This window comes from Diorhabda carinulata, chromosome 9, assembly GCF_026250575.1.
Source record: "Diorhabda carinulata isolate Delta chromosome 9, icDioCari1.1, whole genome shotgun sequence".
Taxonomy (NCBI): domain Eukaryota; kingdom Metazoa; phylum Arthropoda; class Insecta; order Coleoptera; family Chrysomelidae; genus Diorhabda; species Diorhabda carinulata.
The window spans coordinates 11026907-11244684 of NC_079468.1; the positions used below are offsets into that span (position 1 = coordinate 11026907).

The 217778-nt window shown below is 30.7% G+C and overlaps 6 protein-coding genes across 11 annotated transcripts; 3 read left to right on the forward strand and 3 right to left on the reverse strand.

Moving 5' to 3' along the window:
• Window positions 1-61665: 61665 nt before the first annotated feature.
• Window positions 61666-70792, reverse strand: LOC130898260 (UPF0764 protein C16orf89). The gene is made up of 5 exons (XM_057807421.1): window positions 70282-70792; window positions 66731-66868; window positions 64381-64654; window positions 63013-63173; window positions 61666-61939 (listed from the first exon to the last, which is right to left on the reverse strand). Exons 1-5 carry the CDS (start codon window positions 70454-70456, stop codon window positions 61713-61715), a joined length of 975 nt encoding a protein of 324 aa, XP_057663404.1. The 5' UTR covers window positions 70457-70792; the 3' UTR covers window positions 61666-61712.
• A 6381-nt stretch (window positions 70793-77173) lies between these two features.
• LOC130898262 (double-stranded RNA-specific editase Adar) lies at window positions 77174-99508 on the forward strand. Its single transcript, XM_057807424.1, has 8 exons — window positions 77174-77345; window positions 77466-77548; window positions 82010-82117; window positions 83009-83282; window positions 84797-84997; window positions 87655-87893; window positions 95430-95646; window positions 99152-99508. The coding sequence occupies exons 1-8, from the start codon at window positions 77312-77314 to the stop codon at window positions 99250-99252; spliced, it is 1257 nt and encodes a 418-aa protein (XP_057663407.1). The 5' UTR covers window positions 77174-77311; the 3' UTR covers window positions 99253-99508.
• LOC130898261 (uncharacterized) lies at window positions 99504-183707 on the reverse strand. Of its 2 annotated transcripts, none has more exons than XM_057807423.1 (12): window positions 183593-183707; window positions 179018-179254; window positions 177033-177406; window positions 173432-173555; window positions 168779-169015; window positions 156130-156371; window positions 152850-153099; window positions 133893-133990; window positions 132803-132985; window positions 103842-104042; window positions 103043-103192; window positions 99504-99652 (listed from the first exon to the last, which is right to left on the reverse strand). In XM_057807423.1, exons 2-12 carry the CDS (start codon window positions 179192-179194, stop codon window positions 99547-99549), a joined length of 2142 nt encoding a protein of 713 aa, XP_057663406.1. In that variant the 5' UTR covers window positions 179195-179254; window positions 183593-183707; the 3' UTR covers window positions 99504-99546. The 2 variants fall into 2 exon arrangements, with proteins under 2 accessions (XP_057663406.1, XP_057663405.1); XM_057807422.1 differs by lacking the exon at window positions 183593-183707 and adding an exon at window positions 180187-180330.
• On the forward strand, window positions 107070-148191 carry LOC130898263 (paxillin-B). Of its 4 annotated transcripts, XM_057807426.1 has the most exons (6): window positions 107070-107406; window positions 109473-109502; window positions 136732-136791; window positions 138315-138488; window positions 146836-147066; window positions 147902-148191. In XM_057807426.1, exons 1-6 carry the CDS (start codon window positions 107404-107406, stop codon window positions 147974-147976), a joined length of 573 nt encoding a protein of 190 aa, XP_057663409.1. In that variant the 5' UTR covers window positions 107070-107403; the 3' UTR covers window positions 147977-148191. The 4 variants fall into 4 exon arrangements, with proteins under 4 accessions (XP_057663409.1, XP_057663411.1, XP_057663412.1 ...); XM_057807428.1 differs by lacking the exons at window positions 107070-107406; window positions 109473-109502 and adding an exon at window positions 116682-116774; XM_057807429.1 differs by lacking the exons at window positions 107070-107406; window positions 109473-109502 and adding an exon at window positions 124382-124649.
• A 1767-nt stretch (window positions 183708-185474) lies between the features above and the next one.
• Window positions 185475-208598, forward strand: LOC130898265 (uncharacterized). Of its 2 annotated transcripts, none has more exons than XM_057807433.1 (6): window positions 185475-185690; window positions 195653-195860; window positions 199449-199531; window positions 203142-203284; window positions 203962-204293; window positions 204352-208598. In XM_057807433.1, exons 1-6 carry the CDS (start codon window positions 185559-185561, stop codon window positions 204519-204521), a joined length of 1068 nt encoding a protein of 355 aa, XP_057663416.1. In that variant the 5' UTR covers window positions 185475-185558; the 3' UTR covers window positions 204522-208598. The 2 variants fall into 2 exon arrangements, with proteins under 2 accessions (XP_057663416.1, XP_057663417.1); XM_057807434.1 differs by lacking the exon at window positions 185475-185690 and adding an exon at window positions 193000-193425.
• Window positions 208599-213640: 5042 nt separating this feature from the next.
• Window positions 213641-215175, reverse strand: LOC130898105 (uncharacterized). Its single transcript, XM_057807150.1, has 3 exons — window positions 215157-215175; window positions 214148-214414; window positions 213641-214089 (listed from the first exon to the last, which is right to left on the reverse strand). The coding sequence occupies exons 1-3, from the start codon at window positions 215173-215175 to the stop codon at window positions 213677-213679; spliced, it is 699 nt and encodes a 232-aa protein (XP_057663133.1). The 3' UTR covers window positions 213641-213676.
• Window positions 215176-217778: the final 2603 nt, after the last annotated feature.

Here is a 217778-nt window from a genome sequence, read left to right on the forward strand (position 1 = left end):
GAAATTAATGGGAGCAAAACAAAATGGCTCGACAAACCAAGCATCTTTTGGAGAGTATGGTGTTTTCGTGCAAGGGCGGGTATAGTTACAGCTGTATTCTCCCTATAATCGGCCATTTGGCAGTTGATCGGGTTTACCAAGTTATTTAGAAACCTTAGAAAATCTGTAACAGTGAGGAGTGGCACAGCATCGATGCGGATGCTTTTTTAAAAAGTACTTTTATTTACAATAAACGACTTATAATTTCTACAGAAAATAACTTTACAGACAAATCAATATTTTAACAAATGAACAGTAACAAAACAATGAATGAACTCTAATTTTTAATGCATTGAACTTATATTTATTTGATACGTGTTTTGGAATCCGCTGGTCGTGTGGCAGTGTCGGGGACCTTTCACATTTCTATATATATATATATATATATATATATATATATATATATATATATATATATATATATATATATATATATATATATGCGGCAATGTAGCCGATAGACGAATTCTGGAATTGAGTTAAATATAAGAAAAAATTGAAGAAGAGCAACTGAGATCGCTTAGCCACGATAAGGAATGGTTGGAGAAAAAATGGTAAAACAAGTTTGAGACTAAAACGTCCTAGAAGACCAAGAAGAGTATGGTTGTAAGTGAAGTATTAATCCTTTCCAAGCTTCATTGCGTTGGATACGCATTTCAAAGACATATTATTCATGTTATGAACTGCTTAAGACACTGGGTAGTATTTATGAAGATTTTATACTTTCTGAGAGCTCTCGTTAATATATGTATATCGAGAAACAAATTAACACAATTTAATTATCTTAAAGAAATGGCACTGTTACATGAATGAAACGTATGTACCATCTTTATTAATTACGATTTTAATTATAATTTTTAACAGTTCAGTGAATTTGCACTACTTTTTCTCTTTTAATATTCAATATTCCACTGTAAATTGTGGAAGGAAATCAACGAAAGACAACTGAAGCTTACCTTGAAATTATTCGAAATACAACCCAAAAAAATAAAAGCGAAATCCTTTAATTTACGATGTTGATTAAATAGAATAACTAGGAGCTTTGCCACACAAAATTTATAAATTAATATATATTTTATGAATTCGGAGCACAGATTTTGATGTAAAAAATATATTTACATCTTCTTTTCAGTTATATAATAAATAAATATATTGAATGTGTATATAACTGAATGTATAAGCTTAGAAATTGAGTCAATAACTTCATTTTTTCGATGCTCCATTCACTTATGTTGTGACTAACAATTAATTTGGTAGTACTTAGTAGTAATTATTTAAAAAGATCTACGTGATGCGATTGTTTAAAATGTGAATATTGAATTTGAATTGAAGTTTGAAAGTTTGAAAGTTTGAAAGTTTGAAAGTTTGAAAGTTTGAAAGTTTGAAAGTTTGAAAGTTTGAAAGTTTGAAAGTTTGAAAGTTTGAAAGTTTGAAAGTTTGAAAGTTTGAAAGTTTGAAAGTTTGAAAGTTTGAAAGTTTGAAAGTTTGAAAGTTTGAAAGTTTGAAAGTTTGAAAGTTTGAAAGTTTGAAAGTTTGAAAGTTTGAAAGTTTGAAAGTTTGAAAGTTTGAAAGTTTGAAAGTTTGAAAGTTTGAAAGTTTGAAAGTTTGAAAGTTTGAAAGTTTGAAAGTTTGAAAGTTTGAAAGTTTGAAAGTTTGAAAGTTTGAAAGTTTGAAAGTTTGAAAGTTTGAAAGTTTGAAAGTTTGAAAGTTTGAAAGTTTGAAAGTTTGAAAGTTTGAAAGTTTGAAAGTTTGAAAGTTTGAAAGTTTGAAAGTTTGAAAGTTTGAAAGTTTGAAAGTTTGAAAGTTTGAAAGTTTGAAAGTTTGAAAGTTTGAAAGTTTGAAAGTTTGAAAGTTTGAAAGTTTGAAAGTTTGAAAGTTTGAAAGTTTGAAAGTTTGAAAGTTTGAAAGTTTGAAAGTTTGAAAGTTTGAAAGTTTGAAAGTTTGAAAGTTTGAAAGTTTGAAAGTTTGAAAGTTTGAAAGTTTGAAAGTTTGAAAGTTTGAAAGTTTGAAAGTTTGAAAGTTTGAAAGTTTGAAAGTTTGAAAGTTTGAAAGTTTGAAAGTTTGAAAGTTTGAAAGTTTGAAAGTTTGAAAGTTTGAAAGTTTGAAAGTTTGAAAGTTTGAAAGTTTGAAAGTTTGAAAGTTTGAAAGTTTGAAAGTTTGAAAGTTTGAAAGTTTGAAAGTTTGAAAGTTTGAAAGTTTGAAAGTTTGAAAGTTTGAAAGTTTGAAAGTTTGAAAGTTTGAAAGTTTGAAAGTTTGAAAGTTTGAAAGTTTGAAAGTTTGAAAGTTTGAAAGTTTGAAAGTTTGAAAGTTTGAAAGTTTGAAAGTTTGAAAGTTTGAAAGTTTGAAAGTTTGAAAGTTTGAAAGTTTGAAAGTTTGAAAGTTTGAAAGTTTGAAAGTTTGAAAGTTTGAAAGTTTGAAAGTTTGAAAGTTTGAAAGTTTGAAAGTTTGAAAGTTTGAAAGTTTGAAAGTTTGAAAGAATGATAAATCTGAGTGTTGGAAGTGTATAAGAAGAGATCTAAAATTCGCCTTCGAGGGAAATCTTGTTCTATCGTCAAATTCATAGACATGACATCATCTAGCATAACCTGTTGAGATCTATCTGAAAGTTAACACTTAAAAAAGGCAATAGCCGTATTACTAAATCCAATAAAATGAAGAATTGCTATTAATATTTTCTTATTTATAATATCAAATGCAATAGAATAATCAATGAATACTTTGCTTTTATCAATGAATATATCACCAATGTTGTTGAGCAACTATAGCCAGATCTAAATACTGACTGATTTGGAGGAAATATTTTATTATGATAAACATGAAATCTTATTTGCCTTTCTAGAATTTTCTTAAGTGAGAATAATCAGTACGTCTAGAAATTTTAGGTAATGCAACTACTAAGGCATGTTTTCAGATATTTGGAACATAATGTCGATAAATACATTCATTAAATATGTATGCCAAATAGAGCAGAGCTCCATTTGGTCCAGTTAATGTATCTTGTGAAAAAGAATCTTTGCTGAACTTTAAAGCAACAATGATTATGACTAACAGCTACTATAGTTCAGCTACTCTTTCGTGAAACTCTTGTTTTAATTCATCAATGTGTTCAAAAGAGATCTTTATTAATTGTTGAGTTTGGAGCTCATTAGCTTTGTTTATTAACTTTAGTAATTTTTCTCCATCAACCATTTTTCAATTTTACTCCCTCGCCTATAACCAACAGAAAAATCGCATACAAACGAAGAAACTGAGCAAAAACTTGAACTATTCTCAACAGACTACTGGTGTTGATAGATTTTGTTAGGTTACATACGTTGTATTCCAAAATTCTTTTTATTCCTTCCACTATAATAGATGTACGATAGGATTGTTTTCAATGTGATATGAAAATTATAAATTTTGCTCACCACAATCATCTATAAATGCAGGATATTGCTTCTGATACTCTTCACTACTGTTTAATGCTTCATATATAATGGAAAAGAATAGCGTTAACAGGTAAAATTATCTACGGTCAATCGTAAGACCAGATAGAAGATTGATTAACAAGTAGCTAATAGGATAAATAAGATCTACATATGTAGCCCTATACAGAGTATTCTCCAACAAAAAAAGAGATAGCAAATAGTATCTACGAATCAGTACAACTATCAATGCTGATCTAGGATTGCGAATCCTGGGTGCTAACCATCAAATTAAGGTACAAAATAACAACATTTCAAATGAAGATACTGAGAAAAATAGTGGCGAGTGCAGTGCAAAAAATCGAAGAACAATTGAGATGGTATGGAAAGCAATAAAATGTAGCAATGGCAAAAAATCTGAACAAAAGAGAACTGAACTGGAGACGAGCTAAACAGGAAGCAAAAGATATCTAAGTGGCGAAGAAATATCACTTCTATACCTATGGTAGAAGAGGTTGTAGATAAGTAATTGAGTAAAATAAATTTAAATGATAATCTAAATTAAATGCAATATATTGATTAGATTTCAGAAAATTATTGGGAAAAGACTCATCATTTTATTTAAATACAATATAATTTAAGTTTCAGCATTTGTTAATTCACTGATTGAAATTACTTTAAATATTGCATTGAGCTTTTCCACTATACGAACTCTATCCTTAATAACCGTAGCTCATTTTCTGAGCTACGGGTCAGTACACTAATTCTAGGTAAAAATCTACCTGTATACAGAATTATCAGTGAGTAAGCACGATAAAAAAGGTTCTGACAATGTCTACTTCTGAATTAAGACCTAAGGTTAAGTTATTCTCTAGTAACTACGAATAAAATATAACCTTGAACATGGTAGTTGTGATGACATGCATACTGATTTAATAATCGAGTGACCACACATAAGGCACACGTCCTCGCAATGTCTAGTTTACAAGTTAACATTATGATATATTAGGCAGTATCTGAACGTGTATAGAACGTCATTTAACGTACATGAATGAAAAATATATTATGTTAACCAACACATTCATTTTTTTTCTGATTTTCTGATTTCTGAATATTCTGATGCTGTAATTGATAGTAATGAAAAGACAACTCTAATTTAACAAATTTGCAGTACCTATTTACCAATAATGCCTCTTTATTATTAAAACAATAAAACATTAAGTCGGATTAAGGTTTGGGCCACTTTGAACTAAACGTTCTTTTGAATGAATATTTTTCAAACTTTATTGATGCGTCTGCAAAATGAGTCGGATTTTTTGCATAAATTCGAAACTGTAGAGGAAACCTGGATTCATCACTACACTCCCTCCTGAAACGAGAAAACCTGCCCCCTCAAACGGCAAAGACGGTTTCATGGGCGGAAAAATTATGGCGGAATACTTTTCCATCAGAACAACACCCCTTCTCACATTTCGGTAATCGTCATAGTTAAAATTCAAGAATTGCATTTAGAATTTATTAACCATCCACCGTATTCACCAGATCTGTCTCTCAGGAACTTTTTCTTAACCTTAAAGTGTTATTTGCAGGAGACGAAAAATATTATATGGAAGGGATAAAAAACTAGAACACTTTTAAACTAAGCGTATAGACTTAAAAGGAGAAAAATTGAGATGATTTTATGGAAAATATTGTTTCATTGTTAGGTCGAAAAATTTGCAGAGAACCCTCGTATTACAAATTTTGAAATGCTGTTATTCCCTAGGTTATTAACCAAAATGATAGTGATTCTGAAATAATTATGAAATATACATTATTATACATTATCTTTTGAAACTCACTACAATTATTAATTTTATTTTTAAATTGATATATGAATTTTTATGTAAATTATTTCATGATAAGCACTGTTTACTATTCTATTTGCAATTTACGGCATACAGAGATCATTGGCAGTTTGTAGTTAGTGAGACAAGGCGAAAGATACTGTTTTACAAACTTTTTTATAACTCCCAACTTAATGGAAATATTGTTCACGAAAATGTAAGGTTTTAAAGAATTGATTCAATTTTTATTTTGCGTAGTTTGTTTCTCCAAAATGTTTTGTTCATCAAATAAAAAATTTATGCTACTTTTTTTTATTTTAAATATAAATATTATTGTTTGTACATCGGCAGGTGACACCCAAGCCAAAAGGCAGTTGATATGAAGAATGAGGTAAACTCGAGTGCACATGGAGCTTTTCAATTGTAGTACGAGCCTTATATTTACGGCGACTAAGCTAAGTTACACGAGCTCTTCACTGTACAATAAATAAAATTGTAATTAAGTTATAACATTGATTAGAAACATAGAATAGAAATTATTTGGGGGCTTGAATTCTTTGACTTAGGCTTGGGACTTTGGTTGCTTTACTTTTGACACGTTTTTTAGAATCTATAGGGAAGCAGTTGCTCCTTCGCATCCACCTTGGCAACGTCACTAATTTTTACATTAAGAACTCTAATTAACAAAAATACAAAATAGAATTAAAAAAATGAATATCAACAATATATGAACAAAATTATTGTCGAAATACAAAATCGGAAATTTTAGAAGCGCTATTTGCAATCCCAATAATTCTGTTTTTCAAAAATAAAAGATACATAAATGAAATATTAACTCAAACAATTCTACATTAAATTCTAGTAGTTTACAATGTGAGCACTATTCATCAACACACGTCACAACGAGTTATATCCAAATGTTTATCAGTGTCTCTTGAATCATTATTCCTTCAATCCTGTTTCTTTATTCAAAAAGTACTTGAAGTAGGTGCACATATATGAGATCCTTTATCCCTCATAGGTAGCAATAGATTGGGTGACTTTGGAGGCTATGGAAAAAAGCCCTTTCATTAGGCGGTCAACAGCCAATTGGTTAACACTTTTCACGTATACTCACAGAAGACAACAAATGAATTTTAGTGATTTCATAATTAATTATAAATTGAAACATCCAGGTATTCAGTTCTAGAAGTTATTTTAAATTACTTTCATTTCCATATTTCTAAGTACGATTCTGATTGATGCCTTAATATTGTTTGCATAGATATGAAAAGAGTAGATCATTTTCATATTTTAATGAATTTTCGATAGAATATTGGTTTTTAAGAAATAATTTGTTGAACTTGATTTCTTCATAGTTTAAGATAAAAAGGAAACATAAATTGTAGTTAAAATTTTATACACGATAAAACCATTTCCAGTCACGTGCTGTGAGCCATTTTTAAACACTAGACAGGATGTTATTGGTGGGCATTATCATTTAATTAATTTCTTATGATAAAGTATTCAACTTACAAGGAGTACAAACACCATGTCATTGTACGACTCTATAATGTGGATCGAATTACTTTTTGTATACGTATATTAACAATAGAAGACTATTGAGAACCTGATAAATTCAATGTTTACATTTAAAAAAGTTTTAATATACTTTTAACTGCATGTCCAAGAACAATAATAGGCAGATCAGTACTTAGAGATGTTTAACTGGTTTTCAATATGAGAAAATGAAGATGTTATTTTCAATTTTAGCTTTTTATTATTTACACTGTCGCTCATTATTAATCTACACACGTTTCATTAATTTTACAATCTAACTTATTTCTGAAGAAATTGGCAAGTTAGTATAGGTCAGTACTTCCCAACCTTATTAAAGCACCACATGTCAGTGATTTTAAGAATGACTCATTTTATTTTTGTTTAAACCTAATTATCGATTGAAAACCCAAGGGAGAGAAATAAAAAGTATCAAAAACTGGCTTTAATATTATTGCCAACCACCAATCTTTACCTACAACAGTTTTTTAATGTAGTGTAGGACCTATAAAATTTGCATTTTCCTTTTACCCGCAAGGGTCTACGACACCTTGTGTCATATAATAACTTTTGTTGTATAATTTTTAATAAATCATACATCTAAACACAATGAGGGTATTTGAATATATTCTTTATTGGGTATAATTATAACTATAGTTCAAACAGTTCAAAAATTGATGGGACTATGAGTAGGGGATTATGAAGAGGAAAACAAAATCACCAATAGTTAGACCGGGTAGGTTTTGGTCTTGCACAGATCTTCTCTGGTAAATGCCGATAGTTTGTACACAGCAAAATCTGTTGCTGGTTTGTGAATTATATTTTCCCAGTAACGAAAAAAGTTTATCTGATATTAATATCTTTAGATTTTCCATGACAAACTTTAATTTCTATTATCCTATTTATGAAGACTATTCTGGAAGCATAATTACTAAGCTAAAGGAAACTCTCCATACCACTAGAAAAACCCCTCACTACTTTTCAGACAGTTTCTAGCAATAAACCTATGTGCTCAGAAGTTTTTGGATTAAAACTTTATTAGAGAGTAAACTTATATTTTCTCCGAGGGTCAAGCAGTCTTGACAACCTTGAAGACTATTGAATGCGCACCTAAACTAATGTGGGAGTGTAAGTAAATGCTGAAAGTACTAGCTAACAGAAATAAAGTAACCCTAATGTGGCTACCAGGCCACCAGGGTATACCAGGCAATGAGGAAGCAGTAAGCTTTGCCAAAAAAGTGATGTAGCCTCATGGGATGTCACATCAACAACGAATTTAACGAATGGCTAGAGAATCAGATGGTGTCTTATTGGAGATCTACTCTTCGAATGTTGAGGATTTGGAAAGGGAGACAAAAAACTCCCTGAAAAATAGTCTCCTTTGGAAGGAGTTTATGTATTTAGGAGGCAGAAAAGATATTTTTGAGTATAGATGGAAAGCCTAAACGACTCTCAAGTAATCTAACCAAAACTGAATATTTTAAAAATTTTTCTTACTAAAACTTGTCTTTCGTTATGCCCTTCAGTAATTGTCTATTATTTTCACTTATTCAAAATAGTGAATTTATGATGAACGAGTTATTTACAGTGACTGTTCAGGTATTTTGGTATATTTATACACAATTACCGTGAATATTCGCAACCAATATGCTTAGTATTAGAAGATGAGCAATTATTGGTATGAGGTATTATTACATAATAAAATATGAATAGAAAAACTTAACTAGCAAATACTAAGCAAAAAAGGCTAGATTGAATTGCATATAAATTATAAATATAAATTATAAATTATTGTGTCATTGTTTGAAGTATTTGATTCCAGCAGTTATCTGCAAACGTCTCCTTCTTCTTGGTCTTTGTCGAAATAAAATTTTCCACGGTAATGAGATCAATATCGCAGAGAAATAATATATCAATAATTTCAGCTTATATTTTCTTATCACTAATCCAGAAATAATATTTTTTCCTTTTGGTTGATACTAATTAATTAGTGATACCCTTCTATCCTTCATCGATATTTTCCTATTTTATATCATCCTTATTACTTGACTGCATGGAATATTTAGGTGGTCAGCGACTCCCGGATGCCGGTTTCGCATACATATTGTTTGTGGACAGCTATATTTAGAATTTTATTAATCCGTTAAAAATAACGAACTTTCAAGATTCCTAGCCGATTGGTATATTATCTACATGTGCACATAGCACATGTTGTGAATAGCCGTTAGTGAAACTGGTTTTAGAGAATTTATACAGAATTTATGGTATACACGTATTGAAATTAAATCATCAATATAGTCTTATGATGAACAGCTAACAATAACTTGTGACTATAGGAATCATTCCTAGTAAACGCGTATAGGTGTCAAATCAACTAATTGTTTTGTTAATTTTTCCAACAGTTTAACGTCGATAAGTAGTTGATGTTCAATTTAAACATGTATACTATTTATTTGATGAAATGTTTTGAGCTCGTAGGTTGATATATATTTTATTTCAATTTTATTTTATTTTATCTTTTTGCAATTTCGCTCCCCACTAGGAATATGGTTAAAACTGCAGAAAATATTGATCAAAAGTTGTAGTTAACATTATTTTGAAAACTGCCAAAAAATAATAGCTCTGTTACAGCAGTATGGTCTAAACTAAATCAAACACATGAGTTCAATTATATTGAATACCAAGTTAACCAAATCGAACTTTTTTTTATCATCACTCAACTTGCAACTGAAAATAAAATTTATTGTCTTGAAAATAAATATTAATTTTGTGATTTATGAGGTTTCATTATTAATCAGTCATTACATACATTACAATAATTTTCTGTTTTATCGTTTTATCCGCTCTGACATAGTTTATTTCAACTGATTAGTCAATCGCAATGATTCTCCATCACTGTATTGCTAAACTGTTTCCTGAATATAATTTACACTTTTAGGTCTTTATTTGTCCCTCAAATATTTTTAGTAATAATTCGCTTGCACTTTCATCTCCACTACTGAGTACTCTATCTACATGTTAAAAATATTTTATAAATTGATGAAGCAGAATACACGATTTAAAATATGTGTTGACAGGCGTGTATCTATATGTTCCAAAATTGATTCAAAACATGTTTACTCGTCTTGAACTCGTTTTGAACAAGTTAAATTTGTTACTGGAACGTAAAATTTTTGTTCATTACTTGTATTTGATACTGTTGGAACGCAAATTTCATATCGCTGATAATCAAGTAATTACAGAACGTTTGCTGGAACAAACCTAACTCACATAAAATGTAACCTTAGGAATAAGAATATCTAGCCTAGAAATGACCATACCAATTTACAAGGTATGGTCATATGGTCATTATTTATCTTCAACTGATATTCTGTTTCATATAAATAACTACCTTGATTGTTAATTTGTGGTTACTTTTATTTTGAGGTAATATTTTTTTTAAACCACTTCCTTAACCAATCATCGGGGTTAAAAAATAATATAATAAATCAAGAAACAAAACAGATCTCAATCATCAAACTATACAATTTTCAAATTATTTTAATAAATATTATAGTAGAACAAATATAAAATATATTATCAAAGTATTTGGCCGAATTAAAATATACACACCCTACAAAAAATACAAGAAATATGAGTAATAATTTTTAACGCAATGTATAGAAAATAGATGAAAAACGTAAAAATGCATTATGCAATTATGAAAATTCCAAAAATTTTCCAAACTCAGTCAAAAAGATTTAAAAATCAAGTAAAACTTATAATTCTATTCTATAAATTTCAATTTTACTGTACCGGGTGTCCCAATAAGAATAGCTCTCGGCCATATCTCGGGAACCGTTTATAGTACAGCTTCGGGAAAAAAAATGTATGACAAAAGTGACCTCGAAAAAAAACCTGGAAATTATTTACAGAGTTGTAGGTCCACCGCCAGAGGGCATAATTAAATACCAAAAATTATAAAATGAATAATTTACAAATTTTGCCTAATTAAGATGCATTTAAACTATGATGATCGTATTCTTCAAGAAATTCAGTGTATATTAGATTCACAAGTGATAGTCTATCTCTTCAAATAAGCGGGAACTTTATTATGAAAAATCGCCTGAAAGTCCAGTTCTTCTTAACCTATCTATGCAAACTTAGTTTTGAAGAGAGCTTGTTTCTACCAATGTAAGAGTTATAATTTCGAAACAACCTAATGAGTAACGTATATGCTAGAGGGCGCTATTTATTTATTTTTTTGAATCTAGCTATCCTTGAAAAATGTTGAATGGAAACATGCAGCTTTAATTAAGGAATATAAAAGTAGACCAAATTAGCAACAGAATAGAAAAAACCGCATGTCTATATATTTTTCGTATTACGAGATATCCTAAGAAATGTGTAAATTTTAAGCATTTTCCTTTAAACATAAATTACTCCGGGTTGACTGAACAATTATTATGCTGTCACCGGGGAACTGCGTTATGGAAGTTACAATGAAAATATATAAAAACAAAACAAAAAGATATGTCTTGTGACAAATTAATAAACCTAGTAATTTGTTCATTTAAGTGTCATTGCGATTTGTGTGCATTAAATTCTATATAAAATTTACTTAAAAGTTATATCTAAGATGATTCATACAAACGAAGAAGTATTTGATATGATAGGCATTTACTTTGCGGCTAGGGTATATGCCATACAATATCCCCAAAGACGTCATCCCGGTAGCAGAGTTTTTAGTCGACTCATACACCGTTTAAGAACGACTGGAAATGTAGATCTTTCTGTATTTAGAAGACGCGGCAGAGGTCGTTCAGAGGAAAACACAATAAATCTTTTGGCATATGTGCAATTTAACCCGCATTTAAGTATTAGAGCAACAAGAAGAGACTTGAGAATAAGCAGAACCACCGTTCAACGTATTTTGACAGAATACATGTAAATTATGATGTAAAAAGATATGTTTCATGAACAAAATACACCCCCCATTATATTATTTGTGGGCATGGTTATATGTTAACATAATAATTTATTTATCATTCCGGAAAGATATTTAATAGGACATTATATTTCTTTCAGATTTCATCCATATCATATAGTACTGCATCAACAATTGGTTGATCGTGATTACTATAGAAGGTTGGATTATTGCAACTGGTTACTACATATGGTATATGACGACCCTCAATTACTGTTACGTATTTTGTCAGACGAAGCTATATTTAGTAGTGATGGTACGGTTAATCGTTAATATGCACTATTGGTCACAGAATAATCCACGCTGGATGGAAGAAGTTCAGTATCAGGGGCGATGGTTGGTGAATGTATGGTGGGGTATTGTGAATAGTCAGATAATTGGACCTTTTAGTTTGACAACGCAATTAACAGTGAACGCTACCTAAATTTTATAAGGGATGAATTACCACTTCTTCTTCACTAGCAACTGGTAGGTCTATGTTGTTTTAGCACGATGGGTGTCCAGCGAATTTCTCCAGTCAAGATAGAAAATTTTTAGATAATGCTTACCCTGATAGGTGGATAGGGCGTGGAGGCCTGTTTTTTGGCCAGCCAGGTCACCAGACTTAACCGTCTTAAATTTCTACCTCTGGGACCGGATTAAAGACCTTGTTTGTGCAATTAGACCCACTAATAGAGATAACATGATCGAGAGAATACGAAACTCCATTCAGAGTATTTCTAGAGCAAAATTTGAGATTACTGTTCAATGTACTTTTCAAAGAATAAACGCTTGTATCGTAAATGATGGGCGACAATTTGAACATTTAGGTCGTCACGCGAGGTACCCTAAATTATATTTCCATTTTAACTTCCATAACGCACTTTCCCGGTGACAGCATAAGTAATATTGACATAATTGGAACTATTATTAATAGAACAAGGATAGACAATTTTGAGGAGTCAAAAAATGTTCAAATCCGCTCAATCAAACCGGAGTAATTTATGTTTAAAGGAAAATGCTTAAAATTAACACATTGCTTAAGATATCTAGTAATACGAAAAAGATATCGACATGCGGTTTTCGTTATTCTGTTGCTAATTTGGTCTACTTTTATATTCCTTAAACTTCATGTTTCCACTTAAAATTTTTCAAGGATAGCTAGATTTAAAAAAATAAATAAATAGCGCCTTCTACCGTATACGTTACTCATTAGGTTGCTTCGAAATTATAACTCTTACATTGGTAGAAAGGAGCTCTCTTCAAAAAGACTAAGTTTGCATAGATGGGTTAAGTAGAACTGGACTTACAGGCGTTTTTTCATAATAAAGTTTCCGCTTCCCCCCTCTTATTTGAAGAGATAGACTGAAACTTGTAAAATCAAAAATACGCTGAATTTCCTGAAGAATACGATAATCATAGTTTAAATGCATCTTAATTAGGCAAAATTTGTAAATTATTCATTTTATAATTTTTGGTATTTAATTACGCTCTCTGGCGGTGGACCTACAACTCTGTAAATAATTTGCACGTTTTTCTCGAGGTCACTTTTGTCATACTTTTTTTTCCGAAGCTATACTATAAAAGGCTCCCGAGATATGGCCGAGATTCATTCTTATTGAGACACCCGGTACATATTGAAATTGAGGTTGCTTATTTTTTGTTATACGACAAGTGCAGATAAAAATTTGTATGTGGTTGAACCAATTTTAGTTTTGATGTTCATGTAGAATACATTGATTGATATAAGTTTCTAAGTTGTCAACACCTAATGATATTCTGATAAAGATCGAAATTAGGTCGAAACGGCAAAATAAATTTCTATTGAAAAAAGTCATCAATATTAAAAGACTTATATCACATACTAGTATTCAAGAAGTTGTTTTGTTAGAATGCCTTTCACATAAAATGGGAGAAATTTTATTTATTAGTGTTGGGGATATGACGGACACTCAATATTATGCACATTATCCTTGCTTGTGAACGAATCTATGTTATAAGCAAAATAGAAAGGAAATACAGAAAATTACAAAACTTGTTACAGTTGATAACTCTGAATATAGCTGTTATATTTACAACATAAATGCTGATCTTAATATTGTTAGTATTTATGGCTTAATATACTATATTAATGTTAATTAACATAATTTAATAAATTAATGTATGATTTATTATTATTTACTCTATTACATTTAAATCAAAAATATTTCGAACTCCGATGAACTTGTTTTTGATTATAGCAAAGCTCGAAAAATAACTATTTTTTAAATATCAAAATATGACTATTGTTTTATATAGTTTATTCGTAGTAAACCCGATCATGATCTGAATGTTTGGGACACGTCTCGTCCATTGTTGTTAGGGAACGGATCGAGTTATATAATAGCATTTCTACTCCTGTAGACCAGTGGGTAAATGCGATCAGCTTTCGGGTTGTTTCATTTGTCTATAGTTTTTTGAAGATTTAAAATTATTTATTCCTCTTATATAGTTGTCTACTATTAATTTACACGAGCAGCGTAATTTAAAGGTCACTGAGGATTGGGTGATCGGGTCGTTGATAACTGCTCAATAACAACACAATAACTATAACTAAACATCTAGAGTCTATTATATAACTAAATAAATAATATAGGAGAATTAGCGCTAAAAAAGTGATAGACATCAAAAGTTGTTGTAGATATTTTTAATTCTAAATTTCCACCGCAAATTGAAATGTGATCGGTCTGGGTTAGGATCCGCCAGCAGCTAATCTAACTAAATTCGGCTATATAGTTTCCGCAAATTCCTTTGATTAATAAATCGAAAAGTTTCTGCAGTTATAATTTTTAGCCATTCTGTATTCAAAACATAATATAATGAAAGCAAAACTGCTGCATCTGTCGTTCACTCTTAGAAACCTCTAACTGTATAGTTACCTACTTTCCAACTCTGTACCTGTTATGTTTAGAAGAGATTTGTGAACTATTCGTTTCACAGATGTGATTTACAGATTTAATTATCATAAAGTGGACATAGCTTAACAGCATAATAATTAGTTTTTAATTATTTTCAAGTTCTCAAGTAGATCATTAATACAAGAACGAAAGTCCTTTAAAAACTTAGCAATGGAAAAATATATTATTGTATCTGGTCCGGCAATATGAACCAAACAACAGAGTCGGACTGCAACAGGTATTTCTCACCATAAATATTAAATTTTAACCACTTAATACTCTTTCAATCTAACCCAAACCGTCTTTCATTTTCAATTCTCATTTATGAAGCATTCAAACTAGTGATTTATGTTCTATAAATGATGTGAAGCACCTGAGGAAATAAATTGTAACTACTATACTCAGAGAATATCCAGAGAACATTCTTAAAACATTGATTGACCTGAGAACAATTGGATAAAAATGAATTTTAGATGATATTTTAGTAGATATTTTTACAGTATCAGTGATTTATGTCAAAAATATCGAGGTAAGCTAAAAACCAACAAATTTTTCTTAATTGAGTGGTTTAAAAAATTGTACTTACATCAAATTACAACAGTTTCAAGCATTATTTATTCATCGGTAGAAAATGGATGAATATGCAAATAGATATGAAAATTGCTTTAGAGCCCTTATTGCTGTGCCACTTGATAATTCTATCTGATTTAATACAAGTTAATAATGAAATAAATCACGCAAGTAAGTGTATACATAGATTTAAAAGTTTTTTGACCGAAAAAGCTTATGAAGAGTCGCTTTTAGATGGGACTTATTCTATCAGAGGCCACATACAACTATTTTTATTACTACCAAAGTTCTTACCATATTTATATATGACCCCATTAGAACAATATTTCATACAACATAAGCCACCTCCTAAAAAGAGGAGATTTGCTAAAATATTATGTCGCGTTGTTTTTCCTTTTCATTTTCATTCGCCGATCTTATTATTGTTAGTTTCAGATACGCTCGCAAACTGGTGTTTTTCAAAATAATACTCTAATTTTAGATAATTTTCATTGAATTTATGATTTCAGTAGCACGAAAAAAAATCAATTGATCAAAATTTGTTTGGTAATATTGTAATTTGTGATCTCATCACCGAATATGATTCATTATTCATAACAATTAATTGATTCTTCATATTGATCTCTTATTTATTTATTTACATCATATTCGAGCAACAGATATGGACTACAGATGAAATTGACATGATTATATAACACTTTTCAAAAACACCACACACAACATTTCCAAATATTTATTCACGTGGGTCGAGTTCTATTTATAATTTCATCAATGAACACGCTTAAACAAATTAAATATTCAGTGGCATCCTAAACTCAGGATTATCACGATATTTTATATTATAAGTAAAAGCATACTAAACAGAAATTTTCTTTTAGCATCCGATAAACATTATTCTTCGAACAATAAAAGTATTAAACAAATGTTTAATTATATTACTTATATTATATTATTACTATATGTTTATGTACATATCTCAATTTCTAGAGAAATACGTTAGACCCAGTCACTTAAACATATTAGTGAAAACATTACTGTTCGTAATTGGTTTTAATTTTACCGTGTATTTTCCTAGATGTTTTTGTTGTCGATTTCAGTTGTTAGAAGTGATAGCTAAAACTATTGTCGATTTTTTGTCAACGTATTAAGAATTACTTCATGCAGTGACTTAAAACAACCACAAAATGAAGCCACATTAGCTAAGATAAAGTTTCAATAAAGTCCGAAATCTAAGCAGATTTGAAAGAAGGGCGTGAAGTTGTTTTGGATTAGCAAAAACTGTAGAACAAAGGCACCACTAACAATATTCTATATTCATATGTAACATCTGGTTCTAAACAATAAAGATGCATGTCACATTGATTCATTTGTGCCAAGCAAATTTGAATTTGAATTACATAGATCAAAATAGAAATTTGGTCATATAAACGTTTAATGTGTACTTGGTGAAGATCTTAAGAATTAAAAAAGTATTTAGAAAAGGAGAAAATCTACTACACTAAAATGTTATAAAACTCCATCATAACGTGTTACTAGATCGATGTGTAGCTATTAGATAAATATTTGAAGATAGTGGTCTCTTATATCATATGGTACATACCTTACTACCGAAATGAACATACAAAAATTGTCTGCACTGATGGTACCAAGTGTAATTACAAATGCACAAAAGCAAATTCGAAGAGATATTGGTGATAGCCTTTTAACGTAGTAAAGGCAATTTCCTTGTAAAATTAGTAAGAATAGATGAGTCATGGATGGACATATCAATAACATGTAGAGACCTTAAAACAAAATTTGTTATATTGTAATCGTCCTCCAGGTATACATGTCATATGTATCTAGTAGATTGTGGTGAGATTCACTTTTTTTATCCTTATAAAATTGTATAGATATAATCATGCAAACTTCAACCATTGTTTGAACTAACAGAGACTTTCTAAACAAAACCTAGACATCAAGTACATTTCCTGACATCTTTATTTCCTTTCTACTTCTATTTTTGTATGTTATTTAATAATGTACTGAATAGGCTTTATTAGTCAATATGGTGGACGCGATTGCTGTAAGTTGCGCTTGTTTCCTAATGTTTATCTTTAACAGCTGTTAATAGAAACTCCTCAAATGATGTTCTACTTTGGCCAACTATATAATTTGTACCTATAAAGACGAGCGCAACAATATTAGAAATGCTCTGATACTGTGACTAGCATACATGCCAAGTTATAGAAACGGGGAAACAATAGATCTTAGTTGGCAGTGCATGTACATACTCTTACATGTTAATCGAATATAAATCAAACAAATGCCAGCAGTTATGCTCAAGAACAAAGTTATACCGAATAATATTACGAATTCAGCTTTAGAAAATTCTATGCATTTCACACTCATATCCGTTTTGATTTTTGTTAACATTGCATCACTAATTGTCGTTATTTATGTAGAATTTAAACTAAGTAAATTAAATTAACCATTCCACCGAGAACTGCATAGTAATGTCTCACAGGATATATAATCTCATTTTAGCAGTTTCTATTTACAAACTACAGTCATTTCTAATGTCGGACACTATTCAATACTTTACTTCGAGTAAATAGAATGCCACAACTCGATTACTATGGTGAAATTCCTAAGTAGGGTCCTGCATCAAATCTTTTTTTCTATAGAACTTGGGGATTTAATGTTTTAATATTATTCCGTATAAGTTTCAAACCATATCTTTACCGCTAAAAATTTTGATGCACCGTTGGTAGAAAAAAAATAGACTATCATAATGATAAAATAATTTAAGGTCGATATTTTTTGTGCAAATTTATTTGTTCAAATAAAAATTCTGAGAAAATTATACTTGGTGGGATGATATTAGAATTATTTCTTGAGGAAAATATAAAATGATCGTTCAAAAGTTTGAGTAACAAGTAGGTATTTGGAATCAAGTACATTGAAATTCACGTTTCCTTCACACGCATCAGTGGAGTGATTCCCCAGTGCCGGAGTGGGAGGTTTTTTCGACATAAAAAGATCAAAGCTGAGGGATTCAAATTTTCAAAGTCAACTCTTTCTAACTCTTTCAAAATATGATTATGTAAAATGAGAAAATTTATATCTAGCTTAGCTAGCAGTAGCTGAAGTCTCTTACCTTTGTGCATGAAATGACTACCATCAATATACTTGGTTGTTGGTTGGTATTTCAAGCATCATATATCAAATAGCTTTTCTGCGAAATTAGTTTACTTTCAATTAATCAAATACTTCAAGGATTGATTGTATTTTGTTTTACTTTGAATAAAATGAATTTTTTCCCATGCTGTACTTGATAGGAAATGTTTAATTGAAAATGAGGTCCCGGATGACATGGCTTTATAGGTCTATTTTATAATAAAGAAATTGATCAATTTTTATATTTTAAACCATTACTGAATATTCTCTTTATATTAGATTACGATCTTTTAATTTTTATAATTAACTGTATATTTTTGCTATTCTATGTTTTTGTGAACATAAAGACTTTTAATCACCTGTTCTTCTTGAATTAATTTTTAGAACTAAATATATTATTGATATTAAAGTAGTATACCTATTTATATATCTGCTAAAACTTTGAAAATGAATATGAACTTTTCTGTAGCAATTACTAAATTCGCTTTATAGTCGGTAATTGGTAACCCTTTCATCTAATATTCAATCATATAATTTTGCTGCAAAATTTAAACCTCTATTACTTGCAGTCTTTGTTATAATTCAATTTAAAAATAAATCTCTTATTTCACAGAATTTGTAAGTAAAAATTATGTAATGCACCCTTTTTAAATCACTATTTAATACTTTTATTTACTTTCAGGTCCGTTTGCAGGAAAAATTCGATTCAATTGTTGATATTTCTAAGCATATACCAGCTCTTGGGTTATTTTTTTTTCTTTTCCCTACTATCTTTTCAGTTTTACCAGGAATCTTTGTTACAACATATAGCTTCATATTTTGCGTTTGTTGGATCGCTTTGGGTACGTACAATCCACTTTTTACTCTCCACTAGATAGATAACAAGTTATTTATAGTTCACTTTTTTACTACATCCTAAAATAATTTGAATCAGTTGTAGTTGATGTTTAAGTACTTAATAACTAATAAAGTTTTATTTTCATTGAGATTTTCATTTATTGATACTTGCAAGTATTTTTCGTATAGTTAGATATTTTATTCTACTTAACCCTATCCCATTTACATAGAACTAAACATTCTTTCCAGCATCTATCGTTTAAATCCGTTCAGCAATTTGTCATTTGTTGTGCTGGGTATCCAAATTTCTTATACCAACCATACATTGATTATATTATCATAATACGATGGTGACGGTTTGGCATATCTCTGTCTTTTATAATATTTAATACCTATTGAATTTTTTTTCAAGTTATCCATAACAATCCAAGGTTTCCACCAGACAAACCCAGAGTAGCAGAACTAAGATGAGCAACAGTTTTTTACCTCATAGTGAAAAAAAAAAACGTTTTAAAATTACCATGTGTAATGATGCAATAAAAAAGTTTTATATTTATCAAATAAGAAATGTCATATCTTTGAGATTATTTTCTTAGAAAATACAAATAAATGGAAAAGAAGAAACAATCTTGACCTTTACGGACAGTCAGGAACGTCGATAGAGTATACAGATGTTGAAGAGGTCTTTGGGTCGGACACCTTCTTCGGTAGTGAGATAAAACTTGATCTCTGGCCGGTTGATGTCACTGGAGTAGATTAAAAGTAAACGAGTCAGATTGAGTCACACGGTCAGATCGAACAGATATAGAATATGTCATAACTACGTAAGACAACTTATAGGAGAAATCAGGATAACCTAACAAAAAAATTATAATTTCCGGAACAAATATTCTTATGGTAATTTCAGTGAATGAAGTGTTGTCTTCTAGAAAAATTATTTCTTTGTTTCGGCTAAAAAATTTGATAAATATTTTACGTACACTAAAATATGAATATTTTTACTTTCTACATATAACTATTGACATCGAAAAATTGTATATAAACTATGCAAAACTATTTTTTCTCAAACCATACAAGTACCCTATTGTTCGCAGGTAAAAAATAGATGAAAGTAAAATATAAACGTCATATCCATATTTTCACCAGATCCAATAGGAAGTTATACAAGTCTTGAAAATTAATTAACAATAACGAATACATCTATAACAATATAATATAAAAAAGCTGAATTAATGTTTGGAGCACCACCCAATCATAATGATAAATATTTTAGTATTTATTGATATACGGAGCTATATCGCTGAGGCTTATAAGAAAGAACAAAGCGGGAATGTTGAAATAAAACTTAAAAATGGCTGTGTTTCAAAGACCGAAAAAGATGAGTGTGTTCTCCAGAGAAAGGAAAAAAAATACAGCGGTTTTCATGAGCAAACGAAACCAAAACTGAGTTTAACGTAATTGGTTATATGGAGTGATAAATCTATGTTTGAGTAATGTGTTGGCGATGAAGAATGTAGTTATTAGAATGCATCGACAAGAATATTACAAAGATTACCTTGAAAGAAACGTTAAGTTCCTAGTTTTTAGGTTTTTCATAAACTCTGATTGCATGTTTTCAAATGGGGCTGGATATCTACATTCTATTAATTGTACTGTCAAAGGTACAAGAGAATTTTTACCCTAGCGATATAGCCAAATCAGTATTATTATGGTGATATGGAATAAATATTCCTGTTTAAAATTGAAAATCTAGTAGCCCTGATCTGTCACCTATCAGATTCTTTGGCAGAAAGAAGAAAAAAGCACTTGGAACTACGCCAGTTCACCCAAGTCCTGAATTTCAAACAAACCTGCCAAACATTGGTATCAAGAACTTTTCTACGATATGACAGATTTTTCCAGACTGTTCTTGAGTATTAATTAGTAGTAATTCTATTTAACATTATTATTACATTATTATATGCATCTGGACTACCATTAAGCCAATAGTAGGCTTTCTTTTATATTCCTGTATATTTTTCTATTCCTTGGTTTAAGAGCTTCGTACTGAGTTTGAATCTGTCCTCATATATATATATATATATATATATATATATATATATATATATATATATATATATTTGATAATACTGAATATTTTTTGTTTATTATATAAGGCTAACCAAATATTAAACTTAAACTTAAACTTCTAAAGAAGTGTTTTATAAATGTTACTATTTTGGATGTCAATTTTATTATTTTTTAATTAATTAATTTAATTTTTTCTCTTTTAATCTCATTAATAAATGTAATTGACGGCCAGCATAAATTTAATTAAGTGTTTAGTTTTCCAGCTGGTTTCTCCGTATTTCTCTTTCGCATATGAAGATCCATTGGATCCTCATATACATTTTTACTATTGTAGATTTTTGTAACAATTAAAACAACAAATCAACTTTCTTTGCAATAAATCACGAAATTTACCAACCGTAATTTGTTCAGTATTATTTAAAGAGTACATCGAAGTGTTACGGGAAGACACACAGATATATCGTTTTCATTTCAAAATATAAATAATTATAATTTATCAATATAAATGTTGGTTTCTTCATTAAATAGTTTACGAAATAGTTTTTTAATTACTCGCATGTTAGTTTTTTGAGATCAAGAGTTATTTAACCACCATTTTGTACTAAATAGCTGTTGCAGTGTGCACTTCTCTCGAAAATATATAGTTTCCGTTTTAAATGAAATGTAATATAATTTTCAACTCCAAATTATCAAGGAACAAAGCACAATCCTGATTGAAGTTTATTTCATTGTGAAGGGTTTGAATTGATGAGTGGTTTTATTTTGCAAGACGTTATTTAAATTTCCAAGATTTCGATGTTTTGATAGTACTAATGTATAACTAATATAAATATGTCCATGATTGTTCCACACCCTTTTTAGATATATTGTCAGAATATACAAAGATTCCTTTCACAACAATTGTAAAAGCACAATGAGAAATATTCGAAAGCTTCACAGACATATACATCAAAAAATTTATATATTATGGATCAAAGGCTCACTTCAATCTTCAATTTATATACTTGCTTGCATAGAAATCGGCCCACTGTAATCTTTTGACTTTAACTACATTTTTTTAAAATATTCATTAGACCAAAAAAAAAATATGCTGTTTGGAAGGCAATGTAATATGCTTTAATGTGAGTGTAAATTTGTGAAAAATTATTTCGACTTCCTATGTCTAGCATAGTGAAATTAATGCATTAAGGAAACTAAGCTTTTTTATATAAATAGAGTTATTGTCATGCATAAAGGTAAATTCCTCTCTAATGTAGTTGACGTACCACATGAATTGCTAAAATCTCTTTGATATATCTATCAGCTGTTTAACATCTTTTTATGTGAACACGGTCGGCTTTACGAATGAACACAGGTTCGATTCGTGCTTTTAAAGAAAATGCACCCCAGATAATATAGGAACCACCTTATAAGCACTCCGCAAATCGCTTTCTTGGTCTCGGCACACTAGTGCTCTGACGCTCTTTAGTGATTCACACTTCGGGAAAATGTGGATAGATGTTTTGTCCTTTGTGCAACAAAATCTGCAGTCCGCATTATATGCTAGGTTTAGCGTCTTCAGGTGTTTGTTGAGGCGACAGTGCCCCGATAGAACTCCTGTTAGTATTCGTAGATTGTTCTTACTTAGATCGATACATTTAGCAGATCCACTCTGGTTATAGGTTCCCAAAAGAGTCTTTGCCTGTCTCAGCCCTTGTAGGTTGTCCCAATAATTAGTTTTGCTCCTATCTACCTTCATTTCTTATATTTTGTTTATAAACGTCAACAAATACTAAAACTTTTTCCAATAAATGGTATTATTTAAATTTTACAAAATGGTAGGATGCAATACAATGAATTTGGAATAATTTCATTCATTCCAGTGAAACGCAGTCTTAAGGCCGATTCATAACATAGTTCAGATCACACTCCGCTCACGCTCCAATTAAGGCGCGATCAATGATTGTGACATGGTATTTAAATGGTAATATTCATATGTGGCGGTCCGCTCACGCTAAGCTCTCAGCTAAGCTCAGCATAATAAAATAAATGATCGTAATGTTATTTTATAGTACCTAATTACCAGTTTTCAACTCACCCTAGGCAAACGGTTAACTTTTCCAGTGGTGTAAGTGCCTCTCGAAATGTAGTGTTTTGCTTTGTCAAAACTGGTCAAATTTTACGCAATATGTATTGAAATGTGTATTTTGTCATACGAAAGTACTGGAAAAATTTTGTTTCATTGTCTACAAGGCCTTTATATAGAGTAAAGAATTCCCCTTCGGTTTTCCGCTTTTTCAAAATGTCATGAACGCATTTCTTCTTGCGTTTTTTGTTTTGTTGCTCTTCATCATCCAAACATATGGTAATTGCAGCTAAATCAATTATGGAAAATGTGTCCATGGTATGTGTTTACGCTTCATACTGACTAAAAATTGAGTGTCAGTTGATCATAATGTGAATACTATCTCAAATCTTTGATTGTGAGCGGAACGTGAGTGTAGAGTGACCTAAGCGTCTAGTGTGAATTCACCTTTAGTTGGCTAATAATGATGTCTAATACACCACACAGCAACAGCGCTGCGTTTAATTGTGGCGAGGAATTTATTACTAACCGCCTCTACCGGATACGTTCTAAAACTGACTGCGTGATACACACAGATCACCCATATTAAGATAGAATGTTATTTTTTCCAACCAAATTGACGTCAACTGGGGGTATGAAACTGAACTAATTTTATTAATAGCACGTAATTTAAAACATTTGAAGCTAATTCTTACTAATCAACTAATCAAATTTATGTTTTTGTTTATAGTATTTCTGAAAATGTTATATTTTCAAGATACAATATCACAAAAGATGAAATTGTGAGAACTAGTATGATAGAAAATTAATTTGAAAGTTTATTAGTTATAGCCTCTCCCATATCATAAAAATATTTAGTTATGATAAAGAAGAGCAAAGCAATTTGAGTGAAATTTAAAATTCTATTATATAAACTCAATGTGATTGTGAATAATTTTTTCTATATTCTAAAATTGAATTTTCATAAATGAGAATAGAAAATATTTGTATAGAAGACAGAACAAATATTATTTTCATATTCATGTGCTGGGTGTTGTCAATGTCAATGTCAGATAATATTTTCATAAAGATCGAATGTAGACATTTAGTCAATAACACACTATCATCATTATGACAAAGAATATGTGTGAGAAGTCTTATTCGTACATTATATGGTTTAAAATATCTACTTATTTGTTTACTCCTTGATTATTAAGTATTTACAAGAAAATATATTGAATTTTAAAATAAGATAAGATGTTTAACAATTACATTATCTGTACTCGAAATTATTGAATATACACAAATATATCGCAACATCTGTATGATTTCCAGAAAATTTGAATACTAGATAATATTATAAACTTGTCATTAGAGTCTTAGAAAAAGTTATAAGTATTTTATAATGAGTGGAAGCTGATGGGATCATAACAATTAAACAATTTAATTGAAATGTTCAGTTTTAAGAAATTATATTAAAATTTTAAATATAGATTAGAGAGTTTTTGATTTTCTAGGTTAATTTTGAAATATATCGAAGAATTTTTGGAGCTCCATCATATAAAACATATATAAGTTCAAGCATTCCCACAAAAGTAGATATGCTCTATATCAAGCCTTTATTGAGTTTATTGTAAATATATCCATCATTCTATTTCTTTTTATAGGTATATAATACTTTTCTTTGTACCTCAGATGATATAGAATGTTCAAGAATAGTGCATCGTGGTTGTCCTTTCTGCAAATCATGTCGCTTCATCGAAAAAAGATGAATGTATGTATTTTTCAGAAGTTTGAAGTTTCGTTATCGGACACATAGAGAGAGGGAGAAATGCTTTATTTTTTTTGTGTATTTTTTTGCATTGTAAAATATTGCGTTCCTAAGTGGATAGCTCTGCAACGACCTTTCTGAAATTGGAGAAGCGTGCTTACGAATTAGGCAAACGGAATCAAATATGAATAAGGAAAGAAGGGTCAGAATTTTTAATCTTCTAAAGAAGTCCCTGCTGTTTAGTCCGAGTAAATATCTAACAGCTCTCTTTTGAAGTTTTTGAAGATTCGCTCAAATTGAGTCGCACCATATGTACCCCAGAAGAGAAGGGCATATCAGAGATGCGACTTAATAAGGGCATAATAAACTGTTGAGGAGGTGAATAAGTTTTGTTCTTTGGAAACTGATCTCGGCGCAAAACAGGAGGAACTTAATTTTTTAGATCAGGTGGCAATATGTAACTCCCATTTCAAGGAATTATCCACAAGCCTGAAGAATTTTACAGATTCAACGACGTAAATGGTGGTGTTATTTATAAAAAAGGCGGGAATGTATTTTTATATGATGAAACTTTAGTTTTAGAAACGTTGAGACAGAGAAGATTAGAATCGTACCATGATTTAAGGATGATTAGGTCACTAGATATGGTCCTATGAAATGTGGTGAGATTAGGGTCGCTCCAAGAGCTAGTGTCATCTGTATATTTTATATATTTTACCACTGATGTTTAGATAGGCAATGTCGTTTATAAAGAAATAAAATCATAAAGTTAAAATTATAAAATTATAAAGAAACAACAACAAGAAAGGTGCATAGTACTGAGCCTTGGGGCACATCACATTCTATTGTCTTGCAAGAAGACATCGTTGTATCAACCCTTACAAGCTGACTTTGTTGGTTAGTTATAACTTAAACAATGCGAGATGTGCTCCCCTGAAACCGGAGTGATGCAATTTGTTCATTAAAATATGATGATTAACACAATCGAAAGAAAAATAACAAAAAGTTGTTGCATTGGAGTGGTATCCTGTATACTATTTGTGAAGGTTTTCATAACTGGTGATTAACATATTTATTGCTAGAACTTTGAAAACTTACAAAAAGTTGTTGCAGTAGAGTGATGGCTATTTAGGCAAGAGAACACATTATTTAGGAGAAAGAATATAGCGTTATTGGGCATTTAATGGGTTGTAAGTATTTTATATTTAAACAGAAATAGATTTATTGTTAATATATAACTTTAATGACATTATGTCGTCTTCAGTAACTACAGTGTGTGATTAGTAATTTTATTATACTGAGACTTTCAAATTCTTACGGGGTTGGTATAACTGAACTACCTTCCAAGTTTCAAACTTAGGGCTTACAACTTTATTTCCTCTTTTTCTAAATAATATTAGAGTAAGGTAGAAAATTGATTTCATTCAAATTCAACATTCTTAATGTGAAGAGCAGTGCAGTTAATTGTTGACCTTGTTAGATTTCATAGAAATAACTTATAGATTTCTTGGATGCTTACCAGAACTCAAAACAACGCGAAACTTGTATAAAAGTATTGTGGCTTTGAGTTACATTTGAGGAAGAATAATTGTAAGTTACTTGACATCAAACCAAATCTAATATCATTTAATCATGTGTAGCCGTGAATCCAATGAAGACATACATAGGATTTGAGTGTCGATAGAAAAGTTTACTGCAGTAAAATAGTGTTAGTGGGATTGGCTTTATCCATTTGTAACCAAATCATTTCGTTTTATTTTTAAGTTTGATTTTTTTATGTTATTCATAGAACGGAAGTGCCCATGGAGAGTAAAAAGTGAAAGAGCTATTAAAATGTTTATCGAAGAATTTAGAGAGCTTGATAAAGAAGAAAATGATATTATGGTGATAAAAGCATATGTTATGGAATTGACAAATGCTGAAATAAATAAGTTTAATTAGTAAAGTACCTAAAAAGTCTCGAATATTTTATTGAAGGTTTTCAAAAGAGGCGAAGAATGAAAAATATACAAGAAATAGAATATTTACAATAAACAGAACATTGGGAAAATTTCGCATTAGAAGAGTGATCAAAATGTATTCCAAGACTAACTTTATCACTTACTACTTTGCTAGAGCCTTTTTAAATAAAAATCTTATTTTATCTTGCCTTGTGTTCCGCTTTGTATATAAACAACTCTAAGGGTTTTGTTCTCTTGATTCTTGTGTTAAAATCCATATTGTCCAGAATCTGGATCATTGTCCAGAATCTGGATTGACTTGAATTTAGGGTGGTGTAGGAGTCGCTGGTCATTGTTATTGTTTCAGTAATATCAAAAGGCGGTGACTATATACCTCAAAGCTGCGTTCTAGAATCTCTGTATTGTGTTTGAATTATTATTTTGGCACAACCCCAGAGTTGTATACCATACGTTCATATTGATATGAACAATATGATAATACAATATTTTTTCACATTATAGTAACTACTTAATTGAAAAGTCCATCTTCCGTCAAACCCAGTTCGTATAATAAGCTGCATAATTGAATTGTAATAATGAAATCTCAGCCAATCGTTGAGCGCAGACAAAAGTGTAAAATAAATGGTTATCGTAAGATATTTATACCAAACTTAGCTTTTATAGGCATGATTTTGATTGGATTGGACTCAGAAAACCGTGCTTCTAAGTGAATATATGGCTTTGAACCTAAAATATTGTATATAGCAAAATTCCGTGGAATCGATACAAATAAAAAATAATTTGATGCTTTATCCTCGATTTGAGTACTTAGTTTCATTTGGTTGAAATGCAAAAGGTTTACACGATAGGCGATTCATGTTGAATAATTGTTAGCTTCGTATATTCGATTTGATTCAATGTCACTTTGTGACATTTTGGATTTATTAATGTATTGTAGTATTGCCTACAATATTGCTCGCCTCGCTTCAACGATCTTCAGACAATTTCTTATCAAATAAAAGGCGTGTGTGCCAACTCAACTCGTTCAACGAAGTTTGATAATGTACTATTCAATTTAATCATTGAATGTTTTGTTCCTAGTTTTTTATATGTTACCTATATTACCTATTACCTATATACAGATATCTTTCGTTGTGGTAATCAGTATCACTCCGATGAAATCATTATAGTACTAAATCTACTAGTGACTGCAGCTAAAAATGAAATGCATAAGAATTTCTTCAATATATGTAGGGATATAAATATTTATAATGATATTGCAATAATTTACCTAAGATAATCTAAGTATACTGTCCATAAATATTTTGAATAATTATTATGTATAACTCATTGACTATTTAAGTGATAAGAATGAACAGTTTATTTTTCACATCAACTACTCTCGACTTGTCAACGCTGCACAAGACTTGGAATCACAACACGCTATTTGTCACTGAATGCTTGTGGCAGTGTTAATTTAATTTTGTTGAATTGCGCCTAATTTCTTGATGAAGTGAATCGAGACATTAACTGTGACTGGAAAGAAGAATTTGTTTTTGTTCAAAGAAATGGTATATCGAATAATCTAATCACAGTTCAAGAACAGCAATATGAAATCATAGTAGAGTTACTGGAGTTTCCTGTCAATTTCACAGATAGCGCATGATTATGTCAATGATTACCAAAAAAAAAAAACGGATCTGAAAACCAAACTGGGTTGTCTTATCTAACCTGAGACCATATCGGGCTTTGATATGACAATTCATTTTCTGATTTTTTAATTGTCCATTGTATTATTCATAGAGACCATTGACCAACAAAATTGTTAGAATATCTATAAGTGTTGTAGGTGGTTTTAAAAATTGTCTAACAACATTGGTTCAAGTGCTAAAACAAACCGGCAGTTAAGTCATTCGTATATGAACTGGAAAGTACAAACTTTCTGATGATGTATCTTGGCATTATTTAGTAAGATGGTTATCGGTAAGCAATTTTCTTAGAAGCTTTTTCCAGCTGCTGAATTCAATTAAACTATTTTTGCTGGAAACAGATATCCTACACTCAACTTTATGACCACACTGCTTAATAGATTTTTCTACTTTGGCGGATAACGTTTATTAATTACAAACATTGAATATATCATTGCAAGAAAAAGGGAGATTTGTATATGATTTAGCGCAGAATGTGTTCAGCTTCTCTGTTTCAAAAAGATCTTGACACTGAATTATTCGCTCATTTCAAATGTATCAAGACAATATCAACTTTCCTGATGTTTAACTGAAGATAAAGAATACTGTGAAATTTCTAGCATTTCTCTGGAAATAAAATGAAAATACATCATCGACAGTAGAAGATACAGCAACTGTAGAGTAGGAGCTATTGGAAAAATATTTCAAAAACAAAAAGGGTTCCAAGACACTCATATCGGCTTCTGGAAACACTTATATATGTGATTCATTGTATGCAGCCCTCAAATTTTTACATTTAAATAACAAGTTGAACTAAATTTTAATAACAAATTTCTTGAATAGTTAAAATTTTCATGAAGCCTCAATGTCCATCTTTGCTTTAGTAGATACATATTATGTAGAATTTCGAGAAATTTATAATTTATATTCAAGAATTAGTCTGTTGATTGAATTAGATATCTTGAGCAAAGTTATCAAAACCATAAAAGATTGTTGAATTATCAATATAAGGGTCAGTTGCTGCGAGAGTATATTGACGTTCCCAAAAATTTTTCATAAAAATTAGAGGTATTTTATTTTCTTCTTGTCATTCTAGGATGAGAATCGAAGTTTTCACGAATTTATAATAGAGTGAAATTTTCACTGAAGACTATAGGTCGGTCATTGAAACGCGTGTCAGACAGTGTAAGTGTTGGTGTAGAGGTAGCGTAAACAGTGTGTTCAGTATAAATATAATCAACAGTTCCAGCAAATACAACTCATATACGATCATTTGTAAGAAAGGAGATTAAAAATGCACATTTTTCTTTACATTTGAAATATGAGGTAACCGACCAATCAGCATAATGAACAAACGTCTTTTTGACGTCCTCACGATCATAACCTACGCAATTTCACTTGCTAATGTCCTTATGGCTCCACTGCTAGAGGGATGGTTGTCTGTTCACGTCAATTAATGTGTATACCCCATATAATGACTATGCCATTTATTATCAAACCGACACGTTATTACACCCTGTGTATGCCCTTTGCCTTAATTTCTGTTTGGTATCGAAGTGCCACTTGAGTATCAATTGTTTGAGTATTCTCCAGAACTTACTTAAGTCCCCGTATAATGACCGAATGTTATTAAGTCTTTTCGACATAACCCTGTAGAATTACCGTTATAATGCCAAATGGCGTTACTGTTAGGGCTGGTGGGTTATATCTAAAATGAAATAAATATTTTTCATAGAGTGTGTTGTATTACAAGTTTAACACTGAAAAAACTCCGTCGGATATATTTTTGGGACTAAATTTAAGGTAATTTAATAAACGTTTTAGGGATTTGAGTTGCTGGACATTTGTCTTTATTTGAACAAACATTAATCAAACGTTAATATGAATAGAGAGAGAAATGCTTTATTGTCAAAATAATGTTACAATTTTTAGACAAAAGCTTGTGAAAACTAAATAACAAACATAAAAATAACTAAATAAAGATACAAATAAAATAAAATTTCAATATACAGAAGAATTCCACAATTAGTAGCAAAATTATAGGTAATAAATAGTATATGAGTCCATAGCAAAAATTAAGCCAGTATGCCCGGAATTAAATATTATTATTAGAATAGAAGTCGTTTACAAAGTGAAGGCACACCAGTAAATATGCCCTCAAATTATTGCGTAATGCGGGTAAAGATGATATCGTTATGATTTCAATTGGCAAGTGATTGTGCATTTTTTTTGCATTCTAAAATATTGAGCCGTCAACTAATTCTGAGAGTAGGTAGGTAAAGGTCGTGATCCGCGTTCCTAAGTGGATAGCCGTGCAACGACCTTTCTGAAACTAGTGTCGACTGCAAATAGACATATTTTACATATGTTTATTAACGACATGTCTAGATAGGCCATGTCTAGATAGGCCATGTCTAGATAGGCCATGTCGTTAATAAACAGAAGAAACACACTTATACCATGCGAGAGGTATTTCCCTGAATACTGCATTTGTTAATTAAGAAATCATGATTAATACAATCGAAAGTCTTAGAAACATCACAAAAAGTTTTTGTAGTGGTATGATGGCTGTTTAGGCTAGAGTACACATTATTAAGGAGGGAGAATATGGCATCATTTGTGCATTTGTTACTTAAAAACCCAAATTGGTGGGTGGTAAGTATTTCATATTTACAGCAAATGATAAAAGCCTCTTTTTAACTAATCTTTCTATTATCTAGTGTAATGTAAGTTCATCAGTTCCAGATGAGTATTAATTTTTGATGTCCTTAATTGTACTGCGAAGCTCTGGTAAAACTACGGGTATAAAGAAGAAACTATGTAAGTTAGCATTAGCATCAGGGAGATATTAAAGCGGATCATGAGAAGGAGAAGTGGAATTTTATAGTTTTTAGCTAGATTCACAAAGTAATTATTGAGGTTATTAGGTAATTAGAGATTATGTTCGATGAAGAAAGCTTATTTTTTAGATCCCAGAAGAATCTTTGCCTGTCTCAGCCCCTGTAGGTTGTCTTAGGAATTGATTTTTCTCCTATCTATCTTCTTTTCCAGTGCTCTTTCCATTGTTCAGGTCCCATGAAGGGCTTCTCTGCATCCGCTTTAGCGAGCTTATCAGCTATTTCATTTCCCTTCACTCCGGTGTGTCCTGAATTCCATCGTAGGATAACTTTATTTTTCTTGCCTAGCCCGCTCAATTTTCCTAAGCAATCCCAAACGAGTATGGATTTTATGATATTTGAGCTTAAAGCTCTAATGACTGCTTGGCTATCAGACAGGATGATGACCTACTGTTTGCGATAGTTCCTACCTAGATGGAATTGAACAAATATTTCAATTGCATAAAATTCTGCTTGGAAAATGATTGGTGTGTTGCTCACACTTTCAGAATGTTTGGTTCTGGACCCGTACACTCCTATTCCAGTTCTGTCTGCTGCTTTAGATCTGTCCGTATACCATTTAATGGGAATTCTGTTCATTACTTCTATGGTATTATGATCCCGCTTATTCTTTGAGGTAAATTTTTTCTCAAAGCTGAACTTTTTCGATGCATTATCTGTCCCAGATTTGATCATTATTTCGGGACGGTTTTTGGCTATTCCGTCTCTGAACATTCAAGTGATGTTTTCTCTGCCACGCTTTCCAGTACTATATGGAGAGGGGGGAGATTTAGAATCACTTTTAGTGCAATTGTTGAGCATGATTTCTTGGCCCCGGTTGCTCTTAAGAAAGCCAGTCTTTGTACCTTTGAGATATTGTTTCTCGTGATATTAAGACTAGGTCTAGTACCCCAAACCACTACCCCATATGTGATGATTGGTCTCACATTCGCTGTGTACATTCACAGTAGGATCTTTGGGTTACAATCCCAATTCCTCTCTACGAAGTTTCTGCACACCATCAGGGCTTTTGTGTCTTTAGGGATTAAATCTTTCTCATGTTTGTTCCGGAGAAGTTTACTATCTGGTGTGAATCGAAGATATTTCCCCTCTGTTTTTGAGGTTGAGTTTTTTTTTTATTCATGTTGACGTTTAGCCCCACAGATCGATATCATCTTTTTGTATAGTTGAGTCTTGAACTATATCACAGAGTGTATTCTCAAAGCGTCCTTTTGCGTAGATGACTATGTCGTCTGCATATCCTTGACAGGGTATGTCCAGTTCAATTAGCCCGCATAAGAGTTCGTCAATTACTTCATATAAGTGGAGATGCGACTCCCCTTTGTGGATATCCGTTTGCAGTAATTGAAATGGTGTGTTGCCCTACTTTCATTTCTGCTAGTAGATAGTAGTTGTACCATCCATCTGGAGGTTGTCCTATCTACTCATCTCGCGTCTAAAGCTCTTGTGTCAGCCTCGTGTGGAGTATTGTCAAAAGCTCCTTCTATGTTAAGAAAGGCATATACTACGTTTTCTTTGTTCGCCAGTGCGTTCTGAGTTCTAGTTGTCAATTGTATCTCCGTAGATTTGCCTGTTTTAAGTAGATACGAGGTGTGGTTGATTTATCTGAAGGATTTGGAATGTGAGGTTTCCTTCTTTTCTGCTTTTGCTATGAATTACTTTGGACCTTCTCCAAGGCTGGTATGTACCCCAGCTCTAGACTGCATCTACTGAGGCGAATCAAGTGTGGCAGGTTATCCTCCTATCCTCTTTGAAGGAGGGCTAGGAAGATTCCGTCCAATCCGGGTGACTTGAACGGTTGAAAGGTGTTATTCATTAACTGCTGCATACTTGTTTTGCAATTGCTGCAGTTTCTCTCATAATTTTGCTATGTTTAGTCCTTTTGTTTTTTGAGGCTAGATCGCCACTTTCCGGAAACAACTCTGCTCTGTCTTCCTCCTTCTCCGTGAAGCTGCCAAGGTTTCCTCAGCGCCATGGTTGAATTGACTTTGTCCTTCGTCAAGATCCGTCCTGAATTTTGTCGCATGAAGCTTAGAAACATCCTATGTATTAATCAATATTATGATATGTTTTATTGCTATGCCTAATTTTTTGTCAGTTGTGAAGGACCTTAAAGGTAATTGAAGATTCGAATATTATTAACGACTAAATGCTTACTAGACTGGTCAATAAAAAATGAGATAAATTCATTCGTTTTTCAGGAGGCTCACTATCTTAGGAGATATTGATCTACAGCTGAATGTTTCCAATAAAGGTGATCCCGTCTCTAGGATAGATAGAAAACTGAAAAATTTTTGAGGTTTGCTCAGTAAAAATTTTTTGTAATCCGTATTCAAGAAAAAGGAAGAAAAATTATACGTATTTTTAACGATTTTGCCGCAACTACGTGCAACATTGTATTGAAATTTTAAACGAATATGTTTATGTGTGACTCTCATGGAGGGCGCTAGTTACACATCATTACTTCATACCAGCATCAGTAATACTTCATAATTTTCAAATCAAAATATTCCGAAAACGGTACACAGTATCGAGTTTATCATGAGTACCTTTTTGGTGTAAAATTGAATAATGTTTAAGTTCAGATGAAATTTTATCTAATAAATCTAATATTGAAAAAGTTATGTTCAATACTACTTGGTACGAACCGTGTAACGGTTCATGAGCATAATAGAAAGGTTAGTTTATAATGGGTTAAAACAAAGGAAACGGTAATGTATGAATAAGTATATCAGCTTCTTTCTTAGAGAATGTGAAATCATGATTTTTTACAAATGAAAATTATATGGTCTTAAAGCTCATCTGCAGGTAGGATTATATACCAAATTGAAAAAATAAAAACAAATACGTTCCATCATTCGCTTTTATTCATTGCATTACCCAGTCTAGAAAAAATCGTCTACATATTTTCTATATTCCAAAACTCAAACATAAGACAAAAACATCATTTGAAATAATTATTCCAGCTTATCTTCACGATTACATTTTGTTAGCTGATAAGGTCGGTTTGATCCAATAACATTGAAATGCTTGGGGTATTCTTGTTAAAAATGGATAAATAAGTTTTTTATTAACCCATATTAACCAGTTTTCACATGAAATGTATACCAATGATTAAAAGGGACCATCTCTTTTGTATTTCGATAATTAGTGTTGTTCATTGAAGTCATTACTAGCCACTTTCACTTCTGACCATTTGTGGCATAATATTCTATGTGATCTTATTAGTCACATATGTACATTTTTAGTAAAAATCGTATTAAAATTGGATTTTCTATTTATAGAATGTCGATTTCTTGTATAACCAAACAAGTAAACTGTATATTAGCCGCTTAAAGTACAAAAAATGCCATTACCAACTGTGTTAGCAACAAAAGAATCTGACCAAATACATCTAACTGTGGCGTACACATTAGAACATAACGGATGACAGAACATTGGGCAATAATAATAAAAAAATAGTAATACGAAAAGAATTGGAACTATATAAATATTTTCATGAATCTTCTTAATGATATGATAAAATTTAATTTTATGGACTTAGCTGGCACAGTTGATAAAAACAAACAAACCTGTAAAGATTCTACAAATTATAAAAGTTTAACGTCCACCTCTTTTATAGACGGTCCACTATGGGATATAGGAATCAACTAAAATAAATCTAGGATTCTAGTTATTCAATAAAAATCATTGTGCTGCGTTCGTGTTAATGCAACAAATCACCCCTTCTTGGGTTGATTCCAAGGCCTTAATGGAAAGCTGGAACAGAAAAACATAAAATGATAGACATAAAAGGTCATATGTATACCATCGAGAGAACACAGTGGACACTAACACTATCACTGCTGGTCTTGAGCTAACTGTTAGCTGATAAAGACCGAAGCAAGTCGAAACATTAGATTTTTACCCATTATTTTCAACTGATTTTCTATGAAAACAGTTAGTTGATGAAGGTTTTGTAGATAAATTGTCTTGATTTTAGGTCTCCTTCTACAGAAACTTCGTTGCAAAACAGATAAAACATTGACGTTTCGACCTATTGCGGCCTTTCTCTAAATAAAATTAGATATTGACAGCTTTTATAATTATATCAATCAGTAGATCACCTTCAACATGAATATCAAAATAAAAATCTAATTTCAACCACACTACATAACTTTTTATTCTTTAGTTGTTATATCTTGAAAATAAGTAGCAACATTTAATTAAATTATTCATATTCACATTATTTTCATTGATGACTGTTTTGTTTCTATATATGTGGACAATTTCCAGAAATTCTCTTTTTTTGTATTTGACTCTTTGGTTGAATTATTTGTTATATTACATAATTTGCTATTGCAGATTTATTTTTCATCTGATAATTTCTTATTCTATTTTCCAAATATTGAGATGTCTGTTCTGTATAAATAAAGAATTCATTTCACCCTGTATTGTGACTGTTTACAAAGAACAGTCATCTCCTAATTTTTGGGAAATAGATTGAAAAATCATTAATACGATAAAAAACATTGCATTATCCAACCATGAATAATCAAAAAAATTTTCTAAAATTCAAGTTTTGTTTTCGTAACATGTTTTGATAAGGTTATTATTTGCATTAATTAAAAAATTGTTATATCACTGATGATAACTGATTTGTTCAAATTTCACTTTAATAAGAAAATAAAGTGCTATTGCACAACTATAACTCTAAATTTTATATATTTTATATTTTTACATCAAAATTTCATTGTTTTTGAGGAAACATACCTAAAAATTATGCAACTTTGAGACCTATTTTATGTAAAAAAGATAAAATTGAAGAATAGTATTTTTTCTGACTTATTGGAATGAAGGTAGACAAAATTATATTTCGCACTGTAAAAAAATTTGTCAGAATTCTGTGAAAGAAAACAAATTATTGGTTTACAGCATAAAAATTATATAATAAATGAAAACGAATGAAATGCGAGAAAATCCGTTTTATCTGAATATGACGGGTGTTGATTTTTGTATATAGAGATAATTTCACTTTTCTGTATAGAAAGTACAACTATGAGCACAATATAAATTGCATCCATAGAAAATGAATCCAGAAACAATAAGATTATTTATTATATACTGAATGTAACTATACATACTGCTACTGACATATCACAAATTATATTTGCTTAATATGAATAAACGACAAAAGCCGTTGCAAATAATTATTCCCATTCAAAATCTCCGCCACTGTAAGTAAATGCATCAGAACTTCTTGATCAATAACAACACCTTATATTATCGAATGCCACGTTCAGTTTAAGTATAAAAGTAGTGGAAATCATTATAGTTTAAAATGCATCTCCAAATTTGGTAAAAGTTTTTGGTATGGCCATGGCCCTGATAAGAGAATTATATAGTCCAATGATTCACGTTCACATACATTTTAATGGTATTATTCATTTCAAGTTCAATGTTATTTACAGCATTCTGGGTGCCACTCTTTTCTGTTTGTTTATTTTTGATTAGTTACAAAATTGAATACATATATTAGGTAATTAGGGTGCGGTGACAGTATGTAACGGGTTGTAAAGTTTTTAATGTTTATTTTTCTATCTATGTGCCCTACAAGGTGGATTAAATGACACAATTCTTTCCCTACATTTAAGGCTATTTGACCTTAAAATGAAATGCTGTTAATATGTTACAAGGTGTTGAGTTGTTTTTACAACAAACAAATTGTACATTACATGACAGATGTTCAAAATGTGGTTCCAGTTAAAATGCAAACATCTGGTCATAAATTGCTGAATATGTTCGAAAAGACCTGCATTGTTTGTTGTGAATAAATGTATAGTCTTATATGATATGGTTTTGAAGAACTATGTTTAAGGTAAGGGTTTTGTAAAGCATTTTAAATATCTCCACGTACCAACCCAAGATCATTGTGACATATGCAGAAGCACCATCATGCATGTACCACATATACAACTTTGATGAAATCGTATTTTAGTTGAAGCACGTGGATTTACATCAGCCCATACGTGATTTTCTGAAAATTTTCAATACCATGCTTGGATTCATTTGTAAACAAAATATAGGCAGCAAGATTGGGGTTTTTTGTGATTCTACCATTGGCGATACTGGTTCAATAAATTTTTTAGAGTATCAGTATCACACTAAGTAAAAGATTATTTGGACAACGCTGACCATGCATACGTTAATCTATAATATTTCTATAATATTTCCATTCGCAATTCATTAACCATTTCAGCTTTAGGAAACGCAAGGATCGTTGTTAACATGACGAAATAGTGTGATAAAATTTTTTGTTTGGTTTTTACATCGGTTTTTATGTTTAATAAATTTGAATAGAATAATTGAAGAAACTAATTAAGTATCTTTAGCTTGAATCTTTTGACATCTCTGGGCAAACTTTGTTGAATTCCGAACGTGTATACGGGTACTCATCGACACAGACACAGTATTGTATATAGCATGGACATGGCTTCTTAGACGTTAAAAACCAGTTATCAGTCGAATTTTGCGACTTTAAGTGGAATACTTGATTGGTAAGATAAGCAGAAGGCCCATTTAATCAGAGATGTAATAGCTACATTTTTAGCTAAACCATTAGCCCTAATAATGATTCTCTGATCACAATCTGAGATCAGCCTCCTCGTTGCTCAAGTGACCAGGCATCTAAATGAACTGAAACTTGCACCCATCGCTCACCAGTTCATGTAGGACTACACTCCAGCACAAGCTAACAAACAAAACTTTAAAGCACACCATTTCTTCCTTATTTCGTTCTTATGACTAGCAGCAATTTTAAATAATATTCTAGTGATTTGGATTCAGTTCAATTTTACATTATAAATAGCTTTTGGTTGTTCAGGTTTAACGCCGTATATACTTGTGTTATGACGAATTAGATTCCAAAAATTTTGTTTACTTGCTTTTGTTGTTTGTCGTTCAAATTACGCAGGATAATATTTTACTAATTTCCGACGTACCAGTTCTAGATATCTATTATTAAAACTGCTACATTCACTAATGACACGCACATAGTAGCAATAGTTTACAATCATATTTAAGAAATACTTTCTACATTGCTAGTTGGAATAGGAAGAGAGTGTAGACATCAAAGATAACACTTATCTGACTTATTATACATTTTGTGTACAAGTAACTATAATTAAATTATGTTTCTAAATCTTCTTGATTTTAGGTATCTTTTATTTCAAAGTTTTTTTAATAATTTTTGAAAGGTATAGAAACATATCAAAGGTCTAAGAAATAAGAAATTAAAGAAATTTAATTAAATTATTAGTTAAGAAATTGAGGTTGTGTTTTCAAACAACAATTTAGATAAAAAGAATGACATAGAAATATACATTTTTTAAATATATTATCATCAGCTGTTTTATTTCATGGGTTCCATTAGTAATATAGGGATATTAGATATATGGAAAAAATAAATACTACCTTGAAAGGTGCACATCAATACAAGTGGATCTACACTCACATTATAGTAGAAGCCATAAAGTTAATATTAACTTCACCAGTAAGAAAATAAATCAAATTTTAACAATGCGAAAAACTACGATTTACTTTAGTTAAATCTCAACCTTACATTTAATTTTTCTAGATCAAAATTACCTAGTAGTTAACACTTGAGAAATGTTTTACAACTCCAATAAATAAAAGACTGAGAATCACTTTGGAAAAATTGCTTTTTTACAAAATCCCATTGGAGAAAACTGTTGTAATTAATTGATTTATATACTGTTAGTAAGAGGTGTCTAATTAAACAATTCATAATCAAATTTGAATACTTGTATATGAAGTTATAAAACCCTTATTATTTTTACTGCATCTTTGAATTTCTCTCACGTCTCAAAATAATTTCGAATACATATCGAATTGAGACTTACTAAACGAGTAGATTTCATATTATATCCGTAATTACTCATCACTAGTAACCAACAATTATAGTAATTAATAATATAGAATAATTAAACAATTTAACAATACCAAAATTTCTACGTTTTGTAGCTTAAATCGTAATTAACATCCATAACGTATTTCTTATTCCACTAAATGCGTAATATAATATTCCAAAATCAATTAGTGATGCTATTCAAGGCAATGAACACCGAATTTGATAATTTATTTCTAAATGGGCATAATTGGTTCCGTTAATTACGGAAGTAACAGTAGTAAACCTCTCGCGAAAATGGTCGTAAATCTGAGGATCACTCGTCATAGACGTCCGTATTATGAGAAAAAGTTGAATAAATAATTTTATTTTAAAACCACACAGGAAATGAACATTGTAATACTGTGAGGTGTGGGCATTTCAAATTTTATTCTACTGATCCCTAATTCACTGTATACATTAATTGACTACACTTTATTGTATTAGTAGTTCGTTTTCTCTTTAACTATCATTTTTTTAATTAACTTCATCACATTGTATGTTAATATCCATGATCATGAATTTTATCTTTGCTCAATAGCAGATTTTTTAGCTGATTGTAAGAAAGTTCCTATTTGACTTTCCTTTACATTTCTATGCCTATATCCTGACAATTCACTTTTACAACAACTTCAATCACCATTTACAAAGTGTGACTTTTTAAATATTTTACATTTTTGATGCACAATGACTTTTTTATTCACGTCCTGATGAAATTCGAGCTATCAACCAAACGATTGTAAGCTGCTTTCACGAACCAACAACCGAAGTTATTTTACATTATAAAGTTTTTAAATCTGTAAAATCATGTTACAAAAATGAAGAACATAATATTTTTCTGTTTAAAATTAAAATTAAATGTATTCATGCGATATTAATAAATATTTCACCAATTTTTGTTGAATCACTTATTATCATTAAAAGTGAGAAAGTGGGAAATTTCAAGTCAATGGGTTGATTACAAGTGAAAAGTTCATTATAAAATTCCATCCACAAACAAACAGGAGGACAAACTAATAGAGTGAGTTAAGTATGTCAAAACAATACTTTAAGCAGTAGTGCATTTTTATAATTCTACCTATGTAGTAATAATTATTGTTAGGTGGAATTTATGCATGTCAAAGAGAAGAATTGACAAATTTAATAACTTCCCAAAGTGTACCTTTCATATTAGTATTGTTAATAATTGAATTCGTCTATTGTTTTGTTAATTTATTATAATCTTTTGAATTACCATTAAACATCTGAATTTTGATAAAATTTTCGCTAGTAGAAAAAATATTGTATACAATTCATGTGTAAGTGCCTTTTTTCGACTCATGTACTTTATGTATTTGTTACATACATAAGTAATGTGTGCTCACTATAATTTATAAAAAACATATTAAACTCAAATTGACATTCTTAAAGAAAAATTTGGTCACAAGAGCTCACTATAACTATATCTAATTATTTTGACATTCACAATATACTAATGTAATCGCATGCGCACTTTCAAAATTGTCGTTCATTGGTTGCTTAGCTCTCAACTTTTTGTAACAGTGCCATGTTCACAGGTTATATCGATATTGTTTATTTGCAAAACAGAATTATTATTCAAATCTGAACCTTTCATTTCAGGTTTTAGGTAAATAATGTCAGTTAAAGGAAACGACGTTTTCCAAAAAAAATATTTAAAGGGAATTTAAAGGGAAATAGTGCTAATCTTTAGTATTAGGAACAGTTGAACAGAAAAATTACAAGAGACACAGGTATGGGACAATTTATTGACTCTTGGAAAGCATAAGAACCATTTATATTCATTATTTATATTGCCAAAAATAGACTTTTGCTTATGGGCGCTCGGGCAGAAGGAGAAAACCAATAAAATCAAGTACATCAAGCACAAACATAGACAGAGAAATAACCAGCACTAACTTCTAGCTCGACCTCAACAATTATAATCAATCAAACAGGAGCCAATCTGTCATACATTGCTCCTTCCAATCCTGAACATTACACCCAATTCATAAGAAATAACAGACACAATGAATACAAAACGTACCCTATCAGACATCACCACTACGACTTCACCTACACTATAAGAAAGGAACATTTCTTAAATCAAATGAACAAATAATCAAAAAGCCAAAAAAGTAATAGATAACAAAACAGATACACAAAAAAGTACTTACAACAAATTATTTGAAAAAAAAGTCAATTTTTCAATATCGCAATAGGACCCATTAAGTATATCAAAAAACATGTTCTTTCAAACATATATCTTTATGATTGAAACCAGAAAATGGAGAGAATTAGTCCAAGGAATATAGAAAAAATCATGAGACAATTAAACTTACACCCATCATCTATCGCATAAGAAATTGAACAATACTCTGAAATATAAATCGAATAATTTCAGGAGTAATGTGAAGACTGAATCAATTGTGCAGTGGGATCTCAAAGAATTCTACGAAAGATTCGAAATGCTTACAAATCTACTGTTTGTATAAAAACAGAACATATAATGGAGAAGCAATTGGAGGCCTAGCAATATACGTCCACAATAAAAAACAGCACATAACAAATTAATTTAGCTGTAGATAATATCGAGTTAATAACCATAGCAGTAGTTATACCGCAAAGAATATTTATATCCTCCCTATAAATACCTCCAGACCAAAGTGTTGATATGTCAGAACTAGTTCTAAAAATTATTCCAAGTCCTCGTCTATTGTTATGTGACTTTGATGCTCACAATTCTCTATGGGGATCAAACCATACATACAGGAGCCAACCCAGTCATAAATATCATTTTGTGAGAACCAGTTCTAGCCGTCACATTAATTCGGGATATACCATATTTATTTGAAAGCGATCATTTTTCATAAAGATTTCATATTTTATGGTTTACCAAACCCAAAATAGAACTTAAACGGAATAACGCAACAGAAAATTTAATTGAATATAAAAAATAGAGAGTTGAAGCAATATATATATTATGGAAAAGAGTAGACAAGAACTATGAACTAAATTAGTATTTACAATAACATCCTAACACCATCATCCTTAGTCTGGCGGAACATTCAGAAAACGTTTGGAAATGTGAATAATACCCTAATAACAAAACTAACTGAAATAACAGAAACATTAGCCTTAAAATTTGAAAATAATGTAATAGCAAGAGGAAAAAGAAGGTGCTAAATGTTCTTATTATATAATAACATCAAAATATACACGCTTTTATTTATAAAATTGGGACTATGAAAAAAACGGGAACAATCAATAATTAAAGTGTAAAATTTTCTTGTTAAAAATGTATAATTATAAATTTATAAAGTGTTATATTTCATATTAGAGTTAGTTTATTTGTTACTTTCTAGTTCATTTTATCCATTTACAACTAATAAGCTTATTTTTAAAAAAGGTTTTTACTATTTTTGCAAATCATTGCCTCCTGTGGACATCGCTTCCATTAGCAATCTTATCCTGTCGTTTCAATTTCGCCTTCTCTAAACATCATTCCCTTTGTATAGCCGTTAGCGATATGAAATGTTTATACACCTTCATGCCATCCAGCCCTTGGCACATGCTCCCCTTGGCATTGGGTCTTCCATCTAATGAATCAGATATAATCCACATTCATAACAAACGGAACCAAATTTTTTTCCCGAATTTGTTGGAGTTGCATATTCACGCCAACCAAGATACTCGTCAAGTCGACTCAAACAAGCCCAAACTATGGCCATCTTCCCCACCATCAGAACCTGTTTACCATCTAGTAACAAAGAGACCAGGGAGTGGATCAAATTTACCTTGCAAGATTTCAATATACACAGCTAGACAGATAAAACTAAATAAAAGCTTATGAAATAAAACTCTTCATATGTACAAGTGAATGGGATATCTTTACTGCTCTTGCTGGTAGCAAAGCTGGATTAGTTGCAAAATTTGTAATTTTTTATCATCTATAAAAATAGTAGAAAACCGATAAAATATTGTATAAACACTTGTTGATATAATTTGAAATGAAATAGATATTAAATAAATAATTTCATTCATCAATAAAATGAATAAATAATAATATCATATAATAAATAAAACTTTTAAAATTTGGTACGAACTTCTCTGATGTCTATCTCTATTCACCCGTTTTTAGTTTGCATTGTTCTAAAGTGCTAATCTAGGATACTCGAGTTTATTTCATTAATGTCTCTATTATGTTGGATTTGACGTATAGATTTTCTAATTCGTACAATTCATTTTCAATTCTTATATAAATAACTGCAAAGAAATATAAATTTTTATATTGGAACACTACAAGGCTTTTCGGAAATTATAATCCTGGTTCCAGATCCAGAACGAGCTTTTATCACTTCGCGTTTAATTTTTAGTGGAAATTTCAAATTTAAAACTTTATTTATAAAATCCTATGATCTTCATTCTGGTCTACCAGAGAAGGAAAGATCCTAGCATATGACTCGGATCCAATTAACTCGATCAGTTTCCGAACAACAGTGAACGTGATCTGGATTAGTTTCCGAACTTTCAGATCATGACATTAATTTCCAATTTATCATCATAACTCAATGGAATATGAACCTTACTAGGCGCTGCATTCAATAATGATTAGTTTCGAGAACACAACAGTGAGAAATTAAGAGCATATTATAAGCAATCTACTAGTATATTTTTCCCAAAACTATCATTCTAAAATAATTCCAAATTTTATTGCTCAAAATGTCCACTTTTGTTAATATGCCCATGACTAAATAAAATATGTGCATTTAGCTTATTACCGTTACATACAATGATTCATTTCAACATTTTGATTTTAATACTTTTTGCAAATGTCGCCTTACAACAGCAAGGGTTTGCGATCACAGTGAGCCAAGAAAAATCTTCAAAAAGCTTTATTGGTCATTCTAAGTGGAGAGTCAGAAAACACCGCCTCGAGAAGATTTACCATATCTAGAACAACTTAATTCATTACATGAGTAAAAGTATAAATAAAAAGCAGCTGGAAGAAAAACGGTGCTAAGTTCCAAAAATGAAGCCGAATTGGTATCCCGAATTATGCGACTAGCGGAAGTAGGTTATCCTCTAACCAAACGAACTTAACGAAAATGTATTTTTAACTTCTGTGAGAAAAACTATAATCTTCACATCTTTCCGCACGACAAATGATTAGCTGGTCGATATTGACTGAAGGCGTTCTTAACTCATTATCCGGAAATGACTATTAGGCGGGAGCAAAATCGTAATCCGGCTATAACTCAAAAGTCGGAAGTATGGTAGAAGAATACTTTGACAAACTTACTGGAGCGTGATTTAATGGATAAACCAGAAAGGATAACGTAGATAAGAACGGATATAGATTAACTTTGCGCCATCAACAAAGTGTTCTGGATAAAAAAGGAGCAAAGCGAGTGTACTTAGCGGCCGTATAGTTCGAAGAAAATGAGACACTGGTTTCCTGCGGCAAAGTAGTAAGAATTCCCCCAGCCTTTTCAATCAAAAGGTAAAGGCTAAAGCCAGAACGGTGCGACTATCTACCACGTGGAACACTTACTCTCATGATGCAAAAAGGTAGCATGACGGTTGGAACCTTCAATAAATGGTTTCAACACCTAATTTTCGATGGTGCTTCATGCTATTTAGATACATCTATTGTAGATACAGCTGACATACACGACATTACATTGTTTTTTCTACCGAGTAACACAAAAGAAAGAAACATATTTAAACAGAGATTTAAGTGACATATTCTCGCTCTTCTGGGACTTTATGGGATTTAATCCCAAAACGATTTCCGATCTTGATTTTGCTTCAAGTACTTTATCAGAATTACAAATGAAAAAGAAAAAATCAGAATATGAACAGTTACAAAAAACTTTAGAACAAACAGGGTTTTTGAAAATGAATATCAGGAGAATAATTTTAAAAATATTTCACCACAATCAGGGCCCTCAGGATCATGTTAGCGAAGGAACTACCAAAAAGGTTTCAAAGAAAATATACCTTACATATCTTTGCGTAGTAACACGTTATCCGACACTTTTACATCAGGGGAAGAAAGGCAAGAAAGGAAGAAAATATTAACAACGAGGAAGAAATAGGTCGGTAATAAGATGAAGTTCAACAAGAAATCCTAGAACAAGTGGCACAGTCGGAAACAAACAAATCAAGGAAAATTTTTTAAAACAATAAGATGAGAATGAGAAATTACATGAAGAAAGTAGCAAAGGAAAGGTATAAGTATAAGATATAAGTTTTACAAAGATGTTAGAAACGACTTGTAAGGAGCAAGTGAAGAGAAAAATAGAAAAAGGGCCATCAATAGCTAACTATTGGTGGTTAAGAAAGACGTTTTCAGCAAGAAAAAAATAAAAAGTAAAACATACTTAGAGAGCTGGAAAGAGCCGTCATAGAAAAAAAATTAGTACAGGCCAAAGGAATGCGGAATATCAAAGACTCTTGGTACTGTAAACTTTGTGATTGATATGAACAAAAAGATATGAGCTGTGCACAGTTTGCTTCATCTACGTTTATGAAGAATGCGCAGGTCTTGCCAAAAATGATAAAATTAAATTTGTTTGTCCAGAATGTTTATTAATAAGATTAGGTTGTAGTTAAAAAGATTTCCTCCTTCCCTTAAAGTAAGCATAAAATGTTTAGTTTTGTTTTGAAAACTTTGTTGTTTTTAGAGTTATATAATTTTTGTTTTATTTGCGTTTGTATTGGTATAAAGACTGGAGAATAGTTTTTTTGTTAATAAAAATTAAAAAACGAAGAATACTTACTCTTTTTTACTTTCAACTATTAGTATTATCGATGAGTATATTACCAGCCTATACATAAACATAAAAATAGATTTTTTTACTTTTTGTCCAAGAAAATTATTCTATGTAACATTTAGAGTATTTCTTGCATCAAGCTTTTTTGTGTTTTATGGAGGGAACTTCGTAACTTAGACATATTCCCTACACCCATATCATAGTAGAAGGGTATTCCATTCTAAATGCATTAACTACTTCGTACTGAATACACACTACTTCGAATAGAAGAAAATGCTTTCTCTATAGATTGACTGTACAAGTTAAATAAGAATATTTGTTATGGATTTTTTATAATTTTCATATGTTTATCCAGCATCATGAATCAATAAACCATAATTATGGCGATTTCAGGAATTTAAAGAAGTTTATAAGTCACTAGTGTTTGAATCATAATTTAAAATTTAAAAACAATGGAAAATTAACATTTCATCCAGAGCACATTACAAAATAGATTAGATCTATAGCAAAATATCAGATACTCAATATCTCGAGCAGGAAACCCCAGAGTTGACAAAGGGGCTAAGCCTGGGCCAGTCCTGGGAAGCCTAGCTTCAGCGTACCTGTACTGGCCCATCCGTGGGCCAGGCTACTTAACTCAGCTTCGGCCATACCAATGATTACCCAAGCTCGGGCCAAGGCCGGGATACCCAGTCTTGGCTATTCATTGGCCACCCAGGTTTGGGTCAAGGTTGATTGACCCAGCCTTGGCCATACCAATGATTACCCTAGCTTAGGCCAAGCCTGGATATCCTAGCCTTGGACCAAGGTTAGGCCAATCCTGGTTAACCCAGCCTTGGCCATTCATTGGGGACCCAAGCTTCGACTGTTCGGTCACATACGACGTGGTTCGAGTATTTTCGCCCGTCGGCAGCCATACATTTTTTATTATGGGTCTGATCAATCCGATCGATCTCTAGTTTATTCAGTGTGTGTGTTTCTTATAACATTTTTTATTATTTATTACTACTAAAAGTAACCATGTCTGATGCGCATCTTCGAGTTCAAAGATGGCGTGCATTGAGAAAAAAAAGCTCAAGTGTGAACGCGTAAAGCTTAGGATATGTTTTAACGAAATATTGAAGGTGTTGAGATAAAGAAAATCAACATTTACCATCTTATATTATAAACTGTGTTTCAAGCATTGAATGCATCAAATACCTTACGGCTTACAGGATTTCTTATTAATTTTGGGTTTTTTAATATGGCGAAAATATAATTGACCTCGTTATCTTTAGGATTTTCGGAATATTTTTCATACAAAGTGACCTATAATTAATAGAATAATTTAACCGAAATTAAATTAATCAATAAGGACAGATGCAACATCAACTACTTTGACTTAAAACTGGGTTATACGAGGGCGATTTGGTGTTAGTTTCCCCCATGTTTCTGATGTAATCTGTTTTATTATCATAAGAAAACTTTACAATTTTATGAACAAAGCGACACAATTTTATATTAGATAATATAAAATAACACTTTGGCTTAATAATAATGATTATAATACATATATATAAAATCTTAATTCATACAAAATAAATTTGGCAGTCTTTTCAGTCTAAGTTAAATTATTGAACTGTGCCACAGAATAATAACGTCTTTCAAGCAGAAATGCCTTTGTCAATCTACGGATTTTATTAAATGTATTTGCCATTTTTAATTCCGAAGATAGCTGATTGAATAATTTTTGAGCACTGAATATGATGGAATTTTTTACCAGATCAGAATTGGGTATTATTAAGTAAATGTCCAATTTTTTTCTTCTAGTAGGGTAGCTATATGGAGAAAATAGAGCGTAGTGGTTTTCTGCGTGTAAGAGGGGCCAGAAAATGCTTATGACCAAGAAAGCAAAAATCTTTTTTTGCAATAATCTCATAACGACAGCATCTTGGAATTCCATATGAGTAATCTATGTTGATAAATTAAAGAAAAGAAAAAAATTAGCTGGCCAATATTATGATTTTTCATAAATATGTTTTGTGCTGATTTTAAGAAAAACCAACCGCATTTGTTGAAGAAAAGTATTTTGTTCCATCACTACCTATATCTGCTCATTCCCAAACTTAAAAAAATGGTATGATAGAAAGCGATTTTGAACAAATCACGAGAAGAATGGCAGACACAAATGCGTATTTTGAGTAATTTCCAAAGGATTATTTTTTGGATGATAATGTGTAGAGTTAAAAGGAGATTATGTTAAGAAATGAAATACTTGTTTACAGTTTAGTAACTTGTTTATTAAAAAGTAACTCTTTCCTCAAACCGCTCCCGTATAGGTGCATTTTACTTTTCCGTTTTCAGTTTTTACTTGCATGAAAATAATATTGAATTGTCGCAGACTGAGAAAGAGCATAATGTCTAAGGATATAGTTTATTAGGTCCACTCAAATTATGGGGGCTAGAGGTATGGATAGTGATCTGCCTATAAAAAAAAGTATCCGTCGTAATGTGTTAAAAATTTTGTACAGCGCAAATGGTTGAAATTTTTTATTAAAACTAGTTGACTCTAAAACGACATTAAATTTCTAGCTCGGCATATTTCATACTGTACTTGCGCCGTTCTGGAAGGTTTTTGAACTATTATTCATCGTATACAGCTGAATACTTTTTCAACTTTTCTTCAATATGAGATATTTCTTTTCCATAATTTAAATATAATGTACAAACAAATCCGACAATCCGATTTCTTTACTGATTTACTAACAGAAAACTTTCTTATGAGATTTTTGTGAGGATATGAATTATTATTCAAATTTAACTAGTCTATTCAATCATAGTAGGTGATATTAATGAACTATTTTAACTTAGTCAAAAATATTACAAACGTATCTAGAGTTTGGAACAGCCAAATGGAAGAACATTCCAACCACCCCCTGTCAATTCCGACAGGTCCACATCCTCTTTCACGTCGCAGTTTCGCGTGTAGAATCCCTCCTCTCCCCTTAGGTCTATGGGAGATTCCGGGATGTCTTATCTTTTTATTAAGAGATTAGCCTGCTGGCTATACACTCTTGGCTTCTTGTTCTGGACGTCTTCGTGTGTGTGTGTGTGTTTCGCGGCCTCGGGTAAACCTCTTCCTACCTCCTACCGTAGAAAAAGATTTAATCCGAGTGGTCCTTCGCCTTCTCTATAGCTGTCCCCGATGTATAACTCTACATTTCCTTGTGAAATGCAGAATTACCGTGTCGGGGGGTGTCCTCTTGTGGTTTATTGCTATGTGTTGCTATGAGTATCTGCATATTTTGCAACATACTCAGTAGCTCTAGTGTTTTTTCTTCTGTCTTTGTTGTTTTCTTCGCAACTTGTGCGTAAGTGCGTCCTGTATTCTTGGCTTGGTTGTTTTCCGTCTTTTTCGGGTGTTTCGGGCACCCCTTGTAGTTTGCGGGGTGTTCTCCTCCGCAGTTCCTGCAATTCGGTTTTTCAGTCTTGTTGAGCGTGCATTCCGCCGCTCTATGCGCTCCCGCGCATCTCACGCAGTGCACGTCCATGTTGCACGTGCTTTGTCCGTGATGGAATCCCTGACACCTGTAACATTGTACAGGTCCGTCGTGCCTTTTTTGTTCTACCACACTTATTTTTGTGTGGCAGAGGTATCTCAACTTTTTATAAGTTGGTTCTTCTGTAGGTTCTATTACTACCATGTATATAGGTAGTAGTTTTCGTGTGTTGTCCTGATTTCTTTGTGTACGGCTTGTCAACTGCCATACTTTCTTCGGTCTAAGTCCATTTTCCTTCAATTCCTCCTCTACCTCCGACACTGGGGTGTTGACAGCAAGTCCTTTTATGACGAGCTTCCTCTCCTTTTCTTCATTGAGTAGGTAGGTGTACCACTCAATCTCCTTGTGCTCGCTCAGGAGCATCTTCATCTTGTTAAAATCATCTTTAGTCGACGTCGTTATTTTGCTCGTGTGTATTCCCATTTTACACTGGGCATCGATTTTTCTTTGCACTAGCTGTTTGCGTAGTGCTGTCCACATCAGTGGGGATTTTAGAATAATCGGAGGTGGCCTTCTCTCCGGTTTTGTCTGTTTCCTTTGTTCATCACGTTTTATTTTTTTCAATTCTTCTTGGACTTGTTTGTCCGTTGATATTTCTTCTTCTTCATCTGAGGATTGTTTATCTGCTTTCTTTCTTTTTTTTTGTTCTTCACTTCCATGAAGTCTCCTTCCATGGGGCAGTCTTCGTTTTGTGTTCTTTCTTTTATTTTTTCTTGAGTTTTCATCTCTTCTTCTATGGTTAGCTTCTTTCTCAAATCTACTATTTGTTCTACCAATGTGTCGTTTTCGTCATCCAGTACTCTAACTTTGAGCTCTAAGGAATTAAGTAGCTTGTCTTTATCGATGATCGTTTCTTCGTACTTTCTCATTCTCTCTTCGAGGGATTTGATTTGCTGTCCCATCTTTTCAACTAGCGCTTCATAATCAGCTTTTTGCTGAATTATGATTTTGGATAACTCAATTTTTTCTTCGTCTTGTTTCTTTGTCGATTGTCCTCTGCCATAGGGTTTTTCCCTATTTTTGGAGTTTTCAGGCTCCATGCCTGTTGCTCTCTGTCCCGGTTTTCCTATTTTGATTTGGTATCTAGAAGTTACCTAAAAGAAAAGTTTACGCCTTACTGATAAGTACGGCTGTTTCGAAACGGATAAATTCCGCACAATCAAATTTGTGTTGATAAACACAATTCTTTCATGCAGAAGTGTTTTAATTCATTATAAATAAGGCTGTGTCAAAGCACAGCTACCTGCTGAAAAGAAAGGGAAAGTTTAATCAGGGTCTCACCTGACTACCTGAGTCCGCTTTCACTTCACTTCACTGTCACACCTGTGTACTCGTCAAAGTCTCGGAGTCAACTCTAGCGTGACTGATGTAATCGCAGGCGAGATTTATCTTTTCAAGTCATCTAATTTGAGGTGCGCTATCTTGCTGAAACTGTATCATATTCGCAGGAGATTGTAGGTTTGCTGGATCCAGTAAGGATTCTCATTAGACCAATAGGGGCGATTTTAACGATTAACATGACAGTGCAAATGGGCTCTCATCAAAACACAAAACATTTTCTAATTAGATCACATTGTTATCTAACTTTGCTATTATTTGTTCACAAAAATACGTTTTCCTATCGAAATAGTCGAACTCCTGAGTTGGTATAATTTTATAGGGATGCATTTTATTTTCTTTTAATATTCGATAATTTTTTTTCCTCAAGCTCAAGCATAATATCCAATTCCGTATTAACACTTACTGCATTGGCAGCTACTTTTTCATCTGTCTTACATGACTTTTATCATTTGCTAATTGTGCCTTGGGATATTTCTTGCAACTTCCATGTGTGTCCGTGTGTTTTCTCCATAATAATCATTAACATATTGGTTATTTCATGCATTTCTGCATTTATTACGTACAGTTAACGAAATTCAAATGTCACTGATCACTACAATCAATACGTAAACAATAAGTTTCTGAGACTATCAGTTTTAAACGAAAATAAACGAAAACTTTTTTTGTATTTCTTCACTTAATGTCTGTGAAAAGGAAAGATGGATAAGTTTAAGCTTACTTTCTCAATATCAAGAGTTAAATGGGAACTAATTATTTAGTGTAATACAATGAATTTGTGAAATAAAATAATTTTCTTTTTTTAATGTATATTTGTAGTGACTCTGAATTATAAAAAGGGGATTATATTTGAAATAAGAAAGAAATAAGTTGGTAATAGCCACTGTCACATGATTTTTCAGAAAAAATGTGCATTTAAAAATACAAATCGACGTGTGTAAGCGTTTTCCCAACACTTATTTATCAACGAATTTATTCCAATTGGCTGTTCCATATCGTAAAATTGAGATACAAGTATTGTGGCAATTAGGTATAAGATATATTAAATTTAAAATACTGGGCATTTATTTGGCTTTTCAAAAAAATAGGGTGAACCATTTGAAATGGAAAACTTCATTATATTAACAGAAAAATCAATGATCTCAAAATAATGGAAATACCACCATAATACCGATATTATTATAAACTGAAATATACAAGAAACTTGCAAAATATTAGCTTACTGGAAATACCACCATAATACCGATATTATTATAAACTGAAATATACAAGAAACTTGCAAAATATTAGCTTACGTTTTTAAATATCTAACTTCATTTTCGTAGGTAATCATATACATAGTTCCTTAATATTTACAACTCCATAATTAGGATTTTTATTGACTTTTTTTATTACAATTATAGAGCGTTAAAAATGGATTTACATTTACATTACATACATTAGATAATATCTTGATGATGTCAGTACATAATCAACCGATAACGGATAACAATGAAAGTATGATATTAAGAAAACGCACAACATAATTATTCTGTTATATTATGTTGCCAAATTGTTACAAATATTATTCTACTCTCAACATTTTTCAACTAACACAATCCTTGAAAAAATATATTCATTGAAACATAAATATAAGAAGGTCCAGGAAATAACAAATTATCTTTCTCAATTTAGGTGAACTGCTATATCACTTTCATTAATCATTAGTTTTATTAGTAATATCAAAAAATACTTTTTTATAGGAAAAATAAATTATTATGATACGTAAAAGAACATTATCATTTTTCTCATTTATTTTGGAGTAAAACTTAATGTAATCACAAATACTATTTTGCCTTTACGTTCTATGCCAGATATTGACATTATGCAGTAAATGCGATAAATCTTGAAGAAAACTAGCTAGCTCTATAAGTTGATGAAATAGCACATTTTTCAACAAATTTGATGCATTGAAATATATGAAACAGTATATTGTACAAGTTAGAAAAAATTATATTTCTTCCGAACCAAAGACAAGGTCCGCAAATCAGCCATTTTCTCTCGTGTACTGTTTCTAAGGATACGTTCTTCTTATTTGTAAAATTGTAATTAACAGATTTTAGAAAGTAATTACTGGTATATAGTTTGTATTCAATATATTTTCAGTTTAATAAGAAATATTAGATGAGGTCGATACTTTGATTGGGAAAGGTACTAAGCATTCACATCATTGTTGCATTACGGTGTAGTGGCGCTGGAGGTTGAATCGATTCTAATATACTTTCTGATTGAGTTAACAGATCTGGATTAATTAAAAATAGTCCCAGATTACCTTCGAAAGTATGTAATTCTAAATTCAGTATTTGCAAAATTTCGCTGTATCTTTTACCAACTTTATTTATTTTGTTTTGTACATTTATCGTTTTGGTAATAAAAATAAGCGGGACTCATTCGTGCTTCGTCGCAGCTTTGGATATTTTCTATAAATTTGGTATAATTTTCCTGTGACTGAGGAATTTTCTTTTTAGTATTGGATATTTTCATTAAAAAGGCCGAATGAAAATCTTCTCGAAGCTTATCACAGCGGCATGTTCCTGTCAGGCCAACAACGGCATGCCACTATCAGGCCAATAATTGAAGTATTCTAAATTTGAAACCATAAAATCCATATTCCAATAGTTATTTATGTATTAAAAACGTAAAGTAAGAGACTACCGCTTGAGATCGAATTTTGCGATCCTTTGAATGCGACAATTTTACTTTGCGCTCGAAAAATATACATACTTTTTTCTACAGCCGCACTTACTTATGATTTAAAATTACACTTCTACATTTTAGTTGTCATATTCCATTATATTAATGTTAAATGTAAAAGTACAATTGTTACAATTATTTATTGCAATTTTTGTCGAGTGAGGTATGCCAAACATATCAACAATAACAAAGGCTTTTGGAATTCATCTTTTAATTTCATTTAAATTTTTATATGAATTGCTGAATGATACTGAATGAATTTATGAAGCTGTTTCAAATGGTTACTAAAGTATATAGTATAGTTTTATCTGGTAACTTTCTTATTTTTCGTCGCCATGTTTAATTCCACCAACTTTGATAAAAATAGCGAGCGAAAAAGCTTCCTTATTTTGCTTTTCATTAGGTGTATTTTTTAAAACTTGGAATTTGGAGTGGAGGTATTGACTGTTTTAAACAATATTTTTTCGATCAAAGTATTTTCAGAAAAAGAAATGCCTTTGGCTAGCATTCTTTAGTCCATAATGTTACTGTGGTTACATATTTTTGATTTGATGTGCTTGGTAACAAATTAATACAAATATCGAATGCTTTTTAAACAATATCTGGAAATGTATTTTCAGATTCTAAATCTTCGTATTCCATTATAATCAATATCTATCAAATCTGAAATATTCTAACATTGAAAACAATAATAAAACTTCTCGTTTAGAAAGTTGCAGTAAAAATAATCTTAATAATAATTATAGTAGTATTTTGTTGGAGGTTGTTATGGAAACGCTGGTAAATGTTTTTCTGCTCAAATAATAGACTTTGCGTCCTAATCGTCGGCGTTGCGTCGCTAACAATGAAAACATAAATTTGACAAGTGATAATTCATGGTTGACTTAGGTTATTATATTAACAGTGAGAAAATATTTTTCACTATACTGAATTTCTCAATGTATCAGAAATTCTCCGTTTTTGAGGTCTGAAACATTTTATAGGATTCGTGGAAAATAATATAAATATAAATAATAACGAGTTTGGAAATACACTTTCCAACGAGTTGTGTAAACTATTTTTCCTATGACCACGTATAACATTCCTCAAAAAAACGTATTTTTCGAATAAGAAAGTCAATTAAACAATATCACATGTGTGTTGAAAGGTACTTCAACACATGTTTTGAAAAGTATATAAACACGTTAGCTGAAAAATTGAAAAATCCTACAAAATATTTTTTATTTTGTGATAGCAGAGATGACAAAAACGAAGAACGATTATGAAATATTTTATAACTAAAGAATATAAAAAAAAAACAATAGAACAATAAATTTTTTGAAACTATATTAGATACCTAACAAGAACTAAATAATTATTAATAATTTTGTTCTCCTTTTTTTCTGAGACGATATAAAAGTTAAATGTAAAATTGTTTTTATAACAATTACTAAATTGCAGTGGATTTTGTAATGTTGCATTATTGGTGGTATCCCTAACATATGTGTTTACTTCCTCCTGTTGCTGTATAGACGAAGTACACAAACTTTGTTTTTGAGCTGTGCAGTGTCAGTATGTTGTTCAGCATTTTGTTCAACACTATGTTCAGTGTTACTATCTGCAACTTATTTGTCTAATGTACTTGTGTTGCTAATGGCATTCATTATTTTATTACCAAAAATCACAACAAACTTTCAATTTATATTGTAAACACTAATATAACCTCAAAAAATCAAATTGTCTACTTCTTCAGTCTTCTTAAATTTGGTCTTTTGTCTTTCCGCACCCAGCTAGATTCATATTCGCTTATTCCCTCTATCGTTCGAGACCATGTATCACATAAGAAAAAGAAGCATTGCAATACATTTATGTTTTGTTATTTTTTAGAATATGTGTGAAATAAGCTATTTTCTTAGTTAAAAATGAGTATACAATCTATCATTTTCATAAGTGGTCGTAGGCAAAATAATTTTCCTATTTAAAATACTCTAATACAGGTATATAGTTTATTTCCAAATAAATTCTAACGGCTTCAACTTGAATACGTTAAATGCAATAAACTGTATGACGTGATTTCAGTTATATAAATTTATTTCGTATAACGTTGTATAATGTTAATTACATATATATATATATATATATATATATATATATATATATATATATATATATATATATTATATGTAGTCACCTTATTATTACATTTCCATAATCTTATCAAATTATGATGTGGAATTTACGCAGTTCCAAGGATTCCAACATTTTTATCTGATAACGTAACAATTGATAATTTACGCTTGAAACTTTTCAAATATTTTATTCAATTTAGAAAACTTTTCAAAATTGAGATTTTTGAGGTGACATGGCAGAAGCAAGCGTACCTAATTCCAAAACAATTTGACAAAATCGGGAAAAGTGAGGATTTTAAATTGATCTACAAAATCGAATAAATATGGCAAATTAATCAGTTTAGTCAAATTGTGGATCTAATTCGTTGGTAAATGTGCCTTCTATTTCATATTCTTCTTGCTACACGACCACAGATCAATTTGTTAAGAAAAATATTACATAAAATATTTCGAATAAATATTTGATTTACTTTAGAATCCTTAATAAATATGAATTAGTTTGATACAATATAAATTCCAAATAAATAGCTAACGTTCAAAATTGACTGAATTTTGATACATACTTTCTGTTTGTGGCAGAAAAGTAGTCTTTATCAGGTCCGAATAAAATAAATATATACTCATGGCTTCTTCAACATTTAGCACTTATATTGATTTTATCGATTTAATCTTGCTACAGAATACTATCCCAGTACGAGATTTTCGGTAGCATTCGATTTTCGATATTTAATAATTGTTATTGAACAATTATTAGAGATTAACCCACTTACACCAACTCAATATCAAAATTTAATGTCCAAAAATCTTTTTTATGTTTAAAAACCAAAAAGTACAAAACCCACAAGTCTTAAATTAGTAACTTGAAATTTCACAGCAACATCTATACTACTTCTTTTTAGGCTAAGCTACAAGTAATGGTTCATATTGACTAACCGGAAACCGACCACATCTTGACTAATAATTTAATGATGCATCGAGATACCGTTCCAGTCTGTTAGTCAGACAACCAAATTGTAAGAGTATTGTTCACAGATAACCAACAAAACTGCATTAAAAATTTGACGAACTAAATGAATTGTACTTATAATTATGAAAGTCGATGTCAAAGAACTAAAGAACTATGTTCAATATGAGAAAATTGAAAATAAGTTGGTAGATCATAAGGCCTCCATTACTCTATGCAGACTGCAACCAAAGACAGGTAGATACGTGTAAAAATTAATTCTAAATATTGTTCGGAATTAGAAGTGGAGATGAGTTGGCGTCTGCTGGTGCAATTCAAAATTAGAGACTACGAACGAAAAGTTGAAACACCTTCCTGTCGAGATCCAACTATATCGAAAACGAACGAAACCTTTTCTCTTTGCAACAGCGAACCACATATATGTCAATATCAATAGCGATTTGACAGGCGTCAAGTTTTCGAATGATATGTATTTAAATATTTGTCATGCCATATAGCCTGAAAAGTAGTTTTTCCTTTGAGTAACAGTCGGACTCTTATTTATAAATTAGAACTGAGATAAACACTAATATAAATTAAATATATTAGGCGCAACTCTAACTTCCACGAAATTTAATGTCTAGCACATGAACTAATTCTCTATATTTTATTGATATATTGATATACTATACATATAAATCTATCACACGAGCTGATTCTTTATGTTTTATTGATACATTGATATTCAGATTATTGAATAGCAATAAAATTATAAAATTCTGACCTTGAATAGAAAAATTGGAACAACTGAAGGGAACTGGATCAGATATAGACAATATAGAAACTACGTTGTCTATAGCTACATTATAGCTTATATTTATATAAAAATGAGACACATTTTTCTGGAAACTAAAGAAATGGTCAAACTTATCGTAAAAGGATAAATGGAGACTGAAACACGAGAAAGGATGCATTATAAAAATTGGGACAGAGCTTATTAATAAAAGTTGTAAGAGTTCATAACACAAAATTGTCAGCAAGAACAGGATGTCTAAGTTGAAAAACATTGTGAAGAAATGAGATTTAATGGCTGACATATTCGTTAACTGACTAATTAAGTGGCTTTTCATATTTTAAAATAGTCAACAATGGCAAGACACCAATTTCAAGAATGGCTTTCAATTTCCCAGAAATCCCAAACATTACAAGTATGAACTATCTTATGAGAATTACTATTAAAATATAACATGGGAAAAATATGACGGAAGCATCAAAATTAACTTTGATATCTTCAAGACAAACGGTAAGCTAAGTATACAGTATAACACAAAATAATGGAAACTACCTTACCCCAATTATCAATCAGTACAATATAAATTAAAAAACTAAAATTCCTATAACAAATCGAGAAATTTAAATACAAGAACTACACGATATCCTACAAGATATCCCGGCTGAACATACTGTTTACTTCTCACAGTACTCACAATTACACTGTCTGACGTTTTTATAACAATTTTATCGTCTTAAGAGACCGAAAATAAACTTTTTCTTCAAGCATATAATAATATCTATATTATTTTCAGCAAGACAGATAGTAGAAATAACCTATTCTTCTACTAGTAAAATAATGAGCACTCATTATTGTATTAAGGGCGTTGTAACCAGGTAAGCAGGAACTTTTATTAAATTTTTATTTAATATGATGTTTGTCAGTTTTGAAAAGTGTATTGTACAAATGTCTCAAGAACAAGAATTTCAATGTATTATTTTTACGCTTGACGAAAAAATAGTACTGTCACTCGGAGCAGAAGACCCATTATATGTTTCGCCCAGTTTGGTTAGGTTAGGTAAGAATCTGTGCTCAATAATAATGATAGCCTTCTACTCCTAGTAACATGATGTACTATTGTCTAATGTGTTGTCAAATAGCGCGTCAAACGTCAGTGTATTTGTGAGGGTTGGTGTAGTAGTAGACGTAAACATTGTGAGTATGAATCTCATCAATGGTTCTACAAATTCCATTTTTGTACTTAACTCGATTTTTTGGAAAAAAATATTGAGAAAGATACAAAAAATAAGAGTGATATTCTACAAAATGAGTGATTAGTAAAGCATCTCTTAAGAATTACCCACACCAAACCGAAAATAATCAAACATCGCACCCCTCTATTTAAATGGCGACTAGTAACGGTACACAGACTGAGGCCATTTCATGCCACAACCTCAGTTAGCCACTCACCGCGTTATAGTGCGATTTGCATTCAATTTGCTCCCTTTTTTCTCTGTTTCTTGATTATAATGTCAACTAAGGAATTGATAGAAGAAGTAAAAAATACACGATTTCATACGATTTATCCAACATCAATAACAAAAATAATAGGAAGAAAGGTAAGTTTGGATTTCATTGCCATCCATCTAGAAGGTGATATAAAAAATACTGTAACATAATATTGATTATTTAAATTAAGTTTTATTAGTTTCATTGAACCGAAAGAATAATGAGAGTAAAAGTCTATGACGATGGACAAACAGATTTTGTTTGTATTCTATGTTTATTTTTACTACGTTTTATCAATTCTTCACATTGAAAAACTTACCTAACCAAAATTGTTAAAAACCTTACAAAACAATGTACTGAATAATTTTAAATCAAAAATATAAAAACATGATTAACAATTGGAACAATTGGCAGTTTTCCCTATTAGAAACGTTAATGTGGTAGCACGCCTCCCATGAAGAGCAATATTTTGGAAAGCACTTATTCCATCTTTTGTGGCTCTAATAATCCCTAGAAAAGTATCACCATATTTTTTAAGCTTGTGTTATACACACGCAGTTATTACAACCACAATTGTCGTGGGTATATTAGTTTCTATTGGCCTGTAGAATACCTCACTTGTGTGCGAGCATGTCAAAGGTATTTTTAACGACCTTCTATTACGATCCAATACATCATCGACGATTGTAACGTTCTTTTTGAATGAGAAACATTCATTTCCTATCACTTTATTTGGGCAAATTGTGTTTTGTCTTAAAAGATTCTTATCTTCTAGTATGTTCGCCTTCTTTTCGAATCTTTATTCCATGTTTGAAACTTCAACAATTACACTATCACTTCTTTCCCCAATCTAATTTTGATTCGTTTCTATGACATTTCATAGTTACATGCTTTCCGTCTATTCGAGAATCTTCATACATTTTTGAAGCTTTCTGTACGTTAATCCAAATTTGTTATAGATTCTGGTTAATATATGGGCTCCAATTTCTCAGATTTACAAACGTCAGTGACACTTACTGTGGAGAATCCTACACTAAAACTGTGACCGATTAAAATAACAACGATTAAAATTAGTAAATAGCCATTTATCTTCAGGAAAAAAGGTAGAAAAATCTTCGAAATAATTATGCTAAATTTGTGAGGAATTCGAAGACCAGCTCGAAAAAAGTGGTTATAATCTTTTCGTTCCTTTCTCGCTTTCACCATAACCTTTTCAAATGTAGAAGCTCCAGAAAATATCCCGGACCCTGAAACTCAAGGATCAGAAGGTGCGAAGAACATTTTTATGCCTGAGCCACTATCTGTCCAACCATTCTACTAAGAAAAAAGTTCCAGCTTGGTGGGGGAACCCCTTTTATCCGTAAACTACGTCATGAATTATTGATGAATGAAGTTACAGATGAAATAGATTCGATATTTTGACGCTTGCAATAGAAAAGGATATTACAAAACTAAAAATGGAACATCTAAAAGAAGAACAAGAGCTGAATAATTTTGAAGAAATCTACACTATCGCTATCATGCATTTGACCTAACGATGATTTTTACAATGCCAGTAATAGTGTGATATATACTCATCAGTTTAATGTCATTGAAGGAAAGACTTCAGCGTCGTACATACCAACGTTTCAAGATTTGTGATGTTTACTAATTTTTCAAATGTATAATCAATGAAATGAAAAAAAATAAAAGTTAATTGTTCAAAATGTGTATGTATTTGTAAGAGAGGAGTGCGTACAACAGCGCAAAGGGTACGGTGGTGCAAAGTGGAACAAAGTACCTTATTAAAGATGTTGATTGCTTTTGATACTTATGTCATCTAATTAAAAAATGTTGCAGCCATATTAGTAACGCAATAAACTCCTTTTAGGATAGGTAGAAAGTTGAGGTCTGACTGAAACAGAAATGGCATTTCTTTTTTTGGCGCTTTTACTTTTTTTCAAGTCATGAACATATTAGTTATTTATTTTTAAATATTAATAAGGGCATAAGGACTCCAAGTAAGTCTTTGTTACGCACAATTTGCGTAAAGATTTGTTTTCATGAAAAAAATGAATGATTTTGCGCTATGGTATACCGCCGTCTCCTGAAGATTTCGTGATTCGTGGAGGATGGATGTTTGGACGAATAGGAAAACACAAAGAACTGCCAGCAATTGGTAGACAAAAGGATATGGCCCGTCCTTAGGAATGCGAAATATGAGCTTATCCAATAAATTATTATGGACAAAATAGATAGATGAAAAGCATAGTGAAATTTATTTTTAAGAAGTAGAAATATGGCAGTTTCGTACTCCCAACGTTTGAGTGCAGTATCGAACTTTGAAAAAATTGTAAAAACTATTTTCTCAATGATGTTATTATAACCATAATACAATCACAATTTCGTTAGACTGGAATAAATAAATATTTAAAGTATAGAGCTAGAGCAGCAGCGCCTAATCCTGTCGCATGATCTGAACATCCATAATTTATGGTATGGCTGGTTCTTTTATTTCTGATTTTGTATATAGGAATACTTTCATAGCAACCATGTGAATTTTGCCATTTTAGCATTACATCTAACCATTTTTCTTTAAAAAACTCTCCATATCCCTCAATACCACAAAGTACAACTGAAAGAGATTTATTTTATAGAAACTGAATATTTACAATCAAAAATTTTAGCTTTGGGAGTAATTATATTCGGTTTTTATTACTTTAATATTAGTATTCTTTAAATGGAAATACATAAAATATAACAATTATATAAAAGTCGAGTAATGCATTATTCTCCCGTTTCTATTGCATGTTTGGCTTGCCGACTTTCTAAATGTTTTGAAGTTTTCCATGTTTCAAAAAAATAATACGGTGACAATATTATGACTTATTTCTCTTATGATTACTTAAATTTTTCGACTGAAAAATTAAAGAATAGAAGAAATATCTACTAGTTATGAATGATTTCTACTGTTTCGCGAGATAATACTTTTCTGGATCAATACCACAGCTAGTGAACATCAGTAATATCAGTTAAAAATTTGAAAACATGTAATTAGTAATTGAGCATTCTTTTCTAAAAATATTAAAAAAATAAGTCTCTAGTAGAAAAAACAAAGGAACATTCGTTAAAACACAGTTATTTTGCTGGCAACAGCGTTGGTGTAGTGGTAGTGTAAACAGTATCGCAACAGCTTCATCTTGTTTGTCTGTCTAGGATAAATAAATAAACATATAACTGGAAAAATTAGACTTTGTTTCTCACTGGGTTATAACACTAACATTGCTTTATAAACGGTCACATGCAAGCATCTGGCACAAAGTAATCGTCAAAGTACATGTTTGATGGACAAAGAATCGTAATTTAGAAATTTGGAGAATTTATAAATCCAGGTAACAATTTGTCTGTTGAGAAATAATTCAAACAAGATCACACAATTCAATTATCTATTAAAATTTCGTGATAAGAAAACTGATATTATTGAGTTTCTTGTTTTAGTCTTGTGGTATAAATTTGAATTACTTGTACAGTTCATTACTTTTGAAAGTGGTATTTTTAACCGTATCTACGGGATTTGCGTGGAGATGTGGTGTTGCATTACAGTTAAATAGAATGAGTTTCTCATTACGATCGTAAAAGAAGATTTGATGCAAACTCTCTGTTTGTTAAATAATTATTTAATTGAGTATTAACATTTTTCATCTTTACCTTGCTCTAAAAATATGTCATGATAAGGAAACTTCAAATATTCATTGGTTTTGGCTTCCTTTAAAATATAAGAGCAGAATAACTTGATATAGTCCTTTGTTTTGATTAAATCTCCTGAGATTAGACATCCTTGTAATCTTTTGATTTGCATATACAACAATCTAGAATATAAAATTTCAAATAATAAATATGATATATTTGAAATCAAATTTATGATGAAGCAAATAATAGAATACTATTACATTATTTGTACCATTCATATAAAATTAATAAAATTAGTTGAAAAAGACTATTTACTCTTTCTTACGCAAACCTCAAACAATATGTATAATAAGTAGTAAATCTTTCTCTAATCTTTCATTTTATCGGATTTATTTATGTAGTAAATTTAAGTATAAATGACCTTTTATTTTCTTCATGTAATTGAAAACTAAAAAGAAAGAGTGAAAAATATCTATATACACAGAGGCGACTTTTCGGAAGAATAACTCCAATTAAAAAGTTACTGTACTGTGAAAAAGCTTTTACGCTTCAACCTAATCTTCTTTTAACTTAGCTCACTTTCAGAAAGTTTCCATTTTTTTACACCATCCAAATAAGTGATCTTCACAAAATACGCGTTTTTGGCTGCCATTCTCCTCTGGATTTTCCCAGAATTGCTTTTCACTAAGAATTTTTTTCAATTTGGGGAAGGTGATCGCATGGAACCAGGTCCGCTGTATATGGTGAATGAAGCAATAAATGCAAGCGAGTTTTTGAGTAAAATTCAGATTGCAGTTGGTTTTTTATATATAACCTTTTATGCAAATTATTGCATACCCGTTCGGATGAAATATTTACTTCTCACGAACTTCTCTTGGACGTTCGCTAAAAACAAGGATATTATAAAAATTATTGCTGGGGTAGTAATAGTGAATGATGTTTCCAGGTATTCAGCATTATCCATATTCATAAAAACTATTCCATCGAACGGAGCACTTTCAGAATAATATTTACGTAACATTTTCTCGGTTTCTTATGTGCAAATAACGCACAAAATTCTTTTTTCCCCATCTTTACCTAACAAAAAAACAGTTTTTATATTGAGTATTAAAACCATTTCTGGAGTTATTCATTCTCATCATTTCATACAACACATATATATGGAGACTATAGTCATTTCTGTCCCTGTCCAAAACAGTTGATTCTGTCCTAAAAAATACGGTTTATCTCCCACAACGAAATACAATCAGAAATTTCGGAAATTCCGATGAAAGATTATATAAATAATTTGTATAATGAATAACTAAAAAAGTAACAATATTGTGTTATAAACAAAAATGGGGTTGATAAAGATTGAAGTTGTATTTAAGAGTACTTAATATTTACCTATGTGTCAATAAATAACCTGTATCAATTCGGTAAGTATCTAGCATCATTTCTTTACAAATACTGCTAACATAACAATTTTGATCTGTCGATAGTTCTAGTAGTTCCCTTAGACATAAATTAGTTTCTACTCCTTTGTAAATAGCGCGCTTATTTTTCAGAATCTCCGTAGGTGACCAATTAACATATATCCCCAAATTAGGTAGTTCTCCAAAAGTAATGTTATTTGGCAACGTTTGGGACCATTTTTGGAAATCCAGTAGTTTATTAGCAACTGAAAAAGTTAAAAATTATTAGTCTCAATTATAATTGTGAAATAGCGTCATACCGCAGCCTTTATATTATATATATATATATATATATATATATATATATATTTATATATATATATATATATATATATAATTCGGTAAATATTAATTAGAAAAATCAAGCAAAATGCTCATTTATTAATAGTTATCTAGCATCATTACCATTGCCACAGATTTCTAGATTTACTAATTCCTCAATACGCTCTTGATCATCCATATTAACCTATTTCCCTTGATTTACTTCATGCATTGCTATTTTAAATTCTGAACTGCCCATTTCTTTTGATTGTAGCGCATGTAGACGTACTTCGGGAGTAGAGAGCAAATTGCTAGAGAAAATCTTTTAAAAATTTTGGATACTCCTACTGCAATTGTTATTAAAATTATCCGTTGCATAAAATCGTGGAGTCAAGTAAAAGTTAATAAAATAGTTATGTACTTCCTCCGCTGGAAAAAATATGTTTCCCTATTAAATCTGAAGCATTCAGAAAATTCACTTTTATTATATTTGTTAAGGGGTCTTCCCTGTGTCGATAGATCTTTAGTCTTCTAATAATAATTTCATCATCAGACGACGAACTTCAACTTGTATCTAATATTCTATTCATGTTTTAGGGACAATTACAACGATCAAATTATTTGGTTATTGTATAAACAATTGAGGTTATATTCAATATTCGGATATGTGCTTCTATGCTCAGGTAAAGTCGACTTTATGACATAAAAGTCAGGAAATCGGGATTCAAGATGTTCGATTATGGAACGCACTCATAGAATTTAAAGAGACTAAAGTCATTTTAATTTCATTATGTAACCGTTCGATAGGAATCGAATGAAACTTGCGATTAGATCGACCACCGAGATTTTAGTAGCCTTAGAAAAAAATGTTCTACAAGACTACGATGTTATTATTCAATTTATATTATCAAGGAATAAATTGTTTTGGAGTGTGTTGTATGGAATTTACAAATTTCTGATTGAATTTACGATGTACCAGTAGTAAGGTCCATATTTTTTACAAATAGAAAACATTGTTTAATGTCATTAATTGATCATTGAAAAACTTATACTGTTGTCTATTTTCATACATAGTCTCCATTTCTTTTGACACACTTTTGAAGACAGTGCTCTTGCTTTTGTATTCCTCGAAGAAATCTTTCGCCATTCTGTTGAGGAAGCGTTGAACTTCTGTTCGGACTTCATTGTCACTCTTGAAGTGTTTTCCACCTAATTATTCCTATATCTTGTGGAAGAGGTGAAAATCGCTAGGAATCAAGTCCAGGCTATAAGGGAAATAGGTTCTGTGTTTGTCTAGCGACGTGAAGTTGAGAGTTGTCCTGAAGAAGCACTACTCCCTCCTTCAGTCGTCATCTCCTGTCATTCTGGATTGTTATTGGTCAATATTTCACGATATTTGTTTGATTTCAGTGTCATCTTAGGTTACATGAAATCCAATTCTGATACCATAACATAATCGTCATAGCCTTTCCTGTCAACTGCATTTGTTTAAATTTATTTGTGACGTCACTGAGAAGATTTGAACTTTGAGGCACAGTCAACGCGTTACTACTTGCGTCCGTCAGACAGCATCCAGGGGCCCCAACGAGCTCTTGTCTTGTAATAACCCAACAATTTTATTAAAGTTCTTTCAGTTATGCAATGGGGAGCTTCAGGAATGCGCTCAATAAGTTCACGGACAGTGACCCTCTGATCGTTGAGCAGCTCACTGTTGATCACTGAACAATCACATCCGAAATCGACCGCCTTAAACTCCGTTCTTCATCACGAATTTATTGCTATCCTAACAGCTGTCAAACGAACACCAAGCGACGTAGGAGAGTCACTGCACACGGCACTGTTGTCGGATTTAGCTTAACACCTTCTGAATTATAAATATCTTATCTTTATTACGCAACACATATAAATAGAAAACGAATATATGTTATAGCGCCTTACAAATTAGTTTCATATGCATATCTAGTAGTACCAAAGCCAAAATAAAGCAACAAAAGAAGCAAACATATTTAAAACATTCTTACATGTTATCATATACGATGGATCATTTGGTAGCATCGGTTGAGCTTTAATAAGTATACGTTGACACTGTTCTATTAAATATTTTACATCATAATAAATATATCGACTAATAGGTAGATCCAATATTTTGGCTAATTGTGCTAGAAATAAAATAGTTGGAAAGCAAAATTATACATATATACATACAAACTAAAATTAAAGGATAAATGAAGTATGCTACTGTAGAAAGATTATTTGAGTAGAATCAACATTCAAGAAACATTATTTACTATATAAGTATTTCAAAATTTATAACCCGAGATCTTGTTCAATACTGGTACAATTAACCATCAAAGGTTTTTGAGAGAAACTCTTACAGCAACTAACCTCTGATATTAGAATACTACGCCAATGAATATAATGAGCTATCGCGGACATAACAATTGAGGTGAGTAGATACGTAACAAATTGCACATTATCGTCAACTTCCAAACATTCATAATTACTAAAGTTTTTGATCTAACGATCAGTGGTAGCAGCGTTATCGATTAAGTGAAAAGGTGTAGGGTTTCGAACGAACTCTCTATAGAGTATAAAATAAATTCAAAACAAAATAATCACCTAATTGATTCAGGTAAAAAACATAATGGAACAACAAATTAATAATCTCAGACTTCAATCCTTCTCGTCGAGAAGATTGAGAGGGTATCAGAGCAGTAATAATAATAAACTAGAATATGCTATTCACACCTTTAAATTTTACAAACCAGCAGATATAGACGGAACGTCATTGCACTTAGGAGAAAGGACACGAATATTTATAAGCCACATCACTCGAAGTGATCATCACACTTCATTTCTAGCAGCTTAGTGAGTTGATTTATCACCAAGGCAAAGCTCCGCCCAGTAATCCATATTTATCAAAAAGAATACTAATTATTTTCCTACTTATAGGTTCATATAACGTGACATAGCAGAAGTAAAGAAGCACTAGCAAAGGACCATAGCAATGGAATAGGCGAGCTCAAAAAGGATGATAGTACCTGGACTAGTACACACGGCGAAGCTTCCCAAATCAACAGAAAGTATCATTTGAAATTTAAATTCTTTTGAGCGGCACAAATCTTCATGAAAAGACAGCATCTATCAGAATCTACTCCAAAAAGAACTACCAATCCTTATAGTGCCTTTTCGTGCTATATTAGAACGAAACTGTTTGCTAAGGTGTTTCTACATAGATATCAATTTGCATTTGTGGTATGACGACTGTCTCTAGCCTGCATAATCTAAACAGGAAACTGGAAGAAGCTATAGACCTTAAAAAAATAATGCTATATGCTCAACAAACCAAAACATCCCATCCATCAAGCACTGGTAAGACGAGGAGTTGAACCAAGCATGGGGCTTCGATGATGGCAGTCCTGGATAGTCGCATTTGCAATATTATTATAATGGATAAAGCAATAACTTCAAAACCGGGAGACGATCAACGGCTTATAAATCTAACCAATGCAGGATATGAAGTCTGTGAATACGCCAATGACCTGGCGATACTTGTGTGGGGTACGCATGATGTTATCGTATGGGATCAAATGCAATCTATTCTGAGGTGGTGTGCCAATGAAAGTATGAACCTAAACCACTCCCTCACCCTTGTTCCATTCACTAGGAGGAACAAGTACACTCCAATACCCTCAGAATGAATGGGGTCGAACTAGCCCTTAAGTTAGACTGACATGGAGATAACACTTTAAAGCAGTAAGCCATAAGACACGAATTGCTTCATACAACTGCTGCAAAATGGTCGGAGGAATATATGGCTTGAAACCCAAAATAATAGATAAGCTGCAAAGGGCGGCTTGTTTTGTCGCAATAATAAGTGCAACAGAAGACAAAATCTTCATAGGGAATGAAGCAATAAAGTCGGCAATAAAGGCATACAAGGAACAGAACATGAAGCTCGATGACCTGATTATAGATCTCAGTATTCTAAAACAATGTAAGATTCCATGGATATGATCACGGATGCCATGTGTTGCAAATTATGCTTTATCAAAAGATCGATATCGTAATAGCGAGTCGACAGCAACGCATAAATTCATAGATTACGTTCCCTCGGTGCACATTGGTATTCTACACTGATGGATCGAAAATGGAAGTAGGTGCGGGATATATGGCCCAGAAACCAAGTTCATTATCACAATGGGCTCGGAACTTTCCATTTTTTAAGCTTAAACATATGCTATTCTAACATTTGCAACTCATAACAACCGCAATGCAAAGAAATTTATTTTATCAGATAGCAGAGCAACCCTTCATGCACTTGACTCATAAAATTGAGTCAAAACCAACTAGGGACTGCACCCGAAATTTGAACTGGGAGCAAACAACAAAGTTACTTTAATGTAGGTACCCGGCCACACTCCTGCACACCGACCACAACCTCTTATAGGCGCCCCAAAATCCATCGAGCCATGGACTTGAAAAAAGTGGGAAAACGAGAAGACTCCCGACAACTCGTTTCTGCAAGGAATCAAAAGAAACTGCCGGACATCTCCTCTGTGAATGCGAGGCTATGCATATGCAAAGGGCACAGTACTTACATTTAAGCTTTTCAAAGCCAGAACATGTAGGCCAGGCCGCATAGCTTCCAGACCGGTAAACAGTCTGGAGTACACAATAGATCAATGTGCCAAATATTAGCGAGGTAGATTCACAGCCTTTAAACACTAGCTCAATAAATCTAATCCAATCATACCAAAAATAGGTAAGTATGATTGATGAGAAGAGATATCGATATCCATGGAAAACTACAAGACACGATTTGCCAGTAAGACAAGCAAAGGTAGCTAGACAAAAAGATTAATTTCTAATATTAGTTTGCCTCAATATAAACTAAAATGTATGAATTAACATCTGACACAACTACTCACTGGGCAAGGATGTTTCATGACTTATTTTGACCGATTTAAAATTACACTCATCAACTTGTAAATATTAACTTATGGCAGTCAGTGTGATTAGAGCGGTATGAGTGGTTGCATTGTGATTCATATTGTGAATACGATTGATACAAGATTTAAACAACCAGTTAACTTGAATTCTGCGAGATAAGAGAGGATAATACCAATATGGTGTATAATGTAGTAAACAGACACAACTAAAATACTACTACTCACAACTTGGAGACGACATCCAACTTTTGGAGCACGAATTATGTCTTCAGCAAGATGGTAAACATTCAAGAATCACCCATAACGTTTATTGTTGATGTTCAGATGTTCACAGAAATATCCGCGAAGCATTTGAAAATTATACCATTGTATTGTCAACGGAGATCATTTTGAACAATAAATATGATAATTTAAATTTTATCCTTCGTGTTTTTATGTTTAAAATCCCAATTATAATCAGTCTTTTCCACAAATCCATTGACACATTCAAAACAATTATAAAAGATTGCGTTTATGGTAGAGGGTTACGAATAAATATGTAAATTATTTGTGTACGAATCACTTATATGGTTTGAACCCGGAGCTCTTTGAAATAATTTTGTTACAATTTGTATACTTACACTGAGCAAGTGTTAATCCAAAAAAACCGTCAAATCCGAACTGATATACATTCTCATTCATAAAATTTAAAACTTTTTCTAGTGATTTTTCCACTTCTATATAAGTGATAGGATCACTAAATGCCACTTTGAACAGAATTGTGATTAATATTAGCGAAATAACCATTAGAAGCATTTGATTATTCTTTAAAGCAAGTTTGACTCCAATTGGTACTTTTATAAAATAGATGTATAAATAATCATTGAGGTTACTTTTGTGTGTGTGTGTGGGGGGGGGGGGGAGAGTGGAGCGGATCCTACACTTATTGTATATGAAATTAGATACCGACAAAAAATATTTTCGTCTAGGCTTACATTTGATACACACATATTTGACTACATTTTAAAAATTGTGAATGCCACACAAGCATGCTCTTTTTTATTTGATGTATTTGATAGAATTTGGATTGGAAAAATATATTTGGCTTGTTGAAAAAAAGCTAATTTTGAATGGAACTTATAAAGCAATAGGAAGAACAACCTGGGTATTTTTTTATAGCCACGAAATCATATGCAGAATTAAGTTAGGTCACGGTAGAGATTAAAAACCCTCCACCATAGTCAAGTAAAACTTACATTGATATACCGGACTAAGTGTCGACAATTCTCCAAAAAAATTTAATATTATATTGGATAAAATAATTTATATTACAATGTTTAGAGAGTGTGCTGGACTTATATTATTCTGGAGAAGCTATTAGTGAACATCGACCGCCATTCATCATCTGGAAGAATAAGACAAAAACGTAGTTTGCTACGAAGATTACGGTAGAGGACATCACTTGGAAACATTAAAAATAATATGTCACTAAATACTCGGGCTAATAAAGGTTTTAAGCATGAGAAACAATTAATATTTTTTAGTGATTAGAAAATATGGTAGTAAATATAATAATTATCCATTGGATATTATTTTGCTACGCATGGAATAATGATGCGGAAAATATATATTTCAACCTCAACTGCAGGTGTATGAGTGTTGCTGCTTAAGTTTCGAGACAGACAAATAAAAATAAATATTTATAATTGGATATCGCTATATTGTTTTTCAAAATATTCTCCATTGAAATCAGTACACTTTGCATGCGTTTAAACCAATTGTCGAAGCATTTTTCCATTCCGATTGAGATACATTCAAAACATGTGATTTGAACCAATCAACCGCTTCTTCAGGTGTACAAAAACGTTGACCTCGCAATTTATTTTTGACCGATCTACGTTGCTCTATTGGAAAGGTGGCGACATGTCCAGTTATTCCAAAAAAACAAGCTAGCGTTTGCTTCAAGGTGCTTCATATGTATAGATTCGCCACCTGTCACGATATTAGAGACGTCGTTTGAAGCACATCAATTGTATTTTTTCAGCATTTCTTTGCTCCAATCGACACGAGCTTGTTTGGACGATTGTCAAATGCCGTATCCAACGCGAATAAATCCTTTTGACAGCTAGAGACAACAACCGATTTTGGACGACCATCACGAAAATTATCCTTTAGCGAAGTGCGACCACGATTGAATTCGGAAAACCATCGAAACACGGTGGCTGGAGATAGTGCTTTATCACAAAAAGTCGAAGCGAGTTCTTTTTTCATGATCGCTTCCAAGGGTTTATGATCAGTGTTGATTTTCGTATCAAATCCATAAATAGAATAATGAAACTGTTGAATAGCAAAAATAATCGCCAACATCTCTTTCTGTATATGCGTATACTTTTGCTCACAGGGGGTTAAGCTCCTAGATGCAAAAGCTATTGGGTGACCTTCTTGAGATAGACAAACACCTAGACCGTCCTTGGAAGCGTCAGTGTCTATTTCTATAGGTTTTGTTGAATCAAAAAATGACAAAATTGGGGCATTGGTTAATGTATTTTTAAGTCTGGTTGAAGATTCATCATGCAATTTAGTCTATTGCAAATCAATATCATTCCTTGTCAAAATTTTAAGTGGAGCTGTTATTTTCGACATGTTGGGCAAGAACATTCCTAAATACTTAGCCATGCCTAATATTCTTAATAGTTCAGTTTTATCTTTGGGTTTTGGCATCTCTAGAATCGGTTTCACATAATTTCTGTTCAGTTTGACACCTTCCTTTGAGTAAATTTGACCCATAAACTTAACACTTCTAGATTTAAATTGAATTTTGTCTCTACTAAATTGTATATTATATTTTTGTGCTCTTTCCAAAACTAACCATAAATTATTATCATGTTCCTTTTCATTACTGCCGGTTATAATCAAATCATCAAAGTAAAGACCTACACCTTCAATGTCATCAAATATTTCATAGTTTTGTTTTTGAAAGACTTCAGGGGCTGAGCAAATTCCAAAAGGTAGACGACAAAATGCATACTTTCCAAACGGTGTTTCAAAGACACAATATTCTTGACTTTGTTCATCAATTCGAATTTGCAAGTACCCGTTTTTCATATCTAAAACTGTGAAACTTAATTATTAAGTTTAACAGCTATTTCCTCAGCTAAAGGAATCAAAAATCTTTCTCGTTTTATTGATAAATTCAAATATTTTGGGTCAAGATACAAGCGTAAATCCTTATTTTTCTTTTTAACTATCACTGAAACTTTCAGTTTCTACTTTATGCACTTTTCTTCTGCCCGATCTTCTATAGCTCTTGTTTTTCTCCAATTTATTCTCAGACTGGTTTCAAAGAAATGCTTAGATTTTACAGAACTAACACTAGCTTCATTCTGCAAAGCCTTCAGCTTTTTTTGATTAACTTGTCTTGTTCTACAGATGTCTAATAACGTTGTTGGAGAAAAAAATTAAATTTCAATTACGCTACTAATTATTGCGTGGAATTAATGCGGAAATTTGAAAATCGAGGTGTGATGACGTAATAAAATTCGAATAGGTAAGAATTTAATGATCACTCTTCACATTATTGATTTGTTTATTCTTAATCTGGAGAAATCTTTTATATATTACATTAGGAAAGTAACACAATTCAAACAATTATTTTCGTAACGCAAATACATTTCAAACAATACAAAAAGTATTTGATGATAGAGCCCTTATACAAACCATTTGAAAATTTTAAAGGGGGTTACTAAATTGGGCTTCATTCATAAATAAAAAGATGTTATAGAGTGGATTATTTGTTCTCTTAGTTTACATTGAAGTTTTTAACTGAATGGTTCGGTGTAAGTAAGAAATTTCTTCAATGCGCCGTCAAGTTTTCTCATATTTATGTAACCAGTCAGACCATTTTCTATAAATTAGAAAAATGTATTTTGGTGTTGTAATCGGGGGCCAAGACAAACACTGTATGAAATGTATAAAAATTACGAAGTATATCTTTTGCAGTTCCAATGATATGGCGAGAGGCCTGACCTAAACAATTATTTTGACTATTTCCTTCGAAAAATTTAAGCCAACCAAAAAGCTGTAATATTTTATGTTTACCTAGCAAAGATCAAATTTCAGCGATAATACTGCACTAGTGCAAATTATCAATAATTTGCACTAGTGCCAAATTTTCATCTAGGATTAATAAACATCATTTGGTTTTAATTTTATATTTTAAGAAAAGGAACAATTATTGAAAATGCAATTAGAATATACAACTTTACTGGAGACAGACGATGGTGTTTCTATGCTGCTTCCACCACTTCTTATTTTAAATTAAATTTTTCTCAGGAAATAGTCTGCCAAAATGCCCTCTCGTGCATGTCAAATTGTCTCATAATTTCCTCTAGTGCGCATTCGCGCACTCGAGAAAATTAAATTATCGACAATTTGACATGCACTCGGGACATTAATATTGATAATTGATATTTTTAGATAACAAAGAAAAGCGAATATGCAGACTCATCATTACCTATGGCGCCTTTGGACTGGAAATAAATTTTAGGAAATAATGGATTCTAACGATTCTTCAAGATGCTCCGAGGAGTAGTGGTTCACGTCTGGTTCCAGTTTCAGCAAACTATATTTGATTGTTCAAAAACTTAACCAAGAAACGAAAATTTCAACTTTTAGAAAAATAAATGACGCGTCTTCCATATTTTATACTATGGAAAATTCGTTACGTGCCACAAGCATTCTCCTCGTGAATGGCGCTTGTTCGAATTAAATCGAATTAAACTTGGAAAAATACAAAACTTTGATAATGCTATGAATATAGAGGGATGATTCAAATACCTAAGACAAATCTTTCTCCGGTTAAGAATGCTAAGTTATAGGAAGGTATTTTTATAGAGTCACAAATAAGAAAGTTGCTTGGCGATATTATTTCATAGAAAAGCTTACCAAGCAAGAACTTCGAACTTGTAAGTGACGTGAAGGTAATAATATGGATACAAACACAGCCAGTTAATGAACTTTTAGATTCCTACAAATTACCTGGCTGCCAAATGTCATTAAAAATCATTTTCTCCATTCCTATTTATCATTTTTTCCTGAGAATTTGAAATTTGATAGAAACAAGCAAGGTGAAAATTCCACCAAGTTATTAGAACAATGGAAATTCGGTACCATGGCGATGAATTCCAGCCATCATGGGTGATTACTGTTGTTTTTGAAGAGGAAAGATATGACCCCCCGTAAAAGAAAAAAGTCGTGTACTATAAATAAATATTTTTGATTTGTAATATATTAATTAAATATTATTAAAAAACCTTTAAGTAATTTTTTCAAAAAAATATTAAACGTAACTGTTCTGTATGTGTTTTTTTCAATGTAACAAAAAATCTTACTTGTTTCAGCTTTTTTCTGATCATTTTCGTATTTAAATAGGTTCATTCTAGTTCAGTATTATGTTACAGCAAGAATTTTTTGTCTACCAGTGTAATTGATCACTATAATTTAAATGAAGTGGGGATATCAATTTCGAAGAAAAAAAAACAGAATCCTCTATAAACTACAGATTGATTATTTGGCGGGTAATAATTGTCCGGATTTGGAAACGCTAGTCAATCTTTGATTCAACAATGAATCTACTTATTACTGTTACAGCTAAGATCTTCAATATTTTAGTATTGTGAATCTAATTTTACGTTTTTACATATATAATACTTATAGAGTAAGAAAAAACCATAAGGTCCTAAAATTTGTAATTACTACATTTATAATAATTTTTGATAGTGAATGAAATGAACTCGAAAACTATTCTATTTATGACGCTAATTTCTGAACAAATCAACAGCATAGCCTCAATTCATGACATCAAACAGTATAGCCTCAATTCATAACATCATTCCCATTGGTGAGGATAATGATGTTTATATCGGAGCACAAGCTTTCAGTTTCCAACTGTCAAAAATGGGGTATCTGTTAATTAAAGAAAAATAGTAAATATCTTAAGTTAGCCAATAATCAATAAGTTCAACTTTATTACCAATCGCGCAATTTATAAGTACATTAATATTAGTTTTTCTAAGGAATGATATTGATAATGATTTTGATTCTAAGATCACTTATTGTAATAACAACTCATAAGAAAAAATTTCCTACATTTTACGATAATAAATTTTGGAGGTAATTATAGTTGATTATAATCAATAACGTTAATTTGATCACAACTTAAGTGCCTTTGATTATGTAAAGTGTCAACTATTAAATCACATTATATCGAAAATTTTCACTTGGCTAGCAGCTTTGGCATCAACTAAGTCACAAGCTAATCTAATACCTAGAATAATTATTCCTGGTTTTTGCTGCCATGCATAAATCTGCTGCTGCTGCCATAACTAATTTTGTTTCAGAACATTATCGAAAGTAGCAGTTGTTTTTACGAATTTAGTTCTGCGTCTACTATTCACATTTTAAAGAAGTTTAATTATCAACGTCTCATAAATTGAAATAGATGTACGTATTATAGAAACTGGAAAGAGCCGCTCCAGTCTTCCCTACATTTTCATACTAAAACGATCATTTTATTGATATAATAAGATTAATATTTGTTTTTGTATCTTTATTGATACCATATGTTTTGTTATGAAATGGGGTTGATCGAATAGAATTGTATTATCAGGTACAAATAAACATTACTGAATTCGAATGAAATAATTATTCAAAATCATTATCCTTGCTTGTTGTGTGTAGGCAACTGTGATACTGATACTTGTATTGAGAGTTGTCTGCATTAGTAGCCAAAAATTTATTCTTTGGTTCTATTTAAAAAGAGACTTGCCATTAGATAATAAAATATATTATGATTTATGTCTAAATTCAATTAAATCTCTCTTTTGTCGTAAATAAGTACGCTACAGTTATAAACTGAAAATATAATACAGCTCTATTTAACACAGAACACTCACGATCACACTTTGTTACTATTCCACGTCGGAAATCATTGATTTGTGTTCTATATGCTCCGTTTTTCGACGGTACGAATGTACGATTCTCAGTAGTTGATACTTTGGCACTAATATTAATCCCAATAATTTTAAGAAATCATACGACGCCTGATAATTTGGCTTTGTTCAACTTTGTTCTAATATCGTCCTGTTTTTCTTTCAACTCTTTATATTTTGTGATGTTTTGTTCTGGAATAATGGAATCATGAATCCTCTCCGTCTACAAATTAGTAGGCATAATGTGAGAAATATAAAGATGTACGAGAAATAAATACCAAAGATCATGTAGAAGGATTTTTGAAAATTGAAAATAACAATGATCATCCCGACCTCATTCAATAAGATCTGATCAAGAGAAATATTTTAATTATTTGAAAATGTCGAGTGTAACATTTAAAAAAATACTAGACTTGGTTCGTCCAAAATTACTAAAAATAGTCACAGACTACAAACCAAAACAGGTTTTACCGGTTGAAATGTTCGAATGCAGTATGGTGTACAAAACGAACACACGCTTTTAATTTTATTTCCGTTTCCTGCCATTATCGATTTGTCGTTGGTTGGAAAAACAACGTCACATCCTTTATCTGCCATTACTGCATTTTGTTGTGTAAAGTAATTATCAATTTAACTATTATTGATAGTCCAGAATTTTATTGATATTTTTCAAAAACTAAATATGTCATACAGTACACGAAGAAGCGGTGCATATTGTAAGTAATGTTATTTTTACTTTATATATTTGTACAAAATATTGTCACACTATTATGCTATTAAGTCATAATTGATTTCTGACAACCTTTGAAATTGCGCCAAACTTTTTTTTGTTGTAGCCCAACAAACGTCTCAGAAAAATATAGGAAACATTGGTCAACGTAGACCCGTAGTAACCAATAATTTTGTACATGGAGGACAGGTAAATACATTTTTTGGTTATTTTTCCAACATTCTCATCAAATACTTTTTAACATAATAAATAAAATTTAATTGTGATTTATAGAATGAAATAAATTTATAAGTATATAAAATTCGTGTCGTAAGGTATGAGTTAGTTGCACCACCGCGCCATTTTGTTTTTAGAAAAATCTATAGAGATAGATATTCAGTGAGAATTTGATTTTTTATATCAATACTTCACAAATTTTCTTTAAAGATTTAAACAGTATATTTTTAGGCTCAAGTTACCTGGGTATATACTGTTTAATGATTCATTTCTTTTATAATTAAAATATCTAGGTTTTGCATAACTCAAACACTTCTGCATAAAAGATCTGATTGCTCTACATTTATAATTATTCAATTGAAATTCATTTTAGTCTAATTTGCGAGCTTATTTCAAGAGATCAATGTTGATACTGAAAATTGTAAAAGGTTTTTTGTTCCATGAATTGGATTTATGAGACAATTATTTTTTGGTGTCATATTTTTGTTCTTAGCAAATATTAATTGCAACTAACTCATATTTATTAGAAAATAAGTTTGTGAACTAAAAAGTTCTTTTAAGAAGATAGTTTCCGTATTATTGTCTAACTACCCCAAATCTTTCATAGACTTTTTACAAAATTTGGAGAATTATTTTATAAAAAGCTGGATTCTAATTTTAAAAATATTTTTGAATAAATTGAGATTCAAGTGATTAATATCTCTGAAGATATTAATAACCAAAGGCTTTTAATATTTTTCTGCCTTAAGTATAGCTGTGATAATTTGTTACACATGGGGAAACAATTTCAATAATAATTTTCCAATAATAAAAAGTTCTTGAAACATTGCCGTGTGTAGATCAATTTTTTTTTGAAAATAAGATTAAACTTCAAATTAGTGGTTAGAAATATTCAAAGCATTTATATATTTGTAAGAGTGAAAACTATTGTAACCCTAAGAATGTTTTACTGAAAATCTCGTATATTCAATTGGGTATTGAAAAATATCTAAAACTTTGATCATGGCTGACGTGTACAGCAATTTTACTCGATTTTTAGAGCATAATCTCATTTTTCAAGCAATCCTTAAAAAGTTCAACCAATGTAAGTAACTCTGATGTAAACTATAATTAGTTCAGTATTTTATTTTTGCTAGCAGGTCCAATTGAGAATTTGCTAAATGCTGTGAGCATACTTTCTCAAAGATTTATCAAAGCACCGCAATAAAAATAATATGACATTTCCTAGACCCCTGTACTAGTAACAATTATGGTGTTACCATTGCAAAGTATATGTTACATGTTGAAATTACCACTAAACTCCAAATATATTTTTAATTTCAAGAACTACAAAAGACTAGAACAATGGTTCAAAATATGAGGCACACATTCAATTCACAATTCTATTATTCTCAAGTTTTTGTGTAACTCCTTTGTTTTAGTTAAATGTTATTGAAACTTGTGTTAAATATTTCATAGTTCAATTAATTAATCCTACCAGAATAAAATCCACCAATATTGGCTAAAGTCGAGAAAATTTACTGATAGATTACAGCATAATCAGCAGTGTTTTACAATAACAGTAAATTTATCAATAACCTTATTACTGTAAAATTAAGAGAAAATTCCTATCTCGATTTTCTTATCTTTAAAAATTACTAATATATTGGAAAATTGTCATATCCACTTGTTGATAAAACATGGGTAATTTGATAACATTTTAATTATTTGTATTGTCAAAGGTTTGGGGTAGTGTGAAATATGAATCTTATTTGATATATAAAGCCGTTGAGAATTAGAACATTTTGTTGATATTTTTATTTTTGATTTACATACAATAATGGTATTATCATTGTACATGATAATCTTACAAGGATCACTACCAATTAAGTGTCATTAGAAAATATTGATAAAATGTTTATCTTTATAAACAATACAGGATGTCCAATAGAAAATTCAATTTTCTTAAACAATGTAATATGCAATTGTAGTTGTTGAGTTTTTTTATGAATACATATAAATTTTATATTTATAGTTGAAAAATTGTAAACTACAACAAATATGTTCCCTGGTATTTAACAGGTGTGTTTTATCAATGCAAAAAACCCTTGTATATATAGCTGAAATTTCCTTGATAGATGTTTCTTTGTTATTTATTGATATTCTAGTGATGCATGCGGTAGAGTCTAATATAATACAACAGTAGTTTGATAACAACATGCATCATCACAATCACAAAAAGGATTATTGGTAAAATTGATTCTTTGCCTCCAAAAACTATTTACAAAGCTGCTTATATAATGTTAAAAATGGTAAAATACCCAAAAAACAATAATAGTTAACAATTTTTACTGCATGAAATGTCAGTCAGTTCAATGATGTACTGTAATAGTCACTCTTAATTTTTGCTTTTACAAATAGTCAATGAACAACCAATGTGTATAACAAAATATAGTTCCATTTGATACATTTTTCTATCTTTTATTCAGCGTGTAGTAGTCATTTACCGATCTAACAATCCTTTCTATTTTGTCTTAACAAACAACAAATTATTAATTAATTTTTTTATTGTTACATTGTGAATAAACGTGGCACATGTATCTTTCTATCTCTCAATTTACTTTGTGGTTTTCTTTTACAATGGTTACGACTTTTCTTATGATTCCTGGTGTACATATTGTACATCATTGATTGTTGAGCACCATCGTTTAATCAACTGGATACCAGTTAATGATGGTTGGTTTTTCTTAAAATGAAGCATTAAAATACTTTTCAAGTCTTTGCGTCAAATTTATTATGTGTCGTTATTACTAGTAGCAGAAACTTAGTAGTAGTCTTAAGCCATGTTACGAAAGTAAATAAATTATCTGGAAAATGAGTATATGTCAGTTGAAAGCATAGTAAGATCTCCAGGCATACCACTGAAGAGATGATACTAAAGTTTGACCTCAACATCACAGAAATGACGTTGAGCTGAAACTTCAATATAACTCCCAACAATAAATTGTTTACTTCAAAAAATTTCAACAATCAAAAGATAATAATTACAGCTGTCTTTGATGGATAGTACTTCAAGCGAAAATATAAAAATGTTTGAGTGACCTCTAGCTGTCAGACTGGGCACTATTGATCGATGTTTTAGATTCGTTAAGTTTTGTAGAATGGTAATCAAAGAAGTTAAAGGAAAGTGACTTGGGTTATTTAACGTTACATACATTATATAAGAGCAAACTTTTATTTGAAGTCCTGTAGGGTTTTAAACTTATAGTTTTTGAAAATAAGAGTATCAGTTTGTATAAAACTGTGAATTGATAGATATCAAATCAATTAATTAGAATATATTTACTTTAAAAAAACAAAAACTACAATTATGTTTTTTGGCAATTCTCAACTATTCAAGTTTTCAAACTGCTTGAATTTTCAATGGGATATTCTGTAAATATTTCAAGTTGTGCTCAAGTATTAACTTGATTTTTTTGTGGATGCATAGGTACTCTGGTATTGAACGCTATGCAGAGCCCTGGTAGTAGCACTCATATAGGCACTTGATTTTTTAGTGTTTTCTAAGCACAGATTATGAGATACATTGAGGCAGTGAAATTAGTGCATATTATTACTGTAGTTACCAAGTTTTGTTGTGGAAATGACTTTTAAATATGATATTAAATATTCCAAAGTCCATTTCCAGTCTCAAAATATTGGTTTGAAAAACTCAGTTGTTGGTATGCACAAATACATTTATTGGCTATACCAATGTTATATTCTCATAAACTTTGTTAAGAAAACAGTTATTGTGTATCTTGACTATTATTTTTGTGTTTTGTTTAATTTGTACTTAGACGTTTTTTATGCTTTTATATTTTATTTGCATAAAAAACTGCTGAGGCATGCATGCTAAATACAGTTTCTGTTGGGAATTGAAGATATGAAAAATATATTAAAAAGGCACTCCTGGAGACTTTTGAAATATCTTGCGTGATTAATTTTTCTGTCGGTAATAAGTACTTATTTAATTTATTACTAATATAACTATTAATGATGTTGGATATTCCTTAAATCTCCGCCATATTAATGAATGTATCTTCATCTACAACTAACTGATATTTATTTTAATGACCAAAGAGTCAAGATATAAAAAATGTGTTGATATCTCTAACCATATGATGTTGTAGAAAAACCTATGATAGAAAATTATGAAAAAATTTTTTGGAGATTTTGGAAATTCTATTATTTACTCATTTAGTAAAGTAGTAATTATTATATAGTCATCTCAATATTTGAGCTACAGTGCAAATTAAATTATTTTTAAAGAAAATACTAATGATCAACCAAAATACACCAAAGAATACCTAATTTTCTATTATGGGTTTTTACTATACAGCATCTGGGTTAGAAGATGCACCTATATTGGTGCTTCGCACCTCATAATGGTTTAAATTAAACCTGCTCAAATAGCTGTCATCACAAGTGAAGCCCACTGGTACTCCCACAACTCCTACAAGAACACAGCAAAACCAACAAGCTGCTGCCAGCACCCCCTTTAGAAATCAACCAGCACAACAGGTGAGTTCTGTGAACATGTAAACTTTTATTTTTTTTGGCAAATAAATGAATAGAAAATGATTAGTAGTTGAAGGGAAGTTTCTGTAGTGTACTTTTCCTCAATTTGAAATTGATTAGTTGCCATCAATTGGATATTCACATTGCTTCTATAACTTTTATCACCTGATCTTCTCAAGGTCTTTCTGTTCTCAGTTTTAATAATCTGTCTCCTTTTAACATTATCAGTATATATTCTCACGTGTCTACACCATTAATCATGTTATTTTCAAGATATCCCATAATTTTTTACTAAATTCCTAGTTAGTAAAATGATATAAATGTTTATTTAGCTCTAATTTTATGAGTCACCTTCATAACAGAATTCTTTTTTTCAATCTGTCATAAATTATTAGACATTCAATTAGGTTTACAGTGAAATTTTTAGTAATATTTGTTTTTTTACTTCAATAAAGGAATAAGTGGTTTTTCATTTCCAAATGTCAGCCAAAAAATTGGTCATACTTTTTGGATTTAGTTCATACATTGCATCTAAAAACGGGATATATCATCATATAAAAGTTTATGTACCTCTTTATTAACAAGTGTTTCACTTTTCATGCAAAAATTGGCTAAAGCTTTCAAACTACTCATTTGGGCAAAATAAATATTATTGATCAGTTAAAGTAGATTAACAAGTAATCAAAGTAACAAAGGAGTCGCAGATTTAATTTGACCTTGGAAAGGAATGCCAAAATACTCTAATATCTTCTCTATTTAGAGTACAGTATAAAAATATAATTAGAATATTTTACTCCCACTTGCTAAAGTAGTAACTGAAGTGTGTTGGCTCTAATATGATAATGATAACAAACTTGAAGTAAATATTCAATTGATCAAAATTACTTATTTTAGCATCAAACTACACCACAGCAAACAAATGTTGCAAAACAACAAGTGCAACAGCAATTACAAGCTCCACAGCAGGCATCTCAACAACAACCAACTCAGCAGCAGCAAGTTCAGCAGCAGCTGCAACTTAAGAAGGAGCAGGATGCAGAGCAGCAATTGCAACAAGAACAAAAGAAGGAGGCACAGGAAAATGAACAAAAACTTGCCACTGGTGGAACTAATGGCACTCCTATGGAAGTTGGAGAACCTAAAAAGAAGCCTTTCTGGCTTAGAACTGGTAGGCTTTCAGTCATTTGATTCCTAAAAATATTTAATTGATACAGTAAAGTGGAAAGTAATAAATTTTTAATGGAGGAGTGCTTGAAAATTAATAATAAAAATCAGTCAATTTTAACTAAATAGTGACTGATAGATTGTAATCAACAATTTAATTTTAGCAGAAGTCTCTTCATATAAAATAACAAGGTTAGACTGCAAGTATCTGATATGATTTTATGGGCAACTGCCCCCACCCCTGAAAGAAAAAATAGATTAAATAATTTTAATAAACAAAAAAAAATAAATCTAAAATATACATATTTTTCTCCTTTGCATATATTTTTGTTTTCTGTTTTATATATTTTGTTTGTTGTTGTGGTCGTTTGGTTGCTTTTATGAACATTTTAAAATCAATTAGTAAGCTCTGATAAATAATATTATTCGCGTGTCCTTTTGCTTTAACTTATCTTCATCCTTATGCATGCTCAGAATGGCTTCAAAAGATTCCAAAAATAATGCAGAATCTTTGATGGCATTTTATGAGTTGGGTGATGTCTTTGCAGAATTAGATTTGTGGTACAATATGTGGAAGAAAAAGAATTTAGCAGAAGACGAATTAAAGGACATTGAAATGGCTGCACTTTTGGAGGAAGCTAATGTTTTTTCCCAAAGGCAACAAGGCACGCACGCAATATTGAGTGCTTTCCCGTCCACTACTACTACTGGAAAGATCGTTCATTACCCTATGAAGAGTGAAAACCTGGCTCAAGGGTACAATGGGTGATGATAGACTCACTGGGTTGGTTTAGATGAGTGTAGATCGAAAATTTTTTAAGGAAAATCAGGACCGCATAGTGAAGAAAGTTTTGGATAAATTTAGTTTAAACCCAAGAAAAATTTATTACTTTACTTTAAGTATAATTAAAATCTCAAAGTTTTGTTTTCATTTGCCTTTTCTTCTTATCCTAAAATTTTACATTTTGAACGACCATGGACCATGACTATGGTTTGCCCCCCCTGTTATAAATCCTGGCTACGCCCATGTATGATTTCATGAACAGTTCATAGTTTATTTCAAATTAGTCAAAGCTCAATGATCTGAGATATCACTTGAAATTTTTAATATGACAACATAATATGTTAATCAGAAATAATTTAGAAATTATGATAGTCAAAATTATAAGAAGTGTGCTTTACAGTTTTAAAGATAGTTTACATATCTTGTATAAAATTAGTTTGACAATTTCACATTCCATATATGAAACAATGGAATTTCACCAATATCAACATTATTACCATTATAATTTTTATAGCTACTAACTTCTATAAGATTTTTTTCACTATTGTACTATTCACTACCATTTTATTTCAATATTCTAATCTATGATGACAAATCACTGCGCAAATTTGATAAAATCCATATTTATACAATTTGTTGAGCTTTATATGATAAGCAATTCTTCTGACTGAATTTTTTTAATTCCACTTCACCAAGTCTTTACACTGATTTGTTATCAGGTTTTCCTGTTCTAGGTGGAAAAATAACACGAAGAGAAAGAGTTCGTAGACGTAATGTAAGATTAAGCAAGATATTACAACCCAAGAATGCTGTCATGATCTTGAATGAATTAGTAAAAAATACATCTTATTTGATAGAGGAGTTGCCTATAAGATCAGAAGGAAATCAATTCAAAGCTACAGTTGTATATGAAGGGATTGAACATGTAGGCTATGGTAAGATATATGTTCATTTAGGCAACTTAAATACGCCTTGATATTAAATATACAGTGTAATGTATGTTTTAGACAATTCTAGTTGAAATTTTTCTGAAACAATATCACAACAGAAACTTATCTTTGTTTTGTAAAATAAATATCAAATTCTAATAATTTACAGTTTAATATTGAAAATTGCCATATGGAGTCAGCAAGGTAATTTTTTCAATAAATTTCCTAGCGTTACACCTGTGGCAGATTAATAATTTGGATAAAAGTACTTAATAATGGCCGTTCTGGTTATTTTATGTACATATTTTTCTAAATAGAGCTTTACAGAGAGTTGTTTTTATTAATTTGATTAATAAAATCGTAGTGAAGAAGCTTACATGTGGCAATAATTTCCCGTTTCAAAAGAATGATTGAATATAAAATGTATCCAAATAACTCGACTCTTTGAGACTACTAAAAAGTGTCCAAATTACATATGTTCTTCATTTAAGCCTCTAAAACTTATTTTTTCTGGACAGATATGGGGTCAGAGTCTAAAGAAAACTTACTTGTAGATACATTCTCAATATATAAGAAATTATGTGATTTATTGATTGCTGGTTAGGTTAGATCTATTGCATCTCAATTTGTGTTATAGTTTTTTGGGGCGAAAAATTATTTTAAGGTTTTTTTTTAATTTAGACTCAATTTTGTTAAAAACGGGATGATGGTCTGCCCATCCGGATTTTCTAGGAACTTTTAATTATCGTCCAGAATGTATGGATAATCCGAACACAAAGTTATCAGAATCTATTTGATTTATCACACACTTCGTGTAATGGCAATGCATTATTATCCGCCCAACGTAGACATGAATTAAATGACTGCATCTTTACTAGATATTTTCTGATTAGGTTCGTTTTCGTCATCGAAGTTTTGACTTCTATAATAATCACAATATCTTCTAAGTTCTCTGCATACAAATTTACTCATCATCACCTCTTGCCCATTTCTCAAACTCTGTTTTATACATAGGATTATGGGCATGATTTACTCTATATACTAGCTCCAATAGATCAAGTTCTCCATCAGGCTTTTCCTTTTCATTCAAAGGTATCAAATCGTCTGCATCTCATTCATCCATGTTATTGGCCGAAAGAAGTTGACACCATGACTTTTTAATCAATTCTTCAAGCATTTGCTTCCAATATTCGGCTAACGAAAACACAATCTTTTTTAACATCACGCAATTTTTTTTGTCATGAAACCACTTCTTGTAGCAATATTTTTTAATAAGTAACTTTTACATACATACAACACTAAAAGGGCTCTCTTTTTTTTGGTTTCGTTGATAGGCAGGTACCTGAATGTTTTTGAAGGGTGTAACTGCAATTTGTGACGGCCACTTGCACTTGCACAAGGTATGACTATATTTCGATCTTTAATGATTTTGCGAACCGGTGCACCCTTTTCGTCTGCGTGTACTAAAATGTCCTTTCTGTAAGGCAACGCCAGTACAAACCAGATTCATCTATGTTGTAGATTTGATCTGGAGAAAGACCGAATTGCCCAATTTTTTGTTTCATTTCAATAAGAAAAGGTTTCACAGCATTTTCGTCAATCTCACAGCTTCTCTCCTGTAACTTTCAACGAGTGGACTCCAAATCTGAATTTGATGTTTTCAAACTATCCTCGATTAGCTTCCAACAAAATCATGTATATTCTGTATCTTCAACATCAAAATATTCCATACTGCACATTGTGCTGTTCCTGGACCTTTTTAAGTTCGTGACACATAACCAAGAATTTTGGTCTATTTCTTGATTTTATATGTGGTTGACCCTCTAACATTAAAGCATACTGCTACTATAAATCTGTCGGTACTTGCTCCATTCAAATTATCTAAAATAGTATCTATTATATTAGAAATTTATACTTCACGTATACATTTTCAATGCCAAGTTATAGAATACTGGGACGTTTATAACATTTGCTGCAGATGACCATAGTACCAAACAAGCATTTCTTGAAAATATGGGTGTGGTGTGTATCCAGAGAGTATCCAATATCGCAACAACAATATGCTATCAAATTAGTTACTGACCTCAGAAAGTGCTATTCTGTAGACTTTTATATTGAAGTAATTGCTCTTATGGTAATCCTTCAGATGAATTAAATATTTTTTTTATTTCCTTTTAAAAAATTTCTCTTTGGTGAAGCTGAAGTGTTTTTATTATCTATTTTATTCTTAATAAAGTTGGAGGCATTGGATGATTTTTTGAAGTTAAGCATACTACCAAGAAGCTATGAGATGTACTTATTTTGATTAAAAATATCTTAAGACAATTTTAGATGTGCATATGTCTTTCTCCTAGGTGTATGTTGATATGTCCACACATTTTCTGCAGTTCTTACATGAAAGTTCATAGAATGCTTTTATTGTTCAATCAATTAAAATGACTCTTTATTATTCAAACTTTGTTATGTTTTATATGTGCAACCTAATTGCTGATTTTATCTAAACTTTTTATTTATTTTGCTCATTAGCCATTTCTATTTCTAAATGAACAAAAGCAATGGTTTGGTATATTTGATATGAAACAAGTTTGTAGATAAAATGCACTATTCACATACAGTCTACTTGAACAGAGTATATCATTTATTTTGATGTTATTTTTTGTTAGGACGCAACAAGATCAATGCAAAAAATGCAGCAGCTGAGGCAGCATTGAAACATTATGTAAAAACAAATAAATTGACAGAACTAAAGAAAGATGAAGAAGGAAATGAAAAAATGGATGTATCTGAAGACGATACAACACAATCTCCATTACCATGGCAGCATGTAGCTTCATTTGCGTTATATAAACTCTTCTGTTCATGGGGAGAAGATCCAAATCTTGTCAAGCCTGATTCTGCACAGGTATGTAGTTTCTTTTAACATAGCCTTCGTTAGTTCATTCAGGAAAATATCTGGGAATTACTGACTCCAATAGACTTTTGTTCGATTTGGTTTTTGTAATTAACCCATTAGCGCCTAGCGGCACCATACAGTCTCAGCAACCACTTAGCTTTTCATCACCCTTATATCACCTTGAGAACAATTTTTGGAGAGGGAATTGTGAGCTATTTATAGCTGACACTCGTATCCCTTTGTATACCTGAATGCATTTTACTTGGAATTAGTGGTAGTTCTCCATGGTTGTGTTAAGCTCGAGTGATTTTCTGTTTAGTGTAAAAAATGGACATCTGATTCGTGTAAGTTATACTGAATTATTGATATTTTATCATTTTTTTTATTCTGTCTAGTTTTTAATGAGCTTGAAAAAGTTTTACAATATTTGAAAATCTGAGTTCGCAATAATAAATTGAAAATGTATTGCCTATTACTACAACAGATTGCATTTGTTGCATACCACTCATTAAGAATGTTTTCTATTTTTCCAATAATTTTCTATTTCAAATTTAATATTATTTTATTATCTATTATTAAGTACTATCATGGTGAAATTTTTCAATAATGTTGGAGTTTTCAATGCACACTTATCATTTAAATCAGGTATGGGCAACCTTTGATATGCTGAGGGCCAAACTTTAGCGTGCAAAACGTTCGCGGGCCGCGTTTAAAAGTACTTAGTGCATTTTAAAGTAGTGATAATATTTTTTTGCGATAGATATTAGACATGAAATAATACGACAATGTTATTATTGTATTATGTATTTATTATTGACATGTATGTGTATATTGACAATGTGATTATTGTATTTATTAAAATAACAAAATGAAATTTTAAAAAATGGTACAACATTATAATTAAATAGTTACATTTGCAATTGTTACAAACTACAAAAGTTAAATACACTGAAATCAATGAGACACTTGAGTTTGAATTTTCGAAACTAATCCATCGATATTTGGATGAATTCCACTGATACAAAGACGTAAAGAATTTTCCAAATTATCGTCAGTCAGTCTTGTACGATGTGTTGATTTATTAACTTTCATCAATGAAAAGAACTGTTCGCATTTATAAGTACTGCCAAACGCAGAAATCAATCTTCTTGCGAATTTTCTAAGCTGCGGAAAATTGTCTTCTTCTAGGTATTTTTTGTAGAAATCGCACAACTCTACGTCTTCAAATTTGGATTTTAGGATTGAGTTTTCTTGAATCTCGATTAATTCCATTTGTAAGAGTATTGGAGCATTTTGTACATTACATTTTGTAGAATTGAAACAATCTTCCATGTTTTTGAAGTTGCTAAATCTGTTCGAAAATTGATCCGACAGTAACTTGAGTTCTTCAGCATATTGAGCATAAGCAATATTTTCATAAGCAGAGAGCGTGTTGAAATGGTAAAGGGGTTACCAGACTGCATCTGTGACTCCCACAAGCGTAGTTTGATCTGAAACGCTTTCAAATGGCTGTACAAATCATTTACTAACTGTCCTTGTTTTTGTTTCAAATTTAAATCATTCAAATAGCCTGTAAGATCGACCAGAAATGCTAAATCACATATCCATTTTGGGTCACTCAATTCAGATAGTGGCTTATCTTTTATTTTCATAAAGTCCGCTATCTCATTTCTAAGCTCGTAAAACTGTTTCAACATTTTTCCTTTGCTCATCCATCTGACTTCACAATAATATGTTACGTCGTTATATTCAGCTGATATTTCATCCAAAAACGTCTTGAACTGACGATGGTTAAGCCCTCGGGATCGAATAAAATTGATGGTTTTTACTACCACATTCATAACATTGTGGAGTCGAATGGACTTAGAACACAAGTTCTGTTGGTGGATAATGCAATGAAGGACTATCAAATCATCTTTTTGCACATTTAATTTTGTTGCTTTTTCATTCAAAATTCCGATGAAACCTTTTCGTAAGCCGACTATAGAAGGTGCACCATCAGTGCATACTCCAATTAATTTTGACCATGGCAGGCCAAAACTTGTGAATACCTTTTGAACTTCATTAAAAATATCCTCTCCTGTAGTGGTTGCTTTTAGCGGCTGTAAAGCTAGCAATTCCTCAGTAACAGTGAACTCCTTATCAATACCTCGAATAAATATAGCCAGTTGAGCTGTGTCAGACAAATCGGTGCTCTCGTCTAATGCTATGGAAAATGATTCAAAACCAGCCATACGGTCAGTCAATGTTGTTTTTATATCATTAGCCATCATTTCTATACGTCGAACAACAGTTTGTCTTGACAAACTAATTTTTTCAAATTCATTTTTCTTTTCAGGACACAAAACACCGCAAACTTCTAACATACACTCCTTGATAAATTCTCCTTCGGCAAATGGTTTTAATGCCTTTGCCAATTTTGAGCTAACTATAAAACTAGCTTTCACAACATTATCAAGTTGTGTTCTTTGTTTATGAAACATTTGTGGCTGTTTTTCAATATTTGCTCTAAGCTTCTGGATTTTGTCTGTTCTTAATTGTCCTGTCAGTGAGTGCTGTGTAGCATGCTTAGTTGAGTAATGCCTCTTTGTATTGAATTCTTTCATTACTGAAATGGATTCATTACAAAGCAAACAAATAGGGTTACCAGTGTGCAAGATAATAAAGAATTCTTCAGTCCATTTTTCTTGAAACTGGCGACCCTCTGTATCTACTTTTCGTTTCTTTCCACCAGACATCATTTTTTTTTACTTTTCGTTCAATAAACTTAAAAACAAACTATAGTTAGTAACCACTCAAGATGCACACAAATTCAAAAAGTAAGTTGACGGCTCTAGCCGTTCGCTAGGATATTGCTTGTCTGAGTTATCACCTCAGTAGCTCAAATAGAACTGAACTAACTTTCGGGCCATCCACCCGCTTATATAGACAAAATGAAGGAATAATCTGGAATAAACTAGTTTAGAATAATCGAGAAGCAATAAATAAAATCTTTTGATGTGTAGCCCGTGAGGCGGCAAACTTCAAAGAATTTGATCGAGCAAGCCGAGTGGCGGTGATTATCAAAGAGTGAGGCGGCAAACATCGAAGGTTTTGATGTTTGCCGCCTCACCGTCACTCCCGTGAGTAAACTAAGGAAACACAAGGAAACTTGTGTAGGCTATGGGATTCATTAGTCTATTGATGACTCCACATTTTTATAGTCTATTCATATCATATCCGGTGCCGGATAAGATAAAAAGCACAAACAAGTGTTTTCTTTTAAATATATGTACTAGTATAAGTATATGTACTAGTACTAAGTATAAGTACTTAGTTTAGTGTAATATTTTTTTAATTGGGTTTTTCCAAAATGTCTCGCGGGCCGGATCATATCTTACACGGGGCCGGATCCGGCCCGCGGCCCGGTGGTTGCCCATATGTGATTTAAATAATAATTCTTATAGAATATAAGAAGCTCTTGTCCACTGTTTATGTCATCAGAAAGCTTCTAAACTGACTTTACAGTCTTTGCAATTAAAGCGATCTAAACATTTTTTAATTAAATAACCCCCAAAATATACTACAGAACAATTTTCTAACGTTGCAATATCATTTGAATGTACCTCGGAAGAAATTGAATTGGTGGATGAATCCTTTTGTTCGGATGATGATTCTTCTTCAACATTTAATGAAGCGAGTGCTTCATTGCCATCTGTTAGTAAAAACAGTATATTATCATCATCATCATCATCATCCAGTTGACTGCCTGCATTAGCAGTTCTAGGTGGTCTCATTTTCTTCTTGTAATGACTGCTTGCTACCTCCAATTTTCATAGAACAAGATGGAAGTTTCTGTAACTCTTTCAACCACTCTTCAATGGTTATGGTAAAGTATTTTTGTATGTTCAAAAACTTGAATTTATTTCATTTCAATAACGGGCATAAATGGAATAACGACTAGTAGTACCCTTATTTGGAATTTCCCTAATTGTATCTTATATCTTCGTCGGAATGACAAAATTTTCCCGAATTGTGTTAAGATAATTCCATACCTGTGAAATTTCTTGGCATGCTCACAACAACGGTAAAAACCTCTCATACTTATCTTTAATAAGGGTGTTTAAAATCAAACAAAAATGGCCATTCAAAAGAATTGTAACAAAACCAGAAATAAAAAATATACAAATAAATATATAAGTACCAAAGATATTTAAATAATCTGATTTTAATATAAATATTATATTCATTGGCTTTGTATTGAAAGTTACGATCAATGCGAAAATTTGGATAAGACCAGTAAATAAAAAAATCTTTCTAACAAAGAAAAAAAAATTGTCCTATCAACTACTACTAAAATATGTACTTATAGTCGTTTTGTCAGTTTTAACATTGTGTAAAGATATTTATACAATGGCCTCATCCTTACCAATAAGTGTACCAACTAAACCAGGACCGGTCTTGGTTTCACATTGGAGAGCCAAAAGTTACAATAATCGAAAATATTATTTATTGTATTATATATTCATACTTTTTGGATTGACCACAAAATAATATAGAAATGTTAAAACTGACCTTATTGTTGAGTTATATATATATATATATATATATATATATATATATATATATATATATATATATATATATATATATATTTATATTACTACTGGTACTAATTTAACAAAATGATTTTATTCACAAATCTGTTATAGGTTAATCAAGCACGAGTCATATATTTTTGAAATTATAACCTATTAAAGTGCAATACAAAAAATATATTCCATTAAAAAATATATCTAAGGCGTCATATTTAATATAGTTATAACGTTACAAAAAAGTCACCAACTACTACAGTTGAAAATATAAATTACTCTTTTCCAGGATTTTTTATACATAACATTTTTTAAACATAATTAATTTGTTCTATAGTTTTAAATAGTCTGTTTCTATTATCACTGTAGGAAGTTATGGATAGGTAAATCGTGAAATAAATAAATAACATCAATATTTGTTGTGATGATAAATTCATTCATAATGTGCGACTGGAAAAATGTACTTGAGGAGCTTGTTGCTACATGCAACTTTCAGAAATTATATTTTACAATGAGACCATAAATGCTTACAAAACCATCTATATGTATAATATAATGATATAATAAAAGCAGGCAAAAGGTCTACTTATCTGAACCAAGTAAGCGGGTACTAGCAAATAAAATTATCTCTTGTTAAATGTGTTTTTTGTAATCTATATAATAAAATTGAAACTAAAATTCATTTTTATTGAAAGTATTCAAGAATCGTAAGATGGTATATGGGATTACTATATTCTTACCCTTAATAAATACGAGGACAAAAATGGTGATTATATTATGGAGGGACATCACATTTGTTAAAAAAGTACTTTTTTATATCCAAAACACGAGGTAATGTTTAAGTAAAGCTCTTAGAACATTTTTTGATAAAATCAAAACGAATATCTACGACAGAAACTTATTTAAGAATAATCATTAGTGATGTTAGTTATTCGTGATAAAAGTGTGCTATATCGCTTAAATTGACTAATAATTATAATAAATAAGCATATCCTCATTAAAAACGTATATGTTTGCCTCGTGAAGGCACGAAACGTCGTATCGAAGATTTTTTAGTACATGTCTATAGTAAATTTGTATTCAAATAAAACTAGTATTTGATATTATTTCATTTAAACATTCTATGCTAGATAAAACAAAAGCATAATTTCCATGTATAACTTGAGAATGGAGGAAATTATAATTTTCTCCCTAATTGTTACTATATTGTCAATCTGTTATGACATAGAATATAGTATTATAACCATATTATATGTGATAATAAAAACAGTTTTTATACAGTTGAACCAGTGAAATTTTTGCCTCATTGACAGGATAATTTCCAAATATAAACACACAGACACACTACTTTATTATGTGCTTAGTTCAACATAAAAAAATAACAAAAAATGTTGTGTTTATGTATAAGTTTGAAATATTTTCAAAAATGTTTTATTCTATTCTGTTTGTCTTTACTATAAAGGTGGCTTCTAAGTTTAAATTTAGGTATGATTCAAGTACTTTTGATAAGTTTATAAGATTGAATGGATTTGGAATTTGTAGTAAATCATTGTACTCGTATAATATGCAATGCGACCATAATACAAATAAACTCTATCAGAAAAAACTATTGGACGAATTATCTTTTATTTGACGATAATTAAATACCTACTTATGTTTAGTATTGAACAATTTTAAACAGTCATTTATTCACAATCACTATTTTTTATTTATTTTATGAAAAATAATTGTCTTAATATAATAACTCACCCGAGTATATGATCCATTTTTGACATCTGGTAGGGTCATTCACAGGAAATCGGTACATTTTAATTGTAGGATCTGATATCTTACTTAATCCACACTTAAAATAAAAACACTAATTTCCAGCCATTTCTAAAAAATTGAAAAGAAGAAGTGATTATTTGTTATATAAATACATTTTACTAAGTAGTTCGCTAAATATACAGTTTTTTTTTTTTCGAAATTGTAAGCTGTAGCATTTATACATCTAGCGCCTCTTACAATTTGAATATATTAACTAAGTGAATAGTGATGTATATTAATTGTAATAATATCCACTTACCTTAAAAATGAAATAAAATAAATACCAAGTTCAAAGATTCTCAAATAAAAAAATAATCCAAATGCACAACCAACGAAACTCAACAATAACACAACGAACACAATACAATAATGAACTCAAATTGCAACTTGGCTATATAAGCACCCAAAATAAGAAACTTTGCAACACAGCTTAAGGGTTGAATATATTATTTTAAATAATTTTGGCGCCATATGTTATTGGGGTAATTCGGCAACCAAAGCTAATAAAACACGTAATTCAAGCTACACATACAGTAAGAAAAGACGTGCTTGGCGCCAACTATTGGTAGCGTCCACCTCGTCAAATGATATCCTCATAAGGTTAACCTACTATCCTATTCTTTATACAATGCTATAATTATAGAAGTTTTATATCAAATAACTCCCTTCATTAGTGCTTGAGTTTTTTTTTCTCGCGCGATAATTCCTATATACCTTTGATTTAATTAGGGTGCAAGAAATCTTAACGTAACGGACACATTCAAGTTTTTAAGGAGTAATACTGTATTGATCAAAATAACTTTACAATTACCGAATTGACCATTGAATGGGTAGAGTAAATGAAGCCGTCACGATCTTTTTTTGAAGATCTTCTGTAAATGAGTATCCTACCATACATATATTATCTTAAAGAGATTAGGCGGTATCAATTTACACAAAACCTTGACAAATCATATACTCAAACCCTCTTCTTGAATAATTATCAATATATATCTAAACCACAGAAGTTATAAAGTATATAGCATTGTTATTAGTTATTATCGCTTTTAAAATATTTCTAAATTTCATTATCATAATTGTATTTATTTTATCATTTCAAGGAAATCATTCTAGAGTTGGTTGTGTAATTTTGTAACATAATTGATTCTAATTTATTTGTGGTTTTTAGAATCAATCTCCAAACGTTAATGTGAATGTTGATAAACCACATGAAAACAAACCCGCTAAAAAAATGCCTGAGAATCCTGAAACTATAAATCCACTGATGCTTATCAATCAAATGCTTCCACATGCACAGTTTGAGGAAATTGGTAAAAGTGGAAATCCACCTGATGTCGTATTCTCGTTTAGATGCAATGTTGATGGTCAATCATTTGTCGGAATGGGTAAGATATTTAGTAAAATTAAACTATCATTGAAATAAAATTTTTGTGTTTGGAAACTGTGAAGTAGACGTTCTAAGATTCATTAAGGAATATTATTATTTTATTAATAAATCGTGATATTTTACTGTAGAACTGTATTAAAATATTAATATCTGAGATAAAAATCGCCAAGAGGTATTTTATTTCAAAATTGTTCTGTGCAGTATTATAAAGCTTGACAGATTCTTATCATGCTTAGTGTGAAATGTAGGTAGTGAACACTAAAGAGGAATAAACGATTTTTGCTAGAATCTTCCTAGTTTCACGCAACTGGCGTTTTGCATTTTAGCACAACTATTCGATTCTTTAACACTTTCTCTGTAAATCATAAACAGGGTGTTGGGGGAGATATTGGATTATATTTTTTTTATTATTTGTTGGAAAATCATTTGTTTCTCTTTGGGTCATAAAAATACAACTGTTTCACTTGTGTGAGACTGCGATTTGCTTAACAAATATTGCTGTTTAACAATGAGAAATAAAAAAACTTTACTCTGATACAACTTGCTTATGATAGATACTCCATTTTTTTCTTGAATCATCTTGTATAGTTCAGATTACTGTATTTTGAGACAATTTCACATACATTATCCACTAAAGAATTTTTTCTTTGATCAGATTAATATGTTTTACCAATGAAAATTGCTAAATTTGTTGTTTGAACTAAATTGTATTTTAGTTTGTTGAAAAAGCAGAACTTAATAGGTACAATATCTGTTAAAATATAAATATAGAGGTTTGAAGTTTGTTTTTAACTAATTTAGGCACTGAACAATTTCTTTTATATATGCCATATGGAGTCAGCAAGGTAATTTTTTCAGTAAATTTCCTAGCGTTACACCTATGGCAGATGAAGAGTTTAAATAAAAGTACTTAATACCGACTGTTCTGGTTGGTTTTTGGTACATATTTATCTAAACATAGCTTTATAGAGAGTTGATTTTATTATGTTATTAATAAAATCTTAGTGAAGAAGCTTACATTACTTTTGTTTTAATGCTATTCTATTGTCAGATCAACCATCTAGAGTATTTGTTTACTATTGTTTGTATTCACAGAACCTATTGATAATTTAAATGTTATCTTTAAAATAATTAATAGCAATAATAAAGTAATACTTTTTTCTTCTGTCCCTTCTCTTCTTTACCATTTTTAGTCTCCAAATCTTTAGTATTAATATCAATCGCTCATCATGTTAATTGTTCATAACTAAACTCATTTGATCTTAACGTGTAAATTTGCCCAACTGTTGTTTTTTCAACAATTCAGAGTCGAAAAAAACTAAACAAAGAATTTTCATTGTAATAAATACCTGGCCCAACAAATACTTGTTATATCAGAAAGATCTAACAATTTTTTTTGCGAAACCTAAAATTTATAAAAAATCACTTATATAGTGCAAGAAACTTTCATTTTTATAGTGGACACTGTTATTTACAGATTAAAGTTTAGTATTTTTCAATACAACCTGCTACACATGTGTAACATAAATGATTTATATTAGTATGTTTTGTTTCTTTTTTTGAAATTCAGGGTGTTTCAAAAAAAGGTCATCCCGTCTAGAATAGATAGAAAACTGAAAAAATATGTGAAAAAATGGCACTTTACGTTATCCTTGTACTTTACAGTACTCTTAAATTCTCCCAATCCAACAATTCAATATGTCTGCCTTTGTTTACAATGTTACCTTAGTGACTTCTGTTAATTTTTATTTTTTTAAATAATAAGAGAATAATCAGAGGAGCTATTTTTCAGTAAAATTGTCAAAAATGATATTTAATATTTTAATATAATTTTGCTTTTTATTGAAAACCGAAAACCATATGAATAAAAACATATTAAAATATACATGATTAGATATTCCTGATTCGGCTCCTTCATCGCCTCGTCCATAAACATCTATCTCGTACGGTATTAAATCACTTCCGCACTTATAAACAACCATTTCAATATTAGATTTACTAAGCAAACATTTAATTTTGATTTTACAGCAAAAAGGTACTCTTGATAAAAATCTGTACTGTTTACCATTTTCGAAATGTTTTGATTTGAAAATTATGAAGAAATAACCTATGCTGGTTAAAGTATTGATAAAGTTATTAATTATTATTATTAATTAGTAAGCATTATGTGAATTGAAAATGGCTTTCGGTTTTAATAATGTTTTACAAAAATTCAGTCTAATCAGTCTAGGATTTCGTTTTTCAGTTTAATAAATATGGGAACTGAGTTATTGGAGGCCTTAGTATGAAAAAAAAATAGTTTGAGTCCCAGGACCGCAATACATGATCATCAAATTGTTTGTTTCATAGTAAGGCCTCCAATAGCTTAGGGCCTATACTTATTAAACTTAAAAAAAAGTCCTATACTGATTAGCCTGGATGTTTGTGACACGTTACAATAATAATAATTAACTTAATCTATACTTCATACCAGCATCGGCTATTACTTCATAATATTCAAATCAAAATATTCCGAAAACGGTAAACAGTATCGAGTTTGATGAATAGTACCTTTTTGGTGTGAAATTAAAATAATTGGATGTATCATCTTTCAATACTGTAGTTGAGGCAAAATCGTAAAAAATGTGTATACGAAAATTTTTTACTGAGCAAACCCCAAATATTTTTCAGTTTTCTATCTATCTTACAGACGGGATTACCTTTTTTGAAACACCCTGTATACCTGGATCCACTTCGGATCCCAACATAATAAGCTATACAATGATTTTTTTCTTACCATAAATGGTCCCGTAAAATTTTCCTTGTATACTTGTATAATTAGTAATCATGAACTGAACTTTGTCTCTTTCTCTTTCTGTCTAAATGTATCTATCCTAGAGAGAGCATTGTCAAAATTCCAATTCTAGTAACCTAGATTTATTGTGAAAATGGTATCTTAAGAACTGCCAGTACATCATGAGCAGTTTCAACTATTAGGTTTGAGTAGTCTGAAGTCCAATAAAATAGTCTCAAAATATGACTTTGATTAGTCACTTAATATAAATTCGTAAGGGTTTCAGATGTAAAGGATGTCAGACTTATTAGTCTAGATCTTAAAACAAGGGAGCTGTACATACATAGAAATTTTAAAACTAAAACAGTTTATATTTTGGGAGAGATTATAAAATATAATGATAGTTGAATTTTGTCCAACCACCTACAGTATCCTAATATCTTTTTGGGGATGTGTATTATTATGTCGATTTTTTACTGTAACAGACAATGTGACAATATTAATGTCATTCAACCTTCGGAATTTCCTATAGAATGGGATAGGTTGTAACATGAATTCCACGTAATCAGGACCTTTAGCGGAAAATATAAGGTTCTTAATTCATCCTATTAAAGGATTTCATATCCCCAATTATTTGATTTAATTTACTATCATATGTAAACATTAATTTCCATAATTAGGACCAACTGTTTTTAAGCATTATTAATTTGATATTCATTTTTGTTTTCAGGTCCTAACAAGAAGTCTGCAAAAAGAATGGCAGCGTTCGGAGCCTGTCATAAAATTTTGTCGATCTCTTATCCACCAGAAGTTTATGTACCCAGTTATTAAGATGTTAGTTTGAACACTTAATTTCTTTATTACATACTAAATTATTACACCTATTATTGTCATGAGTCTGCTAACAGGTGAATGTGAAAGTACTTTATTTATGAATGAATCTCTTGAATATTTGAATGTGTGTAGTAGATAATTAGATTAAATATCGTGTGCATTAATAAGTTAGGAAATAGTTCAACCTTTCACTTGCAATCTTTGTATAATTTACAAATTATTTGATTTTTAATTAAATAGACATTAACAAGTATCTATGCTTTTATTATGTATTCCATAGGAACACGAGTCCTAACAAAATTGGAGTTCAGATTGATACATTTTTTCTAGTACTTCACTTATTTCTACTTCCTTGGCAACCCGAAGAAGAGCTAGGTTGAGTATTTTGTCCGATAATCTGAAAATTAAACATAAAATTCACTTATCAGTAAAGCAAATAATTATTTTTAATATAAAATCTTTATGATTGAATTTGTAAAATTGTTGGTAATATCAACATTGGAATTTTAAAGGAGAGTATTTAATAAGTTTCTTTTGTTGCTTGGTGTGAACTAAAAATCGAAAAAATATATTACATAAATAAAATAGATTTATTATGAACCTTGCTAACGAAGTGATAACGAAAAAAATAATGACGCCTAGACTAGACAATGAACAATATTAACTCAATAAGAAATAAATCGATATAAGAGGAAATTATTCACTTCATTCAATTATTTCTTATACGTCACATTTGCATTAGCATAAGGCGGGGTAATGTAAATTTTCTGATGGACATCAAGAATATTTTCTTTTTCTGAAAATTCAGAAACAATCAAAATATCCTAAAATGAGTCAAAATATCAGATTTTAAGTTAAGCTAAAAGCTACAGAAAGTCAACTACCATAGCATAAAGAGGTGAAATAATTCAAATTTCTATCAAAAGTTCTGTGCTATAAAAGAATGCAAGTATGAACTTGGGAACTGCAAATTAAAACATTTTATATATGAGAGCAAAAAGGAAAAGTTAATGCCATTACAACCATGTCTAATACAACTCCCATCCACTCAAATACTACACCTATATCTTCGTTGGTAACAAATTACTGGCAAGAATTGGGAAATGGCAAATGAAAACTTAATTGAAAGTTCCAAAAGACGAAGATGAAACGTTTAATCAAAATCAAAGAAATAGATTTGACACACCAGAATAAGACTGAGAAAGATGGGAAACAATCCTGATCACAAACTGTACCAAAAAAAATAGTGTAATGGCATATAGGGAATACCTTTATGAGATGAGTTGGCAGTATATCGAAAACTTCTAGTAATATTTTTCTGAAAATAATGTTGAACTATTGTAACAAAGCTCATTTTGTAAACTTTATTGGCATTAAAACTAAGGGATACTATTAAAACTTAACTCAAGTATAGAAATTGTGAGGATTATACTGATAAATTATTTTGGCTGCTTAAGCAGAAAATCTTTTCTACACTCTAAAAAGTAACAAGTTACAACGTAAAGGTAAACATTTTTCATTAATATAAATAAAAATTAATGAAGTTTTCAGGGGTACAACAAAATTCACATTACTCTGTGAGACGATTAATTCTTAAGAGATTAATTAAAATAAATATTATGAATCTAACAAAAATAAGTGATTTGGATAAATGGTTGGACAATAACTGTATCATACTCTAGGGCATCTATGGAGTGCCAATGGTTTTTGTATCTGAATCTTTGAATGATTTATGCCTATCTTCAAATCGAAAAAGTTCCAGGGGAAAATTTATACAATAAAATAATTGAACTATTTTAAAGCGGTGTGAAACAAAAACGCCAACCCAAAAATCCTATGGTTCTGAACTAATAAGAGGAAATATAAAGAAGAATCTTCCAAATGATAGAATTTAGTCGCATTAACTCAATCATGTTGAAATCAATACTAGCAGAGTTTGCTGACAAGACCATAATATGTACTGATGGATCTAAGAATACAAAGCAATTTATACGAATCAAATTACTCGATATTTCTAGCATACAGCTCCGCAGTTTGCCATCTTACAGGGTCTTTCCTGGTTGAAGTCAAATAAAAAAGATAGGGGAGTGATTTTATCTCACTCTAGATCAGCACTGTGTGCCATAATAGAAACTTGTCTCAAAAGAACGGAATGTCCTATTTTATGTGACATCAAAACTATATTATTAAATTTGAGTATAATATTCATTTGGGTTAAAGGACATGCTGGAATACATGGTAATGAAACAGCTGATCGATTAGCAAAAGATTTAGTACTAAATGGAGCTTTCAATTTGTTGCAGTTACTTGTTAAACAAAACACCTCTAAACCTCATACATCTTTTAAGCATTGATAACCCACAAACTTTAGTTCTATTAGTAAATTTTATCAAGGATATTAAAATTAATATCTAAGTATTGAAAAATTCTATGACTCTTATAATATAAAGGATCAGAAAAGAGGTTTTCTGTCAGTTTTCCTTACATGACAAACTATAAGGTATGCACGACTATATATGAAGTTGTAAGTCTACCTGATTCAGTTAAATATGGTAAAAAGTAGGATTGAAGTTCATAACAATATCATACGACAGTTTTCATTCAAACCGAATAATATCTAGAAAAATGTGGTGAAAAAAAAATTTAATTTACTCCATCAAAACAAATTTATTGAAAATAGTATTTGAAAAACAAATCCAACAATGTTAATAATGGGGTAGACAAGTTCACTGAAATTGATATATCACTTTGAACATATCAAAAATTTATTGCTGTAAATTTTAAAGCTCAATTAAGGAAATTTTTAAAAATCTGTTCTATTTCTACGATTGCTCTATCATATCATGAACCATTCTTTATTAATGAATCAACTTACGGATTTTCTGGGTAATGCGGTTTTAATTACCCCATTGGATCGTTACTTAAACTCATTCTTTATGTTAAAATTCTTAAATTTGATAGATTCTGTTGCCTGTTATGAGTATTTGCTATACTCGTAAGCTTTGGGAAATTTCATTTTTTCTATTGGTTATAACTGCCACTCGTAAACAGTATAAGCACTGATGCATTTTTAGTAGTTTTCTGTACATATATCAAATCATTTTTCTTTATACCTTGTCAGGTTAAATCTAGTGACTGAAATGATTTTGTTAAATTCCAAATAATTATTTTTTGTTTAGTTTGATAATTTGGGGTTTTACGTAGGTATTATCCTTTATACTTTGATGTAAGATTAACATGTTATATATGAACAGGCCAACGACTTCACTCCTCTAGTTCAAAGGTGGCTTTTTTCACTAGTTTTGTGATTATGCAAACAAATCGAAATTGATGAAAATAATATAATTATAAAAGTACACGACTTTTTTATACAAAGGAAAATGAGAGTAATGGAATTATGGTAAGAAGTCCTTTAAAAAATTCAGACTGAGAAATAGTCTACTAAATAATTCTATTGAGAGGTGAAAGAGTATTTTCAGTTCCTTCCCAATCTCGTGCCAATTTCAATTTTATTGCTTACATATCTTTTTGATTGCTTAGTTTCCCTTTAATGATTTTGATGTGATTGTTCTATAGAATCGGTATGTAGCAATTTTAATTAATAAATTGAATCTATAAATTAATTGAAAATCAAATTTCATGAATAAATGTGAACAAGAGCCAAAACATGTGTATGTATAAATTTCAAATGTTTCTCACGTCAATTCAGGACACGTGGAATTAAATTTGAAAACTTTTTAGAATATTGAACAAAAGAACCTTTATTGTATTTGTTTTGTTTACTTACTGGTCCATTAATATCCATGGCGTCATCTTTGTATTTTTTCTGTACATGGGAGTACTCTTACAATGTTTATGAAAATCAATTTTATACTGAATTATATTGAGTGCGTAGTCCTTTGGCAGCATTTGTAAATATTTAGTAGATTTAGTGGACCTAAAATACACATTTGGAAAATATTTAATTTAATTTATTCCTTTATTTATCAGTAGTAGAAGTACCATTTATACATTTATAAGTGATAAGAAAATTGCCGAGTAAGGATTAACATCCAGTGAAATTTAGGAAACCTATAATTATGTTTAATGTGACTGATGGCTGGCAGTAGATTTATTTCTAGAGAAACTATATTTATACCATTTAAAAAATATATATAAAAACAGGAAAAAGATAATGAGAAAATTTACGCAAGTTATCAAATTCATTTCCATTCATTATTACTTATTTTCTCTTTTTCCGCTAAACTATTGCCAATTACAATCATCAATTCCTAATATACAATCCCTAATCACACAAAATTTCAAATATAGGAATAAAATACTCTTGTATTTTACTTGGGCTTTGAAAACTCAAAAATTAAAATTTGGCATAGTTTTGGTTCACAGCGCTAAAAAATTGTTAAGAAAAAGTACAAGTGTATCACAAAATCGGTAAATTAAATTTATGAAAGGGTGTTTTGTATTTTCCACTATTTGTTATGACTCTACTCTCCAAATTTAATTGAAGATGTACGAAGTAGAAATTGTACAATATGAAATGATCTGTGATTAGAAAATGTGTTACACCATATTATTATTCTATCTACCTCTTCATGCTTAGCATCGTATATGGTTTTTGACCATTTTTTATATTTTCTTTGCTTGAATCAGTCCGGATGTCAGAATTAAGTTTTAAACTTTTTTCTGTTTGGTCATCTTTACTATTATCATAGTCTGTTTCTATGGAATTGTCATCCTGAATACAAATTAATTTTGCATTTTTTACGCCGGTTACAGTAACTGTTGGTCTGAAACAAAAGTTGAAAGCATAAATAAAATAATTTCTGTGTGAAGTGAATAATAATAACTATTACTTTCAGCAAATATTTCATTATTTTACGAGTACAAATGACTTTCTACTGTCTTATTATGAGCGTCGTAATCGAGAAAGTAGGAAGTTTGGGAATCAAGAAAAAGATATAAGAAATCTAAAAAATATATTAGTTCTTACACTTATATTGCCAGACAAATATTGAGAAAAATAAAATTCTAGTGTTGATTGTTAAATTAAACATATTTTTACGAAGAAAGGGAAGGAATAAATCGAAAAATTACGTGAATACTATCCTGAACATGTTCCATCCGATGGATTAATTTGTATGTGGTTATCTGCTTTTAAAATTGGTCATAGAAGCGGTTAAATAGTAATAAAATTAAGATAGCAAATGCAGTAAATATTTCAAGCGAACGGGTATATAATATTTTGCATGGAAAGTGACAAATTAAAAAGCGATCAGTAATGTGGGTACCGCGATTGCTTAGTACTAATCAAAAGATGTTTGAACATCTTTAAACTTAATTCAAGTGAATTTTTCTGTCGATATGTCTCTCGGTTATACCATTATACTTTAGAAACATTTTTACAGTCTTAACAATCGACTTCATTTGAAGAGCGTGCTTCCATGAAAGTAAATTTCATTGCCACAGTGTTTCAGGATGCCAATGGTGCGATAACTACTGACCAATATTATGCTGGTTTTCTGATGAGTTTTGATACTTTCAATTCATATTATTTTCCAGGCTTTTAGAACTTATTCATTTTTATTATCATGGATAGCAAAACGAAATTGTTTACAATGTTGTACAAAATGGTTGCATACACACAAAATTATTTCAATTTGAACTTGTTGTTATCCCATAAGATCAATACTCCCCCGACTTGTTCACTTTTCTATCCCACTTGCTTAGGACCTCCAGGCTCGAATATTTGGTCTTTTGTTGCCGATATTATGAACATCCTCGATCCAACGCCAATTTAATTCCATATACATATGTCTATAACTTGGTATTCGATGTACCCTGCAGGACAATAGTTTTAGACCATCTAATTGAAGTAGTAACATTGAATAAAACTCCATGTCCATGCTAAAGAAGATTATAGTTAGGTAAACTAATTTTTCATCAAAAATCCTCCTTTACATTCTATGACTTTTTTTCACAAGTCTGGGTATACTGGCAATCAATTTGTTGATAGTGTCTTGTGATATATTGCTCTTACCACATAAGTTGAATGGGATTGAGATCCGGGCTCTGAGTTGGTCAACCATGTTTACTTGGATTCATCGGTCCAAAAAACTTTTGAAATCCTCTTCAGTCCAATCTCTATAAGCAAGAACTTCATTCGTTTTTTCTTGTTTTATGGCAAAGGTTTTCGAACGGCGACACGACCGTACAACTTCGCATCTCTCAGTAGCCGGTTTATTGTAGTCAATGAAAAAGGTTCAACTCGGGCTTTGTTTACTTCAACGCAGATTTCTGGTGCTGTCAAGCCTCTATTTAGCTTGTTGGTAACAATCGAATTATCTTCCATGGGCGTGGTAGATTTCGGTCTTCCCGAGCGTGGACGATATTGAAAACTGCCTATCTCCTTTTATCGAGTTTTGTGCCATGAACACAAGTCTTCGATAACTTCAATTGTAAAGCAAACTCCGTTCTAGTTTGCCTTTATTATGTGAAAAAACTATGGCGGAAAACATTTCACGTGCTTTTTTTTAAGACGTCTTCACTGCAGAAACAGAAGTTTAGACTAATTGAGATTATTTGTGGACAAACCCATGTTTTTAGAAGCTGAATAATCCTTATTATTGACCGATGAGAAACAAGAGCAAAGGAATTAGTTATTAGCACATCATAAAAATATAACAATTCAAACAATTCTACCACCTGGCTCTAACGCAGCGTTTGAAAACAACATCTGTTTATTGTCCAATAATAAGTGATAGTAAATAAAAGAATGACTTCTTTAGATATTCGATATTAACAATAGAATATGTAGGTGTACATTTCTTATATTTTTCTTATGGGGTTTCGCTACAATTGATAGATAATTATGTTGTTTTAATGTGGTCTTAAAGAATTGGCAGCAGTGTATATAAGGGAAGTTGCTAACCGTAATGTTTGGGTAAATTTTTAATGTCAGTCTCTATTACAATATTGACAGGCAATGAAAAGGCAGATTTTCTCCTCTTGGATGGCAACTAACAGGAATGACTATTATGATACTTGTATTATCTTTAAATTGACTTTGGAAAGTCTATAAAAACAGATAATCTTGTATTGTTCAGTTTATAAATGATATTTAGATTATTCTGCCATTCCTCGATTACAGCTACTTTCCTAGCGACGAATATTGAATTAGGTATCTTCAAAAAACGTTAAGTCAATCCACCTTTTTGTTAGAATCGGCATCTCTAATGACTCGCATTTGCTATGAGAGAGTTGTCCATATACGATGCAGTTTCATTTTATTAGAGCGGCCAACATTCACGTCCAGGAATTCTAATCTAAACACCAGCTAGTTTTGCTATTTGGTTCGTGAAATTAAACATGTGTAAGTATCTGACTTATAGTTCGCATTTGGAATTGAGGTTTTGGATAGATAATTTCAAGTGATATACTTTTTTCGTTTAATTTATCTAAACTTTGAATTGATAACTTTATTCAATCACAGTTTTAAGCAGTTTACTGCTATTGATTAAGTGATTCAATACCCAGATATAACGGATTTTGCCAATATGCAAATTTTTTCTGACCTCATATTTTCTGTAAATTATTTTATCATAATTACGGTTAACCATCCCTTCTAGAAACCATTTGTTTCTTCAATTAGCTCTAAATATTAAAGGAAAATATTTCTCTAAATACATTTCACAATCCCCTGGTAATTCTAATGTCACTACTTTTCTCTTGGTTCTGATAAGCATGGGAGGATAAATAATCTATTCAACATCATCCGAATAGTTAATTACTTTTTTAATTGGTAGTTCGCGTTTTGACATTAAGTTTAGTCACGTGCTACACCTTTTCATAACAAACATTCCTAGTCAAAAGAATTAAAAATGCAGTACAGATTCAGTGTTAAGCAACCATAGATATTAACATCATTATTGCAAAGTTACTATTTTTAAATCATGACATGATATACATTTAAGGAACAATTGCAAATTATTAGTAACTTACAGTACGATAATAAATGTGAACCACTATTATCCGAACAATCCATTTGTAAAATAGTGTTATTCAGAAAAGATACTGACGTTTTTACCGGATTTACACGTAGATTTGATTGTTAATCCATATTATTTGAGCCACGAAAAACGATTATCAACAATGGTAAGTCAGACAAATTTATAGCATTTGTAACATCATTATTCAATATTATCGAAATTTCGAAAATAAATCCAAACTCTATGAAATCAATATTTTTGTATATAATAATAATTGGTTCCATAACAACATACTAATGGTTATTATTAAATCAATTGAAATAACATCTACGTTAGCTGGGTATAATTTTTCAATTTCATTTTATTAGGGAACCAATCTATTTTCTACCGTTAAGTCAAATTCAAAAATTTATAGTCCCTATTGTTGAAACCAATTATTTGAAAAAAAAAAAACATTAGATCAAAGAATTTTCAGTTCCTCAACTCGGGAATAACTTGCGCTTAGAACATGTTGTAAAATTTGTTCACTTGTTGGTATGTAAGTAGTATTACAAAGAAATTATACATTTGGTCCCTGGTATGGTGTTTTGTAAATAAGTAATGCCCATAATTCTAATCAGATGAAAAAACGTTATGATGGATTGATCAATGCGTGAAGTGTTTGTTTTGGTATTTCTTATCAAGTAAACCATTTTGTTAAGTCCATTTAACGTCAACAATTTTACTATGATACTTTTGCATAAACTAAATAAGCTAAGTAATAATCTAAATATGATTATACAACCAAATAAAAACATAGTCAATAAAAACACTGTTTGAGTGGGATAATAAAATCAACCTTGACTGTAACATGATTCAACAAATTCCGGAAATTTATATTACATAGCATCCTTGCAACATTTTAAAAGTAAATGATAGAAAATATTCACGATATTTTTTAATTTATCAGACGCACAATGCATTAAGTGCATATAGGTTAAAATAATATTCACGGTTATTGTCAGGTCTGTTAGACTTTTGATTTTAAACACCACATAAAAGTTATAGAAAATATATAGAAATAAGTGCATATAAGTTAACAAATAAAACACTGCATTCTAGGACACACACACACACACACACACACACACACACACACACAAACATATTCAAGAAAAGGATAAACAGATACTACAATTAATTTAAAAATAAAACAGAAACGAAACATCAAAATATAAAACATTTTTCCTTACCATATGTACAAGACTTTCCCAGCAATTATCGAATTATTTCAATAAATATGATATTAGTATAAGTCATAAAGGACATAATACATTATCCAAATATTTCACTAAATTGAAATCTAAAACACCAAAAAACAAAAGAAGTAATTTTATATATATCAAGTGCCTTGTACTAATTGTGACGCTGTCTACATAGGGCAAACATCTCAGTATTTAAAAAATAGACTAAGAGGTCATCGATACGATAAAAAATATAGAACTGCATTAACGAACCATGAAATATCAAAAAAAAAAAAATTCAATCATAAAGATTCAAAAAATCTTGAAACGGAATCTATTACACGAAAAAGAGTTTTCAGAAATGGTTCACATTCATAAGAACGAAAAAGCTGTAAATGATAAAAAAAACCTAAATAATTTGAGTAAAATTTATAGCCCTATTTTGTTAATTCTAATAAAACTACAAATAATTTAATTGATTACTGCTATATATATCTTTTTTTTTAAATTATCAAAAAAAACTAATTTAAAAACAGAAGAGACCTAAAATCAAGAACATTTAGATGCATGTATTAATATATCAAAAGGTCTAAGAAATAAGAAATTAAAGAAAGATATATTTCTATCAACGTCAATTTGAATATTGAATTTTGAATCCTATGAGTTTATATTTATAGTAGCATTAATACTATCCAAAACTACCGAAAAAATTAATTATTTCCCAGACGATGAATATATAAGTATTCGAAAGCTCGGAAAATATATTAAAGTTAGTCCACTTTGGTGTTTCCTTGTTTGGTGTTTCTTTATTTTAGGTGTCTTAGGTTTTAAAATTAGTTTTTTTTAATAATTTTTGAAAGATTGATAAAAAATTGACGTTCCGACTTAACTTCAGTCTTTATCAAAATATAATATTGACACCGACAAAATAATCTAAAATATTGCTTAGAAGTGTTGAGAATTATCCTTTAGAAATCTATTATCGAGACTATCTATTTTTTGTTTTCAGGGAGCTTCATGTTGTAAAGGAGAGGATAAAGTAAGTGAATTTTTTGTTTTTCTACTATCTAATCATATTAGTTTTGGCTCTGCTTGCTTAAAACATTTGTTTAGCTTTTTTTAGATATATAAATAAAATAAAAACAAATCTTCATAATGAATTCAATTCGTTATGACAAAAAGTTCAAAATAAAAAACCTTAATGCTGCTCTTAAATTATGATAGTTAATACAAGCATACAATAATACAATATTAGAAACCTTGGAAAACTAAAAGTGGAAGATTAGTTTTATTTTATTGTAGTCCAGTTTATCAAATACTATTGTGAATCCATATCTCAAAACAAGAGTTTATTGGAGGAGCCATCTTTGAAAAAAAAAATATTTATAACATACTTTTGTAATATATCGATGTAGAATTAGGAGAAAGAACAAGTAAACAAATATTTGTTATATATTAATATTTCAGTACAAATCGTTGCACATAGAATATATGTGAGTTTATAGTCGAGCTAATATTGTGTGAGAGGCATAGTTTTAAAAATTATTTTTACACCCTAAACATAAAATATTGATCATGACTACTATCGTAACTTAGACGTTTATTTTAAGACGTTATTCAGAATAATACTATTGTTTATTATTAATTATCACACACTACTCAAAGGGATTCGGGATAACAAATTCTACGTAAAATCGTAAGTTTTGCACGATACCAACGAAACTATAATGAATTCACGTTATGATATTATATTTTAGTTTATACAAAGAGCACACATTTTTCGTATAAAATTATTTCGAATAATATTTGCTTTAGTGGCATTTAATTGACATGCTTTTCATTGTTGGATAGATACAAATACCTATTTCTGGAATGATATGAAATATGATTAATAGTTACAAAAAATTGGTATCAATTTATAGCTAGGCTCGTACCACCGAAAATCTGGTAATATTAGAAAAACGGGGTTGATGCGATATCCATATCACGTCAAGTGTGTCTAAAAATAGGTATTTTCCTTTTTCATGAATTTAACCTAACTCGACATTTTTTTATTGGAATAAGGTATTGGAGATATATCGTTTTCAAATGAATAAAAGGTTTTGAAAATCATACAGGGATTTTTTATTATTTGTTTTAGTTGTTATTTATAAACATTTCATCTTGTTATCAATTTAAATGTTTGTCAAAAAGTTATGAATTTTACTCAAGCTCAAGAGTACGTTTATATGTATTTTAAAAATATTGAAAATGGTTATAATAGAGTTGATCAGAACTTCGAAAATGTCTGCTAGACGCACAAAATTTTTTGCGTGAAATGGGGTGGTAAGGGTGGTAAGACAAATATGGATTTCAAAAATACGTAACATCTTCGCCTCATTGTAAAAAATCGGAATAAATTTCTTCTACGAGTTGTTAGCTCTATTTTACAAATTCTTTTGAAACTAATTCTTGCTATCATCTCCCTAGATGTCCAACATGTACACCATTTGGTTACATTGGAATTATCATGATCATATCTTCGTCAGCTGTGGGTCTGTACTGCAAAATAAGATGTTTCACTTCACTTCATCTTCTACTGGAAGCAGTGTATTTTTGAGGTGCTTGAAGAAGACGTTACCCGTTTGTGTCATTTGCTCTAATAATTGTACCGCCTATTATATCACACCAATAACACCCCACCGTCTTTCGAATTAGATTTACGGAGCATAGTTATGTAGCATGTTTTCAATTGATATCCCAGGCAAAAAAAAAAATAAAAATTACATTAATATTTTAAATTTGAAAGTTACTTATTGGAAACATGCGATTTATTCATTGCATTTCTGGTATACCTTTATTAGGAGCATTTTAGAAAAAACCTGTTGTTTATAATGTTGAATATTGATTGCTACACACCCTAGCGGATCTTAGAAACTCAATTTCCAGCAATTTCGCTTGGCCACTTTCATAGCAATAGTGCCTTCCGAGATTCTAGTGCTAACGTTGGTTATTTGGTACCCAGTACATAAGTAAGCATGAATATAAATATTCATTGGAATAATCACGTTGAGATCAGAACCAGTATCGAAAAAGCCAGATCAGCATTTAACAACTTGGAATCAAATTTAACATCCACGACAAACAGCTAACAAATACCTATATATTTATAGTAACCAATAGCTCTAAGAGGGATGAAAAAGGAAAATGAAATCCTGAATAGAGTTGAGATTTTGTAATGCAGGAGTTATTTACTTATTCCTCGATACTGTTGACAAAGTTCGAATAGCCAACAACTCGAACGGACAGGCACTACAAGAAGAAGACTAACTAAAAGCTACATTTAGATATGTAATTGAATCTATTTATATTAGAAAAATCTCTTTTCTTACAATAAAACAAGAGATAAATGTATATTCAGAACAGAAAACTTAAAGTAATAATTAAATTAAATTTAATTTTCAAATTAATAATAAGTGGTCCATATAATTTCAGTATAAGGGAACATTGTATACTCCACATAGAAACAATGAATAAAATCAAAAATATGTTTCTTCTATGTGAGAACGTAGTACGATAAATAATTTTCAATGTTCAAAATTAACGGTTACGCCAAAAATATTTTCGCTTTGGTATCGGGCGCAACCAATTTTATAGGTGTACTTAAATTTCAAAACATAGTTAAAATTGAAAACATATAAAAAGCCTACCGTAATAAAAATATATCTTATTGATTATTTAACACAAATTAGTTTTCAATGTTTATGTCATTGTTTAACATGTGACGAATTCAAGGATTATGGGTATTTGTTTGTTTAAATAGTATCTTGATAAACACCAAGTTAAGCAATATATAAAGTAATATGTGGGTATATTTCAGGAATACTTACTATTAAAATAATTTATAGTAATAAACAACTGTTATATTTCGTGGGTTTGGTACGTATTGTACAGCATAGTAATAATAGTAAAACTCACTCGGTAATGTTCTCATATTTAGGGTATTTTAAAAAAGGTGACTCCGCCTCAAGGATAGGTACAAAACTAAATAATTGCTAAAAGCTTTCGTAACGCCATACATATATTCAAGATAAAGGATATACACATTTTTAACAATTTTGCTGAAGTTACATGAAATATTTCAATTAAATTTTATACGTTGTGGAGGCTGATACATCCCATGAATGGAATATTTTTATTTCTGACTCTCATAGAGAAAGCTGCACGTTACACAGTTTGTATAAAGTATTATTGAACATAACTTTCTAAGGTTAGATTTATCAAATTATCAAATTTTTTTAAGTGAACTCAAACATTTTATGTAGAAACTTACCAAACGAAAATACATTTACGAGTAGAGTCATTGATGACGTTGTCGAGAAATTGGGAATGTGATTCAAATAGGCCAAGAACCATTAATAAAGAAAATATTATTTCAAATATAGTTTATTAATATCAAACAGTTAGTGTGAAGAATATGGTAAGACAAAAAATACATTTTCAAATAGTTTTGAAAATATATTTTTATATTTTAGACTCCCATAATGCACACTACTGGTGTAATGATAATCTACAAGTCAAAAGGATATCATATATGTTTGAGCAGCAACATTGAGTAAAAAATTAATAGGTTACCACATTCGACCTTGAAATTTAAATGGTGATATGTACCTGGATTTTGTAAGCAATCACTTGGGATTAACGCTAAATGAAATCTCCAATTTTTAAGTATGATGGTGTGCCACCGTACTTTGATAGGTTTAGTAATTGGTGTAGTAACCATTTTTCGAATCGATGGATTGGTAGAGGTGCAGAAATTCATTAGCCTTCTCGGTCATGCAATTTTAATCCTTTGGACTGTACCGATATATGTATGAAGAAAAGGTAAGTTCACGTCAACGCTTCGATGACAGAATTAAACGTCCTTTTAATGACCTCATAGCTGATCTCCAACCGTTTACTTACTTGATACTAGCATCGGTTCACACTTGATAATTTTCGAATCAAATTTGTATTACGAAAACGGTACATATTACCGAGTTTTACCAAGAGTATGTTTTTGTTGGGAACTTGAATACTATATAAGTTGGATAATTAAATCTTACCTTAAAAAAGTTATTTTCAATACTACAAGAACCGTATAACTAGCGTCATATATTAGTCAGATATGAAAACATGGGATGAGCTGCCATAACACATTTTTATAAAATTTCCTTACAATGCTGTGAATAGTTTCCGCAAAATCGTCAATTTTTCCCCAAAGCCATTTATCTTGATTATGGATGGCGTTCTGGATTTTTTTACTAAGCACATCTTAATTATTTTTCAGTTTTCTACCTTTCCTAGATTCGGGGTCACCTTTATTCGAAACAGCATATATATTAGGGAGTTAGAATTATGTAAATCATTGGAATTCCACATTTCTGCTTAACTAGTTGAAACCACACGAATTCTAATACATTTATTAATGCCTCTAGGCATTAGGAATGAGATTAACAATATAATCCTGGAATATCTCATTCCTTTCAACTCTAACTAATGCTGAAGAACCATAAAAATTAGAGGAGTGCGCTTAACCTTCTATAGATTACATCCCATACAAGTTGTATTGAATATAAATCCCAGGATCTTGGGGGACAATCTAGAAAATTGATTCTATGTTATCCTGATAACCGTGCGGTTCTTTGTGTTCTGCCAGTTAGCTACAAATACTTTTCATTTATTCGAACTCAATGCATGAATCGTGAATTTTTACGATAGAAATTAAAACGAATAAATTATGTATTTTGATAACGGAACCGGCCTTCTTGCTACTTACATAAAAAAATAATTGAATAAAAACTAGAGTGTTCAAATGAGAGCTCTCTAATACTAATCTTGTATAACGACTTTTATGAAAATACGAGAAATATATTTGATATTTCTACTAAAATTGTAACGTTTTGCTAAAATCCTTGTGTCAACTTTCTTCTACCTGTAGTGCACTACTTATATAGCCGATATGGGCCCTAGAAAGTTCTTTAGAATAGTTCCAAAACAGTTTGAAATATTCAGGTGCTCTCTAAAATGTACAGGGTGGGCCAGAAAGGCGTACGATTTTACAAACTCTCTTGCGTTTGAACGTCACCGCAGCGTAACGTGCATTCTGCATTAAACATTATTACAAAAAATGGCGATTCGGGCGTTATTTATTGTTCAGCGCTTGTTTCGACGTGAGTTTGGATTACATGACATAAATCAGTGTCCGAGGGAAAGTGTGATTCGATCTTGGGTCAGAAAGTTCAAATCTACTGGTTCGACTCTCAATAAGAAGCCTACGGGACGCCCAAGATCAACAAGAACAGAAGTCACAGTACAAGAAGTAGAAGCTTCAGTTCAACGTAAACCTGGTATCGACTCGCAAGCGATCAGCTGAACTTGTATCCAGAATATCTTTGCGTAAAATTTTGTCGAAAGATCTGAAATTACACCCGTATAAAATTCAACTTGTGCAGAAATTACAGCTAAATGATTTAATTTAAAGACGAGCTTTTGTTGGAATAATGTTGGAAAGCTTTCAGAGTTTCAACAATATTCTGTTCTCCAACGAAGCCCATTTTCACTTAAATGGGCATGTCAATAGACAGAATTGCCGTTACTGGGCTGCAAACAACCTACGTGCAAAACATCAAAAGCCTCTACATTCGCCGAAAGTAACCGTTTGGGCGGTCATATCATCGCACGGAATTATCGAATTATCTATTTCTTGTTATAGGATTTTTGCTTTCCGTAACTGCAACAATTTGAAGCCTATAATCGTACGACATGGTTTCAACAAGATTTCATACATACGACATTTTATACTTCTAATGCCTCTTTGGCAGTCGTAAACTAGATGTTTGCTAGGAAACTGATATCTCGCCGACGTGACATTGCATGACCGTCTAGAAGTCCGGACCCAACGCCACTGATTTTTTTTATGTGGGGATACCTGAAAAGTAAAGTCTATTCCAATAACTCAGCCACGCTTAATCAGTTGAAGACCAACAACCGTGAAGAAATAACTGCTATTACCCGCGCAATGTGCCAGTGAGTTTTTACCAATTTCAGATCTAGATTCGAGGAATGTTTGCAGCGCGATGGTGCACACCTGAATGATGTTGTTTCTAAAAAAATGAATTTCCCAGATGTATATTTCAAATAAAAAAAATGTATGTGGCTTGTATTTATTTTTTTAAATTCGCAAATTCTGGCCCACCCTGTACTATAGCTACTTAAGCATATAGGTATGGGAGAAAGAATAATAATCTATCTAGTTTCGACACAATATTATAATTCAAAAAGTTTTGTCTATAGATAAAAAATTTAATGCTTCCAAATTTATTTATTTTACTCTCGGATTTTTTGTGGAAGCGGCAAATTCGATTAATATAGTGAAACATTTCATATTATCTGTTACAACTTAAAATTTGAGAATACCATTAAGAATATTGTCAATGCTAATCTTTACTGTTGCTATGAGAGAACGCAGATGATGGATAAATAATCAATCAACAATTATTTTAAAGGCGATTTTGTTGAAGTAATTTCACTGTATATAAGTCGTTAGGCTATTGTTAATTTCTTATCTAAATAATTATAGTCCTACATAAGCTAATAATTGTTTTTTCAAGAAAAAATTGCATAATTAACATTCCCTGATGATTAATTTAGGATTCTGCTATTTCGCTTGTTGATAATTTATTTCCATTGTAACTCATTGATATAATCAATTATGTTGGAGAGATTTTCCATTTTTCACTTTTGTGATTTTATAAAGTACCGTATTTATTTCTGATCTTGAATCTTACTTCAATCCCGACAGTGCTTTTAGCTTAATTAATATATTTTTTAAAATCCATGGTTGGTTAGTTACGGCTGTTTAGATGTCCTATGCTTTGTTCTAGGTATACTAGTTTTTTCCTTCAGCCCCATTTATTAAGAAAAATACCGTCCAAAATTAATTTAACTTATCTCCTAAAGCTTATGAAATTAATTAGTGTTAGTCTCGTCTCCTTTCTTTTTAATTATTATTAAATACATGCAAAACCTTCTATTGTAATTTCGAACACGTATTATCAGCAATAAAAGAAATGCTAATAAAGAGTTGTACTCTATTTTCGTTATTCAATGTGAAGCGTTATTACACTGATATAATCTACTGATATAAGGATAGGGAAATTATGATGAGATCATTTCTTATATATTTATTGATTTCAACATAATATTTGTAATCATTTGAAAAATACTAGTGGCTTGTGCACGTACATGTTGCAAAGATTTTTAGTGCAACAAATAGTTTTGATACGATATGGTGAGTGAAATATATTTTCAGTATTTACTTATTACCGCAAAATGTGTAAAACAATCAATCCAAATAAACTTCCAGTTTCTATAATTCATAAATTGATGGTTGGAAACAATAAAAATTCGAATTATTTTCATAAACATCAAAATTAGGTAGAAACGTTTATTATCTGCAAAAAACGTCCTTTATTAATTACAATAGAGCTAAAATAAAGACCATTTACTATGAAAAGGTATGGAAAGGTCTAATATAGTTATCATTTGAGGTAAAAGTACTCTCTGAAAAAAAAAAATATTTATTAATGTGGAATTATATATTTCCAAAATTAGCTTCCCTGACTTAAAACAGAACGGCTTGCTTCGTTACCTTTCTTTGCAGTATGACAACTTTTGACTTTGTAGGGATAAATTCCGTTTGCTTGCCAATGTTCTGGATATGTGTTTTTTCAATGTACAATTCAATTTCTGAGTGATTATTTGAATTTGAAACAACTAAAGTACCCGCTTTAATAACAGTTTAAGTTTAATTTATTTTGCTCTCGATAAAATAAAAATTTAAATCGAAAATTTCTTATCTTTTCCAAGAGTCGTTTCGCCTATCAATAAACACAGTTTATATAATATATAATTAATGTAAGTAATTTTAGTATTGTAATCTTTTAATACATATTTTCACATTGTATTTTGATCATAAATTCAGCCTCCGATGATGAATACATAAGTATACTGGCGTTTGACTACCACATCCTACAACTAAAATATTTATATTTCACAATTATATTTTGTTGAAGACCTATTTTGAAGTGACTTTCTATGTATATAGAATATATATAAATTTCTTCAATTTCTTAGTTCTTAGACCTTTTGATATGTTTTTGTTTCTAAATGTACTTGATTTTAGGTCTCTTCTGTTTCAAAATTAGATTTTTTAATAATTTTTAACAGATAGATCAAATATGAAGTTTCGTCTTTTCTATAAGTGATTTATTGATCAATATAAATACGCAAACTGTCAGTATCAATATCATATTTTGATAAAGTATTAAAGAAACGTCGATTTAATCTATCTTTGAAAAATTATTAGAAAAACTAAATTTGAAACAGAAGAGACCTAAAATCAAGAAGATTTAGAACGCCCTTACAGTCTTATTCTTCATTGTGTACGTTGTTTATTGAGTGTTTAAGATGCCTCCGACAATCGTGAGACCCGCCGATTGTGAAATACGGGCGTTATACAATTTCTTAGTGCTAAAGACGTACAACCGATCGATATTCATCGTGAGATCTGTGAAGTTTACGGACAAAACATTATTAGTGATGGAATGGTAAGGAAATGGGTGAGAGCATTTAAAGATGGCCGGACAAATGTGCATGATGAAAAACGGAGTGGGCGTCCTTCGGTCGTTAATGAAGATTTGGCGCAGAATGTGGACGAAAAAGTGAGAGAAAACAGATGCTTTACAATTTCATCATTGTGCGACTACTTTCCTCAATACTCGCGTAGTGTTTTGTATCGCATTGTGACCGAGAACTTGAAATACCGGAAATTGTGTTCACGTTGGGTTCCAAAAATGTTGACGGATTTGCACAAAACCCAACGTTTAGGCAGTGCATTGACTTTCCTTGAGCGGTACACAATGAAAGTGAAGCTTTTTAGACCAAATTGTTACTGGTGACGAAAATGGATGGCCTACGTCACACCAGAATCGAAACAACAATCCATGGAATGGCGACATTCAGCATCACCCAAGAAAGTGAAGTTTAAGCAAACAATTTCTGCCCGAAAATCATGTGCACTGTTTTTTGGGATAGAAAAGGAGTATTGCTAGTGGGGTTTCGTAATGAGACAATCAATGCAGCGTCTTATTGTGAGACATTGAACAATCTGCGTTGTGCAATCCAGAAAAAAAGACGTGGCAACTTGAGTAAGGGCATCGTTTTGCTGCAGGACAATGCCCGTCCACATGTGGCTAATCGAACCAAAGATCTCATCAAATCTTTTCAATGGAAAACTCTAGATCATTCTCCCTACAGCCCTGATCTGGCGCCCAGCGACTACCATTTGTTCTTGCACTTGAAGAAACACCTGGGCGGTCAGCGTCTTCAAGACGATAATGAAGTCAAAACAGTCGTGATACAGTGGTTAACAAGTCAGGCGGCATAATTTTACGAGGGGGGTATTCAAAAACTGGTGCCACGTTATGAAAAGTGCCTCAATATTCACGGAAATTATGTAAAAAAGTAGATAAAGGTACAGGCTTTCATGTAAAAATAATATCTTTGCACTTCTTTTTTTAATTCCAAAACGGTACTTACTTAAAAAATATGCCTCCTATTAATGCTTTTAATGTTCTCTTTTGTTTAAAAATTAGTTTTTTTTTAATAATTTTTAGATTAATAAAGAATTGAAGAATTGACGTTTTGACTTAACTTCAAAATATGAAATTGACAATTTGCGTATTTATATTAATCAATAGATCACCTTCATCATACATGCCAAAATAAGAATAAAATCAAACTAGAATTTTGTTCTAATAAAAAAAATTAATTTTTCCTTAGTCCTTGTATCTCAAATATATAGTAGTAATCAGTTGAATTATTCTTAGTTTCTTTAGAATTCACAAAATAGAGCATTAATTTGACTTTAATTAAGCATCTAAATTCAGGATCTGATCGAGATATAATTTAATATATCACTTTCATGAGAGGTTATTTGATTGGTAAGTAACCTCTTAGACTGACCAATGTATGATGTATTGTAATTTAAACAGGAAATTTCATAAACTATTAGTCAATTTATTAGTTGGTGTCTAATCTTTTATTTTAGTAAAAATGGATTGAATATCAACGATTTGACTATCATTGGGTTAAAACTAAATTGCCTATTGATCCCATCATCAATCATAATAGAAAAAACCACTAATTGAGGATACTAACAATTCAGGATGTTTTTTATTACTTTGTAAAATGTACACACCTTATTTTAAGAATATGAAATAGTGAACCAGTTAGTACGACATACTGAATGCGTGCGAGGAGCCATTGGGTCTCAAAAGAAAGCACATTAGTGGTAATTAATGATAATATCGACTAAACTTCCTGACAAATTTTGCGCAACTCAAATAATTGCATTGTACACTTCCTTATCCATATTCACTGTTTTTTGAAAATAGTTTTTTGAATCATATGAATCAAGATACCACAATTTTCGGTTAATTAATTACCCGATTACGAATAAAAAGTTAATCGTAAGCTCAAAATACACATAACAACTGTTTAACATATTTATATATCATGGCCAAATGGAATTTTTATACTAAAATCGCGAAACAGCCCATTGTAGGTTATAAATAAATATAATGAACAAGGAAATTAATCGCTTTTATTCCATCAATTAAAAAAATTATATTTTTATATCCAAATTGTTTGATTTTAAAAATTAAATTGGAAATTGATACAATTCATGAATTCTCTAGTAATATCACATTATTTAATCTATGGAACTTTTGAATGGTCTAGTTTTTGAGATTAATTACTGGTATAAACGTTAAGATAATTGATTAAATTGTGTTTATATTCTTGATGCAATAAAGCCTAAGAAACTCACCTTCATAATAGGTGTTAAGAAAAATTCTTGGTCAATTGAGAATTTTATATCAAGTTAAAATATGAGTAATTTTATTGACAATCACTATCTGTGCCACTAGTAGCTTAATTAAATTAATAATAACATGATTCACATATTTATCAGTTAACTGTATTGACCATAAGTTTCTTTCCACCTTTTCAAAAGCGAATATCTGCAATAGATTTATGTTCCAATTTGGCCTTATTACTGTTCTATTGATATATGCTCAATCAACTTTACGATATTGCTTGTTTCTAACCATTTCATGGTGTGGAGAATCGAATTTGGACAAGAAATGGAAAAGGGATATAGCAATACTCTATGACAATTAAACAGCGATAAGAGTAATCAACTCATGAATAATCAAGCCGAAGATGGTAATGAAATGTCTAATGAGAGAAAACAGTGGTGATACACACAGGGGAATGAAGAAGCAAATAATCTGGCGTAAATAGGAGCTCAGTTCCTTCTTACCGTACCAGAAGTATTCTGTTTTCAGGGAGATCATTAAGAAGTAGTCTTAGACGTTTGAGGCTATTCCTCGAAAACTATGACTGAGAAAGGCTTAATAAATTATTCGACCTAAGAAGGAATAACCTAGGCATTTTAAAAAAACAAAAAGTTAAACAGGTTTTTTGAAGAAGAGGTTATAGTACTTGAATACATAACATACGCATGCAGTGAGATAGCAGTTACATGTGATGGGGTAACTGGGTTGATCGAGATCGAAAGTGGAAAATGAATAAATCCAACCCGTATCAAATTATAGTATTTATCAACGCCTTAGAACTGTACGAAAAGCTTTTTAGGCCATGGTGCATGTACAAGCCCCTCACATCTCAGCCTAAATCTAACATTTCCCAAAACAACCTTTAAGTCTGAAGACCAAATTTCACTAAATACTTCATAAGAAATTCTTATGTTCTCGTCTTGTCAAACTTTGGAGTAAGACCTTCATTCATTTAAGTTACATCAAAATAATATATATGCTTTTCTTTTGGTCTTAATTCCAGTATTATGAAATATATTTTCGCCGCCAGCAAATACATAATTTCGGATTTTTCTACCATCAAATTCTTTTATTCATATAGCCAAATAAAAATCTAAGGATATTAATTTTACTGAAATATTTATAAAAATTACCACAAATATCGATTTTCAAAAAATCAATTGGTGTTTCTCCCAAATTTTAAACACAAAAAAATAGCATCATACTCGTTTGTACAAAATACTTTCTAATGGCTAGAATTTATGCCCTTCAACTCAAACTTTGAAAATTATTTCTTTCCACGCTGAGGATCATTGACATCTCTTGAGGTTTGCTCCATGTTATTGTTTTCCTAGATCCACTAAGAAACAGAAAACTAGTTAATTTTTAATTAAATAATAATCAGAAAATATTTCTGCCAAAAGTAGAAATTCTGTATATATGGAGACTGCTTTAAGGGTAATTTTTCCAGAAGAACAATTTAGAGCTTCTAGCCCAACTACTTCAAGCTTACTCACTCAAAAGATATCGAGAAATCAAAGATGCCCTGCTGACAAGGGAGAAAGATCAGACATTACACGTACTGATAATATTATATACAGCGAGCAATATTTTTTGTTCAGATACAATCTATAACCTATATATTATAATGTTACGAACTCGTCTATGACATGGACCGTAGAGCCGGTCCTGTCCGATATAATGGAGCTCCAAAATTAAGTGAATGCGACGGCGTCTTTGATACTACCTTGATAATGTTCCTTATGAACAGCAGAGAGTTGCTTATGTTTTTTTTTGAACTAAGATATTTTTATTTATTTGTTTTGTGTTCACTTGATAGAATTCTAGAAATGTCTTTTTTGCAATATATTCCAGATAAAGAGTCAAGAGTTAGTTTATAATGAAAAGTTATAGAGAACGGAACGAAGTAGAAAAATAACCGTTAAAATTAAATAAATTATAAAAGTTAGTTTAGTATTAGTGAATAATTAATTATTGTATAAGTGAGTTAAGTCCAGGGTTAGTGTTTATAAATTCACCCCACCGATAGAAATATATAAATAATGTTCAATATACAAATATGTGTATTACATATATTAATGTCGTATAACGGCCAAAAGAACGATTAACAGCAGATATAATAAGAAATTTTTCAATTTAGAATTTATAGAACCGTGGTGATATTTATATAACACATTGTTTACTATATTTATACTAACACGCATAGTATAACTGTTTGTGAAGTATCATCTTCAAAGAGCGAAGGTAAACTTTTTATTGAATGATGAAGCGATCTTCTGTTACTGACTTAGTCACTTTGTATTTTAAAGGAGATAAATAGGAGGAAAAAATTATAATAATAAATGTATCAACCTGAGTAAGAATAATTTATTACTATTAACAGGATTCTTGTCAGGGCATAGCCGTCTTAATGGACCTATGAATATGCTGAGCTTAATAGAGAATGAAACGTGCAGATTCTGCTACATAAGTAACTTCTACTATCTATACTTTCTCAAAGTGCCAGGGACCCCCAGAGCATTTTAGTTGTACTTAACTCTTGCCACATCTGACAAAAGTGGAAGTAATAAATCAACTGTAAACATTAAGCATCCCCATGTTACAGAAAGTAAAAGGGACACAATATATCATTTGGGTCCCAGTTTATATGATATTCTAAACTCTACATAAATACATACGTCATATTTGACAATAATAATGAAAACAAATTAGTTTTAACATTTATGGGATATTTTTCTGGTAAATTTCTTTGTATTATAGCTTGCTTTTATATAAAATATTTAAAAGGATCTCGAAGAGTTACGATTTCAACTATCTCTTCTAATATGCACTTTGTTCGTTTGCATATAATTAACGTCGGGAAGTAAACTCTACTCACTTTTTCCGAAATTCAATGTATGTGTTATGTTGTCAAGCCAACCATACCAAGCAACCAATTGAGTTACATCAGTGAATGAAAAGGATTATATTCTGTGGTATTACATTTTTTATCGATTGTAACAATAAGAGAAGGAATAATTTATCAACCTTGATTTTTTGGCCTTATAACAAAAATGAAATGATAAAATCTCAAAAAAACATGTTCGAGATGGGATTTAATTATGGCGACCAGGTTAATTGCAGTTTACTTTAAAAACAGTTCCTTGGAAAAGCTCCGTAGTTTGATGTGCCAGATGTCACATTGTCTGTGCACATCTTTCAATAGCAAAACCAATATCACGTGTGTCGTCTTCGGTGTTTTACTCTTTTAAGGCCCTCATGCAAACCGAAGTAGAATCACAGTTCATGGCTGAATACGATATTACGCTATTCTATCTTCCAGTGCTGCACTAGCTCAGATGTTAACGATTGTGGACTACAGGAAAAAGAAGGTAACAAACGTGGACGGTATGTAAAGATACCAAAGGACCGAATGCACAAAGTGTAAGCATAGTAATAGATTTACCTTCTTTTCCAACCTATTGGTCAGTAATTTGACGCGTAGGAGTAAAATGGGCTTGCAGAGCTCGTTGTCTAAAAGGCCTATCTTGACTTTCGGCGCGATGGTACGGTTCACCAGTTGGTCTTCTTTTGTGCTCTATTCCTCTGCTTATACATGACATACACGTTGATCGTTATTGCAGTACAGTTAATATGACGGGTAATTTCCCTATTCTCCCTCTGTCAAAATTGTTAATATAGTGAGAATTTTCACGTCTTTGAGCTTGGGGCATTTTTTTTACTTTTATTAGACGATTTCGCAATTACTAACAATATATGTACTAATAAGTTTTCGTGACCAGGTTTCTTAGAAAACAATTTAAAGAAAAAAATGTCAAAGATAAAACCTGGATGTTGTCATTATAGCCTGCTATAAATATGATCCTGATATCGCCTAAAATAAACATTATGAAATGATTACTTCTGGGAGTAATACTTTACAAATTCTATAAAAAACCACTTAAAAATATTTAGCAGATAGTTTTTGTTAGATTATGGAATCATTTGTGAATGCTTCTAAAATTTCTTTATTTGAAGAATAGTGTACTCTAATTTGAATATGTTCCGCTTGTAGTATACTATAAATACAACTGGTGTTCAGTTTTGAAAAAAAAACATTTTTCCAACTTAGTTGATCTTTCTCCGTCTTTTATTGCTATCTCGTTTCATAGTGCTAATTTCAAGTCGATTAAATTTTGAGTTTCTGATTCAGTTGAAATACATTGTGCGGGAGAGTGACTAGTAGTAAAACATTTTCAAAAATGGTAGGTTGATTAGTATTTAAGGGATAAGTTAAATCAATCTATATAATTAAAAGTAAATAACAGCTTCACAATTCTATTTACTTTCTCTCATTTACTAAATTGAATAATTGATGAAATGTTGATTTTCAGAGTAACTAACGTCTGTTTTAGTGTATTAACACAAGAAATTGAAATAATTTGGATATATAAAGTATTTTCTAATTTCTCCATTTATAGAAATAGCGAATTTACTTTTTAAATTAAAGATTAAACTGCAAGTAAATATTATTTGGCCATATATAATTTTGTACGCATCTTTTTTACTAAAATATTGGAAAAAATATGATACAAATTACACCGAATCAGGCTAGAATTTTTTATCGATATCGAGATATGTAAAAATGAGAATAAACATTTCAATATAATTTTACTGAACTTTATTACAACTTTTTTACTTTGAATAGGTTATTTGGTTAGCAAAATCTCATCAGATCGTAATCAATGTTTTAAAAATATTTTTATTTTTGTAATTAAATGTACGTTATTCTTCTCTATTTCATGATTTGATATGGCTTTGTCAAATATAAACAGCGTATAATTATTACAAAGAAGTTCATATATAATATTTCTTTGATATGCTTTGATGTTACTAAAATATTTTCATAATGTACTTTATAATTTTAAATTACTAAAATTTTATAATAATAGTCTTTGTAGGTACGTAACATGCTATAGATAGGTGTTCTACAGTTGTAAGATTATAATATTTAATAAATTATTTTCAACAATAATTTTTTTCTTTGGGCAGTTTTTGCTAAATGGTTGCGTATTTAAATTCAACATCTAATAGTCGAATCATTTCATCAGGTTAACTTACTATATTTGCGTAATGTTTTCAAATTATTTTTTCTGGTACAGAAATAATGCAATCATATACGCGTTGTCAAGTTGACTTGATATGAGTTTCTCAAAGATCGTCAATTATTAGATATCATTTATCACTAGATATGGACAAATATCAAAAAATTTAGAGAATCTACTGAAAATTTCCAGTACTATAAAAGACAAGATCAACATTAAATATAAACAACGTGCATTTAATTATAATTATATTGGATCTCAATAAAGAAAAATCGATAATCAATAATCGATAAAATCGTTTGACCAAGAAAAAATAATCTAAGAATTAGTGATCGCGTCAATAAAACTTTTTTCTTTAAAAATTCAGAAACACCTCTGATCTGCAAGTTTTTCAAATGCTGTATTTTCTTGTTTTCAAATGAGAAATATTTGAAACAATATCTTTGATATTAATGTAGAAAAAAATTTATATTTTAATCACAGCCAATGAAAACGAGTGATAAAAGAAATAGTCATATGTTATTATCATACTGTTGAAAAGAAGTGAAAAATTTTTATATAATAAAGGATAGCTCATAATGAAAAAATGAAATAAAATTTTTCTCGCTATTTTCAAATCAAGCTGTCTCAGCAGTATACTATGGTACACAGCATGTCCAAATCACACATTACTGGACATAAGTCAACGGAATGGCAGATGTAAGTCAAAACTCTGGAGAAGGTACTTCTGTGTTTACAGCTCGATGCAGACAATTTCTAATGTCAACGATTTCTTTATCAATATCAAGTACATCACAATGGACATCTAAAAGTTTCCATTTCAATTGTGTGTTGGAACACAAGTTAACGATTAAAACCAGAGAAATTACAGGAAATTGATAAAAAACAGGAGCCAACAGAAAACTTTCACGAGCATCAATATATATATATATATATATATATATATATATATATATATATATATATATATATATATATATATATATAAATATTGAGGGTTTCAGCTCTTTGCAAGATACCAAAAAAAATAGTGAAACACCAAATTTCGTCCCAAACTCATAAGAGATAATCCAAACTTATGCTCGAGGAAGAATGAAATAATAGAGTAATTGCGAACAATTTGACAAAACGATTTAAACATCACACCAATTGAATTACCACCAAAAACAAGACTGTAAGATACCCAAGAATACAAAATGGAGGTACTTCATTTCATACCTATTGCTGAACCATCTAGAAGTATTTCAATAAAAGCAAAGCAGGTCACATCTTCCTGAGTAAGTTTATTTGAAGAATCAATATTTCCTCAAACAACTTAGATATGCTCTTGAAATCAATTTCATGGATTCCACAAATATCAGAATCACAACCACTAAGAGAAAACAAAGCAATTTTAGTATGCGTATACTCGTAATGCATGCACGGAAAATGGTATAATTCAACGTTATGCCGGAATAACTGAACATAACGTTTACAAGTAAAGCATACACCTTTTTATAATGTAAACATTCAATTACTCTCAAGAGTGTTTTTTTCAATAATAGTTCTTCATACTAAATTGAGAAAAATAATTATTTTTCGTAATAGAAGGAAGAAAATAATTTTTTTAACATTAATATAATAGATATTGTTTATAGAATCACTTTGTCTCCGCTCCGAAAGTTCATTAGTTGGACTAGGACTTCCAAAGTTTTATATTTTCGTTGACGTGACTATAATAACTAAAGAAATTAATATCTATATATACGTTTTATATTTCACAACAGCTGTAGTGGTTTAGATTTTGTTGTGTTTACTTGAAATCGATGAGTGTTCAAAATTTGGCACCGTTTCAGTTTATATGATAGATATTTTGTTTCACAAATTACGTGGGACTATAAGAACATCGTGTGCAAGGAAACTAAAATAAATTTGAAAAATTCACCGAAGGGATTCAAATGTCAATTTTAACTTAAGAATCACCTTTTACGGAAACATGAAAGAACAGGATGATAATATAATGAAAAATCACCTAATAGATATATACAAATTGTTATAGTTATTGTTAATGATATAGCGGAATACATGCAAGTCAAATTTAATGTTTAATTGGTGACTGAAGGCGATCAGCGCCCTTGGGGCTTCCAATACTAATCGCAGCTTTATCAAAAATAAAACAAAAGAGCCTTTGAGCTGAAACATTTTAGAATTTCTGGATCCTATCTATATCATCCCTCCAGTTACCACATATTAACTTACATAACAAAAAAATCAGGTTCGCAAACTACGGAGAATTAAAAAATTGAAATTATGTTATTACAGAGATGAACTTTTTTCCGTAAAAACTTGTAGTCTAGGAAAGTTGATAAGTATAATTTGTTGGGATTACTATTTTTCCTTTTTTAAATGTTTTCTGATCTTGATCTGCTCCAGAATCTTAATCAAATATTATAATTATCAAAATATATTTAAAAATGAAAACCACTGCAAACTACATTTATAATAACTCTTGATTAAATCAACCTTTATTTAAAAGAGAAATATGCTATACCTGAAAAACTTGATTTCTTTTGTTCCATTGAAAACAAAGTTCGAAACCAACAGAAATGCTTATAAAATTGTACTAACTTGTCGATTATTGAAATAGTGTGATACAATATTCCTATTAATTTCCTGGTAAATATAATGTTGTATGAGAAATACTCCTATATTTGTTTTATCGATAAAATACTTTCAAAAAACATCGTATCTACAGAGGTTGGCACAAATCAGGCAACGCACTCAAAAACTCGGCCGACAGTCTCGTGGGTCCGTACTTTTGTGAGAGTCACGTGACGGGCCAAAGTTATCTGGAAATGCAGGATGGATTTTCGACGCACTACGCGTTATGTGTGCGGGAATAGCTTAATGTTCATTTTGGAGAATGGATAGGCAGCCGAAGAATCGTTAAGTAGCCCGCACGGTCATGTGACCTGATGCCCAGTGATGCCCAGTGATTTCTTGCTGTAGGGCCTTCTCAAGGATCGCGTTTTTGCAAGAGGACCACGCACCCTTCCTGACATCCGAACTGCAATTGAAGAAAAATTTGAAACTCTTTGCACAAAGATTGACATGCTTCGCCTGATCTGCCTCTCCGCTGAGAAACGTTTTTCGTTAATACATTGTTCAAGATGGGCATCAATTTGAACATTTACAGTAACACTTTCTCGAATCTCTTTTGTAATTTCTTTTCATAAATTCTTTTTGAATATGCTTTATTTTCTCTTGATATAAATTGGTTGCCTGAATTATGCCTATCTGTATTGGTTCAAGGAAGAACTAGATAATAGTTTATGAATTCAAGTTACATTTTTATTGCACCGAATCCCCACAAAATAATATATTTTATTCATCATCATTTCCTTTCATGGACTTTAGTTTATGTAAACACTTTAAAAATAAGCAGTTGGATTATGAAATTAAAACAGAAAAATAATTATTGGTTAACCACCAACAAGATAATGAAGAGTTATACATTAGGGTGGGAACTGATAAATTTGCACAAGGAAAAAATGGATATCGATAAAATGAATAATATCCAAACAAAGTAATTTATGAGACACGAATTAAACGCAAAACCCAAAAATCAAAAACATGACTATGACTAGTGGAGTGATCTCGAATAATTATTAAAGTATTTAGGTATTAACAATTAGAATGAAATATCCAACAAATTTCAACCATATACCTGCAAGTAAGAAAGAAGTTATAAGGCATTGTAATTCATTAAAAATAATCTTTTGCAATACTGGTATTTTTAGTATTAATCAATCTAAAAATCTTCACCGCACTTCTACACTACAAAAATGCTTTTTAAGTGGATGGTCAGACTATTTCAATTTGGAGTACCTCCAGATAATTATTTTAAAAGTATTGTGTACGTTACTCTATGTTGCACTTTATTCGAAATAATATATTTTCAACTTTACAATGTGACAAATAGATTTTTGATTGAGTAACGAGGAGAATGTATGTTAAAATTACTATTTACAATATTTACGAAGACTATTGTTTGCTATCAAGATTATAATTAACATAATCGTTAGCATCCTGCATCATATTGATCCTCTTCTCTAATTATATTTTCTTTTGTTTATGTCCATTAGGGAACAATATTTTCAATTGAAGAGACATTTTGGATTTAAAATACATTAACATTGGTAGTTTGTTAAATACAGGCATCCGCTGTTCTTATATAATTATAATTTTTAATATTGGTTCCGTTTCATTTTATTTGGTGAAGTAATAATGATTCAAATTACCTCAATAAAATGATCTAATCCGCCGTATCCATTATATTTAACGTATGTAACAAAAGTTGTCGGAAAAAGAAGATAATGTTATCAATTCATTTATGCAGCACTTTTTTCTTAACATATAAATAATAAGAAACAAAATTTAAATTATACTTATAGGGCTTTTTCTTCCATTGCGCGTAATGTTTGCTTAACTCTGGACTTGTTTATTTCGCGAATTTTCTTAAATATTCTACGTGTTTGCTCATTTTCGGCTTCTCAACCTATATCATACATTTTTCTATTGAATTTTGCCCAAAACTCTTCAATAGGGCGAGTGTGGATAACATTTGGGGGATTATTTTCTTTCGGTACAAATGGTATATCGTAAGCCTCTAACAAATCTCTGGTAATTCTGGCGTAGTGACAAGAGGTTAGATCCGGCTAAATTATTACTTCGTCATTGAGACGATGTAAACTAATAGAATCAACCAATTTTGGAAGACATCTTCTTGTATAAATATGTGCATCCAACGCCTCACGTGACGTGAAATACCTGTTTCGAATAGTTATGGCACACCCGACCAAAGCTTTTTAACTTCAAAGCTTTATTTTTGGACCTATATTTCACGTTATTGGGACAATTTTCATCAATTTTATCTGTGTAAAATCCATGCTTGTCTTTAATATCTGACTGTGATAAGTTAAAGATATTTTTTCACATTCACTTATTGTTTTATAAATGGTCGAAACTGCTCACTAGTTACTACATATATCCACAATGTCAGTTTTTTACAACCTTCCAACTAAATTGTATATAATTTTCCGGATATCGAGCTTTACGCCATAACTAAGTTGAAAATTGACAAAAATTAAAATGACAATTGAAATATTATGTGTTTTCAATTGCAACTACATGCAGTTATTTAGAATTAAATTGAAAGCAACGAAATTTTTCCGAAAACTTTTGTTACATACGTTATAACGTTTTTCCATGCTAGTCGGGTAATATCATCTATAGCAGAATGGGCTAAACGGTTGTGGCACGGTTCATAAATCTTTATCTATTTTCAAATAAGTCCTAATATGCTTCCACCCGACAATTTTTATTTAAATATTCATTAATTTAACACACCGTCTGTTTGGATTAGAGTCTCAATTGTTCATCGCTATTTCAATTCATTCCTATCATCACTTTTTATATAGATTTACTGGGTAGGCACTGCGAAATACTTGTGATCAATACCTTTTAATCGTCGTCGTTTCAAGTATTTGCCTGTTTTTCCCAACGTCATTATAAAAAAATTAATTAGTGCCTTCTGTTTTACTAAAAAAATATGAACAAATATCAAAATATCAATTGATACTAAACATAACTAGTACATATCTTCCGTAGTTACATAAACTAATAACTACAATCTCTTCTTATGCTGTCTACCAGAAAAGTAAAATCTTCTTCTGACGAGTTACCAGAATTCATATTTGCATATATGTATATAAGGTGAATTCATGCATATTATTAATTTTCAAGCTCTATAAACCACTAGCATAGTCAGCATGTGAATACTTGAACTAGAATTGCAAATACTAAATAGTGTTTTGATATTCCTTATATTTCGATTTCTATTCACAAAAATAGGTTTTCTCAAATAAAATAGGCCGTGTACGTAAGTTCACTATAAAGAAACAAGGTTACTCCACTCCAAAATAATCAATTATTATATTTTTTAAATAGTACTTCCCGAGTTTTTCATAATCCATTTATTTGCAAATATATTTGTCAATACCGCATAATTCCAATGCTATTTATGCTGCAGTTACTGAAAAAAGTAATTTACTGGATCGTTTCCCTTTCAAATTTGATTGACAGAAAAAACAATCGAAACCCATTAGATTGTCAAATTGTCTTCCTCCTTATTTAAGTCTATTAAAAAAGCTTGTATAAAATAAGTTCAATCTGATTATCAGGTTTTGTTTTGAACACAATATTTCTTAGATCTCCCAGAAAAACGAATCTCAAGGAATTGGAAGATTTGTTGTCTTCCGATCCGTCTTTCTTGAAAAACTTCGGTTTAATAATTCCTAACGACAACACTAAAAAGTATCTTAATAATCCATGGGTAATGTCCAAGTTTCAAAGCCATTTTCAGTTGACTTGTTTGTTCAAAAAGTTTCCCAATCCTACTATCTTTTTGGTTTTGGTAATTTGGTTGCGATTTGGAAACGTATCATTCAATGAGTCAGCTAAGTCATCATATAAATCATTATTCTTCTAGGTGAATATGGTTAAATTTTAAAAGTACTTATATACAATAACCATCATTCACTAAGAACAATTAGAAATAGTTCATAACATTTGAACACAATCAATGACAGAAAATCTTACTACTTTTTTGACATAATTTTTTTTGATAATTTAAACTTCTTAAACTTTTGAACTTTTGAATTGAGTATGTTGCTGGCTGGTCATTAATACATTATAAAAGTGTAGAAATATATAGCGGGTACTGTTAATAAGTTCACTTGTTGTAATATACTTTTAATCGAGTTATGCAAATGATCCAGTTTATTTTAAAGCTTTTTTGTAGTCCATGAGATAAGGAGTTTATAAAAGAAATTTTTAATTGCGGAGATATATATATATATCTATTGAAAAATTAATTTTTGAAAATGTGTGTTCTCCAGCTTTATTTGAAGTAGGACGTAACTCAAGAATCCTATTATTTTTATTTTACAAATTTGACTAACTGGCTTTTTTAAAACAGTGTTTAGTTGAAACAGAGTTGGCAACACTATGGCAACCTGAGTTTTAAATGATTTAAAGAAAGGCTCCCTTACGGGAGGTCGCGTAGCTTTTTCATTAATATGTTTTCAATTTATAGTAGTAAGTACCGATTTTCACTCGACATAACCTTAAACTTATCTTCTAATTTAAAAATGGATTTTACATTGGTTTACAAATTGGAAATAAACTAAGATTAGGTATGTCTGAAATATAGAGGCCTGTGTGATGTTAAGTAAAAATCAACAAGTGGCTATAAGTTGAATAAAAAAACTCACTCTTTTTTAATTCGCGACGATTTCATGGGAAATGATTCTGCACTTTCGACTATTTTCAATTCAAGATTACCATTTTCCCATTTTTCATCTGACTCTAACTCATTTAAGGTTTTCTTTAACACTTCATAATCACAACTACTTTTAATTTTTTCGAGAATATCAGCTACCTTCCCATTGTTGAACCTACGGAAGATAAACTAGTAAATTATATGATGATACAACAAAAGATATTTAAGGCAGAACTAGGATTCATTTGCAAAATTAGAACTATTTAATTTTTCATTCTACAAAATGGAAAAATGGCAATGGGAAAGCTTTAGAAGATAAATCTCAACTTATTGTGTAGGTATCCAATTCTTAATAATATTAGCTAGATGTAGTAATCAAGCTATTTGTGGAAATGTCTATGGCATACGAAAGTCCAAATATAGTCGTATAAATAAATAGAAAAGTGACAGTTGTCCAGGTGCAATATTTCTGATATTTTCAATGCAACTACCTTAGAATTATATTTTAATGCAATTTTTATACTATTGCACTCAGCATTCAGTGATCTTTTTGTTTAAAGTTTCAGTTGAAGCTTTAATATAAGATATGATAGTTGTGTTTACATGTAGTATCACTAAATGTAATCGTTTGGGATAGTTTCCAGCAAATAATTAAATCCAAAAATGTCAACATTCATTAGTACAGTTCTAGGTTTAAAACTAGCTGGGTCTTATCATGAGTAAAAATGTTCTGAGTCCTTTGTTATCATCTAATAATAATAATAATTATAACTCAAAATATTAGTGCTAAATATCAATGAACTCCAGTACAACTCTCTCGTTAACATTCAACTGATTAGCAAAATGTAATCAGAGAAAAACTAGGAATGTAAGTGAGATACGCATATGCAGACGATGAGCTCAATTGAATTTCAATGGATATTGATATTATTGATGAGATATGCGAAATTTTTTGAAATACTAAATAGACAACGTTTGGGAAATTTGAAACTGATTTTGTATCTATTAAAATATTCGATAAATTATCGAAACTAATTTGTGAAAAACGTGTTACCGCGAGATTAAAAACTGAAATATCTCACCTCTGATCATTTCCACCGCAACTATCTTTCTTCTTTTTCTCCTTCATTTCTAGTACCAGCTGGAGCAATTTCACCACAATTTCCTCGTGATTCATGAGCTGAAAATAGAATCGAATCGATTATAAACAGGACTGTAATATAAAGTTGTTAGAGATTTTAATAGAGGTAGGAATAACGTTACTAATTAGAATTATTTATTCGGCACAATACATCAATTTTTATGGAAACAACTTATAATTATCACAACATAAGATATGGAAAAATAAATTGACTATCAAATAAAAGCTTAAGATTAATGGTTCAATTTTTCTTTGTTGAAATATCAAATAAATGCTTAAGATTGATGGTTCAGTTTATATTTTTTCCACTTTTTTGAATTGTAGAAAAATTAAAACGATTTGAATGAACATACAAAAAGTTCTATCAAAATGAGTCAATCAGCATCAGTCGATCATGAATCAAAATAAATATCTGGCTGTTTGTTCACATATTTCACCCTTCAGTAATTCTCAAAATATAACATCCGTACTCATGAAAGTGATTAATTAATAGATTGTCCTTCTGTTGTTATTACGTATTGTCTAGAACAGATTGTACGTGATTACACAATCGATTTCATACATTTTCGTAACTTATTTAAAATGTTGAAAAACATGATTCCTAAACTAAATTGATCACATATCTCTCTGTCCAAACATGAGAAAATTGGCAATGAAAATATGACTCAAGTATTGTCGCATTAGAATTTCCTCTATGTTAGAACGTAGAAGCTTTATTAAAAGCAAATAAAAAAGTCTGATAATAAATATTCTCTTAATGACCGAAAAGGGACCTAATATCAATATATGTTGTATGTTTTTGTATGTAAGAAAAATAAAATTGGCAAATTTAGCGTTTTTATATTTAGACAACAAGACGCTATTGCTATTTAAAACTGTATTATTAGCAAAGTTAGTCCCTTTACAAAAAACCTTCGATATGGTTTATTTACTTGAAATGCAGAAGATTTAAATTTTACAAATGATTGGATGTGGGGATGGAGTAAAATCATAATTGAAGCTAAGCAAATATTCAAAGAAGAATATACCAATTTACCACCTATATCGCAAAGTTTTGTAAGTAAAATAGAGGGAGACAATTTAAGAAAAACGGAAAAACAAGTCCTCATCAACAAACTCCTCTCAGTGAAGATATCAATGTATTACTATCACTCAAGAAAATATTACAATCTCTATCACACAGATAAGTAATGATGTTGTGATTAGCCAGACCAGAATAAAATCTTGGAACACTTAAAAGAAGATTATTTCAATCGTTTTTTAGAAATTACGGATTAAAGAGACACGAATAAAATTATAGTACCGAACATACTGTTTTCTGATAAATCTACGTTTATTTTATATATTTAGGTGAATCTACCAAACTGTCGACATTGGACATAATCAGAATCCACTTTGGATGAAGTACGGTCATAAAAATTTATTGTTTGGCAGGGATCGTTGGAAACCAAGTTAAAAAACCGATATTTTTTGACTGACAATGGATTAAAATATATGGAATTGTTGCAAGAAAGATTTAGTGTCGCAATTAGCTAATTTGTTTCTCAACCGTGTTCATGCTAATGTTTCCAATACTTCTAGATGTATCTCTACATTTGAGAATCGTTTGAATGACCATCGAGATCCCCTAAACTACATTTCATTACCAAATGTAGATTAATTTGGTTCCAAATGGTCAAAACGATCTCGTTTCGATAACTGCCAGTGAATGCACGGCATTATAAACATGTGCTTGATTGAAAAAATTGAATTGAATAAGTGTTGCCATTTGACATAATCAATGATCGCGTTATACCCTGCGTATATATAATTATGACTGGAAATATTAATCGAGGATCCGAGTATTTTATTAAAAAGATTTTGTATTTCCCTTATTGAATTTATTTCAAATGATACATTTTATACGCTCCGCATAAAAAGTAATTGAGTTATAGTTTCAAATAAAGTTAAACGTTTCTAAGAATAGTAGTTGCGTGTTTTGGATTAACCACACTCCTTACACCAGGCCTGGATATTACAGTAATAATGGTAATAGAGTATCATGGGCTCAGTTTCCTTGGTTAATTTCTAGTGAGTTGGTTTCTACTTTGACTGGCAACGAAACGTCAAACAATTGTCACTTAATTTCTAAAGTTTCATCACCCTAAATCTCTAAAGTGCGACAAATATTCAACAATATGGTATGTCATAAATTCTCAATTTAATTATTATGTGTATTTATGAAGTATTGTTAAATAGATACATATTTATTTCTCAATTTTATATGCTTAATACTTAATATTATTCTTCGTTATAACTGATAATTAGGAATAATTTAACAGCGGATAATGAATATTTTCCTGTCGATAATTTAAGATTTTTGTTAATAGAATCAATTCAACTAAATCTCAATATATGTGCTATCATAGTAATGTATGAAAAGCTAGCCGAATTCTGCATTGGTAGCAACGTTCCTTTTTGTTCAATTTTATTTATTTTTCAATTTGTCGGAGGAAAAAAATCAAAATATCCCCTGTTGGAGATTGTGTTTAGATAAAAAGAGTCAAAATTCTTTTTGAAAATTACACGGTTTCTTGTACCGATAATCGATAAGGTACTAAGAAGAGGTTGAATATTCATGTAGGAGAACAAATATTTTCTACTAATACTACTACTACTACTACTAAAGTCAAGAGTGAATTTTCTGTGATTAAAAGCTTAAGAGAGTTTTATAATATTGCACTTGTGATATTTGCCACCTTTTTATTACATTACATTAATGATAATTTTTTTTGTTATAGAGTTCCGCAAGCACTGAACCAAAAATCTGCAACAAATGTAAAGAACAAATCAAAGGAGGAGTGAGTACTTCTATTCATTATAATATTCAATTTTATTAGTTCCGTTTGCATTTATTTTAACGTTGGCATATTACATACGAGTGCGTAATTTCTCGAGTATATAATATACTTCCAATATGTACGTATGTATATCTAAGCCTGAACAAAAATAACCACTCTTTTAATATAAATTTCAAGCATGAATATTATAATAACAATTGACATTTCTAATAAAATTTTGTTTGGTAACATAATTCAAGTGAAAATGAATTATTTGTTGTCATTTCTCTTGGCTTAAATTGGCTAATACAATAGTCATTTGAAAATTAAGAGTTGAAAATTTCTCAATCAGAATATATGAGAAGAAAGTATCATTCCATAACAATGTGGGTATATTTCGAGTGTATGTTGCTTACGTATTTGACATTGACACAAGTAAAGGTGAAATAATTTACGTCAGGAGCTGCTATTTAAAAAAATTTATTGTAATTCTAATAACAAAAAAGCGTTTGAAGTGAAGCGTTTTTCTATGAAATGGACCTCATAGCTTTGGACTAATAGATTAGTTAATGAATTACAAGTAAAAACGATAAATCATTCAAATTCCTCATGAAGTGTTTATTTTTCATAACATCTACAATTATTGTCAATTATTGTATAACCATATTTACGAATTCAATGTATTAGCCAATGTTATAATACTACTAATTGTTTTAATTATATGTATATAAGAATTAGACAAACATTTTTACCCTACTCGACATGGCCAAACACCAAGAAAACGGATTTCCTTCAACTGTTTTGATATGATACATTAGCAAATATAAGAAGTGGTACAATAAATACTCAACTATTTCATATAACAGTGCTGGGTTAAGATAAAGAAATAAATCTTTCAGCTGCATCATAAGTATTGATGATACTAAGACGCCCCTTCCTGCTAATATCTTATAAAAGCATCATACGATGCATTATTAAATAGAGGGTTTATCAAAGTATACAGCCATAAATAGAATTTAATTACAACTATCCCTATATGCAAATAAAAGTTTGTGATCCAATTAATTGAGAATATGACTAGTGGTTATTGAAATTATTGGACGCTACATTATATACGATAAAGCCCAATGTTCCAATCTATGGAATTTCGGGTCTTTCTTTAGAAAAACATAACAAAAAAGCATAAACCACTAAATTGATGATACTTTTTATATAGTTGTAGAGTTCGAAATCAGTCAAATAATTCGATGATTTAATGTCAATGTCTAGCAAAGGAAGATTGACACATTGTTGTAATCAACTAGCTAAAAAAGGATTTAACGACAAATGAGAAATGAAAATGCGGGTAAAGAGTGTGCAAGATAGATTAACAATGGAGATACATACATAATGGCAATTATTCAATTTTTGGAGCAGTAGTCAAAATAATTCAATTTTTGTCAACAACCTTCATAAAGTTAAATCTTGTTTATAAGGAAACTCAATTTCTAGATGTGTTATGCTTTTATGATACTAATTTTTTGCAAAAACTAACATTCTTATAGGTACTAACAGCTTTAGAAAAGACATGGCATCCTGATCATTTTTGCTGTAATGAATGTAAAAATCCAATTACGGAAAACACATTCAAAACTAAAGAAGATTTGCCTTATTGTACGCCTTGCCATACTAAGCTTTTCGCGCCTATATGCAAAGCATGTGCCCAGCCCATTACAGATGTAAGTTGATTATTTATTTTTAAAGTACCTAAATGTAAAAAATAGTAGATATTTGAATTTTATTGGTTGGTATCCTTATATATTTTTTCAAATTAGATCATATACTCGTATATGTTACGGACAATCTGATTATTCAATTATTCATTATTCTTGGTCATTAGAATAATGATCATCAAAATGGGGCAATTGAAGAAATTTTTTCTTACTAGAATTTATCATATTATCAATACTGCTATTTCTTTTTCATTTTGATTTTCTGGTAACATTTAGATAACGTGATCTATCGCTTACATATTAATGAGTTCTCGTTGTTGTAAGTTTTTACTCTTGTGGCGTACATCTATAGTTTTCTTTGCTCATGCCATGAATATTCATTGTTTATCTCAATCTGAGTTTGTGTTTCCACCTTTTCATAGAATACAATTCTGGATAAATTATCAAAAAATGTAGTTGATAAGAAGCATCGTATCAATAAATAAGTGGATGTTCATCAAAAGGTCACACAAATTCTCACAAAGCTACAATACTTGGAGTTTATAGATTAGTTACTTTTTAAAACGTAAAAAGTAATAAATAACAAAGTCGAACTTTTCAGCGTTTACACAAGGAAAAATGGATATTTCCTGTAGAAGTTAGAAGGAATATTAGGTTCTAAGTACTTCGGGAAGAGATATTTAAATTATTACATGAGGCATATGTAGCTATTACGGACGGTGGCCGAAAACGTATGTAAAAAGGGATAAAATATATAAAAATCATATGTATGATCTGCAAAAAAGATTGTTGTTGTATGCCAAAAAATTTTCAATTGCTAGACAGATAATAAGCAATTTTTGGGCTCACAGTGTTTTACAAAACGATAATGGGCAGGAATTATTAAAGAGCTGTATAGCATGTAGACCGAGTTAAAGATGGCCTATGGGAAGTTAAGACTCTCTTAAAGTCTATATAAAAAAGGCGAATCAAGACGTGGAAAATATGCTTTGCTCATAGCTTCAAGATAATAATACTAGATCCAAAAGCTCAAGTTTTGTTCATCTATTGAAAAACAGAGCGTATCATAGAGGGATCAACTGTAATCTGTACGAAGTTTGGAACAAAGTTTAAACATTCACAAAGGTTTAGAGCAAAATTTATCATTTTGCTCTAAACCTATGTGAATGTTTAAAATTGCCAAGAAATTATAAATAACATTAGTTAAATTGCTCGTAACATATACATGACATGGAAAGTGAGCGAGATTGAATTAGAGTTAAATGATTATTTTTATTTACTTTATTTTGAAACTAATTCAATTTAATAACTTTTACAATGTACAAATGGTTCAAAACAATATACAGTGCTTTTCAGATAAAAGTATCCACCTTTAATAACTTTTGTAATACTGGTATTTAGAAAAAATCCAAAAACACGTCAATTTATGTTGGAAGGGGCAAGCATTATGGCTTATTTAAACTTACTGGAAAAGCCACCCCCTCACCCCTAGCAGCATCCCCTTTATTTTTTTAAATTACTTTTCATATTTTTTATGTAAAATTTGGATACTCCTCTTTGAGCTGATTTCAAAAATGTATAATACTTGTAGGTTAAAGTGGTTAGTTTATGAGATAAACAATTTTTCTTTTAAGAGCACAAATTTTACTTATTATTTACTTTCACCTTATTTGCCTGTACTAAAATGGGTTGTACAACAGTTCAAACTCTTTAATCTTTTTAACTGTGCTATTTATTCTACTTAAAAAATCCAAACAACAAAAAACTCTACTTTTTATTAAAGTTTGACATTGTCAACTAGAATTTGTAGTCACTATTGATAGTGTAATTTGATACATTATTTATTTTGTTTCTCTGAAATGGTTTACTCTTTGCAAGAAAGAATTGAAATTGTAGGTTTATACTACCAAAATAATAATTGTGCAAGAGCTGCTGCTAGAATATTTAACGAATTACATGACGGAAGACATGCAACTCATAAGTATGTAATTCAACTGATGGAGAAATTTACCACAACAGGGTCTGTTTGCAATAAAGTGCATAAGCGAGAGGGACTCGTAAATAACGAAGCAATCCAAGTGGCAATTTTAGGGCAAGTCAGCTTAGAGGCTCAACAACCCCAATCGTTGTCAACAATAAGTAGAGCGATCGGTGTTTCATCTTCTACAGTTTTCCGAGTTCTACATAAATTCAATTACCACCCATACAAAGTTAAGTTGGTGCACGAGTTGAATGAAGATGATTTTGATCGTCGTCTAGAGTTTTGCGAATCAATGACGCAAATTATCAATAACAATCCACAATTGTTAAACAATATTTGCTTTTCTGATGAATGCTCATGGTCATTAAATGGCTTAGTAAGTAGGCATAATTGTAGATATTGGGCTGAAAGTGATCCACATATTATGCGTGAATTCCATACACAACATCCCCAAAAGTTAAACGTTTGGTGACCACATTGTCGGACCTTTCTTCATCAACGGAAATTTAAATGGTGAATCATATCTTGAGTTACTCAGGGAAGGGGTTGACCCACGTATTACAACAATAATAGAAAATGATGATAACCTTTCCGAAGATTTACTGGTATTTCAACAAGACGGAGCTCCCCCACACTATGCTATGCCTGTCCGACAATTTTTAAACGAAACATTCCCCGCTCGTTGGATAGGTAGAAGGGGGCAGATGATGGAGTGGCCACCTAGGTCACCGGATTTAACACCCCTAGACTTCTTTTTATGGGGGTATTTAAAAACAAAAGTTTATGCTACCCAACCAGAATCTCTGGATGATTTACGAGAGAGGATAGAAAATGAATGTCGACAATTAAATCCAGCCGTATTAAGCAATGTCAGAGAGGCATTTCAAAATAGATTATACCATTGTATGGAAGTGAATGGTACTCATTTTGAACACTTATTGTAACTTCATAATAAATAACACAGTTAAAAAGATTAAAGAGTTTGAACTGTTGTACAACCCATTTTAGTACAGGCAAATAAGGTGAAAGTAAATAATAAGTAAAATTTGTGCTCTTAAAAGAAAAATTGTTTATCTCATAAACTAACCACTTTAACCTACAAGTATTATACATTTTTGAAATCAGCTCAAAGAGGAGTATCCAAATTTTACATAAAAAATATGAAAAGTAATTTAAAAAAATAAAGGGGATGCTGCTAGGGGTGAGGGGGTGGTAAGTTTAAATAAGCCATAATGCTTGCCCCTTCCAACATAAATTGACGTGTTTTTGGATTTTTTCTAAATACCAGTATTACAAAAGTTATTAAAGGTGGAGACTTTTATCTGAAAAGCACAGTATAAGCTATCTTGTATAAAAATTACCCAGTGGCAATTTCCCTTCACTTAAAAAAATAATAGTTTTATTGAGGGATAGCTACACAATACACCACTATGACACTAAAATCGGTCAGGCAGATCATACCGAAGATGCCTTTTAAGCCTTCTAAGTATTCACTGGGTGGGAGGTCTCATTAGATGTTGAGCCAATGCGTTGGGATAGGTTTCAATGAGGTGAGAATATTTTTGAGATAAGTGAGATATTTCTTCTTTAACTGATTTTATTTGAAGGTCATAAGTAATAAAGCTGTTGGGTACACTATTTATAATAATTCTGAGTACTTTTGTCTAGAATCTTTCTAGAATTGCTACATTTGAGTTCGATCAGTGCCCCATAGTTGAATACCATAACTCAAGATGGGTTTTAGTGTGACTTTGCATATTAGCAGCTTGTTGTTCATTGTTAGTTGGGATCTTCGACCTATTAACCAGTACAGTTTGCTAAGTTTTGGACCGACTTGCTTTCTCTTGGTTAATATATGTGTGCTCCAGGTTAGCCGTAGGTACAAATGAATTCCAAGGTATTTCACACTCTCTTTTTGCTGCAGAAGATGCCTGTTTAATATTACAGTTGGTCAGGTCCCTCTCCATTAGGTGAAGGTTTATAAATTTATAATCATGAATTATTTAAATTGATAATTGCTGTATTTTGATTTTCATGTTAACTGATCTACCACATTAAATTATAAAATGGATTTGAATATAAAATTTAGAAGATCATTGCAATAGAGTTGATTATAAAATATAATTATCGAATATTGAAATTTGAAATATAACAATAAGAAAATATATGTTTTTACAATATCAAAATTAAATCTTTTTTATTATAGGTCGACACTTAATTACATCAATCACCAACACAATCTGTATTTACTTATATGGAAACTTTGAAATTATTGATATCTCAACATAAAAAAACTTTATCAGTATCAATATTCTTAAATTACCCAAAACTAACAACTTCATACATAACATTTCCATGAAAACTATGTACCTATATAAATTTAAAGCGCAAATTTTGTAAGTAAATATGGTTGGTAGAAGTAAGGAGAGAGAAAAGTTGAAAAAGTATCCAGCAATATGCTGAATACAACAATTCAATACCATAGTCTTTTTTTGGCATTTCTCTCTACCATCTATAATAAAAATTGAAGAATACTTATTTTATAACCTTCCCCCCTTATTCATGTGGTCATCCCTCCCATTTAGATTCTTCTATAAGAGGAGTTTTTTGAAAGTCTCGGAACAACCATTAAAAATACATTTAATACTAGGACTAAAATGATATTTATAAGATTAGGATTTGTGTCCAAATGGTCTCTCACGAACAAATTTTAAGTTGTCACAGCCTCATATTCTCCTACCAAACATTCAGGGAAGATTTTGAAGCACATAATTCAATGTAGTGTTTATTTACAACATACTGTTGGCAAGTGAAAGATTGTTGGGAATATGGCAATTGGCTAATACACATTTGGTATAGTATTCTTAAAAATACCTGATTTCTCCCTATGCAATCTTCATCACTGAATTTTTCCTAACCAAACATGACAAGTCTCAAGAGTTTTTATAAAAAATACTTCTCTCTCCCTGTATCTCATCTAACATGATGTCTCGAATCATTCAACATAAGTTTCTCTTTACTTATTCTTACCATCCAAATATGCAAAAATCTCCACATTCTCCAATTGAATACTCATTATTTTCTGACGATCTTATAGTTTATGATTACGGCATCATCTGCATTACCTTACAATCTGCTTTAAATATAAAAACAGTGGTAAGTAACTTCTTTACGCAGTTTGTAAGTATTAATGAGCATAATATTGACTTCACAAAAATTACTCCATTCCTCTCTAAAAACACTTCATCATCAATTTCTACGTTTTTCTTCGTAAAATAAAGGAGAAGTTGTAAAGTCATAGACAAATTTTTCTATATTAGAAATCAATAAATTCCATATAGCTATTTTTACGTGTTAAATTTAATGTTCTGTAATTTATTCTAAGCCCTAATTCAAATCCAATGCAATCTTCTACAGTACTCTTACTAGCAAACTATACTATTGAACATATATCCACACTGCATAAATCACTTATAATAACTAACAACTTGCCGCTAAACATAGGAATATCAGGACTCCTTCCTACATTGTTATTATAAGTTACTACCAACGGAATATCTGATCGCATCGCTAAAGCGTCCCTTAATATTTTGAGAAAATTTTGTTTGCAAAAACCTTTAAGCCCAAACCCTATCTCTTATCACCAGTTTGAGAATGAACTATGAAAAGAATTACATTATACCACTGAGAAGAATTTCTATTGAAACTTATCTTGAGTATCGATCAAATACAAAAATAAAATATTGATTCAACTAAAAATATGTATAAAATATAGGTAAATTTCACAGTCTTAATCTGATAGTTAACCCATTAATCCCCAAAGCATGGTTATGAATTGGTCGAATAAATCGATTCCTCCGATATAAAGTAGAGTCATTTGAATTGATATTCATGGATTTTGGTGCCTTAGAAAAAAATTTAGCAGAACAGAACAGTAACGACATTATTGCCATTTCATATAATTTGACATTAACCCCAAGCAAATAAATGTGTATATCCTGTAGAAGTAGTTTTTTATAATTTACTTTTATTTCCACGTACTGTTCCTAATCCCTCATAATATAGTTTGTTGAAAGACAATGAGATTATTTCATAATGAACTCAAACAGTTAATTGACAAAAAAAGAGTAACCCAAAACAATTGCATCCTTGTTAATGTTCCTAGAAACTTTCGAATTGTCATACAACTTCAATTGCAGTTGGTCACTGATGCATTAATAGCATATCTACATTTATCACTTCATTTATTTTAACTTGTCTAGATGGCAGCTTTTACTATCATATTAAATAAATGCCTGTTTTGAACTCAAGCAATTTTCGATTATTTTCAATTTTGTTCTGACTAGTTCACTGAAAATTAGCAATAATATGAGCTTTATTATTTGTCCGGATTTCACTCGTAGCCATTGGTATTATGTAGTCCATTGGTTACTTATTATTTTAGGATTGTTGAAAATGTTAGGTTAGGACGGTTAGAATCACTGGACTGTTTCAAACTGAAAATTATTTTGTTTTGTAATCTCTGAATGGTATTTAGGGGACGTGAGTTTGACTGTATGAAATAATTACCTTTCATACAGAAATTTTGATTATCATAATTACAGTTGAGGTATTTGCCTGAGAAGGTTATTTCATTGTTTAGTTTGATTTAATTTATCTCAATGCCGTATTCAAAATTTTATGGTCTGTCCTTTTTTGTAATAGGTACGAATTATTTTTTGATGAGGAGTATTGTGATGAGATAAGATGTATGATCGATGTTAAGTAGAAAAATAGGAAGATATAAAAAGGATATACAGCTATTTTTGAATCTTGTTTAAGAAATAATGTGTTCTTATATAGAAGTTAATTTTTGACGTTTCGGTTTTCAACATAATCTTATCTTAACCCTGATATATAAATTGATCAACCATACAATGATTTTCTGCCGTGGATTTAATTTTCATTTTTTCAATATACGAAAAAACGCAATTAGCAATTGACATTAAGTATACATAGCAATATGAAAAATAACATTTTTATTAAATTGCTTATGTTATTATTATATTATTGACAGATTTCTCATTTTTATTTATGTATAACAATTCTTGAAACTTCTCTTTGCATTCCATTCCAGAGTTATTGTATTTTTCAATTAAATGTACGTTTTTCTATTATTTGTCTATGTTTTGCAAGATTTTATCGTACATGCTGACTTTTACATTTATTTTTCAAAAGAGATGTGGAAGCATAATAATACACATTCATTACAAGGAACTTCTTAAATGACAATAATATTTTTCAATTTTTAATGTATTCTAAATTTTAGATTAGTGAAATATTTTGATAATAGTTGTTGTATGCCATTCTAGTTATTGTTCATTTCCTATGATGTAACATCGCAAATATTGATATATTGTTCTGTTCAATCTCGGTTGTGAATTGAATATTTGGCTTATGTTATCAATTTCATTTTTTGGTATCTACAGTAGTAATAAAAAAAATAATGTGATATTCTTATTTTCATATTTATTCATTATTTTCTCAAGATCTTCCAGATCTTCCGTTACTAATTGAGATAACATCACTAGCTATTGATGTTTTCACATAGATATGAAAGTTTATTTGGTTTGAATGTCTTTGGTAAACCGTATGTTTTGTAAGGGTATGATAGTACAAATTTTTAGATCTTTTGTTATTAATAAGTAAATTGATATTTAACCATTTTCAACATTATTTTGGGAAAATATTGACCAATTTCGGTCCTTCTAAAAGTCATTATCATCTTTAATTCAATTTGAGTGCAGTATAATATTTATGGATTATTTCTGTCGAATTGTGGTATTTTTTCAAATATTTGTCTGGAGATAGTTCTTTTTAATTCTTCTGATGTTAAACCTTAATTTTAATTCTAGAATTGTATTGATCACAATGTTTAAAATATATTACGTGTTTTTTACTGTAAACTTATCTTCGCGTATATACTATTAAACTTCTCTATTATATTTTCTTTTGGAGACACCTGAGAAGTTAACTTTTTTACTTAGCACATAATATAAACACCGAGAAGGATACTCAACACACTGCTCACTACCACCACACCAACAATCACAATTACACGTTTCGAGAAACAAGTTATCTTCTTCAGAGAACGAACAAAGCTAAATTTTTATCGCTTCTCTATTTAAATTGGTTTTCGAAATAATTTTCTCATATTAATTTTATTGCTGTTTCTAATGGGTACGGAAAAAGTCAGACAAATATATAATGTTATCTTGGATAGATTATTTGATTCAATGACAAGGTGCTATCATTGATAACTAGATTTTTATTTTTCCAATCACATTTACATACGTGTACTACTGATTGCTTATGATCTTCAATAATTTTTAGAAATGCGTTCAAGCTATGGGAGTCAACTGGCACGAAGATCACTTCGTCTGCGAAGATTGTAAAACCAAGTTGATTGGCCAACAATTTATGGATGTAGCAGGTATTCCCCGTTGTCAGAAATGTTATGTTGCTAAACATGCAGACAGATGCAAAGGCTGCTCTAAACCCATTCCAGACAAGGCAATTGTGGCTTTAGACGCTAAATGGCATCAAATGTGCTTTAGATGTTCAGTAAGTTTGTTATCTTTATTTTACTGATGCAATATGACCAAAATTTGTAATTGAATTTTTTATATTGATGATTATTCACATTGCACAGCAGGAAATAAGAAGAGGTCTGATATTATCTTAAATCAGAAATTGTATTTTCCGTGTCACAAGTATTGTTTTTCATGTAGCATCAAAGATAATTTCAAAGTAAAGAGTAAATTTTATGGAATTGTGATAATTTGAAAATTTAGATGTTTAAATCAGCCTTATAAATTTTATTTCGTACAGAACCTTTTATTTCAAATATCATTCTGATAATTTTGGAAATATGACATTTTCCGAGAAATAGTAAATATAGTTGAATAATTTATGCTTCGTTTCCAAATCAATTTTTCTCAGAAATTTTGCTAAAGATAAAGTTGACAGATGTTTCGATAATAATGTTACGCTTTAAAAGTTACACTCGCTTTTGGGCATTTTTTTGGCATAATACAAAAAGCTATAAACGTCAGATATCATACTCATAACACAATGATATGGTAATCATGCCAAAAAGATTTTACCATAACTAATATGAAGGTTGTGCCAAGTTTCCTCACAGTATTAATAGAATAAGCACACAAACACTCTCAACTCTTAATATTTTATATTTAGTTGATGACCTCTTTATATAAATAACTTCAACTAATAATGTACATTTGGCTAATTAGAAGAAATTGTGAAAAAATATTTCTAATGAGTTTATAATGATATGGGCTTTTAAAAAATGTTTCATCTTATTAGCCAAATATAAAGATCAATAAATATTTTTTCTATATATTCTGTAACACAGATTAATTGTCACTTATTTTCACAGAAATGCTCGAAGCCGATCATGAAAGACCAGTCATTCCAAGTAGAAGCCGGAAAACCTCACTGTGTCAAATGTTGAACTTATCAGCTTAAATTGGAGGTCATGTTATTATTGTTAATTAATTAGTTAAATGTAGCATGATCCTTATTTTCCATTTAAACACACCCGCAAAACTTATATTTAACACAAAGAACTTCTTATATATAAATGTTCTTATTATTATATACTATTTTTATTTAATAAAATTTGACATGCTTTTTATGATGTTGAAATAAACTTTTTTCGCTATGGAAGATTTTTTCATTATTTATGAAATGTATATGTGACTTCATAATTCCCAATTTTTCATTTTTATTCTTACAAGGTCGATATTAACTTCTGACTTCACTATGTAATTTGCAAATGTAGTTAAAAATTGAATCAGTATTTTTCACATAACGTGAATTTACTTACACCGCATTTTTTAGCTACTTACGACCAATGACTTTTTTTGATTAGTCAATAGTATTCATATGTAGTTGAGCTTTGACATGTTTAAATACGGAAGTGACACGACACATTGTATCTATCCTCTGAATTACATTAACAATGTAGCTATTACGTTTGGATAAGCCCATAAAATTGTTTGGCGGGAAAGATAACCTATGTACTTAAACTATTTGAGAATGAGAATATAATGTAAACTAATGTTTCTTAATTGCCTTGATACTTTTTCTTAGAAGAGTTACTAGTCACAGTCTAACCATTTTCTCCATGAAACTTTCAAGAGAGTACACGAATTTCAGCCGTGATAAATCATAACTTAATCGGAATAAAAGTTATTATTTTCAAATCAAGCTTCCTGTCAGTGCCTTTAAAATCACTCTAAATCACTCTTCTCTTACCCCCGTAGTATAGTAGCAGAAATGGTTTTTGGAGATTAGAGACCATAAATGCTGAAAGGTGTCGTTTTTTTATTTTATTAATTCATTTAAGTCTCACAATTATATCGGCAATAGATTTCGTACTCACAGTAGTCACAATTAATTAGAGAATTAATTGTCAGAAGAATGTGCAGTCGGAAATAATGATTTGAATTTATTTTTTTTGCCTTGTTCATTATTCAAAAAATCATAAATTGGCGATAAAAATTTTTGAGAAAAAGTTGAATAAATGACTGTCACTGATTACAAAAAACTTTTCAAAGAAAAAATTAGGCAGGAAATCCGATGTTTTCCAATAAATCAAATAAACAAATAAAAATGGTATCCTTGTCCACCGGACACTAGTTTTTGATTAAAAAAAATCGATGAAAAGTAAATTAATAATAAGTAACTTAGAAATTCCCTGGAGAAGATATAATATAGGCTGAGGTTTAAAATACGAAAGAGAACGAATAAAAAAACAAATTCATCAACGCATCGAGGCAATCTGGAAACAAAACAAGTTCCCAGAGGAGTGGAATACTGGTATAAGTATACCACTATACAAGAGCGAAAAAGAATATTTTAATATAGAGCCATAAAACTTCTCAATATTATATATAAAATACTCGCCAACTTAATAAGTCATACGCAAAAAGCATACTGGAAAACTACCAAAATGGGTTTAGACCAACTCAATCCACAATTAACAGAATCCACACAAGGGAACAAATAGTCCAAAAAATATGGGAACAAAATAAAGAGCTACACATAATCTTTATAGATTTGTGCCTAAATAAATAGATAAAAAATGATAGAAAAATTAAAGATAATAATAAAAATTATATTACGAAAGCCTAAGTAAGATATCTGGGAACAATAATAGAAGAAATAAAAATTAACAAAGGAGTCAAACAAGGCGAATCCATCTTTTCCAACCCTGTTTAAATATGATTTCAGAAAACGTAATAAGAAAAACAAAATTAAATAATAAAAATATACGAATAAAATACTATAGTTTACGCAGACGATATAACAATATTGGCTAATAAAATAAAACTAATAAAGGCAATTAAGAAACTGGAAAAATAAGCAGGAAAAGTCAGTCTAGAAACATAAGATAAGTGATTGCGTATGCTATGGAAACAACAGTGATAAATAAGAAGGAAGATTTGAAGATAATCAAGAGAAAAATACTGAGAACTACACTCGGGCCAAATATTATAGAAAAAGGAGAGAGAATATTAAAGATAAATAAAGGAATAGAAGAAAAACCCGTAGGAGAAAATATAATGAGGTATATACGAGTAAAAGCACAAAGACTGAATGGGGCAGGACAAGGAAACCTACAGAAATGATGAGGAGAATAACACAATGGATACCTCTATGGCTAAGAGACAGGGATTTTTAGGTGCACAAAGCAGGAGCAATAATCCAAGAGATTGAACGGTATAATGATGAATGATGATAAACTCAGAAGCTCATTGAACGAACAATAATAAAAGCTATGTTTAGCCGCTGATATTTGATAACTAGGTATCAGCTGTTCATGAGAACTAGCTTGGAAACTATTAAAAATATACATCCGCAGTAAACTTGAAATCAAATCTGCCTTATGTTTGCCATTTACGTTACGGTTCACGTAACTCGTAAAGCGAGTGCAAACATTTCAATTAGAAGAGTACCAAGATTTTTCTGTGGAGATACTCAAGTTAAAAGGATGAAAAATGCATATAAAACTTACCTTGTTTTGGAAATTAATGGATGTCAAGAAAAGCCCACAACCTATTAAAAAGTTAGAAAACAGAATCAAAGATAATTTAAAATTATTTAAGTGGTTATAGCATCAGAATATCACATTATTTAAGATAATTATGAAAAATAAAGCCAAAATATTATAGAGAAAAACTACGGAAAAAGTATATTGTTTTATTAGATGTGAAATTGTTATTTGTGTAACGAATATGTACGTTAGTCACAACAGTATCTAACAGCTAACAATGAATCAACTTTAAATTTGACATTCAATAACAAAGGACAACTTGAGATGAATTGTCAGGGATTTTAAGGGTATGCACTTATGTCGATTAACATGATATGTATACCAGCACGGATATCAGTAGAAACAATAATATAAAAACATATGCCAGTACTAATTTCTTTAAGGTTAATTATCAACTATCCAAAATTTTCAAATACTCTCTCTACCAATTAATTGACTCGTCGTGAATGTGTAGCTTATAACGCAGCACCTCTCAACTCACGTTTAGACCACTTTTCGTGATTATTGGTCATGGTAGCAAAATCAAATTTTGGGTATATGTACTTCTTTGAAGTCTAAAGTTACGATACTGTTAATTTTAAAATCGGATCAAACTTAATGCCCCGTAACAAAGATTCATCTGGAACGCTTACCTTAACAGTTTTCACTAAAAAAAAAAACAAAGAAACGATAACATCAAGTAGCATCTTCTGATTTAGGATAATTCCTAAATTGTTGAATTGAATATGCAAACGTAATAACACTTTGTCTTCAATTATGTAGAACTCACTCACGGTAATAAACTGATTACAAGAGCTATCGTCTAATGAGCTTCTAATAGTCTTTAAAGGTTATGGAAACAGAAGATATGACCACTTTTCTTCTTCACAAAAATGTCATCTCAACAAAAAAACAGAACCTTGAAACTAGACCAGGGGTCGGCAAATATTATTGATTTTTTCAAAAAAAAAAAAAATATTTGAAACTCGTTCTGAATATATTAGCTAGGATTAGGCATCGGTTTTATGTCTCGGCGACTTGTATTCGCTTTTTTTCGCAACATCCTCCTCCTTGACACACGTCATCACGGTCGTTAGCAGGCAAAAAAGAGAAAAACTGGATATTACAGCGAAATTGAATGCAAGGAAAGAGACACCCGACCTATGTTTTGGTAGAATTGATTTGTTTTGAAGAAAAATTAATTCTTTTTATAGGAGCGATTCAGAGCGGTAAATTACTTACCAACAAAATCACTCTAGCATTCATAATAAGATCGACATTGAAGCAAGCGTTCTCTCACATGAATATAATTCAAAGTAGAGTAAGAAGCCAACTAAAGCTTGGTTTATGCAACTAAAATTAAAAATTACCATTGAACTAACAAATTAAATTATTATTAGTTGAAAGATACTGAAATGGTACCTTTAGTTCATGCAAAAAATGAACAGTCCATTTAAATTAAAATTAAAGTAAGACTTCGCCAACTTTTAGCTTCCTAGTTTAATTCCTTAATTTTTTGAGGTTATGAGCACAGAATACGTTATGTCAGTCTATATTGGTGGTGTTATTTTGTTTATAACATTCTTGTTCTATGGTTATGGAAACATTCCCGTTATTGCGCCGATTTCTGCCGTGGTGTTTTATTTTTAAAATTAATATAAAAAAATAGAAATAAGCATTGTCTGAATGTCCTTTAAGCGATGGAACACTGATAGTGTTAGGAGCTTTCCACATTTCTATGACAAAAAGGACCGTTCCCATTGAATACGTTTGCTCAATTGTATTGAGATACAAGTTAGGGTTGTTCAATTATTTTGATTTTTTCACTTAAATATCAGGCAATTATCTAATAATTCCATGAAAATATGTATGTTAATTGTTGCGAAAAATCTCACAAATAATAAATAGATATTTTTCCAATGAATGAAATATTAGTTTTTCTACCAAAAAACTTTATTTATGCCACTCCTATTTATTATTGTCAACAAAAATTTTGTGACTATTTGAAAACTTTGAAATTTGTAATTTTTGGCTCGATTGACTCAAAAGGCTGCCGACCCCTGAACTAGACCAATAGAATTTAGAGATTACTCAGTGAAAGTCACAATCACACACATCTAGCTCTTCTATAATTAATAAAAATATTATAAAAACCCAACAATCTTTATATTCATAAATCAACTTCGATGAACTTGCAAAATTTCATTTTGGTTCGTTTTAATTTTAGATAAGGAAATAAGCATCTAATAATGTGGTATGAATGGATGTAATTTATTTGAACATTTACCTCTTTGTTGGTTTCATCTTTTTCTTGATTACCTCTATCGTTAGCTTCATCATTCATTTGTATCATTGTTGAAATATTATCATCATTAATGGGATGAGAAATACAATCCTTTTTTAACTCCGATATAGATTTTTTGGTTGATATCTTACAGTTACTTTGTGCAATAGGAACTGTTACTTCAGTCTTGACTTGCTGCAATGGTGGCCGATGCTTAAATTGAGCCGTTTTATAACGGGACTTGATAGTTAATCTGAAAAAATTAAAATATTTAACAGTTACAAATGTAAAGGGGTTGAATTTTATTCTAAACTAAGAAAAATTATATTCTTTCACTATTAATAAGAATACAGATGCCTTGTCAGTCCTATTGGCCAGGATAATTCCTTTGCAGTCTCCATTTTTGTTTATGATGTCTTCGGCTGATCAAGAAAATGCCAATGAAACTCTTACACATATTTTAATCTATACTATACCTAACTTAACCTAACCTAACTCAAGTATCATTTGTATACCCACCCTTACCCTTTAACACATTTAATAGAAAAATTCGTAATCATTGACAAGTGCGACACGTGGTCAATTAACCCCGTGCAGTAACTATCCACAAGTGCGTCACGGGGTCAATCGGCCCCGTGTTCTTTCCTTAGTTTAAACCTATTCAACTTGCTGAAAAATTAATTGATTTAGGAAAAATCAATTGTTTTCCCACTTCATAGGTTTAGGTCAGTATATCACAGCAGCAGGACATTAATTGATTTATTCTAAAGTTCACTAACCTAATGGAAATTGTACTCGTAAATAGATTATTTTTGTTTTCAAATAAAGACACCTTTTAGCTTCTTGAAATTAAATTTTATGAGATTTTAGACACAGACACAGAAATGAGTTTGATTTTTTTGTGAGGTTCGGTACCCCCCCCCCCAAACATATCCTTTAACATATTATAGGAAAATAAAACTTTTAATAGAACTTACAATAACTTTTATTTTTATTTTGATATTTTTACATTTAATTTACCTATAACATTGCTTTAAAAAATTGTAGTTGAGGAAAGCAAAAAAATATAAATTGAATACAAAAACAATACAATAATTGAAACGATTAAACAATATGAAATATGTTTAATGCATTGATGCGTGTTTATCATTGAAGCATGAAAGACAAAGAGCTGGCTTCGTAGAGCACTCCTCACAATATGTGCGAACTTTTTTCACTTTTTTGAGGTCATCATTTTCCTCAGCTTCTCGTAGCACCCTGAACATTTTGTCCTCTTCCTCTCAACGTCGTGAGCTAGCGTGTGGATGCCTTTAGGTGCCCTGGGCCGTTCCAGCACATCTTGTTCTGTTTCCTGGGCTAATGCATTTGACAATACCTCCTTGAACTGCAGATATGTTACGGATTTCCCTATGCATTCGTTAAACATAAGCCATGTATTGGTGGTTGCTGATCCAAAAATTAGCTATGATGCAACTTTCCTCCACCACTACGCCTAGTACACATTGAGGCTTCTTAATTGGCGTACCCTTACGATTTTTTCCTGTTTCTACCAATTGAAGTTCATGACTTTCTACTGTACTCATCATAAGGACATTTTTCTTATTACACCATTTGATAACTCTCAGTCCGTTCTTCTGCTTCCCTATTATGGATCCTTTCTTAACTTTTTCGCTTGTTACATTTTTTGGTAAACCTCTTCGATTAGGTCTCAATGTTCCGTAATACCTAGTCTTATTTGCTTTCAAATGTTCAACCACATCCAAGATAGAATAAAAATTTTCTCCATACAGGGTGCGACCATATCCCAATAAACTTTCACGAGGCTCATTCCCAATAACTCTTTTATCACTGTTAATTTATGCCATTCGCCTTCAACGGTGTTCCCTTTCCCGCAGTTTAAAATTGTGAAAGTAACTGACATCTGTACAAAGCTTATAGAGTTTTACTCCATATTTGTGACGCTTGTTGGTGATATACTGGCGGAAAAACAAACGTCCCCGCCAAGGAACCATTGTTTCATCGATAACTATTTTTTCACTCACCTTCATATATTTCTGGAAATTGGGAAGAAGTTTATCACATAAGGGCCTCAATTTGGATGATCTATCATCCGAGACACTTGTCTGATTGTCACAAATGTGAAAACATCGGAGAATTAAAAAAACTTGTCCCTATGCATTATTTTTATAATCATAATAATAAAAATATTATGATAAAATGGGTCTTTGGACCATGGTCTTTTCAGATCAGGTACCGGATTTCCAAACCACAATACAATAGAAATTTTTTTTTAATTTCATCAGCTGTAACTGGTATTTATTTTAGTTTACCTTTTTCCAATAGCACAGATAGTTCTTGGCTGTGGTATCCATATGTGTTGATTACTATCATATCTATAATTTCATAAACTACGAGCAGCTTGAAAAATTCAAGAGGGTTCCTCACTTTTTCAGGAATACCGGAAAACTCATGGCGTTGATTACAAAGCAACGGAAACAATTCAGGATTAATATCTACCTCAATCCATTCATCACCAGCCATCGAAGATGTAGCATTGGGATCGTCAATATTTATTTGACAATCATCAATGTTGCCAGTTTCGCCTTTCGAAGAATGGCTGGAAATCTTCTGATGAACATAAACTAAATCATCTTCGTCGTCTGAACTTGACTCATCAGACTGGAATTCAAATTCATCTCCACTACCGTTATCAGAGCTTGAATCACTTTTACTGGAGGATGGATTTTTGAGCGATAAAGTCAAGTCAACCAACTTCCGACCACGAGAGAACATCGCGAAATGTTATTAACTCGAACGTTCGAAACTATACTGAAGACAGAAGAGACAAAAGGAGGGGGGAGAAGCACTACAAATGGCCGTCGCAACAAACAGGGGAAGGGAGCGAATTGAGTCATCATTTCCGAGAAAATTAGCATGAGGGGAAAGCACAATAAAGAGCCGTCTCAAAAGAGTGACTCGTCATTTTTCGAGAAAAGTAGCACGGGGTCTTTTGGCCCCGTACCGCACTACAGTGAGGCCTGGGGTCATTCAATTCTATTTTTTATCGGTTCGAACATTTTTGAAAGTTTACCTCTTACAGGCTCAGCACTAGTGGAAAGTTCCCCACGGGGTCAATTGACCCCGCAACGCACGGAACGTGTTAATGTTTGTCTAAAAGTAATAAAATTTTAAAGACTTAAAGGCTTAAAAATTTAAATAAAATCAAAAGTTTGCGTCCAATTATAATATTCTAAAACTGTACAAAATTATTTGGATAACTTACTTCTTCTTTCCTACAGCATCAGCTGCTTTTTTCCATAAGGAATCTTTTTTGGGTACTGTTGCAGATGAATACATATACAGCCGATCTTCTAGATTATTTTTAGGTTTTTTATTAGGCTTAGGGGTTTTATGTTCCGTTCTAAAATGAACAGAGTTCAATTGCAAAGAAGTTATAATATCGGGATGATTTGTTAATTGGTCTTCTGCTTTTTGTAGAGTTACTTCAGCGTTATGTTTGTAACTCTAAAATAAATAGAAATTAATTTGGTGATGGAATTTTTATTCATTGATTATGATGTGTTGCTTAATGTTTAAACTTTATAGTTTACTATATGTATTCTGTTTGGAACACCGTCTTGGGCAACGTCGAGAATTAATGACATGTGATTATTTGTATGAAACAAACACTTAAACTTTATTTCATCTAACTGCCACTAAACTGACACCGTGCTGGGCATTTTTTGTCTTTCCATTTTTTTTTAATAATTTAAGTTCCGTTTAAATCGGACATAAGCAGATCTCCTAGTATACCCAACAAACTACCTATTACAATCATTATAGCTATTTCGTATATACCACTATTTTCCAAATCTGGTATTTTTAATCAATCTTCATAAAATAATGAAAATAATTTTATGGATCATATAGATGTACTTTACAATTCTGATTGGCAGATAGAAGAGAAGTTGATTAATCTTTTCTCAAGAGTAAGTTCTTCACAATCAAAATGAAAACGAGAGAAATATATTCTAGTACTTTTCAATTCTATTATATGAAAAAATTAGAAAATATTTTCAATGGAGTAGATTTGAAATTAGTTTATGTAATGACTGTGATAGGTAGTATGCTAGGCAAACTAGGAGAACTTATCGGGTCTAAGGAGCACCATCAATATTTAAAGCATGGATAGCCAAAAAACTGTATTGCCGAGCTCGCAGTCAGTCATAATCATGCAATGAGTGTAAACGTGAAATTGTCGAAAAATATGCTAAAATCTATGTTTCCAAATGTGATCATGTGATCTTAAAGTAAACAATTGTATGCACAAATACAAGTAAATGTTTTTCGTTTTATTCATCTTGTCAATATTTCTGTCAGTCTATATTTACAACAATTTATTCAATTCTTTTTTTATTATTCCTATATTTATAATTAATGATTCTACGGTTACTGATCTCATTCCATACTCTTTGTTCTGGTTTATCATTTGTAACTTGATTCATTGTACCTATTTCAATTTTCATCGCCTGACTTCTTATCTTCATCTTGACTGGGGATGAGGCAAATAGTTATTTGGTATTCTATTAAAATGCATTTCTCCTCATATCTCTTGTTTTTTAACTCCATTAGTCTGTTCGATGGAATATTTTTCTGATATCAATTCTTACCTTTCTCTCATTCTTTTTTCGCTCTAATTTTAAGCTTCAATTTCTTCTTGTTTATCATTACTTTTTGCCAATCTTATTATATCTTTCTGTCTTGTTACTACTGGCTTACGTGTTTCTATAATTTTTTCCGTCTATGTCTATCTGGGTCTTATTCTGTGTCTCATCGATATCAAACTTCGCGCTAAGTTACCCTCGATAATTAATCATTGCTTAAAACTTTATACATTGATGAATATACTTGTAAATATCTTCAAAAACTACTCAGCAAAAATTATCCTGACATCCAAATCAATTATAAGTGTCGTGACAGTTTCAAATATATATCTATATTCTCTTCTTTGTTACAGAAAAAAGAAAGTAACAAAAGCACATGTTTAGACTCATAAAAGATATTTTTCTGGAAAGAATAGCTCCTAACCACAAGTTACTCCTATTTATATGTCGTTTATATCAGCAAGAAGGCTGAATTCATTGAATTGAATATTAAAACAATAGGTTTTCAGACTTTTTCTCGTAGATCACATTCAAAATACCATTAGTTATGGTGAACCTGCCACTGCTACATTTCTGCTATATTACTAAAACTATTCAATGGAATTTCAGTCTACTATATATACTCGTGCTCAGTCGCAGCATACGCTAAATGGCACACATTCCAAGTCAACTTTTCTTTAAGCCTTTATCAAAATAGAAATTTGGAAAATCGAAACGTCAAATTGTAACTTTCTTTCAAAAATTATTAAAAAAAACTAAGAACATTTAGAAGCATTAATTTTGGAGATATTTACAAAAGTAGGGGAGCGGCGGACACGTTGTTACAGTTTTTAGATCATTGTCAATATGACAATATCTATCAAACAATTTATACTTTTGATTACATCTATCGTTAGTATATCTATTCTTCTATTAAAATATGAATGAAAAGTCATTAAAATAATTGTAATTATTCACAATGAAAAATTTAAGCAAAAAATTCGATTGTAATAACTTATCCCCGATTTGGGGCTAGTTGTTACACCTTCGGGGCACGATGTTATGTTAAATTAATAGACAAAATCGTCCATGATTAATAATTTTTTTATTATTTGAAAACGTTATAAATAAAACAGTCTTCTTATAATTAATAATACTTCAAAACTAATTCGTTTAAAATTTTTATAACTTTGACAGGAACTTTTTTAAACCTTATATAAAAACACAGAAACTTCGTTTGCAAATAACAAATGGTAGTAAATTATTTATACTTATAATTATTTCAATAAACCTTTACCAAACTAAAATACTTTGGATTCTAATATTTTTAAGACACTTATAATATAAAAAAAATATATATTTATTTATAAAGAGGTACCAATATCACATACTGATATTAAATTAGTCTTCATGAGAATTGCAATTAATGCAAATGTATGAGTGAAAGTTTTAGTAACACATTTGGCATTGGTCCACATTTTACATTCTAAACATTCTACCCCATCTTCTATTTTAAAGGTTCTTTCGCTACACACCAAACAAAACCATTCATCGCTATCAGAATCTGATTTGGATACAAAAATTTTTCTTCACCTAATATTTTCCTTCATCGCTCATTTTCAAGGACTCTCATTCACCTTTGCCTTTTTCTTCAGTTTTGTTACATGTTTGTTTAGTCTTGGTTAATTTTTCTTCATATTCTTTATCAGGTGTGTCGGTTAACATAGCGGATTTGCGTTTAAGACGACTATGGATGGATTTTTTTCGAGATTTTTGACTAGTTGTAACTCTAACTTTTATAGTTCCTCATTCTGAAAATAAAAATAAAGTACATTTAGTAATTTTAAACTATGAAGAAGAACGTTAAAATACAAGGAGTGGTAATTTTTAGGGGTTATTATTATATCTAACAACTTACCCCGAAAACCTGCCTGCTCCATGGTATAAATTGAAGTCACCATTAATGGATATCGATAGTAGAAAAAAATAATATTGCAAGCTAAAGGTAGATATAAAGGTTGAAAATTTTGAGAAAATAAAAAACATAGACATCAGGATTCAAAAATGTTGTAAAGGATTTTTTTACTTACTTGGTTGAAATCGAGACACATGCGCACAGCTTGACGTTTTGCGACTCACTGATCGTTTTTATCTATTGCACGATGTTAGAAGAGAACAAATAAGTCTAATTCACCAAAAAGTTTAAAATACTGACAAAAAATACATGTAACTTCTTGCCTCCCACTCCTCTTAGTATTTAAATATATATGGAATAGTATTTACCCACCTCTTTTAGAGATGGTATTAATAATATAGATTTTTTATAGGTATTATTTTCAGAGTGAAGAAAGAAATAAAATGGGGACCCATTGTTACAGAAATCTTGCAGAAATTTATATAGTTCATCCAATATTAATTGCAGATTATCAAAACACTTGCCGACAATTTTGTTTGATCTACCATAGGCGTAGATACCTCATTTTAGAAATTTATTATTTTTATAAATATCTATATCTTAGGCGAGGAAGTATTCGTTCAAATGCAATCGAATCGTTATAAATTGGACTTAGAAAGAAATCATTATTATACCTTTCTAACTTACTACAACTGAATATTAAATTATAAAACGTAAATACACGAGTAAAATGTACCTGCTTGTAAGAGAGTTTGGTTTAAATAGGGTACCAGATGTAAACTGAGCCCTAAATAATAATAGTAGTCAAAATCGTCTGAACTAGAGTCATCATTTGATTGAATTATGAAGGGTTGTAATGAGGGTGATACTACATACTCATCTTCTTCTTTAATAACATGTTCAACGCAGTTTTTCCAAAGCTCTTGGCGGTCTACTGGTAGAACTTTCTTTAAGAGTTCTACAACCCGTTTACTCAGTTATGGAGACTGATAAATTTTCGTAATTCTGATTTTACATTTGCCCATATTAACTCTATAGGGATAAATATACAATAGTAAGGAGGTAGTCTGAGAAGACTTTGCGCAGCTTGCCAATATAATAAATTTTCTCTAACTTTAGATAGAATATAATAATAGTAGGCAATTCTTTGTTTGTTGTCTTTTTTAAGATCGCTGACAGGAATAGGAATTGTTTTCAGACATAAATGCTAAAATTTGAGCGTTGTTACTACTAGTATTTGGTATTTGCCAACAGGATACGTTGTCCATAACTATTTCTGACTGTGGTGGAATGTTAGGTAGAAGCTGTTCATGAAACCACGTCTCAAATAATTCTGCTGTCATATCTTCATGATAATCAGCTGCACAGTTTTTAATTTTTTTAGCAGATATTAATAAAGCATTAGGCATGAAACCGTCTTTGTGCCATGCTTATTTATAAAAAATTGATTGTTCCTCACATAATTGTCTTCTGCAATTGATATTAACTAATATTGCAATAGGAAGTTTGGATAAGTTTTTAAAGTGGGATATATTAAGTGGAAACAGTAATTTTAGGTATTTAGCTTATTGTATCAGCAACACTCAGCAAGTGTTCAATAATTTTTTAAAAACGCCAGTTTTATTTATTTATTTATTTATTTACCAGAGTAACAGTACATTACATTACAAAGTAATACAAAATCACAAAGTAATCCGACAGAGGAGAACGAGTTTCCTGTTCGCCAGTCTGGAGACGCGAGACAAGCATGGCAAGACCCTCCTGGTCATGTTTGTTCCCCTTACAACTAACTTAAAACTAATACAACCTGTTTTGTATAATGTAACAGTATATAAAAATTTTCAATACAATAATACTTATTTTAATCAACGTCGGTATAATTCCTGTTTAGTTTTATAGACCTAGATCATCTGTTAATATCTTTAACAGGATCAAGTCTTATCTTAATATAAATATAATACCCATAAGTTAAAACTAAAACCCAGTTCTTTAACTTTACCCATTTAATCTATCTTTTACAATCAATAATCTATATCTTTGAGATCGTTCTTCTTACTTTATTAGCTATTACATATATATATTTTCAATAATCCAATCTTTTAATTTTTTGTGAGAAGCTTTCATACTTAAATCTAGTTCTTTAAGTTCATTTGGCAACATATTAAATATATTTATTGCTTTAATTTTGTTATTTTTATTACTTACAGTTTTGTATGCTTTTGGAAGCTGTATTAATTTACGTCTTGTAGTACTGTTCGAGTTTAAGTATATATTTTTTAATACGTTATAATGATACTTGAGACTTTCTAGTGCAAACATTTGTGTAAGATTAATTGGTTTGTTTTGTGGAGAAGAATTTTTACTTATTATTTTAAGTATCCTATTTTGAAGATTTTGCAGTAGTTGCAAAATACTTTTATATGCACCACCCCATGCAATATTGCCATAACTTATTATACTATGAAAAAATGCGTAGTAAATCATCAATAGTGTATCAGTTGTCATAATTTTTGATAATTTATGGAAAACAAAAAGTAGATATCTTGTTCTTTTAATAGTATGCTCAATATGCTCATTCCATCTGAGATTAAAATCAAAAATGATGCCTAAATATTTACATTTATCGACTCTTTGTATCTTTTCATTATTTATAGTTATATTTAATTCTTTTGCAACACTAATATAATAGTTTCCAAAGGCAACATATACCGTTTTTTTATGTTTAATGTTAATTTATTCAATGCAAGCCATATTGCTACTTCTTCAAGATATATATTCATTGATGATTCCACATCTTCCTAATTCTTACCTATAGAAAAGATTGCGGTATCATCCGCATAAGATACTATATTATCAGGCATACTTATCAATAAATCGTTTACATATAGTATGAATAGCAAAGGACCCAAAATTGTACCTTGTGGTACTCCTGTGTCTATGTTTTCGAAATCGCTATTATCTTGACCTATTCTGACCTTTTGCTTTCTACCATTAAGATAGCTTTTTATTAAATTATTGGCTTTTCCTCTTAAACCGTATGCGTACAATTTGTCCAGCAGTATCTCATGATTGACAGTGTCAAAAGTTTTTGCTAGATCAATGAAAGTTATTGCTATCGGAGTACTTTTGTCTAGATTCTCATATATTTTATTTGTAATATAGTTTAGTGCGTCTTTCGTCCCTTTATTTTTGATGAAACCGAATTGTTTTGAACTGAAATTTTGGCAATATTGGATATTAAAGATATCGGTCTATAGTTTTCGATTGTTTGTTTACTACCAGATTTAAAAATAGGAATCATTTCAGCAAGTTTTAGTGCATCTGGCCAAATTGATTTATCTATGCAATGATTAAATATACTTGCTGGCGTATCACTTATTAGACTAGATATTATCTTGATAGATTTGGCACTTATTTTATCAATACCACCATTTTTGTTTTTCAAATTCTCAATTATTTTCAAAACTTCCGCTTTGTTTGTTGGTTTTATAAAGATTGAATTTGCATTCATTTGCGGTAAGGTTATTGTTTTGTTATTTAGAGTTTTTATACTTTTACTCATTTCTTTTCCCATACTGCAGTAGTGAGAATTGATTATGTCTGCAATTTTCTTTTTGTCCCTGACTATTTCATTGCTAGAAGTTTTAATTTCACTTATACTACTTTTATCATGAGATCTATTCTTCCCTATCTTAGAGTTAATTATTGTCCATAATTTCTTAGAGTTTTCAATATTTTGTTCAATATTTTTTCTTTCGTGATTGATTTTAGCATCTTTTATAATTCTATTCCGTATTTTGACGTAATTTTTGTATTTGCTTTTTAAATATTCATTGAAAGGATCTAATTTTAGCTGTTTGTATAATGCTTCCTTTTTTCCACATGATTTTACAATTGCTTTCGTAATCCAAGTTTTTTGAGGTAAATTTTCACTTTTTTTACATTTATTGGTCTTTACAATTACAGATTTTTTAAGACAGCTTTGTATTTCTTGTGTTACTAAGTTTATCGCTTCATTTGGATCATATTTCTTGTACTGTGACCAATCAATTGTACTTGCTATGTTTGCTAGTTTTTTGTAATTGTATACTTGTTTCTCATTTTTCTCCTTATTTACTTTTGTCAGAGATCTCCTGACGTCAACAAAAAGTGGAAAGTGGTCTGGCATTGGTATATTTAATTTAAAAGTTTTGGCATTAATCTTTTCATTTGTTTTAATAAAAATATTGTCAATGCACGTTCCACCTTCGCTATTCACATCAAAAAGTCTCGTTACGCATGTGAAGCCCGGGAGGAAACCATGATCTACAAAATTATTTAAAAATTCTTTGCTTATATTATCACATTTCAATATATTAATGTTAAAATCACCAATTATAAAATGATTTTTAACATTCTTTTTAATTCTTAAATAATTTTTCAGATTTAATATAAATTCTGTACAGCTAAGATCGTGAGATCTGTACAAAGATGATATTTCTAATATGCTGTTGCTACTTAGGTTAATTATTGTGTTCAGAATTTTTAATCTTCCTACTTCTATAATTTCAGTCGTTTGGCTTATATTCTTTTTAACGTAAATAACAACACCATCCGACCTGTTTATAGCACTGTTATTATAATATAAGTTATAACCATTTAGTTTATAATATTGACAATGTTCTAATTTCCATGATTCGGCACACACTATAATATACGGTTTGTCTCTGAGGCTCTCAATTAGAATTTGTAATTTTTCAAAATTTGCATTTAAACTTCTAATATTAACATACATACAAATGTTGTCTTTGGTATCTAAATTATTATTAAGAGCCTCTAAGTCATCGTATGCTACAGCCTGCTGTACAATTTCATTTTCAATATCATCTACAATATCATTAATCATGTCGGTTATGAATTGCTGGTCCATTATTTAAGTTATTCAGTGCACGTGGAGACAGATTGGCTTTGTTTACATACATCATCTTGTTGTAGTAGTTTCCTACTTTACCTACGGCAGTCATCACATCAGGTCTCACTCTGTAGTCGGTATTGTCAATATACTTTTCTATTCTTCTTTTGAATATTTTACATTTCTCGTGATCCGTTGCTTCATGGTCTGTTTGATAGTTTGTATTATATCTGTTGTTGCTATACTCACAGTTCAGGCACTTAACCTCTTCACTTCTGCACTCTTTGGTTATATGATTTTCAGCACATCTCAGACACGTGGCTTTGTTTTTGCACTTTTGTCCTTTATGAGTTAGCATACCACAGTTATAGCATGGTTTTACGTCTATATAATCATATGCTCTGCACTTTTGATTTCCAATGTATAATTTGTTTCCGTTATCTCTAATGCTCTTATATACTTCGGCAGGTGCCTCTATTAAAACTGTTTGTGTTCCTTTTTTGTCATTAGTATACATATGTAATACTGTACATCCATTCTCTACATTGAAATAATTTCTTTGATTGATGTCTTCTTGAATTTGCTCTTTGCTCATTTTATCAAAATCTTGAATTCCCACTATTTTTAACTTCGGTTTGTTGATCTCTTCAATTTTGATATCACATATATCAGCTAGTTTAGAGGATACAATTTCCACAGCTTTTTCCACACTATGATTATCTCGTACACTTACTATTATTTCATTTTTTTCTGTCTTTTCATAGACTTTATTTATTTGTATCATTTTTTGACTTATTAGGCATCTTGCTACTTTTTGTTTTAATTCTTTTAATGTTCCTTCCTCATTTGTTTTCTTTATCGTTATTTTGTGTGCTATTTTTGGTTTTAATATGTTTCCTGCAGTAACTTCCGCAAAAGTATTAGCATTGAGATTTCTATTTTCACTTTTTTTCTCTTTATTAAGTAATTCCTTTAATAGATTATTCTTGTCTTCTAATTCTTGGTTCAATTTTTTTAGTAGATCTACTTCCATTTTCAAAGTTTCTATTTCTGCCTTTTCAAAAACTGATTTATCGTGAAATGTGCCGTCTAGATCCATATCTTCATAATTGTCTTGTCTTAATTTACTATTTAAAGTTATTTGTTGTCCCAGCTGTGTTAACTGCTGTTGCTGTTTATTAATTTCTCTCTCACTTTCTTTAATTATATCTTCTTGTTCATTTATTTTCTTTTCTAGACTTTTTACCTTTTTTGTATATAGTTGTTCTCTTTTCAATGTTTCGGCTTGTGCATTACATTTTATTTGAGCTATTAGAATTCTCGCTTCTTGTGTTAACACGTGGTCACCAATTGAGGTTAGGTTTACCTCTTTATGTTCTTTGCAAACTACTAAACAATCACTTATTTGAGTTCCATATTTTCTTCTCACAAAATCATTATAATGATTCACAAATAACACAAACTACTGATTCAAACTTAGTGTCTTCATGGCATTTATATAATTTTATCCCTGGGCGATAGGGAGGCTTTTTCCCCGACGCGGCCATCTTGATATGTTTTACGACAATAGTTCTTCGTATGTCCGTATTTTATTTATTTTGATCACTGTGTAAATTAGTTTATTTCATCTCTTTATTTATTTATATATAAATTTGCTTACTTTTGGCTTGATAATGATAGCCATTTCTTATCTTCTTTTTTCGCACTTTTGACTTTCGAATATCACTGTTAGGCACGTCTTTAGACTTCGAAAGCAAAATACTAACTGTTGTCGTTTCCGAAAATATTCATCAACAAACTTCGAAAACGAAAAATAATCAACTATGTATATATATAGAAATCTTCGTATTTCGTCCGGTTCTTAGGTACTATAATATATCAAACCGTACCGAACAATGTTAATACTACAATACAAGTTAATACTATTTATTTCTTTTCTCTCAGTCTTAAGCGTGAAGAAAAATCATTTATTTTAAAATAATGAGGTTATGTTCTAGCATATATGTACATTTTTAATGTGATTTAATTACAATTTTGATTCATTTTTAGTTTTTCATTAAGCGTATACAGCTTAGGGAATAAATTGTTTAAGTTTTGTTCCTAATTTTAAATTTTTCCACAAGTAGGAGTAGCAACCACCCAAAATATTTTCATTTCTCATACCGCTCACTGTATAAATATTTCGGAAACCAGTCAAATTGAAAGTTCATTCATCTGTTTAAGTTTGGGTGGATCTGCCTAAAATAAGTACGACTTTCTGATTGGCCTAGAATGTTTGCCATTTAGCGTATGCTGTCAACCACATAACAAACTCACAACACTGAGCAACTCTATCAGATTACCTAAACAACACCAATATAGGGTAATTGATTAGTGTGATAAAGTTGACTGCCCCCTTTGTTCTTTGTGATATCAATATGAAAATTTGAGGAATTTTCACATTTCCAAAATATTTACAATCTTACAGATTTTTTAGTGAAGCACCCTAAATTTTATTGCATATTTGGAATCAGCTTGACTTCCATATTACAATAATATAGGGTTGTGATGTGTTCTACAAGGTATTTAAAAAGTTATAACGCATTTTTCAAGTTCAATACCCTTCACAATGAATGTGAGAAAAATTAATAAATGAAGATTTATTGCGACTTAAGCATTCAAATGGTAGAAAAAATTCTGGAGAATTATGAATTTTGTTAATAGTCATTGAATCCGATAAAGAGTGATTCAAAATAATAATTACATTATTTTTTCGGTTTTTTCAAATAAACCCTGTTATTTATGTGAGTATCGAAAAGTACTACCAACATACTTATTTTTTTACCACGCAGACCCTATACCTAACATTATTAATTCTGGAGATATTTTGATTTCTAAGTTGGCTATGATTTATTGGTCAAAATTGACATTTTGTCACTTCTGTGTGGTACTGTAGGGTTTGAATTGCAAATCTAAAGGAAAAACGAGTATATTAATAATAAATAAAACGAACTAAACAATAAAAAACTATTCTATATACTACAGTATATGTACACTTCTTGATTATCACAATAGGTGGTCGATATTACCTCCAAAGACATCTATCCATGATTGAAATTGATAATTGAAAGAGTTACTCACATTACGAAGCATTTCTATAGAAACATTTCGGAACTTATTCCGTATTCTCTCCATCATGTCATCCCTCGTTGTTGAAGGTTTATTGTACACTTCATCCTTAATGTACTGAACAATTTCTTCCGATTCATCTTCCAAGAAATATTTCATTCAGTTCACCATTAATTACCTAATTGATTGGCGTGAGCAGGCTCACCATCATGCAAAAATTAGATCCTACGACGTGAACGAAGTGGGACTTCTTCCAATAGAAGAAGTAATTAGTTTACTAAATACATCTTAGCGTTTGAATGTTTCTCAAAAAATATGTCCTACTACATATTCATCAACAATACCCCCACACATTCAACAACCATCTAGTTTGACTGTGTGTCTCTTTGTGATATGTATTATTTATTCATCAATAATACATATCACGTAGTGATACTTTTGCCCGTTAACACAACCATTTTATTTATCTTCTACAACTAGAACAAAGTCGAAAAAGTCTATGTATTGATCAACTTTTCGTAAAGCCCACCCACAACATTTTTCAAAATCCATTTCAATTAATTCCTGTAGCAAGTAAATGTGGTAGGGGTGAAATTTGTTTTTGTTAAGCATTCTTTACACACCGTCGTAGCTCTGTTCTTGTTCGTTGGAAATACTCTTATGTGTGGGTTTTCAATAACTGCCATCAAAACCTTAATTTCATTTTCTTCTGTCGCAGAAATTTTTAATCGTTCATGCTTTTCAAAATTAATTGAACCCGTACGATTGAATCGCTTCATAAATCTCTCCAAGCTTGTTTTTGTAGCCTGCCGCCTTTCAGGAAGACGTTCATAGTATACTCTTGATGATTGTAAGGCGTTTTTATTGCTACTATTGATTCCAAATATTCAATAAAATATAGGGTGTTTTACTTAAAAGAAATGTAACTTTGATATGGCACAGTATTCTGGAACGTACTGTAAATAATTTCAAAATGTGAAGACTAATGATGGCTATAATCCCTCAAATTTTCCAATTGATATCTGAAAGGTCAAAATAGGCACTTAACTTATCACACTAAATCCCCTGTATATATGCAGAGTATGGAAGCACGACTTTTTACTTTTGAACTATATTTTAAATAGCCTGACAATATCTTAATTAAAAGAAAAAAATGGTAATTAAAGGTTTGTCAGGTAGGAATCACATTTCGACGTTAACAAATGTCAATTTGTGATCTAAATTTTACGTATTCGGAGATTTTTCATAATTATGTTTAATAAAAAAGTAATTGAGTTACTGAAGCTTTCCACATATATCTCCATACCTAATTTTAACACTCCACTTTAAATACCAATACGAAATGATGTACTTATTTAAGCGTTTAAATACTAACCTGTATAAAGTCATTATATCCATTTTCATCACCATTGGGGACTAATTTGTAATGGATATCACAAAGATCCATTGAATGTTTCAATAACATTTTTAATTTGTCAAACGAACAGCTTCCAATGGACGTCGGGAGATGGTTTTGATAAGCAAGAAGTCCGTTATATATAACGTGATAAGCGGATAACATTTTCTGATTGCTACTGTTATGTGGTTGTTTAAATCTACTTAAATCGTCAATCTGAAATATAATTATATATTAGATATTCATTTTTCAATCAATTTAAAAATATTACACATACAGCCAAATTAGATGATAAAATTATTCATACAAAATAAGAAGATGAAAAAGTCAGCAAAAATAAGAGATATGCTAGACTGATGCAAATATAAAATAAAATTATGGTCTAAATGTAGCATACGCAATCTTATTTCTTTTTATTTCCTTTAATACAAACCAATATTCATTGTTGTTCAATTCTAGAATAGTGTTCCTCAAATGAAATAAGGACAAAAGTGAGTAAAAATACAGAAATCTGAATACAATGCAGAGAATGATGAATAAAGTTTGCGTGTGGAAGGAATAAATTACATCAGAGCAAAATCAGAGCAAGACTCTGCGTTAGAAGTATTTATAAAAATATGGTGAAAGCGAAATATAGAGTAACCTCAAAGAAAGATCATGTTTTCGGAATATTAAAACTTTGGTAAATGCGAGACATCCGAAACGTCAGTTTAGGTTAGTTACGAATTCCAACTAGTGTGTAAAACTAGATATCAATTCACAAAGCATATGAATCACTGGTTAGTGTATAGTGCATTTAAAATAAAAGAATATCAAACCCGTCAGCATAAACTGTGAATAAATGAAGAAAAGATCGCGATAACAATACATATGATATCTGAATTTAGTCCAAATTTCGAAGATTTATCTACAAATTACTTATTTGTGAATATTCTTCTAGAAGATGGTATTGGTGAAACGCCTTATATATATTCAAATTCCAAAATGGTGCTAATAATGTGAAATTAAAAAAAAAAGAAAAATAACGTAGTGTATAACTTTTTTTTCATATTTTTTCATTTATTCTTTTTACAATAGTTCTTTCCAATATAATCATAAACCATTGAAAACATTTTACCACTGGTTGTTTGAGAAGATAGTCCGTAAAGCACATAAATTCTTCTCAGATATATTACATAATAAACATAACTCCAAAATATGGCATTAATAGAGATAGTTGATCCATCTATTTGTATAGCACTTTTCTTTTGTGCAATTATATCATTGGACAGAAACAAGAGTTTTCATTTCGTCACTGATCATCCTTGCATTTCAAGATAATATATGTATCAATCTATAGTATACCGGAGGTTGACGGTGGATCGGCAAATATTTCTAGAGGACCGGTGGCGATTCGCGGACCAGTGGTTCAAAAACAATAATCTAGAAAGTCTTATGGACTTAATAAAACTGCTTGAACGACTTAAAACATGCTACGTCATAAAAATTCTTTGTCAATAAGTTTCAAAATAACAATTTTTCAGTAAATCTATATCAATTGTAGATACTGATTTGTTGAGAAAAGAGACAGAGACAGATAGTAGCTCTCGGATTCTGAAATTTGACGCAGTCGTACTCCTATAGCACCTTCAGTCTCTTTATAGAGTAAAATAAAATAACGTGATTTGCTGCTATTTCGATTCCATTACGAAAATGTCTATAGATGTTGAATTGAAGTTATTTGTATAATTCGGTTAGAAGTATACATAGTAAAACTGTATACTTTGGGTTCGTTTAAATTGCCCTCTACAAAGAACAATCTAATAACAGTTGTGCCAATAACATTTACTCAAACATGCCTATATTCCTGTATATATATGGTGTATCTACGAGGATGTATTGATATCTAGTTAGCCTAGACCAGTTCCATGCATAAACAAAATATTTCGTTACTATAGCGACGAACAATAACTTATTAGAAGTGTTAGTTTGAAGTTTGACGTCAAAAAAGGAAACCACAGTTACGCAATAAACTAAAAGAAAACAGATGTCCACCGAAATTGTGAAAATCGAATAATTGGAACATCGAGTCATCATCAAGTACCTGTATTTAAAAGGTTTAAGAGGTAAGCAGATTAACGAAGATGTGCTTAATACCCTTAGTGATCAATGTGCGACCGTGAAAAATTGGACTGCAAGCTTCAAAAGAGGTAAATTGAAGATGATGACCGATCGGGAAGGCCAGTTTCTGCATCATGACTTGATTTTATCAGACCGTTGAATTGGGCTAAAACGGATATTTGAAGCACTGAACGCGTTCATCATATAGTTCACGTCAATTTGAACATGAGAAAAATTGGTGCAAAAATGGATCTCCAAATGTTTGAATGTTGACCAAAAACGTACAAGGGTAGAAGCATCGCGTTCGATCTGTGCTCGATTTGAAAACGAAGTAGAATTGTTGCTATAGATGAGACTTGGGTACATTTCTACGATCCACAAACAAAGCAACAATCGATGGAATGGCGACACTCTGGTTCTCCAAGACCTAAGAAGTTTCGTGTCCAAAAATCTGTTGGAAAAGTTCTTGCTTCAGTTTTTTGAGATTGCCATGGAGTAATCATGATTGGTTTTTTGGGTAAGGGTAGAACAATAACTGGAAATTACTATTTGATATTACTAACCACTCTATGGGAAAAAATTAAAGAGAAAAGATGCGGAAAGCAATCCAAAGGTGTTTTGTTGTTGCATTACAACGCCCCTGCACACAAATCTCATGTTGCCCCCTTATTCTCCAGATTTGGCTCCGTCAGACTATCATCTCTTTTCTCAACTGAAAAAAAGTTTAGAAAGTCGTAAATTTTCTTCCAACGAGGAGGCAATAAAAGCTGTGTAGGTTTGGTTTGCAGAGCAAGAAGAAACATTTTTTTTAAAGGTCTAGAGACGTTGTAGGTTCGCTGTAATAAATGTATCCAATTAAGAGGATAATATGTTGAGTAATAAAATATTTTGACATTGAAATTTTGTTTAGTTCTATAGTAGGCTAAGAATTTTTTAATATATCCTCGTATATTCGACCGACATCCCTCTACCACAGAGAAATCTCAATAAATGATTAATTTTTATATAGGAATACGTGGCCTAGTTGGTGAGGTATTGGGTGATAGAAATTTTAAATCAAAATAAAAATTTTCCATAAATCAAGAACGCCTTGGAATTTTTTTTTCAAATTTGGTGACTAATATGCTTCTAAATAAAGTAATATTTTGACATGAACAAACTTTGCAACCATCTAGCCAGTGGCGCGCTGTCATGGTTAGTTGTCACTTTTATTCCCCTATTTTTACGCCACTGGAGCAAATTCTTTTTTTAATTTTTTTTTAAACTTTAAATTGCCTGATTATTTTTAGTTAAAAAACTAATAACCTTTTATGGAGCTAAAATGAAAGGTGTTATAAAAATTTACGTTTAAACAAAATCCAAGTATGACATTTGAATACAATTGATAGCAAAATTACGAAAGTGGAAATATTGACAGGGTATACTATTGAAGTTATTTTGGAGTAACCGTGTATCCTATACATGGGCTGAATTTAAAAAAAAATAGAAATTTTAGGAATTGTCATAACTTCATAAATACTCAGTAAACATTAAGTAGACACCATGAAGAAGGATTTTGTATTTCATCGAATTTCACGATCCAAAAAATATGTTAACACGTTCAGGGCGCACGTCATTCAGGAACGGTGCCAGTACATCGATGAGGCGGGCGCCTGTCGTTCCAGAACAAGTTATTGTCCCTTTCTACTTAAACCCCTCCCACTGAACTGAACATTTACACCTTTGGCTTTCGAGAAGTGCATTGCGTTCTTACTACCCCAATTGACCCAAACTTCCTCAACCCTCAACTGATCCTTCCCCATATCATTATTTGACGGAAACCGAATCGGGGGAAGGACATGGAGATAGAAAAGCCCAAATAAGGTGTCAGAATTGCTCCAGTAAACAAATTAAAAAACTGACCACATATTTTTGTGCTGTTTGCCCAGAACGGATAGTGCTATGTGTTTGGGTGCTTCAAAGAGTACCATGACCAGTACCATATAAATATAAGTACGTAATTTTAAATGTAAATAGTATTTTTACAAATGAAAAGTGTAAATAAAAAGTTTAAAACTAAATGGTCTGTTGTTCCTTCTAAACCTAATAAAAATTATAATAGTATTCTATTGATATATTTCTGTTGTTTCTTGCTAGCGGACGCCTGCCGTTCTGGAATGACAGTACTTTTTTTGCAGTAAATATTAAAAAAAATTTTAATCATTTTTCCCTTAATCTACATTAAAAATAGTGCAAATATTAGAAAGATACTTTATGAATTCATTGTATAAGCAAATAAAATCAATTATAAATCTAAAATAAATATTATTTGTTGAAAACAATTCAATCACACTAAAATCGATCACTACAACCATTGATTCCACCTTATAAACAATTTTGTCATTTTCAACTACCTAGATTATTAGCAATAGAAAAAAAAATAAAAGAAAACCAGCTACCCCTCCGAAGAGGTATATAAATGATGAAGCTACGTGTTTAGTATGTATTTGAGAAAATTGTGGAACTATTCTCTAGCCGATATGACTCTCTCACCTGTCTGATTATTGGGTACAAATAATTTCTAGAAAATCTGTTTGAAAACTCTTTAACACGCAACTTTCTCCTAGAAATGTCCTCATCTCCGTCTGGAGGTTCTATCCCTTTATCGAGAAGATTTCTGAAATATAAAGAAAATAATTAATATGTAAGTAAGTAATGTATGTAAGCAAACATGTCAAAATGTGTTAAAACCTGATTAATTCGAAATCGAAAAAGTCTTAGTCTATTTCATTCCATGTAATGAGAATAAAATAATGTGATTGTTCAAAAAATCAAGATTTTCGTGTTAAGGATTATATTTTTGTTTTGATTTTTTGATATTTGATTATATCTGCGTATGTTATTTTGTTTTCACACAATTGGTAGTAAATAACACGATACACATACGGCGGTATACTTAAATTTGACCCGCTTCGTGAATGACGTCACGCTGAAGAGAGAGAGAGAAATGCTTTATTGTCAAAAAATCGTAGACAAAAGCTTGTAAAAATTGAATAACAAACACAAAATTAACTAAAGATGCAAATACAATAAAATTTCAATATACAGAAGAAAACTACAATGAGTAACAAAATTATAGATAATAGTAATAGGTAATAATTAGTATATAAGTCCATAGCAAAATTAGACCAGTATGTAGCATGTCCGGAATTAAATATTATTATTAGAAAGTCGTTTACAGAGTAGAAGGTTTTTTAGTAAATATACCCTCAAATTATTGGGAAATGAGGGAAAAGATGATATCAATTTGATTTCAATTGGCAAGTGATTATGCATTTTTTTGCATTGTAAAATATTGAGGAGCCCTTAACTAATTCTGAACGTGAAGTAGGTAGGTAAAGGTCATTAAGAGTAGATTTCCGGATCTTTGGGTGGGATCAAATCGGGATGAAGTTTGATAAGAGGAATGAATTGCTGTAATTAAAAAAATAATTATTAATAAGTTGTAGATCATTCGAATATATTTCTACTAGAGATTTTACTCGTAGTTCTAATTCATCATTAAATTTTCAATGCATGGAATTTAAAATTTATTATTATTAGAGTTTTAAATTATAAAATAGAGTAAAAAATTAGTGTGTGGATTTAATAACATTAATTCATTAATTTAATTTAAATTTCCAAACAATTTTTGGAAAAAATGCAAATTTTACTATAGATCCCAAATTGCTTCTAAAATAAATGACGAAATTAGTAATGTTGAGGCGCCCCTAGGTGCTCGGGGCCTGCGGCTTCAGCCCCCGCTAGATCTCCCTAAATCCCACGCTGCTTAGCGGCTTAGCCAGTATTTAGAGTATTGTAGAGTTGACCTAACTGTTATTATTTTCTTTTAAATGATAGTACTTATACTCGTATTATAAGATCATAATGCCGGATTGTGTTGTGGCTACATACAAAAACACTAATCGAAATACCAAAGAAACAGGTATTAAATACTTTGTATTTCCAAAAAATGGAGCCTGTCATCGAAAGGATAAACTTAATTCAAAATATGATGAATAAATGTTGTAAATTACAAAATAATATACAGATTTTCGTAGTTAGATCATACAATCCTATTTTTGCCCAAAAATTATACTTATTTTATGTTGTTGTCGATTCATCAGTAGAATTATAAACAAAAACGGTTTCAGCCTGGTTGGGTACTGTAACTGTTCTGAAGTGTTTTAAAATATTTAGTTACGATACCCCTTATTTACGTGTTCTATTTGGAGATGTTCCAATTGGAGACATGTCTTTGTATGAAATAATACTTTTGATCAATATAAAACTTTAAAATATATTCACAGTAAATATTATATTTCACATTTTGATTCCAACGAGACGACACATTGCGCAAGAGAAATCGCATCTATCTGTGCATTGGCATACCGGTTTATGTGTATCGTGGTAATGAAGTTAATATTTCATATGGAGAAATTTGTAATTTCACAAATAGATGGCGCTAGTAACATTTATACTTTCTATATAGACTGCAATAGACGGCGTCCAATTACAAACAATCTTATGATTCCAATTCATAATATCATGTGAATTTGTAAGACCGCAACCAACGCTGACTGTTGGTGTATTCTAAGAGGGTTGCAAAAATATTCTTACTTTATTATGCATGGGCTTATTTTTTGCGTTATTTCTTACACGTCGATTTGTATTTTTAAATATATATTCAAAAAAAATTATACAGGGTGTGTTATGTAACAGTGGCCAATACCAACTTTCTTATTTTAAATGCAGCCTCCTGTATATCATTTATTTTTTGGATTCTTCAGAAACTTCTGGACATAATTCATATACAATGACCAATACCTATTTTTAACTGTTTATTAAGTATTTTCAGATTTTTTAATAAGTAATATTGATTATTTCTTAATAATATAAATGAAAAATATTGATGTGTATATGAAAGATATTCCAAATTCTAGCTGCGAACGTTTTGGAAACATACTAATCTGGTATCGTAATCTAACGTTATTCAACATCGCAAGCGTGATTTCTTCTTTTTAAGTCATCTAAGTTGATGGATTTAGTTTTGTATACTATACTTTTAACATATGGCCACAAATAGGAGTCTTCAAGTTACCATTAATGAAAAAAGGACCAAGACATGATTTCCAACAATTCTTTTCCAAATATTAGCGGATATTGCGACAATTTTGACGATTAAAAAAACCTTATCTAGCCTTGCCATCATTTCGTCTTCCATGAGCTCATGAGTTGGTATAATTTTATAAGTATTAATTTTTCTTCAATATCCAAAAAATTTATGTGTAGCTAACGATGAATAGTGGAGCTTTTATTATGTAGGTTTTCTTGAAATAGCATAATATCCAACTTCTTATCATTATTTACTGCATTGGCAGCCACTTTCCTTATCTGCATTATATGACCAAGCTCGCTTTTCTATTTTTCTAATTGTTCTTTCGGATTTAGGCGGCAAATTTGAAAACTGTTGTATTATCTCCACAAAAATCACAGAATGGTTATTCTGTGCATTTCTGTTAATTAAACCATTTTTCTGGTATTATTACTTACAGTTAATGGAATATTAACTTTTGTTGAACTTTTGAATCTTCAATGAAACAGTTAGGCATAAATTTTAAAAGAAAAATTCTGAGTCACAATATTATTATTTCAGTTTTCTATCGTTATCTATATTCTTACCACAATTTTTATCATTTTTTAAAAACTATTAACTGTAAACCGTTGACAGTTAAATATCATGTCCAACAGCAATAACAACGCCTCACTACTGTTGTTCTCAATAATTACGAACGACAATACCTATGTAACATTGGAGGAAAATTGATCTCTGTTCTCATTACGGTACACATCAAGCTCAAGGTTATACTTAAGCTTGTCAAATATTACTGACTGAACTATTCTGATTTAATTTATAAACTATTAGCAATTTCCTCCTCTTAAAGGTTGTGTAAAATTGATCAAGACATCTATCTAAATGACTTGTAATAATCCAAGAAGTTTAAAATATGGCAGTATTAACCTATTTTGCGGAGCACAAATTTTAGGTGAATGTTAAAAACAATGGGAACAAAAATCCATTATTCGACAAAAATAAAAATTATTGCTTACTCACCTAATTTCACTTAACACTTGTAAACTTTTCTCGATAAAAGTTTTAAACTTTTTCTCGAAAACGCTTTCAGGAATAATTTTAACTTGAGGATGTGTAAAAAACTTCGGTGAGAACTTATCTTCTTGTTGTTCAACTTTGCATTTCGGAGTTGGCGCGCTAGTTTTTCGTTTGCATAAGTACGGTTCTTTTATATCTGAGCTTCGTCTCGACATATTCCTGTGATATGCACCATTCCGCTCGAATATGTTACCAAAACTGTTAACGGAGGCGACATCACAGGAATCGCCGATATAAACGTCAAAAAGTTGGTCTTCACTCGGATACATATTACTAAGTTTTTCATGAAGTTTTTTCCTAGCGTTTTTTATTCGTTCCTTAAATTTAATATTTTTTGTTGAGTTCTTAAGCTTACTTGGTATATAAGAAGTAACAGGCACTGATTTTTTCTTGGCATTAACCGTTTTAAATCTGAATATATGCGAACTACGACAATAAATAATTCATGATTTATTATATGGTGGAAACTTAAAAAAAATTAACCATATAGTTTATCCATATGAAAAATATGAAATTAAAATTTTTTATTGCACTGGACGATAGCGATTTTATTTATTCTCATCTATAACATAATATTATAAGTTGAATCAAAAGAAATTAAAATCATTACAAGGTCTTCAACAATCACTTTAATTCTCAATGTATCTGAGTAGGTTCATTCACCCTGTATATATTTCCAGGTTTTCATAATATATTGAGCTTCAAATGCAACTGTCAAAACCGCATAGTTTTAATTTCATTATTAAAAAATTTAGAAGGTAAACATTAATCTAATTTGAATAGATGTTTGAATTTCTTCCTTTTTATATTTGATAATATCCAAGTCTATTAGAAGATATGTATCCACACAATTACTGATTTGTTATTCGACGGGCTGTTTTCAGTATTCTATTTCTTAGTTCATCCAACTGTCAGGTTTAGTCTTCTACACAATTTATGAAAAGCAATAGTCCAAACGAGATAATTAAAAAAATCTAGCTGACCATTCTATTGTGCATCCAATCGGATCTTGGAAAATTTCGAAATAATTTCGAACAGCAAAAATAAAGAGTAGTGATGTATCATATTTCTTGTATTAAAATCAATATCTGAAAATTTTTTGTGCCTTATGGTTTCACAAAATAATCTGTGGTCATGATTATTTTCAGATAAATATTATTGTACTAAAATTTTTTTGGAATGATGAAACTTCTTTTACATTGAGTTGTATTGGATGTATAGGAATTGTCTATAATTTTTAAACATTAATTACGATTTTTAGTAGGCTAATTTTGAGGCGATTTTTTGTTGAGCCCATTTCATTGATATTGATTGATTCACAATCGTCGAAACTGCAGTTTTGGTAATTTGGATGTTATTTGCATATCTGTCATTTAATGAGTGATCTACTTTATCAAAGGTTCTTTTTCGATCATCATAAGCTCCTATTATGAGACTCATCATAATTCGACGGGTGAATTTTAAAAGTTCCTAATGACAATAAACTTTCGCATTTATAAAATATATAAATCTTATTCAATTATATGACTGTAACTTTGGTAGTTTTTAGTGAATAACTTAACAGTTGCATTTGTCATTTAATTGATTATAAAAAATGACGTTTCGACTAATTTTAAGTCTTGATCAAAACATGTCAATTTTTCATCAATCTCTTAAAAATTATTAAAAAAACTAATTTTAAAACAGAAGAGTCCTAAAATCAAGAATTTGGTAGCATTACTATATTATATATATATATATATATATATATATATATATATATATATATATATATATATATATATATATATATAATTGATATTTGATTACTTATGACTAATTTGATACACTTATTTAGGTAAAACCAATATTTTCTGACTTGGCTGCTGTAAGATGTTATTCTCTAACCAATATGTATATTAGAAGAAGTTATTTATAAACAAATATACCTTATTTCTTTCCAAATTTTCTAATTCTAAATCAATTTTGGAACGATTTTGTCTTGGTGAAGCTGATACGTATGTATCCGATTCCGAACAATTTCTGGGATGAGCTCCAAATTTATTTTTGAGAGCAATCGATCCAGACTTACTCTTCTTTGGATATACCATGAAGGGTATATACATTTGTTTATCTCCTAAAGTTTCTGATAGTGTCGAATAGTTGAAATTATCGAACAGAGTCTCCTGGAATATAAATGTTTATATTAACTTCGTAAACTTTGTCTATGATAGAATCAATAATGTATGAATTCCGAATTCGAGATTTGTGAAAAAAGGTTGATGGTATAGACTTCTTACTTTTCCGAACATAATCGACAATTTATTTCATATCGACAATTTTCTACTTAGATGAAAATTAAATTGAAAATAAAATATAATAATGTAGGTTTATTCCACTTGAAGAAGAATGAAGATACTGTACAACTTACTACTTACTTAAACTACTTACTTAATAATGTTATATATATATATATATATATATATATATATATATATATATATATATATATATATATATATATATATATATATATATATATATATTGATAATGGCATAGAATTTGGGATCTAGAAGGTGCCGTATCGAGAAGGATGCGTCAGATTGTTTTAAATCACTAGACAATCGATAATTTTGCAATCGATAATTCAGTATAGTGCCACATTTCATTTTAAGGCATCAAATTATATCTAAATAATTTGAGCGATAGGTGAAATATTTCCAATTATTAATGAAACATCCATAGTACATGTTAAAATTATCGTTATGTGTACGAAACCTAATTTACTTATATAGGCTAAAGGTACCGCAAACAAGATTAATTTTTATCTGTTATTTATTGCTTTGTTTGTCATTTTATTTGGTGTATAAATCCAACAACGATACTATCAGATTGCTTAAACTTTGATCAATTTAGGTGGAAACTGATTTCCTCCACACTTTTTTCATAGTGTTTTCAACAATACTTCCACCTTAATTAAGAATTATGGTCTCCTTATGCCAAATTCCTGTACAGATTCATAGAGAAGCATTTTAGGATTTTTAGAATGTGGTTTTAAATAAACAACAAAATACGCCTAGCTCAAATATGGGAATATGTGAATATATATCTACTTACCCCATATTCATAAGATTTATTCATCTCAAACTATATCACCTCGTTGGCTTATTAATGTCTCATGAAAGTATATTAGAATAAAATGTGTAAAATTGACACAAAAAATCATTGACATAAAACTATGAGTGACAGTGATCGTTACACCTTTCAAAATTATATTATTCATCAACGTTTCTTTGCAATCAACGAATTAGTGTCATGACAAAAATATCTTTTTATTCTTCATTATTCTAATTATCTACTTGACAGAAGTGAAATAAAATAGTTATTCGGCGTTGAAAAAAGTTGATTTGAAACTTGTATCATTAGTATTGAGTAAAACTGTTGTTAGATGGTGTAGATGAAATTATGTCAAGTAAAAGATGTGAATACTATAATTTCTAATCCAGACAAAATTTAAAATTATATCAACCTGCATTCTGAACTAAATCGATCTAATTTTGGAAATACCGGTAGAATTCTGGGAGAATGTAGAAAGACTTTTGAATGCTAAAGGTGTTTCTGATCTCAACAATAAGAAGACGGAATGATAATGTAAGATCCAGGCAAGAAATATTAGCTTGCACAATGGAACATTGGCCTAATGAATGCAGAAGGAACACGATCTTCATAGATGGGTCTTGTTAGGATTGTTTTGAGATAGTAGACGAGAACGCATATGGATAAATATATTGACGCTCTTGCAATGAGTCTAAGAAATTCAACTGTAAATGTAGAGAACTATATTATGTGTACAAAAAATACATTTTTCTTGTGAAATAGCGAAGGCTTTAGCCTTTTTATCTTTTTTAAAATATATTATATCTTTTATTGATTTTATTTATTTAAGTCAAAATATTCTTTCCGTAGCTTTCATTGTTATAGTTTAGCACTTTTTTTCGTTTTAGTAAATGTATCAATTATAATTAGAAAAACAGAAATATTAGTAGCTTTAGAACACTGTTGATTATTTTCTCCCTTCTGCTATAATCTGTTCATTCATAAAAGATGCTTCTATGTTCAGTACGAGGAACATATCCATATCTAAACAACTATATAGAAGGATTATATATAAACAGGGATCGTATATTGTATTGCACTGCTTATCTTTTCGCAAGATACTTAAAGTACTACGAGCAATTCCTTTGTTTAAAGAAAACACAAGTGCTGAATTGGACAAATAAGCAGGCTAGATCTTACACCGTGTTTATTTTTCTTGTGTTTTTGAATTGCGAATGATTTTCGGCAAAATGTTAGTGAAGTATTTAGTAGATGATAAAGATAAGTTTGTTCAGAGTCTCGTAAATTGTCCAATAATCGATAGAAAAACGGATGCTTAGAGAACGAAGAAGATGACTTGGCAGAAAATTGTTGCTAAATATAATGTGACCACGAAACAGATAGGTTGGATTAATAATTATTATATATCGTACAACATATTCCTTTATCTAGTTTTCATGATAATATGTATTATTTACAATTTTATAAACTTTTGAAGAGAGCAATGCTCCAATTAAAGAGATTGTGAGATAAAATGAAATTAAATCGGAAAAGTGTGCCAGCAGATTGAAGGAGTGGGTAATGGGAACTGTTTGCATTATATATATTTCATAGATGTGGCAGAACTTCAAATTGTCCACAACAATAAGTCACGAAAATTAGCAAAAGATCTTGGTGGCCATCTTCGGTCGCCACCCTTTCGACATAACAAAGCTAGTTATAAGTAAGGAAACTCAAAATAGGAATGAAAAACGCAAAATATGAGCATAAATATATAATTGCTGATTAATGCAGTATCCAAATCAATAGATTCAGTAAATTTTCCATCTAAAATATTAGCTATGTAGCTAAGAAATTGAAATTGACAATTTTTTTCAATCACATTTTTGAATTTTTGAAAACTTATGCTTCCCGTTCTGCCTGTGACAATGGCAAATTTGATTCCTCGTTGTTTTATTTCTGTGTTTCGGAATTATCGCTTAACTAAAATTGAATATTTTAGTCGACATAAATTCTGGCATTAAAAAAAGTAGCTTCCAACTAAATGCCCCATCTTGAAATAATAGGTTGAGGTGGAAATGAACCCTTATGGGTGCTTCAAGAAAGATTTTTTAATGCCTGAAATCTGAATTTACAAGAGGCAGTTGTTTCCTAATATCTCAGCAACCCTTTTTGAAGCAAGGACAACACATATTACACAAGCAGACCCGGCCACGCGTTGCTGTGCCTGAGTGATTTAAAAAGGATTTGAAAGACAAAGTCAAAGTCTTCTTGCTACGGGCATTGAGGTTGGATTTTTTGGGTGGCATTTTACTAAAAATAAAAATAATAATTGAATGAATGAATTTCGCTGTTCTCTGAGTTTGTAGATTAAATGTTTTGCTGTATTTATATAACTGTAAGTTAGAAGTAAAAAAAAAATATTGTAAAGTAATGTACGCAACGAAGACAAAATGAAGAATGATTTGAAATTACGTGGTATAGACAAAATAAGACATGTATAGTGTGTAGTCTAAGAAAATATATCACATTAAAGTGTGGCGCCATCTATGAAGTGCAAAGGAAAAAAGTTTACAGTTCTCTGTAAAGAAATTCGCTTAAGCTTCCATCTGTTCCAGACTTTGTTCCAGAAATTACGATTAATAACAACAATCAACGTTGATGACTAGTTTATTATTAATTATTAATTATTGAGACTATTAATTTAAATAATAACTGTCCTATCATTTGAGTGGGACCAAATTACATAGCGAACTTTCATGAATATCAGTTGACTCGTTTTTGAGTTCATTCGGAACATATACACGGACACTGAATTTTTATATATTAAGATGTATTAAATTGGTGTGAAAGATTTTCAGTCTTTTTATGTAAGGTACTGCATCTCACAAAATTCTACAAAAATTATCTTCAGGAGCACGCCTAGAAAAACAATGTTCTATTGTACAAATCTGGACACTGTCAGTGCAATTGTTTTTCTAACTATTCAGAAGTAATGAGGTGATATTTTGGCAGAATGTCGTCGCTAAAAACGCCTATAAATAAATGAGGAATATAACATCCTCTAGAATCGGTGGCTTCATCAATACATGTATGATGTATGAAAATGTTTTATATTCTGAATTCTAGCTTAATTTTCCGTAATTATCTCCAAATATAAAAAACTAACGTCGCGTCGTTTCTTCAAAGTGTTGATTCACCTGATACATTGAAATTGAAATGGCTCGATATCTGTTATTCTTCGCAATTAAAAATATAGGTAGAAAAAGACATCAAAGCTGAAACGCTTTGATCGTTTCTCTGTCTTTTCTTTGGGTATGTTACTAAAAAAACTTGCTTCTCACTTGTTTTTATAAGTCTCACAAAAATAACACATATCGACTGATTTCGTACCACCTTTGTATGGATATACAAAAATTATACTTACTATTTAACGCTGAACAGTACACTTCTTCCATATCCATACGTTGTTCTTTGCATGGCTTAATCCATACTGTCGCAAACTGACTTTATGCATTTTACTAATAAACACTAATAAAATACTTCAACACTACAAAGCACAAATCGATGTTATCTTTTCAAAAACACAAGATAAAAAAGAGACGACACAAATTAGTCTATACCCTATGCAAACAGCTCAATAGAACTCGTGGATTAAAACCACTTATTTTTATTTTCAGACTAAGAACACTCATACTTTTTTTTTGAACCGGTTGACTACCAGTTTTAGGATTAGTTTCTTGAGAACTTGAATAAAAGTAATTGCTTCAGAATGGTAGATTTATGAAATTGTTCTTGGGGTAAAAAGCCTGCCAAAGCTATACATCTCTCAAAATTTGTTCAATTATGCACATTATTTACTAAGGACATATGCAAATATTTAAAAAATGCATACAATATACAAAATATGTAAAATATGCGTTTTGCATATTTGGGTTACCTTAGTTATATTATTTTTGTTAGTCGAGAAATTCAATCTGTCAGAATAACTACATAAATACGGCTGGCTAAATTAATTAGCAATTTACATCATTGTGTGTGCAGGTGTTAAGTTTTGGTACATATTAATTATACAGTTTTGGCAAATTTGATATGCTGCAAAAGTATAAGCATAAAAAGTAGCAAAATTAATTTTTGGGGCAAAAGCAAAATGTTGACATTATTTGAATTACATATTAATCGATTTTGAGTTGATGTATTTAGGTATGTATTCTTGTGATACAGCAATGAATTTTTTTTAAATCTTATATAATATAATTATGACAAAATGAAAATTATAGAACTATTGTAGGAGAATATTTATTTCACTAAGTTATCGAATGTCTTTTTTACTCATCTCTGACATTTCAATATCACTAAGTACTCAAAGAAGCTCTTGTACCGACATCGCGGTGAATCCACTTAAAAGTGGTTGTAAGTATAATGTATGCAAAATATGCATATAATGTATGTCAGTTAAATAAATTCAATTCTTTTACATTGTAAGGAAATATATTGATGATTCTGTATTACAAACAGAATTAATGTTCAAGGAATTAATCTTCTATCCAATCTAAATTATCGGGTAATACGTATTCAATTATATATAATTCAATTAAGCATTTTATCTGTCTGCTTTTTTATTTACGTCTCATGGTATGCTATTAGGGTTTATTGTGTAATGTTGTTTTCGTAGTCAAAATAAAATAAATAAATTTAATAAAAAAAAGTATGTAAGAAAAAATAAATCCTAAACAAATGATATATATTACGATTCAAATCTAAAAGGCTTGATATCAAATCTTAAAAGTATTTATGTATTTGTTCAAAAATATTAATTTTCACGTGGAAATTGTGGTTCCAATTTAATTGATTAGTATCCTCACTTTTAGACTAATGTACAAATTCAATATTGACGAATAATAATTAAGATGCATCCTTAATATAATTATTATATATTAACAATTCTTGTGCAGTTTTATCGAAAATTATGAAACAATATTATACTCACCCCATGTTTCGTTTTGTATTTATGGATATTATCATCAACAAACTGTAGGTAACTACACGTACATTCTCGTTATTATCCTCCTCTTTTGGATAGCAACCCTCATGTTTGAAATGTGAATCAGCACACCTGGTATCCGTCTCTAGGCAACTATATATTTCTAATTTATTTGCCTTGACATCATTGCTGAGCATAGGATATTTCTTAAGAGAAATAAAGATAGAGAAACACTCTTTTGGGTAAAATATTTTTTAAAAATATAACAAATATTGACAATAATGTAATACGTATATGTTTCATATATTGCACTGTATTTTTATTAAATTTCATATTATAAATATTGTTGTTCGAGTACAATTGAGTATTTTCAAGTTTGTAACTTGCGACAATCATTCAGTTGTAGAAAATGAAACATATGGGATACGCTAGAAGACATTTAATGTTAATTGAACAAAAAAAAGTTCCTTTGAACAGTATTATACTGCCACCTTTATCTCCACCTCTTCCTGAGGATTATCAGCACCCTGGAAAATTAATGGTAAGTCAAAGATTTTCATTTGATTAAATATATTCTTCAAAAATTAGTAAAGGGAAATTTTGAAATTTTGCATCAAAACATCTAAAATCCGAATTTAACTTCTACTAATCAAAATATCGATTATCTATTCAATTTATATTTCAAACATCAAATTCACTTCTTACACTATATTCGAATAATTCAGCTGGTATTGTTATGTTTTCATTATTTCCTAATTTATTTAAAATGCTTTTCAGCGGTGGGGTGAATTTATCCACAATGTCTTTTACTTACTTAATTTATCAAAATAATTACACTAGACTTAACAAGTTGTAGTTATAAAATCAGAAAATTCTAGGAAGTAAACAAACAAACGAAACTAACGTTTTTCCTTCCTAGAAATCATATAAAAAGCAATATAAACAAATCGCCGCTATGATCAAAAACATATTTAAAAACAAACATTAAACGAACCGGCCTATTCGCCAAATTTTAGACTTCCATTATAACCGGTCCATGTCGTGGACAAGTTCGTAGCAGTATAAAATCTGTCTAATATACAATGTTTAATCAGACCAGTATCAAGTTCGAAATTCAATTCTTTAATAATAACATTATAGTTTATTTGATAAATCTAATAACATAAGTTCATCAAATCTAGATACAAAATGAATAAACTCAAGAGCTCAACCAGAATTGACTGATCATGGGCAACTTTATAAACACAATATAAAAGAATTTAAATTAGCACTCCAGGAAATTATGAATGGTTTATCTCTCAAAATTAAGTGGAAATGCTTCAATTATCGCATGTATCAAATTGATAGCGTTTATTGTCACTAAATACTTTTTATACAACTTAGGCAAAAGCTATGAATTTTGCCTATTAAGATTTACAAGGCTCGGGGCTAAAATAATGACGGGGCTCCTTTAAGGAATTCGGAAACCCGGAAAAATTCACAAAATAATATCAATACGTTAGATTTGTGGTATCAACACATCAAAAAATACAGATTGATTTCCAAATGATGGGCCCCTCTTAGACCTGGGGCCTGGGGCTATAGCCCCCCAAGCCCCTACCTTAATCCGGCCCTGCCTATCATGTGTGATTGACAATGATAAGCAAAAAGAAAGCCGAACCAAAACCAAGCTCAGATATAATTGCCTGTTAATTATTATTAATTCTGATTTTCTCCACTTCTTGGAGATGCGCGTTTTTATTAGTTCCCAATTTGTTGAGGAAATCTCAAACTATTGTTGATATTTTCAATAATATTGCTTTTTGTATGTTTTGTGGTCAAATGTTTAATATAATAATGTATTTTGATAAACAAAAATTACGATTTTTATGTATCAACTCATTCTGTCAATTGCATTAGTTTTGACGAAATAATTTGATACAAGAAAACTTTTTTGCCGCCCTTCATGAAGTAAATTTATATTTGCTGCATGGCGTTCAAACTGGGTGCAATTGGTGCAACTTGTTGGTGAAGTAGAAGTGATTGCACCGTAAAAATATTTGGCAAACAACTGTCCCTTTCCAATCTAAATATATCTTCTGTGAACTAACTGCAACCTTACAAAATATTTCTTTATCAGTTCAACTCTACATCTAGGAACAATGCTACAGAACTTTACAAAATTCCTAGACTTTGAGACATTAGTAATTGCAATGACTTCTCTACAGATATTCAAAGTAATCACACCGTTATCAAACTATCTCTAAGACTATTTCTAAACGTGCCTGGTGACTAATAGTAAGTCAGCAATAGTAAGACTGAAAGACCGTCGAGACAGATTCAATGAAACTCTAGAAGCAGCAAATACGTTCGTTGCTAACTTTGGCTGTCTTGGACGCTAGAATATTTGATCAAATGAAGGCAAAATTGCCAGAAAATGCCTTGGACAAAGTAAGTGCATGGATTGGATCTGTAGACAAAGTTTGACCAAGTATAAGAAGAAAGTCAAATGAGTACGATATTGTACCGATAAGACTGAAAGATGTGATAGTTCTGAAAACATTCAGGGAATTAAAAGTATGTATGACGATTTGCCGACATGAAGATGGAGAAGTTAAATAAACCATAGTTAAGGATGATGAAAACTTCTCAGCTAGTAAAAGGTAAATATAAGTCGTGTATCAAGTGTTCATTTGAAGTGATAGTGCATTATAACATATACTCTCTACAATATACGGAAAATAGTTACTAACGATTCCACTAACATAGGTTGTGTGCAAACGAGTTTTTAGTTATTAAAGATCAGATTGAGAGCACCAATGACAATTTAGAAGCATTTGTCCTTATGCATACGGAGAGAAACTTTTTAACATAAACTCAAGTTTGATTATTGATAAACTGTGTGAATAAAGTTTTAAAACTCGAACGTCTAAATGAGATTATTTCGTTAAATCGAGGTTTTACGATTGTGCTCTGGCTTTATTAAGAATTTTTTATATTTTTCAACAATTTAGTAGTTCCTATAATTATTTTAACAGTATCCCTTGAATGATAAATTAGATAAAAATGTTGTTTCACATTGTTAGCGTTTAAATTCTTGAAAAATTTTAGGTGTATGTTTAGAAGTACATGAACAAATTCTATGATACTAAATTCTCGACATGTTTTGGATTTTTTTTGGATGTCTTTGTAAGTGGTAAACATAAATATTTAGTAAGATATCATCGTCTATATTTACTTTAAATCCCCCACTCTTTCTGTGGTAAAAGGGAAAATCCAGACACGAAATTCACCGTGCATCACAAGCTTCAAAAAACGAACTTTGAGTTGTGAGATTTTTGAGTTCTAATATGTTCGAGAACGTCTTATGTTGGTGTTAAACGAAAACGAGTAATAATCTACAATAAAAATGTTCCTCAAGCTTAATTTTTTGATATTCATGAACTCTTATGCGTGGGTAAAAGGCACTCAAAGCTGGAAATAAAGAGCAAGCAATATGCCTAATGTCTATCTCTTTCTGGGCGAGTGCACGGCACGCGGTGATTGACTGTATGACTAGCATCCCCGTCTCCTCTTTCCCCGCCCTTTCAAAGTAGCCAGCACGTGTCTGAGAGTATTCCTAGTAAGGTACAGTTTTCTGATTCTCCTGTTATATGTTTGATTATTTGAGTTTGTCATTATTATTTCTCATACAGTTGCTCAGATTTACCATATCAAATTTACTTTTGACTAATGGACACCGTGCATACTTAGTAATAAAACGCGTTATTTTGACCAGGTTTTTTATTTCATTTCTTTTAATTTTAATACCATTTTTAGTCATTCTAAAGTCATTCTCATGAACTATGATAGTAACACATTTATTGCATTCTTTAAATATCACTAAATGTTTTGATAACTTGTCTCATTTAAACCTCATGCTAAATAATTTCGTCTTCCTCAATACTGCTGACCACTTTATACGTCAGTACGCAGAATTGAATTTTTCCTTTAGTAGACTTACAGCTCTCTCCTGTTCGCTTTAAATGCGTCTCTGACATCCCCAGAAACTATGTGTTTAAATGGGTCTATTTTATGATTAAAATGTTGAAAATACTTTCTAAGCTGAAGCTTCAGATAAATACTTCATATTTTCACTTTTCACCCAATGCCGAAAACTGCTTGTAAACGCATTTCTACATTTTCAATGTTTTGAGGATCAAATTGTTTCGCTTATTCCTGTTCCGAATCGCAATATATATTGTTGAACCCACTAAAGTGATTAAACCATGCAGTGCCTATAATCCTTTAATTATACGCCGAAACCATAACCAATTCTAATAATATTGATTTCGATTGGTTTATTTTATCACGAATTAGAAAAAAATTGACAAACAAAAGCTGCAACATTAGTCAAGTAGATTTTGATGCCCTTAAATGTCAGCAACACAACATACAATTTCTCAATCAAAGTCGGAATTTACAATAATTACAACCGGTTCTACTGGTACCCGCTTCTCACTATAAATTTTGTATAGCTTTTTTAGGAATAAAGGCAAATAAAAATATATACTGAGATTTCATAAAAACAAAAAAAGTTGAAAATGGAGTATATACAACACATTCAAAAAACATTTTTCTCAGCCGCTTTTTTCATAATATCTAACATGTATACATATGTCGGCGTATTCTTATTTTGAAAAAAACAGTATTTTTAAATAATAATAGCAGCAACAACATGTAAAATTACTCAAAAAATTTCTTTATTCGGACAATATTATAATAACACTTTTTGTATAAATATTCCTTAACAATCACAAGTAAAAATAACGGCAAAAAATAAATTTTAGCCCAAGACAAATACACGCATTTTTTAAACTGTCTGCATTTCGGAATAAAACTACTAGGAAATTATAACGATTGATACTGAGCACCCCTCGTTTTAGAATTAACAATTTTTCTCGTCGGTCATTTTATTCTTATTTGAGGGTTGTCTGCAAACTTTCCGATCTCATTCTGAATATATCAATATAAGTTGGTAAATATATTTGTTCATGCGTTGAAGATTTTACACAGTATACGGATTCTCTGTGCCATCATTAAAATTCTGAGCAGCTGAATTTAAACAAAACCGGCTGACGACAAACGTTTAGGACAGTCAAGAACTACAACATCCAGTAACATCATAGAAAAAGTTCAACAAATAGTGCTGGGTGACCTTCGGATTAAGTTTAGAGAGATAGAAGAGGCTATCGGCATATCAGAAGAGCGCATTGGCTATATACTGATTGAAGAATTATGCATTGGTAAGCTAGCAGCGCATTGAGTGTCGCTTTTGTTTGCTTTGTATCAAAGGCGTATTCGAATGAACAATTCCCAGGCTTCATTGAAGCGGTTTGAGCGAAATTTGGGATTTTTCTTGCGATCGGATAGTCATGAAATCGACCATCTTCAAAAAGTTGAAATAATAGAAGGGAAGTGTTACGCATCATTGTTTTCCAACGTAAAGGAAGAAATTGCACAATCGCGTCCGCATTTGAAGAAAAAGTGCTTTTTCATCAATAAAACGCACATTTTGATAATTTGGTAATACAATTCATTAAATTGTAACGTCCTAACACTTTTTCTTCCTAACCAGAGAGAGATTTTTATCAGAATAGGACATTATCGCGTTTAGAAACGCCTATTATAAAGATAAAGACGCAACGATTATTTGGAAAGGATAAAAAGGTTTGACCATCGTTGTACTAATTTTATACATTTCAGAGGAATCTATGTTCAATAAGAAAAAGAAGGTTTCGTTCCTTTCGTATACTTTTCAGACAATTCTCGTATTAAGAGTTCTTTTTCACTTTCTAGTTTTATCGCGTCTCAAAACATATTATTCAATGCTTCTAGTTATAATACATTGATGTCTAATCTAATACTGTACCGATACATGGGACTCCTTCGATGAATTTGTAAGAAATCAAGTATTATTAGTATACCGTTTAAGAACCATGTTTGGCTAAATCCTATTACAGAAGTAAGTTCTTAAATTGGCTCCTCCACTACCAGACTCTCCCAGAGATGTTTAGCGAGCTGTTTTAACAGCTCATTTTATTGCAATATTTTTCTTAATTATTTATAATATATCTATCGGTGGTGTGAATTAATACACTGTCTTGTCTTCGGTTCTGCTTGTTATTTATCGGACCAATTATTCCCTCCAGCAGCTGCCTCAAATTGATTAACGTAATTGGTCCAAGACGTTTTGCCTTCAAACGCTGTCCTTGAATTTGGAATCTTTCTATCTAACTCCTTGATGTTCTTGTCTTGACAATCGTTGTCATTTTATTTTCCATATCAGATTGTATCTTCTCATCCCTCATTGTCATCTTGTTTTCGTTATCAGATTTATGGGATGAAATTCTATTTTCCACGTCAGCGACTATGTCAGTTTTCAGTGACAAAATATCAACAAAAATATTGTTCCTAGGATTAGACGTACTGTCATGGTCAAAATATTGTAGAAAACTTCTCGTTAATATTAGCCAAAATATCGTTCTTCATGGTCGAAATATTTTCTTCTATATTGACAGAAATATCGTTTTTCAATTTCGAAATCTCATTCATTATAGGAAAAATTGAGGAGATCAAGGTGGAAGACTCTTTTTTGAATAGATATTATTCTGGGCCAAAACCGTCACTTACCAATGCCGCTTTGAGTCTTTCTACTAATTCACTTACTCTTACCGGATGTTTCCAGCTCGCGATTCTCCAGTTCCGGCTTTCATTTCCGTCACTTTCAGGTCACCAAGTTTCTTAGCCATGTTTATGTCACTATATATTCACAATCTATTTATATAATTTCTATCGGTGGGGTGAATTTTTCTTTCACTCACTTAATTTATTTAAACACTTCCAATAGACTTAACCAACAAACTCGTCTATACACCCAAATCGAATTTCTCAAAATAATAAACAAACAAATAAAGAAAAGATCTTCCTAGAAATACAAAATTTTAGAATTCCATTGTAACTGGACAGGACCGGCTTCACGGCATATGTCGCGGACGAGTTCATAATATTATAATGGTATTATTATGGTGGAGTTGTGAAAGTACCCGGATGTGTCCAGAAAGGCAGACATAACATACTTATTATTTACAGTTCTTTGATTGACTTCGGTCAGCAAATACATAACAATCTCTGCAGATCGCTTACTTGGTAGATCCAATGGTGAGCTAAAGCTAAAGGCAATATAGAAATAGTATATACGACGAATTTCAACTTCAAATAACCCTCATCAGTCTCAGTTCCAATTTCTAATATGAAGGGAATCGACAGTGCATATCAACTGTTCAAGTTAAATGAGGGCTTGATTGAATTTAACACACTACGGTTCAAATGGCCATTGATCAGCATATTTCTGCTGCAATCAAATTAGATACGAATTCGGTGCTCTTAAACGCATGCTGCTCCGGTATATTTAGACCACAAAATACTCTTCTACTGTGACTATAAACCGGCACGTTCATACATATTAACTAAGTTCGAGCTACCTCAGGCACCCACCTTATTTACTAAATTGAGAACCGAGTGATTTTTTACACCTAGAGAGATGATCACAACGAGAATAACAATAATTGATAAAACTTGGGTATTTTCAAAAATTACCTATATTTTCTTGAGAAGTGCTGACACTGCTTACCCGCGCCATCTTTTTTTGGTAATGGAATTATTATCATTTGGGAATTATCATTATATGCTGAATTTAATAGCTAAGTTCTCAAAAAATATATCATATAACCTATGAGTAATAGAAATTTCTCCCTTCGATTTGACTTGCAACTTCCCTTTTTACATATTTGTAGGGTTATTTCATTACTGGCGTTTCGTATCTACGAATCAGTACGATTTGAGCATGTCAGGGAATGAAAACAATCAATATCGAAGCTTTTCCTAGATGAATATCGCCGGAAAACATTTATGCTGTGGATTTCATTTTTTAATGAACCAAGTAGTGAAAGGTGTTTATTAAATTTTGAATAATACTGTGTGTTACAGTAATTTCATAAAACAGGTTCGGAAAACGTTAATACAAAAAGTGTTATTTTCACCGCTATACGTATAAAAATATTTTGCGTCATTCGTAATAATAGTAATGTGTCAGTAAAGTGTGAGTAAAAAAATTATTTTTACCGTGGTGATTCAAGAGTGTTTTGTTTACTGGCACTTTGTCGAATGTAGCTAGGAAAACAAAGGAAGAAATAGGAAAAGTTGTTGAAATGGCATCTAAAGTTATGGTGAAAATACCTGTCGCGCCTTTCGGCAAGGTGAGTGCTGAGAGAAATGAGACTTTTGAAGTTTATTTAAAATTATATAGAAATTGTTGAGAAAATGTTTGAGAATGTCTTTTATGTACTTAATAACTATATTATTTCCGAATCATATTTCATAGGACTCGAAGTAAATTATACAAAACTTCTTATTCCAAAAACATAAGATGCTATACAATCTTAATTTGTATATTTTGTGATGGAATTGACTTAGATTACGACTAAATTGATAGAGGAATTAATTTCTATCGTTATAATTAATGCCGAATAAAACCCTCCAACTGTATGTCAATATTTTTTTGTATTTCATTTCTAAGGAAACATATTCTACAGGGTTATACTCAAAGGCTTTGACAGAATTAAGTGGTTTTGCAAAATACTTTTTCACATTAATAATATTAATTCATAAATACGGTTACTTGATTAAAATAAGATTTGCAATTTTTTTAACTGCAACTTTTTCTTCCTAATCCTTGGAATTTCTGATTAAATTTGGAGTAAATCACGAAGATATGAGAAATTAAGGAGTTAAATTATTATATGAAATAAAATTAAATGCTTTGATCCAATCGCTTTTATCATTATTAATCGTTTCCTTATTTTTACGTTTGTAGTTATAATTATATGTATATTTTTTTTGTTTTTCCATTGTTTGTGGAACAGCATTACTATTCCATTTTTAGACCTATTGATTTATTGATCTATTGATAAACTTCTTATTTAGATTTTTTCATTAATGTTTCATATTTTGTATCTATATTTACAATTATATCCTTCACTGTTATTTCTTATTCATTAGAATAATTTAATAATTTCTGAGAAAGTTGGTGGACCTTTATAATCTTTTATTACCGTTATATTTCTTATCAACCTTAAATATATTATTGAATGTTACATATTCAGTTATTTATCAGAATTATTCAACCTAGTTATCAATTATATTACCATATATAATTCGTTTATAAAATAATATCGTGCCAGCTCTACTTTGTCTTCACAATAAAATTTGTAATCATTACCAATTAATAACTGGGATGAATATACAGCGAAATAATAGAAATATGTATTCGGATTGACAGAGAGAAATATGAAGATTCAATAGAAAGACTTTTATTATTCAAGACGTGTTTGATTCCTTCTCCATGATTCATGTAAATGCATTTAGTTATACCCATCAGATGGCGATCCTACCATAAGATTAAATATTAAGAAGATAGCTGGAAGACATTAGATAGCGATTCTACCATATTATTAATTGATAATAAAAAATATAACAGTAATGAAATATTATGAAGGTGTGTTGCATTACAGATAAAGGACTTCCTCCTAGGCAGTAATAAGGTTCATTCGAACATAAAGGTTTACTGCACAACAGTGGTAAAAGGTACATTATGAAATCTGGTTAATTAAATTCAATAAGGTTTATGAATTTGTCAAATTTATTGATAAATAGGCATCTGATAGTTGGATAGTTCCATCATCCAAACTAAATTATTACTTTAATGAGTTGGTTTTGCACCGTATTCTTTTTTTATTTTTTTGTTAATATCATTTAAATTTAGGTGCTATTGAAAAAGCAATCATTGCTTTGAAAGAAAATAATAACAAAATACATACAAAACAAATATTCAATGTCATAAAGTAAAATAACTTATTACAAAACGTACAAAGACTCTCAACAATTATCATTTTTTTTTAGAATGAAATTAGAATAGGGCATAAAAAGCTTCATACAATTTCCGATCATTTCATTATTATTATATTCAAAACATTAAGGATTTACATAACACAATGTTTGAAAAATAAAAGAAAAAATCATACATACTAACTAAAACTATATTAACAAACCATAAAACAGCATTTAATTACAAAAATCAATAGAATCTATTACAAAATTTGTAAAACTACTTTGCAAAATTTTATGAATCTATAAACTTAAAATCAACATTTAAGGTCGGAAGACTTTTTATTCATAAGGATATTCATGTGGTAATTGATATATGGTAATATTTTTTATTTGGAAAGGTTTCTGCGGTGGGAATTATGATAACAAGCAAATTTGTACATTTTGGCTTTCACTTTGATGCCACTATCAAGATACCACAGATTCACATCACTTCCTAAATTAAACACCACTGTACTCTTGATAATGGATTCAGAATAGAAGTCGAAGCATCTAAATACATTTTGAACTGAACAATTCAAATATATGTTTATATTTCAGATGAATAAAAAGTCTGGTAACGTAAATAGTGAACTAGTCGTTTCTCGAACCACTGATGTTCCAAGTCGACCCATTGAAGGTTCCAGAGGAACAGAACAGACTAGAATATCTCAACTGGAGCAGAACATTAGGTTTTTACAAGAGCAGCATCAACTAATGTTGACTGGATTACATAATGAAATTGAAAATTTGAAAACTAGGAACAGAGGTATACTCACAAATAGTTTTGATATTTGTTATTTTAGTTCATTATTTTGTATATGGAATTTATTTTGTTGCCTATTTTTAATTATTCATCTACAAAATACAATTATTCCTTTCTCATGTATCTGCGCAATTACGAAAGCTGATCCCTTTGCTTCCTTTCTGACAATTTCATTTGTTGACATCCATGTAGTGCTAAAGTTGCCTCATTGGGAAAATAATATTTTTGAGGAATATCGGATTGTGTTGGCTTTTATTTATAAGTACGAGAGCTGATCATTGTGCTCTGCCATGACCGAAAACAAAAAATTTATAATCACCTCACATTGTATTCTATTATGAATAGACTCATTGCTTGAAACTGACAAAGTCTGTACTGTTAGAGCAGGTCTAATGTATAACCCCAGTGACATATCAGTGAAACATATGTCGAGGAACTGGTGATGGATACACTAAAAGAATCTACAGTATCATATGACATAGTTTAGCATTCAAGTTAAACACCCTCAACGACTATTGAATACGAAACTGTTTTAAAAAAAGCCCATGTTCTCGTGTTGTAAGATTGTTGTAGTATTAGACAAACATTTCAAGATGGTGGTCTCTCATACCTTGTAGTACATAATTACTATCAAGCTGAACTTGAAACTCGCACAATGGATATCAGGAACGGTAAGAGATGCACACAAATCGCAGCTATCAAGATCTTGAAATAATTTTGACTATGTTAAAACATATTTCTTGTTCAACATATTAAGACACTGTTTATGCAAAATTAGTGTTTCTAATTAGATGTATGGTTTTAGCCATATTTTGTTAATTAGTATAAATACTCGATAAATATTCGATATATTATTGTTCAGTTTGGTGAAAAGCTTTATAATTTCAATTTAATAAATAGTATAATCAATTCAATCGTTCCCTTTCCTCGCGGCGAATACATTTGCAATCGACCTTCAACTCACTATAGAGAAGAGAAAGAAAATGAACAATTAGTATGAGTAGTATGAGAGAGTCATAGAGCCATCGCTATTACATGAAGAGCAAAAATGGAAATATCGATATTAACCGCTACCGAAAAAATTCAAGATGCAACCTACAGCAGAAAAGATCATGCTACGAAGGCGCGATAAAAAAGCCCGGTATGTTGCGCATAGTTAAGCAAAGGATAACGAACCCAGTCACAAGTCTACCATTACAATAGCCGCTGCTTACAGGTTGTTTCCTAAACTTAAAACTCTTGCGTTTTAACGATTTTCTTAGAATAATGAAGTCATGTGTATGGGATATCAATGATTTGCTAAGTTTGAACTATCTTTCCACTTATTTTGGTTTTTATCACAATAAAAACCGAAATAGGTGGAAATGTCAATTTTTACCTATTATTTTAAACTAATTCTTGATGAAAATATTGTTAAAAATTTGAATGAATATAAAAAATTGAACTGTAATTATTGTGTAATCTGTAGCGATCTATTGCCTTAACAGCTAAGCTCAGTACCGCAGCATTTGTACCGCTCACCTTTGCGTCATATAAGAATTTATATTATTCCAAATAATATCAGGCAGTGAAATTTTCTTCTGAAATAAAGAACTTTAATGTATAACGATGTCGTACTGAGAAGCCATTAAAATTTCAATTGTAGATATTTTACTATAATCTGTCAAAATTTTGTTTGATAGCTTTTTCAAAATTATTTTTCAATTTAAAGTACCGTAAAGCTTTATTGTGAAAAAAGTTGTTGTTGAAATCAACATTTAAAATATTTGTTTTGAGGGATGATTTTTAGGTACGACTACTTTCAATAAATATGTTTTTATAAATTTTCCATTATCAAGTGATAAAGGGGGCCCACTTGAAGTGATCTAACTCTTCTAACATATAACTCGAAAACGAAGTAACGGATACTGGAATGTTCTGAGATTTTTTGAACTTTTACACTTGTTAAATAAAAGTAAGATTGGTCTACGTGATTTTTTGGATTCACTCCACTGGTTTGATTCAATACAACAAAAAGCATCTGTTTACCTTTGTACCAACCCGTCAAATACTTTAATCACTCATGATACGAATTGGTTTTAAAGATCAATTTTAAAATAAGCTTCGTCACACTTATTAAACAATGGCGACATTGGTTTTTTTCACTTTTAAGATTTCACGATTTGTGAATACCTAATCTAAATGTTTTGATGTACACATCATATATATCTTTATACCTACCCGAACCAAATATTATGGAAACTGAACATAGTAAAATTTCCATTATTTATGTTTTGAGACGTGATAATCCAGTTTTTGTTACTAAACTGAAAATTGGAAATAACACTTGCTAAACGTTTGCAAAGAAGCATTGCGCCTCACTATTTTAAAGACAATTATATATCGTTTTTCGTAGCACAGGTGGCAACACAAATATAGTGTTAAGCGCTAGCGCCAGTTTGATAATATTTGTGGGCTTGAGTTTTCCTTAGCTATTTGTCTCCATAATAATAAACGATTAAATAATCCAATTATGTATCAAAACCTTTTAGTGCTGAGTATAGAAAGTAAAAGAAAGAAATATAAAAGAAAAAAACACCAAAAAATAATTTTATTTTTCAAAATCTGATGAAGCTTATGAAAGTGAAAATGAAAAAGAAACGTTTCAACTTTCAATGATTAATCGTGCAAATTTTTCCATTGATTTGGTTTGAATACCGTTTCTAAATACATTTATTATTTTCTAAATATTCTTAAAGGGTTCCCTAATTGAGTTTCAAGTTAAATTCATCTTAATCATAATAATCTCACGAGCTGGCCCACTGATTTAGATAGTAAAGCCGGTCCTGTTCTATTAAGTTGATTTAGACTAAAGTTTGGCAGATGCGCTGGGTACTTTTGGTTATATCTGTTTATTTATTTTTTATTACATATTTATATTATGTGATGACTCTTTTTATAGAGACGTGCTATAAGAGGGCATTTTGATTTGTTTGAGTCAAACTAGAGATTTCCAGTAAATCAAATTTGGAATGGAATAATACTATTTAAATGAGGTTCAAGCAGCTGTAGCAGTCAGTGAATCATTTTAAATCATATTGAACACATCGGTATAGTAAATACTAAACCAAACGGTGTATTTAAATACATTAGATAAGTGTTTAGTAATAATTGTTATTGGATAGTGAATAGTTTAGTGTATTCATGGTAAATACACTAAACCCCAGACGTTGCATTGTTATTTTCATAAGACCGGAAAGTGTAGAAATGGGTTAAGATGCTGATTCAAACTTCCAGTCCCGGCTATACAGAGGTTCCAGGTGAACTTACTTGTAAGAAGGGGGTAATGTTACGAACTAGCCTGCTGATATAGACCGTGAAACCGGCCCTGCTCTATAATATTGATCTATATTTGGCGGATTCACTGATTAAATAAATAAAAACAATATTACAATAATATGAACGTCTTTCTCATACAATTAATTCTGACTCTCTGACGGGCGTCTTTCATTTAATATTTTAATTTAAGATATTTTTTCTATGTTAGGCGTACCATTTTTTGATTTTTATATTATAAATTACTTGATACTCATTTGTTCAATTATATTTCAGAGTTGCAATTTCAATTGGTTTTTGTTAAGGGAGCAGGAACACCTAGTTCTCCATCTTCGCCTGAAGATGATACGAAACACAAGGTGAACACATTCTATTCTTTTATTAAAGAGACCATCTATGTGAATAGATTAACTAAATATTGAATATTTTTCTTTTCATCTATAATAAATTTCGTTAGTTTTTGTTCATATATATCTTGTTAGATAATTTTATTCTTGATAAAAGTTTGTACATTTTGGGACTGACAGGAATTTTAACCAATAGTAAAATACTTCAATTTTCAACAATATCAAAAAAAATTATTCATAAAAGTTTTTTTGAATATAAACAATATTTAGCCTACCAACGTAACAATTTTTTATGGTTCTAATCAAAATAAAGAATACTAGTATCTTATGTCCATTTCGGGGAATTTACATATTAATGCAATAATATTTCAAGGGACAGTTTTATCTAATTAATTATTTATACTAGGTATGATATCAACGTTTATTGAACGTATGTAAGTATGAGTAGTTAACTCTTGATCAAAATACTGATGTTTTTCATAAAATGTCTAAGAAATAAAATACCTATTTCGTATTTTCCTTTTTATACTGTTTTTTTTTATTAAGAATTCAGTTAATAGTGAACAGTGATTCATAAAAAAATTTCCATGCTCCATATCTTCTTGAAACTTAAATATTCTCTCTCACTCTCTCTCTCTCTCTCTCTTAAAAATGCCTACGTTAGTCATATATATAATACTTCTATATGGACAATCTCTATAAGTGGAAGCTTTTCTCTAACTATATCTCTATCCTCTGCAGTCTTTTCTACATTTATTTTCATGCCAAATTGCTTGAGTGTGTTGTTCCAAATACAAAAGTTTGTCTGTAGATCTTTGTTGTTTTCTGCAATAAGGACGATCTCATCAACATATGCTCCTTCAGATATTTTCACTAATTGCAGGTTTCTCTATTCAAGGCACATTTTCTTTGAATTAGATGTGCACCCTCAGTTCTCTCAATATCAATAAATCCAATTTCAATGGTAAATACGTGATCTTGTACACTTCTACCTTTACTGAATCCACTTTGTGCATCATTTAGTGTATTTTCAACGTTTGTTGTCAGTTTGTTATCTAGAATTTTTTCGTAAACTTTCTTCGAAGTACTTAGTAATGTTATTCCTCTATAGTTGTTACATTGTTTGTTATTTCCTGACTTTAAAATGGGTAGTAACATTGCTATCTCCCAGTCTTTTAGGTCTTTTAGTATCTGTGACGTGTCCCAAGCTATGTTACATATTTTTGTAAATACGTCTATACCACTAGTTCATTATTATCTTTTGTTCCTATAAGTATTTGCATAAACTATGAATTCCACCTTTCTATTATTTTTGCTTCTTGTGTTAAAATTATGCCATTTTCATACTCTATGTAAATTTCACCTTGTTTCTTATCATTTCTTAACGATTCAATTGATTTGTAAAACAGTTTCTGGTTTCCTTAGCTGTTTCTTTCCAGTTTGTTACCGACGTTTGACCAACTCTCTTTATTTGCTTGCAAGATATTGCTTCCAAGTGCTTTTTTCCTTTCTTATTTCTTCCTTTATTTGGTTCGTCCACCATGGAGTCAATTCTTTATTGTTAATTGTTATTTCACATACATGTCCTACTGTTTAACTTATCCCCACTTTGAAAACACTCCAAGTTTCTTCCAAGTCTTATGAAACGCTTTTCAATTACTTAATGCATTTATTTTCTGTTACTTTATGAAGGTATCTTTCTGCTAATTCTTCCTCTTTCAATTTATATTTTCCTTTATTTATTTTACTATTTTATCATGTTCCCTCACCGTAGTTACTAGGAGAAAGTGATCACTACCGATGTTATTATTATTATTATTCTGTTTATTTTCTCCACTATAACGTGGTCAATAATAGATCTTTCCTCTTTGCTTTTCACTTCCCTTGTGTTCTTGTGTATATCTTTGTGTTGGAACCATGTATTTGTTATTATCAGGTTATGTAAAAAGCAAAAGTCAAGCAATTGTTGTTTCTTATTTCCTCTCCATATTTACCTATATTTACCATATTTACCAATTCCTCTATATATTTCATCTTGCTTCGCTACTCTACTCTTAAAATGTCGTACTAGATATATTTTTCCTTTTGCATTTGATAATGTTTATGTCAAATTATGTCAAAATTTATCTTTGTAATTTTTATGCCACAATAATACTAGATGTTTTTTCCTTATCTAATCACACTATCATTATCCTTTCTGATTGAGGCTCCCATTTGTGAATACATTGATCAAGGTTTCTATGTACTAAACAACCCACGCCTGCTGCTGTCCTTTTTATTGGGCTACGCTACTATAAAGTATTATATGTCCGTTCTTAAGTATTATTTTTCTTACCCCTTTTTCTTTGTTTTGGCTAGACCCAAAATATGCACTTTCGATCTTTCAAACTCTCTATCCATTTCCCATTGATACTTTTAGTGTTCGAAGCAGCTATTTTATATTTGTATTCTCTTTTTCCTTTGTCCATTATTCTCTTTCGCCTAGCGATTGCTTTGGTTTTTGCTCCATTTTTACATATTCCACGTTCGTTGCATGCGTCATTTCCAGGTTTGCCTTGTTTATCTGTGTTGTTTACCTTCCGTGTTACCTTTTTCAGCTGCTGTTCTAACGATTTCTCTTCGGGCGATCTATTACTGAGTTTTCTTTTACCATTTGTGAATTTTCTTTCTTCATCTTCATAGTCTGTTTCCATATACAAACATTCTTTTTCTTTTAGTGTTTGACAAACTTTATCGTTGATTATTAGTTTATTATATTTAATAAATAATTGTCTTTTTAGTAGTTGCCTCTTTTCTTCTCTTATTTAGAATAATTCCCCTCAACCCAAATATCAGTCCCGTTTAAATTTTTTGTATTTCGCGGAATTTCAATTTTTTTTGTAAATTTTAGCAAATTCGCCAGAATTGGTTTGGCTTCTTTCCCATTATATTTTCCAATTCTCCTTCATCTTCCAATTCATTTTTATTTAAGTTAACGCGCATCAGTTCTAATATTCTAATTACTTTATCTTGAGTGATAATCTCGTTTTCAGTGTTTGTATCCGCCAAACCTTTCAGGTTGAGATTTTTCTTTCTTACTTCTTTCTCCAGCATTTCAATCCTTTTTTCTTGTTTTATGAATTTATCCAGTAGAGTATTATTTTCTTTTTCTTTCTGCTTCACCTTTTGTACAAAGTTTTCTAATTTATCATTCATAACTTTCAATTTGATTTCTATCCGTGTAAACAGTTCCTCTATTTTCTTCATTTTTTAGTTATACACAACGATAAGTGTGTCACCCAGCTCAACACTTTTGAGGTTCCTCCCTTCTTTGTGTTAACTTATTCGTTTCAGTTTATGTGTCTAGAATTTAAGCACAAGCCGGCAACGCCTTAATTTATTTTGTTGTAGTTTTGTTAATGGCTATTAGCTCATCACTTAAAACCTTTTTTTGTTTGTTATTTACCTGTAATTGCAATAATAAACACTATTCACTCACTGTTACTATTTACAAAATTCTTCTCAGAACAAGTCTCGATTTTTGGGTAAATTGTAGATAAGAAATAAAAATGACTGGTCACACCTTAGCACAACGTTGCCGTCCTTGCCTCACTCGGTTTTATAACACATTAAAATGTTCCAGGTATACTCCAGCCCAAAACCTTTTAACACAACACCTCTCCAAGTGGAAATTTTGGAGAAGGAGTTGGCGGAAATGAAACTACAAACTCAAGAAATTGAAAGCAGGAACGCTTATTTATCTGCAATTGTGGATGAGCAAAAGAAGTAAGCGTAAGGAAACACAATAGTTTTCGTATTTTTATATGTATGTAGTTCATTCTGTAAATTTGAGTATATGCAAGATTTTGTTCTCTCCAAACTTGTTTTGAATATTTTGAAATCCAAGTTATGATTATTTATTTATAATGTGATGTCTTTTTCACAATTTCATTAAGTCGTATGATATCCATAAGAAAGATAAAAAATGTTGAATTTGAAAAAAAAAACACGGATTTATAGGAGGACAATTTGAATGAAAGGAATATTTAATATAGTTTGAATTGGATTATAAAAAAATTTATTACTGCTTACAAAATTCTATTCCATTACTTTTTCTGGTCAGATACTGTTTTTGTATTATCAAGGAGCTATTTTGCTTAGTAACGTTTCTAATATGAATGTGTTAGTTGAATTAACTAATGAAGCTAGCGCTGCTACAGAAAAAGTAGGCATGCGCCAAAGGTAAGCGATAGTAAGCTGTTTAGCATGAAACCTACTATTTCAAATCCGTGTCTGTAAACAAACCAGTGTAGCCGTTCTCACCGTTTATATAATTTTTTTTTGCTCGAAAAGCATGAAACAATTATGATTTTAGCACATGTTATGAAACTGTTTTTCAGTTGTTGATGAATACACAACAAGAAAATTTCCAAAATTAATAATATCAAATAATTAATTTTCAGAAAATTAGAAAGATACGAACGAGATCGCGAAAAAGAACGAGAGCGTGGTGGTCAACCGGATCCAGAAATTCTTCGTAAGCTTGATGACGCAGAAGCGATTATTCGGAGATTACGTAGAGAAAATTCTGATCTGCGAAGAGAAAATTCGGAGCATTGTAATCATCGGGAGTTTTCATACTCCCATCAAAGGAATGGAGATAACGGTTATGGATCACCTAGAAATGGTCAGGGACAGTATTCTGGAAGAGGAAATGGTGGACGCCAACGGGGAAATGGTGGACATTACAGAGGCAACTGGTTTCCTCCCTTACATTCTCAAAGTTACTGGCAAGGTAAATGTTCCATATGACACTTATCCTTTTGTACATTTCTTTAAAACTCTATTTTTAGGTGGTCGTAACCAAGAGAAATCACTAGCTGGAGAAAATGGCGGAGGTCTCCCAAATCTCCAAGGAAACGAGGGTCATTATCAGAGCAGGCGAGGCTCCAATAATAACCATTATAATAATGGTGAAAATCGGAAATATAGAGGTGGTCAAAAGCATGGCAAACAAACGTAATTGGGGTAATTACGTTAGAATCCTTAGATGCTTTTAAAGGCTGTCATATTTTTTATTAATATAAATGTTGACTAGGTATTCCTTTCCCAGATGGCAAAAACTGGCGTGAAGGAATAAAAGGCAAAATTAAAAATACGTAATAATGATTGTGAAATTTCTTTAAAAACATGTGATAAAAGTTATTGGATATACAGCTTGGACAGAGTGTTATTCGAACCGTTCATGGTTAAGAGACTTTATAATGCCATGGAACATTTTGATGGCCAATACTTGATCATTACCTTCACTCGCATCAAAAAATAGATTTTTGGAATTTTGTTAAAATGGATATCTTCACACATTCAATTCAATATATGTAAATTTTAAACAGTAACTGTTCTCGTAAATACTTTGGGTCTTACTCAATTTTATTTCAGCTATTCAAAGCACTATCTACTCCCTAGATTTTCCTTAGAGATAGACACTTGAGACACAGGAATTATTTATTATACTAAGGGTCCAATTTGTTTAAAATTTTTATTGAATATTTGTTCCAATCAGTATTTATGAAAAATTGGTACGTTATTTTCATTTATTCCTATCACTTAAGTTCATAGAATCTAAAAAAAATATTTTTTACAGTGTATATTTTTATATTTGAATTAAACTTGTATTTAATTTCTTGATGCAGCTTCAATAGCTTCAGAATAGAATGAATGAAAATTATTTAAAATATTATTTACAAAATGAATTATTCTTTTCATATATGTAAAATAACGGTAATCAGTGGCTCAACAGTTACACTTCCAAAAAATATCTAGTGGAAATAGTTGATCAATTTCCAAGTTGTATATTTGATAACAAAATATGGAGTTTGTCAAAAATAAAGTGAAAGAATTTGTGATTTTTCCACCTGGGATCTAGCATTTCAACTCATTAAATAAATTTTTCAATTTTAAATCCAAAAATTCGTATTTGGATAATTAGTCGTTTCTTTTTGTCCCCAAACAACATGCCAAACCAATGAACTTCCTTTCATGTATGTAGTGTACTTTTCAAGAATTGAAAAAGAATGGAAAAAACGTGTTTTTTAATTTGAATTTATATTCCATAGAGTTTATAGAAATAACTGATAATGTATTACTGTTGATATTTAAAATGTGTTTAAAATTGTAGTGGAAAAAAAAAGCTAATAAGATATTTTGTAACATTTGCGAAAGTTTTAGCGATATAGCTACGTTAGGTTTAGTTAGGCAGTTCTGGTGGGCACATTTTCTCCTTAGCAGACATCACACTCCATAATATACTGACGAATAATTTTTGGAAATCAAAATATTGAAATTTATTGTACTCAAGCATGTCTGTATTATTATCAATAGAATATATTCTATATGTTTTTAGAGCTATTTATTATATCAATTATTTATAATTTACATTCTTTTAGATACTTGTGATAAAACAATATCTGATGTATGATGTTTCTTATAACTTCTTATACTCTATATAAGTGAGTACATCACGTCAATTATCTCTATTGCATACAGTGAGTAGATACTTTTTTACTTATATCATATGTATATATGAAGTTGACAATATCTGTCAATATAAAAAATACATACTTGATATCATTTTGCTATGGTTATAAAATTGTCTTACTAATATAATTATATTTATCACATGTTAATTGCCAATATTATTGATGGGCTTTCTACCTCTCTGGCTCACTTTCGACTTAACAGGATATTTAACTCGACACCCGATATCTAAGATGCCAATTCCACACCATAGCCATCACGGACAATCCGGAATGCAGCTGGAGGAGAAAGAAACTACAGACCACGTCATCATTCAGTGGCCCGCACTCATACGTACAAGGTTCAGGGGAAAGTGTCGTACCATCGCTCCGAATCGACCTTACAGCAGTAACTAAAGGAGGTGCCCGAAACACCAAAAGAATATGGAAAACAAACCAGCAACGAGCACCACACAAACAGGAAGCAACTATGCACTAGCTGCTAAGAAAACGACAGGACAAAGAACGCCCGAGCTTCTGAGTACTGCAGAACATGCAGACACTCATAGCAACACTAATCGCCCAACAGGTAAAGTAAAACCGAGGATAACAGGATCATTAAGTTAGGTGAGTGAAAATATTTCCAAAACACAAAATCAGAAAAAAACAAATTAAGACGTCCAGAATAAGAAGCCAACAGGCTAATCTCTTAACAGATTATCCCATAGAAAACAGGGGAGAGGAAGGAGTCTACGCGCGAGACTGCGACGCGAATGAGGATGGGGACCTGTCGAATAGAAAGGGGGTTGGTGGAATGTTCTTCGCACCCATCTGTTGATTTATCCGGGGGTGGATGCTTAGAGGGACGAGATTTCTCACGCGCACGTGTGCGTGTGTGCCTACGGCAGTCTGGTTCACTTCGTCGGACTAGAACCTTCTCGAATTGCGCTCGTTAAAATGTCAGACATCGTCCTTGGAAGACCTCTGACACCAAATGACTCTTTAGTTAGAATGGAGGCAAGAACAAGTGGCCTTGCTCATCACTTCAAGAGGTATGCATTCATTTTGTCACGGAGAAGAGGATCATCTCCTATTGACAAGGCCTTCCTGAAGGCGACGACGACAAGAGTAATCCTCAGGATTTACCTAGTTACGTAAAAAGGTTCAAGCCAATATACACATTTAGTTTTTCGAAGGACATCGGCCTTTGGTAGCTGCAAGTGGGTTAAGACGAACCTATCAGAAAGCGCAAACTATATTATCTACACTTATAATTGAAATTAAGTGAAGTGAATCTAGTATATAAAAGTATTTGAAAAGGCCACCTATGTCGCCTTTACAAAGTTGTCGATTACAATAGCTCTGATATATAACCGTATCACTTTTTCTTTCAACACATTAGACTAGCTTGGTATATATGTATATTTGAACACCTAGAAACGTCGCATCCCTTTGAAATTTCGTATCATCAAGGACCAATAACAGTAGAATTTCATAAATTCACACCATGATCCTAATCAAGATTAACAGATTTCGCAATTATTTTATATCAGATTTCTGGTAGTACTTTGTACCAACTAAGAAGGCATGTGCACAGATATACTTATTATTTAATTTAATCATCGAAGTAAAACGCGGTATGATCCCAAAAACAGTTTAACAACCACTTATCTCATCAAAAGAAGGAAGCAAATGTAAAATTTACCCACTTTTTAAAAAATTATGTACTTTATATATAAATTAATAATAGTGTAATATTTCTGACGGTGGGGTATCTCTTACTGACTTAATTTCTTTACACACTTGCACTAGACTATAATAATTAAAATCGATTACTTATATAATTTATTTAAATTTACTGATTTAAACCAGAAATAATTTATAAAGTAATTCTATAAATTAAACAAACAAACATATAAATGAAAAGGCCTTTCTAGAAATTGTTTTTTTTTTCAGCAAAATGTTGTAGTTATACAGACAATAGCGACGAAACAGTTCATTTTTTAAAATCCCACAACGATGACGTTGCGTTTTTGTCAAAATTGCAACAATAAATTCACGGAAATCCATTTTGAATTTAACTTACCCCAGTCCGTGTGAAATATTTATTCCAAACTACATGTGTTTATCAAAGCGTTATTTTGAAAGCTTACTCAAGATGTTTGTTATACTTATCACTATCGCTTATAACATTTACGGTCTTTTTACATTAGTAGAATAGTAATTGCAGCAGTCACGAAAGTGAGTTTCTAGTGCAATGTACTTATATGTATGTGTATACTTATTATATTTCTAACAATGAACTAGTACTTCTGAATAACCTACAATACAGATAATTGACGTGGTATAATTTGAAGCCTGCTCTAAATGTGATCAAAATCATAGGTGTGGTGGGAAACACTAGGAGGACCACACCAGTAAAGAAGCTTTAAGTGAATCTTTTTATCGGCTACACTATTCGTTCCACCTTGTCAACTATCTACCTACGCCTATGATTGTCCTTAATATATGAAAGTGTGTATATGCATATATTCATCTAATGTACACATATTTGAGAAAAGACATTAAAATAAAAACATACTATAGTTGTTGTTTATTATATTCTGAACTATCAAGTACAATAGTATAATTAATTTGTTCGATTTATTTGTCCCTTATACAGTAACTACACTTTATACTGAATATAACGAACGATTTTTATGGTAAATAAAAAACACCAATTTTTGGTTTATTTCTCATCAATAATTTTATCAGTCTCAAAAATTACTGTTTGTATCAATCATCTGATATTACTACAGCACCTATCCATCTTCAATTAGCTTTTATTTGCCTATTTTTTCCACTCCGGGTGATAGAAATCTAGGACTCTGAATCAATGAATAAAATCAATGAAGAAATTAACAATGAGCCATAAAAAAATGCATGCAGTATTTTCTTCATCAATCTCTAATTTTTCCAATGATATTATATTTGCTAAGTGTGACAAGTATCAAACCCTTATCTTGTTTAGAATTAGACAAAAATCAGTACAAGTCATCTCCATTTAAAGTTATAAAAAGTTCGGTTATTATCAAATCTACGCTGCAGTGGCGTTAGAAAGAAAGATATTCAGTACGCAAGACACAACGGTTTCTAGCGCATCCAAAATCGCTTCTTGGGCACTAGCGAAAATCTGATCCCATTTCTTCTGAACTGTAAAAGTTGAACGCTTACTAACTACAGCAAAAACTATTGAAATTTTTTGCGCAATGCCCAGTGCAGTGATAGATTCTAAGAGGCCTTTAAAATAGATGTCCTCTATCATGAATAGACAAAATATTTTCTTTATTAAGGTTATCGTCGCTGAGGTCAAAATGTTTATCTAAATAGTGGCAAATGTCAAAAAATCGAAAACTGCACTTCGAAAACCGTCTACATCTGCTTGATTCTTTTCATCCTTAGATAGGAACAAAAATTTGTTCTTTCCTAACACTAATTTCTTCTTTGGAACGTTTCATACTTGCAAAGAGTTGTTTTGGTTTTCCAAAGAAGTCCAATTTGGTTTTTCTATGGTGGTATTATCAAGAAAATTAAGAAATACAGCGGTTTCGAATCATCGAATGTTTTTAGTTGATCTTGGTCCAAAACCTAGTGGTTATTTTAACGCATATAGGAACAAAAGCGAGAAAATACGAAACAATAACAGGATAAAATTTTGAAAACGTTTCAAGAGCCACACCTAAGGACAATCACTTAGTTCGTACATGTTTGACAAGCTCTTGCCATTGTATTCGCGAATTCTTTCTCCTAGTACATTTTTACTGCACAACCCGGGACAATCTGTGTCCAGTGGGCAGACAAGGCGGGACGCGGGACAAGCAAATGGAAATCGGGACTGTCCCGGTAAATCCGATATGGATGGCAACCATAGGTCCCAATATCATTCTAATATCTGACCCATTCATTTCACTCTTTTCTTCCTTCACTAACAACTATGTACTTTGTTTTAATAAATCCAAATCTTGCTTTAATTTGCAGTCAGTTACATAACAATCTCCCATGATAATACTATGATTTCCTTGAGATACTTTCGTATTCGATTCTCCTGCGTTTCAATATAATGAAATCTGTCAAAATAATACATACACATTTGCTGGATTCGATATAACTTTTAAGGAAGTATCTAACAAACCAATTCCAGCATTCCTAAAATAAGTTGTTTGATAATTATAAAATTAAAAGGATTACGCGAAAATTTATAGCGAGGTAACAAAAATTAAGTCGCCATTATTTTGACATATTTTTAATCTCGGAGATATCGAAACTCCCCAACATATTCGTCGAATATAACTTTTTTGTTTGTTCTTCTAATAAATATAATTTGTATATTAAATGAAAGATTTGCATAAGGCAATACAATTTTCCTAGAAGCAGCCCATAATCAAGATCTCCCGAATCATGAATAAAACCACATATGAAGCCCTAAGTTGTTTATAAATTAACCCACGGTCTCATGATGAGCTGACTTTCCAACTTCCTCCCGTAAATCAACCTAACAATAATTTTGATGAAATTAAAATCTCCATTCACAAGCAAATCTCTTAACAATATGGGAGAAAGCTTCTTCCATGTACAACTAAAAAAAATATATACAACCAATATGGAAAATTATTAAAATATAATAAATAAAATAATACATACTAGACTTTTCCTTCAATCCCGTGAAAACACTATGTAATTATATATAATATATGAAAAGGCAAGGTGGCGAGATGAAATTGACTTCCATATCAATAAACAGCTTTGAGAAAAATAAAAATCTTAATGTGTTATAAAAGAAAATCTATAATATAGATTTCCAGCTTAGCAGTTGAGAGATATGAGGGTTGCTACTTAAGTTTTGAAATAGACAAATAAAAACAAATGTTTATAATTGCAAATGGCCTTTTTGTTTTTCAAAATATTCTTCTTTTAGATCAGTACTCTTTTGCATGCGTTTGAACCAATTGTCAAAGTATTTTTTCCATTCCATTTTTGATAGAAATGATAGAAGGAAATTAAATTCTATAATACAGTTAAAAACAAGGATGTTCAATTGAAATAATTCTAGAATCATTTCTTTTCTCGGTCACCTTGGATATATTGAATTTATATAATACTGTACTGGTAGAGACAGTAAATGGATATGCTGCCAACCAAGAGAAACAGCAATCGCATTCTTCTACCTCAATTTTTTTATACACAATCGTCGCGACCGTAGTGGGAAGGTAGAGAATTGCAGTGGGAGAAGCTCCGTTCTCATTCATATGAATAGCATTTCATTTCGTAAAAATCCATCATCTTTTCCTATCAAACATTCCGCCAATTGTGTTATAAAAACGAATCTTATCCTTCACGAATATTAAACAAAATTTCTAAAACCAATTTTAAAAAAGATTATTAGATTATTATAAGAAAATTAAGAACATAAATACGAAGAATGCTACTCAAATTTTGAGATAGACAGAAAATATAAATATTTATAATTGGATATGGCTCTATTGTTTTTCAAATGATTCTCTATTAAAATCAATAAATTTTTGCATGGGTTTAAACCAATTGTCGAAGCAGATGTCTGTCAAAATGTCTGTAAAAAAATGTTTTTGTTTGAACTGATATGTAAGCGCTCGCATTGTCGTAATGGAAAGTGGAGATTTGAAATGGTATGTTCCTTGATTCAAGTTTTTTTCTGTTCTCCTTTCGAGTCGAGATATTGTTACTTCTAATGTCACCAATATAATACTTCTTCTTTAAAAATCATTTTAAACAACAAACCCTTTCATAATCCTTCTAATTTTCTACTGAAATACTATTTGAAAATGTTAATATACTAGATTACAAACATATAGTTACAAATACCGTGTCCTTAAGTGAGGATTTTTAGTTTAAAGCTTGTTTTCAACCAGTTGAAATTAATTAATATAATTAATTAATGTCTCTTCTTTCCACTTTAAATTATCACAAAAGTTCTCACTTTTGGATATTTATGGTAAGTATAATAATTTAATCTTAATCTATTAAAGAGAAATTAAGACTTAACCTAAAAATAATTACCTATGAAAGAATACATCTGTTTCTAAGTAATCTACTTCTATACCATACATGCATGTTATATTAATGTTTATATTAGTAACAGAATTTCACAAAAAAGTAGCATTCAATAAATCTACAATTCAAAAAATTGTCGTTAACTTGATTAAATGAATAAAGGTAATTTTTATAAAAGCGTCGAAAATTATGATCCTGGGTTCAGTACATTTTCTATCCTAATTTAATTGGGAAACCTGACCTAAATTAAGATGTTCATCACAGTTTCCGAACGTCGCATTCGATTCTTAGTTAAAACATTTATAACCCAATCTACAAACACTTTGATTTTTATAATTTTAGTTTCATGCATGAATTTTTCAATATCACATATTTAAACCTCTATGGTTTCTCTGTTTTTTGAGTTGTATGATAAGTCTAGGTGTTTAATGATTATTATTGAACAATTATTAGCGATTAATCCACTCACGAGGATTTTTCAATAATTGTTGATATTAATAAGCTATGTTATGTTGAAAAGCCCGAAGTACAAAAACCACAACCATCAGTAACCTGTGAGTTACGCTGCTGATAAAAATTAATTATATATAACTATGTAAAAGTAATAATTTGCAAAACCAAAACAAATGAAACAACCCATAAGCTGATGAAGTTCACCTAGTTTCATACTATAGAGTAGAAAGGATCCTATCATATAGATGATTGGATTACTTCGATCAATTTCCGAACAATGAACATGATTATTTACCAAACATTCAGATCATGAACAAGTTAAGCAGAGCAAAGTTTCTAAGAAATCTTATAGATAAAATGGGTTACTACATTCGCCCCTCACCAAAAACGCGACAATCCGCTGGCGCTCAAAATTTTTAGGTGGACTGATATTGGAAAAATGCGAAATTATAAAAATTGACGTAAATACCTTAATCAAACGGTAGTTTACACATTTATTCATAAACAGTTTATGGCCTTATTATTGGGATAAGGAAAAATGTATTTATTTTTCAAAACTGAGAATTGAATTCTAGAACTGTCAATTCTATGAGTTTGTCCGTTGCTTTGGTACTTAATTAAGGATTATTCACATTATCAGATATGCAACAACACGGCAAGGACCGACAAAGACCCGATAGTTGTGGCAGCAATTCACATTATACGATAGGTATTCGACATCTCGACGGGTTGTTTGTAATAAATTAGTTTTTGCTAAACAAAAATTAGAAGCGTAGTGCTACAAAGTGAGCAACGCTCGTGTGTCATGTTTAGAAATTTTACCAATAAAGATCTAGCTTGATGATTGCTTGATGAAGATGATGAAGCCGTAAAGAAGAAACAAAAACGATTATGGGTGCATAAAATGTTACAAAAACGTAAAACTGAAGCAGAATATCATACTTCATATAAAGAACTGAGAGACGACTAAAGAAAATTTTACCAATATTTCCGAATGTCAAAGTATCAATTTTATTACTTGCTAGATAAAATATCTATTGACATAAAAAAAGAAAATACTACTTTTCGAGAGGCTATATCTCCTAGAGAAAAACTTGCTATGTCTAAGTTATGTATGAACCATATTTATTATAAGATAAACATATTACATTTCATCATCTTCGTCATTCATCCTAATTTGCTGCAAAGCTTGTTCATAAAACCCAGCAGCACATGAAAAAGTATTTTCTTGAAATTTGCCATGTTGTGACTGGTAATTAGGGCCTGATAGGTCAGTGTAAGTTTTTTGGGTGGAGTTTTGAAAGTGAAGATTATGTGTTGTTACTTCGGACTGACGATGGCGCAGCGATTGATTGCTTTGTTGAATTTGGTGTGTGAGAAAAGCTGGATTTTCCATCACATTGTCCACACTGATATTTCGAGCCCGGGACTGAGTCAACGCTCCGTTTCCAGTTTCTGATATGGAAAGAATTTCTTCCTCCTCGATGGACGAATTGATTTCAAAAACTTTTGTTTTGGCTTTGTACTGGTTAATCTTTGAAAATGATTTGACTGTGTCTGTCATAGAAGAAAAGAATTTATCAATTGGGTGCGCTTTGTTATCAATCGATTCTACCTCTTTGTTTTTTTATGATATATTGCATTAAAACTGCTGTGGCATTTGGAGGCTGCGCATTTTTTTGGTAGGAATATTTGGCTTTTTTGTTGGATTTTGGTGTTACATGTTGCGTTGTTTGAGAACTTTCAGCTCTGTGTGACACTTGTGGAGGTATCTCTGATGCATGGTGCTTCAACAGTTCTTTGTGTTCTCGAGTTCCACTTCCATTTGCGGATTTTTGTAGTTGATTGGCCACTTTTGGTATGTTTCCTTTTCTTAATCGACCTTCGAAATGAATCTCTTAGGTTCATCCAAGTTTTTTTACAACATTGCCCTAAAAAAATAAAACTAGAATTAGTATTGTATAAATATTAATAATAATATTATTAAATATTAAATATTTATATTATATAATATAAATAGTAACTATCGCCTAGGACATTCTACTGTCAAGCATATTGTGGACGAAGTGTGTACAGCAATTATTAACAGATTAAAATCTGAAGTAATGTCATGTCCAAGTGAAGACCAGTGGAAAGTTATAGCTTCTGATTTTTGGCTTCTATGGAACTTCCCAAATTGCATAGGGGCCATCGACGGAAAGTATGTTGTTATTGGATGTCTAGCTAATAGTGGAACTCAGTTTTTTAACTATAAGAAAACTTTTTCCATTGTACTGCTGGCTTTGGTCAATGCCCATTATCAGTTTATTGCTGTAGACATAGAAGCCTATGCTAAAAATAGTGATGGTAGTATTTTTGTTCATTTACAGCTGGGAAAAATGGAAAGAGCAGCATACCAAATGAAACTAATTCACCCAATACGAACACTCCAGCACCATATGTTATTATAGGCGATGAAGCATTTCCTCTTAAAACCTATTTATTAAGACCATCTCCAGGATCTCATCTGGATAATCCGAAAAAAACATATAACTATAGGCTTTCACGTGCAAGAAATGTAATTGAAGACGCGTTTGGTATATTAAGTCAAAAGTTCAGTATTTACCAGCGAAGGTTAAAGTTACATCCCAAAAATGCCGACATAATTAACTTAACGACATGTATTTTACATAATTTTATCAAAGATCGTCCAGAAAATATAAATACTGTAACAGAATCTCATTCTGTAACAAGTAGTAATTTGACAAATATTCCGAAACAAGGAGGTAGTGCGTCTACATCTGCATTTGAAATCCGAGAAAAATATAAAAATTACTTTTCGTTCGAAAGCAGCCGTGTTGAATGGCAGGACAAAGTTTTTTCAGTGTAACATCCTTTTCATTATACTTATATGTATACATAAATAAAAATAAAAGTAGATAAGCTTACCTGTCTGTTCTAACTTTTCTCCTAATTTTGCCCATATTGCTTCTTTTCGGTTGTTTCACTATACTTTTTATGTGACATGTCGGATAGTTCCGGATATTCACGAACAAATTCAATTAATTTTTTGCTTTTATAAATACAAATCCTCAAACTTCACTGAAATATCGCAAAACTGCAAATAAACTGTTCACACTATCCAGCAAGTACGCGTCACGTACTGGCACAGACACGAAAAACATTTTTGCCAAGAATGTGGGTCCGCTCCGTCACTGCCTTTACGTGTCGTTGCCGCATCGTTGTCGATTAGTGTGTACATCAATATTTATTTATCTAAAAAGAATGATTTGTCATGTCTTTGTCGGTCCTTGCCGTGTCGTTGCATGTCTGATAATATGAATCATCCTTTATACGGTTTTAAATGTTTCATTGTGAAAGCGAAAAATAATAATACCTTTCCACAATAGCGTTCGCAAGCAATTCGGCGATGTCACTTCAGAATTAATACTTTATAGGTATAAACCACAAATTTTTATTGTATCATTTTTAGATATATGAACATACAATTTTATTCCTAAAATTTATAAACCAAGACATGCTTTGAAAATATCTCTACAATACAGAAATATATATTTTCTCTTTTTAGGGACATTTTTTAGGTACAAGTTCTCCTAACCTCGACCCCATAAAACACCTATTTTCTAGATTTCACATAGATAACCTAATATAAAATCATTTTTTAATTAAAGTTCAAAACCCTAGATGGATCTGCCATCACAAGTAGATATCATGTTGGCGAATTTGAAACAAATCTGGATAATTTTATGTTGGTATACATGGTACAGTTTCTCTTGATGATTCATTATCGTTGGGTGTGCTCGTATATTTGTCTTCTTTTGATTGTGTATAGTATTTTCTTCTGGTAATTTTTCAAAAAAACTTCGTATAAATATTGTCTATAACATTGCGAATCTATTAATGTGCTCCTTGTGGTGCACGATACCCCGACAGGGCGACGTGACGTGAGTGTCACCTATTGAGCAGTCATGACAACAAGGCGTCGACCATGTTGTTGATAGGATTCGAGGAGAGAGGACATACCTGAGCATTGCTAGTTGTTATTGTTTGATAGAGTATGACTTTTTTGAGAGGATATAGTGAGAAATTGACTCATCATGATCGTATACACTATCAGAAGATAGTTCAGGAGTGTGGTTGTGGCACATTTGAGCTGCGATACGAAGACATGAAGGAAGTTAGTGTCCATTGGCCACGCGTGACTGAATTAGACAGACTAGACATATCTTTCCATTCGATAGAACGAAATATACAACTGAATACTGTTTCTTTCTTTCCACTTCATTTCAATTTTTCTGCTGAAATTTATGTCTGGCATCCCTAGGAGTATTTGAGATTTTTTTCAGATATTTAGATATCAAACTAATAAATTTAGGGTGTCATATCATCTTTGCATTTCGATATTTCCAGTCTTTCATGTAGTTTTGTTCAGTCTCATTATTTCCTGTGCGAAAAACCTAAAATTTTCTCTATTATATTCATGTTGAACGGTTTCATCGGGAATATGGATTCATGATCCGTGTAGAGTAGATGTAAAAAAAGCAATATGGGTAATTAGTCCTATGTACTATCGCTCTTTCCATCAAGCTAGGCTTTTGAAAAGACTAAACAACGAAGTTTAGCGTAATGTTATATATGAGCGGTCGGATTTGTTCCCAAATCCTCGTAAGGACGTATAGAAGGTTTTAATAAACGCATGCTACATACAATACTTAATTAACTACAAGGCATTTATTATGAAGTTCAAGTAATAGAATTTATTAAAATTAGGTATAATTACTTAATATGTAACATTTTAAGTAGTTATTTTTGTGTATAATATTTTATTTAACAATAAATATTTTCTTCAAGTTATATTTTTACCTTATTAATAAATAATAACACGTTTTGTCCAGGTTTTTATTATAATGAAAGGATTATCATATTACTATTAAAATCCGATTTATCTACATTTCATTCGAGGAAGGAGATGAATACTCTTACAATAATTTAAATATTTTTATCCTAACAAGATTACAACTAATAAATCTTAAATTTTATTTTTTTAAATAGTTCTCAAAATTTCTTCTTTTGTAATATTATACCTTGAAAATTGCAATTATGAGAAATATTATACACAAAAACATAAATTTGAAACTCAGTTCTGAGGTATGAACTATATTCAAATGATTAAAATTACGCGCCATTAATAAAATTTAAATATGCCAGTTTTTTATGAAAAATGTCATATTCATAGTTTAGGCTAA

Coding starts and splice junctions, on each gene's coding strand:
- LOC130898262 (XM_057807424.1), top strand. CDS start 77,312: ATGTCATACAGTACACGAAGAAGCGGTGCATATT. Junction 77,346..77,465: donor ACGAAGAAGCGGTGCATATT/GTAAGTAATGTT, acceptor TTTTTGTTGTAG/CCCAACAAACGTCTCAGAAA. Junction 82,118..83,008: donor GAAATCAACCAGCACAACAG/GTGAGTTCTGTG, acceptor TACTTATTTTAG/CATCAAACTACACCACAGCA.
- LOC130898263 (XM_057807426.1), top strand. Junction 136,792..138,314: donor AAGAACAAATCAAAGGAGGA/GTGAGTACTTCT, acceptor ACATTCTTATAG/GTACTAACAGCTTTAGAAAA. Junction 147,067..147,901: donor AAATGTGCTTTAGATGTTCA/GTAAGTTTGTTA, acceptor TTATTTTCACAG/AAATGCTCGAAGCCGATCAT.
- LOC130898105 (XM_057807150.1), bottom strand. Junction 214,090..214,147: donor TATCATAAAAAAACAAAGAG/GTAGAATCGATT, acceptor CTTCTATGACAG/ACACAGTCAAATCATTTTCA.
- LOC130898260 (XM_057807421.1), bottom strand. CDS start 70,456: ATGCTTCTAATGGTTATTTCGCTAATATTAATCACAATTCTGTTCAAA. Junction 66,869..70,281: donor TGGATTAACACTTGCTCAGT/GTAAGTATACAA, acceptor TTTTATTTCTAG/CACAATTAGCCAAAATATTG. Junction 61,940..63,012: donor TGACATATTTTTAGAGCAAG/GTAAAGATGAAA, acceptor AATCTCTTTCAG/TTGTACTTTGTGGTATTGAG.
- LOC130898261 (XM_057807422.1), bottom strand. CDS start 180,210: ATGAATAAATCTTATGAATATGGG. Junction 133,991..152,849: donor AAGATGAAACCAACAAAGAG/GTAAATGTTCAA, acceptor TTCTATTTTCAG/CTCATGAATCACGAGGAAAT. Junction 99,653..103,042: donor CCATGGATATTAATGGACCA/GTAAGTAAACAA, acceptor TTTAATTTTCAG/ATTATCGGACAAAATACTCA.
- LOC130898265 (XM_057807433.1), top strand. CDS start 185,559: ATGAAACATATGGGATACGCTAGAAGACATTTAATGTTAATTGAACAA. Junction 185,691..195,652: donor AGCACCCTGGAAAATTAATG/GTAAGTCAAAGA, acceptor TTTATATTTCAG/ATGAATAAAAAGTCTGGTAA. Junction 199,532..203,141: donor AAGATGATACGAAACACAAG/GTGAACACATTC, acceptor AAAATGTTCCAG/GTATACTCCAGCCCAAAACC.